Source organism: Pholis gunnellus (assembly GCF_910591455.1).
Source record: "Pholis gunnellus genome assembly, chromosome: 11".
Lineage (NCBI taxonomy): Eukaryota > Metazoa > Chordata > Actinopteri > Perciformes > Pholidae > Pholis > Pholis gunnellus.
In genome coordinates this window covers 12,197,611-12,439,203 of record NC_136538.1, presented here as the reverse complement: position 1 = coordinate 12,439,203, position 241,593 = coordinate 12,197,611, and the positions used below count along the sequence as shown (strand labels likewise).

At 40.8% G+C, this 241,593-nt stretch overlaps 25 protein-coding genes across 36 annotated transcripts; 13 read left to right on the top strand and 12 right to left on the bottom strand.

Moving 5' to 3' along the window:
• Positions 1 to 1,283: 1,283 nt before the first annotated feature.
• Positions 1,284 to 9,370, bottom strand: erlin1 (ER lipid raft associated 1). The gene is made up of 12 exons (XM_079168303.1): positions 9,241 to 9,370; positions 8,011 to 8,139; positions 7,382 to 7,463; positions 6,622 to 6,668; positions 6,477 to 6,538; positions 6,257 to 6,382; positions 6,035 to 6,108; positions 5,042 to 5,100; positions 4,806 to 4,897; positions 4,563 to 4,652; positions 4,377 to 4,456; positions 1,284 to 3,668 (listed from the first exon to the last, which is right to left on the bottom strand). The coding sequence occupies exons 2-12, from the start codon at positions 8,121 to 8,123 to the stop codon at positions 3,492 to 3,494; spliced, it is 1,002 nt and encodes a 333-aa protein (XP_079024429.1). The 5' UTR covers positions 8,124 to 8,139; positions 9,241 to 9,370; the 3' UTR covers positions 1,284 to 3,491.
• An 823-nt stretch (positions 9,371 to 10,193) lies between these two features.
• LOC306702637 (inhibitor of nuclear factor kappa-B kinase subunit alpha-like) lies at positions 10,194 to 19,365 on the bottom strand. The gene is made up of 22 exons (XM_079168278.1): positions 19,116 to 19,365; positions 18,586 to 18,732; positions 18,401 to 18,495; positions 18,187 to 18,304; positions 18,030 to 18,099; positions 17,845 to 17,933; positions 17,643 to 17,732; positions 17,433 to 17,557; positions 17,179 to 17,286; positions 16,937 to 17,072; positions 16,621 to 16,821; positions 16,093 to 16,195; positions 15,834 to 15,957; positions 15,585 to 15,736; positions 15,420 to 15,481; positions 15,223 to 15,332; positions 14,886 to 14,935; positions 14,504 to 14,612; positions 14,234 to 14,381; positions 14,050 to 14,099; positions 10,986 to 11,085; positions 10,194 to 10,863 (listed from the first exon to the last, which is right to left on the bottom strand). The coding sequence occupies exons 2-22, from the start codon at positions 18,688 to 18,690 to the stop codon at positions 10,804 to 10,806; spliced, it is 2,205 nt and encodes a 734-aa protein (XP_079024404.1). The 5' UTR covers positions 18,691 to 18,732; positions 19,116 to 19,365; the 3' UTR covers positions 10,194 to 10,803.
• A 3,886-nt stretch (positions 19,366 to 23,251) lies between these two features.
• plaua (plasminogen activator, urokinase a) lies at positions 23,252 to 26,995 on the top strand. The gene is made up of 11 exons (XM_079168344.1): positions 23,252 to 23,387; positions 24,015 to 24,108; positions 24,214 to 24,274; positions 24,375 to 24,513; positions 24,597 to 24,679; positions 24,771 to 24,812; positions 24,905 to 25,085; positions 25,211 to 25,356; positions 25,480 to 25,620; positions 25,711 to 25,859; positions 26,484 to 26,995. Exons 2-11 carry the CDS (start codon positions 24,058 to 24,060, stop codon positions 26,676 to 26,678), a joined length of 1,188 nt encoding a protein of 395 aa, XP_079024470.1. The 5' UTR covers positions 23,252 to 23,387; positions 24,015 to 24,057; the 3' UTR covers positions 26,679 to 26,995.
• Positions 26,996 to 30,235: 3,240 nt separating this feature from the next.
• On the top strand, positions 30,236 to 32,904 carry LOC306702632 (uncharacterized protein; the record flags this gene model as incomplete). Its single annotated transcript, XM_079168273.1, has 8 exons — positions 30,236 to 30,310; positions 31,266 to 31,307; positions 31,695 to 31,784; positions 31,955 to 31,990; positions 32,067 to 32,248; positions 32,369 to 32,433; positions 32,588 to 32,688; positions 32,798 to 32,904. Exons 4-8 carry the CDS (start codon positions 31,978 to 31,980, stop codon positions 32,902 to 32,904), a joined length of 468 nt encoding a protein of 155 aa, XP_079024399.1. The 5' UTR covers positions 30,236 to 30,310; positions 31,266 to 31,307; positions 31,695 to 31,784; positions 31,955 to 31,977.
• A 1,180-nt stretch (positions 32,905 to 34,084) lies between these two features.
• LOC306703102 (vinculin-like) lies at positions 34,085 to 57,828 on the top strand. The gene is made up of 22 exons (XM_079168941.1): positions 34,085 to 34,462; positions 40,798 to 40,868; positions 41,983 to 42,133; positions 43,033 to 43,141; positions 44,459 to 44,581; positions 45,558 to 45,718; positions 47,558 to 47,648; positions 47,736 to 47,883; positions 47,989 to 48,142; positions 48,408 to 48,583; positions 49,681 to 49,871; positions 50,524 to 50,723; positions 51,074 to 51,202; positions 51,377 to 51,526; positions 51,629 to 51,737; positions 52,010 to 52,312; positions 52,394 to 52,518; positions 52,709 to 52,894; positions 54,006 to 54,212; positions 55,299 to 55,502; positions 55,594 to 55,698; positions 56,240 to 57,828. The coding sequence occupies exons 1-22, from the start codon at positions 34,295 to 34,297 to the stop codon at positions 56,384 to 56,386; spliced, it is 3,408 nt and encodes a 1,135-aa protein (XP_079025067.1). The 5' UTR covers positions 34,085 to 34,294; the 3' UTR covers positions 56,387 to 57,828.
• Positions 57,829 to 58,146: 318 nt separating this feature from the next.
• ap3m1 (adaptor related protein complex 3 subunit mu 1) lies at positions 58,147 to 62,155 on the bottom strand. Its single transcript, XM_079169192.1, has 10 exons — positions 62,043 to 62,155; positions 61,557 to 61,657; positions 60,941 to 61,218; positions 60,615 to 60,786; positions 60,215 to 60,352; positions 60,004 to 60,089; positions 59,763 to 59,896; positions 59,317 to 59,524; positions 59,075 to 59,219; positions 58,147 to 58,983 (listed from the first exon to the last, which is right to left on the bottom strand). Exons 3-10 carry the CDS (start codon positions 61,211 to 61,213, stop codon positions 58,883 to 58,885), a joined length of 1,257 nt encoding a protein of 418 aa, XP_079025318.1. The 5' UTR covers positions 61,214 to 61,218; positions 61,557 to 61,657; positions 62,043 to 62,155; the 3' UTR covers positions 58,147 to 58,882.
• A 219-nt stretch (positions 62,156 to 62,374) lies between these two features.
• Positions 62,375 to 69,963, top strand: LOC306703214 (adenosine kinase-like). Its single transcript, XM_079169105.1, has 11 exons — positions 62,375 to 62,626; positions 64,658 to 64,732; positions 65,978 to 66,031; positions 66,886 to 66,964; positions 67,050 to 67,222; positions 67,314 to 67,422; positions 67,615 to 67,785; positions 67,922 to 67,957; positions 68,065 to 68,179; positions 68,280 to 68,366; positions 68,450 to 69,963. Exons 1-11 carry the CDS (start codon positions 62,460 to 62,462, stop codon positions 68,572 to 68,574), a joined length of 1,191 nt encoding a protein of 396 aa, XP_079025231.1. The 5' UTR covers positions 62,375 to 62,459; the 3' UTR covers positions 68,575 to 69,963.
• LOC306703215 (dual specificity phosphatase 29) lies at positions 68,691 to 71,915 on the bottom strand. Its single transcript, XM_079169106.1, has 4 exons — positions 71,702 to 71,915; positions 71,046 to 71,233; positions 70,744 to 70,967; positions 68,691 to 70,629 (listed from the first exon to the last, which is right to left on the bottom strand). Exons 2-4 carry the CDS (start codon positions 71,222 to 71,224, stop codon positions 70,406 to 70,408), a joined length of 627 nt encoding a protein of 208 aa, XP_079025232.1. The 5' UTR covers positions 71,225 to 71,233; positions 71,702 to 71,915; the 3' UTR covers positions 68,691 to 70,405.
• Positions 71,916 to 73,916: 2,001 nt separating this feature from the next.
• On the bottom strand, positions 73,917 to 75,449 carry LOC306702995 (dual specificity protein phosphatase 13A-like). Its single transcript, XM_079168788.1, has 3 exons — positions 74,943 to 75,449; positions 74,544 to 74,761; positions 73,917 to 74,462 (listed from the first exon to the last, which is right to left on the bottom strand). The coding sequence occupies exons 1-3, from the start codon at positions 75,059 to 75,061 to the stop codon at positions 74,251 to 74,253; spliced, it is 549 nt and encodes a 182-aa protein (XP_079024914.1). The 5' UTR covers positions 75,062 to 75,449; the 3' UTR covers positions 73,917 to 74,250.
• Positions 75,450 to 75,456: 7 nt separating this feature from the next.
• Positions 75,457 to 76,335, bottom strand: LOC306702994 (dual specificity protein phosphatase 13A-like). The gene is made up of 3 exons (XM_079168787.1): positions 76,060 to 76,335; positions 75,771 to 75,985; positions 75,457 to 75,679 (listed from the first exon to the last, which is right to left on the bottom strand). The coding sequence occupies exons 1-3, from the start codon at positions 76,290 to 76,292 to the stop codon at positions 75,471 to 75,473; spliced, it is 657 nt and encodes a 218-aa protein (XP_079024913.1). The 5' UTR covers positions 76,293 to 76,335; the 3' UTR covers positions 75,457 to 75,470.
• A 347-nt stretch (positions 76,336 to 76,682) lies between these two features.
• On the top strand, positions 76,683 to 82,753 carry LOC306703494 (sphingomyelin synthase-related protein 1-like). Of its 2 annotated transcripts, none has more exons than XM_079169474.1 (6): positions 76,683 to 76,770; positions 79,118 to 79,735; positions 79,841 to 79,936; positions 80,076 to 80,193; positions 80,360 to 80,510; positions 81,342 to 82,753. In XM_079169474.1, exons 2-6 carry the CDS (start codon positions 79,122 to 79,124, stop codon positions 81,644 to 81,646), a joined length of 1,284 nt encoding a protein of 427 aa, XP_079025600.1. In that variant the 5' UTR covers positions 76,683 to 76,770; positions 79,118 to 79,121; the 3' UTR covers positions 81,647 to 82,753. The 2 variants fall into 2 exon arrangements, with proteins under 2 accessions (XP_079025600.1, XP_079025599.1); XM_079169473.1 differs by lacking the exon at positions 76,683 to 76,770 and adding an exon at positions 77,161 to 77,241.
• A 222-nt stretch (positions 82,754 to 82,975) lies between these two features.
• LOC306703368 (beta-microseminoprotein-like) lies at positions 82,976 to 85,046 on the top strand. The gene is made up of 4 exons (XM_079169318.1): positions 82,976 to 83,031; positions 83,760 to 83,865; positions 84,141 to 84,249; positions 84,736 to 85,046. Exons 1-4 carry the CDS (start codon positions 83,029 to 83,031, stop codon positions 84,848 to 84,850), a joined length of 333 nt encoding a protein of 110 aa, XP_079025444.1. The 5' UTR covers positions 82,976 to 83,028; the 3' UTR covers positions 84,851 to 85,046.
• A 3,073-nt stretch (positions 85,047 to 88,119) lies between these two features.
• Positions 88,120 to 89,469, top strand: LOC306703325 (neuropeptide Y receptor type 4-2-like; the record flags this gene model as incomplete). Its single annotated transcript, XM_079169262.1, has 1 exon — positions 88,120 to 89,469. One exon carries the CDS (start codon positions 88,120 to 88,122, stop codon positions 89,467 to 89,469), a length of 1,350 nt encoding a protein of 449 aa, XP_079025388.1.
• A 1,571-nt stretch (positions 89,470 to 91,040) lies between these two features.
• On the top strand, positions 91,041 to 114,683 carry mcph1 (microcephalin 1). Of its 3 annotated transcripts, none has more exons than XM_079168978.1 (15): positions 91,041 to 91,095; positions 92,048 to 92,103; positions 92,203 to 92,294; positions 92,410 to 92,528; positions 92,665 to 92,749; positions 92,845 to 92,956; positions 93,044 to 93,178; positions 93,272 to 93,352; positions 93,548 to 94,645; positions 95,553 to 95,677; positions 98,159 to 98,196; positions 98,340 to 98,502; positions 98,599 to 98,676; positions 114,061 to 114,298; positions 114,397 to 114,683. In XM_079168978.1, exons 2-15 carry the CDS (start codon positions 92,085 to 92,087, stop codon positions 114,447 to 114,449), a joined length of 2,436 nt encoding a protein of 811 aa, XP_079025104.1. In that variant the 5' UTR covers positions 91,041 to 91,095; positions 92,048 to 92,084; the 3' UTR covers positions 114,450 to 114,683. The 3 variants fall into 3 exon arrangements, with proteins under 3 accessions (XP_079025104.1, XP_079025105.1, XP_079025106.1); XM_079168979.1 differs by lacking the exon at positions 91,041 to 91,095 and adding an exon at positions 91,221 to 91,310; XM_079168980.1 differs by lacking the exons at positions 91,041 to 91,095; positions 92,048 to 92,103; positions 92,203 to 92,294; positions 92,410 to 92,528 and having other exon boundaries at positions 92,701 to 92,749; positions 92,819 to 92,956.
• On the bottom strand, positions 100,573 to 109,739 carry angpt2a (angiopoietin 2a; the record flags this gene model as incomplete). The annotated part of the gene is made up of 9 exons (XM_079169389.1): positions 100,573 to 100,745; positions 102,062 to 102,192; positions 103,541 to 103,707; positions 104,209 to 104,310; positions 104,657 to 104,784; positions 105,090 to 105,328; positions 105,419 to 105,540; positions 106,513 to 106,668; positions 109,476 to 109,739. The coding sequence occupies 9 exons, from the start codon at positions 109,737 to 109,739 to the stop codon at positions 100,573 to 100,575; spliced, it is 1,482 nt and encodes a 493-aa protein (XP_079025515.1).
• A 965-nt stretch (positions 114,684 to 115,648) lies between the features above and the next one.
• On the top strand, positions 115,649 to 127,524 carry agpat5 (1-acylglycerol-3-phosphate O-acyltransferase 5 (lysophosphatidic acid acyltransferase, epsilon)). 4 transcript variants are annotated; one of them, XM_079168733.1, is made up of 11 exons: positions 115,649 to 116,483; positions 117,099 to 117,168; positions 117,257 to 117,372; positions 117,495 to 117,584; positions 118,637 to 118,727; positions 119,789 to 119,950; positions 121,823 to 121,946; positions 126,301 to 126,383; positions 126,494 to 126,595; positions 126,676 to 126,763; positions 126,856 to 127,524. In XM_079168733.1, the coding sequence occupies exons 1-11, from the start codon at positions 116,265 to 116,267 to the stop codon at positions 126,896 to 126,898; spliced, it is 1,188 nt and encodes a 395-aa protein (XP_079024859.1). In that variant the 5' UTR covers positions 115,649 to 116,264; the 3' UTR covers positions 126,899 to 127,524. The 4 variants fall into 4 exon arrangements, with proteins under 4 accessions (XP_079024859.1, XP_079024856.1, XP_079024857.1 ...); XM_079168730.1 differs by lacking the exons at positions 126,301 to 126,383; positions 126,494 to 126,595; positions 126,676 to 126,763; positions 126,856 to 127,524 and adding an exon at positions 122,884 to 124,869; XM_079168731.1 differs by lacking the exons at positions 115,649 to 116,483; positions 117,099 to 117,168; positions 117,257 to 117,372; ... (2 more) ...; positions 119,789 to 119,950; positions 121,823 to 121,946 and adding an exon at positions 125,763 to 125,826.
• LOC306702961 (glutathione S-transferase A4-like) lies at positions 127,521 to 129,734 on the bottom strand. The gene is made up of 7 exons (XM_079168737.1): positions 129,638 to 129,734; positions 129,415 to 129,533; positions 129,270 to 129,321; positions 128,972 to 129,104; positions 128,745 to 128,877; positions 128,458 to 128,583; positions 127,521 to 127,848 (listed from the first exon to the last, which is right to left on the bottom strand). Exons 2-7 carry the CDS (start codon positions 129,499 to 129,501, stop codon positions 127,708 to 127,710), a joined length of 672 nt encoding a protein of 223 aa, XP_079024863.1. The 5' UTR covers positions 129,502 to 129,533; positions 129,638 to 129,734; the 3' UTR covers positions 127,521 to 127,707.
• Positions 129,735 to 131,018: 1,284 nt separating this feature from the next.
• Positions 131,019 to 137,544, bottom strand: LOC306703285 (serine/threonine-protein kinase ICK-like). 3 transcript variants are annotated; one of them, XM_079169206.1, is made up of 14 exons: positions 137,403 to 137,544; positions 136,291 to 136,541; positions 136,146 to 136,200; positions 134,768 to 134,889; positions 134,587 to 134,666; positions 134,363 to 134,495; positions 134,106 to 134,277; positions 133,599 to 133,766; positions 133,085 to 133,510; positions 132,488 to 132,696; positions 132,210 to 132,352; positions 131,922 to 132,038; positions 131,712 to 131,819; positions 131,019 to 131,634 (listed from the first exon to the last, which is right to left on the bottom strand). In XM_079169206.1, the coding sequence occupies exons 2-14, from the start codon at positions 136,389 to 136,391 to the stop codon at positions 131,483 to 131,485; spliced, it is 1,986 nt and encodes a 661-aa protein (XP_079025332.1). In that variant the 5' UTR covers positions 136,392 to 136,541; positions 137,403 to 137,544; the 3' UTR covers positions 131,019 to 131,482. The 3 variants fall into 3 exon arrangements, with proteins under 3 accessions (XP_079025332.1, XP_079025333.1, XP_079025334.1); XM_079169207.1 differs by having other exon boundaries at positions 136,291 to 136,537; XM_079169208.1 differs by lacking the exons at positions 136,146 to 136,200; positions 136,291 to 136,541; positions 137,403 to 137,544 and adding an exon at positions 135,405 to 135,437.
• Positions 137,545 to 139,316: 1,772 nt separating this feature from the next.
• Positions 139,317 to 145,261, top strand: fbxo9 (F-box protein 9). The gene is made up of 13 exons (XM_079168848.1): positions 139,317 to 139,463; positions 141,137 to 141,208; positions 141,557 to 141,688; positions 141,784 to 141,841; positions 142,007 to 142,106; positions 142,916 to 143,043; positions 143,138 to 143,252; positions 143,360 to 143,478; positions 143,795 to 143,885; positions 143,972 to 144,067; positions 144,186 to 144,276; positions 144,596 to 144,753; positions 144,840 to 145,261. Exons 1-13 carry the CDS (start codon positions 139,461 to 139,463, stop codon positions 144,946 to 144,948), a joined length of 1,272 nt encoding a protein of 423 aa, XP_079024974.1. The 5' UTR covers positions 139,317 to 139,460; the 3' UTR covers positions 144,949 to 145,261.
• A 2,530-nt stretch (positions 145,262 to 147,791) lies between these two features.
• On the bottom strand, positions 147,792 to 160,703 carry elovl5 (ELOVL fatty acid elongase 5). Its single transcript, XM_079168665.1, has 8 exons — positions 160,607 to 160,703; positions 156,492 to 156,556; positions 155,946 to 156,133; positions 153,389 to 153,466; positions 152,482 to 152,653; positions 151,892 to 152,016; positions 151,056 to 151,190; positions 147,792 to 150,200 (listed from the first exon to the last, which is right to left on the bottom strand). Exons 2-8 carry the CDS (start codon positions 156,547 to 156,549, stop codon positions 150,072 to 150,074), a joined length of 885 nt encoding a protein of 294 aa, XP_079024791.1. The 5' UTR covers positions 156,550 to 156,556; positions 160,607 to 160,703; the 3' UTR covers positions 147,792 to 150,071.
• A 5,537-nt stretch (positions 160,704 to 166,240) lies between these two features.
• On the bottom strand, positions 166,241 to 174,711 carry gclc (glutamate-cysteine ligase, catalytic subunit). Its single transcript, XM_079169193.1, has 16 exons — positions 174,103 to 174,711; positions 173,185 to 173,297; positions 171,274 to 171,456; positions 170,695 to 170,808; positions 170,420 to 170,478; positions 170,009 to 170,145; positions 169,778 to 169,852; positions 169,495 to 169,611; positions 168,984 to 169,122; positions 168,725 to 168,837; positions 168,518 to 168,610; positions 168,318 to 168,422; positions 168,102 to 168,183; positions 167,906 to 168,015; positions 167,113 to 167,233; positions 166,241 to 167,001 (listed from the first exon to the last, which is right to left on the bottom strand). Exons 1-16 carry the CDS (start codon positions 174,250 to 174,252, stop codon positions 166,820 to 166,822), a joined length of 1,893 nt encoding a protein of 630 aa, XP_079025319.1. The 5' UTR covers positions 174,253 to 174,711; the 3' UTR covers positions 166,241 to 166,819.
• A 1,699-nt stretch (positions 174,712 to 176,410) lies between these two features.
• klhl31 (kelch-like family member 31) lies at positions 176,411 to 180,456 on the bottom strand. Of its 2 annotated transcripts, none has more exons than XM_079168295.1 (3): positions 180,373 to 180,456; positions 178,185 to 179,390; positions 176,411 to 178,090 (listed from the first exon to the last, which is right to left on the bottom strand). In XM_079168295.1, exons 2-3 carry the CDS (start codon positions 179,357 to 179,359, stop codon positions 177,358 to 177,360), a joined length of 1,908 nt encoding a protein of 635 aa, XP_079024421.1. In that variant the 5' UTR covers positions 179,360 to 179,390; positions 180,373 to 180,456; the 3' UTR covers positions 176,411 to 177,357. The 2 variants fall into 2 exon arrangements, with proteins under 2 accessions (XP_079024421.1, XP_079024422.1); XM_079168296.1 differs by having other exon boundaries at positions 178,185 to 179,387; positions 180,373 to 180,418.
• A 920-nt stretch (positions 180,457 to 181,376) lies between these two features.
• On the top strand, positions 181,377 to 186,202 carry eloal (elongin A, like; the record flags this gene model as incomplete). The annotated part of the gene is made up of 11 exons (XM_079169125.1): positions 181,377 to 181,454; positions 182,396 to 182,452; positions 182,561 to 182,673; positions 182,769 to 183,699; positions 183,778 to 183,874; positions 183,957 to 184,124; positions 184,209 to 184,306; positions 184,830 to 185,010; positions 185,176 to 185,287; positions 185,785 to 185,888; positions 186,071 to 186,202. 11 exons carry the CDS (start codon positions 181,377 to 181,379, stop codon positions 186,130 to 186,132), a joined length of 2,001 nt encoding a protein of 666 aa, XP_079025251.1. The 3' UTR covers positions 186,133 to 186,202.
• A 2,509-nt stretch (positions 186,203 to 188,711) lies between these two features.
• lrrc1 (leucine rich repeat containing 1) lies at positions 188,712 to 209,098 on the top strand. The gene is made up of 14 exons (XM_079168826.1): positions 188,712 to 189,270; positions 196,428 to 196,545; positions 197,201 to 197,279; positions 198,981 to 199,070; positions 201,909 to 201,965; positions 202,137 to 202,200; positions 202,871 to 202,945; positions 203,263 to 203,407; positions 203,743 to 203,861; positions 204,310 to 204,393; positions 206,171 to 206,286; positions 206,693 to 206,865; positions 207,959 to 208,101; positions 208,258 to 209,098. The coding sequence occupies exons 1-14, from the start codon at positions 189,112 to 189,114 to the stop codon at positions 208,414 to 208,416; spliced, it is 1,581 nt and encodes a 526-aa protein (XP_079024952.1). The 5' UTR covers positions 188,712 to 189,111; the 3' UTR covers positions 208,417 to 209,098.
• Positions 209,099 to 218,858: 9,760 nt separating this feature from the next.
• Positions 218,859 to 241,311, top strand: mlip (muscular LMNA-interacting protein). 3 transcript variants are annotated; one of them, XM_079169110.1, is made up of 12 exons: positions 218,859 to 219,036; positions 223,050 to 223,175; positions 228,804 to 228,920; positions 229,255 to 230,838; positions 231,474 to 231,545; positions 232,081 to 232,164; positions 232,243 to 232,326; positions 232,417 to 232,476; positions 233,051 to 233,095; positions 233,779 to 233,841; positions 233,962 to 234,087; positions 240,017 to 241,311. In XM_079169110.1, exons 1-12 carry the CDS (start codon positions 219,007 to 219,009, stop codon positions 240,170 to 240,172), a joined length of 2,547 nt encoding a protein of 848 aa, XP_079025236.1. In that variant the 5' UTR covers positions 218,859 to 219,006; the 3' UTR covers positions 240,173 to 241,311. The 3 variants fall into 3 exon arrangements, with proteins under 3 accessions (XP_079025236.1, XP_079025235.1, XP_079025237.1); XM_079169109.1 differs by having other exon boundaries at positions 233,048 to 233,095; XM_079169111.1 differs by lacking the exon at positions 218,859 to 219,036 and having other exon boundaries at positions 223,050 to 223,170; positions 233,048 to 233,095.
• Positions 241,312 to 241,593: the final 282 nt, after the last annotated feature.

Below are 241,593 nucleotides of genomic sequence, written 5' to 3'. Positions count from 1 at the left end.
CGGGGAGATGAGGAACCACACCCTCGTATCTCTGCGGAGGGACAGACCCAGGGAGGAGTCAAGGCTAGAAGGATCATGCAGGATCTGATGATCAGGGACAAAAGGAAGGAAAGTGAAGCGCTGGCTGATCCAGGAAGCAGCAAACGTGACCTCGACACCACTTCCTGGGAGGGGAGGGGCTTTAAACCCGCTGGCTTTGCACCCCTGGCACCAAATCAGACCATTAAAATGAGCCCAGACATCCACAAAAAAAACAATTCTTCAGTTAAGTAAACAAGATGAGGATGAGTGAAGATTATTTACACACACAAACGCATGTTTGTGATCATATATTTCTCACAAATTCAGGACAAAACAGATCCGGGGGTCAGTCTATAACTAAGCACCCTCCTTCGGGAAAGAAAGACGGATGGTTTGTCTGTGACAGGATCTGTAAGGACTGAGAGGTCATAAGAGGAAGCTATCCCTCATCTGGTTACTCAGGCAGTGGTCACACACACACACACACACACACACACACAGTGACTGCTTCCCGGAAAGCCTTTGTGAACAGCTGACTGGCCTTGCTGAGGGCCAGACTTGAGATCTAGAGTCTCTTGGGAAACACATTATGTGTGTTAGAACAACAGGGATTGTGTATGTATATTCAGTAAACGTTCACTGAATCATCCCAATAAATGACTAGCCAACACATGCACATGGTATGAATTCTTAATTAACTGAAATATTTGGCGGAATAAATGACAAGACTTTGAGCTTGTGAAGCATTGTTCAGAAATAATAATCACCAATTGTAAACCATTGAAAAATATCTACACTGGATATATTTGTTTGTGAATGTATAGAAAACATGTATTCCCTACAGTGAAAACCAGAAAATACAAACGTGTAACTTCAGTATGTGGAGTTTAGTTGTCACACAGAACATATATTCTTCTTCTGATCTGTGCACACATATCAGCAATGTGTTCCTCAGTCATTGTGTAACCTCACAGCTGATTTAATTTGTGCTCAAGCAGTCTTTGCATAGCTCTACAGTTCTCTCAACATATTGCCCGCTTCATATCCAACTGACCCTTAATTGAGCCCATACTTTGGTGCTTATGCATAAGTAAACTCGCCGTATTGGTATTTCAATCGCCACTTGGTAAAAATGTGTCTCAGTGATTTAAGCAAAGCGTTTAGTGTTTAACACGGTGTTAGCGTTCCTCCTGCTGGCATCCACGTGTAATGCACAACGTCCACACACACAAAGCAGCGCTGCTGGAGAAGAGAGGTACCAAAATAGGTTTTATTTTACATAAGAACATTGTCAAAACTTGAAAACATTTTTGCATATAAACCTTTTAGAACAAGGAGACAATGTTTGAATTTCACAGATTGTACAAAATGTCATTGACCGGCCCCCCCCCCAAAAAAAAATCATTGATTCATACTTTTGCATCTTTATTTAAACCCACCACCAAAGCAAATGCAGAACGCAGCCTTTAACCGCCATTCACAGGTCCAGTAAACATCACAACATCGGCCGAACACGAGTAGTTAGTCCACTGTTAGTCCAGTCTTTCTCAGATAAAGTCTGTGATGAGGCCGTACAGTTCAGTGTGTACGTCCACGCTCTTTAAGAAGTCTCACAGTTAAGTTCAAATGGAGCTTTTTAGTTGAGAGGAATCACTGAATCTTTAAGTCTGGGGAAACCCATTATCTTTTTAAGGCTTGCATTCTGAAAAGTGGAAGTACTATATAAGAGAGCTGAACAAAATCCAAAAGCATCAAAACGTAGAATAAAAACTAGCACCAACTTGCATCTTATTGAAGCCAAAGCTTTGTCAACATTCATCTTTTAATAGAGCAACGCTGGAACTCATTTTGCCACACAAAACTGATCAGAGATTAAACTAATCCTCACTAGAGAGTAAGTTAATACTGTAACTAGGAACTGTGTGTTGCTTGTGTTGCCATTAAAATGATCTCGTTTAGCAGAGACTGAAAAACTTTGCAGCCTATTAATTCTTGCATTACAGAAAAATGTAAACATTGACCATAGAAAGGAGATTTTGTTTATAATATTTATACTTTGACAGACCGACATGCTCATAATAATGTCTCAGATGTCACATCTTCAAATCAAATAGTTACTTTCTTGTTCCACCAGATTTTCAATTGTCAATTTTTAACTTTTGAGGGTGTAAGCTCTGTTCAAACATTGAGCAGCTTTTTGTTCAAAATAAAAGTCAATTTCCTGAGAATTTACATTTCCTCACATGTGAATAAGCTGTATAGCAGAGTTGGCTGACAAATGCAGGCACTACTAATCATCTGAATCAAGCCACTACATGCCCTGATAATGAAAACCAGATGGAGGAAGACGATGTACTTCCTTCTTCACAAGAAATACAAACCACGGCTTCCTCCTGTGGCACTATCACACAACTGCTTTATTGTTACGCTCCCATATTAATTCACTTTTAATTATTAATCAACTTAAATGAGCTTTTAGAAGAGACCATCGGACTGACTTTCTCTTTCTCACAGTAAATGCCACAGCAGGTCTTAGTGCATCATCTCAAGTCTACACTACAACTAACAGCAAACTACCGCCAAGCTAACAGGAAATAAACCACATTACTACCACTCTGACACCACTGTATATTTACTATATCAACTGAGAACACTTAAGTATCTGTAGGATTGTATGCAACTTTATGCAAATCCGAGGACATGTTAACAAAGTCAGGCCACTTGTTTCTCGAAAGCGATCGTTTAAAAATAAAACTTTCACAGATCAGTTTTCATGTCTGTATGATTTCAGCCAACTGGAAATGCTGTAAATGACAAATGCTCATAACTATTTTATGTTCATCAACAAGCAGCATTTAATTAGAGGTCCTCGCATTCATTCATGTTGAGAGAGAACTAGTGGTTTAGTGGAAGAGAAGATAGCACAGAGATGACCTGCCCACAACGCACACTTACACAAACCAAACTGCATTTAATTAATTAGTGTCACCTGTTAGCTTCCAGTTTAACTCAACCAGAAATTAATTCAGAAAAATCATTTTTCATCCCTCGCCTTGCATACAACAAACAAAATGAATGCAGCAAAGCAGCAAAACACTGCACTGATTGCAAGCCAGTGTAAATTAGGACGACTACTCGCTGTCGCCTTCCCAGGCATAAGCATTTATTATTGTTGTGATTTTTAACTATGGCATCATTCTTATTCCTAAAACTTCCTCAAAAGAGTGGAAGGTAAAAAAAAACAAAAAAAACATTCCCTTTTATCACGCCTTCCCTAGCTCTCACTTCCGCTTGTCCTTAAATTGTCACACCCTTTCTTTGCCATTTAAATTTAAGACTGAAGTGCGTTATTCATCAAACTAGCTGCGAAGCTTTCCCACCCATCATCTTCAGTTCAGTGCTCCCCACCTCACAGACAACACAAGTCCTCGTCGGGTCCTCCTGGCCTTTGCAGAAGCACAGCGGTGGACTCATTGCCCCTCCTTTGTTTTTAGAAAGTCCGGCTGATGAAGGGAGCGCACGGACTTCGGGGGGCTGTTGCTTCCCTCTACAAACATGTTCGGGATGTCCTGGCCAAAGTAGATCTTACTGTTGGCGGCTATGGCCTGGTACTTCATCAGCTCCATGTACTCTGGGGTTAACTTCATCTGTGGAGATTTAGAAGAAAGACAACAGCACGTGAGGGTTAGATTGAGGCTGGCTCATTATCAGAGCTCCTCAGAACACTGGACTCCGTTAGAACCGGTTGCAGCCGATAAGCACAAACATGTGCGATATTGATTGATAACATCAGCATTTCACCATAACAGCCAATGAGAGAGACAAGCCGGCGCAGCCGACAGTGTTTCCAAGCAACACGATAATCTTAATAATATCCTGCAGTGTGGGATGAGCCATTATTTTAAAATCTTGTAGTGTGTGCATGTTTGAGATTATTGAAAAGAACATCTTTGAAGTTTCTCCTTGTGTGTGTGTGTGTGTGATGCAACCTGATTTTAGAACTGCTGTAGTCCGGTGTTTTAATGTGACAATGTACAGCACGGCTAAACGTGAACGGAACACACTGCTGCTGGCTTTTGGCTGTGGAGGTGGTTGATAACATTCAGAGAAAAGAGCCGAGGTGTGACAGCACACTAGAATGGCCACAACGTCACTACACTGACCAGGAGACGAGTCCATTAAGGGCTCAGCTCGGGGGACAACGACTAATCAATCATGACATGGTACGTCCCCTTTCCAACCCATATACTTGTACTTTACAATGATTATATTGTAGCTTCCACAAATATACTTCCCAATATTGTAACTCTATCTGAAAGCCATTAGATTTGATGTTGTGTGTTTGTTTTTTTTACCGTGTTTGCTTCAGCATACTTTGCAGCAGTGTAATACTCAGCATCAGCTTTGGCCTTCTCCCTCGCCAAATAGGCCGAGTCTGAAACAAAGAGACAAGTGTTGAATGAGACGGACACATGACGGACCAGTTCACCAGTCGCCGCCGCAAAACAGGAATACACAAATCCATCTCAGAGGATTCTAACCCTCTATTTCAGAGATCCTCTTCTCCGTCTCTTTCTCCATCACCTTCTGTTGGAAATGGATCTCTGCTACCTGGGCCACTTTCTGAGCCTCTGTAGGACAGAAAAACATGCGAGTGTTAACAGATGGAGACAGCGGGGTTACACATGAGTGACTAAAAAGGGGGAAACCGCTAAAATTGTGACGACCGTCATGCAAATGTCAACCCGGCTGGCTGATTTACAGTAAAACAGCAGCATATTTACCAATAATGGCCCTCTTTCTTTCGGTCTCGGCTTCCTTCTCCACCACCCTCTGAGTCTGAGCCGTTACTAACAGACGAGTCTTCTCCGCTTCCCTGCATACACAACGCACATACACAAGAAAAGGTTCACGCAAATATCGTATTTTCTGTGTGGTCTTCCTTGACTTGAGTGTGCGGGTAACAGAATGTGAAACGTGCACTAAGACTGCGCTACTAAGTACAGATTTACCAACTCACATGAGTTCAAAGTTCCTCCTGATAGATTCGGGGATCTTCGGCTTGGTAACACGGACCGCCTTCATCGGGATGTTGAAACAAGTGAAGAGGAAAAGAAGAGAGAAAAATAAATGTACCTTCAATCAATCAACATATTTTACAGTAAGCTGTTAGTTTTCAAGATAGAATTGGTCGACCGTCATGTGATGGCTGCGTTTCAATGCGTGTCTTTTGGGCCACATGTTTATATTTGATGTGATTAAAAACAACAACAGTACCAGAGAGTATATTGGCATTGGCTCACAGGTCAAGCTGGATTTATAGTTGGTGAGACCTGTTATTTAAGGTAGTTGAATTGATTTTTTCCCCCCAACCCACATTATGAGAAGACCCGCCCTACCCTGCTTCTAGTACTTGTTGCTTTCTTCGCAGAATTAGATTAAGTTTTTTGCTGAATAACAATATTGGTGGAAGGTTGGTAAGTTTATGATTTAAACTCTGATGTGGATCTTTTCAAGAGGATGGCAGCTTTCTTGAAACCTGACCCACCATTGAAAAGGGACAGGCACTTAAAAAGAAAAAGAATACTTGGCAGGTGATTGGATGAACCATCCGTCAATCAAACTCTTTGCTGAAGCCAGTCGGGAGAAGAGCCAAAACATTTTGGTTTTGAACAAACAGCCTCTCCGTCTCCTCATGCCATCACCTAAACCACTGCCTTGTTTCAATAGGACACTACTGCAAATACGACGATGTAATCTCGGTTTACGTTCTTTCCGTCACTGTGATAGAGAGCAGCAATCGCATCGAGAAGGACCGCAGCGTAAATTGCGAGACGTGTGTTACTGATAAAGAGAAGACTGCTACTTCTTTCTTCTACTTCCTTAATGGCGTCTTCCCTCTGAACTATCTCCAGCAGCATCAGAGGCTTGTAGGAGAAAACACGAGCTGACCCGTCACTGTGACTTGAGTCTTTCTACGTCCCTCAAGTTACGATGGTGTGTGTTTAAATACCTGTATTGTAAGTCCCGGCGCCATAGCAATAAGATCTTTCTGCAAAGCCGTCCTCAGGTTCTCATCTATAATGTCTGCAAGACAAAAAACAGCTGCTGTTTGAATACACAACATACTGTGTACACATGTTGCCATTTATGTATAGCATTAAAACGAAGCAATGCCGTCTGTTTTAATAGACAGAAATATTCTCTATTGCCACAGCAGCTAAAGCGTACTCACCAAATAACTCAATGTAGACCTCCTGTAGTGTGTGCACACTGCAGAACTGATTGAGTTCATGGTGAATCTTGTTGAATATTAGAGTTTTGTCATAGTCAGCCGTGTAGTTCCTCACAATTTCCACCACTGCAAATAAACGAACAAAGGCAACTGTTGTTGTAACGGCAGCATTCAATCAAATGAGGAAGCTCAGCGATGAAAATGATGCAACATGTTGTACCTGCTACAGGGACCAGCATGTTCACAACTTCTATTCTGTCAAAATAGATCATCACACCCCCGCTGCAAAGAAAAGACAAATGTTCATCTTAATGTTTAATACGTAATGATTGTCATGAATTGATCACCAATATGCTCGGTGTTACCTCGTTCCACAAGGCACATTCTTGATCTCATCAGTTTGGAGAGTGGTCTGAAACACAGAAATTAAATAACGATCACATAATAATAAAGATTATTCTCCAACAACACAGGCCGTTTAGAAACATGTAGTGAGATTTAACATGAGTATTTTTTTTAACAAGTTTCTTGTTACTAGTTTATTTTAAAAACAACCTAGATAAAGTAATAGATAAAGTAGTGCGTGCTTGTTTTAAGTTAAGCTGTGTCAATAATACAGACATTATTATATACAATATTTCCTGGAATTTCACCTTTCATGCAAACGAAGGCGAGCATCGATTTAATGTGATTTTCAATGGATTTTAGAGTTAATGGTAAAAACAAACAAACAAAAACAACCAGTTGCTGTTGTGCTGCCAAATAAATGAACAAGTAAAGGCTACAACCTGAATATTATTGTAATTACTATAATATGTTAGCTAAAAAAAACTTGAAGTTTGATCAGAAATATCTCAGTGACATGAACCCTAAAACAATGCTATTATAATTGTACTTATTATAATTAAAAAGATTAAATTCTATGCAGATTTAATAGCACAACAAGCGGTGCATTAACTAAAGCCACCACAGCCATGGTTGAATGGCAACTGTTTGCACGCTGCAGCTGATGTATTTATAGAAGATCACATTCTGTTTTTTACGCATCAGCACCTTCTGGTTGACTGCTACATTGCACAGGCTGCTGCTAACAGGTTAAGTTCCCGGGCTGAGAGGTACGTTTACCTGCACTGATCTGTAAGTGGTAATGAAAGGCAGCATAATGTGATATCCGGGACCGTTGGGAGACGTCAGCAATGCCCCACCCCTAAAACAAATACAAACAAATTATTTGGTCCGACTTCTTAACATTAGATGAACTACTGACGATATGTATGGAGGGTGGAGAAAAAGAAAAAGGACTTAAAGTTGTTTATTCAGGTGTAACAGAAAAGTATGAGGGTGTAGTTGAAAATCTTTGCATTAAATCACAGGGTATCCCTGCTTTGTCCAACTCGTGAACACAGTCAACAATTAAGGCCAGTTTATTATGTCCCATTTATTATGTTGTAGTCGGGAAGTTAAATGTAATTCCCTCAAGGTCTAACCTTGGGACCAGTGAAGTGTAATCTGTAACAATTGATTAATTTGTACAAATGCAGACACTTGTAGGAGCAGCTCCGATGCTCCGGTCTGAACAGTCCTGAGCCAAACTGTTTGCAAAGGCTTCTCTTTTCTCTCTCTGTGGTGTAACAGGCTTGGAGCATGCAAGCCTAAGTATCCCAGATCATATTTCCATATCCATACAAAATGTATATTTATCATCAGGATATAACATATGTGTGATGTTTGGGTACGGGTCAGTGTTTTGATACCTGTAGTACACAGCAAGGTGTCCTTCTTCTATCTTGTGAATGGAGGAGTGCAACATGATGGCCATCACTCCCGCTATTGCCCCAAATACTGCCCCTACGTGCGGCAACGTCATCCTTGCTAGCACTGACCTGCAGGCATAGAAAGAAAAAAGAACACATCAGCATACTGAAATATTTATACAACAATAAGTCCTCAGGGCACCTTTAGACCCGTGGTCAGACCGTCACTGTAAATGTCAGCAGCAGTACACACAGTGATTGGTAAACCGAGCTAAAGCTAAAGCAGTCTCACACAATAAATCATACTTTCATGAAGGTTTTAATGTTTATTAACTGGATGCTCAAAACTTTACGGAGGTAAATCTAACATTTAGTCTATCCTCAAATGGAGTGGACAAACTATTATGAAATATTATATATACACCTCAACATTATTTTTAAAAAGATATAAAATACTGTATTTTAAACGAGCTTTGTTTGACTTTGCAAGGGGTGCATATAGATACTTCACTGAAAACTGTAGTATTACAGAACTTAACTGCATCTTTGTTAACAACGCAAGAATAAGAAAATGCTCTGTAGGTGTTTGATTGGTTGTTTCGCTTTTAAACTAACAGTTCATTCTACAGACGTTACACAGCTTGTTATATCATATTTTGTGTTAGTTAGCTCCACCAGACTGTAACACAGTTAAGTTTAACTCAGGTCAAAAGCGTTATCAAGTAAACACACTGCACAGTCACTGAAAGTAGTTCATTTATACATCTAAGAGCAGGTTTATGTTTACTGTGTATGTGACAGCAAGTGTTAACCCTGTAGTGAAGGTTCAAACCGTTAGCGTAGTACATCACGATAACGGTACCGAGCAATGCATGAACACGAGCAGCTAACGTTAACCAACACGATTAGCTACCATTAGCTTGTAGAATCAGGCTGCTTGTCAGGAAGCTAAGCAAGTAGCTAGTTCCTCTGTCAACACACGAAGCAACGTGTTTGTACCACAGATTCGTCTCCTTCAACAAAACTCATTTAATTCACAATATGAAAAGGCGGACACACCACTCGGTCTGCAGCGTTAACATAGATTAGGTTACATAGCTAACGTTAGCTAGCTCTCATTCTCGGGTATCGGAAGTCAGCCACTCCGTCAGTGTCCTGCAGCTAACAGCTAGCTCAAATGTTAGTATTAGCTTGTTATGTTGCACGCGTAAACGCAACGAGTTAACTCACCTGACACAACGCTGGAATAAAATCAATGTGTAAGCGTAAGAATAAATGTCTGGTTTATGCTAAATAAAAGTACCACTGTATTGAATCGTATCTTTCTGGTCTAATCATTGAACGTCCCCCTCACCCCGCCTCCCACAGGTTACGCTCTCGCTTTTACTTGGTACGTGATGGTGCCTTCAGGGGCTGTCGGAAATAATATAACATTAATTTAGTCCAACTATTTGTTCAGTATAAATAAATTAAATTAAATGTGTCCTTTAAATATTCAGATGGCAATAATGTCTTGAGAGCTTTCATTCTGCCTTAATATGAACGTACAGTGGACTTAAAAATTGTATTTTATATATGACGTGTTTTATTATTTAAAAAGCAGGAAGTATTGAAATGCCAAATGTTTTTTGATTTATTTTATGTTATCGTAAAAACATATTTCCCTTCCGTTTTTAGATAATTAATAACAAAGTAGAGTATAATAGTATAACAATACCTAGGTGGTCCATGTGAATATTGGATTAATTGTGTATCTAAATTAATGTGTGGTGCAAACATTGGGACATATTATTAGTAGATTTTAGTATAATATAACGTGAAAGGGAAGGCAGACTACCACGTGTATCGTTATCTATCTATCTATCTATCTATATAAATAGATAAATATATACACACAAAAATATACATACACATGTATTTGTGTTTCAGTGTCTGGTATCATCACAAATTAGTACACTAAAGTACTTACTTATATATTCACTGAACTGTGAAAAGTCTGCCTGCTTTACCCAGACGATGGTTTAAGTGTGAAAAACACATTAAACAACAATGTGGGCTTAATGATGGTGGTCAGTATATGAGCTAAACAATAGGATATTGATTCACATAGTATAATGATTTTGCATCGTTTCAAAGAAATCTTCCACAGATGACAGGACTGTATACTGATGTTCTTCCTCCTTTAATGAATCATTTAAGAGGACAAATTAAAGATACTATTCGGCTAAAGTATGTCTGAATGCACTGCCTTTAACTGTGCCTGTTACTTGAATTTTGTCGTTTTCATTTCTATTGTATGCATGATGTTACTCTTGTTGTTCTTGTCCTTGCCGTTTACATTTCACCAACTCCCAGGAGAACGTTGAACCCGGGGTCTTATAAACAAGTCATTTCCTGTATGTGAGCAGGCAGTTGTCTGGTCCACTGTGTGAATGTAAATAACCAGATATTTACAACTTTCAACAGCTTAACACTGGCAGAGAAAAAACTAAACATGGTATGTGCCATACATTTATAAACATTCCATCATGCATAGATCTTCAGCAGCAATGTTTTGACTCTAATCAATATTACAAGTAAAATAAATAAGTCTTGGTTACAGCTAAAACTCAATAATATACATTTAAGTTAAAACATGAATAGCTTACCATATCATGCTGTTGTATTAGAGCATTACATGTATGTAAAAAGACACAGAATGGAATCACAAAGCTTTCAGATAGGGTAACTCTGATAAGGCACTTGTTTACAGAATACATCTCTAACTATTAACACCGAGTCTTTGGTCAGTTTCTACAGCTTCTGGGGTTGGGCCTTCACTGCTGTGTACTGAGTCCAGCTCCAGTCCTGATCCTGGAGGGAGAACAAACACGTTAATAGTGGAATACCAAACACAATCTTCTCCATCTACCATCTACTGGACAGGATCTGTTTACATGCATGAACACACACTGCCTCACTCCTGTATACCCTACCATGACACTGTGCTCCATCTCCTGGGTGGCGTCTTGCAGCAGAGAGGTTAGTTGACTCAGATAACGCTGATTATCATCCAGTAGCTGATTAACAGTTTCACTGCAAAAGACAAAAGAGTGTTTGTTTTCCAACGGATTACCACCTCTGACCCAAAAAATTTCAGAATTGTTCACGTTCAAATTCACATACTACCAGTGTGCCAGAAAAAAGATCTATTATGTCCCAATATATAGTATGTCAAATACAGTGGGCCAAAAATACCAGAATGTCCCTCTGCATCCGGATATACGAGCAGGATGGTCAAAGTTCAAAGTGCACTGTTATGACAAAGTAGTATGTCCCAAATGAATGCAACAGTATGTACTTTGTGAGGGCAGCTGCAGTATGTACTTAAATAAAAAAGTATATGAGATGGAATGCAGTGTTTATCTTTCAGGATTTTGGCTCCATACTACATTTTTCTTTAAACGCACAATTCTTGAAACTGACACTCAGAAAAAACAGAACCTCAAGTTTCAACAACTCTAAAAACACGTTCTGCTTTGCACCTAATTTGCAATTAAACATGGCACCTTTTGCAACACACTGCTCGCAGTTTACTACTTACAGTTTTTTTCAATTGCTAACAAGCAGTGTTCAATACTGAAACCACATGTTCAAAACTCTTCACACGTTCAGCAACACACAAGTGTATACGGACCAAACTGTGAATCATTTTTCATTGCTTTCAGACAAAATGCATTCAATCACCACATTTTTCAAAATTCACAAACACTTTTGTCATTCATACTCCACAAACTGCAAAAAACTATGTATTTGCAGGACATTTTTCATATGCTAACACACTGCTTTCAAAACTGATAAAAGCACATTCAAATCAGAATGATGGCAAATTTCAAACATTTCTGCAGTAATTATTTTGAAATATAGAAAATGAATGAAAATGAAATAATAATCATTCCAAGCTAATTGCAATTTCAGCTCAAAGCCAACCCAGGTGTCTTGCTTTAGTCTAATTACCATGTTTCAGTAAAAGGGGATAGCTTGGAACTGATTTTGTTTGGAAATATGGACAGAAGACAGGTTGGTGGGGAAAGAGGAGTGGTACGAGGGAGAGTGCGTGGAGGACAAAGGAGAGGAAGACCAAGAGCGGTGATATCGGATGAAATAAGGGCCACAATTACTGACCATGTTGTAAACCACGGTCTCACTTTGAGAGAGGCCGGTCTAAGGGTGCAACCTAATCTGCCCCGCTCAACAGTTGCGTCAATAATACAAATTTTTCGGCAAAACAACAGGTGAGATGATACATATTACAGTACAGTACAATAGGAGGAGTTTTTCTCTGCATGGAGGTGGAAGGTTTATGACCACCATCCACATGACCAGATGACTTTACTGGAGGTAATGAATGCGGGGTGTGGAGACATTTCTCCTGAAGACTGCCAGGGTTGGATTAGACATTCCAAAAGATACTTTCCAAGATGCATTGCCAGAGAAGACATCAGATGTGATGTTGATGAGAACATGTGGCCTAATCCAAGAGAGAGGGAGGACTAGAACCATCACAGAACTTTACAATGAGTGATTAGACTACAAGTGTTGTTGACTTTTTCTTTTTTTTGCCCTGGAATTTCAGGATTTTTTTTTTCTTTTGTCACCTATTTACAGTATTTTCACAAATGAAGTACTATATTAAAAAAATATATATATTTCTGATTCATTCTTGTTAAATACGTATGCTTTAGTACATTCAATAAATTAAAAATCTGTTATTCTATATTGAAATACTGTTTATGTGAAAATTCATTCTAACTAAATAAAAATTCATAATTTATGTAATGCTCCCTGTTGCTAGTGTTTTTTAGGTCAGTGTGTTCTGAGTGACATGCATGTTTTCTGAATGAGAATTTGTTGCCAGTGATCGGTGGAACGAGCTTATTTTGAGACATGTATGAAGTGTTTTGTTGGTCTGAGTGAGTTTTGGAGGTTAGATTAACCGTTTGGCCAAAATGAATCTTGGTAATGCAGAATGTATGAAGAGTTTTGAACACGTGGTTTCAGTATTGAACACTGCTTGTTAGCAATTGAAAAAAACTGTAAGACGTAGGAATCTGACATGAAGTCAATTGTTGGGCATTTCCAAACACAGAGGTAGGGGTAGACATTGATGTGGGTGCTGTCCAGGGCTGGATACCTGACTCAAGGCGCTTCTTCCTTAAGTCTAGCTGCCTGTGATGTTGATGAGGTCCTGGGGCCAGACTCAGCCAGTACTGTTCTTTCCTCTGTTTCTCATCAGTTTTATTTTCTGTTTACTGTAGTCAATAGAGTACACAACTGTGACGTATACTGTGTGTGCCGAGCACGCTGTACTGATTTGTTGTGAAGAAAAATAAAAAGGTTTTGTTTCAAAATGGCTCTTGCCTGTCTAGGGTGTCTCCTGTCAGCTGAGATCGGCTCCAGCCCCTCCGCGGTTAAAGATAATGGACGGATGGATGTTTCAAAATGTATTTGTGTTTCTGCACAAGCATCTCTGCAGAATTCTCTTTCTACAGATTGCTATTATTGAGACAAAGCAGAGTGTAGTTGGTTGGACAAAAATCTTTTAACATGAATAAAGTGTGTGTGCCATTTGGTGCATGAGTTTGATTTTGAAAAGTGGTTCTGAAGTTTTGAATGCAGCGCTTCATTTTGCAGGATGTATGAGGTGGTTAGCGCTTTGTGTTTGTGTTTTTGATAATTGTGTTAAGTGTTTTGCGCTTTGGGTTTGTGTTTTGCACAACAACAAAAAAGTATTGTCCTCAAGTCATTTGAATAGAGGGGAATATGAGCCCTGTTTCTTCTTCAAGCTACTCACTTTGAGGTGCATGGGGTGACCCCTTGTGGCAGCTTTTGTGAATTGAACCAAACCCAGCAGCTGGTTTCAAAAGATCATTAAACTTGTACTGCTGCTCAGTGTAGATTTAAACTCATCTTCTAAAATGCAGCTACATGATGTTTTGGTGTGGCTATTCCCATAACAGTGTTTTTCAGGTACAACTGTGATGTATACTTGTGACTTACCCGTCAGTGGGTTGTTGCACTAGTGACTGTGATGGAGTATTGTTCTGGGCCTAAACACACAAACACACTCTGGATTAGCTGCAGTTTAATTTGACATTTAATACTGTACTGCAGAGCTTCACGCTCCTCAGGCATCACTGACAGCGGAGCATATTTTCCGGAGTGCCATTCGTTATTTACTCACACAGGCAATCTTGAGGAGGTACCAGAACTCTTTCTGTCTCTTCATTTGCATCTGCATCACTGCGGCCTCTGCCGTTTTTATGTTCTCCACCACCCTCTCCAACTTAGGGAACAAATCCACGATGCGTTGCTTACACACGAGAATTGTACTACAGGGGAAAAAGAAGAGAAAGATGAGGGGAAACCACAAAAGACACACGGGGAACTGCTGAACAATATCTCAGATGAACTGAGCTGTGCGTGGTTGTATTTGTGTGTGGTAATAAATTACCTCAGGTGAGTGTACAAGTCTTTCAGCACTCTGTCCTGGTTCTGAACCGTTTGGACTATCATCTTCACCATGTCCGAGCTGTCACTGTAGCCATGTGTGGGGTCAGGACCTGTGCGAACACACACACTTCAATGATCATCCATGTTCTATCATCTGACAGAGGCATGTAAACAAATACTACACGCCATCTTGCTATCCACAACGGCCACGCTGAGCAAGTCATTAAACAGAGGTGACCATCGTGAGTGTATTTATTTGTTATACAGCTGAATTGTATCCATAGCATAATCAGATTCCACTGTTAGTGGCTATGAACAACAAAAAGCTGGAGCCCCGATAACTATTGTCTATTATTTTTTAATGTGTAACGATTGGTACTTACTTTTGCATTTAGCTTTCAGTTGCTTGTAGAGTTCAATAGCCTTTACCTCACTGGAAAAAAAAAAAAGCAAAGAGGGCGACAACAGTCAGATGTCCATGTGTACATACATTGAAAGAGTTTTTTCTTGCTGTAATCTTTCCTGTCATAACATGCATCCAATCCAGTAAGTCAGGATGTCTCAACAGTCTGACTTAATAAAATCTTTTTAAAGTTTGTTTGTCACCGAATTCTTTGTATATTAAATATAGCCACCTAACTATTGTTTTATAACACACTTGAACAAATGTGAACTTATTTAAGGAAATGATCATAGTGTGAATATAACAGAGGTACTCACAGCTGTTCCATGACATCCCCCTGTCTCCTCGCAAATGGACTCCTCTGCAACTCCACAATCTCCGAATGCAGAGCCACTATCTCTTCATCCAGATAGCCCACATCTGCAACCTGCAGCGGATAACACCATTAGCATACCGGTGTTTTGAAATAACTGCAAGTGACTTCACGACTGCTAACAAGTAACAACTGTCCTACCTTTGAGAACCCATCGGCCTTCTCTTCATTTTCCTGCCAGGTCTTCAACATTTTTTCCGAAGCTTCAGATAAAACAACACAACAACAACCACAGAGAGTTCACCAAAGGCTTCATTAAAAGGACTTTAAATGATGTGTCCCAGCAGGAGATTAACATCCACTCACAGATGCCAATGTGTCTCTGCTTGGTGTACTGCTCAAGGTCATTCTGGATGCTGGTCTTAAAAATAGCCAGTTTGGCTCGGAGCTGCTGTGACTGGGAGAACAGCAGGTTCTTGTACCGTGTTAAGTTGGTGTTGTAGCGCAGCAGGCTCAGCCTACACATACACAAACACAAGGTAGGTAGATGTTTCATTGTGTGGGTGCATGCATGTGTGTGCCTGTGTGTGTGTGTGTGTGTGTGTGTGCACTTACATGGCAGCCCTCTGTCCCTGGTACAGACGAATGTAGTCCTCTTTCAGTCCGCAGATGTAGCTGACTGCTTCACCCCACACCTTCCTCAGAGCAGACAGCGGGAGCTGCGTCTTCGTCTCCCTGACTGAACACAGATCAGACAACAAATTCAAAGAAGCTGGTTACAAACTTTTCAAAGTATTTGGATCTTGCACGCAGACCAAAAACTCATTGCAAACGGAGGAGAACCTGTAAAGATGTATACATTTGAAATGTTCACCTATAAAGTTGACACTGTCTGGCAGAGGTCTGGCCGTCAGCGGTCCAGAGTACTTGGTCAGGCTCTTATCGAACAGGAAGACTATGGAGCTGTCCCAGCCTCGCTGGAAGCAGAGAGCAAATATCACTGTGAATACTGAAGCGTGTTAGTGGATCAAGTCTAGTATATGCTGAGGTTTAGACTTTGTCTAGACCAAACAGGCTGGAAGCAAGCAACCGTCACGCACTCGTTCATACAGTCTGCTAACATATTGTCAAACTATTTTTCACACATTACATTATTTACCTTATTTATTTTACTCTACCAACGACCCTTTGGGAGCTGAATGTTAACTTAACTGCATTATTGAATTATGAAGGGAAAACAACTGAAAAAAAACTAATCCCATTTACCAGTATAATGCAAACAAAACTTCACAATGAAAACAATATTTCTAAAATCTGCTGCTTATCTACTTGTGGCTGGGACTATTTGACATTTGATATTTTTGTTTATGTGTGTGTTTGAGTGTGTGTGCGTGCCACATACCAATCCCTCTGGCAGACAGTGTGCGGGCGGTCTGCGTGGGTCGAGGGAGATTCCCGACTCCAGCAGCAGCTCTTGACTCAGCGGGGAGAGGTGTGTCTGAGTGTGTGTCTCCAGACGAAGCTGCAGGGAGTGTAAGCTCTCCTCAGCACCCAAAACCAAAGAGTGCAGCTGGGCCGACGTCATGTCCAACACATGGATCACCTGGGCAAAGAAAGTCACAAAGCTGGGCAGGTTGCTTCGCGTGCTGTCCTCAACTGGGATATACCAAACCATAAATGCAATCAATGAAGTCTTAATAAAGGTTCATGCTATTAACCTTCAAGCTGAGAATATTCTGCAGAGCTGTGTAGCAGTATGGCTTGTTTGTGTCAGGATCCAGCCCTCCACCACGCGTTGCAGCGTCCCACAGTAACAACATCTGCAGAAGGGACTCGACTGGTTCCAGCAGTGGCCTGTGAACACACACACACACACAAACACACACACAGGGTAGATGCAAGTTAGAATGAGGACCGCTTGACTGGTTGGTTTGAAAAAGCCTCTTTTCTTTGTGTCTACCTGCTGACATTGTTGGGATAAGGGAGATGTGTGGAGAATCGGACTTCTCCGTTCATGTCCTCTACTGCCATGATGTCGTTGGGACCTTTGTTCTTGACTTTACTCGTCCTACAAAAGAAGGCAAACGCGCAAATAGAGGGAACTGAAAATAAAGCCGACAGATTAAAAACTAGACCCATAACATGTTCCAAACATTCAGAAAAAGATCTGCATACATAGCAGACGATAAATGCATTGCTGCGATGTGGACTCACCATTGAACAGGCTGCATGTGGTGTAAAAAGGGGCGAAAACCACAAGTGCATTCAAAGATCACTGTCCCAAAGCTCCAGTAGTCCACCGTTACAGTGTAGGGTTTACTCTCAAACAGCTCTGGAGCCTGGCACACACGCAGATAGATTCATATAACAGGGGTTGATTGTTGACATCTTTGGAAAAAACAACATTGCTTTTTTTACACTTACCAGATACTGGAGAGTTCCAACAAAGGATGTACAGAGACTGCCCTGATCTAGGTCTTTTGCATAACCCAGATCTATTATTTTATGGACAAGCTGGAGGAAAACATAGTTTAAAAATGAGAGCAAGGCACAGAAAACCATATGATGTATTATTTGAGGATCACACAGGCTGCATGCATGTAAAAAAAAAAGGAAATGAATTCACCTTCCCACCAATCTCCTGCAGAACTATGTTCTCTGGCTTTAGGTCTCTGTGAATGATCTTATTTTCATGGAGATATTGGATACCAGCGCCTGTGTTTGTAAAACAAAAATCATTCCATAAACGTGTACGCATCAACATGTGATAACAATGACTTTTGTCAAAGTAAAAGCTGAGGGAAACTTTACCAATGTCACTGAGCAGCGACAGGACCTCACTCTCCTTTAGTCCACAGCAGTTTTCTGGTTTATTCAAAACCTAAATAACGATGTACAGAGGTTAACAGTGCCATGTTTGGAAAGAAAACAAACTGTATGGGGTTTGAAGAAAATACCCACTTGGTACCTTGCGTAGGTCTCCTCTTGAGCAGTACTCCATGGCCAACAGGGGTAAGTCATTTAAAGCAATGGAGCTCAACTCCTCTGGAATTTCTCTGGCCTGAACAACGTTCACATGATTCAGCCTAGAACAGAGAGAGAGCCAAACATGCAGCGCTGGTTTGACAGGAAGAAAATGCACAGTGGGGTTTGTTCACAGGCTGTGGAGGATTTACACTCACTTCTTCATGATCTGAATCTCTCTGCCCCAGCGGTCTTTGTTCTTGGAGTTCAGCTCCAGGCGACAAAGTTTCACCGCAATCTTCTCTCCCAACTCCTGCTCCAAACACAGACAGGGAATAAAAGCGAGCCCCAAAAAACACACCTGGGTCCGAGGTTTGTGTTGCATTCAGATGGCAGAACTTACGAGGTGCTGGTACAGGTAGACGTGCCCAAAGCCTCCCGTCCCGAGTCTCTCCTTCATCTCCCAGGAGCCACACAGCTGGCTCTGTTTCGGTGCAGTCCGCTCCATAGTGTGAGGGCTCCTGGAGCCGCTGGGGAACGCAGACCTCAGCTACAAAGACCAGAAACACAAGATGTGTCACTGTCCAGAAACATCATGGACCACACTGTGGATCTTCATCAAGGCTCCTGTTTACATTACAGCACACACACATCTGTCTCTATGCATCTGCAGGGAAAGGTGTTACTGAACAGTTAACTGTTCTTTACTACTCATTATTCATCACACTCTTATAGCTGCTTTTAGTGTTGTTGTGTTACAGTGACCTATAGGGAAGCATAGAGACATACAGTAGCGTTAGCGTTGTTGTTATTGGATAGCCAATGTTACAATATTAGGATCAGGGAAGTTAAATAACTCAAAGACAGGTTAACTAAGTTGACAAAATAGTCTACTAAAGACAACATCTCGCTCTACAAACGTCACAAACTCACCAGGAGGTCAGAGTCGACAGATCACCGTTAGCTTACTTTGGATGTCAGAACATTGTTGCTTCAAAGTTAGCTAACCGTGTAGTTTACGGCTCGTTTTTGTTATTTAGTGTTCAAGCAAGTCTGTTGAGCCGGCGAAAATATACCTTAACCCGTTACAGTCCATCAAACACGGCTCAAAAGTTAAAGTTTATCTTGTGTTTTGTTGTAGTTTTGAGTGGAAAGCTGCTCGATATCTGCGCAAAGTGAAAGTGTATACTGACAGACAGACGTTGCTTCTGCGCATGCGTGTCTGGTTTAAGAGCATTGGACAGGACGCCCACGAGGCTTTTCTGTTTTCTAAAACGTTTCTCCCTTTGTTCGTGGATTTACCATTTCTACGTGTAAACTAATGTATTTTAAATGAACAGGGGTGTTACATGAGCCAATTTGTTTATTTATTTTTTACCTTGAACGCAACCGTGTCCATCATAAGCAGCTAAGTATTAATATTAAGACACGGTCTTAATTTGTCCACTAGATGGTGCCGTGTGCTCATCTTCAGCCATGATCTGAAGGTCATTACAGTAAAGTAATAGCTAGTCCTTTTATTTAAACAGATGCTCATACAAAGAAACACTAAAAAACACAAAACTTCACAGTAATTCCCATACACAATAGATATTAGTTCCATATTAAAGAGAACAAGTTGGCTTCCAGTGGCATTTAAGAGACATTATGTGGAGTATGATGGGTTTCTTTTCTTCAAAAGCACAGTATCTATTTAAAACCAATTTTCCAAGCTCAATTTAAACATGCGGTACAGTTAAATGTCCTATGACCTTATATCGTAATTAGAGTTTGAGTGTTATTTAGATATGATCAGAAAGCACAGGAAATTAGGCCGTTTTTTTCCAGTACGTCATCATAAATAATTAATGTCCAATGTAAACCCTTTCTCTTGGTTAAGGAGTAACATCCCACCTTATCACTTGTGTAGTGCTCTGTGATCCCAGTCAGAGGGCTTTAAGATGGATCATGCATGTACAATATAACATAATCAATTGCAAAAATAATTGTAGGTGGAAAAATGGTCCTTCAGAAGAAAAACATGACTTGTTTCTGCACAAAGATCCCAAATGGATCTTCTGTTTGCTAGTCAGGTGTTCCAAATGTTTGTATTTTTAAATTAATCTGTTTTCCAGTCAGATCACCAAATATTGCTGAGCTTTCACCGTTATTGCATGAAATCTGCATTTCAAGTCCAACTAAACACAGAATAAATAATGTGTGTTTTTTATAAATAAACAATATCAATCATTTATATATTTAGATTTTCTGTTAGGTGGTTTCCAGAGGTTTGAAAAGATCATAATTTCTCAAGCTCTTACACAAGAAATTATCTCACAGACCGTGAAACATTTTAGATTAGTCAGGGAATGTGACAGCATCGGTGATGCAGGGCTGATGCAAAGAGGACCGGTGCTGCTATTGGTAATAATAGCACATAGTTCTCTACAGCTGTCTGTACTTTTGTTGTGTTTGTTCCCCTCTGTGGGAAACAGAGTAGCAAAACCGATTTCAGTCAGTTATCCAATTAAAGACTCAATGACAATGTTGTTCAACCATGAAACACATAACTGATCTTATTAGATATTCATTTTATTTGATATTGCCTCACTTTGTCCACAGGTTGCACAAATGTCAAATCTGTTTGTTGTCTCTATAGTTTATTAAGATGTGCAGGTGAATTCATATATTCTTAACCAGCTAAATACGTTGTGAAAATGAAACAAGTAAAAATATGCATGCACAACAGCCCCATTAGTTGCTTCTCATAACTGTTTAGCTTCACAATCTTCCAGTTCTATTTCACAGAAATAAACTATTTGTTGGTGCAGTGGAAAGAGGAAACAGAATATGTATCTCATTCTTGAAGAGAGAAGCTGAAAACACATGTGATTAAGAGTGTGAGTGTCAGGTGATGAAAGCGTGAGATAGTTTGGCGGATGAAACTCAATGGTTGTCTGCCTGTTTACCAGGTGTTTGTCCAGTTTGATACGGGAGTAAGAGGAGTATTAAAATGGCCGGCAGGGTTTGGGTCAGAGATGTTTGGCGCTTGTTTCAAGTTAAAATGGAGTTCAGAAAAAAGAACATAATAAGATGTGACTTCACTTGTTGGAGTTTAAAAAAAATTCTCTGACAGAAAATAAGGCAACCGCATTTTGATCTAGATACTGGGCAGTTCTTTGAAGTGAAAAAATAAATTATGACTCACTCTGTTTCTGAGGATTTCTATTTCTAGGGTGTCTAGGGTGTGTTTCTAATGTGCAAACCGCCACTGTCTATATAGAAATAATATCCTGTGTTACTGTGTAGGATGCAACTCTATGAGGAAAATAACACAGCGGTAATCATACTCTTATGGCTTTAAACTTGAATTCTATGGGACTTGTTATATAGAGGGCTATTGTGAACAGTATAAAACAGGACAAATCGTCTCTTCACAGGTAACTCATGCTTGACACCTGTAGCACCTGATACAGTATCACCAACACCTCTCACACCTCCTGTGCAACTGTAGAGTTCGAACAAAATCTAGAAGAGATGGATTAGAGCAAGTTGAGAAGGATAGGAGGAACTCAAATAGCTAAGTGAATATTAGGCCTTTAGCAGCCTGGAGCGTGACTGGTGGCCAGACTGTGCGGTGGGGAGGCAGAAGACTCAAAATGAAACACTCCAGGTTGCAGCTTGCCTCAACCACAACTATTCTGGGTTTTCCTGGGTTGGTTAATTTCTGTGTAACACAGTTCTTCTTTTGGTAAAACACCTGTGTGAAGCTTAAAGTACACATTTATCAGGGAAGGCTATTTGATTTAATAAATGTTTGTTTGTTATTCAGTTGTTCCACGCCTGCTGACTTCATGCATGTTGTACATGTTCATCTCATCCTTTAACGTTCTCTGGTTCACGAGGCCCTGCACAAAGGTGTCATATCCGCTTATTGTCACCATCAAAGAAGAGGAAATGTGAGTAACACCTGCGTCAGAGTATTTGATGAGGAAACATATAAAGCAAGGGGGGGTTTTAGTCTAAAAATCCCCGGGAGAAATGTATAACAATGCCCATTCTTTTAGAGGAAGCTGTATTAGTAATATTAGTATAAGATGTGCAAAGAATGAAAGACAGACACTCTGTCATCTAAACAAGATTCAAGTGAAGAAGGTGGCTGTGTGTAATATGTGCAGTATGTGTCATTTCTGGTTGTGATGTGCTTCAGTTGTATGCTATTTTTATTGAAACCGCAAATGCACCACGACAAAATGAAGGAAATTAACATCTACTTAATAGATGATGAATGATGATGAATCCCTGAGCTTTATTGTGATGTTTGCAAATTGACTACTTTGGTGGTACTTTCACCATAAATGCAACAGAGGAAATATCTCAAGTCTGAATTATCAGAAATTGACGCAAAAGAAATCAAGAAAGGTTTCCTTCACTATAATGATGCAGCCATACAAAATGGCACATCAACTTAGTCACTAAGTGTTTTAATGGGGCATTTGTCCAAGCAAATACATAATATATATATGTAACGTTGCCATATAGTGTGGTAAAATGTAATCTAATGTTATAAAATGTAATCTAATCTTGTAAAATGTTATCTAATTCCACAGCTTAAGTTTGACCAATTTGATCTGATACCATCAAGACCACTTGAGTTAGCTTAGATTTTAGAGAAAAAGAGACTTTGGATATACATTAAGGCATCATGTTATGCCTTTAACAAAGTAATACTTTGTCTCATGCATATGTTGTAGTTTCTATTTTGGGAAAATGTTTAGAATCAAATTGAGCTAATTGGTATGAAACTCATACCTGTCATACCTTTGAGCAGGATGTACTCTTCTGCACCCACAGCTGCAGCAGTTGTCATTGCACACATGACCAATTTTGGATATATCATTTTGAAAATTCTCACTGTGGTTTAAGAGGGTATGATGGGGCGTTCAGTGTGTGTCACAGGAAATGACTAATTCTTTTGGTCAAGACTTTGCTGATCAGCAATTGAGCCCCAGTGATGTTTTCATATTGTCTCCTAAACCACTCCCACTGGCCCGTGTGTTTTTAAATGAGACGGGGAGGATCAGCACTGCAGCACCAGAGCAACTAACAGCGTGAGTCTGGGTCAGCGACGACACGGGTGCATATCAGAGGATACAGAGAGGAGATCAAATCAACTGGAAGAAATAACAAAGAACTTCATCAGGGTTTGCAAGTCTGGACAGAAAGGTAAGCTGTAAGCAAGCATTCGTGACTGTGACAATTAGCAAAATATAAGAAGTTCTGTTACTTTACTGTCTGAATGTCAATTCAAGTCAGGTCAGTTTTATTTGTATAGCCCAATATCATAAATCACAAATTGTATTTGTGATTTATGTATGTATGTATGTGATACTATATAGTGAAGATGAAAGTGTTTGTTGACAGAAATCATGCAAAGTTAAGTTTAACCATACAACCATTTTGTCATTATCAACATGATGTTGTATCTTAGAAATATCTAGAAATTCGACGCTTGAACTGTACGTATTGCAAAACTACTGTGATGTAATGGTGCGCACATGCATTGAGTAATCAACTAACATAAATTGATATTGCACTGTACAGTGTTTACAGTACAGAGCGCACAGAGTGAGCATGCTCTATCTGTTGCTCTCACGTTAAAAACCTCTCCAGCACCGTTTTTTCTCTGAGACAAAGACAGCACATGTCCGTTCAGTAGTCACACTTGTTTCCGTCCTGCATTGTGCATTTAAATTACCTCCATATAAGGGCACATGAGCTTTGCATCTAGTCTTCGAGTTTACTTTGGTTCCATTTCTGTAATTTTGTTTCTTTTTTTCTGTCCATCTTCAGACAAAAATATCCCCAATAAGGAGAAGCGAAACCAGAAGTGAAGATGAAGCTGTTAGTCATTATTGCCATCTTTGCAGCATTCAGCATTGATGTGGTAAGCAATAATAAAAGGAAGTAACTTTAAGTTTCATAGACATACTGAGGAATGCACCGCGTTTTAAAGAAATGTCTCAATCGAGTTTGTCTGTGCTTCTTTCAGACTTTTTCACGAAGATCGTCCAGGAATAGTTGGTTACCTAAACCTGATCGCACGAACAGGGGTAAGCCAACTGTCAGGGCAACACTTACTATTCTGCATCTTGCTATTTGTTGCATCTGGTGATAGACATTAAATGTCTATTTGTGCAATGTGATCCTCAGAGATGTGTCAGTCTGGGGATGGGAGCAGTTACAGGGGATTTGTTTCTGAGTCGGCATACGGACGAAGATGTCTCAACTGGGACAGGTTTAACATCCCCTCAGGAGCTTCAAAGGGACTTGGCGACCACAATTACTGCAGGTATACTTTAAGTCACCAATCTGGGGCCTAGACATGTTTCAGAGAGGTTTCATGTGTTTAATATCATTTTACCTGAATGCCAGGAATCCTGACCAGATGATCATGCCGTGGTGTCGTGTCCGAAAAGGACGGAGGACCGTGAGAGAATTCTGCAACATTCCCAGATGTAAGGTTTGATTGGGGATTTTAAAATCATTGAAGTATTGTATATTTGATTTGGATCTTTCCATTAATGTCTCTTTACTGATCCCATACAGGTTCTACACCAACAACAAAACCTCCACCGGCTGTGGATACAGGTACGAATTGTTGTTTAAATATACTATTTCCTTAATATCATCTTGTGATTCTTTCATCATCGCTCACTGACTCGTCCTCTGTGTCCCTGCAGAGCTGACATGTGGTGAGAGGTCTGAGCGGAGGATGCACAAAATTGTGGGTGGTTCTTTCACACCCATAGAGTCGAACCCGTGGGTCGCCGCTCTCTTTCATCAGCGCAGCGGTTTCCTCTGTGGTGGCTCTCTCATCGCGCCATGCTGGGTTCTCACAGCTGCACACTGCTTCTCTGATGGGTGAGAAAAAACACTCACTCAGAAAATACAATGTACTCTCGTTTCTCAATGCAATGTGACTTAGATGTGTAGATATGCAGGCCTTTGTAGTATGTTTACATAGCTGTCTTTGTTTTTTTGTTCAGTGAGGGGACAAACATCAAGCGTCTGTCTGTGTACCTGGGGAAGACTGCCATCAATGACACTGATGCTGACAAGGAGCAGCGCTTCACTGTGGAAAAACTGATCATCCACCAACATTACAGCGATTCCAACTATGACAATGACATAGGTGCGCAGACTGTTACTGTGTGTGTGTGTGTGTGTGTGTGTGTGTGTGTGTGTGAAAAAGATAAAGAGCTGTACGGGTGCTTTGTGTGCAGGAGTCATAGCTGTGTTTGTCTTTGCATTTCAGCACTGTTGAAGATCAAAAGCAGAAATGGAGGATGTGCGGTGAGGTCAGCGTCTGCCCGGACAGTGTGTCTTCCTCCATCTCGCACTCAGCTTCCTGCAGGATTTCAGTGCAGCATCGCAGGATACGGGAAGGAGAGATTCAGTATGTACTGCAGAACCTCTAACCCACAGATTCATTAACCTGATCTCTGAGCCATTTCACTGATTCTTACTGACACCGTGTTGTCTGCAGTGGCGTTGCGTTACTCGCAGTTACTGAAGCAGGCCGAGGTGAAGCTGCTCTCGCGGACTGACTGCACAAGTCAATCGGACTATGGAGGTCGCCTCACTGAGAACATGATCTGTGCTGCGAGCCCTGACTGGAGCGCTGATGCCTGCCAGGTGAGCAAAGTCTATGAATGAATGTCTTCCACCTTGCTTTGAAAGTCAGCGCAAAAACAGAAAAAAGAACAGAACTCATGCAACATGTTATAAGTTTTAGCAGCATTAAAGGAGATTATCTCCCTAAGGTTATTGATTATATCCTCGTCTGTTTTATTCATTGTAATGGAATAATTTCTGTCAAATTATTGCTGGTGTTAAGACAGAATTGTATTACAAATTATTGTTTACAAATTGTATTACAAATTACTTTATTATACATCAGAATTTATTTAAAGAGGGGCTTACCCTGTCTGAAGGACCGGCCAGGCAACCAATAATTACTCAAGGGTTCAATAGAGGAATTTAGTTTCATTGCATAAATGCTGGCTCAGCCTAAAATAATAATAATTTGATAAATAATGAATACTTGGATATTAATCATACAATTTATCACATTTAAATATATTTTGGTGTACTGGTGGCTCAATGTGCCAAGAAGGCACAATATTGTTGCTTCAAATCTCAGGTTATTGTTTTGTTTATAGACAGTCAGTATCAATATGAGCATTTATAACAATAAACTTTATGATTGGATCTCTTCATGCTGTGAGCGTGACTGACTGTTGCATCCTCCTCTCGCAGGGTGACTCTGGTGGTCCGCTGGTGTGTGAAGCGGCAGGTCGGATGTTTCTGTTCGGGGTGGTGAGTTGGGGCGATGGCTGTGCCAGTAGGAACAAACCAGGAGTTTACACACAAGTCACCAACTACAACAAGTGGATCGCAGCCAAAACTGGGCTCTCCAAATACACCTCAGGATTCGTGTATCCCACAAAATGAAGCAATGGCAGAAAGTTGGGCATTTCATTTCTTAAAAGTTAAAATTTGGTAGCAGTTTTGTAGCTGATGGGCATTGCTGTTTTGCACGTTGACAATTTAATGTAGCCTTTCGAAGTGAACGTTTTTTTTTACTGTAACATATTTGACTGTATATAGTGTATAATACTTTTGTATATGGACTTTTCATACCAAGAGTAGGACTTTTGTTAAAGCTATTTGAAAATAAGTATATTTATCTAATTTAATGTAATAACCATTTCCTCTTGTAGAAGGCTGGCCCTGCTTTTGTGCATTTTTTTTTTATAATAAATGAAATATTTACATTACATATTCATCGTGTTCATGAATTTCCAAGGCCTAAATGTGTGTGTCTCTCTCTCTCTCCTTTACATGATGTGCACACTCTATTCAACACATGCAGACATGTTCCTGTGTTGACACTGTATGCCTAACGAAGAGTAGAGAGCCTCTGCTAGAGGACTGAAATATGTGAATACTGTATCTTATGAAATGAACTGCAGAAACGTAGCGATCCAAAACAACTGAGTTTGGTACTCTGACAGTTTGTGTGAACTCTTTCAGTTCAGTTTGTCCTTTAGTGAAAGAGTCCATAAGTCAAACACTGGAGGGCACTGTTGGGTAAAAAATGACATTCAGGCAGCTCATCAATCTCAAACATACTGAAAGTCACAAGTATGTTAGTATAAACAACAATGACATCCAAACTGAGTCAGTATCTTCATAAGTGAAGACACTTGAATGTTAGATACACACTTGTTACACTTTTTAGAGACAGTGAATAGTGGGATGCAAATTATTGAAGACACATATGACACATAAGAAAGCAATCTCACTTGTTTTTCTTGTCGGACTTGACTTCCAGCTTATACTTGCTTTTTATGGACAGTGCACAGGAAATACTGCAAATAATTAACATTGTTTAAAACCTTCACAGGGAAGCTCCTCACACAAAATGATGTTGGTGGAGTCAAACCGTTGGAATCATTTTGATCTCCTGTTTCTTATGTTGAGGTTGTAATGGAGAGATAGAAACTAAGGCCATGAATAAACAACATTATTCATCAATACACCAGAGATGCCTTTTTTAATGCAACGATATGCTCAGGATTACAAATAGGTGCAAATTAAATGAAGCATGATTGGTGATGGTAATGTCATTAATGATTCAGGTACTTAATCATGAATCACAGTATTGGACTACCTGATGATGCTATTACAATTCATCGTGAGGGGAACATAAATGTGTGTATTTAAATTTCATGACGACCAATCAAATAGTTGTTAAAAACATTTCACTCAAAGCCACAAATGTCAACCTCCTAGTGGCAATAGAAGAAGAGTCAGGGGATCAGCAAAGTCACAAGGTTTTATTCTCTGGGGACCATGAATGTTTGTGGCAGTCCATCTAATAGTAGTTCAAATATTTTAGTCTGGACCAAACTCCATAAGGCGGTTCATTTTGTCAGGATAATTGATGCCATACTGTATTGTCACAATATAACAAATTACAAAAGATAGCGAGCGCTGACTTTGGGTGTACAAACACCAGCTGCACATAGTTTCTGTCCCGGAATCAGCTGCAATGAAGGCAAAGTAGGTCACTACACTTTTACTCTTCTTAGGAGAAACTATTGTTTATATCCATATGTAGCATGGTACAAATGAGAGTAGCTCTGCTAAACATGGCTCTGAGGAGAAGGCCAAGTGTCCCCTCTCGTAGGCCAACTTATGATTCCCAGGAAAGTCTCAGTGTGGAGCAGCGAGTGTTTACATGCTCAGTTGTCCACTGACTCACGCCCCATACCTCCATCCCCCACACCCTTCCCAAAAAAAGCAACATGTCACAGGAACGCTGAGCACCACTGCTCCAATCATGACAAACAATCGATCAATGCAAGTACATACAATGGCAACACAAAGAGATGAATGATGAGTTGTGGCGCAATCATTTTAGCACACTCTTGCGCTGAACAACCACAATCCAACTGGTCATCGCATCATTATTGAACGCATACTTCAAAACCTCTCTAAGCAACCTGCTGCAATGCTTTTTATCAAAGTCTGTTTGGACAAGTCCACATATACAGATTGTTCACAGCAGTGCTACTGGAGCCAATCACAGTCGGTCCTATTCCTTCTCAATTACTCACCGTAAGCAGTTTACTTTACTGCTTCTCTACTCTGCCTCCACCCATATATGGATTTGAGATGCTGCGAGTATGAGTCTTACTCCTCTTTAAGGACAATTCCTGAGGAATAGGAGAGGAGAGGAGAGGAAAGGAGACAATGGATGAGAGGAGAGGAGAGGAGACAAGAAGAAAGGAGAGTACCAGGGTGTATTCTAACCAGGTGGACCAGAGTGTCCAGTCCCTCTGGTTTGGATTGCAGCCACTTGTCTACACCCACATTAGGGACACACACACACACACACACACACACACACACACTCAGGAGGGTCAGTTGATCTTTGGTCTCCGGGTGTCAGAGGTATAAATACCACTGTTTTTGCTGCGGGAGTCTCTAGTTTCCCCAACACAGATTCAGATCAGACACCACAACTCAGCAACCACACACACACACACACACACACACACACACACACACACAACACCCATAGTTACGGTTAAATCTGATTATTTCACTACCTGTCAGGTGGGTGTTAAACCATTGGGACGGCTGTTCATCTGGGATTCTCTGAGTCAAAGTAAAGAAGTTGGAGAAAGAGTGTGTGTGAGGGTAAGGTTTAGGATCTGAACGACTCCTTCTGCTGTACAGACTCCTTCTTTCAGCTGCAAGTTGAATCGTTGGTCTTTATTTAGACCTGGACATTTAGGCCCGGTGACATGAACCCCTGACCCACCTTTTAATGAGCATAGATCATATGTCAGATGAAGGTTTGAAGCTTCATTAAAACACAACACACCACCAGTTTTCTTCACCATTAGGGTGCAGCTCCCGATCTCATCTCCAGTGTTGGTTTCACGGATGGGAAGCAGACCTCTATCAGGCTGCACAGAGCAGCTTCCCAACACTATCAACAACCTCTATCTGTTGTAGCCCAGTGAGCACTAACCCGGATTTCAACGTTGATATTTGGTTTAAATCGCGGTGAAATCGGGTCTGAACGTCTTAGACCTATTTTCACCCTCATTTCAACCGGCTAAATTACGGTTACAATATCAACGTGTCACAAAACACCAATTTCTTTTAAAATATTGATGGTGTGTTCAGTTGTAGGTTGAAAGAGACGCGATTTTGGTTACTTTAAACTTATTTCTCCAAAATGATATTATGCTGGCCGTTGATATGTGGTCTATACGAAGACGCGATTTCAACGCATTTAATGTTTCATATAAAACGTCATAAATATGGAACTATAGACTCTGTGCTGTCAACAAGAAGCTCCCAGGACATCATCATCTGGTCCGTTAAATACATTACTTTTAAATCAGACAGTTTGCTTACAGCTGTAACGCGCATGCGCAAGTCCTCTACGCCACAGTCTGGAGCTTCGACTGCACCGCCAGAGACGAACAGCAGCAGACACGTTGCGGCTCCAGAGCATCGAGAAACGGGCTACTAAACCCAAGGCTTAACGCTCCACATACTTTGTAAGTACATTGACTATTTTAAACCTTAAATTATAACCATTTCTTTCACTTTATGCTGCCCACACGATACTGGATGGGCTGCTCGTTCTGGCATGCTAGCTTGTGCTAGCTTGTAACGTTAGCATGCCAACTTAGCACGTGCTGCTGCGACGATACAAATTAAACGTAAAAAGTAAACTTAAATAGTCTCCCAGACTTTAATGTACAGTATGTGTATGTTTGGTGTTACTAATGCATTTGGCTTCGTGGACTGTCGTTACCTATAAAGTACTTTTAAAGCCCATTTCGCATCGGAAATACACTGCAGAACGCGAGAGGGGCTAATTACAGATTGGATGGGGGAGGAAGTAAACAAGGCCTGTTTTGCAACCAATACGGCCAAAACATTGTATGTTGCTGCATGCTAAACAGCAAAAAATGTACAGTATAATACAGTGTAATGCACAATGTTGAGAATGTTACTCTATAAATGTAATAGCTAGTAATATTTATCTTGTTAATAGTGTAATAAGTAAGCTGTATTTACTTTATTAATGACACGTTACTTATTACATGTGAGTACATTTTCATTATTTTTTGTACAACTTTTTTTAACTGGACAATAATGCTGAAAAGTTTTATTCACCATAAATAGGCAGTGTAAACCTCACAACACTGATCAACATTTAATACTATCCAACTTGTATTAAAGTTCTTCAATATAACTTGATTTAAAATTATAAAGGGCTACTATAATGATTGATCTTTTCTACATATATTCTAGCCTAAGCCTTTTAGCAAAAGTCAATTTGGGTGTAACCCCTTTGTAATCACCAACATTTTGATAAGAAACTGTTAGTTAATTGCATGTATTTTTCTCGGTAACTGTAACTGATTCCAATTATATTTATTTGGTAATATAATAATGTAATTCTACCTAACAATGTACTAATTGTAACAATATTTTTATTTACAGGCATCTTCCCTGTCAAACACCCACATGGACAACATGGACAACGTAAGTTGTCTACATGAAATGTACTTGAATTTGTCAATTCTCCGCACAAGCTGAATCTAACACAACTACATTTTACATTACAGTAATTAAACGTCTGCTCAAACAATAATGGATTACAATTATTTGAAAGAATGGAGGGTACGAAAAGCCAAAATTGATGCTTTAGCTACTTCCAACACAATTGATGGTGGACAGGAGGGATCTTTTGCACACGTGGAATCCGACACATCTGTTAATGAGGGTTCTAACACGTCTCTACGAGAGGACTTGTCCATGTCTGCACTCGAGGGGTGTTCTACACACTCTGTCTTTTTCTGAAGTTAATAACATTTTTCATTGACATTCCACACTGTTCATGCTAATGTATCATGATTTTACTCTTGTTAGGTTCTGTGCGCACTCACCTAGAGGCCAGCACCATCAGCCCAGAACTGTCAGACCATGGGCACAGAAGTCCGCAGACACAAACACAAAGAGGTGAGGCTGAACCACTAACAAAGTACTACATTCTGCCCTGTAATAAAGACCTGAAAGTATCTCCTAATTTCTTTGACTTTCAACTTCGTATGACTCAACAAAATACTTGACTGACATGTTCAACACAGTATCATAACATTCCTTTTCCATCTGTCCATCAATTTCGCCAGGCAACAAGAAAAGTCTGTTTCCGATGTCCACAGCAAGTAAGTAATAGCTTTTAGACTGAGGGATTTGTCTATAATACCTACATCAATGACCATTTAATGTTTTTTTTTAAAGAATTCCAGAGGGTGGTGCTGGGAAAATTGGTGGACCTCATTGAGGAAGTGAAAAGAATTGGGAGAGGGGTAGAGAACGAAGGACTTGAGAGACAGGTGCCAACATTAAGAAACAACAAGGAGCTGGATGAGCTGGATGAGCTGGAGGGCAAGCTGCAAAATGCTGAGCAGCGGGCATTGTTGGTAAAAAAAGAAAAGATTTTTAAAGATAATTTCTTTTTAAGCTTTAAACATTTATGAAAAAACTGAAGTCGGTTTCTAAGAGCACAGAGCAATAGATTGTACGCCTTTATTTTTAAACAGGTTCATCTGCTGGCCAAAGTGGGGGGGAAGAATATCAAAGATGCCACAAATAAAATCATGGACAGGTATGAACGTCATACCAACACGGTAATATCTGACAACTAAAGAAGTGGAAATAAAATGTATATGGCATGGACATCATGGAGCCATTCTAAACAGGTGAGCATTACTGAACAGTTGAAACAGCTTAAGTGACACTATGCGTTTTCTTATTCACAGACTCTTCACAAACAGATTAATGGCCACTTTCAATATGAAAGGAGGTGGTCATAAGAAAAAGAGGGCCTTCAGGGAAACTGAAGTCTACGCCGTTGTTAAAGGTAATATATGTTCTAATATGCAAAATACATTTAATGCATGGTTGTACAGTCAAAGTCTCTCATTTCATGATCTACTATATTCAATAATGCTATTCTCCTAATTTTATAGAGGCTGTCATACGGTCCGACCAAAGTGCCACAGAGTCAGCAGTTGACAGAGCCATGGCAGACCATCTGAAACAGGCTCCTGGGAGGTCCGGTGGGGGTGGCTTTTGAAGCGGAAAAAAACGTTATGTTTACCCCACACTAGTTTTATTTCCATAGTTGTTCAGCTTTAATATGTTATTGTGCTTTTCTTGTTATTTTTATATGGTTCATTAATAGATCCAAATGTTAATATATTATGATTATTTAGCTTTATTTTTGTTATATTATTGTTCCATTTTATTGTGCTTTTATTTAATAAATGTAATTCATGTTATTTTTAGATTGTTCCATTTCATTTTGCTTAAAAATACTTCGTGTTATATTGTTCATGCATTGTTTGTTAATAAATCTAAATGCATCAAAAGCATTGTGTTGTCCTTTTAAGTGAAAAATGTTAATGTATTATGAATAAGTATGTAACTTTTAATGTGCTGTGGCTTGTCTAGTTGTCATCCTATACCCAGAAGTAGCCTACTGTATGCATTTTGGCATTTAAAACACGGTTAAAGGTGAACGTTTTTTAGACGACTATATATAGTCGTTGTTTAAACGTTTAGGTTTAGACCAGATTTCAACGGGATTTGCGATACTGGCTTTCAACTGATAAATGTGGATGTGGTTTCTTAGTAAGCATCTAAAATGAGGATATACTATTATTAGCACAATGTAGAGGACGAAAAATTGTAGTATTGCAAATCCCGTTGAAATCTGGTCTACGCGTGAACGTTCAATCACCGTCTATGAATAGTCGGCGAAAAAACTTTCACTTTTGAACCAATTCTGAACGTCTTTTCAACGGTGGGCGTAGACGTCTTTTGAACGTCTTTTCAACGGAAAAATGCTCACTGGGAGACGTTAGCCCCCTCCTCTGCATATAATCTGCCACATCTTGGAATCACAATCTCTTCCAATGAAGTTACCCCAGCACTTTCCTTTTTGGGGCCACTGGCATGCATGACGTAATTTGGGAAGCGCTTTCACTCGCAGTGTGTGTGTGTGTGTGTGTGTGTGTGTGTGTGTGTGTGTGTGTGTGTGTGTGTGTGTGTCTGATGTGTACATGCGTGCGTGCGTGCGTGTGCGTGCAGGGAAAGCGTCAGTACACCAACCCGCTTGGCAGCTTTATTCCTTGGCTGTGATTGGACGAAGGGCGGTGATTCCTTCTGTCACGATTTGGGTTGCTCCCACCGGTGGACACCGACCGACTGAGTCCAGTCTTTACCGAGGTGCTCACCAGAGGAGACGGTGTGCACACCGGCAGGAGAGACGCGTTTGAGGGTTTTCGTCTCAGGGGCTGGACTGACAACTCGGGATTTGTCCTCCTGTCGGTGTCAGTGAGGAGAGGAGAGGAGAGAGGAGGAGAGGAGAGGAGAGGGAAGGAGAGGAGAGAGGCGGGGATCTATAGTGCTGGAGCGACCAGCCGCTTTTTCTTCTGTCGGGGCTGCGGTAAACGACGTTCACGATGCCGGTGTTTCACACCAAGACCATCGAGAGTATCCTGGAGCCGGTGGCCCAGCAGATCTCCCACCTGGTCATCATGCACGAGGAAGGGGAGGTGGACGGTAAAGCCATCCCAGATCTGACGGTGCCGGTGGCCGCGGTGCAGGCGGCAGTCAGTAACCTTGTACGGGTGAGTCCCGAGTTTGAACCAGTCCGTCACTGAAAGCCTCAATGGCAAAGTGTGTGCATCCAGTTCGCCCGTCATCCAAACTTCATAAATCGACCATTCGTGGAGACAAACTGGTGGTGACTGGTCTGACTGTATGACTCTCATTGAATCAATCATACATGATTACAACAGTAGGTCAGCACACGGTCCTGCACTACGCATGGAGCAGTGAAACACAGCGTGGCTACCGGTTAGATTTATTGCAATCCCATCTTGATCTTTGCTCGCCATTATTAAAATGATAAAACTGCCACAAATCCAGCTGACGCCCATGCGTGTTTCATGAGCTCATGCAGCAGGCTAGATTTTTAATTGTCATTTTTTTTTGCAGCAGCAGCATGTCAAACTTTGCTCTAATCAGGTGGCCAGTGAGCTCAATGAAGTTTGTGGGGCAGAAGAAACGAGTGCTGATTGAATTTACAGGAAGCTCTCTCTCTCTCTCTCTCTCTCTCTCTCTCTCTCTCTCTCTCTCTCTCTCTCTCTCTCTCACTCACACACACACACACACACACACACACACACACACACACACACACACACACACACACACACACACACACACACACACAAACACAAACACACGCACTGACACTCACACACTGTGATAGATAGATTATTGCAGAATTTTCAGTTTGTAGAACAATTACTTGTCCGTAGAGAGCATATATACTCTGTGGTCATTTATCAGACTCCCACCTCTCCCCCTCCTACACTTTCATCCCTGTTCTCTCTTTTCCTCACTCCTTCGACCCCACTTTACCTCTCCCATCCCGTCACCTTGAGTCTAAATGGTCATTTTGTATAGAAAGAGACAAGCTTCAGTCAGACAATGATGTCTCCTCTGTAAGCACTGACTGGAAAAATCAATACGGGCCACATCATTAATGCCGGTCCGGGTCATTGTCATTGATGCCGGGGCAACCGGGCTTCACTCACTCAGGAGAAATCAGAAGCAGGCAGACATTCACTCATTTACGCTTTAATTATCGAGTATGAAAAGAAGTTGGTTCCATGTTAATTTGAGCCTAAATGTATCTCTGAGGGTGGGAGGCCACACTTGGAGCAGACTTGATCAGACAGGATGCCACAGAAGCTGTTAAGGCAGGTTGTGTGGCAGACTTGGGAGGAGCTGTCTGTGCTCTGTTGGGCATCTTAGCAGTTGTATTTTGCTCGCACCCTTTTGTACGTTTTTATTGTATTCTGCTGCATATTCCTTAAGCACATGCCTAGTACTGATCTTCTGGCTCCTCTACTTGTTTTCAGTTGGACTGCCTTTTTGAAATAAAGTTCCAAACTGTTACTCATGATGCTGCGATGCAGGGGACCACGATTACTCGTCTGGAAAGGACTAAACTGCTGGCTAGATGCCATTTTTTTTGTGACATGTGTAAGAATACAGAATAATTTTGAAGTAAGACAAACATTTGGATTATGCAAATCCACTCCAGGAAAATCATTCATATTTTGCATTATCACGGTCGACCATCATTTTTATCGATGACTGGAATATATTCCATTGCTTTCTCAGTTTAAGTGTGAAAGAAATGATATTAAATCAAGCCATTTAACTATAATTTATGACATGCTACGTTATTACAAAGTGACACTGCAAAACCTTTGAGTACAAACTGCACACTGAATTTAAGTTATTAGTGAATTTTAAAGGGACAGTCCACCCAAACTTATTTTTTTGTCTTAATCAGAGTGATCTATCCATTCAGTTATCTGGGGTGATTTGCAGTGGTTTGGAGACATCACATGAAAACTATGTGAGTGGAAAAGTTGTATGGGGCTTGCTGTGTGAATTGTTCCTTTAAAGTAGTTTAGAGTGAATAAGGCTCTTTTATTGTTCTAATAGTCGTCACATTAAAGTTTTGAATAGTTCACACATAATGCTGCTGCTTCCCTGTGCAAGGACACTTGAGATCATTTAGATAAATATCTCATTAACTGATAATGTAAAGGGCTATTCAGTTTGAACTCAAGCGCAGTGCCGTATCTTAATGAAAAATCCCCCTTTAATGCGATACCATCCAGCTGCACCGAGTCCTTGATACCCCATTGCTACCGGTCACACCTCCCCATCCCTCTCTCTTTCTCCGCTTGTCCACGTTGATCCATTCAGTTGATCCATCCAGACAGTGAGCAGAAGGAGGCTAATAGCAGCCTCAGGCATGTCTCTGGCTTTCAGACAATGGAGATGCAAGCTTACAAAGAGGGATGAGGGCTGAGGACACTCTGACACTGGAAGGTGTCGAACTGAGGAAATGCCGTCAGGATGGAGGGATACAAATATGAACACAATAGAGGAAAAGCAAAACATGCAGATAACTCTCCTCAGATCCTGTCTTTTCCTAGCATTTAACGTTGCATTTTGTACTCTCAGACACTCATGATAGCAGCGCAGCTAACTGCCTGCATACACAGTTGAAGAAGTCATTATGAGTGGTTGTGCAGTCCACTGATGAGGAGAGCAGTGAGAGTTAAGAGAGAGAGTAAGTGGTTGACAAGAAGGTGTTGAAAGAGAGCACACAAGGTGCCTTGAGAACAGAGCTTGTAAAATCAGCACTGGATGGTTGCTGGGCAGGTGAACTTAATTAGATGTAAAAGACACCTTAAGCGCAAATACACACACACACACACACTTCTGAGGACACATGCTTTATTTTAGAAAGCTGATTCATTTCTACACTTGCGCAGTTTGAGCTAAGATATAACACAGTATCCAGCAACATGCCACCATCACCACGAGAGTCTCACTGCACACTGATACAATTACCCCGTCCGGGGTGGGCTAGCTGTGGGGGGTACTCAAAATCTAGGTCACTGAGACACTTAGACGCATATAACAAGATGGTGTCAATCTCAATCTGTCAGAGGTTGTGAGTGGGTTGACGCTCGTTCGACTAAAGATCTGCAGGAGGCTGCTTGGTTGAAAGTGTGAGCTTGCCGAAGTTGTGCGGATGACAGAGAGCGAGCCGCCTCGGTGGTGTTTGTGAAGTATCTGCTCCTGAAGGAGTGAACATAGATCCTAAGTATGTCTGGGGGGGATGGGGAGGAAGGAATAAATAGATTCACCGTTGAGTGAAGTAACCACACACTGGAGAGAGAAAGAGAGGGAGACGAGGGAGACGAGGGATGCGAGGAGCGAAATTGACGACTGAAACTGTCAAACAGCGTGATGCAGAGTGAGGAAAGGAGGGATGGAGTGATGAGGGGATAACCACTTTCAGTCTGAGTCCGGCACCCTGTGAAGGAGGGAAAGTGTCTCTGGCGTCTTCAGACCAGACTCTGCCAAGCCTCATAGTCCACCCGCCCGCCTTCAACCCCCTACACACACACACACACACACACACACACACACACACCAACTGTCCTCAGCCTGCTCTGCCTTCTTCATTGGCTGAGTGGATGAGTCTTAGTTTCCGGCTGTGTGTCCACACATCTCATCTGCTTCTCAGTCTGCGTTAAATCTACTCCTGGCTTATGTTGTATTACAAAATGATATCCATTTTCTGTATATTGTGTTCTCACGTGCTTAAATGGTTATAGTTATTAAATTGGTTCGTTATTTAACAGAATTTCATCCCGCTCAATGATGTAATTTAGGATGAAATAAGTCATTTGGGTGTGTCTTTGAAGCTGCCCTAACCAACCATGTGTAACGTGAAAAGGGTCACCTTCAGGGAAGCATCACCCAACTTTGTAGCTCCTTTCAGCACCACAGAGTGTTTCAGCTCATTGTGTTGGTGTTACGTCGTTCAACTATCCTGTGTTTGCTCACTCTCACAGCTCTCATCAGCTTTGCTTTCAGCAGGCAACTGTACACTCAACACCAAACAGCAGAAGTTAGCGACAAGCTGGTGAACACTTTTAGTAGCCAAAGAACCAGATATTTCCCTCAGATGTTTCCTTTGTGGAAACCAAAATAGAGCCCAAAAGAGAGTGAATTTGGAAGTAGCATCCCCCAGACGAACACAAGCATGAATAATGAATAACGTTGTTAAAAGGACATAATGTCAAACGTGTGTGATTTTTATCTTGTGAGTATGTCTCACATGTGTACATTGCTCTTTTCTGAATATCTTAACATTACTCTTCTTTGACTTGACAGCAGACAGAAGAAAAGTGACCGGAAATGATAAAAGTCGGTATGCAACAGCTAACTCTGAACCTCAGACGTTGTGGTTACATTGTCCAAGACGTTATCTAATAAAATAATTATTAGGCATTACATGCAGGAGCTGATTGTGTTGATTGGACGGATTCCATGTCCTATGTAAAATAATAAGTCTACAAAAAGAGAAAAGAGCTGTGACCACATCAGAGCCGACGCCTCTGAGCTCAGACTAATTGTATTGTGTCAACTTTGATTGACAGCCGTCTGTTTCCTGCTGAAGCCGTCACACTTTTCGAGTTGTACAACAACACACACATCACACTGTCAATCCAGCAAACCACTTCACTTCTCATTAATTATGTATTGAATAATCGATGCCAAGCGTGGCTGATTACAGGAAACTCTGGAGCTCACGCAGCTCTTTGATCGGTCACCTGATGTTTGTGAGTTTGTCCAGAGGGTTTCCTCACGGTGAGCTCTACTCGTAGAGCCGCATTCCTCACAGTTTAGAGCTGGAAAAAATCCCTGCATTTTGTAAACAAGGAAATTCACCAACATATATTTAAGCCATCAAATATTGTTTTGCATATTTTCGTAGGGTTTGTGAACATTCATTCGTACAGCACTGCCAGACGTACAGTATCAAACTTAGACCTAAATGAACCATAGTAGGATGCAAAAGAATACTTTTAATTTCGGAAGGGTGGAATGATCATGAACTACATCTTATTTATGTGTAGAAGTTCATTATCTCAGTACTATCATTACATGTTGTTGGCTGTAGTTGGATATTGAATTACAGATTAAAGGTAAATTAAATACTTGAGCTTGATTGGTCATTTCAAAGCAAGAGTTATATTGTGTTACTTACATTAGTTAGACAAAGATGAAAACACTGACCATTCTTGTTCCCGTGGTTCATAAAATACAACCACTGACAATAATTATTGATGTTTTACTATTACAAAGCATAACATTGACTGAAATTGCTTTTCTTGCTTTTTGACAGCAGCATAAATGACTGTAACGGCAAAGTGGTTCAGTGTTGTGGAGGTGAATCTGTGTTGCTTGAATGCGCTGTGTGATGGCTGGAGCCAGAGAGTCTATTAACTGACTTTCATCGATGCAGCAGCAAGAGACTGATGTCATCATCTCACTGTAATTGCATCTCAAGTGTGCGTGTGTGTGTGTGTGTGTGTGCGCGTGTGTGTGTGTGTGTGTGGGTGCTGGCTCGTGTGTTGTAGGACGTGTTTTGTGAGAGCCAGTGTTTTAGAGACATGTGGTTTCTCAGCCAGCTGCATCAACATATGAACATCTACAGAAGACGTGAGCAGTGTCACCTGTTTGTGTGTGTGTGTTTGTGTGTGTGTGTGTGTGTTACCCCAACAAAACAGTGAAAATGTGTTGTTCATATTAAAATCACCATGGAGGCGATCATGCTTCTTTGCAATAAACAGAATATGAAAATGCTTAATACAATAACAACCACAGCAGGACAAGAATACAAAAATGTGTTTGTCAGTGGTGTTATAATGTTTGACGGCAAAATAGAAACTCCTATGTAATGCATTGTTTACGTATTTGTGGAGTGACAATGTTCATTGTGTGCAACCAAATCTGCAGAAAAAACAAATCAAGATCCTTAACGTATGGAAATAACGACAACGATTTAAGTTTGAATTGCATTTAGAAAGAAAACATTGTGGGACACAGACAGGACGAAAAACAATCTACAAGCTGCTCTAATAGAAAAATCAATACTCTCAGTTAAGACTGACGAGTTCTATTTGTTCAGTTAAAAAGAGAGCACATACATTTACCAGCTCCTGAATATCATTTGTGCCTGATTTAACGTGGAAAGTTATTACACTCCTAGCAAACATTTCTGTATCGTTGATGTTGTACTGATGACTCTGCAGACCTCCACTAGAGCAGTGTTTCCCGCGACCCGCCCTCATGTAGAATAACAGACGTCCAAGTCGACCAGAGCCCGAGCTGCCTCTCCTCGAAGCTTTAAAAGACATGCACGCAGGGTTGAAATAGGTGTGAATTGATACACACCCGTTCACCCCTCAGACTATTAATAGTGCTCACTTGAATAGTATTTCCTGTCTCGCTGCAGCTAATGATAATAAAATAAATGTGCCATCTCTGTGTGTGCATGTGTGCGTTTCAGGTGGGCAAGGAGACCGTTCAAACCACCGAGGACCAGGTGATGAAGAGAGACATGCCTCCAGCGTTCATTAAGTGAGTCTGACTCTGACGCACTGTGCAAGAAAACGTTCTCCCTTCTGTCCCTCTCTCACCCACCCGTCACTCACAGAAATACCCAGTGAGAAAATTATGGAAGTGATCCACTTTATGTCAGTAGACAGAGAACTGTTTAATGTCACGAAACGTGGCTGCGTTCCCAGCTGCAACAAAGAGCCACTTCTGAGGCCCCCGGGGCAACTTTCCTGCTCCCTTCCTCCAGACTGCTAAGAGGCTGTTTGTTGTTCTCTCCAGCTTGCATCCAAAGAGCTGACATGAACTCTTGAGAGCTGCTACTCAGCAATCCTGCAACGTTGACATCTGGCTGTGTCTGCTTGCCTGTGTGTGTAGCATTTGTTTGTGTGTGGGTATGCTTTTTACGGTGCATTTGATATCATCAATTTCCAGTTTGTCCTCTCCCTAATTTCCTTCTTGTTGTTGCTTGTTTTTCAATTTCCGTAATAAAAAAAAAGAGGTGCAGACCTCGAGCAGATCCACACACTGCTCTCTCAGGCCCACACATATGCAGGGCTACAACATAAATCTCACTCACAGGGCTTAGAAAGGGGCGTGCGGGAATGTGAACCAGCCTAAATTTAGATGAACCAGCAGCCATGGATACCCTGACCAATGGGGGGTCAGAAAGAGGAGGGACATGGCTTTATTCAAGTCCTCTTAAAATCCATCTTCAGGTTAAGCTAATTATTGAGCTCTAAGGAATCGTCAATTCAAGTTAGCAAATTAAATCCCCAAACGTTCACCACTCTTGCATAATGTTAATGAGAAATGGGCAGATGAAACTGAATTAAAGAATACATTATTGCAAGTCCCAGATTTAATTACAGGACATTTAAAGCTTTGTCATTGCTCTTTATATGGATGAGACAAAATGTAGAACCAGACAGAAAAATCTGTTCAAAGTTGGTGCTCTTCCCCATGTGTGTCCTTATAGCCATCTCTGGTTACCAGAAGAGCAGCTTATTTAAGAGAGTGGCAGATGGCTTTCTTTTCTAGACATGAGATCTAATCTATTTGATTTACGGAGCGTTAAATTCCTATGATTCGTAAATGTATTTATGCTGCTCGTCTTAAGCCAGCTGTGTATTTTCAGGGTGGAGAATTCGAGCTCTAAGCTCGTCCAGGCAGCTCAGATGCTAAAGGCAGATCCATACTCTGTTCCTGCACGAGATTACCTGATCGATGGATCCAGAGGGATACTTTCTGGAACATCCGACCTGCTCCTCACCTTTGATGAAGCAGAGGTGTGTGTGTGTGTGTGTGTGTGTGTGTGTGTGTGTGTGTGTGTGTGTGTTTGTTTGCCTCCTTATGTGTGACCTGAGAATCACTCTTACTTCAGAGGTGTGGTATCTTTCAGGGAAATAAAGCTTTATATAGCTGCACAGAGGAAGGAGGAACTCAGCTCAGAGCAAGTCTTTAATGGAGTCTCAAATGAAGCCAGATCTTATCACTGAGATCAAATGACTTCCCTCTGTCATAACTCACGATGTGTGTTTGTGTGTGTGAGGATATGGTATGTACCAGCCTGCATAGTGTGTGTGTGTGTGTGTGTGTGTGTGTGTGTGTGTTTATTACCCATGTTGTGGGGACATAAATCTGTTTACTCGCTCCCCTTTTGGAGACAAAATGCATATTCCCATAACATAAATCATTACATTTTATGGTGAAGACCTGGTTTAAGGTTAGGGTAAAGCTAGGTTTAAGTAAAGGTTATGGTAAGGGTTAGGATTAGGCTGGTAGCATGTGTGTGTGTGTGTGTGTGTGTGTGTGTGTGTGTGTGTGTGTGTGTGTGTGTGTGTGTGTGTGTGTGTGTGTGTGTGTGTGTGTCTGATAAGTGGAATCACATTAGGCACGTGATACTGCTCACCATGTCTCATCACTATAGCCTCATTTTTAAAGAGCAACTTCTCACAGTCACAAGACGTACATCACAAGACTGTACACATACACACAAACACACACACACACACACAGACACCACACAAGGAAACAGAATAGCTTCAACACTGTCTTAGAAAAAGCTCATGCACACATTGAATTTTGTTCTTATAAAGAAGAAATGTGTCTCTAATCATCATTATCAGCCGTTGTTTTATCCCTGAATACACGTTCTGCTTGTGATTATGTCTGTGTTGTGTCTTAGGTGCGTAAGATAATTCGTGTGTGTAAAGGTATCCTAGAGTACCTGACAGTAGCTGAGGTGGTGGAGACCATGGAGGACCTCATCACTTACACCAAGAACCTGGGACCAGGTCAGCAGGAGCTTTCTTTTTGGCTTTAAAGCTGCTACTCAATTAGACGACGCCATGTGGTTTGTTAAATGTCACTTTATGGGTGAAGTTTAATGCAGTTTGACTAAAACTGAGAATCACTTAGTTCTATTAAAAGAGCCCACGTCCAAAATTAGTTTGAGCATATACGCTGTAGGAGATAGCAGAAAAAGTGTAGAAATACGGGGGAAAGAGGTACGAGCAATAAATGTCTACGAAAAATAATAATAATGAAAATGAGATTTGTACAGCTTTCATATATATTTCAGAAAATGCTTTTACTGCAACCAATCCAAGCCGTAGATAAATAACCTCAAAACACATTCATAAATCGTATTTAGTTTTCGGCCATGCATTAAAATCTCTGGCCATTACTGCACATTTTCAGTCAAAAATGTCTATTTTAAGGAAGCACAACATCTCTGCACCAGCAGTGTTTCAGCAGGGGAACTGTCCGGTTAAGAAGTGAATAGATCAATACGTTGATCAAGTTGCTGATTTTCTTTGTTTTATGTGATAGTTAACTGAATATCTTTCTAGGCTGTTGGTCGGACAAAACAAGCAATTTGAAAATGATGGACTTTTGAGGGACAATTTTCAAAATGATCTGACAATTCGTAGACCAAATGATACATTAAGTAATCAAGAGAATAATCAGCAGTTTAATTGATAAGGAAGGTAATGGTCAGTTGCAGCCCTGTTCTAGTTACAGGCTATTTCTTAACATCAGGAGCAAATGCATGAGTCCTATGAGCCACAGAATCTCGATCAAAATCCTCTAAACTCAAACTGTACAGTTAATTACCGATATTACAAATGCATCACACTATTTGGCAAAAGCATTATCAGCGCAATCGACCTTTGTCAGACTATTCTGTTGGTTAAAGATGCATGTGTCATGATGAAAAACTAAATTAACTACCGACTGCTCCTCTGACTCTAAGATGGAGTGATTAAGGATCAGAGTCTTTGCACTGGCAGGCAGAGCAGGTCCATAAACAGGCTATTTATCATCTGAGGTAAAAGGTCAATTGGGTTGTCAGAGCACTGCGGCATAATGAGCTGGAGGAAATCTGATGCCAAGGCTTTCCCACACTTGACTGATGCTGTCATTGTACGAGATCAGACGCCCATGAAGTAATGATCTGTTTGGATGTGTTGGAGCTACTCAGTTGCTGAATGCGCTGGAGGAAGCCCTCGGCCTCTGATTGTTCGTGGTGCAGTTAAAACTGTGACGCTCACGCTAACGAACCTCGTAACGATTTTCCCTTCTGCCCGTGTTTTTTTTCTTTTCCTCAGGGATGACTAAAATGTCAAAGATGATTGAGGAGAGGCAGCAGGAGCTGACGCACCAAGAACACAGACAGATGCTCGTCAACTCCATGAACACTGTCAAGGAGCTGCTGCCTGTTCTTATATCAGGTAGTTGCAGCACAGGTCACTGAGCATCCGACAGTCGTTATAGCAACGTTGATAATTACAGTCATTAGCTGCTGGGGATGACAGACTGACTGCACACTAGCTGCTAGCACCAGCAAAGAAGAGGAGCCCTGTTACAGCTGTAATGTAAAACACATTTGTTGCAAGATCACCAACCAGCTGTGAGACGCCAGCTCGCTGCCGCCATGTTGAAAACCGTTTGAGAGGCAATATAAATGCTCCCAATCTCAGATCTTGCAGCTTTAAAAGGGACTATAATCATTTTTTTAATGTAAAAAATTGATAATTTAACTACTTGTTACTGGTAAGTGATGAACCCCCAGATAAGTAAATCTGCAGCTTCCTCTATGGAGCGTTTAAGCATCGTTTAGTTCATGTTTTTGTTTTCCAGTCCTCAACTTCACTGTTTTGGTTTTCTCACATCTTTCTCATCAGTGTTGCTTTTGAAAAAGCTCTGACAAACCCACTGTACGCATTCAGCACCAGAAAGACTAAGTTAGCCACTAAATGGTGATCATAATAGAGCTTTTAGCAGCTAATGAGTCAGAAATATCCCTAAGGAGACGGTGGAGACCAAAGACAGAGCTAAAAGGAGAGTGAATAGTGGACTTGTATCAAGCGGCCAAAAACACGATAGTGTTGCTTTGTATCTGCTGGATGTATAAATAGGCAACTGTTTGCTCACAAGTGTGCCATATCAATGTAAAAGGTGATAAAAGGTTGTTTCCGCTGTCCCCAAACTGACCAGTAAAGTTTTTGTTTGTTGAATATGTCTTCACATTCCTGGTGAGATACGGTGTAGTCCACGTGTTTCTTTTGGGGTTTTGTCACAAGGTCTTTTTTATACTACACTACTAGTAGGGGATTTTCTAATAAAAAGTAGCTTATTGTGGCTCCTAGTGATAAATATATGCTTCTGTTTGACTGTAATCATACGTGCTCATGTTTCTGTCCTCAGCTATAAAGATTTTTGTCGCAACCAAGAGCAGTCGAGGTGCCGGCGTTGAGGAGGCAGAGAGGAACAGAAGGTTTATCTATGAAAAGATGAGCGCTGAAATCAACGAGATCATAAGAGTCTTACAGCTCACCACGTGGGATGAAGACGCCTGGGCCAATAATGTATGAGCTGTGTCGCTCATGTGAACTCTGATTTTTCTTCATTTTATACCCTAAACCCCCCAAAACTTTCAAAATGCCCACATACCTAAATCAGATAATCACTTTTGCTTTGGAGTGCGTGTTTGCACACACATAGCCACACACTCGATCCACACACCTGTGCTGCAGAGAGCATCTCCCGAAACAATTCACTCTTTACTTTCTGTCTCCACTTTTTCTTTTTTGCTGGATAGTATAACTCCTGGTTTTTCTTTTTCTTTTCTTTCTTTACCTTCCTCCTCCATTATTTTCCTCCCTGTAGAAGGTAAGCCTGTTTCTCTCCCCCTCTGCAGTTTCCAGCATGCAAGTCTGTCTGTGTGAGAGAGTGAAGGAAGTCATTTCCTCATGCTTACATATCTGTCAGTGTGTCATGTGTTTTGATCCACTGACTGTTAGCTGTTAGACGTGACCTATATTGCCACAATATTGTTAAATGTGCATCTGTTTGTCTCTATGATGTCCATTTGAGTCAACTGGCTTGAAACAGATAACAGTTATTTAAGTTTTAAGCTAAATAACTTGTTTGTTTTTTGACAATAACAGCTACAGAAATTCAATCCATGTTCAATCATGGTATTTTCGTTCCTGTGCTGCTGATGTTTACTGTGTGCTAGAGCTGCCGGTAGCACAATAAGATGCTGTTTTGGGGCAGAGTATACGCTCTTGGAAATGTTTCTTTGGACACATCAGTGAGAGACTGTGTCACGAGATCATTTACTGGTAAAGTTAAAATCTGTTTCACTAGTCTAACCCGTAACCCTGCATGTATCTTGGCACACAGCTCCCTCAGACAATGATCTGTCTGTTTGTGTTTCGTGTATATGTGTTTGCTGTGAACATAACGCATATACTCTGTGTATGAGCTGTGATGAGCAATTACTGTCGGTGTGTGGGGGATCCGCCGGCACACGATGACTGTCCTCCACTTTGGTCATGAATTATAGAAATATGCTGGTTGGTGTCCAGACACATCCATAATAGATGGGTTGTATTGAACGCTTCCACTTAAGCGGCTCATTCTTCTCTGAGCTGGAACAAGTCATTTTTCTCTCCATCTGTTATAAAGCAAAGAGTTCGTGATCATCCCTCGTTAAATGCCTCGTTTTACCCTTTTTCATCTAAAATTATTATTTCTGAATGTAACACAAAGAGTTGTGTTTTTACTAACGACTATTCAGTTAATGAATCATTTACTACTGCTTTACAGATAATAAACATTAATAAAATTAACTTTCGGGTCACCAGTTTGAGAGCCCACGATTAAGTAGATATTTTTGGCAGTAACCATTTATTAATGAGTAACACATATACAAGGTTTGCTTCTATTAATGTTTGTAAATCATCAATGATTACACTTTTCTGGGATCCTTTAGTTTAATGGAAAAACCTGGTAATATTTTATATTTTTCTTCTTGTTGACAAATCCCTCAAAAAGATCAGAAACAACAGTGAAATGTTCCCAATAACAAGTATTGCTTGTGTAGCCAAAGCCTGATAAAGTATAAAGCAGCATTGTAATTTATGTTGAATCAATATGCCGTAAATACTGAGTTGAACTGCAAATGTGTATTAATCTGCCACTGAAAGTAGTCCCCAGCAAAAGCTCTATTTAGCCCTGACTGAGTAGCTTTTGCTAAAAAATTACAGTGCCCAGCTGTTTATAGAAAATTACTACTGAAGTCGTCACTGGCAATTCTTTATTTACAGTATGCCACGAAGTAAAGTGGTACCTTTATAACGTAATACCCACTGCTGTTTAGATAGAGCTATACACAATGCTGCATTCTCTCTTCCCCTCAGGATATGGAGGCTTTGAAGCGATGTCTCGCTTTGATTGAGTCAAAGATGGCACAAGCTAAAGGCTGGCTCAAAGACCCCCATGGACAACCAGGTAACTGCCAAAACTGCTAAAACCCTAAATCAGCTTTTTTTTAATATTATTTCACAACGTGATCCTGTGGCGTGTCGTCGTTCCCAGGAGACCCCGGCGAGGTGGCCCTGCGTGTGATACTGGATGAAGCTGGTAAGGTGGGAGAGTTGTGTGCTGGGAAGGAAAGGAAAGATATTCTGGCAACCACTAAGGCTCTGGGACAAATGACTGACCAGATTGCTGATCTACGAGCCAGGTAGTGTGTTTGTATGAGAGAACGTGAGTTATGTTTTCTTTACTTCCATGTGTTCATATATTTTGTCATCTTGTGTGAGCTGTGTGTGTTTTTCTTTTATGACAGAGGCCAGGGCCCGACCCCGGGGTGTGTGCAGCGTGCAGGCCAGTGCTCACAGGGCTTAGACTTGTTGTTCGGCAAAGTGGACAGTGCTGCTCGCAGACTGGAGGCTCTAATCAATGCCAAGCAGGCCATTGCCAGGAGGCTGGACGCTGCACAGGTCAGATAAAACAAGACAGTAATCCATGTTAACCCTCTCGCCAGTGAATGACACTTCCTCTCTGCATTGTGCTGATACTATCGCTGTCTCTTTTGTTCTGTTTGATTGTTCTTTTCAGTAAATAGTTTAAGATATCAGCTAATGTTATAAGAGCAACTGCTAAATGCTCAATGTAATTCAAATTAGTGAACTTTTCCCATCCTTGCATATACATGTTTCTGTTGCGTTTTTCATCAGATTAGAACCCATATATGTGCATTTCTAGGCCTGGCTGGCTGATCCTAACGGCGGTCCTGAGGGAGAGGAGAACATCAGAGCGCTACTAGTTGAAGCCAAGCGCATCGCCGATCTGTGTGAAGACCCCAAAGAGAGGGATGACATCCTGCGCTCCATCAGTGAGATCGCAGGCCTCACCGCCAGACTTGTGGATCTACGCAGGCAGTACGCTTTCCTTCCTTTGACACATGCATGACCAACGATGTTTTGTGACTTTATGTAATTGTTAGACCCTCTTTTTCTAGGATCAAACTGCAGCCTCATGCCATCAATAGGTGGCATATTATGCCTGCCTGGAAAATATGTTGTTGCCTGTCAACCCTGGGCATCAGTCCTACGATAAGGTTTCTGTTTGAATATGTTGTGGAACAAATGGGGCGATGGTAATAATGTGGAGGGTCGGTAACAGTTTCAGGATCAAAAACGTAGTAAACCTTGAAGGAAAATACCACTGAAGGTTCATGCCACTGAATAACATATTTTAAAACATTTTCAAATGCAGTCTGATGGCCAGTTCATCGGGTTTAGAGCAGGTAATTCACTAAAGGGTTCTGTAGTTCAGTGACTCACGACAAGATGAGCGACCATTTTGAATATATTCTTTGTACTCCACTTCTACTGCTTGTATTGACCATAAAAGGAAGCCAGAGATATGACAACGTGAATCAAATGGCCCAGCTGTGGATCAGATCAGATTAGAATAATGTGACTGCACTAGTACACAGGAACATTTTAGAAATAATCATACACAATCACATCTTGTCTAGGAAAGATAGTACTTTTATAATATGGCTATTTATATTTATAAACACTGTGTGGTCTTATAAGGACTGCCTGTACAGTCACGTCTTGAAAAGAAATACTACAGACATAAAGTAATATTTCATATTCTCATATTTCAAGTATATATAGACAATTAGTTATTTGTTTGGCCTTCTGTCAATTATAAAGAAACTCACAATATATTTCCTTGAACTGAACTTGTACGTTTATCTCTGTGAAAAACACACATGGCCTCAGTACAAACCAGTAATGAGTACATTTTTATTTTTACTTCCACACAAGACAAAAATTGAAGTGGACAAAAGCAGATGAAAAAGTGGCCTCAGCCTTTTGACGGTATTTCCTTTTAAGGTGGTGTCTAACAGAGGTGTGGTGAGACATTTGGTGGGTTTGAAGTCTGTATTTAATCTCCGCACTACATGGCTTTTACACCTTTTTGATTCCCCCTTAAATCATATCGCTATCTATCTCTGTCTCAGGGGTAAAGGTGACAGCCCAGAGGCCCGTGCATTGGCAAAGCAGATTGGGTCGGCGCTGTTGACCCTGCAGTCCAAAACCAACCGGGCCGTGGCCAACATGAGACCAACCAAACCTGCCGTGACTTTGGAGGGCAAGATGGAGCAGGCCCTCCGCTGGGCGAACAACCCTGGAGTGGACGACAGAGGAGTAGGTGAGAGGGGTTGGATGACGGCTCTCAGGAAGGGTGATCTAGTAGTTCAAAAATAAACACTCTGACCTTCCATGCCTTTTGTCAGCCTGTGTGTGGATGATGGAGAGTAGGTGAAAGTGCTCAAAGCAGCACCCAGCCAAGACTCTTTGTCTTAGCAGTCATTGGGCTCCTGAACGATGTGAGGTGTTTGTCGTCCACGACGAGGACGCAAAGTGTCTCATCTTCAATATTTATGAATGTGGCACGGACGTGACTGTGCTGGTGACTGATGCAAGTTCCTGAAACGCCCATAGTGGATCACTGAATGACTTACTTAACTTACTTAGTCATTTAGGAAGCACTGTATTGTTTTGTTTTGATGCCTGTTGCTGTATCCCTGTTCTGTCATTTGATTGTTTCCTATTTCCTCCCATGCTTCCCTTTGGGAGCAGAGTGTGAAATACTACAGTGGAACACAGGTACCTGTCCACGTTATGCTTTCTTAGAGGATATAACCAAAAACACTATAAACTGTATGACCACTTCTATAATTTACAAGCAAAGATATATTTTCTCACCCCTTGTTGTATCTGGGTCTTTATCGAAGACAGAGGAGATATTGTGTGTCCAGAAGTGATTTGAGGATGACTTGAGCCCTGTGTCTCCCCACCAGGTCAGGCAGCAATCAGAGGAATGGTTGGAGAAGGGAGGAGGCTAGCGGGAGGCCTGTTAGGCCCGTACCGGCACGACATGATTGGACGCAGCGACCGAACAGAAGCTCTCATGACATCTTTGGCAGACATGGCCGGCAGGGGCGAGGCTGAGGCCCCTCATGCACGAGCTACAGCCGCACAACTGAAGGACAGCCTAAAGGTAGCTCAACGGCCTCACAAACACACACATTCATTTATGAATGAATCACTCCACTGTCATTACAAACTTGTGCTGTGTGGCCAAACAGTGTTCAAACCCACAGAGGTTGTTTTAAATTAGAAGGAAGATCACAAAGTTTCTAAATATACAAAATGTGTCAGGCTGTGTCAAGTTACGGGGAATTTTGAAGAAAACAATGCACAAGACATCTAGAATATATCCAGTTTATCGAATGGTGCATCCATACAAAACTCTTGCCTTGTATATATGCTGCATGCATGGTAATTCTTATTTAAGTGTTGGTGCAGAGCTCCACCTAGTGGACTGATGACACTCTCTGCTTCTACAAGGACCTGAGGCAGCACATGCAGGAGGTGATGACCCAGGAAGTATCTGACGTTTTCAGTGACACCACTACCCCTATCAAACTGCTGGCTGTGGCCGCAACTGCTCCAGCTGACGCCCCCAACAGAGTGGAGGTCAGTAATGTCAAAAAATCTGTGCTGAGTTTGGTCCATCCAGATGTTGCGTGTGTGTGTGTGTGTGTGTGTGTGTGTGTGTGTGTGTGTGTGTGTGTGTAAAGAATGGGAACCCAGTGAGAGAGGATGATTGTGACTGCAGTCTGACTAAACAAGTATGAATGTTTGTTGTAGGTTTTTGAAGAGCGTGCAGGGAACTTCGAGGCCCACGCAGGTCGGCTGGGTGCGACTGCAGAGAAGGCTGCTGCCGTGGGAGCAGCCAATAAAAGTACAGTAGAGGGGATACATGCTGCTGTGAAACATGCCAGGGAGCTCACACCGCAGGTGCTAATGTTAGCTTCAGTGTCCCTGATTTACACAATTGCGTACAATAATTAGGCTGTCCGAGGCTGTCGCACACAATCTGACACGTTTGTTAATGTGCAGGTGACCTCTGCGGCTCAGATCTTGTTGAAGAATCCTGGAAATAAAGCAGCATACGAGCACTTTGACACCATGAAGAACCAGTGGATTGACAATGTGGAGAAACTCACCGGTGAGCATTTTCTTAACCTTTCGTATGTTACTTAGATATTGACAATTTTACATTTACAAGTAGTTATAGTATCACAGCAGGCTGCAACAAATACATCCCAGACTACATGAACAAACAGCAAATGAGATAATAGAGAGATAAATGTGTGTGTGTGTGTGTGCGTGTGTGTGTGTGTGTGTGTGTGTGTGTGTGTGTGTGTGTGTGTGTGTGTGTGTGTGTGTGTGTGTGTGTGTGTGCGCGCGCGCGTGCGTGTGTGTGTGTGCGCACCTCAGGTCTGGTGGACGAAGCCATCGACACCAAATCTCTGTTGGATGCCTCTGAGGAGGCTATAAAGAAAGACATCGACAAGTGCCGAGTTGCCATGGCGAACGTTCAGCCCCAAATGCTTGTTGCCGGGGCAACGAGCATAGCAAGACGAGCTAATCGGGTCCTGCTGGTGGCTAAGAGGGAGGTGGAGAACTCTGAAGATCTGCGGTTCAGAGACACAGTGAAGCATGCGTCAGACATCCTCTCGCACACCATCTCACCCATGGTGATGGACGCCAAAGCAGTGGCTGGGAACATACAGGATAAAGGTACAGGAAGCGCAAACACATGTTCAAGGTACTGTATGAGACCGATATACTGAGTTTAGTATCTCTCTTTATCCTCCACAGCTCTGCAAAAGGCCTATTTGGACTCGTGTCTGAGGATCCTGGCTGCAGTCGGCAAAGTTAGAGAAGCCTTCCAACCTCAGGAGCCTGACTTCCCTCCTCCTCCACCCGACCTGGACCAGCTCCATGTAAGCACATTCAAACACACATATTTCCTATTATCCATAGTAGACCTTTGAATGACCCACCACTTTCCTACCACCGCTTACTGAAAATGCATGCATTGATACGGAGCGGGAAAGTGATTTTTCATCAGCTTTGGTGGCAGTGACCTTGAACAACGGCATATGTATGGTAACGTATGTGCATGTTTTCCAGGTTAGTGATGAGCAGGCTCCACCCAAGCCCCCCTTGCCAGAGGGCGAGGTGCCCCCGCCTCGTCCCCCTCCTCCAGAGGAGAAGGATGAGGAGTTCCCGGAGCAGAAGGTCGGAGAGGTGCTCAGCGAGCCCATGATGGTGGCCGCCAGGCAGCTGCACGATGAGGCACGCAAGTGGTCAAGCAAGGTCAGTTCACACAAACACACACAGAAAAATACAGTTTGCATATTCACCCCATCAAATGTGTGTCATTTCAAAATCAGTAGCATACAAACAGGTCTGGGTAAAATAAGCTAGCTGGTTCGTGATTTCTCTACGTCACGTTATATGACATGACTCTGTTACACTTGAATTGCATTCTCATATTCTGTGATTGTCCTGAAATCAAGTTTTTCCTGAAATCTCGTTGACGCTGTAATGTGGAGATCAGTGGAGATTTCAGAGGGGAAACTGGAAACTGTCATCTGTTCGAGGTGTTGGCATGTAAATGTTGTTAATGGCTTACACACTCACGTGCACAAAATAGAAAGATGTTGTGGAGAGACAATCCAACCTCCACAGAACAAGCGCACTATATTTGCGGAAGACTTTGTATTCTTTGCACTCTTATCCCCATTGGTGTCTATGTTCTGTATGTGTGTGTCCAAGTGTTTTTCTGTGTAGGAACTATATATAGAAAACATTATTCTGTGTTAAAAAACCCGTCATTTTCCAGGAACAATGTCCTCTCGCTGTCTTTGTGAAGCTATTAAGCGTTTCCCCCTCTATAGCTCTCCTGGCAGTTTTCCCACACCTGTTTAATGATCTATGCATCAGAGGTGTCTTTGTGTTTCCCACCACACTGCTACACTCCTAAATACAATAGAAGGATGCAAACCACTGGTTGTGTGCTACAGGTAGACCTTGTTTGCAAATGCTTTACAAACTGTCCACTCAGCCACTGCCTCAGAGTAAGGCACGAGATCCACCTGCTACCTGCCCAAACCAGCTTCTCTTTCCTCTTTTTTTCCCCCCCATCTTTCCTTGCGTGTGCAGTTTCACCTCCACTCTCCCTGCTCCTGCACAGCGCGTGTATTCGCACCTTCTCCCTCCTGTAAATCTCCTGTCCTCTGTTCTTTCATCCAGTGCCTCTCATACTGTACTAAATGCCTCCTTTTCCCATGCTTCCTTTCCTCCTGCCATCCCTGGCTTTCTCCTTCCCTTCTTCTCCATATTCCTTTTTTTTTCCTCCTCCCCTCTTCTTTGCCTCCCTCCCTTTCCTCCCCATCCCAATTGATCCTCCAACAACGACAAACAGCCCCCCTTACTTCCCCACCCCACCCAGCCAGAGGAGGAGGAGGTGGCAGTAGAGGAGAGAGAGGTAGATGATGAAGATGAGTTTACTGATGGTGAGGATGACTATGAGCCCGAACTGCTGATGATGCCCTCCAACCAGCCTGTCAATCAACCCATGCTTGCAGCTGCCCAGGCTCTCCACCAGGAGGCGCGCAAGTGGTCCAGCAAGGTCTGCGCACACATGCACATGAGTGCACACACAACGGGGTCCCAGTGTTTTGAGTCGCTGGGATTGTCATACAGCTCTTTGACCCCCAAACAAGCACACACACACATCCACGCATGCAAAGAAATGAATGCACCACACAAAGAGGCTCTACTAGTGTGGTGAGTTTAATCCCTCTCTGCGGGATGAAGAAACATCCTTTGGAGTACTATCTGACTGTGTCTGTGCAATCGATAAGCTCTGTATCTGCCACTAAACCTCCAACCAGCTGTGGCTTTTGTTGCATCACACTCAGACGTGGTTGACCCACGGTTGTGCTGACATCACCCTAAAGGTTTTACTAAAAGTCAAGGATTGTTGGAATGGCAAGTATGTTTGTTTCACCACCTGGATAAACTGGCACTGGCTTCACAAGTCCCCCCCCCCCCCCCCCCTCCCTTATGTTCATGATGAGGTCAAGTGGTTAAAAGGAGGAGCCAGGAGCTCCGTCTCGCTGTTATCACTTCTCTGAGTCACTCGCTGTTTTGCCAACCTGTAAGGCCAAGGATGACAGTTTCCCAAAGACTTCTGGGTGATGTAGTTTTGTAGTTTATACCGCCTGCTTGCCTGTTATGATCACCTGCTTCTGCTTCTTAATCTCAGGGTGCGTAATGATCGCTCCAACACTGTGACCATCACCCCCTGGGTACTAACCTCACGTCGACTGAAATGTGAGGGAGACGTTAAGGCTCTCAACACTGTCTCCCTTCAAAACTACATCAAATTCAGAATAATCTTCTTCCACAAGGGACGAAGAATATGTGCTAACTTGTACTAACACTGCATGCAGCTTTTTGCTTGTAAACTTAGTGCCTGTTTTGCTTTTGTAATCCAAATTCATTCATACAAAGGACCAGCATTCTTGTGTTGTTTGATAACAACATTTTCAGTATCCTACATTTTGATTATAATCAGAAAAATGTGTGGAAACATGACTCGTACAATGTCTCCATTGCATTCTCATCTCTTATCCAAAGCCATGCTACTCTCAAGTACCTTGCTACCCTGCTCTTACTGCTTCCTCCTCTACCCCCTCCCCTCTCCTCACAGGGCAACGACATCATAGCAGCAGCCAAGCGGATGGCTCTGCTGATGGCAGAAATGTCTCGGCTGGTCCGTGGTGGAAGCGGGAACAAGCGAGCGCTTATTCAGTGTGCTAAGGACATCGCCAAGGCCTCAGATGAGGTGACGAGGCTGGCTAAAGAAGTGGCCAAGCAGTGCACTGATAGACGCATCAGAACTAACCTGCTGCAGGTAAGGACATACTCATACAGACACATGCTGAAAAGTCCTTTATGTCTAGTACAGAAAATAATTTACACGTTTTTTTTTTCTCCTTCTAAAGGTGTGTGAACGAATCCCTACCATCAGTACTCAGCTGAAGATCCTCTCTACTGTCAAAGCCACCATGTTGGGACGAACAAACATTAGTGAAGAGGAGTCAGAGCAGGTAAACTCACGAAATTGATACCGAGAATCAATTCAATACCAGCGATCTTGTTTCCACACATTTGAAGACTGTATACAGCACTGCACTACTCATTGGAACCAATATTATGCAAGACAACATGGGGCCAGGAAGGAATGTAACTGATATAACACTGAATTTTATAATGAGTCAGAGGACCAGTACATCATAAATTATTGATGCATTCATGTGTACATCATGTTAATGTTGGTAAAGGTGGGGCTACTTTTAACTACTTCATATATTGCTGGGTGGATTGTACATTTTCCCACAAAGTTTTATCTTATTATTAATTATTATCATTATTCATTTGAATTTGCAAAGTAACTAAAGGTACTAAAATTAAATTAAATAATGTGGAATAAAAACTACAATATTTCTCTCTGAATGTATATAAAGTACTTGAGTAAATGTATTTAGTTACTATCCACCACTGCTGAATAACTGATAACTTGTTTTCATTGTGTCCCACCTGTCTTATTTTACACCTAACTTATTCTCCTCTAAATGTTTCCCTGAACAGGCCACAGAGATGTTGGTCCATAACGCCCAGAATCTGATGCAGTCAGTGAAGGAGACCGTCAGAGAAGCAGAAGCAGCTTCAATCAGGATCCGCACAGATTCAGGATGCACCCTTCGCTGGGTGCGTAAGACCCCCTGGTACCAATAAACAAACCTGGTCACTGAAACTAGTAACACTCTTAACTTACATAGCACCGATAGCACACACCTCGAGTAAAACATGCATACTCATCATGAGTAAACATGAGCACTATTCAAGGAGGAAACTGATGGTGATGTGTTGTTTTTTTACCAGGAACCATTAGATTTGGTATCAAGCAGGTTTCATTTATTGGAGTGAGTTCAGCTTTGCTCTCCAGTTCTCTTTATCTGTAACTGTGGTATCACGTAGATGTGGGCTAATCGGAGACAGTTTTTAATATATATTTTTGGTATGTTGTGTTACAAGAGTTTATCCAAATCCCAGGTATATATTTTTTGCATGAAAATGTTTTTTTCTATTTTCTAAAGGCAAATTATAACATTAAGATACTTATCTTCTAGAAGCATTTACTTTCATTTTTTTTTTTTCTTGTCTATTGTATATACAGTAATTTGTTTTATGGACAACACTCAGCTATGAGCTTTATACACTGAGTTTGACAACTAGAGTGTGGAGTCTTGTGTGGGCTGATGAGCTCTCCTCACTTCATGTTTACTTTTAGTAGTGACACTCTTCTGAACTGAAGATCTATGAATTCAAAGGTGACTAAAAAGTATTCTGGATTAAAAGTGTTATGATTTACAGGCAAATGACAGTTTAAAAAAATGATTGTATATTTAAAACAAAAATGTCTGGTTGTCAATAGTGTTGATTACAGGAAGGTTGATACAATAGAGGTTTTCACACAACATTTGCATTATGAGTAACAGTAAAGGTCAAGAGGAGTTAAGATGTTTTTAATGTCTGTTTTGAGTTTAACAGTGAACAATACCAAAGGATTTGTTTTAGGTTACTGCAACATTCATCTAAAAACATTAAAATCCAGGTTATTACCAACAACGAGACAAACCTCTTTAGAGAAGCTCAAGTATTTTGTTTTTATTTTTTAACTAATTGTGTTTAGTTTCTGCACTCTCTGTAACAGTTGAACTGTTTGGATATTATATTCAAAATGTATCAAAACCAATGATTTTAGCCATTCAACTTCCTGCTTTTAGGCTTTGTGTGAGCTCAGCAGTCCCACTCTGAATGCTCTGAAGCATCAACACAGATTTCCTAGAGACGGTGGTTTGAGGTCAGAAACAACCTTTTTATGTGACATCAAGCATTGACGTTCATCTAGTCATCTATGTGTATGTGTGAAGCCTCTTTACTTAATCAGTATTAGTGAGCCGTTCCCATGGTGGTTCGGGACTGAGCTCTAAATGTTAACTGCATTTTCATCTTTATTTGGGCCGACGAAGCATGTAGCAGTCACTGACCTCTCACTGAGAGCGACAGGGTGAACCTGTGTGTACTAGATGTGTTCATTCACAGCCTGAATGTATTCTGAAAGCTTCTCGCCCTGCCAACACATCTGCTGTGCCTTGGAAGAATAAAAGACTATAATAATGAGGACTGGAGTCTGCCTCTTCATTCACTTTTGTAAGTCACTGTTACCAAAACATAACATTAGATGCAACATGTCTACTACCATGCAAGCAGCTGTGAGAGGCTGTGCTAAGCTAAATGCTAACATCTGTATGCTAAAATGCTCACAATGGCAATGCTAGCATGCTGAAGTTGATGTTCAGTGTGTTAGCATGCTAGCATTAGCACTAAAACCACAGTAAAAATTAGGCTAATGAAAAATACTATTAGTTTATTAAACCAAAAAGCTAGCCATACTGCTAGCATGGCCAAAAGAGCACACATGAAAATCATACTTTTAAAACCTTTATAAGACTTCTCATACACTGAAATACAGATTCAACTTCATACAAGTAGTATTGTTTTCCTGTGAACAATTGATTGTGCAAATGTTGTGCTGAGTAAAGAAGTTGCATTCAACATTTAAGTGAGGATTTTGTAGATTTCACAAAAAAGAAAACTTCCCAACAGACTGCTGGACTCACTAGCTCGTATCTCGGCTCTGCAGATAAGTCAAACTACGTCCCTTAGATATAGATATATTAAAAAAAATGTTCTGTAGTGTGCTATACAAAGCACCCTAAACAAGGCCACATTGAAGAGTGAATGTGTGCAAATAGACAATACACACAGCAAAAACTTTTCAAAAGGCATGGCTGCTTATTCTCAGGCAACGTGTACGTAAGATTGTAAAAGTGTGATGAAGTAGCGAGGAGGAGGCGGTGAGCACTAAGTGTCCCTTTTCAAACCAAAATATTCCCCTTAGGAAACACTTGTTAAAACAGAAAACCAAAATAGTCCAAAAAGAGAGGAGGTCTGGTTCATACAATGCAGCACATTTAAACTGGACAGAAACTATAAGCACTTCAACACAGTCACATTGATGATTAAGGCTTCCCTTTACAGGCCACATTATAAATAACTGTTAATTAAAAACAATTAGACAGAGGATATGCAAGACATATTGGAGCATTGATAACCTTGCCCTCTATTTGGCACATTGGATTGCTGACTTTTGACCTCTTAAAGTACTCAGGTCCGCACTTGGAATTTCCCCGCTTTAGTCACATACTTGACCCCTTTAAACGGCTTGTATTTCTCTCCAAACATTTCAAGACGATTCACCTTAAGACCTGTACAGAGGGGACAGAAGCAAAGTGAGCAATGACTGAAAACTGACTTTAAACTTTGCCCAGTGAAGAGTCTGTACAAAGCGAGGACTACCTGATATGGCCACCTGCTGAATCTTCAGGTCAATGTTGAGTGAAGGGTTTTCTTCAGGTTTGGGGGCTCCTGCCTGCAGACTCAGACTGCCTTTCAAGTTAGGAAGCTTCTGAGGGTTCAGTTTGCCAATGTCCCAAACCAACACCTATCAAAACACACACAGGCTCCGGGTAAGGACAATAAAACCTTTTGTTTTCCGTTTTATTTTCTCTATTCACTTGTTTCATTGTTGTTGTTGTTACCTTGGTAGGGAGGTCGTAGCTGTAGCTTCCCTGTGTGGCTGTGAGGTTGACACTGAGCACAGCTTTAGGCATGTGGATTTTGACCATCAAAGCCTCCACCGTCTTCCCCATGGTCTGCTTGGGTCCGATCGTGAGGTCCAGGCGGCCACAAGGTCCCGACTCGAAGAAACTGATGCTCTGCTTCACGTACACTGGAATGGCCACGAGACTGAGGACGGACAAAGACAGAATGAACCACGATGACAATAAACAGTTGGGTTCAGCAGGCAGACAGCAACCAGCTTGTGTTTACAAGTAAACACGGTAACAAGAGTGGATTGTGAATCCTTAATGCGGAAATTAAACCAGAATTTTAATCCACTCCGAAGACAATAACACATCAGATGACATATTTACACACATATTTTGTTTTACTTTATTATAAATAAGACATACAGATTACATACTTTTGAGAGCTGACATGATAATTCATGAGTGTGAAGTTTCCATCTGGCGGGATGAAAGAGAGAGCGCGCTCCGACTCCCAGCGCTTAAACCGCACACACGGGTGGAAACTCACGTCGTCCAGAAGTCGAGGATTCTGTCAACCAAACAGACACCGATGGCGAGAGGATTTTACATTTGGACTGACGCACGGGCAGACACAAGCACATATAGAAAAACAGAGCTGAGAGGAAATGAACCAACCATAAAGGACAGAGTCAGGTCAGGCATCCCAGTGAGCCTCACGGAGGCTTCAATTACACCCTGGATCTCTGCAAATACTGTCGTACCTAAAGATTGAATGAGATGCAAGCACGTTTAAAGAGTAACTACGTCCGATTATTTAATCTACCAGGAAAAAGTAATCACTTCTAACCGCCATGGATACACTCTTCATCTAAGTGCTTGTTTGTACCTGATTTGTCCACAATGGCATCTATTTCCTCTATCACATCAAAATAGGCCTCATTATTGGTGTATTTAACTCCAGCCCGCCTCCATGGGACATTGGACAGTTGACCGGTTGGTAATGTATTTCCAACATTACTACCTCCTGGAAAACACACAAAACAAAGGCAAACACATAAATGTACACATACATTTTGTAGATAATAGATAATGTAAGAGCTGAGGAGCAGGGTCATTGGAGACATCTACATTCTTGCCAGGTGGCTCTACTCCCTCCCATATGACAGTATCGGGAGCAGGTGTGGGAAGCCACACACCTGGAGCAGACCTCCTTATCACGAGAGTATAAAGGACAATCAGAGAGTTCCCTTTGCTTTCACATGCTGAGAGCGGTGACCTCCATTTACCTGTGAGCGTGTTGACAACTGATCGCAGGATGGTGGGAGGCCTGATCATCTCTTTGAGGACGTTGGACTCTGTTGCCAGTGGAAAGCCGTTGTCCAGCATCTCCTCCAACAGCTCGTACACTGTCACCACATTGTCCTTGATTACACTTTCCGAGCACTCTCCAAAGTAGTCCTGTCGACAAAAACACCCAACATGAGTCAAATTCATACTAATTATTTACAATATGTGCTCTATATACACACATTTGTGTACATTGTACAAGTTTGAACAGAACCAAAGATGTCTTGACTTATGAAGAAAGAAATAACACGGATTTCAATCACACCTGAAATGTGTCTGCCACTCTGTGCAGGAACTCAATGACAAACAGTGGAGGGACTTCGGTCTGGACGACAGAGAGGAAGAAGAGCTTGCCCCTGTATATGGTGATAAGGTAGTGGTGTGGGGTCTGCAGGACAGGGGCCACATCCTCCGGGTCCACCGCCTTCTCCTTGGCCTCGAAAAAGTAATCGCACACACTCCGGCTGATGACACTCTTCCAGTGTTTCTCCAGGAAGATGTCTCCAGAGTGATTAATCAGGAACAGGCTGTGGATCATCTCAGCTGCAACAATGAGTTGGTTGTTGAGGATATTACTGCTCTGTGTTACTGAGCGGCAGATTAGTTCATTAGTTCAGCAGTTTTAAGCAAAATGCAAAACTCCTCGTGCATTATTTGATTGCAGTGCCAATGTAAGCAGTGCATGTTTACCTACTGTGATTCTGTTAAATTAACTTTAAAATAACCAGCTGGCTAGCAAACCTGACATTGGCAACTTCGGAGATTCTCACCATCAGTTTCTTAATGTTAAGAAATAAAACAAACTCGAGAGTGACAGCGACACGAAAGCTCTGCATAGGGGATAATGTACATAGAGTTTAAAGGATTATTTAAAGTTTTACCTGCTTACTCCGGTTGATTGTGCCAAAGGTATTAACGAAAGTTGTCTACTTGGTGCCAGTTATGCAGACTTGTCCGAGTTGCTGAAGAGACGCCTGCAGATCTACGCACACGTAAACACAACTTAGTCACGAGAACATATCGATAAAGCAAAATAATAAAGTCCAAATAGTATTAGTAAAGCCCTGACATAAATCCCGGAAGGTTTAAATACAAAGCAACTGTAGTGTCAAACTGATCGATACTTTCAGAGCAAAGTTTCGGACTTTTTAGTCAGGCAGAAATTGTGGGCAGCTACATCCATGTCTGTATGGGTTGCTCTTGCCCTGCGTTTATTCTTCCAGGTGTTTGTCCCGGCCGAACTCACGAAAACCAAATATTTTCTTGGCGGAGAAGTAGCAGCCCTCACACACTAAACGTTTAGGGTCTAAAACTGAAACCTGGTACCTTTTATTTATTAATATTTTATTATTCAAAATAATATTTACCTCTTGATTTAAGTTATCAATTTGATTTAATCCATATTGTTCTCAGTTGTATTGTAATTAATTAGTATTAGTTCCAAAGATGAAGGTCTGCATTCAATAAAGGTGGAAAACCTTTCACGTGATAATCCGAACGATTGTTCAAGTCTTTATACCAGAAGTTGTATGATTTCCTTATGTATCACATTCATAACTGCTAAAAAAAAAAAGTAGACGACCACGTCTCCAGAAAAACCTAAATGTAAGGCTTTTGATTGGCTGAGCTCTGTGTACGCGTCACACGGGCTGGGGGGAGGAAACCGCTGCCTGCAAGGGTCTCCTCAGGGTAACAAACGTGCTGGGTAACAAACGTGCTAGCTAACCGTTAGCACGACCGCGTTTTCACACCGGTTGAGGTGATTGTAACGTGCTCAGTTTACCATGGCTTCTAAAGCAAAGAAACAAAGACTGTCTGAGGAGAAGAAGACGGAGTCTTCGACCAAAAAGAAGGAGTCACCGACCAAAAAGAAGGAGTCTCCGGCCAAAACGAAGGAGTCTCCGGCCAAAACGAAGGAGTCTCCGACCAAAAAGACTCCTGCAGAACTAAGGTGACCGAAAGTTTAAAAAAAAAAGAATACAAGAAACTGCCTCCCTGCAGCACGAGGAGACACGACCCTAGTGTGAATGCTAATGTACGCAAATCTTTTGTTTGAAATGTAAACCGTAACACATTATGAATGCAGGTGTGACATGTGAGTGAGGTGGAGTTTCTGTACACCATTAAATGTCTGCATGAACCACACCACGCTGGATGAGCGGTCGCCATTGATAAGGACCGATGCAAAGTCCTTTGATGTAGTTGTCTTGTAACATGCCGCTATAGAGTCGGGTCAGAAGCGTTCAGAGACTCTGCTGTTGTCTAGTACCGTCCGTTAACTACATCAAGTGGGCCAATATCTAATCTAAGATCAACATGACCACCATCTGCCCCCCCTGCATGTTTGTAAGCTGCAGAGCGAAATACTTGGCACCGGCTCCGCTGCCTGGTGTAGCCATCCTGCACCACCTCCCAAAACAATGCATTTGCGAAGTAGTCACATGGTCGTGCATGTGCAATGTTATGTCTTTTTTCCCCCGCCGGAATCAATCTGACAATTGCATCGCTCGGCTATTTCCCCCCTATTCTAACTGAAACCCCCGCTGTTGTCATATAGTGGGGCATCTCAGCGGCCGCGATCATCAGCAAGCTCCTCACGATGTAATTGAGCTTCAAGGCAGTGAGCGGATTGAGGCGAGAGTCGGCAAGACAAAGCCAATCGCGAGCCAGAGACCGGCTGTTCTGTTTCTCTTCCCCCCCCCCCCCCCCCTCTTAGATGTGTCCAATCAGTCGGTCCCGAGGAGGAGGAGGAGCTGTGGGGTTTTTTCAGGGTAAAATCGATCTTCCCGCACGCTGAGCTGAAATTCTTAAGTTTTTGAATGCTTAGCTCTTTCTGAGCCGGTTTTTAGGTTACTCAACAGGTCGGTCAGTATCGAGCTGACACACACAGAGAGAGACACCATGTCTTCTTCAAGGTAAGAACACGTTGATATAGGGAATTGATCTAAAGGCAGGTGTGATTGGCTGCACAAGCCCAGTAATCTTCTGCCTGCATATTGACAGATGCACGTGCTATAGGAAATGATGATAAGGGTGTGGCATTTTTATTTTCCAGTGATGACAACCCATCTGCTTAATGACATCTCCCTACTCTTGTTTTTTTTTTTACAAAGACGTTCGTCCATGTTGCTTTTTTCTGCAGTGGATGTGGCATATGTCACGGCCTGTGAGACTTGCTCCATCTGGGTTTTTCCCCAGAAACGCTGACAAGACTGTGGTGACATGGAGAGAAAAAAAAACTATCATTCAGGAGTGAAAACGACACCAAGACGCATGTCCAAGTACACATTATTAACATGCTTCCAGAAACACTTGGTGCTTGTATAATGAAATCTGCAAAGACATGTGTAACCAATTGGTAGTAACTGGGACATGCTCACATGTGGCTGTTATGTGTTGACACACAGTGCGTACTGCTGTGCTGTTTTAATATTGTTTGGCATCGCAGCACTGCGATTTGCTGTGATATTCAACCCCTGTGTTCAGTTGTTTGCCCCAGCACAGAACGGACTGTACGGAGACGCACACGGCCTACAGCTGTCCCGATGTTTCCTTGCTCTGTGTGTCATAACATGGTTACATGCATGACTAACCAGGTCCTCACCGCTGCACCACAGCATTCGTATTCATTTGTCATTTTGTAGACGAGTCATGCATGTTTCCAAACCGTCTCTCTCTCAGATATGTGCTATTTCTGCTTCTCTTGTCTGTGAAAGTGGAAGGTTTTAAGTCATGTGATGGAATTCACATGGAAACAAAACTGTGTTTTATTTTGCAAATGAACGGTTCAACATAACAACCCAGCTCATTCAGTGAAGTGACCTAACATGAAATTTGAAATTTTCCTCTCTACACTGTGCTGGAGGAAGACTGTCTGCTCTTCTATAAAGATAGTAAAAAATACTAATGTGACATACAAGTAAAGGAAGAAGATAATCTAGTAGAGCTTTTTAGTTTTAACGCTTCGTCTTTTGTGTTTCAGCCCTAATTCCCTCTTTGGGATGGGAAACCCCTTACTGGACATCATTGCTGTTGTGGACAAAGACTTCTTGGACAAGTAAGTTCAAATCATTTATAATACATTTTGTTGTCACCTAAAGATAGCGCTGTCATCTTGTCCATGATTCCTCATGAATTATAAAGGCAAAGAAATACTAACACATATTTGGATTCTCTTTTATTTCGATGTTGAGCTCTTTTTATCAAATACAAGTCCATCTTTTTGCTGCTGTAAAATCTCCGTGAAGCACGGTCACAATCAGATCAAGTGAAATACAGATGTTTGCTGTCGGTGAACTCCAGTGAAAGGCTGACCGTTATAGAACGAGGTATTCTGATGTAATTTGGTCAATAGAGATACGAGTTAAGGCGTATATAAGAGAGCAGAGCACAGGAAACGGCGAAGCTGACCGATCACCATCAGCAGAGCTGTGTCTCCTACAGATGTAGTGCTTACACACAGCCTGAAGTGCATCATTTACATTAGTGAGTTGATGCGCATCGGTCTGTTCTAGCTAGTGAAACAATCAATGCCACTCCCTGCTGTTTCATGATTACTAATTATCATCCATCAATGGAGATAAATCACGTTGGCTAAGCCTTAAAAGAAGTTAGCAGAGCACAAAAAAACACTGACTCAACAATTCACCTTTTTTATTTGCAGTCATAATTAAGAGAATTTATTTACTTACATAGTTATTGATTAATTAACTGTGTATTCTTTGAAATAGTGGGCTTCATCAGCGGAAACGTACACAGGCAGAGCAGCACTTTTCTGGTTTGTCCGAGCTCCGTCACTCTTCGTTGACCAGGGCAAAGGGCTCCTTTGGGTTCCAGCCCAGAGTCCACTCTCAAACCTCTTGCATAAACTCCAGGATTAGAGCTAAACCAACCAAGCACAGTTCTAATTCAGTCACATAGAGTAAAGCAGGACTAAAGCTGCACCGTAATCCCTCACCTACCTTTGTGCTTCGAGGAAACTGCTCTCTTTTTACTTCGTTGACCAACATATTGATTTGGACCGAGGTAGTAACAAAAGCACTTTCAAAGACGTCTGTCTATGAATTATTGATTATATTAATCACATTTTCCAAAGGAGGGATAAACCCATTTGGCAGCACCACCATTGTGTCTGACGTGCTTATCCACATAAACATAACCGAGACGGTTGTTGTGTGTGAGGTTTTTATTCTAAACCACTTTTCTGGAGTGTGTGAAATGAACCAGCAGGGTTTGATGTAGTGTACGTTTCAGATGACTTGAAGAAACTAATGCCTCTCTTTTCTCCTTTAATGATCTGCAGGTACTCTCTGAAACCCAATGACCAGATCCTGGCGGAGGACAAACACAAAGCACTGTTCGTAACTCCCGTGTTGCAACATTTCTAGGCTGTGGTTTTTAGTCGGTGCAGGGAGTAAAACAAATAGGTCTGCATTCATACAGTTTGTTCCTCTCTGTTCTGGAGCAGAGCGGTCACAACAGGCGCACACCAGAAATCACCACCATTGACCTCCGTATCTCTGTAGACGGCCAATGGCAGAGCAGCAGATTCAGGACGGAGGCAGTGTGAGCCAATAGCACACCGGGACTCTTCTCCTCCCAGTCCCTCTGAGACGAGCAAACATTTAACAGCAGATAAGAGTGTATAACCGTGTGTGGGGGTCAGACAGATGTATTCTGACTCTCCACAGTTAATAAGACAGTCACCTCTCTATATATGAGTTATTTATATCAGGGAAGATTTGTAATCATGATTCCCAACTTCAGAGTCGGCAATGTTTAGGCTGGCTTAATAACGGCTTGGTCACTTGTTATGTGTCCAAACAAGTTCTACCGGTCGACTGTGTTGTTTCTACTTGAACCATTCTGGCCGTAATTGTTTTAGTGCTGTGGGGTCGGGTGCTGACTTGTTGGAGATTTAGATATTTGACTGAAGAAAACAGTGAATTAGAGATGCTTTAGCCCCCAAAACACTAATTCACTTACTTGCTGAGTTATATGAGAGGATTGACACCACTCTCATGTCTGTCTGTTTAATATGACGCTACAGCCAGGAGCTTAGCTTAGCATGACGTTTAGGAACAGCTAGCTTAGGTCTGTCTGACGTTTAAAAAGCATCACCTACTAGCACCTGTAAAGCTCACTAGTGGCATTGAATCTTCTCCTATAAATATGAATGATGTGAGTTACATGTTTTGTTTCTGCGTGTAGATTTGAGGAGCTAGTGAAGAAGTTCAAAGTTGAGTACCACGCTGGAGGAGCCACACAGAACTCCGTAAAGATTGCTCAGGTCAGTCCTGCACCTACAAACTCACTCACACACATCAATCAGTTAATCAGCTGATGCTGATCGGAGCTGTTGTCGCTGTCTGTAGTGGATGATCCAAGAACCCCGTAGTGTGGGCACCTTCTTTGGCTGCATTGGTAAAGACAAGTTTGGAGATATCCTGAAGCAGAAGGCGAAGGACGCCCACATCGACGCCCACTACTTCGAGCAAGATGAGGAGCCCACAGGGACATGTGCTGCATGCATCACCGGAGACAACAGGTGGGTATTTATTATAATAAGCACATGTTGATTGATTATAATCTCACCTGTCTGTAACTCTTTGTCTCTTTTTATTGTTGTCTCCTCTCAGGTCTCTGGTAGCTAACCTAGCTGCTGCTAACTGTTATAAGAAGGACAAGCATCTCGACCTGGAAGAAAACTGGAAGCTGGTGGAAAAAGCTAAAGTCTACTATATTGCTGTAAGTAATATTTACCAAATGACTATAGAGGGTGTCGTGCCTTTTTTACTTCTGATATTAAGAAAGCACAAGTGAAGCCACAGGGGAATGTCCTGACACACTGGGGCAGACTTTACTTCATGTGATTCATTAGAGTCCATCAGGATATAAAAAGCAGATCAGTCCTGACCCAATGTCACCGTTTGCTTCCAGGGTTTCTTCCTGACCGTCTCTTTGGAGTCCATCCTGAAAGTGGCGAAACACGCGTCTGAAAACAACAAGCTGTTCTGCATGAACCTCTCCGCGCCCTTCATCTGTCAGTTCTTCAAGGATAACCTCATGCAGGTTCTGCCCTACGTTGACGTGCTGTTCGGCAATGAGACAGTAAGCCAGGCTTTCACACTACGTTCTCCACATACTCTACAAGCTGTAACGTGCTTGTGGAGTGCTTTGTGTCCACCAGATGTTGATGTTTAGCACGTTTTTCTGTGCCAAACAATCTTTCATTTTTGTTCTTCAGGAGGCGGCGGCATTCGCTAAAGAGCAAGACTTCGATGTGAGTGGAGTGACGGTGTCTTTCGGCATTTGTAAATGATAAGTGCTATATTTTTCATGTTTTTCTGCCTTATATACTGACTATGTTAATGTACCATTTGTCTGTAGACCGAGGACATCAAGGAAATTGCCAAAAAAGCCCAGGCTTTGCCCAAAGTCAACACAAAGAGACAGAGGATTGTAGTGTTCACTCAAGGGAAGGATGAAACTGTTATGGGTCAAAGTAAGATTTTCTATTTTCTGTCTTTCTTTCCTTATGTTCCTTTTGTTTCTCTGTCTCTTATTGTTGGTATTGTATAATTCTTCTTCTCGTGTCTGTTCAGGTGACAAGCTCGAGACCTTCCCTGTACTGAAGATCGACCCCAAGGACATTGTCGACACGAACGGTGCAGGCGATGCCTTTGTAGGAGGTAAGATTGTCCTCTGTTTTCAGTTGATACATATGTAGCTTTCTTTGTGTTTTCTGTTAAAGTTTCTCCCCTCTGCGTTGCAGGTTTTCTGTCTGAGCTGGTCCAGGACAAACCAATGCATCAGTGCGTGAAGGCGGCACACTACGCCGCCAACGTCATCATCAGACGAGCAGGTTGCACCTTTCCAGAAAAACCCGACTTCAACTGAGGGATTCCCGGACGACTCCATCCGCCTGAAACCTCATTCTCACCCAGCCATACGCGAGTCCGACCCGTAACAAATACTATCAGCCACCCGTCCAAGTTGTTTTTCAATTCATCCGGACATCATTTCCTTCCAATTGTTAGTTGAGTTCGTCCTGACAAGTGTGCCCGTCTCCGTTCCCCCGCCGCTCATGCAGCCAAGAGCCAAGGAAAGATTTGTTTAGGTGTATGAATTACCATAAAGGGATCAGGATAACATCACAGGATGTGATCATTTTGCTTTACAAAGACGATCTAAATGAAATAATGTTTTTATGGACATTTCTTTTGCTCGTGTTGACATCTCACGAGTCTTGTTTTTTTAAGTTAATTGCACATTGGGAGGACACGTTTTACACAAACAGAGGGCTGATGAACAAAATATCAGTCAATGCGGGTTTTGGATAAATGTGCAGTAGTGATTTGTTTTAGGTACATTTTTAACAATATTCCTGATTATGAGTTTGTACTTGTTCTGATTCAATTCAACAGGCCAGTTATGAAACCAAATGTTTTTATTTGAAGTGTACACTTTTAAATTGTGTCAAAGCCTCTGCCCACTGATTCCTGTGATGACTGTTAAATGTCACCTTTACTCTGTCAACATCACGACACATGTCACGAGTTTCTGTCCTCGCGCTGGTTTTTTGGGCAGGTGCTTCTCGTCACACGTGCCTTTTTTCCTTCCTTTCTCTGGAAATGTTGCAATGTTTGCGGAGGCCTGCTGGTGTTACATGAACCTGCATCTGTCTGTACAGGGAAACTTGCAAACTAGATCAGTGAGGGGCAACTGGTGGCTTGTGGGGGTAAAAGTGGACGTACAACATATTTCAAATGCATGCAAGAAAAAAATAAATATTCAAACGTTCCGTCAGAGGAATACAGTGGGTAATGAAACTGACATTTCCTTCTATTGTTTATTTCTCTCCTGAATTAGTGGCCTATGTTCTTTGTGGTTGTATTATTATCTCTCCAACTTCAAGACCGTCTGATTTTGAGAGTTTTGTATGTTAACTTCTACAAATGGAAGATGCAAAAGAAAAGGGAACCAAATCATAACGAGTTAAATTCAGGCTCAAAGAGTTTGTGGCCTGTGCAACATTGAATACTTGAATACAACTATCCTGAATATAGATGTCGTCTAAATATTTCATGGTGGAGAAGTATGTTTTCTGAATACCACAAGAGTTGTTTTGTATTACCGTCAGTATTGTCCCACTGTTTCTTTTTATATGTTCAAATACACCAATAAGCCTTAAGGGACAATTTATTCCTGGTCTCAGTTGCACTCAAGTTGCCCGTCTTTGTGCTTGGCTGTCATGCCTACAGTTCACAAATAAAATGTACAACAATCTTTTGCATTTTATATTTAATCCCTCAAAGGCTTTTTTTTCAATTAAAGATAATTCCTTGTAAAATATCTATGATATGAACTCAAAAGATTGGATCAAACATTAAACTCTATTCTACAACTTGCCTTAAAGCTAAAGTTTCTTTAAATCAACTACAGTATATAATGTCAGGACCTACGTGTGTGTGCCTCACTCATTGAAATCTGTTCTTACACTTCACACACTTTACAGATATTGACAAAGTCACACTTGCTGTTGAAACATAACTAAGCCCGCAGGACACTCCATTCTTCAACGTTACATTGGACCTTTGAGACTAGCGTGACACAGTTGTGAAAAACAAAAGTTTAATGATACAATCGTCAACGAATCAAAAAGAACATTTGTGTATACCTGAGACAGATTCAGAAGACATTAAAACAGTTATTATCTATCTATTATGTACTATTGGTGTTGCGTCTCTCTTTTTTGTCTCAGCTTCTCCTCTTGCAACGTGATGTCCAAAGCTCTGAGCTGTCTCAAAAAGCCGTGATTGGGAAGGATGCAGCGCCGCTGTCGCACATGCTCAATAGCATCCACCACAGTTAGGCTGTGTTTCATCATCAGGTATGCCAAGACCAGAGCCGATGACCTGCTCCGACCCATCACACAGTGCACCAGCACCTTGTCTAGAACAACATGAAGTAAAGATAAATGGGTTCATTAGGAACAGAGATAAGCTTGCAGGCTTCTTCTCCGGAGAATAATCTCAATTAAAAGCTTTGATTTCCTCCGGGACTTACTCTGTGGGTGACTGAGGGCCTCGTGGATGAACTGGGTTGCAGAGCAGAAGTACTGGGAGATATTAAAGGTGGGTTTGTCATCAGCCTCCACACCAAAGTACTGGATGTCCACGTCAGTGTAGTAATCGGCACCAGTCAGGACGTTATTCCACTTTCCCTCTGCTGCATTAAGGACATGTGTGATACCCAGATCCCTCAGGCCAGGCCGCTCCAGAGCTGTTTTCCTGTTTCCGTGTGACACACACACTCATTCTGAAGCTGTCTTTAGAAGCACAAAGCCATCTCAGAGTGTGTTTACTCACTCATCCCCGATGTAGACGTTGGGCCAGACCTGGTTGACATGTGCATACTGAGCCCCGGTGCTGGTCCACAACAGCTGCTCCAGGTCTAATGTTCCCGGTGTTATGTAGTCACTGTCTGGGTCCACCTGCACCGCTGTGTACGGGTTCCTGCCTCTGGACTTCACCACACAGGAGGACATAGCTCACCTCTGCTGCCCAGAAACACACACACACACACACACACACACATCCCTGAACTTAATCAAAAGCAAAATGTCTGCACATTGTCATCTGCTCCCCAAGCTGTGAAGATATCAACTCTTAAACACCAGGGATATTTTTATATACTGTCTGAGAGCTGCAACCATCTGTCCATTAATCGATTAGTATAACTACAGAAAATAAATCTATTTATACAACTAATAAATGTTTTAAGCAGTAATGGCAAAAATGCCGTTATTCCTGCTTCTAAAATGTAAACACCTGCGTTGGTTTTCTTTTTGACATTAAACTGGTGTTTCTCAGTCGGACAAAACAAGACACTATGAGAAATCCAGGACAAACTAATGCTGGCTATGATTATTTCAGGTGTGTGTTGTACTCATGATATTATCTGTTCAAAGATAAAAGTACACTGATGGCTTATTAAAGTACTATGGCAGAGAGAAAGTGCTTACCTCTTTCTTATAACTGTTTAAAGCTTTAAATCCGTTCCTTAGCAGGATCGTAGACCAGCACCTCAACTTTTCCTCAATGGAGATGTGTTATCTGTTGTGTGTGTGTGTGTGTGTGTGTGTGTGTGTGTGTGTGTGTGTGTGTGTGTGTGTGTGTGTGTGTGTGTGTGTGTGAGCGTGTGTGCGTGGGTCTCAACAGAGACCTCCCTCTACAATAAACTTGAAGGCTGAACTACAGATCTGGAATGGTAACTGCTCCCTCTGCTCTGTGTTGAAGATGATATTTTTAGGCCGCTGGGCTACAACACCTGACCTCAACAACGTCACACACACACACACACACACACACACACACACACACACACACACACACAGGCCCTTTCTCATAGCCTTCATAATATGATCTGAGTCCTCTAATGTGACAGTGATTATTTTCCGTTAGCCTGTATGGTGAATAGAAACACTGAATCATGAGAAACAATGAAAGCAAAAATAAGTTTAGTAAGAGTGGCATGTTGCTTTATCACCATTGACCAGGAATGTCAATAACGTGTGGCAGGTGTGAGGAGAGTTATTTCTGGAGACATAAAACTGAAAGCGCTCAGTTGTTATATTCTACTGATTGATGTGGAGGCAGAGATAATAAATGAGACGTCTTCTTGTGGCAGATGACACAGAGATGGCATTTCCATTTGTCAGACTTGATTGGTGTTGCATAAAATGTGGATTCAAATGAAACAGGTGGCTGACAAGGGTGGAAGGGCATGCCCCGTCATGATGTGTCAGCGTGGTCCTCCTCTGTGATCTGCATGCTCTGTGGACTCAGGCTCAGCTCCAACTGCCTCAGCTGCTCCACAAATCTCGGTTCAGACGCACAGCGATGATGGCCCTCCGCCAACGACTGGCCCTGGCACATCACCAGGTATGGATCCCAAAGAGACATACTGGCATACACACACACACACGTAAAAAGCACATACTAGGTGTTAACTTCTCACAATGACCTTCTCTTAAAAACCTTGATGCATGCAATCATCTTCAGTGGTAAAGCAAGAGAGAACACACTGAGCAAACACACTTTAAAGATCCCCAAACTAACCTATTTCCACCCTGAATCGTCCAACTTACCTCACTTCAAGGCAGCGCAAACTCTTCTCCTCCTGGGCTCGCTCATATTTCGCCATAAACACTCACATCTTCATGTGACTGTTTCCTTTTATAACTCTGTAACCATACACTCAGCAGTGGCAAAACATCCTGCAGAATGCAGCAGTTCATGCACTTTAAAACATGTTTAGTCCATTTTGACGAAATGTCTGTAGTCTCATTGTTATGGACAACAACCCTGCTTAGTTTCCATGACCACATACTGTTATGTAATACAACACTGCTCTGTATGTTGCAGAGTAACGCCTGCGACTCCGAAGAAATATGATCACGGCCGTGAATAACATTCACCACTGACGTGTTAACTTTGGCAGCATGTGTTGTGTTTACATCATAGGCTACTGAGATATTTAGCATGAATCAAACATGAAAGTTATGCTCGTTGCATTGCGTAACAAGAAGAAAAAATAAAAGGCACATTTGGCCTTGGGTATACAGTACTTACGGATAAGTAAGTGTAGGTTCAGCACTCTCTTTGCTCCTTTAGATGACTGTAAAGTACAACAGTGACCGTTAACATAATGTCAGCTTCAGGGTGAAAGAAATCTTCAAGCCACATTTCTTTTGTCATCAGTTTGAATTCATTTAAAACTCAATAATTGTCATTATTCGTTATTGCAATCTTTTTTTCAGTCGTATTATATTATCCCGCTTTGATTCATCATCAGTTTAAAATATGTCACATTTTTAGTTATTGTATTTATATGCACCTTGGTTGTAATGAGTCCACATTGAAATCCATTTAGACAGCTGAGGTTATTTGTTATCTTTTTGCGAAAATGTAATTCTAATAACTGATAGTTTTTTTCAGATTGGTAAGGCAATAGGTGATACAATCGTGGTTTAATTAAAATAATTAGTGAGCTTTTGATCAGAGAAGACATGTTCAATTATTTGGCAAAAACAAAAAAATACTCCCTTATTGAGCAAACTGTAATGTTTTGTTAAAAATGTTGCAATGTGCATAGTTTAAAACATATTTAAAAACAATGTTTTCCACTCATTTTATATCCATCCAGCCAGAACATTTCAATGAAATATCATAAAATGTTTTAATGGATATTCACAACAACTTGAGTCATAAAGGCGTATTTACAAAGCTTGGGTATTGAACATGCCAGACAACAATGAGGTAACATTTGAGAACAGTTTGAATACGGAAACAAACCTCTGAGAAATATGCCGCTTAAATATTTACAGTATTTCACAAAACCGTTGCTGCTGTTCTCAGAAGTTAAACTCGTGCATGAAAAGAAGACAACCGTAGAAATAAATGACCGATATTGTCCGTACTTTTTGGAGACAGGTCTCACATTAGGCCTCTCTCTCGCTCTCTTTCCATGTCTAAACAATTGAAAGAGTTTAGTGGAGGTGATTGTCAGATGTCAGAGAAGAGGACACAGCCGCCGTTTGAGTGTCAGCTGTTCATCCAGCTTGAGGAGGAGCGACAGGAAATTCCGGTTGGGATAAATGGCTCGTTTTTGGACCACATGCCTCAGAGCATCTCTGAGGGGGAGGCGCAGCCGCAACATGAAGTAAGCCAGCACCAAAGTGGCCGATCGGCTCATGCCCATGATGCAATGCACCAACACTTTCCCTGTAGAGCAGGATGGAGAATGAGAGAGGAAATAGAACAGCTACATTATAAACGTGTGGGTGTCACATTCATATACTGTACCGTCTTTGCTCTTCAGGGCTTTATGTATGAAGTCAGCCGCAGGTTTTAAGTACTGACTGAGATCAAAATGGTCGGAATCCTCCGCTGGGATGCCAAAGTAAACGCAGGTGTCCCCGTAAAAACTCTGGTCACCGATGCTGCCCTGCTTGTAGTGCGCAGCATTCAGGACATGAGTGATGCCAAGTTTGGGTAATTTTTTTCTATTCTGTGCAACGGCCCTGGAACACACACAAAAAAAGAGACGAACCAGGGGAATAAAGAGGAAACGTGTCAATGAATGGTGTTAAGATGCAGTTACACAGGTTCAGCACTTTAACAAGCTAACAAAAATGACCAATTTCTCACTTGTAGAACTCATGACGGTTTCTGCAACAGCCTCTATAAACACAAGACACTCACACATTTCCTATGTACAGGTTGGGCCAGACTTCATCCACTGGCGTGAGCTCCAGTGTGCAGGAATCCAAGATGAGCTCCAGTTCTTTAATAAGCACCAGGTCTTGGTTGCTCCCTGACATTTTCCCCGGACACGGAGAGCTCCTCCAACAAACTGTGTCCACCGTCCCTCCACTACCAGAGTCTGCAGCTCAGTGACGGACGAGAGCAGGTGGTTGTTTGAATGCCGCTTGCCTCTAAAATTAGCTCCCTGTGTTCGATGAGTTCCCTCTGACTGGATGTGGAATTATTTACTGTTGCATTGCTTAGTCTGTTCACTGATGCCAAAGGAAAAGACAGGGACTCTCTCTGTGTGGCCACTGAGGTCACATCACGGACAAGGGAGGGGAGGGGTGGACACAATTGAGCTGTTTAGTGTATACATGGTACAAATGGAGACAGTCTTGCATGGTGCGAATGAGGACATTGCCTTCGGCAGACTAAGGGAGGACTAGTCTATGGATTTATTACAGGGTTGCTCGTCGCTTTGTTTTAGTTAGCCTCATTCGACCCGTCGCCCTGCAGTCTTCGGTCCAGGGCTATAAGCTGTCGCAGGAAGCCTCTGTTTGGGAAGATCCAGCGTTTCTGTTGCACACAGCGTGTAGAGGACAGAAGACTGAGCTGGTGATGAATCATCAGGTAGGCTAGGACCAACGCAGCCGAGCGACTCACACCCACAGCACAGTGCACAAACACCTTCCCTGGACGGCACGAAAGAGACAAAACAAAGACAGTGAAGATGCAGGTAACCCCACAGTAATACTGAAAAAAAACATGTGCAGCTTACGGCACCTCCTGATGCCAAAGCCTGGTGGATGAACTCAGCAGCAGGGTGGAAAAAAGGTGAAAGGTCAAATGTTGGCAGGTCGTTGGCTGGGACGCCGTAGTATCTCACCGTGGTTCCATAAAAGTCGTCACTGCCCTTACAGCACAGCTTTCCATGCGCTGCGTTCAGCACGTGAGTGATGCCCAGCTGCCAGAGCCCCAGCTTGTCGTGAGACATAGACCTGACACAAATACCACACTTGACGCGCAATCCAGATGCGTATTGATCAACCTAAATGAGGCTCAGGATACTCACATGTCCCCCAGATACAGGTTGGGCCACACCTCATCTCCGTGGCGACAGGAGCGGGGAGCTGAATGCAAAACCTCCTCCAGCTCCTGGAGAGACGGGGTCGTCCACGTCCCCTTTGAGTCCTCTGTCGCACATGTGCACTTTTCCTCCTCTTCTGGGTCTGTGTTGCTGACGGTTCTCTGCTCAGAGTCTCGTGCGTCACATGTCACCCCAGAGAACAGTTGCGTGTCTGTCATTTCCAAGTGTCCAGGGTGTTACAACCACCGTTATTTCCCCGCTGCTGTCTGTTGCCTTTGCTTTGGCTGCCGCAGCCTCAGACTGTCATAGACAGGTGGTGCAGTTTGGCACAGACTCACAGTCAAACGCGTAGACACGTGGTTGTAATTAAAGTACTAATTTGAAAACCACTGCTTGTGTTTGTGCAGTCAAATTCAAACCAATTAGTCCACGAAAAACACCTTCTTTTTTTTTTTTTAAATGCAGAGAAACACATAACTTGGGAACAGATCCGAGTTTTACCCAAACATGGCCAGCAGGTGTCAGTGTGCTTTCAGTAGCCCCGCATGTGCCTACCAGCTCTTCTTTACTGGTGTTGTTTATGATGGTCTCTTCCTGTTTGGTGTTTCTTAGTTGTCAGAAGCATGCTGGCGATGAAATACCCCAGAGAGACAGCTCATCTACCCCCTCTGCCAGCACAGTGACAGTGGATCGATGGTAAGAGAGGCGACTATCATCTTTTAAAGTTAGTTTGAAACCACTACATGTACTTCCTGTGACTTGTTTGTTCTCATGTGTGCCTTTGCTTTTTGTTGATATATTGAAAGTAGTGTTTAAACTTTTCCACAACAACATAGAGATGTGACGGAATCGCTTAGTCTCATGATGAAATATAGCAATCTGACGTGTCTTTGTGGCGCTGTGGTCAACAGACTATGAGCCCTTTGTCAAATTGTCTCTCACACACACACACACACACACACACACACTGAAGGTCTTTCTCTCTCACAGCTGTGTGTCACTGCTCACTGGCTCACACTTTAAGCCAGCTAAACAAGCTGACATGGCACTTATGAATCCCCAAGTAAAGCCACGGGCGGAGAAGCTGCAGGATGTTGCCAGTAAAATCTAAATGCCAGTTAAAAATAACTTATTTCTCTGTGAAGGAACACAGCAGCAGCTACCCAGGTGAGTTACTTTAGGTTTCAGACTTAAGTATTTAATATTGATCAGCGGATTATTTGAATTTGACTGCTCTGTTTGGATCCCTCGCGCGCAGTCAGCCACTGTATGATCTGCATTATGGAGGGTATACAATGACTTAAGTTGGTGTGATGATCTTTGGGAGGTTACTGAGAAAGATCTCTTTTCCTGCTGCTTTTGAAACGGTGTGTTGCAATCAATAATGTGACGTCATAGTATGTGTTAATTCAACACGGTGACACTCCCTAGAAAATATGAGTAATGTGGAAACACCAGGAGAAACGTTCATTGATACTGGTCAAACGCATTCAAGTGAGCTACAGTAAAAGTGTTTCACTCCTATGTAAGACTAGAATCAAATGTTTCAGATGTTTGACGATATTTCAGCTGATTTTCTTTTTGTCTTGTGTCGCAAAACTGACTGAATCAAGCTGAAGCAGTGAATCACTTTAGTAGATTAACAGATCATTGTTGAAGTCGTTTTTTTCATTTGATGGTTCAAGCTTTTGAAATATGAGGATTGTGGCTGCAAATAACAATTATTTTCTTTATCGATAAATCCGCTCACTTTTTTTTTTTTTTTTTTTCAAATATTTAAACCCCAGAATTGATATTTTGGGATTTTTGTTTGGACAAAAAAAAAAATGCAGCTTTGGGATGTGAATTTACCACGAGACCAAACAAATAATCGTTTTATATTTAATAATCAGTAGTTGCAGCCCTAATATTTGAGTAGTTTCCAGATCCATTAAGTCATCACAGAGGAGACCTAGTCTGTAATTTTCACACAATTACTGTAACTGTTTAGATAACCAGCTGTAAAAACACTGACTCCTTTATGATATCTCATCATAGTAGTATTCTTTGATAAGTACAGCACCTCCCTATAAACCAAGGGGCTGTCTCGTGTATTACTGATAACTGAAAGCTGCTTACTTGGATGATTTTAAGTCTGTATCTGCTGTACAGTCAGCATGTAGACTATCGCTCACGTTCAACAGTTGCGAGTCGTGTTGGAGACCTTTGGAGCAGTCGGGAGGACAGGGTGACCAGAACTGTGCTGAGCTTATCAGAGGGTCAAAGGGCAAAAACGAGGAAAGAGAGTGTTTGATTAGTACCTTTAGTCTGTCTGTGGGAGAGGAACTCTGTCTGTTTTGTGGATGGTTCGTGACTCTCTGCTTTTTTTAATAGTATTATTATTATGAAATATCACTGATGGAACAGAGAGGATGTTCACACTCAGGGTGGGTTGAATTCCTGTCAGTTTGTCTTGGTTTGAGCCTGCTTTATGTGGATCAGGGTGTCATACTTATACTGAAAGCCACTGCTCTGCAGTTCACAGACCTGAACACAGATGCCGGGTCAGTCAAGTCAAATAAGTGCTCAAACAAGCAAGGTTGAACAAGAGATGCTTGTGCTTGAAAAATCACTAAAATGATTAATTGATTATCAGAATTGCAGATAACTTTCAACTAATCCTTTCGTCTCTAATATATTGCAGATTTTATAACTTTTGGACTGTTGGATGAAGACATAATTTTGGGCTTTTTTATAAAACAAGACATTTGAAGATGTCATCTTGGTCTCTGGAAAAATGTGATTGATTTTATATTCTCTTGACTTTTAATAGATCAGACAAAGAATTGATTAATTGAGTCGTGGCCCTAACTCATTGATTCAAAGGGTAAATCGTTGTGATCAAAAGAATGCACATTGAATAGAAATGTAAATTACTTTCGGACCGTTTTTTCATCCAAACAGCAAACTGGCAGTGGAGAAAGAAGTGGTGCTCCTTCATCAGATTGATTTATCTTCTTCGAGCCCTACATGACTTAACACTGTATATGTCTGTTCCCTGCAGTGGCATGGCAACATCAGAGGACAGCGTGAGCTCCTGGAGCTGTAAGCAGGTGGCCCGGTGGCTGCAGGACCAAGGTTTCGGGGAGTATGTGGAGCTATTGTGCGACCAGCACCGCCTGGACGGCCCCAGCCTGCTGGCTCTGACTGAGGCCGACCTGCGCGGGCCCCCGCTGGGCCTCTCCGTGCTTGGCGACATCAAGAGGCTGATCATAGCCCTCTGTCGGCTCCAGAGACAGAACCAGACCCAGCTGGAGGAGCTGGGTCTCCGGCCCACAGACGGTCTCCCCGCCGGGCTCCCGCTGGGGGCCACAGGGGGCGAGTGGAGCTGTGACGGAGCCGACAGGCGGTACAACGGAGGTAATCGCTTGAGTAACGGGACTGAGCTGAGGTTGAGGAACGGCGACAGATCTGGATACGATTCTGTGTGTCACGCACACTCCAACGGGAGGTATCGGCAGCACCTGGCTGGCAGATTGGACCCAGAGGTGTGGAAGACAATCATCAGTTCCATATATGTCTTTTTTGTGTTTGGATTCACTTCTTTTGTCATGGTCATCGTGCATGAGCGTGTCCCGGACATGAGGACGTACCCACCGCTGCCTGATATATTTCTGGACAGGTATATTTGCATGTTGAACAGACTCCGTAGTTCATTTACACTCGTACTCTCCTGCACTCATATCTAATCTGCCCACTGATGCACGTGTTTTTGTACTCTTGACAGTGTTCCCAGAATCCCTTGGGCTTTTGCAATGGCTGAAGCCTGTGGCCTCATCCTGTGTTACATGTGTCTGCTGGTCCTGCTCCTCCACAAACACAGGTAGTCCAACCGTTCCAGCTATTCCCGTCGCTGATGCACTCGGCACACATCACCGCTAAAATACATGGACCATGTGAATGCATGCAGGTTAAGAAGTGCCGTGCAAGGAATGCTTTGTGACTGTTTGTCTCTATTTCAGGTCCATCATCTTCAGACGGTTGTGCTCTTTGATGGGAACTGTGTTCTTGCTTCGTTGTTGCACCATGTTTGTCACCTCGCTCTCTGTTCCTGGGCAGCACCTGAAGTGTTCCAGCAAGGTGGGAAGCACTCGTGAGAATATTTGCTAGTTTCCCAGTAAATTCTTGTTGCTGTTGGCAATGTGACAGTTTATTCTTGACTCGGCGTTCCCACTGTGATAACTGATGAGCAGCTGCCTGTGGGATTCAGAGCGTGACTGATGCCTGTTGTTTTTTTGTTCCTCAGACGTACGGTGATTCCTGGGGAAAGATCCAGAGGGCGCTGCTGATCTGGAGTGGAGGTGGGATGACGCTGACTGGCGTCCAAACGTGTGGAGACTACATGTTCAGTGGACACACTGTTGTCATCACATTGCTCAACTTTTTTGTGACTGAATGTGAGTGTAAACTCTTTTGTTCACCTTCAAAATGTTTGACTTTAGAGTATTTCAGTTCAATTAAATTCAATTTTATTTGCAAAGCCCAATATCACAAATTTGCCTCAGAGGGCTTTACAGTTTGTACGACATCCTCTGTCTTTTCTGATTGTCAACTAATCCCATGAAGATCAAAACAAATAATGTTTTAGTGTTTCTCTCACTACTTTCTGACTTCCTTCTTTTGTCCGTGACTCTCAGATACAAGCCCATTGGTTCTGTATTGGAAGGATGCTTTCAAAATTGGTCACGCATTTTTTTTCTAAAAAGGCTCAGTAATTTAAAAACAGCTGGGCAATGTAGTGTTTAGTAAGCATTTGTCAAACAGGAGTAAATAGTGTGTTTATTGGGGACTATTTTCAGAATAAAGGTACATTTACAGTTGCACAGTGATCGACTCAAAATAGACATGATGTTCATTATAATGCAGGAACATGTCACCCAGTGCAACATCGGGCTCACTGATGTGTTGTTAATAGGTTTTGGGCGACACAAAGGAATAAGCTTTGAATACCCTGGGTATTATTATTATATGATATTATATTTAGTGAGTAAATTGTGCGTTTGTTGGGGACTACTTTCAGCCATGGATCACTACGCATTTGCTGTGTAAGTCAGTATTTACAGCAGCAGGATGGTGTAGATGAGATTGTTTCAACATAACTTACAGTGCTTGTGTTCAGCTTCCATGTTCATGCGACATCAAGCTTTTGCTGATTTGGGTATTTTCTGACGATAAGAAAAATGTAAACATCTCTATATTTATCCTTTAATGATTAATTTCAATTGCAGACACTCCACGAACCTGGAATATGATTCACACCATCTCCTGGGTGCTAAACCTGTTTGGGATTTTCTTCATCCTGGCGGCTCACGAGCACTACTCCATCGACGTGTTCATCGCCTTCTACATCACCACTCGCCTCTTCCTCTACTACCACACATTAGCCAACACTCGGGCCTTCCAGCAGAGCCGGAGGGCGCGCATTTGGTTCCCCATGTTCTCCTTCTTTGAGTGCAACGTGAACGGACCTGTCCCCAACCAGTATCACTGGCCCTTCAACAAACCTGCCTTCATGAAAACTCTGATTGGATAGACTCAGCTGCAATGTACATGGACTGTAATACTAACGGCTGAATGAGAAACTATACTTGAGATGCTGCTTCTTATCTTTGGATGGTTCTAAGTTTATTATGTGGGAGTTTTTTTTCCCCTTATTTGTATAAATGGGATGATTTTTTTTTTGTTGTTAACTAATTCCAAAAGTTAGATGATAAGAATGAAACCTCTCTCATCTATGAGTGAGATGAGAAAGTGAATAAGTGTCCTACCATCAGGCACAAGAAATGGGGTTTCTTATGGGGCCCAGGTACAGATAATCGTCTTGTAGATTTCTTTGCCTTTGATTAATTATAATAATTTCCGTTGTTCATGTTCCACTTTGGAGATGTTTAAGTTTCCCTGGTTTGGGTTGTTAGTCTCCCTCAACATCTGCAGTAGAAAACTGATCAGGCTTCACAGCTGTAATGAAGTTTGATACTGTAGTTTTGCTGCAAAGAGATTCAACACCTGTTGAGTAACTACTCACAAAAGAGGCGGTTGTTTCTTTTGATGTGCAACAGGAAAAACTCTTCCTGTTCTCTGCTGAAAGAGCTCTGTTTTATTCACTGTTTTTCTTTCATTTGCACTTTATAAACTGAACTCTACAGCTTTGTTGTTTGATAATGTCACCACTGGGATAGTGTAGCTCACTAAATTTACTCAACCAAATATCAAACATTTATTGTAATGTTCACTTTTGTCAATCAGTCCTTAGTATAATTGTTTTTACCCTAATTTGATGCTGCTTTTTTATTTTAACTAATCGTTAATTATAAAATGAGTAAAGAAATGTATAGAGATGGATTTTGTTGAAGCTTTGTTGTCCACAGTTTTCCTCTGTTGCACAGTATAAAGTGGCTTTTTGGATAACAAAAGTTCCAAAGTATATTGTTTACTACGGCATGGTTGATCCAAACTAAATCTTTTTAATAATAGTTTACAATGCGAGGCTTTATTTGCAATGCAAGTGATCTATCTCTGCCTTTTGGCTCAGCAATAAAAGTTTACAGATAAGTTTACAGACAGTTTTTATATTTGAGACTGTTTCCTTGGTTGCTTTTTCAATAATGTAATTCTTTTTGCATTTGTTGAATAAAATCAATTAAAAATATTATTAGACAAATCCAGGTTTTTTTCTGTAAAACTCAACACAGTATCTATGTGTGAAAGTGATTCAGTGAGGTGTGCCCTTAATATCAATATTACCTACATCCTTCTCTTACCCACCTTAAAACAAATAGTTGATAACTGTCACATTGCTATTCAAATATTATCACTAACGATATGCAGGCGTGTACACCTAAGTATAAAGCCTCCATTAGAGAGTTCTCACTCAGATCAGCTTCCTGTTGACCGGCTCACACATCACATCTGAGGATGGTACGTAATTTACGCCTTACAATTAGGGAAGCTATGAAAACGTATTGTTCATTTCAGGTTTTGTGGTTTAACTTTTTTAGGTAAATATTGATAGATATATTTACGGCCAATAATTCATTCAAATTGGAGTGCACAGTTGACCTTTAAATTCCTGCAGGATTCAATTTTAATCCCACTGGTAAAGGATAAATCAGCAAGTAAAGTCAGATATGATACATTACCAAATGTCAATGGTGATTACTCTTCACATAATGATTACACTGAAGATACGGTACAAATAATTTAAGTGGTCTAAAATACTTTTTCTTCTTTTTTTTACAACTCCATCTTGTGCAGATGTAAAATGACTAAATGACCAATCTATTTTTTTTAGACATAATGTGTTTTGCATTCAAATTTATACATAGAAGTGTCTTTGTATAATTCTGAATAATTTGTAACGGTGGCAAATCCCTTAGATATATATGCAAATAGCTACTATCCTAAAAGCTACTGACTCATCAAGCATTTATTTTCCCTTTTAGGGTTTTTACATAAAAACTCTTTCACATAAAATGATTGGCTGTTTGTTTGACCACTGAGAGACAAAAGAGGCATAAACAAAAGCTACTAATTTATTTTCAATTTTTAGGAGATTTTAAAAGGATGACAAATAAGTGCATACATGCACTGCAGAGCCTATAAAACAGGTACCATGTTTACAGATGTCTTTTATTTCACTCTCTCAGGCTTCTCTCCAGGTTTTTGTTTGTCTGCTGGGACTGGTTGTCCTTTGCCACTCTCAATGCTTCTTCCAGCTGTTGGAGATGAAAGATCCTAATAACCCTCCAAAAGGTGTGTCGACATGATAACATTTGAAAGTGACACAATACAACAGCAGTGGGGCAGCACCTAGTCCTTCTTCATCTACTGTATGTCTATCAGTGGAAAGCATCAACCAGCTGTTGTGTGTTTGCTCAACACCTGTCAACTGACTCAAAACGTATCATAAAAACCACACCTGTGTACTTATTGATTCACACACAATAAGTCACTACACAACTTCATCAGAGCCTGATAAGTGGCTGAACAGCTCCTATTAACTGCGTTTTTTCTTTCTTTACATGTAGGTTGTGTGGACAAGGACGGAAAGCTGCATGATTTTAGCTCTAAGTGGGACAGCATGAGTGACTGCATGACGTGCTCTTGTTCAACCGATGGCATGGGCTGCTGTAGCATGTAAGATTTGCATGCTTTGATTTCATACATTACAGCTTTTATTTTCAAGCAATCCTCTATAAGGGACTGTACAGAAATGATTGGGGCAGAGAGAAGGGGCTAAACCTTATGTCCATGATATGTCTATTATTCTTAAACCAACACTTGTCACACATGATAACAAATGAAAGATGTGTGTATATTATGTGTTCCACCAAACTGGCATATTGGTCCCATGAGCTGCTAGTTGATTGTCATATGCAGAGGACGGCAATCAGTTGTTAGTTGCCCTCTGCAAGTGCACCTTTCTGAGACATTTCTTGCAAAGAAAGTCTGAAATATAACTTAACTTTGTAGTAAAAAAGAAGACACAATCCCCTGCTCTCAAACAGAAAAACGTCTCCCCTAGTAAATTGTGTACTGTCCCTAATTTGTGCAAAACCATTTTAAGAAGACAGTAAGAAGTAAGTAAGAAGGGGTAATATTCTGTCCTTTTTGTCCCTCAAGGGTCCCATCCGCAATAGCTGTTCCTGATGAATGCGAGCGGGTTGTAAATAAGGAGACCTGCTCTGCCAAGGTGATGTTGAAGTCAGACAAGACAAAAGAGTGTAACCCAATGTGAACTCACCCCAAATTTACCTCTACATGTTTGGGGAAAACAAGTCCAAACTTGTCAGCGGCCTTTTTTATGATTCATATCAACTATTTAAGGGTGTGTACATAAACCCTAAATCACAATTTAACACAGACGAATCAATCTTTGTCTTGCTTGTCATGTTTTGAAGATTTTTGACAATAAAGATACAACCTAAAAACCAGCATGACTCTGTTTCTTCTTGCCTGCTTTATGTCTCTGTAACAGCACCTCCAGCAGGTGTCATTTTCGGCATGTAATTGAATAAAACCACCACTGTGTGACAGCAGAGCCCAGTGCTCAGAGGGTCTCTGGCACCCAAAGGTCTCTTACAGCCCAACTCTAGTGGAGCAACCGCCGCCTGTTGTCTCTGACAGAAACGGTGTGGCGGTTGTGATGTTCAGCTCCTTCTCCAACTCTCATCTCTGTGGATTCACATCTGTCCAGAGCGTCGCTTCCTCTGTCATCTTGGCATCACAGACACTCCGTCAGCGAACCCACCACGTGAGTGCTTTATTTTTGACAGATAGTAATGATCTATAACGCACAATAATGATCTTTGTCAGTGTCTTTTTTTTTAGTTAATCAGTTATAAAATCAATGCAACAGTATGTTGTTAAAGCTACAGTCCGCTTGCAGCTTTTTGTCCACAGATATGCATGTACACTGTATTCCTGCAAATGTTTTTGAATGATGCATTGAAACAATAGCATCCTACAGAAAAAGAAATTCTGAGAACATGCATCCAATCAGTTCAGCAGGTAAACTGAAAAAGAAAAACATACATATAATATATGTTAATGCATTCATGTTTACTGTACCTTGTGGAAAGCCCGTCTCCTGACAGCATTCATAATGATAACGTCTTGGGAGGTATCACCCACTGTTCCTGGCACATAATGAGGCTCGGGTCATCATTTCAGGTGGGGAACACAACATCGTCTGTTATCCTGCTCCTCCACTCGCAGGAAGCAAGAAAATTGCTTCTGAATAGTTTCATCACCTGGGTGTGTTGGGTATGACTGCAAAATGAAGCTGTAATAAAAAGGGAAATATGTTTTTGAGAAATCTTTTAAGATACACATATTATATGAATTTTGCACAGTGACAATAGTATGCTATAATATTTAGAGGTTAGGCATTCTCTTTGATTTCCTGTGCTTTCTATTTTCCCACATATTTATTTATAGTATAATTGTCTAATTCATGACAAGCGAATCCTCTTATCACACCCTCCAGGATTGCTCAAATTGTATCTACAGTACAGACCTTGAAATTAGGTGACGAAGTTTCCAAATCTAAAAGGAAACTTGAAATGCAATGGTGCAGTCACAAAAAGACCATCTTAACACACTGTATTGCTACAGAGAATATTTAATGGATTGCCATGCAGTGTGACAAAATGCTTTCTCGAGAAACTACCACAAAGACAAAATTATTGATGACAATTTAGGTTCGTAAATGAAAATGCATTAGTGCACAGCACGACTGCTCTCAGAAAAATACAGAAGATAGAATCGATGTGAGCCTGGTTCAAGACAAAATGACAGTCAGCCAGGCTCTCTTCACTGTCAGAGGCACTGTCATTATTTTCTTTGAGATGGAGGACACTTTGCTGAGGCGGAAAAGAAGAATATGATGGACAGAGCAGAGCGGCGCCAGGTCATGGTGTTCCTTGTCCTGCAGAGATTGTGCTTCGGAAAGGGGACAATAATGATAACACAGCTACTTGCTGGATGTGCCTTCCCGTGTCACATCATTGCAGCTGCAACATGTTCAGGTTCATAATTGCCTACTGATGGGACAGTTCTCTTTTTTTCTCCTGCTGGTGTTCATGATTCCTCCGCTCTGTTGCAGCTGTTTTGTTACATCTGGTTACTGGTGACATTGCACTTGCCTTTCCACCATGAACAAAGGGTGATCAATGCTGTACCACCCTGCCTGCAGCTCATTCAACACACTGACAGAGTTGGTTAGTAATGATGCAGTGTGAAGTGACTGATAGCTAAGTGTGTGTGTGCCGGTAATGGAAAATGACAGGCTCCTTTTCTTCGTGATGCTGGTTTTCACAGCACATGGCAGAGGTTTCAGGGGAGAGAGCTGGAATCCATTTTTAGGATTCTGACAATGTCATGCCCTTTCACTCTGTGACATACTACATCACTTATTGTGGACTTGAAAAATAGAAGTCTCTGCTCCAACGTATGCATAGTAATTTTATTGTCATTAAGCTATTATGCTCAGACTTGAAACCTGACTGGAGGGTTCATTTGTGGGAGGAGAGCTGACAAGTCTGAGATCTTACGATCGGTAAAGAAGAGAAAGAGAGTGATTGTTAAGACCAAGGACTGGAACTACTCTGTGCAACTGCAGTAGTACAAAATACTAAAACTAAAGCGAAAAAATGACCTTTTGTACATGACAATCACATTTGGCAAATTATAAACTGTGTAAACAGTTTAAGTGCTTCATATATAAACCTCATAATGGTGTCTAAGATAGTATTTTGTGGAAAATCAACTCAAAAAAATGACACCAACTCAAATTAAACAAGACTTCGCTTATTGTTATTGACTCCTTGAAGCTGTACTGTGTTTAGCAGGTACAGTGTTTATCATGTTCACCATCTTAGTTTAGTATGTTAACATGCTGACATTTGCTAATTAACACAAATGTAGCACAAATGTTGATAGTTTTTTTGGTATTGAAGGTAGTTTTTGCAGTATTGGACACATCAACATTTTTTATAAGTGATGACCTGATGATGGCCCTTAAGACAGAGGCGTCATATCAATTCGTCCTCCGGGAACAGTGAATTACTAATATAATACAATTTCATGGCAATCCATTTAACAGCTGTTCAGACAAACTGACATTGTCCTCCAACAGCCATGTCACTAGCATGGCTAAAGATAGAAGATAAGGGCATGCTTTAAAGGCAATGTTTTCTTGAAACTAATCTTACACTGACTTAAATAGAAAAAAAAGTCCTCACTTCTTTGCATCTTTCCCAAACACCTCAGCCACAGGATCCACTTCTTGCCTTTCTTTCACTCTCTGCTTCTCTCAGAACAACAGTATCACTTCCACATGAAAACACCTTTTCACTTATAAGAGGGATTGCTGTGCAAGTGATTACTGTTTTTTCTCCCTGTGTCCCTCTGTGCTTTCTATCTCTTTGTCTCAGATGCATATTTTAAGAGGACTGGGATGGACAGTTTGATCCTGGGGGCTGGTGACACTGAAGTCCTGGTGAGATGTCCTTTAGTGGCAATGAGAGCCAGCCTTCTCCGTCAACAACGGCTCCAACTCTGCCCTTCAGCAGCTCCACCTCTCCACATTCCCTACCATGGGAGGAGGGAAAAACCACTAATGAGTCTGTGCAGGAGTGGTTGGGGAATAAGACCCTGCTCCTCTCAGACCTCGCTGTTCTCGCGCATGATGAGCAGTGCCCTATGTCTGCTGTCCTCACAGGGTGTCTAGTCGTGTGGTACAGCATGACAATGGTGCTGGGGCTGGTGGGGAACATCGGCCTCATCTGCATCATCGCCCGTCGCAGGGAAAAAGTCAATGTCACTAGCATTTTCATCTGCAACCTGTCATTCTCTGACATCCTAGTGTGTGTCTTCTGCCTCCCCTTTACTGTCATTTACACGCTAATGGACCATTGGGTGTTTGGGTCGCTGTTATGCCGGCTGGTGCCGTTCATCCAGTGTGCGTCTGTGACCGTGTCTGTGCTGTCTCTGGTGTTCATTGCTTTGGAAAGACATCAGCTCATCATTAACCCCTCTGGTTGGAAGCCAAGCATTTCTCAGGCCTACATTGTGGTGCTTCTCATTTGGATTCTGGCCTGCTTCACCTCCTCACCTTTCTTGGCCTTTCAGCTACTCACAAGTGAGCCCTACAACGTCATCCTGCCCCAGACTCCGCTCCATCACCAAGTCTCTCCTCAGGCTTATCTCAATGCGTCTCCACCTCAACCTGTTTACTACACATACAAGAACTCATCTGCGCTTCCAAATTCATACCACACACTTTTTTCTTATGCCCCCGCCTCTCCATACATGGAGGCCTGTCTGGAGCACTGGCCTTCCCAGCTACACAGGCTTGCATACACCACATGGCTCCTTCTGTTCCAGTACTGTGGTCCACTATTGTTGGTCCTGCTCTGTTATGTTAGAGTTTATGTGCGCCTTCGCCAACGCAAAGACATGCTGGACCGCGCCAGGACACCAGAGAGCCAGAGCATGAGTCATAGCCGCCGAATCAACATCATGCTGGTCGCCCTCATCACAGCCTTTGCTCTTTGTTGGCTGCCGCTCACCATCTTCAATGTGGTGTCAGACTGGAACCAGGAGGCTCTGCCCATCTGCCACCACAACCTGCTGTTCTCCCTCTGCCACCTGCTGGCCATGTCGTCCACCTGCATTAACCCCATCATCTATGGCTTCTTAAACTCCAACTTTCGGCAGGAGGTGAGAGAGGTGCTCCTGCACTGCCGCTGCAGTCAGCTAGAGGAAGAGTGTGAGCGTTTCCCCATGTCCACTGTGCACATGGAAGTGTCCCACATCTCCGTGCCTATTAGCTGCAGGAGCAACTCTGTCTGACTTTCATATTACAACCTGAAGGATCCTGCTGTAGTAGGATATTGTCACATAAACTGTAAAGACTAACTTCTGCTGTTTGTTCTACATTTTAATGACAGTAGCCTACAATAGCTTTGACATTGACTTAAAGTGCAACATTTTTATCAGTGGTCTGAAGTGAAGTGTGCTGTACAATGTCGGTTTATCTTAATCTGCTGTAGAAAAAAGGAGTGCGTTAATGTAAAAGAGAAAACAGTTTCAAAAGAAAGTGTCATTTCAAACAAATCTTTGCTGTGTCCCCATTAGACGCTTCATACTAACTGTATACAGTATTTCATAAAGTAATCAGATTTTTTTGAAGGAAGTATCCATGATTTTATTTCCATTTTGTACTAACAGGATCTGATCAAAGTGTCCCCCATTGGACGTCAATTAAACTGTGACTTTGGAGAGCTACTGCCCCACTACGATCATCAACACACCAAAATGAGGCCTCCAGTGGAATTCCAGAGACGGAAGTTGTTCTCGAGGCTTGTGGAGAAGCAAAAAACTATTAAGAGACTTTGTATGTTGTTTTTTGTAGTGCTTACATTTCTTACATTTTATTTGTTCTATTGTATTTATAACATTTGTGCAGTGAATTAATGTGTACTTTTTGTGATTAAAATGTGACTCATAAAGGTAAAATGTAACAGTTTATAACAGTGCTAAAATATAAATTTGCTTTAAATGAGTTGAATAAATAAATAAATAATACCAAATGTGTTTACACTTGGCTTTTAATTGAATTTAAATTCTGTGAGACTCAGGCCAATGTAGCCATCTATATATGCCTGGTTTAATAATCAAAACAGTGGAACTATATGCTGAATATTTTATGGGCAAATCTTTTACTACTACCTCAAAAGCCTTATTCTCTTCTCTGTATTAAACGACATAACATATTTTGTTATTGTTGCATGGCAAAAATGTGAGACAAATTAGAATTAGTTAAAGCTTTCTAGGATTGGATAAAGTTTGTCTTCCAAAACATGGAACCATATTCAACAAGGCCAACCTCAATCCAGGACAGTTGTGTCTGCTTGAGGTTACACGGTTTCAGTGCATTTGACATATTCCTCACTCAGCTCTGTGCTTTTCATGTAAAATGTCACCTGGAAAACATTTTCATGGGTTTGAGTCTGACTTTGGTTTAAATGTGTGACAGGAGGTTGTTGAACATGAAAAATAGGCTACAGATCCAGCTTGGGCTGAATCCAAACTGAGGGCCACACATCATTAAACGACTTGATGCGTAAGGCCAACAATATAAATATTTTACACCACTTTTAATCTTAAATAAAGTAATTTTTACATAATAGTGTGGTTGCTTATCAAGATAGACCGAAGAAGTAGCAATAGTACTCCTGAAAGTCTCGTTTGTTCACGGTCGAGGTTTAAAGTAGACTTCTAAAGGGCCCTTCTCAAGGATGCTACCTTGTTCCCTTCACCATTGCTTCTGGGCTGGAAGTGACGTTTGTTACCTATCAGCCAATGATGGCTCTTTTCCCAGAATGCATTGCATCACAAACTGCACGCGCGAACAATACACATTGTAGTTAGATATTTTTGGAATCTTGCGCAAGTCAAACCTCAATGTCACATAAAGTAAGTGTGCGGTAATTGTTGAAAATACTGTTGATATCTGTGCCTTTGTCCTGCTAGTAAAAAATACGTGTAATACGCATGTCACTATATTACGGAAGTGTTCGCCACACCAGCGTAATGCTAAGACAAAAACAAGTTTGTTAGCTCGCTAATTTAGCAACGCAACGTAACGAAAACTAACGGAAAACAGTATCAACATTATTTGTATTGGATAGGTAATACATTTAGATATCTAACGATGTCTTATGTGTGCTTTAAACAATTAACGTTTCAGTTACTAACGTCATATAGGCTGTCTATAGTTAAACCTTACGTTTGATAACGTCAATTGTTTCACGATGTAAAGCTACGTAGCTAACGTTAGGTTGTGTAGTTAGCAAATGTTAACACTAGTGTCAGTCATTGGGTTTACAGTAGACCACTGTACCTAAATAATGTGTTTTAATGATGCAGGCAGAGGTCGGTAGACACAGAAACATAGTTATTTAATGGCGAGTGTTCATACACGCCAGTACTGTGCCATAAGCGCTACAAGCTGAAACATGTAACTTAGCTCACAGTCGTTAGTCAATACGTTGTTGGTAGAGTGACAGTAAGTATCTTCTCCCCGTCGGAGCAAAACAATCTGCTTCTCAAATGTAATGAGTTGCTTGTAATTCCACATCTCATGTCTTCATGATATGATAACTTAGAACAATATATCAGTATTACTATTTGTACCTGATGGGTAGACAATGTCAACAGTGTCCCTTTTGGCTGTGGTTACTTTTGGATATTGTCAATACTTTTTACACTTGTAAGACTAATTCAGATAATCAAAAGTATAATTAATGGAATGACTAAAGTTGAAATAATCCAGAGCTGCAGCCCTGATACTGATTGACTGTCAGTTTTTTTGTGTTGTTGATCCCAATCTTCAAACTCAAAAAGTGTCTTCATTGGTTTTGTGTAGGTGAAGCTAAAGAGGCCAGTAATGACCACAAGCGACAATGGGTTCAGTTCTTAAAGGTATTGTACTCATCTTAGTTTTACTGCATTTAATCTAAGGCTAAGTTTACCTTAATTGTTTTTGTTGTAAGTTTATGACTCTGTTCAATACGTTTGCAGATGTCGTCGTCTACGTTGATGTGTGGTCATCAGACAAAATGGCAAACTATTCGAAACCGTTCGTTCAGCAGCTGCAAGAAATGGGAGCTCAGGTGAGACTGCGAGGCACATGTATACACGTTTGCACTCTATTGCATGCCATTGACTGTATTTTCAGACAGTTGATATGTGCACTTTGCAATGTCTAAATGCCTTTGTGTTTTCCAGGTATCAAAAACATTCAATAAACAAGTCACACATGTAGTCTTCAACAACGGTCACCCGGCCACATGGAGGAAAGCCAAGAAAAGTGACGTGAGGCTGGTCTCTGTTCTCTGGGTCGGCAGGTACGAAGGAAACTGAGAGAGAGCTTCCAAGATACTGTGATATTTATACTGTATTGTCATGAAGTGTTACATGATGTTGTCGTCAACCATTACTTGAACATTAATGTGGCTTATTTTTTGGTAAAATGATGTCCAGATGTTACGATGACGGTGTCCGCGTGGATGAGGAGTTGTATCCGGCCTTTAATGATGAAAGCAATCCTATGTTGAAGAACAAAAGAGTGAGTCGAGTCAAGCTTTAGGTCTTTGAAAGTATTCAAACATGCGTTTATTTTCCTCTCATTCAAAAGATATTTTTTGTGTTTGGTTCACGTAGCATCGCTGCATGCAGCCAAAAGATTCTCCAGAGAGGACGCCTGAAAACGACAGACGCATGAGGAAGAAATTAGATAAGATGATGAAAGACCTAGCTCCAAAACAACCTCTCTGTAAGAGATTATTACACTTTTAGAAACTTTTAAAAGATCATTATTTAAATGACGAACTACATCCTTTTGATTTGCTTTTACCCACAGTTACAGATGTGTCGTCGCCTGTCTTTATTGATGAGGAGAATGGAATCGTCTATAGCCCTGCATTGAAACGATCAGATTACATGGCACAGCGTTTGAAAGACATGAAAGAGAAACGGGAAAACCTCTCACCCACAGGTAGGAGCAGCAGCAGCAGCAGCAGTTGTACCGGCTGATGAACTGACACATGCCAAACCCTAGAAACTCACATCTGTATTTTCTGTCTCTCAGCTTCACAAATGGTTGAATCCTGCTCACCCACTGGGCTGAAGCCGTGTCTTGGGAGCACACCAACCGTCCTCAAATTAATGTGTAAGAACATTTTGGTGTTACTGATCAATGGAAAATTGTATTGCTGTGTTGAAATCCAAGATAGCACTTGTACCTTGGCAAGAGCTTCTTGAAGTTCAGTCTCTGTTCTTGTACACTTCAAACAAAAACAATCAACAGAAAGTAGCTAAACAATGCACAATATCCTTATTTATTTATTTTATTTTCTGTGTATAGATGACGAGTCGGATGATGATTCCAGTGCTTCTGTTGCGGAACCTGCTTACTCGCCTGATAAAGAAGAAGGGAGAACGCAAGTTGACGTTACTGACCATGACCATCCCGAACAGCGCCACAAGCCGTGGCTCTCACCCTGCCACGATGTGCCAAAACGGATCTCAAGTCATGTGGAATGTGAAGACTTCAAGGACGAAGACGCAACCAGACTAAAAAAGTCTAGAAGGACCTCAGTCAGAAAAAAGCCAGCAGAGAAACACAAATCCGTAGGTTCATTAGAAAGTCCCTCTAAGGATAGCAGGTCTGGCAACAGCAAGAGCTTTCATAAAGAAAAAAGTCAGTCCGAGATAAAATCCTTGAGTTTGTCACCTCACAAAACTGGAAAGGGAAAAATGAAAGCTGCTAAATCCTTTACAGAGTCCAGGACACATCTTTCTTCTGACGCTGCCTCTAGCTGCCCCTCATCGCCGGCCACATTAGGTGATGGTGCAGCTAAACTGTCAAAAGAAAGTGCTTCCCCATTACAGAGAACAACTAAACAAGCCAGGCCGTCCCTGTCTGCCTTGGTACGATCCTTCACGATATCCAGCAACTCTAGAAGCGTTCCCTCGGGTTCCACTGACGGAGACGATAATGTGTTCGAGGACTATTTCTCCCCTTCCAACCACCACCCGAAATCAAAAAGACGTCCTTTGCCTAATCTACCCATGGAGAGAGACATTCAGATTCCTTTTGAGCTGGACTCCGTCCCAAAGAAGAGAAAACTAAGAAGAAGTGAAATCATTGGATCTGAAACGAAGAGTAAAAAGAAGATACTAGAAACAAGTCGGCCCTCTGACGCAAGCAGTAAGCCCCGAAGTGACTCGCAACAGGACGTTAAAGAAGCTCTGCCGGCATCGGAGAGTTCAAGCAACGATGTTACACTCGTGGCAAAAAGGCGAAGACAAAGCACCTTGCCCTTCATGAGCTCCAGCACGACCACAAGCGATGCCGTGACACAGAGACGAGCGTCGACATCGGTACGGCCAACAGCGTCAACAGAGGCCGACGCGATATCGGAGAGAAACTCTGTCAATGTCACTTCTCATACCTTGGAAAGTGAGTAGTCAGGCTACAAAGTGTGTATCAATGATTTCCTCTATCGTCTTCACTGTGAACTGAACAAAACAAATAATTACTTGATGGTGTTTGAACATTCACGATGGTGGGTGTTTGTGAATCGTGTCTGTAATCTTTGGGCTATGCATGTGGTTTTATTATTATTTCAAGAAATTACAGATTTAGTCCAGCTCATTTTCTAAAGATTTATTTACTGGATGTCACATTTTAAAGAGAAGAATAAAGAGAAAACTTCAATCTAAATAAACGAGGCCTTTTTATATGAATATACTTATAATATTCTGTGTTTGTTTGTTTGTCTATTCAAGAGTTTGAGACATGGTCTCCCCTTATGTCTCTGTGTTTCCTACAACAGTCCAAAGACGTGCGAGTTAGTTGAATTGGAAGCTTTATGTGCGTTTGTTAGTCAGTATGTGATGGACTGGAACAGTATACGTAGTGATGAAACGGGAGACCGTTAGCGATGTACAATCAGCCCTGAACATGTCAACGGATCATTATTGAAATCTAAGACTTTTAAAAAACATTACTTATCGCATCAGAATACATGAATAACTGAGATTTAGTGTTTAAACGACCCGTCAAATGAGCCACGGACATATTTAACATCTCATCAAAAATATGTTCATCTTGAAAAGCATGAGACCTGAGAATGTTTGAGTCCACAGTTATTCTTTGAAATAATGGAAAGATTTGAATATTTTTGATTCCTAATGAACTGAAGTGAGTAGTGTTATTTATCTGGTAGTGAAGTGGTTTAAAAATGTGCATTTTACTGTTTTGAGCCAGGTGTTACGAAGAGATGACACACACACACACAGTGCCTGCTGTGTGATAGCTTGAGTGACACCCCCCCACTGTTTTCAATTGTTGTTCTTGTTGTCAGATGTAGGTGGAGGAAATGAACGTACAGTTGCAGCAGCTTTAACAGAGCTCCCGTCTGAAGGCGAAGAAGAAAATCACAATAAGCAAGTCAGCTTGAGTCTTCAGAACATGGTTAACCAAACAAAGGTAAGAAGACACCGCGGCTGTTTTTAATCTTTAGTGTACATTCTGATGATTGATGCTTTTGCACTGAATCATAAAGTTGTATTGATGTACATTCCCTTAAGTTGTGTGGGACTGCATAACAGGATGATCTGAGTATTAAGCTTACTGATTCATTAAAGATACTGTTTTAATTAAATATCTCCCATTTATTCATTTGAATACTTTTTGTCCACCGTTGTGCAGTTGGTTCACTTCGACACAGATCCAAATTGTTTTGTGTTCCTCACACTTTCTCAATGTACTTTTAGTTTGTACTTTTATTTATCCTCAGACTCTACTGCAGCTGCAGAATTTGACAAAATTCCTGATGTTCATGGTTTTCCGTAATATAGGAAGTCCGGGAAGTAAACGAAACATCGGTAGCGTGTCGTTCCTTTTTAAGTATTTCCTCCGTAAGGTCACACACTTCCAGAGCTGGAGGCGGTTGACGCAGCTAGTCGAGAGGCTCCGTCTGGTCCCGAGGGTTTCCTGTGTTTTTGCCTCTCTGTGATGGTGGCGCACGACTTCCTCGCTTGTGAAATGCACCTGGGCTCTGTTTTCGTTACGCCGGTAACCTCAACAAGCTGGAGCTGAAGAAAAAAAAAGCCAAACATGACGTTGTCTCCCCTTGAGGGATCCGTCATGGGTCGACTTTATTGTAGCCTGATGACAGAGATGACGGTAGTTGTTGTGTTAAAGATCCTGATAAAAGATTCATGTTCAAATGTATCGGTGAACACATTCATCCAAACTGCTGGAGGTCACGCCTGCATGGCTCACCGGTCTTTGAAAGTGCAGCTGGTGAGCAACGACTTTGGGTGAATGCAGATCAGCCATTGAGATAGTTAGAGTCAAAAATGATAATGCATTAAATGCAAATATTAACAGAATTATTTAGGTTCATTTTTAGCAGCATGTTATTCCCCACCACGCTCCTCTTTTCATCTCTCTACTGTCAATCCTCTGAACCGAATTAGGATTTATTTAATGTCACAAATGATGGTTCGAAGGTAAACTCAGTGTTTTTCATAAATCCTTTGAAGCGTAAGATTCTTTCAGTAATAGCCAAGAGTCAGAAGAAGCATGTTAACTGATATGAGTAATACTGTAAGTGCCCGTGGTATTTTTCAATTATTGCTCTTCAGTTGTTACAAGTGGTTATCTGGTATTTATTTGACTCATAACTGGTTTTTTTTTAATTGCCTCTCACAGCTTCAGGTGACTTCATCTCTCTCTCTCTCATAGAGTTGTCTGAATGGCGTCATTTTCATTTTGGGCAAAGTAGCAGCAATCATGGAGACTCACTCGTACAGTGAAGCATTTCCTTCATTTGTGCTCAGAGGCCGTGCTGCAGTTCACACCAGCTCTTTGTCAGAGGCTCATTATGTCCCAACTCATTTTTCAATGTTTTTTTGTGCTGCTGCCAGAACACGTCCACTGCGGTGAGATAAGCCAAAGTCCCCTTTGAGGAACCTGTAGAATAGCCGCCCGTGTTTTGAGTTGTTTGACTGAGTTTGAAAGACCCCAAAATGAGCGGATTCTCTAAAGTAAAATATCCAAACATTTTCCTTTTTTGAAGAAAACTTCTGTCAGGACAGCCGAGTGAGCGGCAGTCGTGGGCTGATGGTAACCACCTCAATGTGATGGTGGTGTGGGAGGGGCCGTTGGGCCGTTTTGGCACCGCTGTGTGCAGCAGGCCTTAACCCCTGACCTCCAGCTGGGGGGCCAGATATCAGTATACAACAGTGTGGCGGGAAAGTCCCAGTGGTCCCGTCTGTAGCTGCTGCTCAGGTGTTTGTGTCGATGATGCTGTTATGGGGCCAAAGTACCAGGCTGGACGGGCCACAGTCGTCAGGTTACAAAGTTACAGTTCCGCTTCGGTGGCTCTGAATATGTTTTTCTCTCCGCTCGTGGCCTTGGTGTTTGATTTCCTTTTTGGTCTCTACACAACTATACATCCGGCAGGGTTGTTGAAAGTGCACGGCCTGTTTGTCTGGTGACTAATGATCCTTTTACCTGTTCAACTCACAATACTTACACCCACAAGAAACACACATGCATTACATTCTCCAGTGTCTTTGAGACATTTCTTCATTAATAGATACTGTATTATTGGCTGCTTTAAAGTATAGATCTGTTTTACATAGAGTTTCTGGGATTTTAACTCCTACAAACACAAGCCGAGAAACAAATCTAGCCAAATCTGAGCTCTCAAGCTGTTTACTTGTTTACCAAATATCTGGATATTGTGTAACCAGACAATAGGGAACACAACAGACTCATCCATCATTAAGAGCATAGTGCATAAGGGTTTCATTTGATTTCACTTCCAGCTTTGTCTAATTGCTTTACAGTTGGATAATCTTTACAAAATATCGTAAAGTGTTCATGATCGTTAAGTAAAGAAAACGTTGTTTAAGAAAATGTGTTATCCTGTCATAAGTGTATCTATCTTTGTTTCAGGCGATGAGAACATTGGTCATGACAAGCATGCCCACTGAGTAAGTCCAAACATTTAAAACTGTTGGTCTCAAGATAAATGTCACAGATTGCTTGAACACATTGGTGAGGAAGCTGGTTAAAAAAGACGTCTTGTTTAAGCCTTTGTGCTGGATGCTTTGTGCTCTACTCGCCTCTCGTATAGGAAGCAGAACACGTTGGCTCAGGTGGTGACGACACTCGGTGGTTTTTCCATCGTTGACCGAGTGTGTGAGAGCACGACTCACGTGGTGTCCGGGGGTCACCGGCGGACTCTCAATATTCTGTTGGGCATCGCCCGTGGCTGCTGGATCCTGTCATTTGAATGGGTGTGTAGTTTGTGTGAGCTGAAGCCATTACATCATAGTATTAAAAAAAGATAATGAAGTGTCTTACTATCGTTTATTTACATTTGTCCGGAGTAGATCCTGTGGTGTTTGGAGCAAAGGCAGTGGATTCCAGAGGAGCCGTATGAACTTTCAGACCACTTTCCTGCAGCACAAGTGAGTACCAGTACTTTAGTAGTACAATAGAAGTACCCAACACACGAGTACTACCAGCAGTAACCTCATTATGTTTTCTGTTAGTGCAAACAATCACATACATTTTTATGGTTATATTTTTTCTGTGTATCAATCATACAGTATACATTTTATTTGCGATGCCGCTTTTTGACACTCAAAATGAATAAAAGCTTGTAAAACCAAAGCGGAGGAAGTTGGATGGAAACCTACTACTTTTCATTGCCAGTCATCCATTTTCAGTTGGCTTGTTTTTCCTGAAGCGTCCTGCGTGAACTGTGAGTGACGCTTCTTCCTCAACTCGTCATTCATGAATCTCCGTCGGCTCCTGCTGACGCGAGGAAAGACGTGTCAACACATTTCCTCTTTAAATTGCATAATGTTTTTTCTGGTGAGACAAAGTATTTTTTATGTCCCCACGGCCGTCTATCATTCCTTCGCTCTCACTGCGCATCACATGCTTCCTTCTTTTATCTAGTTTCTGTACCCTGTTGCCTTCAGTTGTATTAACTATAGAAACTACTGTTTAAACAGAGACTTTTCACAGTGAAATATATTCACATCGCCCTGGGAATATCATGGATAAATAAAGATAATAATAAAAATACTGATGCCTGACCTCAGTAAGATTAAAAGACTAACACCTACATGTTACACGAGGCCAATGTTTGAGGCAGTTTTTACATTTTTACCTTTAACTCAACAACATGGAAAATGTTATAAACCAATGATCAGGACTGATTTCTAGCTGTATTGATCATTGTATTAATCTGATAAAGCCAAAAACAAGACATTCCCATGTAACGATTTTATCCATAAATTGACTGTATCACAACATTTATAAATATCGCTCTGTAACATTACATAACCTGTGATAAAAGATGTTATCCACATTGCTAGCTATGCCTATATCACTCTTGAATGTGTTGTTAAACTGTGATTAGAGACCTAAAAAGCAACAACAAGAAATGCAACTTTTAAGCATTTAGATTTTTTATTTTGTACTTGAAAATAGACATTGCTGAAGTGCTCTGGCAGTGCATCCACCAGGCTGTGCAGTGTTACAGTGAAGAACAGGCTGTTAGAGTGGAGGCTTACGTCTTAAGCCCTCTGCCGTGTGGTTGTGTTTAATATTCAACTTCAGGTACATAACTGGGAGAGCATTACAGACAAACACTTCCCCGCTCTTACAGATGTATCAGACATTTTGCTTGTTGAAGCTTCAAAAGAAACATAAATAAAGAAATACATTCCCCAAATACTGCAGAAAGAGATTCGTCAGGTGTGAGCATGTGGAAAGCTACTGCGGCATTATATTAAAAGAATTCCTACTCGTGTGAATGTGCAATGAAATCGTTAACTAGCTAGGACTCGAATTTCCCTCATATATAATGTTAAATATAAAACTTTAAAATCTACATATAAATTAAACAACAAATGTACAAACATTCCCGGGAGAAGAAAAACATCTTTAGAGAAACATTTTCTGTGGCATTTTTTTTTACATTTGCATTTTAGGCATTTAACAAAAATCATAATCACTTTGAGTAGTTTTCTGCATGTTGTACCATCGTCTCCTTTCTTTACAATGACATAAGAAGCTATTATTCAAAACATGGATGGTTAAATGGATGATTGAACTAAAATAAAATCTTTAAATAAATCTTCTGTGTGACTAGCTAGATAATTACTATACCTCTAGTAATCTATACATATGTTCCACATGTAACATTTGATTCAAATTATGAAACAGAAAAATGCACAAAATATGTTTTTTAAAAGGTATGTAAAATATGTTCGTGAAGTGCTTTGGTTTATATTTTGGTCTTGTTGTCGGGCAGATTTCCTCCCCACTTAGTTTACTCTGAGAGTGCCGGTTCAAAGGGAACCTGAGAAGTCTGCCGGTCTGAACATCATTGTGGTGGACTTCAGTGAGTAGCCCGAGCCCTTCCAGTAGTACCATTTGATTCCATTGAAGCGATTTGAGTTCTGGCCTTGCTGGTAAAACATCCCATTCAAATTGGACGGACCGCAGGCATCAAACCACCAACCTGGAACATGAAAGCAAACATAAACGTGTTGTTAAAGAGGATAATGCATGCAGCCCTGTGCAGGACAGGGACGGTGTTTGCGGTCTTTTCTACAGGATGATATCCTGACAACTTTCACTCTTTCATACGTGACTCATGTGTGTAAATGTTTCATGGTCACAGGGCAAAGCTATAGAATGAAATCAATTACATAAGCCACCTTAACTTAATCTTTTGGCAAACTAAAACAAATTCAAATAGTAGAAGCTCTGAGGTAAAAACAAGCTGTAACATCTACTCCACATATAATGAGTAGTTGAGATTTCAAAGAGCAAATACATATTTTCAAGCTATAACAGCGGTTATTTGGCTTCTGTGTAATGAAAAGCATTTATGCACTTTTCAGTTTGCTCTTTTACACTCGTAGCTGTAACTCAATCCTTGGCAGGGCCTCGCAAGAGCGGCCCACACTCTTCTGTACGTGTCGTGGGTTTAAGGCGATTCACGTTCGGCAGCATCTAATTGGATGTGACAGTAAAATTGCTACTGCTCTTATGTCGAGCTGTTGTCACTTATTGTGGACACACACACTAAGTTGTCATCGGTGTGTGCTGGGAAGAGACCGACTGATAACTTGGTTTATTTCTTTAATTCTCTGCATTTTGTGTTTTGCTCGTCAGCAATAACTGGGCTGTCATACGTAGTCCATAGGATGTATATCTGTAAACGACGTTCAAAAAACCACATTTTTCCGTTAAAAATCTACAATGATTAGGGTTGGTAATATGGTTTTGACATTATTACGGTTCATGCAGATTTAGTACATTCATTAATTAAAAGCAGGCAGCTTCATATTTGTAATGACAGATCCTGCTTTCCTCTTTTTTTACTGGGTCAGTGCCACTCGGTCACGGTTGTGCATAATATGCACATGGAGTCGTCGTCCCCCCCCCCCCCCGTGAGGGGTCTCTCATGGGAAAAAAGGGAGCGGGTTAGAGTCTTCATGCCTTCGTGCTCACTTGGCAGACCTCAATACAGAGGGAGACAAACTTCTGGCAGCGGAGTCACTTTCAAGGGACCAGAGGAGAGAGGGAAAAGCTCTGTTCCCAGGCTATTAATGTCAGCCATTGTAGGGGCTGAATTCCCCAATGAGTTGATCAGTGATTAACTCGGAGCTAATTGTGCTCTTTGACCCGGCAACAAAAGTACGGGAGCCCTTAAAATGCCCTTGAAGATTTTTGGGCCAAGATTAGGGTGGGTGGGAATGATATTTTGTATTTTCCTGACGAGCACAAATATTCAAACGCACAAGGTATTTACAAAAATGTCTTTCTTACCCCCCGTTGTCAGTTGTGAACATTTGCAAACACATTTGTCGTTGTCTGCATCCTTTGTACTGAAATCACTTCCTGGCTGCCCGATGCTGCTTATTTTGCCTGCTGTTCCACTGAAGCCTTTAAGGTGTATCCTGTAGAGTGGGAAAGGAAGAATGAAGGAAGAGGAGGAGGAAGTCTGTGATCGGTGTTCCTCAAAAGGCAACGTCCGACTCACTTCTACCGTTCGGCCGTAGCTTCACTAGTACTGGGTCTCTGTTAACTGGGCCTGTGGTTCGGTTTTGTTCTCTTTGTGATTTCATACGTTGTCGTGCTATTTTTATTTCTATGCTGAAGAATTCGCACTGTGCTTATTGTGCAGCTTCTTTGCAGGCGTTATGTGGAATTACTGAGCCAACTAACCTGGGACCTAATTGGTCATAGTCAAGTAGACTTAAGACCTGAAAAGAACTGTGTTGAATCGGAGCATTTCAAGGTCCGTTTGTCAAATTCAAAAGAAAGTATCCATTCCTCTCCTGAAATCAGCTTAGGTTCAGAAAAGAAAACACTTCTGGAGGTTGTGTTGTTGCCAAAGAGGTACAGACCGAGTGTTAGACATCCAAGACATTTTATGTATTTCCTATTTTTCAAACACTGACCCGTTTTATTACATTGTCTTTGGGCAGATGCCAGTATGTCAGTATCAGGAAGTAGACAGTCGTATACAGCAAAGAACATTCCAGAGGAATTTCTATAAAGTGTTTTGCTTTTTAAAGAATAAGTCAACATTTAAGACGGTGAGCTTGTCTTCTCTGAAGTAGGTTTCAGGTGATAAACGTATGCGTGATACGGTCCAAGAACTCTGTCAGAATACATTAACGGTCGTGACTCTCCAATTAATCCTTCTTGCACGTTAGTGCTGGGACTTAACAACAAGAGCAAAGTCAGTGTGTCCATTAACATGGTCTCATCCTCACTGTAGAGAACTAGCCTGATAAGCAATTGTTTCACTTCATTATTCCATTTATAATAATTGCTTAAAAACCACAAATGTGGGTGCTGATTCAGAAGTATCCAGGTTGTATGATTAGATAGTTACAGCCATTATGTTTTATCTCTGGGATGTATATCCATGAATGAAATAAATGGCCATGACACTACACGAGTTCTTCAGAGATTTTATCTGATCAAGAACGTGCCTCGTCACTATTTCCTCTACATAGTTGTGTTAATTCCGTCATAATAATTTTAAGGCTTTGAGTTTCGAGGCTGTGCTTTAGTTACGCTCCTTGACATTTGGCACCACTTCTTGGTATGTGTTCAGGATCACAGACTTCAAAAGCCCCGTTGTAAGAGAGACACATTATTTGCTGATGGGCTTCTTTGCTCTTAATCACTTGAGCTACTTGAGCTGTAAAATATTGGCTTGGAACCAAAATGTTCAGTAATTGCCAGCGAGCATCTGACACACTTGCTTCTTTGATGTTTGTCGGTACAACGTACCTGTAATTTTGTGCTTCACCTTCGAGGGAAAACTGGTCGTATTGTGAGAATCCAGAGTTTCCTTCCCAGTCACTCAGCTGGATCCTTAGTTTGTAGGACTGTTGAATCGTCAGTCTGGAGACAAACTCATTCCCTAACCAGAATTCACCTGAAGGCTCTCCAAACCCCTGAAACGACACAAAAGAAATGTAATTAAACCTTGTTGAACCCCTGCAGGAGGGGTTTGTAGGTTGCTTTTTCCATTAGCAAAACAGCAAACAGACAGGACCACCGTCTATATTTATTGGCTATTACACTGAATGTTTTTCTCCCCTGAAACTAAAATCAGAATTATTTTTGGGAATTATCTAGACCGCTTTTTGATTACAGATTTTAAGCACGGTTTCAGATGCACTTGCAGGAATATTACACTGATTTAATCTGGTGCTTGAAATGTGGCAAATTATAGTGATTTCAGGATGTTGGGGGGGGCCTTGCTGGCATCATTTTCATGACAAGCGGATGGTGATCTCTGTGTTTGTAGTCTTGCAGAGCACAATCACCAGGCCTCTAAAACACTCAGTCGATGGCTGAAACCAGATCTGCTCCCTGTTTTGTGCATTAGTAATGAAAACCGTCGCCTGGGTTGTATTTTTTTAAGGGAAGAATTTCTTCCCGATTGCTTTTACCTTTCTGTACTCCTGCCACGTTCGGTGAAAGTCAACATGGCCGTCAAAGCGTTTTTGTAGTACGGTCCACCCGCCTCCTTCTGTTTCCATGTCACAGAAAGCCTTTAAACACAAAGGAAAAGAAGGACTTGCTGCAATTAATACTTCAAAATGAATGCTCTGTAAAGAATTCATCCTCATTTATAATTTGACAATGCCGTCGTATTTGAGTTTGTCCAAACAAATGTTAAGTTGTCAGGAAGAGATACAGAACAGAAGTCCAAGTCTGAAAAGTTTCTAAGGAGATCACAGTTTTAGCTCAAGCATGCACGACATTAATGGAAGACTGAGAACATTTTAATTCAACTACCCCGCCTTCAAACACGGAGCACTTTCCAGAGTTTTAATTAAAAAGGTTGTGTAAATCAGTGCATGCTCAGTCTGAGTCACTCTAACAGAATTACTTTACCTGAACCTCTACCGTAGTGTTGGGTAGCGTGAGGGTGTAGACTCCACTCTGGGTGTTTCCTGACTTGAAGACGGCGGCGCAGTCCATGAAGGTGGTCGGAGTGTCCTGCATCATGACAGTTTTGCTCTCTGCGGAACAAATCATCGTTGTTAATTTGACACCACACGATTGTACGGCATTTAACTGTCCTCCTTTTGATAAGTTCACATCCTCCGAGGGAGAAAAAAAAGGTCACATTGGTTGCATCAGTGTTGCAGCTTTTGAAGTGAGGCACGCGCTAATTAAAGTTAGGTGACCTTTTCTTCCGTGCAATCCAATACAATAGCACAACCACACACGACGGCTTTAAAAACAAATCAAACATAGGCTGCATTTGCTGCACAGATATAAGAGTTAACGTAGTGACAGAGGTCCCGATGAGCTGCAGACTCGCCTCGAGCTGAGCTGACGGAGATGGTGTGGATGAGGTTGTTCACGGTGTCCAGCAGCTCCTGCTGCTGATGCTGCAGCACAGTGTTGTTGGAGGAGACTCGGAGCAGCTGCTGCTCCAACTCGCCGATGACGGCCGTCTGCCGTAGAATAAGAGCCTGAAGCTGCTCTTTGTCGTCTCGAAGCATCTTCAGCCCCACCTGCCTCTGCTCCTCCATCTCATCCACCTTTTTCTCCAGAAAGCTGCGGAGAAGCACGTTCAGCGAGCCGTGTCAGCACAAAACTTTACTTAGTGGCCCTGAAAAAGTTGCTATTAGCAATCGATGTCCTCACCTGTTTTTGTCATTCAGCTTGCTGATGTCATTCGTTTGGACAATCAGTTGTTTTTCCAACTTGTTGGTCGACAAGGAATTTTCAAGCAGTTGACGCTCGAGTCGAGTTGTTTGACGAATTACCTTAAAACAAAAGAAGGAGGTGAAGCAGTAGAAGTCGGGCAGTGTCCAAGAGATACCTTCAAAACATCTTCCATTCATCCATCAGTAGATTTGTTTAATTCTCCAGACTGATACTTCACACTTTTTACTAGATCCTCCAACTATCCCATCAGTTTCTCCACACTGCCCAGCATGGTCCCGAGTTTAACTCACGACTGCACACAGCTGGTGTTCTACAGTTGACATTTTACTTTGAAACTAGGCAGTTGCAGCTTACATTTCTGAATTGTAATGTTTAATACAGTATGCAAATGCAAAAGAAAAAAGAAAGTAAAAAAAGCATGTGACCTATAAGAAGGTAGCAATAAACATGTATACAGCCTAAAAATAGTTTGTCTTGTCAACAGGCAGTAAGTCATTCTGGATATTAAGTTCTGTCTTCTCTTATCGAGTTCAATACGAGCCCTGTTTGCACCTCTGGAGTGAACAAACAGACATTTGCAAAATGGAAAAGTTGGACTGGAAAGAACGACCGATTTCCAACACAGCAGACATACCTTAACAAGGGAAACCTAGTTTTATAGACCGACGTATTGAACTAAGCTCTGGGGTTGGGGACCTTGCCTCTAATTTCCCAGTTAGGAGGAACTGAACTCAGCAAAAAGCAGCTTGTTTACATGGATCCTAGCTGTGTGTCTCCAGTGGAGCTGTTGGTGCCTTTGAACAGACGGATGTGTGATTGTGACAAACTGATAGACCCTTTCTGTGGGAATACCAATGTGCTAATAACAGGAAATGCTGTACAGTTGGCTCACATAAGGTCACTGACGCGTAGCCACAATAATAAACTGACGCAGTCAAGCCTGTTTTTCCCTCTGCTTATTGTTTTTAACATTATTTAATGCAGCGTATCGCTGAGCACACTTTGGCTTGAGCATATTAAGGTATTCATGTCATTAAAAACAACTCGCACCTGTGTGTTTAAAGCCTCACCTGCGCCTCCACATTGGTCAGTTTCCTCGTCTGCTCTGCGGTCTGACTCAGCAGGTTTGTTCCAATTTCGATCATCGTAGCTGTGTGGTTGTGGACAGCAGTCTGCTGGAGATGGACCATGTCTTGCTTCATGCCGTCCTGTATGTAGTTCTCCAGCTGCAGCACAGATAAAGACGATTAGCATCATTAACCGCTAGCGCATGCACAGTCCTGTATTACATTCATAGGTAGTTCACAGGTTGGCAGCTGGATGCTTCTGTAATGTAACACGGCTGTTTGTTGCTTGAGCTCTTTGGCAACCTCAGTTGTCCTTGTCACTTGTTCAGATTCACCCTTTGTTGGTTCAAGGACTCTCATTCATCGTGCTGTGACTGGAGAGCATTTAACACCATTGAGAGCGAACTACTGACAGTTCATGATGACAGACATACTGTGTGTTATTATTGAGTGTGTAGCCATGCTTCTTAAAGGAAGTCAAGAAAGAATGTGTTCAAAATTTCAGATTTTCAAACACTGGAATGCACGTAGTAGAAACCTTGTTATATTTCATTATTGTATTATTTTACTCACCGATTACACACCAGCCGTACGATCTTTTTGAATTAGTTAACCATCTCCATGTCTCCACTGTCTCCATGTGATATAACGATGGTATTATCGATTTGAAAAATCTGCATTGCCATCACATTTCCACTACTTTTCTGCTCTTCCTGCAAAAGAATCTGCATTTTTCAACCTATTTAATAGATTGTTGGTGCTATATTAGAGATTTATGATGAAGCACCATTGTTCCATTACTTAAGGAGAGCTATGAGGACAAAGGTGAATAGAGCTTTCACATGACAAGGGTTTTTTAACATGAGGTGTCAAATATTTTTAATTTTCTTTAAACTCATTTGCGAGCAGTTGTTCGTCCTGGAGGTCAAAAAGTGGAAATTTGTAAGATGTTATGTTTTTCTTAACAAAGTAATTTATTAAGTTATTTATATCAACTTGCTTTAAGATGATACAAACCATTTCCACGTATGATGTCACCGTGTCCGTATCAAACCTCTCAATCATAGTAATACAATGAGCACGGTTGCCCTCAGGGTGGGAAAAGGTCAGTGTTTCATCTTTACACCATTTGTCCGTATCTACCTTACAGTGTTGCCAAATTTAGACCGAGACCAATCATTAAGTTATTTCCTGCACGGTGTTCCTGAGTGGCAATCAGGTCACACGACTCGTAAACAGGATGGAAGTGTTGAGTGAGGAGTTACATCCTTCATGACAGTGTGACACGTGTGTGTGTGCAAGTGGAAACCAGAGAGTCAGTGAAATATCTCCACCATCTGCAGTACGTTTTGCATAATCACTTTTGTTATTTACTCGTCAGTCAGCAACGCAACCCCAAACAGACAATTTGATTACTACTATAATGAAAAATACAAATATCATCTGCAATCAGGGCTGATTTGGTTTGTCTTCCTTTCACGACGTCCAGTTTGTTTATGTTCTTGGAGACACAAAGGGATGTGCGGTAGGTGGGAGGCTGTCATTTGAAATGTTGGCAGGATGTCCCATTTACAGTCAGTGATCCAATCAGCTGTTTACTTTGTGCGCCTCAAAGGCGTCGGTAAGAAAAAGACTTCCGCAAATAATTGTTCCCCTCAGCTGTCGTCAGCCGGTGACTAAACTCATTCGATCAATCAAGCCACTCCTGTAAAAGAGGTGAATAACCTCAGTGAGTAAAGTTATATATCATTCTACTATCAATCAGTCTATTTCCTTTACATGCTTATTCCTATGTAAGTTCATAGGGTGCTGACACCTTTAACAACAGGGAGTGGCTGCATTTGACCCTATGCACTCTATCATTTTAACACTCTGTTATGTCATTTTTAATAAATCAAGGAGGAAGGTGAAGGAAACAACAGAAGAAGCCGCTGGAGTGCTCCTCCATTTACACTAACAGCTCGTGTTTGTTGCTACTGCAACAGTTTTGTTGACGCATCATTTATCAGCGATGCTTCTGTGCCTCTAAGAAATATGTAACCTGTCACTAAACCGGACTTGCTGTTGGACTTTGTAAAATGTTCACTTGTGTCGCAAGCAGGCTTTGATTTGTGAGGCGGCACTTGAGCTTTTGTGCCCTCTGAGCTCTCCCGTGGACCAGATCAGAGCTCGCTTCATGTTACCAGACGGGAGCTGTGGGGATCAAGCTGTGAGGCGCTCTTGCCCCGTCTGGCCCGTCTTGTATAGTTCTGATCAGTGATCACGCTCTGAAGAGGGAGGAGAGACAAGAGGCCGGTCGCTGCTTTCACTCGCACAAGTAATGGCTCAGCAAACTGAAAGGGAAGTATGCATCCCTCGCGTGGACACCTGTGTTGAGTCTTTGTCAGTCGTCAGACCCATTACGTCCTCAATGAAAGTGTCTCACAGACACGTTTTTTTATGTTGGTTTAGATTTTGTTTTGTCTTTTGTTCAGTGGAGCAGTCTTGTCGCTCTGTTATTTTGTGACTCATGTCAGTAAGGCACTTAGCAAAGAGCTAGTGGTTTAGTATGAGCCTGAATAATTTGCCCATCACATTAAACAAAAGCAGCAGTTTTCCTGGAATTTTGGTTGAGTCAGAAAAAACTAATTTCTCTTCATTGTGGTTGTTAAAATGTGCCGATGTTCCACATGCTGAAGTATATTAGATAATTATACATGTTTTAGTGGGAAATCCGGTCAATGTTGCATTCAAATTATACATCATGCTCCTTACTACCTTTCTTTCCTTTTCAGAAAATTGGAAATGAAGTGTGAATGTCTCCGGTGTAGAGGAAGTGTAGCTCATCAGCACGTTTAGTCCTCGTACACATTATAACGGTCTGTCTCAGATAACTAAATCGACTTCATCCTCTTCTCCTCTGAAAGCTATCCCTCTGAAATCACTGCAAGTCACCGATATCGCAAACTAAAGTGATGCCACTTTACCTTCAGCAGCCACTGTGTGTTGTTCTCCATGATGGTCTCCAGTTGTTCCAGCCTCTGAGCCGACTCCTCGTTGTCCTCCGGTCCATCTTTTTGAACTGCATAGTTGCTGCTCTGGGTTTGGCAGTTTTCCTGCTCCGGCAGCAGAAAGGTGTAGCTGCACGGCCCGTTTTGGATCTGATATTGTCTCTTAGCCGCAGCACTGTATCCTGTCCCCAGACCGAGGCAGAAGCTTAAAACCAGTAAGTCTACATGCAGCATCTTCATAGTCGAGCTATTTACCCCAAAAATAAAGTTAGTACAATTACAACTCCTTGGATTTGTAGATTGTCTTAAGCTTCTCTTAATGCCTGGATGTCTTTCTCCGGCAGCATCCAAGTGTAAACAATCCTCTTGAGAGTCTGCAGATTCCTTTTATTCCCTCTCAGTGGTAGAAGGAATTAGAGGTAGTGTGTCATTCCCTTCAGGTTGACTGTGCCAGACTGCATGTGCTCGCTTTTCATCAAGCCCCCGACCACTTGTTTGAGCTGCCCATGGCCCCTCTGATTAGCTAACTGTGAGTTTAAACCACTCCCCCCCCTCACTACTGTGAAGAGCAGTGAAGTGGAGATTCCTTTCAGTACGCATTCACTTAACAACACAGAGGAGCAGATGCACAAAACTACACACGTTCCACTATATCCTCTGTGATACCCACAGCTACTCAGGATGCAGCTGTGATAGTAGCGGTGTCCATCCCATTCATTGAAAAATGTCTCCCGGCCCACGACAAAAACACACACACACACACACACACACACACACACTTGCATCTTTGAATGGGAGATTCAAAGGAAGAATGAATTTACTACAAATATTTTTGTTCTTATCGGATGCTTAATCCCCAGAAATCTGATTATCTTTTTTCTTGAGGCGTTTTTCTTATTTCCTCTGTTTATTTCACACGTTCAAAATGTTATAAAACAATTCCAAGATCCTCCTTCGGGTCTCAGGCTCCTTAAAGTCTCATATAATCTGTTATTAGTACAAACCAAAGTTGCCACTTGCTGATCTCTGACCACAAAATAGTCTTTTTTCTGCTTCATGGTAGATTCATACAAGATTCAGATGAAATGTGCTGAGTCATGAGTGTAATGAATCAGATGGTTCAGATCAGAAAAGCTGTTTCTTTGATAACTCTGACAAAAGAAAAAGCTATTTGTTAGTGTAGGCTACCCTGTTAGATGTCAGCGTTTTAGTACGTGGGTGTTTTCTGTATCCTGTACCAAGTTTTGAGCCATGCCCTGATGTTAATAACCTCTTTTTCTGTGGCTTAAAAGTAGAAAATGGCTCTGAAAATGAGTCACCCCAGGGTTACTTTTTCTAGACATCTTATAATGATGCAGCCATATACAACTTGTATCTGTTCTAATGACTGTCCTGCAAGACATAAATGGGAAATGTAGGATCTTTTAGCCTAATTGCAGGATTATCCCAAACTGTGGTTGTTGTTTTTTGTGGCTGAAATGTGTCTGAGGGCTGTGATGTCACAGTGGGGGACAGACTGCAGGTGTGTGATGCAGGAAAGGCATTGATATAGGAGGATGTTTTGTCCTATACTGCAGGAATGTGTTTCTACCACAGACGCTTCACTCCCCCAACAGTATAATCTCTGATCTTTAACAGTCTGCCAAATAACTGTAGATGTACTGTGCTTTATATTGTGTACTGAATAGTCATTTAGCTTTGGCAGAGGCACATTTTAGTGTCAACTGCACCATTTGTCTTTTCTTTCTTTCTTTTTTTGCCAGGAAAGGCTCAGAATTGCTCTCTGCAGTTGGATAGAAATACCGAAACAGAATTGTAGGAAGTAGGCTGATGTCATACACACTGTATCAGGGAAATGCAACATATTTAAAGAACATTACCAAAGAGGAAGGACTGGCCGTCATTCCAAAAACATTGACTGTTTTCAGGCTGAATCACTAAAAGCTTTAATGGTTATTGAACACAGAGGGAGAAATAAAGCGCACAATGAACATGTTCTCATGCTACGAGCCGACGACGTGACTGTACTTCATTATGCGGGGACGTTCATTCAGCCTGGCCTGGTATTGGTCGTTACAGAGCTTCACAAGCTATCTGCCACCCTGCAGACTCGTGCCCAAAAAAAAAGGTAACCGCATTAGCGGCTGCGAAGACATTGATTAGGTTGTCAGAGTATGGAGGTGAAATTTCCCATGTGAACAATAAATAGATTTTTGCTGGCAGTTTACAGTGCAACTCATCCATGTTGTAACAATTTTCCAGAGAAAGCTTGTTACGCCTGGCATCTAAGACCCGTCCTCTGGAGATTTGAAAAATTCGGCACGCTGATAGTGACAAAGTGATACAGACGAATATCAAATACATGAGATGTGGGTCATGAAAAATGCAGCAGTATTGAATTAAATGTATGCAAATCCAAACAGCTGTTGAACACAACTCAAATTATATGTTGTAGCTATTTATACTTTATACAAATTCTCTGTATGTGTGTATATACAGTATATCTAGTCAAATTGATCAAACCGCTTTGTCTTGCTGTCTTTTTCATGTTGGGCTTTTTCTCCTAGTTTTACCGCCCCTGTTGTCACACAGTAGACCTTACACATGGTCTTCAATCATTCCCTATAGTGCACAATGTGGGTTAATCTTAAGCTGACCCCGTCTCCGAACCCTCTGACCAACCCCCGATTACTCGACGCAAAGTGAAACCTGTGTGAACATTGACAAAAGACTAAAAGCATTACCGCTTGTTTCCTGGCATTCAACTCTCGAATAGAGCAGATTGTCCCCTTCAGTTTAGCAAGTGACCCTTGGTGGATACAGAGCAGGCCCGCAGTGAGAGCTCAGAGAATCACTCAGCAAACCCAAGAAGAAACACAACCTCAAAGAGATTCACATGCTCTCGTTTAGACAGACTGATGATACTCTGCGAACGATGTGGGCCGCCGAAATGAAACCGGGCACGTAGGACGTCGTCAAAGCTCACCTCAGTGCCACTCAGCGTTCAACAGTGTCTGAGGTTAATGTGAGTCTGATTTGTACTTTTATCAATTTGAAAATATGAGGCTTCCTTGAAGTTGCAAGTAAATTGAAATAGTGCTGAATAGTTTATTTGACTGTAATAAACTGTAGTAAGTTCAGCAATGACCTAGACATGTTTACTCATACAGCTAGTTGCTCTTTACGTTGGCTTTAATGGCTTATTTAGTCTTGCAGTAGATGCTGTTTTTCATATGCCTCAAAGCCAAATTCTTCCAGCTTCTGCTGTGTCTCTAGCAGCCACCTTCAGGCCACTTTCAGTAGTGAATCACGGTTTCAAATGTACTGCTGTGATGACTTACAAATTAAGTTCTTCTGGGTTAAAGTGAATAATACTTTTATCAGGGAAAGAACACATTAATTGACTTCAATATGTTGAGTCGGTGGTCTGTATTGTTGTGATGTTTATGAGAGACAATACCTGTGACTCATGTGAGATACACCCTTGAAACATGTGAGAGGTTTAATTGTAACCCTTGATTCACCAGAACTACAACAGAGGAAAGTCTCTTGAAAACCTAAACACACGATGAATGCTGGGAAGTATGGCAATCACTGAACAATGTTTAGGAACAAACTGGTGTTTGAGGAGTTTAGTGAACAATCTGAAGGATGTTAATTCAATAATTCAGTGCAAGTCACACAACATGAACTCAATATTACTACGTACCCATAGTCCACCACACAGGTGTTTTCAGGCATGATACCCGATCAGACCTTTTCTCTGGACTGTGTGTTGTACATACAGCTCCATCACTCTCCAGTTAGCTTTGTTTGCGCTGGTAAAACGGGACTATTTAAACCATTATCAACTGGAGACGCTTTGACAAGTCACTGTCGGACAATTACATGTGTGAATAATAAAATGATTGAATTGCTTCAGTTTCAGGGTCCTAGTGTTGTGCATGCTGTCACGGCTTACTGGGACTCTCCAATAGAACAGAGCCATCGTTAATGTTATTAGCAACACCTGTGCTTTTCCTACTATTACAAGTCAAACTGTATGCACAGACCAATGCCTGTTGGTGACCACCCAGCTTCAACCTGACTGGAGGTCTAATTAATCTCAGTAATTGAAAACACCTGAGTGGTCCCAGCCAAGAAATAGTCTGGCACATAAAACAGCGAATTACTGTCTTTACACAGATCTACAGTGTGTCAATGAGTGAGTTTTAGAGGGGCTGTTTTTACCATTGTATTCAACCAGGCTGACTGTTTCCCACAGTTTCCACTTCTTATGCTAAGCTAAGCTAATCAGCTTCTGGCCGAATTTAGCATATAGATATAAGAGTGGCATCAGTCTTCTCATCTAACTCCAGGCAAGAAAAGCAAAAAAGTGTATTTTCCAAAAATGTTGAACTATTCCTTTAACATTTCTCGGCAAATGTTTTTAAAAGACATTTGTCAGATGATCTTGTTGAGCTGTTGTCGGTCCTTCTGAACATGAACAGCTTCTGCGTCACTGTGTCCTCAATGCACCTCGCTGAAGACTGATCGTTAACTGTCAGTTTTCTCGTCCCAGATCTGTCGTCTCCAGAGGCACCTGTCTGCCGGGGAACACCAGCAGGACCTGTTCCAAGACCAGCCAGCCATGTTTGTGTCCCAGCACTGCCAGCCACCCACTCAGAGTCTGGTGGAGCTGATCCAGCTCTGTGGAGGAACGGTCTGCAAATCTGTGCGACAGGCAGGCATCTGCATCGGGACGTACAGCGGCAGGAGACCAGAGGGGAGCAGGGTCCTGTCTGAGCAGTGGGTGCTGGGTAAGAGAGATTTCCTGCCAATCTCTGTGTTAAATGATAAATTCCTTTATTATGTCATTATTAATCATCTCTCTCGTTTCTTTGTGATTGTATTTCAGATAGTATCATACATTTGAAGCGGCTGTCATATGACAACTACCACTTGAAGTGAAAGCTGTGAAGTTTAGTTTAAATCATTTTATGTTGAACAGTGCCTGGTCACAGACCCTCAGTTTCTAACTTACAGTCTTCCTGTTGTGGACTTGTCACCTGATCTCTTCTGAGGACCATCAACAACAAGCTAAGTTACTGTAAAACAAGAAAAACTGCTTTGACAGTGCATGTCGATCCTTTGTTTTATTTTTTTGTTGTAACCACTGTGAATTAACGAGACATTAGAATGAACTTTGAGACTGTTTTCATTTATAACAATGTGATTTTAAAGATACTTGCTGAGCCAGTTTAACATTTACATGAAGATAACATACTGTATCCGTATAGAAATGAATTTTGTGATGCCATTATTAATAAATACTTTGGTTTTGATTGTGGGTTTTCTTCATTTTCAGTTTTCCAGGTTCTATTGAAATTGAATTTTAGAGAGATTACTTTAACTGTCTGAAATGTCTTCACAACCATGAAGTGAATGAAGCACCGTTTTGAGAATATCAACTTGGTTTTGAGAATGACAGCTCTGTGGTTTAATGGATCAATCTGTCAAAAGTGTCATCGGAGACCACTCAGCTGTGTCACTGGGTGATAGATGACAAACAATCAAGCTTATGTATCACAGCTTGTACTGTCATACAGTAACACATTAACTCTAATACAATAATATACTTTAAATGTACTAGAATCTTACTTGAAAATATGCATTATTCACACATACCGCAGTTACTATTTCTAAAGTATGTAATACATGCATAATACGTGTTGTATGTTATAGGTTCATAAAGTATAATGGAACAAAGTAGATAGTATAATAGTAGATGAAGAAATTAGTTTTTAGCTTTAACATTTACTTCTCTTTGTCTTTGTGACCAACTTTTTGGTCCATTTCATCAGGCCAAGCCCAATAAAATAAAGAATTGTATCAGTATTTTACTTTTGGCCACTTAATTATTTTCCATCAAACAGTATAAAGTGGGGATTTTTGTGATGCGAGACTATTAAGACCTTTTGAAAATGGTAATGTGTAATTTGTGGAGAATCGTAGAAAAACGTGGAGTTAAAAAAAGAAGCGTTGTGTCGCTTTAATAACTGCGCGTATGGAACTCACGGTGCCGCTCGCCCATTGGCTGGCGTCTAGTGCGTCACTTGACTAAGCAGCTCCCGTCGACGTCACAGGGTGGCATTACGTTGGGAGGCGTGTGTGACATTTGCTGCAAGAAGCTAGTTTATGAGCAGCTAGCCGGATAAAGATGAAGAACTAAGGAAGTAAATAGAACACATTTTGCCTCGTAAGGACCGAGCTGACGTTTGGGTTACAGTTTGTTGTCTTATCCACATTAGAGAATACAGTTTATATCAAATGTAGCTAAAGGTAAAACTTCCTATCTGGCTAAACACGTTTAAACAGCAGTGAGTAGGCTAACCCTTTCTCTTAACTTATACTGTAACTCAATGTTAGAGTTGAGCTGGTGTTATAAGATGTTTTTTTATGAGATGTTGAAACTAATCAGATAACTGTAGCTATTTTTTTTTAAATTGTATTGCAGTATGGGTGGACGTTAGCACGTGAGCCGACTTGCCTAACTGCATTTTGCACACAAGGTTAACATTAGCTTTAGCAGGCTAGCTCCTCACTCTCCTCTTGCTGCAGCTTTCTTACTTTCTTATGCTGACTTGTCAGGACAGGTGTGCAGACAGTAGGCCAGCTGTGGTGTGGGATAGATAGGGTCTGCAGCTGAATAGCAGTGCTCACAGAGGGGTACTAAGTCCCAACAGTCCACTTTTTAGTGACTTTAGTGGAGCCAGAGGTGGGACCATGCTGCTCTCCTTGGTCGTGCACACATACTCGCTGCGGTACTGGTTTCCAGCCACGATCATGCTGGGAACAGCCCCGGCTTATGTGCTGTCATGGGGTATCTGGCGCTTACTTTCAATAGTTTTACCAGCGAGAATGTATCACAAGTTAGACGATCGGTTGTACTCCATGTACCAGAGTATGGTTCTGTTCTTCTTTGAAAACTACACCGGAGTAGAGGTGAGTGATCCCCACATACACTGCATGTAAATGTAAAGTGAATCTGTTAAACCTCTAGACTCAATGTGTTGTCACCATGAGTGTATATCCTGCTATTAGAACTACAAGGACACAGTCAGTCAGGTGACAGCTACCTCTGACTGGCTGTGCCTGTCAGCCTCTGAACTTAAATTAGAATCACATGCAGACCCCCCTCCCCCCCCTCTTAAAATAACAAAATGTAAAGTGGTGCTAGACACAGAGGCTAATAAACAAGATCTTGATGAACCAGATGTGTGACCAGAAGGTCTGCATTCTTTTTGTTGCCACTCCTTGCACAATTGGTATTATTGTACACGAGACTTTGCAGAGAAACAACAGTGATGGTGTTTTGTGTAATTAAATTGTCTGCACTGTCGCACTAACTGGAGGCCACATGAGTAGATTGTATCGGACCTTTTAATGAATTGCCTTGGGTTTATTGAACAGCTGCAGTCTACGCTGGTGGGCTGAATCAGCCTGAACCAGAAACAAATCCGCGATGCAGTTTAGATATCTCTAATGCCGAATACTTTTTGCACACTGATGACGTTTTGCTGGAGTCTGTAATACTTTAAACGTGCTTTCTCTCTGTAGATTATTATATATGGAGATATACCAAAGAACAAAGAGAACGTGATCTACGTGTCCAATCATCAATGCACAGGTAACACATTTAAATATTGAAATCTCAGTCTAGTGTGAATCACAGGTTGGAGTAAATATCTAATCTCTCTCGACGGTTTTCCTCGTAGCCGACTGGATCATCGCGGACATGCTCGCCGTCAGGCAGAGCGCTCTCGGCCACGTCAGATACGTCCTTAAAGATGGACTCAAGTGGCTCCCGCTGTACGGATGGTATTTCTCTCAGGTAATGCAACTGTGTGAGTATTTGAATGTCATTTGTTATTGTAAATTACAGAGAAGTGACTCAAACACGAATCACATCCCCCCCCCCCCCACTGCTGTTCTCATCGGATTCTCTTTCTGTAGCACGGAGGAGCCTACGTGAAACGAAGTGCGAAGTTCAGTGAACTAGCGATGAAGAAGAAGCTCTTCACTCAGAGTCAATCTGGGGTCCCAGTAAGTACACATTATACATGTTCTAAATAAGCCTTTCGACTACATTTACTCTCTTCAGGCGGTCAAGACTAAAAGGTTCAGTTCAAAAGAGAACAAGGACTTCAAAGACGAATCATATCTTCAAGCGGGGCTTTATGTCCCACATGTTTCTGATCGTCACGCGCTTGTTTTTAAACGTTCACCACCTAAATTCACTGCATAGCTTTCTGTTATAATCTTACAAAATGTTGTCTTTCAAAAACAATTCTTCTTACCTTACTTGTAATTAGGATTTAGCTGTGAATAGTTTCTTAGAGTTTATCTGATGACGTCAGCGCCATTGAATTGAAATGGATAATCAGATATTGGATGCATGAGTGTTCAATCGCAGTTTGTTATTGTGACGAGTTTTTTTTTTAATCACTTTTTGGGGGGATTTAACTGTGGGGGATTAGTGTGTCTGTGTGTCGACAGAAGTAGTTCTGGTGACCTGTAGGTGCACAATGAAAGCTCTGTTGTGAAGTGGTAAAATAATCCTTGTTAGTGTTCACTTTGTTCCTGTGTGACTGAAATTGATGAACTCTAAAACTAATTTTTAAACTTGTCCGTTTATTCCAGTAATTCACAAATAAGTTATGAAGCATTTTAAAAACTGCTGCATTAGTTCATCATTTGCAAGTGTGAGGATGTTCTTGTGGTCTAAAAAGCCTGAAAGATGAAAAGAAAGATTATTTTACACATTCATTCAGTACTTGAGCTCAAATAGATTTTAAAAAGGAGCCTACTTCTTGGTAATTGACCGTACACAGCCATTATCATGTTTTTATCTGGCGTCACTGAAATGGGACAAAGAAATCCAGCAGTAGTTTAGTCTACATCACCAAAAACTCAGTTTTCAGTTCAGTTACAATCTTAACTGATTTTAAAAGAACAAGGTGACGACAACAGTGTTTCTTCTAAACATTGTTTGGTTTCCTTTGTTCAACACGTCTTGTCAATGTTAGAGATTGAAAAGACAGAAACACTGGAGACTTTCATGTGTTTATTTATTTATTTATTTTCTCTCCCCACAGATGTACCTCGTCATCTTCCCAGAAGGAACTCGGTATAATCCAGAGCTCAAGAATGTTATCGCTGACAGTCAGGCTTTTGCTACAAAAGAAGGTACAAACATGACAGAAGTCACTTTCTGCTGTACGGCTGCATACTAATTCAGCTCGCAGCAGTCTGTTAAACAGCTGTCAAAGTTTTGTTGTGCGACTAGTGAGCATCAAGTGCTGCATACTGATTTATACAATCCTTAAGTTTGTATTGTTCATTATTAAGATCACGTATTACAAACTTCAGAAATCGAACAAAGTGAATTAAGTCAGTCTTTTGACATTTTTTTTAAACCCCCTTTGTGGAAGAATGAATTTAAAGCTTTATACAAATATAAACTACTGCATTAATCTCTGTTGTCACTGGATTACTGCTGTGTTGCCAGAAATTGGTCAGCTTCCACCAAAACTGCTGATTACATATTCCAGCTGGTGCAGATCAGAGTTTTGAGGACTAAATTGACTTGCTGCTGTTATGATCAGAGACTTTATTGCTCACAGAGAATCAGTTTGAAAGCGATGTCTCTTCTGGTTATTTCTGTAGCATGAGGAAGTGAAATTATCGGTTTTTAAATGGGGATTTTATTTAACTGCATTGTAAATTTCTATACAGTTTCACAGCTAAATACAGTCGTTGCGTCGGCGTGATTATTGTGCTGCTATTGTGTGGGCTTTAGGTCCCATCGCAGACTGCAGAGATTAAGCCTATCAGTGGACCACAGCTCTGAATATCACCTTCCCCCATTAATCCCAAACAGATCGCTGTGGAGAGCCAACATGTGCACATGACATTATCTGCTATTAGTGAGGTATTAGTGAGCAGAGGGTGGTGCCGCATCCACTGAGGAACAACAGGCTGTGCCGAAACTCGCACAAGCATTCACATAGAATGACTGTTTTTTTTCATGTGTAGTCATTTTTAAGGTATTTTGGAGGGGGTTTAAGCCATTATTTATTGAGACATGGTGATGACATGGGACAAAGGTTCCCAGCCACACTCATTCTATGTCTAGCATTGTATTTTGTAGCCATGCTTTATATTCACCCTGTTAATACAATCTGTAAATAATCAGGTAATCTGATCTGATTGATTAGATAATGTGTTACATCTGTTCCTCTCCATAGGACTGGCTGTCCTGAAGCACACTCTGACACCCAGAATGAAGGCCTCGCACATAGCCCTGGAGGCCATGGGGGGCCACCTGGACGCGGTGTACGACGTCACAGTCGCCTACGAGGGAACGCTGGAAGTCGCGGGTCAAAGAAAACCTGCGCCATCAATGCCAGGTGAGCAGGCAGCTAGAGACAGTCGGTCAACAGCTTCCTTCATTTGAGCTGGTCTCACAATGTGATCTGTTCCTGGATAGCTGGTCCTAAGTCATTTGTGTTAGGCGTGTACTTGTGCAGGAATACGTATGGACGTGCACCTCCAGGGGAGTTAGCCAGGCCAGCAGTCTCATCAGTATTCACAGTAACGTGGTGAAAACAATGTTATTATTCTATATTTTACACATTGAGACTCAATCATAGTGCTGTCAGAATCAACATAACAGGAAAACTCATTATACTGGGTATGAATGCAAAGGCCTGTGGGCCTTATTACGATTTGAGAGAACTGTGTGAATACGTTATTAAGGCAGGAGATGTGATTGTTTTTGTTTTTTCCATTATAGAGACCCAAGCAGCATTTTAACTACGGATATAATAGCAGCTACAGACTGTCTGACAGCAGCTTCAGCCTTTCTTTATCTTCTGTTGATCAGTGATCCACAAACACACAGGCGTCGTACCATCAGTCCTGCAGCATTGTGTAAATAACCACATGGCAAACAAAACCTATTAACAGTCGCGTCTTCCTGTAAACAGCGTGACTCTATGTTTTGGACTTTTTGATTATTCTGTGTTGCCGGTTGTGCCGACATGCTCTCGTTTGAATGTTAAAAAAACATCCTGTTTCAGTCAGGAATAAACATTAATGTGTTTCTAACAAACGGAACAGAGAATAGAAAAGCATTCTGGTCGTCATCGCGCACTTCCTGCTCTCATGCGGTGAAGGTGACTTTAGTGATTTCACAAGGAAGTGGAAGTGACTCGAGGCTGCGTTCACACCGCAGCCACAACAGTCCAAACTCAAGTCTCAGTTTTCTGACATTTTTGGACTTTAAAGACTTTAAAGGTCTGCAGCTCAGCAGGGATTACTTCCTATTATGTGCTGTTCTCTGGCATCGTTACATTGCGACATACAAGACAGTTATTCTCTGGCTTTTTATTGGGCATCAGAAGGAAGGATTCATTTTCAGCTTTACTAGAGTTTAAGGATTGCGATCAGGAGGTGTCTGTTGCTACAAAGAGAGTTAATTTCCATCTTCTATTACAGGAAGTTGTTTTTAAATTGTCTTTTGGAACATTGTTCTGCTCAAACACAGATGACCTGCAGCCGAAGCTCAGACGGACCGACGTTGGCTTCTTCGTGCGTGTTCTTGTCTCTCTTCGTCCACACTAACCCATCTTTCATTGATATATATATATATATATATATATATATATATTGAAGCGGTATACATTGTGTCTGACGGTCGATTTAAATCCGTGCAGCAGCTGATTGAGGTGCTCTCTCTGCTGACTTCGATCAAGTTTCCTCTTTTGTCCGCAGTGCCAGGTTTCCTGATAATGTTGCATGTTGTGGAAACAGGAAGTTGAAGGTCTCTGGGGATACACATGCAGCCTTGAGCGTTCACACTTTATGTCCGACCTTGTCAGACACTTTTCTTTCTCTGCTTAGTTCTCTGACAGTTTTAATTTTTACTTGACACGTTCACATTTATTTTAGGAAAATGTATTAGGCGATGCTCAAACTGAATGGTTTGTAGCTCATTATACAAATAACGAATATTCAGTTGAAACTCTGAACATTTAGTATTTCATATATTAAATCTGACTTTTCTACATTTACACTTGACTTCGACCTGATTTCATTCTCAGATCCGATCGTATTGGTCGGATTCTGCACCAGTTTAACCGACTATCTGTTGTACGTCACTGGGCTTCACTCCATCATTGTCACCTCGTGTTGATTTGAAGTGCTTGCTCTACGTGCCGTTTTGCTGAAAAGCGTTTCCTGTTTTTGTTTAGTCTCTTTTATTTTTTTGTGTTTGACAGAATTCCTGTGCAAAGAATGTCCCCGAGTCCACATTCACTTTGACCGCGTGGACATAAAGGAAATTCCTCCAGAGCCGCTGTTCTTCCGCAGGTGGCTGCACGAGCGCTTTGAAATCAAGGACCGGTAAGTGTGTGTGCGTGCGCGTGTGTGTGTGGAACAATTATTAATGTTGAAGTTAGTTGCATGTTGAATCAATACATAAACCACAGTGATGTTTTTAAATGTTTTTCTTTTGGACGCCACAAGTTTAAACACCAGATGTGTATCGTAGCGTCTAAAAAGACGAAACATGGGTAAATATAGAAAACTGTCAAATTCTCTTAAACAACATAAATTAACAAATACAGTTGAATTCACATTATGCCCATAGGAAACATTGATATTAAACCTTTTTAACTAATATTGCACATGCTCGTTTTGGGTTGTGTGATCTACTGATGGTGAAGTGTGTCAGCAGCAGGAAGGAAGGACCGGCAGTATCGCTCCTTTTATACACCGCGAGTGAAGCAGCCCGTCCCTGAAGGAACTGTTTAATTCAACCTGCATTAAGGCTGATACCAGAACGCATTGGCGATGTGTAACACGCGTCTGTTGTAGTCCATCTACGACATCATTGCACCATGCCGGCCTCACGTCAGTAACGTCTGCGGCCGCTTCATAGTTCCGTTGCTCAGTGACAGTTGAGTCTCATTCTCTTAGCGCCCCAGTTGTCTTTTCCTAAATCCTGAATTGTCCTTCACATCTTTCCTTGACCTCATGACGTTTTGATCAAGGAGAGGTGGTAAGGAAAAGAACTTTAGGAGGTAATTTTTTTTTTAGCCCAGACTTTTGATATAGACTGTGAATCACAGAAGTTGTGGTTGAAATAATAGTTGAGGATGGAAAGTGGTAATCTACTGAGCCAGGCAACAAAAGGCCCCCGATGTGATTTGGGTGCAGTTTTTGTGCTGCAACCCAAAGATTTTCCTGATCCAGCTTTTTGCAATGTTTCACCTCTGTAGCCCTTGTGCTTTTCTAAGCCCGGCTGAATTCCTAAGAGAGTAATCTGTCTTTTCAAAAGGCTGCTGACGGATTTCTACGAGTCGGAGGATGAAGACAAAATCTTCAGGTTTCCCGGGGAGGGCAAACATTCTCCTCTGAACCTTTCGAAAACCCTCCCATCAGTGGTGATCCTGGGGGGGCTGACACTGCCGTTACTGCTGACGGAGACCGGCAGGAAGGTGTACGTGAGAACCTGGGTGTACGGGACTCTGCTGGGCTGGCTGTGGGTCAATGCTTTTCCTTAACCGACAGGGCAGCGGCTGCCACGATGAGACGCACAAAAGACACGGAGAGACGTCGCCACTTTGCTGTATCGCAACAACACAAGGTGTGTTCCAGATGCAGAGCGGCATCTGATGAGAGGCTCAGAGATTTACTCCTCGTGTCTCATTCATGTTGAGCTGAAAGCCGAACGGAGGTACGGAGAAATGTGACGCTTTTTTGTGCTACTTGTTCCCTCGCGTTATTTGGATTTGCAGCCTGAAATGTTGAGAAAACATGAGTGGAATTGGTGGAAGGTACTCTCAAAAATCCCCCTAGTTATCTACTATGAAATAAAAAAATAGCTATAGACTTATCTTAAACCAATTCCCCCCCCTTCATCAGATTTAGCCAAATTAGTATTCATGCATGCCCACTTTCCCATCAAACATTGGCCAGTTTTGAAGCTCTTTATATGAGATATTTTTGAGAGCAACGTGTACTAAGTGCTCTGAAAACAAGTTGATTGATCATGTTCAGCTACGGTATGTAGCCGACACGGTACAGCCTACTGATGAGAGATCATTAATTATTTAAGTGGACTGACTCATTGACATTGGTTGTGATGCCATTTATGCCAAGTCCCATGTCAGGAGGTTTATGCAATTAGAAAGTGATGTTTTACATTAGTAGAACAAAAATAAGTAGCATGCAGTCCTCTGTAGGGGCTCATAAACATGACACCAGCTGCATCGTTTACTATGAATATTCATATGACATCTTAGTTTTATATAATTATGATGAATGTAGCTGTTAACTCATTTATGCATATATAAAATAGCTTTTTTTTATTATTCCCAACACCCAAGATTCTGGTTTTACTAATAGATATCCTAAAAAAAAAGAAGAAATCAATCTACTGTACTTTTGAGCTCATATGGAGGAATGCGTGTTTGAAATTGAAGTATTGCTTTAACCTTTAAAATGTCAATCATTGCCAAAACCTGCTGTATTTACCGTGATGTTCTACATGTGTTTAAGTTGAGCAATACTTGTTTAATGCCAGCCTGGACGACGACAAAGAAACCCAATGTCTTCTTTTTTTGGGCCTCAATACATTAGAATTTGATTTCTTTTGATAATGGTTTATTCACAGATCCATAACTTTTATATGCATTTGTTTCTTTGAATACCATGTTTCAGCTCATACGAAAGTATCTACCTTGCAAAAAGCTAAAAAAGCCATGTTGACAGTATATCACAGGTTCCTGTGCACTCAAAGCCATTTGTATTATAAATGTCACTGTATTGTCGAATGCACTGTATGTCCATTGTTGTTTACCATTATGAAACCATTGCATTTTTTTTCCACGAGTCACTTTAATTGTTTGCTGTCTCGAGTTAGTCTGAGAAATGTTTCCCTCTTGTGGAAGGTACAGTACATCATAGTTTTTACATGTCGATCCAATACCTCACTTGAATAATCCTTCCTTGTTCTTAAATGACTTGTCAGCAATTTTATAGTCATTTTTATCCTGACAAAACCAGACTAACTCATCAGGAAATCTGTAGACAGTATTTAAATGCCAACTGATTTTGGAAATGTGTGCCTTCTCTTTGGAGGAGTTGGTCCTCAGCGGCTCTTTTCCACCAGGTGACTGCGAAGAGGCTGGAGCTGCTGCAGCCTGTGGTCGCATTGTCTACAGTTCATAGTGGCTTATTTTGCTCGATGAATGCATTGATTTACACTTTTTGAGGACTATTATGAAACGATGAAACCTTTAATGTATATAACTTCTTGAAAGGGGGGGGGGGTTGTCAGAGAAATAAAGTTTTGTTTTGGGAGAGTCAAGTTTTCTGTTGTCTTCCTGTCCTGAACGTGTGACTTAAATAAAATATTTGTACTCTCTCACAGATATTAGAGTATATCTAATACTAGCACAATGTTTTGCCGATGGAATTAAACTGATTGTTGCCGGAGTTAAACTTGCACACCCAAGTTGCCTTTTTTTTTTTTTACTGCACACTTTACGTTTTTTTCTTTTAATTTCATGTCACCAATTTTGATTATTTTGTGTAAGTCCATTACATAAAAAAAAATACAAATCCATTTTAATTCCAGGTTGTAATGCAACAAAATAGGGGTGAATACTTTTGCATGGCACTCTTATACCCATCTGTGGGCAGATTAAACCGAAGGTTTTTGCACTATTGGTTGTCTTCCCACCAATGTATTGTAGCTACTTTTTGCACAATGATGTGTGTCTGACAATCCCTGCAGATACAATTATAGGAAGTCTTTGGTAGAAAACAGATGGACTCTGAATGTGATCCAACAGTCATGTTACAGAATAATGAGTTTTAGACTCTGTACTCAAATAAGAACTTGCTTTCTGGAGGTGAGGACCAAAACAGTTCTCTCGCAGATAAATATGTTTACCAAAACTAAACTAGTTTGACCACAAATCAAACAAATGAGAAATGGGCTTGGAAATGTGATAGTGTGTATGAATACATTGTACACTTTGTTTGAATTGAAATTACTTTAATTACTTTTTTTATTATTATTTTTTTTTACATGGTTTTGGAAACTCAGCCGGTTTTAATGTTTTGAAATACTACTTTCCCACTTTATCAAACGTCTACGAACACAGCACGAGCCAAATCGCGCATGCGTATTACGTTTTGTGGGCAGTAACAAGGAAGTGCAGTCACAAATCGAAGAAACGGTTTTTCGTTCTGCTGCTTGTTTGGACGCAAGGTTTGTAATGTTAACCGAACGAATTAATGTAATGTATGATGATTGTATGATAACAATACGTTCTTCACATGGAGAACATTATTATAGGATATGTGTGTGTGGCGCTGGCCTGTTTGTGTGTACGCATGTTGAAACCACTAAAGGTCTCACAGCGACACCCAGCGGATTTATCAGACTTCACGCGTGTAGATACTCTGACAACAGGGGTTAAAGAACTAAAGTACAAGTACAAACGCGTCTAAAGTGTTCAGGAAGAGATACACTTGCTGGTGTTGAAATCGTATTAGCGAATATCTCGTTTGTGGCGACTAAATAGACTCGAAAATACTTCATTTTTAGATTTGAATTATCTTAACGTGAGAAAACCTGTGTGTTTTGATTTGTGTGTGTAAGCCTTGCTATTTACAGTCCTAGTTTAACATAAATACCAAACATACCGCACACCCTGAGCTGTACTCCTGTCTACCTGTGCAGCTTTGTGATGGCTGTGGACTGGATTGGATTTGGCTATGCTGCAGCCATCGCCTTTGGGGGATTTATGGGCTACAAGAGAAAAGGTTGAAATCTTTCCTTTTTTTTTTTTTGCAGACGGCTCAACTCAAACTCTGTCACTCCAAGAACTAATTAACCCCGATTATCACCACGTGTGTTGTCTGTGTCCCTACAGGCAGCGTCATGTCCCTGATGGCTGGGTTAGTCTTTGGCTGGTTATCTGCTTATGGTGCATACAACGTCTCCTTTGATCCAAAAGACATCAAGGTCTCATTGCGTAAGTATGACTAAGCTCTTTTCATTGTGTTGTTTTTCAACCAGTTTATGCCATGTCATGGTGTTTCTTTTTTTCCTCAGTCACCTCAGGGGTCCTCTCACTCGTGATGGGAATGAGATACAAGAAATCTGGCAAATTAATGCCCGCTGGCATCATGGCAGGGCTGAGGTCAGAGGCTAAGTTGAGCAAACACATTGTCGAATCATGCAACAGGTTATTACTTGTTGTTCACGTTTGATTTTGCTGTCTCTCTCTTACAGTTTGTTGATGGTGTTTCGACTGTTGCTGCTCCTCGTTGTGTGACCGGACCAGACTGAGGAGTCTGTCTCTCATTGAGCAAGCCTTGTTTTAAAGGAAACAGCGTTCCCAGTGTGCATACTAAAACAAAGCCTTCTGCTTCGTTTGGTAATTTAACTCTTCTGTGACCAAAAAAAAACGTTGCAAAAGCTACCAGTGGGTGTTTTAACAGATTTAAGGTTAACTTGCCTTCTTATCTTATTGCAGTAAATCTGTATCGGTGATCTTGTATAAATAAACTGCTTTTTATTTTTTTTGTATGTGCATGAATGTAAATCTCTTGAATTGGGATTAACGGATGTAACATGAGCTTTGTGGGTGCAATAGTTTGTGTGGGCAGGTGGTTTACTGTATACACAACTTTATTTTTGCCGGCTGCTAATACTGTTACGGTTAGTTATCTCAAATATTAAAATCACTGGAAAGATGGGGACAAGTTTAAAGAATAAAATGTGTGTTATTGACTTTTGAACTATTGACGTTTATAGTTTATGATTTTTGTAATACAGTATTATCAAAACTAATCAGAACAAATGTGATTCTTGATGCTTTTGTTTTCATGTACATGGTGTGGATATAATCCAAATTCTGTATCTGAATAACCAGAACATAAACACAATTTATCAAATGTTCCTCAGAAATGAATCATTTATTTAGTCGAACCTTTACATTGAATCACGTCACAGTATTAGAGTTACGATGGATGGTGTATTAGTATTCTAAACACAAACCAGCACATACTTGATCCGAATGTAGTACATGCTGAGCTTGGATAATGACTCATTCACACTGCCCGTGTGAGGAATGTGCAAAGTTTACTTCTTCGACGGTATGTCGAGGTTGAACACCGCCTTGATGGTCTTCACGTAGGTTTCATCAGGCTGGTGCTTCCTCTTGCTGCCTGGCTGCAGGAACCTTTTGATGGCGGGGATATCGCTCATCCTGCCCTGGAAAGACTGGAGGGAAACACAAAGTTATTCTTTAACAGAGCATTCGGTAATCAGTGTGTATTTTTGTTCTTATTAACAGTATACTGTTAGATTGTATAGTGTGGTGGGAAAAAAAACACGATTAATTAGTACCGAGTGAGTCCTATAATACTGAAACAAGAAACATTGAGGAAAGAAGTTTGTCTTTAAAGTATATTTTCTCTGGCCAGAGAAGGCTTCACCGTCACACAGGGTGGGGGAACATCAGGTATTTCCATTATCACAATTGATCAGCAGTTTCAAGCTCCCCATTGACCCCTCCAGTCACCCCCTTCATCTTCTGAGCCTTGTCACACAAAGACATGTGTCTTTATCTCTGAGAATCTTCATACCTCAACATTCTCTGGTTAAACTGCAACCCCCATTGAGTTACTCCCTCTTATCAAAGCAAAGACAGAGATAACCTATATGGTCCTCTTAGGTACACACTCATATAGTTGTGTTAGTGAGTAAGGCACATATACTAAATCACAGTAGAAATGTACTAGCACAACTACGTTTTCTATCACAATAGGAACAAGTTATCTTCTTTTGTTCCGTTTGTACATCCAGTCTTATATACTATGTCACATTTACCTTGATGTTGCGAAAATCTGCGAGGATTGCAGGAAACTTCTCCTCCAACATCAGGGTGCATTCAAGCAGCTGCACATCTGCACAGCTTATCTTACCTCCCACCAGGAACTTGGGCCCAGCCAGCGCCTGAGATGTTCATCAAAGACACACACTGTTGTGTTTAGTTATATATATATATGTATAATCCTCAACAGCTACATTTTCCATCTTTAAGGGTTTTTAACTAAGATGAATCAGTTTCTAGAACATGCCATTCCGTATATTATGTGCAGTAAGCATGGTGGTACCTTTTCGAACACAGGAAGGTAGCGGCTCTTTGCTTTAGTTTGAATGTTTTCCAGTGCCTTTGAATCTTCAGCGAAGGCCAACATCATTATCATTTCCATGAGATCCATCAGTCCCTCTGAGTACATGTTGATCCTGAAGGGAAACATTCACCGTGACACATTCATCCACTAAAATCACATGTTACAGAAGACACTCATAGTTACACTTTTTAAGAAATGGACCATACGCGACTCGGTCTTTGAGATCCTTTCCATGAAGACTGTACTTCTCTGCGATGTAATTCAAGATTGCTTTTGACTGAATCAGCTTCATGCCATCAATTTCCACCAGAGGAACCTGTTGAAACATGAGATCTCCATCTGCAGAGTACATAAAGTAGCGGAAGTATGAAGAGCGGCACACCCTGGTAGATTATATATGACTACAGTTTAAGTGAGTTTAGACTTTCGATTCAAACTGAAAAAGCAAACATGTGACATGAAAACAGGCCGAATGTTGAATTCAGCTTTAAAAAAAACACTCACCACTCAGGAGTTTTAGATACTGCTCACGAGTTGTCAGATAAACCTCATCAAACTGTGAACATGAGATTACGTAACAGATTTAGTGCACATTCAGCGGAATCGGGGTAGTTAAGAGACAGCAAAGTTCCAGATTAGTATCACTTACCTCGACTCCTGCAACAGTCAAAAGCCAACGGATTGACTCCATTTTCCCTCTCCCATTGAAGTAGGTCAGAACAACTTTTCCAGCCATGGCTTTAGTATTGGAAGTGTGCTATTTAATATCTAAAAACAACAAATAGACAGAGTAAACATCACATATTACTGAATACAAATGCATGTAAGGTTACCAAAGCGTGGTAAATGAAACAACGTGTCTTAAGTTATACCTGTGTGCACCGCTCACGCTGTTGTGGAGAAAGCTGAGATATGTGAGCAGTCGAAGGGTTCAATCATTATATAATGTTGTATTGTCGAGGGAAAAAAACGATAAAGGTGGGGAAACATGTCACGTCTGTGATTGGTTGGTTCTGGCCAATACAAACATGGCGTATTAACATATTGCCGCTAGACATCATGGGTAAAATACTAACTCACCGTGTTCGTTCGATAATTTTATAGCGAGTTTGAAGTATCGATGTAGTTTACGTTTGAAACCATGACTTACACACTAAGGCTGAACTATACACATCTATACATACGTTCCGTCGATATTTGACACCATGATAGTACATTATCGTGCTGTTCTGGGTAATATAAATAGCACGCAGCTTTTAGTTTACTTGGATGTGAGGGCGATCTGGCTGCGACATCTGTCACCCCATTGATCGCTAGGGTTTATTCGGCTGATCTGGCTGGCTAGGCGGGTGTCCCCTTCCTCCCTCACCGCTCCATGTGTGTCCCTCCCGAAGCCCCGCGCTCGGTGGAAGAGGACGAGGTCCCCTCCGGCGGACGTCCATCCTTCGGTGTACCAGTAGCTGCGCTCCCCTGCTAGAACCTCCAAACAAGCTCAAGGCCCATTTGTAGGAGAAACGTAGGGAAGTTAAGCTCCAAAAGCGTCAGACACATCCAAATGAGGCGCTGCACGTGGCAGTCTGCCTTTCTTTTTCAATTTAGACCTTTGAAATAAGAATCATACAATACTACATTTACTTCATGGACAATTTATTTACATTCTACCACGATCTCAGGGGAAGAAAGAACTACACATGTAGTTCTCTAGAGGTTTTGTCATAATGTATGTAATATAATGTAATAACGGTATTGATCAAGCACTGAAAACCGCTGCATTAAAAACTAATTATCTTTATTGCTAATCCTAAACTACATTCTACGTACTGTAGATGTAGACGTACTGTACTACATTTCCAGTTCCACTTTTTAAATACCACATGACATAATTAAACCATTGATGAGTTTATCACTTCTTACATTGTATGGTTTATCTGTAGCCACTACTTCACTGGAGCCCCTGTGGATGGTGCTGTGTAGCACATGAGTTAGTTAATAGTAGTTAATAATAACATACTGTTGGTGTGACATGAATCTAGATTAATGTAGTTTGCCAGCATCTACGAGAGCAGCTGTGCTCACAATGGTGGAGCTGATCGGTACTGTGTGGACCATATGGACTGATCTGCACTCAGCCAATCCATGTAAAGTGTTTTTTCACGAAAAATGATACAAGCTCACACATCAGTACCCAGTCAAAAGTTTAATTATACTCAACAACTGGCAATTCAATAATCACACTCACTTTGGCCAAGGGGTAGTAGCATGTGTTAGCTTCAGAAACTAGAACAGATTTGAATCACTTGCATTGTATTCATTATGATGCACAAAAAAAGAGTTACCTGATTACAAGGCTACCATCATAAAACAAGAACAGCAGCAATGTAAGAAAAAAGAAAGAAAAAGGAGGCAAAGTAATTAGTTGTAGCCAAAACAACTCACAGTGAAGTTTATTGTGTATACACGTTGGTGAACATTCACTGATAAATCTGATACAAAACAGTAGCTATGTTACAGAAATACAAAATAAAAACACTCAAATTCTGTCCGGTTGCATTTCAGTATACACTTAGATATTTTACACCGCACAACATCCATAGTACATAAAAACAAAATTATTGCTGTGTAAGATGTATGCACAGATTAAGGTTATAAAACAACTAGGCCTACTCTTTGGAGGTGAAAGAGTCTCAGGAGCACACATCAGCGCTCCAGGCGGGGCACTAGCGGTGTCCATATTTGGCAGACCAGTCTGTTCGCCCGTGGATGGACTGGACCGGTGGGCGAGGCAGCAGACCGGGGGTGCTCTTGTTGCTCGATGGCACGTTGGTAGAGGTGTTCATCGGACTCCGGCCTGACTGCCATGTTGCATAATCTAAAAATAGCATCAAAACAGCAGGTAAGACGGCTGAATATTACAAGAAAGCTCCGAGCTCTGAAATTCATCCTCACTTGATGCTGTGGATTCCACCGGAGGACCCTGGTGCCTTCTGTGGCCGGCTGAACCGACGTCTTTCTTGTAAAACGACGGCATGTACCCCCCCGGGATTGTATTGGTACCTGACATTTAAAAACACACAATAACCGATGCAGTCATTTGAATGGTAGCGATAACAACAAAGTGAAGTGAAGTTCAGTGCGAGACGTCCCGGGAGAGATTACCGTGAGCGCCTCTGCTCGGCAGAGTCCCTCCAAATGGAATACTGCTGTTGCCCCAAAGATGGCTTCCGGAGAAGTCTTTACTGACATTGATGGCCACGTTCTTCTTTGTGCTAATGCCTGAAGGAGACGGTAATAGACTATTAATAAGGAATATGATGCTAATGAGCTAATTAGAATCAAACAGGTTAGGCATGAAAGCACTAGGACTCAGTCCTACTAACTTTACTCAATGGAAGTATTCAAATATATATATATATATATATATATATATATATATATATATATTACCAGGTAAATATCTCGACTGCCTGAAGTAATGTTGTTTGGCAGACGCAGTTCTCGGTGGCTCCTGGTAGGCTGAACTCTTGTTCAGGTTTAAAGGTGCCTCTTCCTTTCCATTGGGTCGACTGTAATCCAGAACATTTCCATATCTGAAAGACAGCGTGCATTCAATGAGACAAAGGTAGTATTTTGCACATTATTTACTGTACATAAGCACACTCTGCAGATGCCACTGACACTGCCCCTGGTCAAAGGCACCACATGATGACAGATCGTGGCCTCACCTGCTCAGTGTGTCCTCCCCCGGCCTCGACTTCTCTGTGGAGAAGTTACTTTTTCCAAGAATACTTATGGATGTCAGATCCGTTTCTTCGTAGTCGTCCCAGTCGTCACCCTTAAGGTGTCCCGTGCCGTGGCCCCAGCGCCGCCGCCCCCCTTTAGGCTTCAACTGATAGCTCAGTAGGTTTGCCTTTTCCGTCTCCTGTCTTGTTTGCTAAAAGAACAACATCAACCATACATGTAAGGAATATGTTCCACCATTACACGTTCGAAAAAACAAGTTATTGTCTAGATATTCTGTCTGTCAGCCTCCCTTTGATATGTACTGTGTTTACATCAATCAGCCAATATCAGGAGTGTATAGGAGGCCAGGTTTATAGCATTGCTAGCCCGGAGATTAACATCCACATTTTTATGCTAAGGCTTCATTCATCTATTCATCCTCTGGAAGAAATACTTGCTATAACTAATAATAGTAGCAGATGTATAGCGCGCACACACACACACGCACGCACGCACGCACGCACGCGCACACACGCACACACACACACACGCACACACGCACACACACGCACACACACACACACAGATTCCAGCCTCACTTTGCTCTGGAGACTCTTGTCAACAAGGTAAGGAAGATGGCTCTGTGGTGTTCCTCCGGTCTGTTCCTGCTTCAGGATGTGCTTCGGTTGCTGCTCTCGCACCAGCTCTGTGTGCCGTTGGTACACTGCCGCCTGCGCAGCTGCAGACACAGGGGAGGGCTGGATCTGCTGGAAAGGCCTGGGGGGGGAACAGTGTTGGTTGGGAGTTGGAGGCTGGGAGGGAGGCACAGGCTTAAGCAGCAGGGGTTGTTGTTGTTGTTGTTGTTGTTGTTGTTGTTGCTGCTGCTGCTGCTGCAGCTGCAGCGTCTGTTGTGACTGTAAAGGAGCTTGCAGCGGCACAAGCCCTGGCTGAGGTCTGCCCTGCTCCAGAATCTGTTGAGGAGTGCCCAAAGCCTGGCCCACGTGGAAGTACGAGTACCTGAGAGCCTGAAAAGATATCAAGATTTGAACAAAACAACATCAGCTTTCATTCTGTATGTTCAGCTAGGAGGAGGAAGTGCAGGTCAGACACTACCTGGGCTGAAGCTGGTCTCTTCTTGGGATCCCACTGGAGCAGGTCTGTCATCAGATGAATGGCTTCAGGACTGGCATTTGGGATCAGTGTCTTCAGATTACTGGGAACACACTGAGGCCAACGGAAGTTCATGGCACTAGCCAGATGGTATCCCTCCGGCCAATCATTCTATAGGAGGGGGGGAAGACACACACACATTTAACAAGTAGTGTGTTTTTCTTCACCGTGACAGTAGTAGGAGTAGTAGATTAGTAACTTAAAAAGAAAAAAAACATCACTGAGGGGTGACCTGTAACATAGGACCAACACCTGCTCTGCGAGGCACTAATATACCATGCACAATACATATTCCTACGACACAATATTAATGTTTTTGTCTTATTTTTAAAGCAAAAATGAAACCTGGAGAGATGAAAACGGTGATCCGGGTCTCGGCTACATGCAAGTCAAGTGCAGTTAAAAAGTGAGGAATTACTCAGTTATGTGTAACAGTTATGTAAACATTACCTTCTTTGGCGTACCCAGGACTTGGCAAACTTTGAATATGGTGTCTACTTCACTGGAGCCTGGGAAAAGAGGCCTGAGGGTATAAAGCTCTGCCATGATGCAGCCAACTGCCCACTGGTCTATGGGCGAACTGTAGGATATGGATCTGAGGAGCACCTCTGGGGCTCTGTACCTGGTCCAAAAAGAGAGGGCACTCGGACTTGAGTGCACTGAACTGTCACACAAAGTGCACCATGATCACTCTCAAAGAAACTCACCATCTGGTGGAGACATAGTCTGTGTATGGCGGTCGAGATCTGATTTCACGGGCGAGCCCAAAGTCAGCTATTTTCACCAGCTCTGGGCCCATGCACAGAAGATTCTCAGGCTTCATGTCCCTGTGAAAGAACCCTAACAAAAGACACACTGCGTGACCGTCTCGACACAAAACGTCAAATGTCCCACGTAAAACGTATCATCCTGGGGTGGTAAACAGACGTACCATGTTTATGAATGAACGTGAGCCCCTGTAGTATCTGAAACATAATATTTCTTACAGCAGATTCAGGAAACAATCGAGTCCTGCGGGAAGAAACAAAGAGTTAGAAACTGTACCTGTGTATAAATGAAAGTTTTTAATAAACTGTGGTATTAATAATGCAACAAGTAACAACTATACACACCTGTCTTTCATTAGCTGGTATAGATTCTCCTTCATGTACTCAAATATGAAGTACAAGTGATCATTTTCTCGAATGACCTCCTTAAGTTTGATTATATTGGCATGGTTGAGCTTCTTTAAGGACTGTGAGAATAAAAGAAACAGATCATGTAAGAACACGTGGAACAGATAAACGGAAAAAAAAATAGCAGTAGGAATAAAAAATAAAAAAAGTCAATCTAACCATGCTGGACAATACACACGGGTCACTGCAACACATTCAAAAGCACGCCCTACAACTACGAAACCAAACCATGTTAAGACACGGTGCGAGTACCAACACAATGGAGTTCTGGGGGTTAAATGTACTTACAATTAAAAAAGGGTGAATAGAAAGCAGGATGGAGAAATATACACTGTTCCCATGCACTGGGATGACAGGTTTAACCATGCTAAATTTAAGTAAGGAGAGGAAAAAGCTGTAATGGGGATTTTGAGATTTTTATGGTGTGACATGCTGTAATTATGATCCAATTAGCATCTAAGGACCAAAGTGTTCGACACATGTGTTGCTGCGTTGAGGTCAAGCTCTAGGGGAGAGGGGGGGGGGAGCCAGGGATGGGAACGGGAGCTCAAAACCAACAGCACACAAGAATCACCTTCAACTCTTAGAGCTGGTGTGTGACTTTGAGCTGTGAGGAAATTTACACAGCAACATACTGAATTGGTATGAAAACAAACGACAGAAAATGTTGAGTATTTGACAACTGGTCTAAAATGTACAGCATATTAACCATATTATCATTACTGCATTACCTGCAAATCATCAAGTTATCATGAAGTTACATCTCTATCCTACACAAAGCAGCTGACAACATGACATCAAACACTACATGTCATATTAAATGTTTGCTGTTTGAAGTTTACTTATTAATGTACATATTTATGAAAAGGCTCGGTGAAATGCAGCCCACGTCTTGTGGAAGCAATGCTACGGCAATGATTCACTGAATCCAGCATTTAGCCGTTGTATTATTGTTCTACTGCCTTCCACATTATGTTAAAGGTTATCTAGTAACACAGCACAGCGCGGTGATATTTCAAACCCAAAATCTGAGAATGGAGACAATACTCCATGTTTGTGGAGCTTCAATAACAACACTGACGTGCAAAGTTAATGGGCATCAGTTGCAGCTAGTACATACGTACAACATTAACATGGGTACATATTATTTAACATTCACGTTATCAGTAAATTGGACAATTCTCTCCCAAATCATAGATGTAACTGCATGATGTAAGTATTCAAGTTGACTTTGGGGGTTGTATTTTTTCCATAGTTCTGCTGTGCTATTCAAACGTGTGAAATTGAGTTAAAAATGTTGAAAAGATAAACTCACCTTGACTTCCCGGAGGTTCATGCATTCGTCCCAGGAGTAGAATTTTCTTTTCATTCTGAAAAATATTTTTCTCATTAGCTTACATTTTTGCAAATTGATATGATTGCTGCTGATTGCAAACGCACACCATTATCCGGATACTCACTTCTTTATGGCGACCAGCTCTCCTGACTCCAGACTGCGGCCGAGGACGACCGAGCCATATGTGCCATCCCCGAGCTGTCTGATATTTGTGTATCTATTCATCGTGCTTGTCCTTCCATAGCATCCGGGGGAAGATTGTAATTGGGTGTTTGCCTGCCGCTGCTGAATGCAACCAGATTTTCCTGTGACAACAGCAGAAGACCACAGGCAGAGCTGGAGCACTCATGGTTTCATGGATTGGCCTCCTTCTATCTGGGAAGGTGAGGGATTCATGACAACAAAAAAAACGGTGGTTAGTTATGTGAGCCTAGCTGTAATTACTATGTTGGCCATTTGACCACAAGCTTACCACTAAATAAGACATGTAATGGTTGGAAAACCTGTCAGTGCTGTGGACAAACTATATGAATCGTTGCACTGCTATGATGAAATTTCAAGTGTTAATGATGAATTAAGAACCACAGTTTTCAGTGCCACCGTTTTATCTGCTGGCAACATTAAATGAAGGATTCGGGATAAGGATCAGGGCACTCCTGTGAGGAATATTACAGAAAATTAAAGTCTCCCCAACACTCAGAAATATGTTTTGACTATTGTTCCTTCACTTGGATGTTTGAGTTTCGCTGTAGTTACACCCAAGAGGATTTTAATGATTTATTTTTTTAAGTGGGCATAATTTGCGTAGTCTGTATTTTTTTTTAATGAGGAAAACTAACATCAGACACATATTTGACATGTCTGGAGTAACTTGAACTGTTGACTGACAAGTTATATGATGTGTGTAGTACAAGAGTGTCACCGTATGAAGTCTTCATAGAGAGAAGGATGAAAACTGTCAAAGTAGTCGTAGCAAACGTTCATCTATGACCGTTTGTAACCATCTCTGTCGTTTATCAACGTTAACTCGCATTAGCTTGCTAATACATCTAGCGTACTACTTGCACACGTGGTACAGTTGAGGCTATATCTCATAATTGTGTTGTGGTGCTGGTGATGGCCCAGCTGCTCACTACAATATTAAAGCGCTGCAGATAAAAAACACACACTGGCCTGTTTGGACTGAAAGGTGTGCTCACTTAAAAAACAAGAGGAAAAGCTGCAGACATCACTCACCCTTCTCGCGTCAGATCGACAGCAACACACAGCCGAGCATTTGTAGTCGATGTTCAACAAATGGCTTAACGGAATAATCTGCTGACAGATAAGCGCATCCACTGTGTGTCCAACACACAACATAAATACATCTATCCGGGCCCTTCCGTCATAGCGCTCGTCGTAATCTCGCGTTGCTGTAAAAACAGTTTGCGGTCTCGTTACAACAAATCACAGCTCTCCTCCGTCTGCGTCGGAAACAAAGATACAAAACGAGAAGGATGAAATCACGGCAACTCTATCTCTCTCTATCTTTCTCTCTCTCTATCTCCTCATTGACCATCTAAATACATAGTCGTGAGAAGTAAATGTCATAATAAGTCTCGTGCATAATAATGACATGATAAAACAAGACCGATATTCAAAAATACCACAGGTGACAAGATATCTCAGCGCAAAGCAAAGCCAGAAGTGACTACGGGTGTGTGCTCTTGTATTGAATTCTTCTTCTCTGCTCAAATTTTTGTCCACAAGTGAAGCTGATGGTCCAGTTTCAAACTTGTTTTCAACACGTTTTCACGCGCACACTAGTGGTGGAAAGTGTTCAGAAGCCGCAATAGATAAATAAATGATGTGTTGTAAACTGTTCCTAAATACACTAAACAAATAATTGTAACAGGAATTACTAGTTATCTAAAGTAATAGCGCTGATGGGGAAGATGGTCTTTCGCTGTTAAAATGTAGGTGAATGATTATTACACAAGCAGTATTTTAATGATATTGTTGGTTATGTTTTTTTCAGTTTTGGTTATTTTGATGCTTTCAAATTCGTTCGGTGATCACATTCTTCTCCCTAAGTTTATAATGTGTTCACCCCCACAGGAATGCCAAATTGCATGTATACTGACTAAAACCATGCAGTTCTTTTTCTAACCGCCCAAAAGTTAACATTTTGGAGAAAATGTGTAGCAAAACAATTAAAACCTCACAAACTAGATGTTACATTACATCAAAATTAGATGTAGCCTTCTTTGAAATCTAAAATAGATCCTTAAAGTAAAAGTTAAATTGGCCAACCACATAAATAAAAAAACTAATTATTACAAGTTCTGCTTTCAAGACTTTACTTGAAAATGAAAAATAAATATGATGAGCAGCAAAATATACTTTAGTATTAAAAGTAAAAGTATCTATCCTTTCAGAGTATTATAGCACATGCATTTAATATTAACAGGTCACTATTACTGATGTATTACAATATATAACACCTCACCTGTCAATATTTGGTCAACTCTGAATAAGTGACAGATTTGGAGTAACCATCAGAAATGTGAAGTTTTGGCCACTGTCATTATGAAATCAAATGACTACTTTAGATAATAAGTGACAGATGAATCCATAATGGAAATAATTGTTGGCTGCAGCCCCACCTTTATATACTGGTACTACTGCAAATAATAATAATGACGTTAATAAAAACTCCACTTGAGCTATACAGTTATAACCTTCTAGGACCAGGGATCGTTCCCAATAGGTTATATTAAGGTTTTACAGAAATAACCTTCTGGGAATGTTCCTGGAACCAATATAGTATGGAAAAGTTCTCAGGACGTTATTTAAAGGTTGCAGAAACATTATCTTGTGAAAGGCCCAGGGCCTCTTTTAGGGCTTGTGTGTGTGTTGTTCCTGTGTTGAATGTGTGTTTTCTGTATATTTTATTTAGTTTTGACGCCTCCCTGCCAGTCTCATTATTTTATTCATCAGTTCAAACATTGATTGACCTATTTCACCATTTATTTATATATATTTATTAACGTAATCGTTGATGAATAAGACACCTCTTGTCCTCCCTACACAGAATCAACCTGCTCCTCTCTCGTGACTCTCTAACTTCGCCACACTTCCTGACTTCCTGTTGTCACTGGAGCTCCGGGCCACTCAGCGGAATGGCTGCGTTCCTGCGAGCTCGTAAATATGTTCGTTGTGTTGTGCGTTTCTCTGACCGTGAACTGTAAACGCTGGTGTTGACCGGTTGTGACGATAAAAAAAAAAAAAAGGACGCCTACTAGCCAAGCTGTCATGGTGGGTCCTCGTGCTTTTACTCGTTATCCAGACAGAAACGCGTTAGCCAGCGAGCTAGCTAACGGAGCTAACGTAGCTAACGTCACCTGGACACCATTAGTCGTGACGTGTCCAGGACTTGTTACCAAACAACAATAATTAAGCGAGACGTCTTCAAACATTAACGAGCATGAGATTGTTACAGTGTAATGCTCTCTGTTGTCTTATTAGCATGCACCTTCATGGGGGGGGGGGGGGGGATCAGTCGTGTTGTTGTGAGCGAGCTGCATTAATTAAGATAGATTAACGATAGCGTTTGAACTTCAGTCCAGTTTAGTGAACGGGGTTCAGAGTTTGGGCACGTTTATTTCACACGAGGGTTCTTATCCATGTGATTGTTGTTGTTATTGTTATTTCCCACAACTAACACCACGTGTTTGTCTGCAGTAAGGACACTTGTTTGTAACAGTGAAGAAGAAAAATGGAAGAATTCAGTGGTTTCGACTTTTGACAAACATCACAAAAACAATGCAAAAGACACAACAATAACAACACGTGTATTACAGATAATACATCTAATTGTGCCGTTAAAGATATTATAAATATAAACTAATTATGCAATATTCACAGAACAAGACATATCCAGAATAGAAGAGGCAGTGTGTTATATGTGGGGGACACATATTATTATTATTATAGCACATTTCAGCAACAAGCCAAATCAAAGCGCTTTACGTCAAACATCAAAAGACAAAGTGCAAAAGAAACACATTAGAAATAGTCATTTAAGAGCGGAGAGAATAGAAAATAAAAACAAGCTAAAATAGAATAACGCAGGCAAAAACTACAAGTTATAGTGAGGTGTAAGACATTATTTAATGAAAGGCAGCGGCAAACAGAAAACTACCAGCCTTGACTTAAAAATACTCACTATAAACAGGAATTAAGTGTGTAGTGAAGTTAAAATAGTTTGTTTGTTGCTCCTTCAAGAGCTGCTTATTGATTCATTTCTTAGTTGTTTTTACAGTTAATGAATCAATAATTTACCTCACATAAAATTATAGTGAGAAATGCTTATGACGATTCCACAATGCCTATGAGGTGAACTGCTTGTTTTGTCTGACCAACAGTCCAGTCTGGAAGTATGGAGTCATTTTTCAAAACATAAACAATCTCAAGACAGGTCCTTTTGTAGATTTGTTTTAAAGAATTGTGACCAAGATACAGAGAAGTTGGGCTTTTAAAAGTCAACTCATCGGTGCTCTCTGGTGGATAAACTGTAATAGATGGTCTGTTTCTGAATAGCCTCAGACAAAAAAAAATATTCTCAAAATGTGTTTATTTACTGTATTTAAGATACAGGACAGCTGAAAATCTTTGCTTGTTTTTCACTTTAAAAAAGAAAGAAGAGATGACACCAATAACCTCAATGTATACGGCAGTCTGCTCAGTGCATAATATATAAAGAATAAAACAAAGGCAAAGAAGGTATTTGCGGTTACACCTTATCTAACTAACACAAGAAGACCGTGACAACAGACCCATAATGTCTCCACACGGTTCTGCTATAAGTTCGAGTGTAGGCTGATGTCCACCTGCAAGAGGCCGCACACCCGAAAACTCAACAAATCCACAACCCCAGTAGTAACAGCGGTTGAGGACAAACAATAAAACTTAACTTCTTCTTTGTGCAGGCTGAAGAAAATGCAGATATCGGAGGAATGATTGAGGATGAAGATGAAGGTTCAGATGACCCAAACCTTCATGTGAGGAATCTTACATAGACATACAGTAGATCTCATTCGGTGAAAGTGTCACGTAAATCCATCATGTGCAGTGCAAGTACAGCATGTATTAGTACATTAATACGTGTACTCTACACCCAAGCTGCACCTGTCACACGGGTAGCTTAGTGGTCTCTCCACAACTCTGTTTTGGTAAAAGGTCAAATTTAGAAAAACATCAAAATACTTAATTTATGTGGAAGTTTGATGAACACTATTTCACATTCAGAAATAGTTCCTGATGAATCCTTTTATGAGAGATTGAGAACACAGAAGGACTTTTTTTGGCCCTTTTATAACATATAAATATATTTTTTTACTGTATTGCAGCTGGAGCTCAATACGTTCAGAACTCAGTGGATGTCTGAACTCAAACTGAGCTCTGGAGCAAGTGGACTGAGTGGCCGACTGCTGCGAGCTAAAGGTCTGAAGAGGCCGCAAGATATCGCCCGAGAGGAGAAGGTAAGTTGTGAGGTGATTTCTCCAGGTCATGTGGTCATGTGGTCCCACGGTCCCACTCCGCTGTTGAATGACTGATGTGCGTCCTCTCCCTTCAGGCCACCGAGTTGTTCTTGAGAGCGGTTCAGGAGGAGCAGAATGGAGCCGTCTATGAGGGTAAAAAAAGATCTTGAAATGCTATAATTGTTTCAGAGTAAGCTTGAGGAAAATGCTACATTATATCAAGAGTTGTTGTGATAATACGGGCATCTCTTAACTGTCAACCATGAGATGAAACATGTTTAATCCCCCCCCATATGTTTCATCTTTCTTTACTTGCAGCAATCAAGTTCTATCGCATGGCTATGCAGCTTGTGCCTGACATTGAGTTTAAGATCAACTACAGCCGTCCTCCTGACGCAGACCGAGGTGGAGGAAACTAGTAAGCGGCTTTTTTATTTTTCAAACTTTACTAAATCTAATTCTGCGATGTTTCAATATGGTGTGAAAGGTCTGTTTATCAAAATTTAGATCTCTTAAAACACAATTTTCAGCATTTATTTTTAATCTTAAAGCAACAGTTTGTTGCGTTTAGGGGGCTCTATTAGCAGAAATTGAATACAATACCAATATTTATGTTTTCTTTACTGTATAATAGGAATCATTGCGTTTTCGTTAGCTTACAATGAGACATTTGTATCTACATGCGGAGCAGGTCCTCCTCACAGAGTCCGCCATGTTTCTACAGTAGCCCAGGACAGACAATCCAAATACTGGCTCTAGATGGGGACATTTGCTTTTTCACTTTTTTACTGTTGGCCACCGTAGTTCTCCATCACGGTTGGCACATTGGAGGAGTTTCAGTTGGTTGCAATCTGCAACCTCATCGATAGATGCCTCCAAATCCAACACACTGCTCCTTTAAAGTTCCAGTGAAACTGAAGTTAGAGCTTCTTCTTCTGTACCTGGATCAGTGTACAGTTAGAAGACGGGTTTAAATCAAGTACTTCACATTTGATAGGACTGCTAAAACGTTTAACAACAGAGGCGTTTTTTTAATTTCATCTCGACTTCAAGCTTAAACCTTCCAGTTTATGTATGTGCATTTATTGGGGTCATGGATTGTATTCAAACAAACAGGCGTTTCTAAAGGCCTTGCTTATGTGTGAAAGGTGAATGAAGTGGTGTGCAGGCTTGTGTGAGAGACGGGGATATTGTCACGTCCAAAACTGAACATGTGTTTAATTGCAGCATGGACAACAATGTTGACGGTGAAATCGAGGATCTCCTCGCCTACTTTGAGGAGGAGCTCACCCTGGAAGGCTCGTTTCCAAAGATCTGCACTCCGGAGTTGGATTTGACTCAGATGCACATTTCAGGTAAAATTTGTATTTATTTATTTTTAGATCGTAAACATGTCTCAAGTCTTTATGCAAGTATTTATGCATATATGTGTATTTTGTTTGACTGCAGCCTTGCCGAGTGAAATCCTGATGTACATCTTCCGCTGGGTTGTGTCGAGTGATCTGGACATGCGAGCCCTGGAGCAGCTCTCTCTGGTTTGCCGTGGGTTTTACATTTGTGCAAGGTCAGACCCTCCGTCGTAACAGATTAGATGTGGCACAGCTTGCGTCTTCTTTTCTATGTGCGTGGTTTAAGATTTACTCAATCTTTTTTTGATTTCTTTCTCTCCAGGGACCCTGAGATTTGGCACCTCGCCTGTTTGAGAGTGTGGGGACGGAACTGTACCAAACTGGTTCCCTTCAAATCCTGGAGGGAGATGTTTCTGCAAAGGCCTCGTGTCCGCTACGATGGTAATTGAGTATATTTTTTAGTTTCAGTACAGGGAAAACACCAAATGTAGTGTGGTTTTAGGATTCTCCACCACAAGAGTATATAATAAAGTCAAGGATAATTGTTCGAAGCACAAAACACCAGTTCCAAAGCCAAATGTCTCAAATGAGCACTGGGCTAAATATTGCCAGTGAAGATAACATTGGACCGATCTTGATTTTGCTTCTAAAAAGTGAACACTGGCCAATTTTTTCTATTATTACTACACTGAACATCCAATGAAGATGATTTCCTGGATGTTAAACTTTCCTTAAAGTTTCCTATTTTTTTTCACAGGTGTTTATATCAGCAAGACGTCGTACATTCGTCAAGGAGAGGAATCTCTGGATGGATTTTACAGAGCTTGGCATCACGTTGAGTGCTACAGGTAGATGTTTGACTTTAACTGTGATTCTCTGATTGTGAGTTGTATACAGTAGATATCACAGATAAGAGTTGCCATTGTTATCACAGGTACCTCCGGTTCTACCCCGACGGCCACGTCGTCATGCTGAACACCCCCGAGGACCCTCTGTTAGTTGTTCCTCGCTTGCGTACTAAGAACATCAGGTACGCCTTCTCTGTTTCCTTCCAACTCAGCTGGACTGGATGTCAGAACATTGATACATATTTTCTCAGTGACTTGGCAGCACTTTTCACGATTGTTTCATTTTGTTTCATTTTCCAGAATGGATTCTGTTCTGCTCGGTCATTTCCGTCTGTCACAGGAGACGGACAATCAAACCAAAGTTTTTGCTGTTGTCTGTAAGAAAAAGGAGGTGAGGAAGCGTTTGGGGGGATTTGTGGGATGAGAGGAAGATGTAAACTGTAGGATAGAGTGAGTGGCCATTGTGCATCCTGTTTAAAGCACAAGTACGGATGCGCTGAGTTGTGACGGATGACTCGTTTATATCTCTAGCTTTTGAAGAAAAATACTTTTCAGCAACGTTTACTCAATTCAAACATGAATCTTTGCACTACTGCCTTACTAGTAATGTCATACTGAGTGACGCATGGATGCTCACCTGCACTGTAAATTCTAAATTTCCTAGAATGTTTAAAGTACAACAGCTTGTGAACCGTGTCATCTGCAAACAGAAAGCGACCGAATTTCAAAGGAATCGGTTCTGCAGGCGGAACCCACCTCCTCCAGAGGCTGAGCACAGCTTCCACGTGGGACTGCATCTGTGCTCTGGGGGGCGCCAGACTTTCAGCAAGCTGGTGTGGAGCCACCACTCCTGCCACATCACTTACAAGTAAGAGACATGAGTTAGAAAGTAGTGGAAAAGAAAAGAACAAAATTCCCTATTTGTTTCCAAATTGACCCGAATTGTGTTTTTAGGCCGACTGGGGAAACGGTTATCACGGCGTTTGACCTGGACAGCATGTACACACCCTTCTTCTTTGCTCGTGTGAAGAGCTACACTGCTTTCTCCGAACAGCCTCTTTAAGCTGCCTGATAACCCGCACAGGATCCCACGAAGACCACAGCAAAAGCTCTTCCACCATTTCAAAATGCATACTCAGCTTGTTTAATTTGTGTTGCAGCTGGATTACAGTCTTGACAAGTGAACCCTCATGTTTCCTACATGCAGACACTTTATGTTTCAGGTTTATATGATAGAATACTTCTTATTTTCTGATTTCAGAAATTATGATAATCTGCTGTGAGCTAAAATAATGAGCAACCTTTCCCACCTGCAATGAATGTTCATACGGTGTTTGTTTCATGGTGCACTTTCTCTCTCAAATAAACAGTGGTGAACAGAATATGCTCTTATAGTTTGATTTGTTGTAACTGAATGACTTGAAGGGAATTGGGTAAATGTTGCAAATCTAAAACATCAGCCTCAGGGTAGTGATGTGAATCGAAGCATCCTCATGTCTATAGAAACAAAGCTGCATCATAGTGTTATAGAGGTCCTATTACACAACCTCAGGGAAAAGACAGTGCAGATGTGATTTGGAGACTTCTACAGTGCATCATTTGTCTTGCTGAGGACACACGGGTATAATCCACGCATTACATTTTCTGGGAACCTAGCACGGACAGATCAAACAGGATTTGCAGAGAAAAAAAAATAAATGTGAAAGTTGTGTTGGATTAGGCTAAAATGATTTCTGCTTTGTTGACTTTACTGTAGAGGGTTTTTAAAACAATATTCTAAAGGAAGGACAATAGCCTGTTGCAAATTCCGAATTAAAATGGCAAATAAATCTATTTCTGCTTTTGTATGATTTGGTAGAAAAGGACAGATTCAGTCAATACAAACAACAAAAAGCAATTTAAAAATGTAATTTTGTTTAATTTGAAATTTAGTTTGAGTTTATTTACACATAACTGTTCTAATGTTAAAGCCTCTAGGCTTCAGTTTTATATTGCTTTGAGGTAGGCAGATATCAGGTCCAAATTTGAACTAAATCCAAGTGAAAGGTGAAATATATGAGATTAAGTAGGTGTCGTCCCCCCCAACACCATCTTCTGAGTGGTTTTATTCTGCTCTTTTTCGCCTATTGGGTGAGTCAATATACTGATACATTTTGATCCCTTTTTGCTTTATACATATTCTTCATTCATCAAAATTATAAAAAAACGTGGTTGTGTTTTGTTGTACCTTGGGTATCTTCAAAACTAAAGCCCCTTAGAGGATTTATTGTCTGTACTAATAACTGCGTCCCTTCTACTCGGGCCTGTAAATTCAATATGAAACTGCAACCAGTTAGCTTAGCTTAGCATAAAGACTAGGAACCGGGGGAAACTGCTAGCCTGGCTCTGTTCAAAGGTAACAAAATGTGCCCACCGGCACCTCTAAACATCCACATTTCTACATTGTTTCACACCTGGAAGCTGCCCAGTACAACCACAGTCTGATCTGAAGCGGTCGACGTTAAGGGCCTTGCTCAAGGGCCCCAAAGTGGTGGTAATGAGGGAGGAGCAAGTGGTGCCTGATTTATTCTGGCGGTGAACCGATCTATGAAGTCCTGAAGAGAGACTTGTTAAGCACATCATGGACATGATTAAACACACATGCTTACTAACCTCAACACCATCACCCCACCCTCTCTGTCTCCCTCAGGCCATGGCCTCTGAAAAATCAGTGAGTAAGGCATTGTTTGCATAGTGGCTGGCCAGCAGACAGCCCACCAAAGCTCACAAACAGCTGCTCTGTCCTCCTGACAAATGGGAGCTGTGTGACACTCAGCATACCAGTCTACACACAGTGCTGAGGAGGAGATCAGAGTGCTACCTGTAAATGGAAAGGACTCACAAGGGAGGAGGCTATCTTCATCAAAGCAGCTGTCAGGAAAAGAGAAGACTTCTAAGAGAATATCTTGAGGAAAATCTGCTTCTTGTACCTTGCTTTCTGTGACAGTAAGCTCAACAACACACACCTGAAACACGTCAGGTTTGATTGTTTTAGTTTAAGATTGGACTATTATAATCAAGCATGCCAAACATTACTTCATACTGAAGCTCACAAAGAGTTGGGGGCTGATATCAGGACTGAGAAAACACAAAAACACTTCTAAGAAAAGATTCATGAACTTCGACCTCAATCCACTGAGAGCACTTATCGATGGACGAAGAAGGGAATAAAGTAAAGCAGAAATAGGAGACACAACACATTAGTGTTTTGGGAAAAATGTCCTATCAGATAGAAAGTCTTAAAATCCAAAATGCTTGAATTAGAAAAGAAACTATCCCCTTCTAACATTTCCCTTCACTACAGGGTAACCTTATTATATCGGATTTGTTTATTGCCAACAAAAAACAAAACAAAAAATGTATAAAACAACCGTACTTTACTATATCAACTCTTAATATTTTATTTAGACATCTCATCACCTGAGAAAAGAGCTAAAGTTGGAATAGACTCTATAAGCCAAACCCATTTTTCACATCACATAACGTACTTTTTCTATCTAAATAAGTTGCAGTAGACTAATACATACAGCATAGTTGCCGTTATAATATATCTCATTTATTAGAGCCAGCTTTGACTTTTAGAAATCTGCCTTATAACATGCAAAAACCAGACAAGAGGCCATGTAGCGCTTTGAGCTAAATGCTAATCATGCTAACTTGCTCACAACGACAATGCTAACATGCTGATGTTTAGCACATATAACTCTTTCCATGTTCACCATCTTAGCGTTTTAACATTTGCTAATTAACAATAGACCGGCCGACACATGATATCGCTGTATGGCAACCAGGCGTTGAGCATGGCTAATACATATTTACACAAACATAAAATAATTATACGGCTTAGTGAACTCTCAACTCTGCTGCTGTGCAGATATTGGCTGTCTATAAGCTGCATTATTTCTGGCATTTATCATCATTTTCAAGGAAAGAAAACAAGTAGGTTTACAATCTCAGTTTGTTTTTAATGAGTTACAGGGAGTAAAGCATGAGTCACAACATGTCAACCCAGATTTACCCCACATTTCAGAAAATATATTTATATATCTATATTTATTTTAACAGTCTATAAAAATGTATGTAATATATAATTACATACGCTTCCTTGGCCTTTACCAATTGGGATCTTGTTAAATGCTAATCCAGCTTTTAAATATATAAACCCTGTTACCTTTAGCGCTTTCACCTTGTACAAAAGAAGAACTGCAACAGGAATGGCATGTAGCTGGAAATACTTCAACTATAATTCAATTTCGGAGTGGATACGGCTTATGCATGTTTACCAGGTTTTCTGTTATTGCAGACACAATGGTATGAACTATTAAGAATTTAACAATAATTTCTGCTGCAGTGAACATGAATCTAGGTCATCTATACATTTGAACATGTCATGCTCATTCAGTGGTTAAGGCCATACAGTACCTCATTAAATTGATTCAGCATGGTGGAGGAGTGCAGCAGTGCTCCACTGAGAGAGAATCAGTTTTACAGAGTTCATAAATCAAACATCCTTATACCATTGTTTTCTATACCATCATTTACTGTGTAGGCCCCTGGCAATGGTTCAGTTAAAAAGAAAATAACATAAACATAAGGAACACAAAGGAATAAATAGTTAAAATACTCTACAAACTTCTTTCTCCACTAAAAGAAAATGTTAAAAGAATAGTTCAACATTTTGGGAAATATGCTTGTTAGCTTTCTTTCCGAGAGCTAAATGAGAAGATCGATACCGCTCCTATGGTTGTACGCTAAATATAAGGCTGCAGCCTTTGGATAGATCCAGGCTAGCTGTTTCCCCCTGTTTCCAGTCTTTATGCTAAGCTAAGCTAACAGCAGCTGGCTGTCCCGTAGCTTCATTTCACACAGACATGAGTGGTATTGATCCTCTTGTCTAACTCTCAGCAAGACAGTGTACAAGCAACTCCCCCAACTATTCTTTTAATATAAGATAAACATCACTGTTGGTTTAGTATGTTTCAGTTGTTAGGAATGATAGTTTCGGACATTTGATGTATCAAAAACAGAAACATCAGGCACAGGATTTGAACTGGAAGTTTGACAGATATTAGTCTGAAATGGACCAACATGAATCTGGTGATAGCATATTGAAAAGATGAAAAATGATAAATTAGAAACCAAATAAACTGGTCCAGAAGGCACCATTTTTATTTAAAGACTCAAAAAAACTACTACATATTAATTGACAAAACAATTCCCTCTCATGATCCATTTAGCTGTTTTGGAGCTTTTGATCGTATCACATGATCTTCCTCAGTAGATAGGGTTTACCCAGTTATCATGAAATTGCCATTTCCATTTTTTGGGACAAATTAAGGACTTGTGTTGAGCAATTAATCTGAGAGGAGACAAACAGATTTTTATAACATGGGGGATGTTAAGAAGAATTGATTTTATATTGTGCTCATAAAACACAACTTGCCCTCTAACATTGTGTCTTAAACTGGTTTAAATATGAATCCCTGAATATGCTTTGGTTATGTTTTGGTTAGATGGCTAAATATTCCAGACTGGAGAGCCTGCTCTGCAAACATATAGGCCCTACAGCAAAACATCTGCTGTTGCAATCTGTCAATAAAAATGTGTTACAGTATTACAAAGGGCAAAATGTAGGATTATGCAACAACAGGCAAGAGCGAGGTAAAGCAAGACACAGGATGCATGCTCTAGTTACACATGAAGGACCATAGTAGGCGTTGCTATTTTAGTTGTCCCTTGGGTTGTTAAAAGAGACGTCATTGAGTGTGATGAAACCTTCAGCTGCAACCAACACACTCACTGGAGCGTTCATCTTTGGACCTTTTGTGTGAAAAGCATCATTGAATGAATCAAAATGTGTTTAATTGCTGGTAGCAAGAGATTTTTTTTGATTCGGAGTGAATTTCTTCTAGAGGGTGGGTGAGGTATTATTGTGCGACCATTCTACAAAACTCTTCTATGGGAATTTATTATTCAATACCATGAGTAGGAACGTGTGCAAAAACATGTAAAGTCTCTGGATATATGTGACTATGGCTTACTTCATCTCAAGTGAGTGCTAAACTATTCTAGATAAGAAGATACATTACCTCCTAGCAGCATTAGCTAACACGCTACAATGAGAATTAGGTGGCGGTTTCTCAAATGTCAATCCACCCTCAGTTTCTTGTGTGCAGTGAGCTCCATGGCTGGCGTCCCATTTGCATGTCCATTTGTTGATGCAGGAGAACCATTTTGGTGCTCCTTCTTTAGAGAACCACTGTGCTTCTTGTACGTCTTGAAAGAGAGGCAGACATGACATGTTATAATTAAACACAATGTTATCACTGGCAGTTAAATAAGGCTAACAGGTTACTTCATGATTAAATGTAATTGCTGAAACACAAGTTTATTTTTATACTGTGAGGTATGAAGTTATTCAGAAACAGTGTTTTCTTCACATAGCTTTCTCACAAATTTAAGGGGTCCTTATCAAAACTACATTGGACTCTAAGCTCTAGTATCGGACAGGTTATAAGCAACATATGTAACATACACAACTTTATAATAACAATGTATAATATAAATGATAAGGCTGACATTATTCATTATTTATATTACAGTCAACATACAGTATATATTGAAAATACTAAATACATTTTCAAAACTTTCCTTCTTCCTTTCAGTTCCAAGCCTATTTGCTTCTTACTGAAGATGTATATCTTTTTAAACGGGTCATGAATATAAAGTTTAATTTAAAAAAAATGCATAATACATTTCTAAAACAGTTGAACACTCTTGTTTTTAGCAGACAGGAGTAAATACCGCATTTGTTCTGGACTATTTTAAGCCGTGGATTAATATACATTTGGTGCTGTAGTGAGTATTTACAGCAGCAGGATGGAGTTTTTTTAATTGACTCAAAACTAACTCCAAGGAACATGTTACCCTGAGCAACAGTGTGGCCCATTTATGTGTTTTTATTGTTTTTTGTACAACAATGGAGACAGCTATCACAGGCTTTGGCTACACAGAAAATACTTGTTAGTGGGATCAATTCATTGTCAGTTTTACTCTTTTTATGGCACTTGCTGATGAGTTTTATCCTTTAAACTCATTCATTAACAATTTAAAATGGAAAAACCAACTGACCTGAATGTAGAAGTTTGAGAAAAAGAAAATGAGTGTGACCATGTAACTTATTTGGAAGTACAGCCATCCCTCGGGGAAGCTACATGGCCATATGACTGCACACATCGTCTGGGACATGGTTAAAAAGAACTGGATCTGTGGAGGAAACAGGACACATGCTAGAGTGTGAAGGTGACACAGAACCTATAGAAACATAATATTGATCCATAGCCTAAAATATCTTTTAGCGGAAGGTGAAAATGTCTGCACTGTGTTACAACTAAAGAGGGTTCCGCAGAAAATAGTCCAAGGACACTTTCAACATCTAAATAGTAACATCAAGCTCCACAATGTAAAGTGAATATAACAATTGTCACATACAAACCAAAGGTCAACAACTGAAAACCCATTTTACACCCATGTATTTTTAAAAGGACAATAGATGCAATAAGGGAAGAAACAGTGGCAAAAGTTATACATTTACTCAAGTACTGTATATGAGTACTGTACTGTCAGTATATTTCATGCAAGGCAAATATTGTACTTTTACTTCACTACATTAATTTGGCAGCTGTTACTTTTCATTTTTCTCATACATCTTTCTCATATATCTTAAATATAATACACTGTTTGGTACACAAGTAATTCTAGTCTGTAATTAAGTTGTTTATGTTTCATTTTCTTTAATAAAAGCAAAAAGATCTAATGCGAACATTTTCAATGCAGTTATTCAATTATTTGACAAAACTGTTTCATTTTAAATTCAGCTGATAATACTTAAAAAAAATATAATTATTATACTACTTTTACTTCAGTAAAAGATCTAAGCACTTCTAACACCTCTGGGGTGAACCCACCAGCTGTAACTGTGTGATGTACTTCTTCCACCAAAGGTACGGCCGTATGGCTGGGATGGCCGACAGGCCGTAGTAAGAATACATCACCACGTGGACGAAGCTGTTCAGGGAGGCGCCAAAGTACGCTGAAGAGACACAGAAGAGAGACACAGGAATTTACTGCAAGCAATAACTGTCAGTGAATGGCAAGTGACATGCATTAGCAGTGAGATGATTAAATAGGGAATAACTTATCGTTAGTATGAAACCATTACTACAAAGTTAATGTCAAATCAATAGAAGCTATTAAGAGTAAAGTCATAAAGAAATATAAACATCTGATGAATAATGAAACATGTACATAGATCTGAAGCGTCACATTATATTTAAATAATATAGTAATAAATAATACTATAGTAAAAGGCACATTAATATAGAGAATGTCACTTAGTATCCTAAAAGGCTTTGTGGGGAAAACAGGCGGTTTTCAGGGCTAATGGGTTTAACATTCGAGCACTTTAATTATTTAGCTCTCTTTAGGGCCAAACCGTAAATGTGGTTACTGCAGTGATTTGAGTCACTGGAGGTCGAAGTTGTGTTAAAACACTCACAATGGCCGCAGGGGACCCAGTTCATAACAAACCACCAGATATTCAGCATGCTGGTGTGGTGGTAGATGTGAAGAAACGTGATCTGGTGATTGTTCTTTCGTAGTATGAAGAAAAAGGTGTCCATGAACTCGATGAGCTTGGAGAAGTAGTACCACCACAGGACATTTGTGATCTGACAAGAAAAAGGGTTAAAGAGGAATAAAACAGAAGAAAAACTTATTGAAGAGAACAATATAGAGCTGGCATATCAGAACGTCTTAATACAGTTAAGAAGTTCTTTCAAATTTCCTGCACATACTATTTATCATACTAGGTGATAAGCAGAAGTCTTCCTTGAAGGCCCTTGAAAGTTCAGGATCATAAAGCAATTTAACTATCTGTACTGTAGCAGTGCCACAATGATAAAGCTTTTGATTTAATCACCGCAGAACTGCAAAGCCGTGCACATTTCGGTTGGAGCCTTGTTTTCACCTCTACTGAGCTCAGTAGGGCAACTGGAGAGAGTCATCATGATGACATGACTCGGATTAAATTGTCTCTCCTGTCTCTGCAGCTCATCTGCTGGGATGTACAGGTACTTGCCCATAGAAATCAGAGCAAAAAAGAAACACACATTGTGCTTAATATATATATATATATATATATATATATATATATATATATATATATATATATATATATATATATATATATATATATATATATATATATATATATATATGTATATATATATATATGCTAGCTTTCCTACAATAACTGGTATTTATTTATATGTTTACTGTCCTATTAATAATATCAAGAAACAGAATAGGAAATAAGATGCAAAACATGTGATCAAAGGAAAATAAAATCACCGGCAATAAACTATCATAAAAAAGGTTGCACAGTGTAACTCAGACTCACTCACCTTATTATCCACTTCCTGTGCACTGTGAGTGTCCTGGCAGTAGAAGTTGTAGCCACCGCTCCACACAGCAGTAACAAGCTGGTGAATGACGAATTCATATTTTACCAATACAAAAGCTACACACACAGGCACTGCAGTGCACAAAGACGATTGTAAAAGTGAAACGACATATGATGTACAACAACTTTCCCATCCCTACAAGTAATAAACACATGCACAGACAGATGGCAAGTCAGATAACTACATCTGGTCCCATATCGGTTTGGTGTCAGCTTGTGGTGACCAATATTATAATGATGCAATTTAATTGATCGTAAAAAAAAAAAGAACATGAGCTCTTCCTGTTGCTGAAACAAACTCTATAATATGATATGATGTTTAATGGTCCCCATGTCATTTTATGACATGTTATCACAGAGCGTGTTGGAAGCTAACTAATCTCACTATTATAACATTTAACACACAGGTAGACGAAGAAAAGTGCAAATACAGGAATTTCTATATGAAACATTGAATAGTAACGATCTAACTCTGCATACCTGTGCAGTGGCTACTTATTGTCTCTATATTAAAGTGGTACTCCAGTGATTTATCCATAACATTGGGGAACTTGCAAGAGACAGATTGAACAATACTGGCTACAAATCTGCTAATAGCTCAAGTATCCTGACTTGTAGTTTAGGTCCAACTGGAAAATAACATTGGATCTCACTCTTCCTACAAGACAACTCAAATATTTATTCCAGTTATTTGTAAGGGAATGTATAATATTTAACAAAAATTCACGATTAAAACATGCATACAAGGACAACAGGACAACATTTGAAAAACTGAACAAACAGTATATCACACACACACACCATGTCAGCAAGAAGTGTATATTGGACAAAGTAAAAGCAATAATACTAATTAAAAACAAGGCTATATACCATCCTGGGTTAGACCGCCCCTGCTTGGCGTAGGCCTGTGTCTTTCAGACTCAACACAATCTTTATCACAGACCTTCTAGGGTTATTCATACTGAACAAAAGCCACAAACAACATTATTATAATAATAATAATTGATATTACAACTCTGTTTATAGGCTTAGTACTCTTTTTGACAAGTAAACTAATCTGTATGTGTAAAGTCAGTGTCATGTCCCTTTAAACAACAATTATTCTAATGCTAGTAGATGGCGTGGCTTAATGCTGATTCACCAAATCGATAAAGATACACTGTCTTTGTCTGCTGCTGTAAAATGCTTCATTAACTAAACTCAGTGCCAAGAAACTGCCACCAGTTAAGAACCAGCAACAGAATGAAGTATTTGGTTTATAAACATCAAGTATTTTATCATGTGCGCACGGACATAAGCCTTGACTCTTGCTTTAAACCCATAGCAGCATTAGTCAGCCTTTAAAGAAACAAAATTAATCACAATCAGATTTAATCACAATCATTATGTGACAAACCGCTGTGACCTGGAAAGTTGACAAGAACAAAACTGCCTTGTACTTTGATCCACATCAGGTGGCATTGATTTTTGGACTGCCAAAGTTCACCCCATGGCCGGGGCATTGTCAGAGTACTGGGTTTAATGAATCACAAAGCCAAAAGTCCACTGGGGCCTTATGCAATGCAGACGGAAACACAAGAAGCTTGTTTGGCCAGCTGGATGGGGGAGTGCAGATACTTTAGACTTACACATACACAAAACTGCTTAATCTGTTTCTGACTTCCTGGTGTTCACCCAAAATTACCCTTTCCACTCACGTAAACAGCATATTCAGCCCAGACTCTGTCACCTCTTCAAATAATCCATGTTTGTTTACATCAGTGCATCTATCAATTTCAATTTATTTACAATTTATTTCGTCAGCTGTTCCTCAAAAGCATTTTTCCAGCAAACAATGGAGGGCTGTGCTGATGTCCGCGAGGGCATATGAGGGATTTGATGGCTGAAACAATGAGCCTGTCAGTGTCCCTCTCACTCCCTGATAGCTAATGGTAGCTTTCAGTGAGAGACGCAGGTAGCAATAGGCCCAAGTCCAATCAGAGTCAAGTGTTGAAGAAATAGTTCAACATTTTTGGGAAATATGCTTATTTGCGTTCTTGTTGAGTGTTACATGTCTGCTAAATATAAAGCAACAGCTATGTTAGCTTAGCATAGATAGCTAAGAGAAAATGTGCGGTATAGTTGTATATGCAGTATATCGTTAATCTTGTTGAGCTTTAGAAGGGCCAGTAGAATGATTCTGTTACCTGTTTGGACAGAGCCAGGGTAGCTGTTTCTTCCTGTTTCCAGTCTTTATGCTAAGCTAAGCTAACCTTCTCCTGATTTTAGCTTCATATTTAAAAGAACGCAAATAGGTGCATTTTCCAAAATGTCAAAGTATTCATTTAATTAAACACATATATCTTGTCACATTCACACATTAGAGTTTTTTTGTGAGGATGCTGCACAGATTCAGGCCGGTTTCCTCTTTGTCTTTTATAATCTGTTTGTAGTGTGACGCTGCAGAGATTGCCTTGGCCTACTTCAACACATCTCTCAGTGCCAAGCAGTCTGTTTACCTCATAGAACATGTAGAAGGACAAGAGTGTGAGGCCCAGATTGTAAACCACCAGGAGGCCTCTGCAGGAGTACGGCTGCCTGTATTTCATGTACTTGGGCCCCATCCACACGATCAGCAGGTACATGACTGTGAGTGCAAAGGTTGGTGGGTAGTTGTCGAGCAGCAGCCATCCCCGCACCCGCTGATCTGAAATATGGAGATCAAGAGGACTGTTTTTACCGTCGATAAGGTGGCCTCATTGGTAACAGCAGATGAACTTGAAAAGTGAAAAGCAGCAGCAGTGCTCACTGAGGACTGTTTGCTCAACACATAGAAAGGTTGGCAGGAAGCAGATTTCTTGTGCAAGTTCATCTAAAGTGTGCAGTGTAATGTGCGACTTGGGTCAGATTTTGCTGCTACCTTGACTTTTCTGTTAACTGTAGTACTCTGCTGAGCTTTTGCAGTAAATACAGCATTTGCAACATGTTGGTAGACAAACACATTAAAGACAACAGCAACACATTTAATATCAGCAACGAAAGATGACAATATAAACTTGACTTACCTCTGGGTCCCATCCATGACTCTAAGTAAGTGTTCAGTTTATGATTGAAAGTCTCCATTTGTCACCTAAAAACAGAACAAAACTATTTAATTAAAGCAGTATGAACATACATGATTGACATATTAAGCAAACATTTGCCTGTTTACACAAATTATGTTATTACCCAACTCACAAATCTAATATTCACTCTCCTTTTAGCTCTGGTTTGGTCTCCACCAAATCCTGACGGAAATATCTGCTTCTTTAGCAGCTAGATGCTCCACCATGTTTACCAGTTAGTTGCAAATGTTGTCTGTCTGTCATTTGAAGCCGAACAGGTAGCGCACATTGAGTTATTTAGAGCTTCTTTTGACTGAAAAGAGTGGCTGGTAACAACACTGATTAGAGTGACTAAAGTTTTGGGCTATAAAACCAAAACAATGCGCTGAAAGACGCTGAAACGCTCCATAGAGGAGAGGGGAACTGCAGAGTTGGGTGATGATTGTCTATGTTTGTTAGTACAAGTGACATATTTTAAATTATACATAGCAATTTTTTTGTATAAAAATATTGATAAGTGCAGCTTTAAGTATAAAAAGCTAAATTAATCTGCCTGAACGAGGGCTTGTTAGTGATCACAACAACAGTCTTCTGGAAATTCTGTTAACTCTAAGTAGTGTTTAAATGACAAAATGAAACTCAATGTTGTCAATTTTGATACATGTCTATCGTGTCCTCCAACTGATCCTTCACCTCCCTGTGGCTTCAAACAACAGATCAAATATGCACTTAAACAAGAGCCCAGCAGGCAGGTGTGAACAGACGATAACCTCATCTCTATTTACTTAAGACTGGTGTATAGAGATTGTCTGGCTTCATGATTGTTGAAAATAATGACATGTGTAGATTTACTACCACTAATGTACTCCAAGTTTTTAAAAATCAACGATTCTTGTCTGGCCCTGGCAATTCTGCCACATTTACTTTGGTAAAAACGTCTAAATCTTTGTGCGTGTTCTGTTACTAAAGCTGTCAAATTGTGGTGGTACATTATTGTTTGATCACTCTCCACCTTTGTGACAGTTTGAACACTTGGTTGGTGTATCCAGTACTGATTCAAACAGCCGTGCTTCCGGTAAGGAAAAGTTGAAAAGTGCAGATTTCAGGGGCGAGTACTTTTTTCATAAACAGTATAATTCATCATATCATTTCAGATTCCACTGCTGTACTTGTGACAGTCAGATCAACCCTGTGATATAAAGCAGAAGGCCATGTATGGCGCGGCTGTATGAATGTCTGGATTCTTCTTCTTACACTTAGAAGTTTTAAGTTATTGTTACTGTTTTGTCCACTACCTACTAACATATGGTCAAACTGTGGGAAGTTTTTTGACTGAGATCTAAGCATGGACAAACATCTTAAGTTTCACATGTCATGTTTTTACAATAGAGAAAACTCACTTCCTGTAAATCATACTTTGTAACTGCATTGATGTAGCTTTCTCACACAAACCTTACAACTGTGGAATAGCCACCCTCTCCAGAAAAAATATAATATAAAGTTGTGCCAAGATCATTCACACTGCACAAACAAATCCCTGCAGCTGATTTTCTCACTCTAGACCTCTTTATGTATTATCACCTCAGAGGGACTTGCACAATCCCGCAGGCCTTTACATTGTTTGCTTTGTCACCTCAGGCTCTGCACAAAATGCCTCATCGCAACCACAGAAATTCTTTATTTCCACTAACGTGTTTCAGCGATATGCACTCGATTCAATCTGATTACATCACAGACTGCTGCGCTAACTGGACAGTTTCTACACCTGCGTCTACTGCTGGAAACAAAATATGGACTATATACTGTATGTCTTTCTTACATAACGTCTCCTTCAGATGTGAGATACTGTTGCTCTTATACTAAATGACGGCGGGCCATGTGAACCTCTGCTTATTGGCCTGTTTTTCCAACAAAGACCCCTGAACATAATCTAACATAATATGATTAACAAATCTGATTTTGACTGCAGATGGGTTCCAGTCTTTTGGCTCCAGTCAGGTTTGTGTATCTCTGAGGCGAGTGTAAAACACAGCTATACAAAATACTCTTGGACTTTATAGACAGAAATGTGAGTCCAACTACTACATTTAGATAAAGCATCTCAATTCAATCAGCATGCAGCTCTCAGTATTTTGATTATCAACTCGGATGATTATATTCCACAACGTTAACAAGGACTCTTATTTAAATAAAGTGCTTATTACATGGTAGATATACATGGTACATATTTGTTCCTTGAGTGCTATTGTGCAACTCAGCACAGTGTATATGGAGAGTGTAAACTTATGATGAGCTGCTGCCCAGGCAGCATATTACTGATGGTTGCATTTGTCCATCATCACTTGTCTACAGGAATAAAATATGGCTTATTCTGGTCATCCTCAGTACAGTAATATCCGTGCTCTGATTAAGAGATGCATTAGGCTGCACCAAAACATGATAATCTGCAAGGCCTTAATCAGAGCATGATGAGCCCCAACAGGGGAGCATGCTAGCAGCCAGTCAGTGAGTCTGTGCTAGCTCAATGTTGGCGCGCTTCAAAATACATCTAAACAATCAAAGGAAACACTAATGCATCATCTGGACTTTGGTCAAAACGAGTGGTTTAATCACTGCAGCTGATAATGACTCGTTCAAACAGTCTAATACTGTAAGAGTTAGGGTTGGCTGATATGACAGTATATATACAACAATATGAATATATCTATCATCATGGATTTTTGTTTATACCAAGGTAGCTCGCTCATATGTGAATGTATTAGGTCATTGTGGTCAATGTTGCAAATCAATTAGGTAGGACTTCTTTGTTTTCATATTGGATCTTTACATGATTTTTGCATCGATGTGATGATGTACCTGTATTTGTAGGTATTTTAATTTATTCAAATCACCGTAATTTAGACATGTAAAATTACAAATTACAGCTAGTTCTGAGCCTGGTTATCCTCTGTCGTTTTCATCTTTCATTGAGAGGTGGTTTCACAGCATCGCAGTAAAAGACAGAAACTGTTCGAAGATCATAGGAGTGAAACAAAAGACGTGCATTCTTCTGCAACCAACAGCCATCTGGAAAGCAGCAAACATGTTGGCTTCTTTGAGACAAGTCTTTGCAAGTGAATTAACTCTGTTGCTATTAAGGCGTTATGTGTTTGTAAAACTAACCGCCATATCATTCATCCCCTCTGCAATAAGACTCGTAAATGCTACATATGTTTCTTTTTTGCCATTATTTATAGATTTTAATCCACTTTGTAGCTCCGTGGTGTGTGTGTGTGTGTGTGTGTGTGTGTCTGTATGATTTAGTTTGTGTATGTGACTGTTTCTCTCAGGATGCTCAGAACTAATTGCTGCTTGGTGGGATTGATTACATTGTTTTGAACTTAAATTTGAAACAGCAGCAAAAGCAACATTGAAAAGTTTTCACCAGGACGTTTGACAACTATCAATCACAAACAGAGTTTAGTAAGTAAATGTGTAAATAGTACGCAGCATTCGGCTGCCTGTGCCTTCATAGTAATATTTTAGCGTTAATATAATGGAGTATTGCGATTGCATGACAAATGCATTGAAATAGTGTTGCCTACTAAATCTGCGCCCTGCCGCTTATTTGCACCACAATATAGTGCATACAGTATTTTCAGTCACGGTCACACGTGTAATCTAAACTGCACTACTTTTACTGTATAGTGAGTGCACAGTATAAAACAGCAGCACGCTCTCCAGTTCAACTGAAAGATGGGAGCGCTGACATGATGACGGCGGTTATCTCATTACATCATCCTCTAATTTCATCCGCCAAACTTCCAGAGAGGAATTAATTAATTAAAAAACAAACACTTATCGCATCCTGTCGATCGCATCCATACTAGAGGTCACCGCTCCAGCATCACCCAAACTCATCGCTTATGCAAACGCCATGCGCGCTGCAACATTTTCCCTTTTCAAAAAAATGAAAAAAAAAAAAAATGATAGAAAGCCTCACCATGCAGCTACCCCGGCGGTCTGGTCGCGTTAGACAGAGAGCGAAATGTTGAGTGTGGATGAAGAGATGCAGCGGTGTGCCGTGGACTGCCTACCTTTAGAGGCGGAAGGGAGAGAAAACGCCTGTGTAACCTTGGCTGGCTGGCCGGTCTGAGCACAATGTGCAGCCTTGTCGCTCAGTGGAAAATAGTGGGAGGAACACGCAGACTGGCCCGTTGCCCTGCAGGAGGGTTACAGCCAGGAGGTGACCCGGTGTGTTGCAACCACAGACACACGCTCGCACACACACACACACGCACACACACACACACACACACACACACACACAGATTCACAAAGATGGCATCAAGGCTATCTCTGCCTTCCTGTAATTGCTGTTAAATAGGTTTCCTGCAAATTGTTAACTCGAGGCATGTGAGTATAATGTAAACGTACGGAGAACATAGGGTCAGCTGTGTGTGTGTTTGTGTGTGTGTGTGTGTGTGTGTGTGTGTGTGTGTTTTTTTAAAGGTTAGTAAAAAACGTGTCTTCTGCAGTGGAAGAAGATATTTAGGATACTTTAATAAAAGTAGCAATGCCCAGTGTAAAAACACCCTGTTACACGTAAAAGTCCTGCATTCAAAAGTACAGTCATTAACATATAAAGTACCAAAAGTCAAAGTACTCATTGTGCAGAATGTATTATATCACATTCCAGTGTTATCACTAATGTTGGCACTGGTAAAGGTGGAGCTCATTTTATAAACTTTATAAAGGCTAGTGTAATATAATACTGCCAATAATATTGCCATAATATCGTAATTCATTAGTTGATTTATATTCAATATTAATAACGTGAATCTGCAAAGTAACTAGTAACTAATGATGTCTAATACATGTAGTGGAGTAAAAAGTATCTCAAAATCAAACTTACGTACAGCACTTGAAAACGTTGTTACATTCAAACGGGGCCATGTGTGTCTCTTCATTGTCCCTGTTTGACACAGGTTTGTAATTTGCTGAGTCAAAATGATACAGTTGGCATGGCTAGGATACTTGCTTCCTGTTTGTAATAGCCACGAGTTAACATGAATGCTAACGGTTAAAGATGGTGGCTAACTTAATTGACGTTCCTTTTGGCCATTTTCAGCTCCTTGGCACTTGACTTTATAATGTTATGGCTCAAATTAAGGTTCATATTGTATTGTACATGTGAGAAAACAGTGCCTTGGCTGACAAAATTAAATTTGTGTAAACATTTGGCACTGTCATTAACGTTAGGTGGTCGTATGCTAAATAATGCAAATTACCTCGAGCCGCCTTATTAGTTAGTTAGCGTTAAGTATTTTGTACGGTTGTAGTTTTATTTTTATGATAGTATTAATGTAAGGACGTTTGTTTTAAACACTTGGTTGAAGGCTACTTCATCTTCTAACAAAAAATGTTAAATACTAAATAAATATAACTTAGATTACTTGAATACTTACCTCAGGGGAAATGTACCTGTGTGTTAGATATTTCCTTTAAGGGACTTGTAGGAAAGTAGTGTGAAATGTCAATGGTAATTTGCCGCTATGTAAAAAGTGTTTTTATCTTAATGGAAAAGACTTGACACAAAGAGAGAGGTCTTTTTGCATATTCTATTTTGAGAGATTTAAGAGAACAAAAGCACAATTGAACCATAAAGAAATGTTTAATTATCAACGAGAAGAGCCTGAATTAAGACAACTAACGATTTCTGTTCCTTTATTTTCCTGAATGTGACAGATTTTAGGAGGAACCAATGGATCCTGAGACAATAACTCCCAAGGCAACGAGACACATGCCCAGGCAGCAGGACCACGGGCGTGCAGTTGAGGCAGCTGCTGGTGACCTCAGAGCGTGAAGGGACCTTGGCTGAGAGAGTGTGCGGTATACCCTGTATTCAAAGTGCCTGGGACTGTGGAACATGGCTGACGGTGAAAGAAAAGGACGCGCTTGGAAGATCAAGACGACTCTTCACACACTGACAGCTGACGACTTCTTCCAGGCAGTCGAAAGCATTGCACCGGTACCAAATCGTGATCATTCAACCACAGTTAAGGGTGACGAAGAGAGTCGCATCGAGGATATATCAGAATATGCAATTTAGAGGATAGAGGGTTTCATCAAAAAGATGCCATTGATGAGCTTGTTCAAAGTTGTGAAGGCACTGTACTGAGTCATCTTGTGTCTTCTGAAGTTGATGCACAAACACCTTCCCTCGGTCCACAGAAAGTGCTAGAACACACCAGTACTGATACCTCTCCAGCTAATACAGGCAAGATAAACAGTGATGCACAAGAGCTTGGGGCCCAGGGAATTCAAAATCTACAGGGGTCAGGTATAGGTGACAGCACATCTGACATCAGCTATGTGTAAAACGATGGATGAGGGAATGAAAGCCAGCCACACAGCGAGTAAAGTCATTCAAGGCGCGCTCATCAATAAAGATGATATCATTTTAGGCGGGTTCAAAAGTTTCCTTCAGTCACATCTGTTTAAAGGAGTAGCAGTGAGATCTTCCAGGAAGTGACGAGTGCCAAATAGCATGAACATGAGCCCTTCAACATCATGGGGTTAAACTCAGGCCGGCCAAGTGTAAATGATTCCCGGCTGCACATTGTTCCTGTTTAATACAGGCTATTATGGTCTGTGTAAATAAATGTAGTGGAATAGAAGTATAAAGTGACATTAAGGAGAATTACTCAAGTAAGGTACAAGTACCTAACATGTTTATTTGAGTAAATGCGATTCAATTCCACCACAGGTATTTTCCTCCTCTTCCTTTATTAAGTCAGATACTTGGTCAGTCAGTTATACCACTTTCACACTTATACGTGTTCAACTCAGATTATTTTTAACAGACTATTGATCGTATGTCAGTAACGGGTCGTTGGCATGAACTCAAAGCTACTGCCCTGATTTGTCCTTGAAGTGGAGAATATATGAAGAAGTTCAAACCCTGCTTATACGGTCACACCTCAGCACACCTAGCCAATCAGAACATAACGTGGGTATGAGTGCGTGATTTTATGTTTTGGAGGGTTCCAAAAATGGTCACATGTTAAATATCTTGTCTGTCACTGTAGCACTGTAGCAGCATCACTTGGATAATGTTACATTACATCATTCATTGAGCAGACATTTGTGTCCAAAGCAACTTACAATAAGTGCATTCAATTTCTACAGGATTAAGAGCCAGGTGTCATGAAAAACGGTGAGTAAGCTACTTACAAGTAATTGCATAGCTGATGACTAACCTGTCACATACATGTTTAATGCAGGCCTTACCAGATGACAAAAATAACCCTGTTTGCTTAGTGAGCAAGAACACAGTTCACAGTGACTATGGGTGTGAGGACTGTTATGATCTGGATGGTCTACGTTACTGTATGTGGTGTGTTATATTAAGCTGAGGTCATAAATATTACACTTCTCTTGTAATTATTGGCACAAAGAAATACCAATATGTTTTTTTAACGATGAGGAAAGCTCAGTTTTTCAGGTAGTTAAGACTCCGAGTACAACCAGTCTGGTCTTTTGGCCACAGAGCAGCTTCACTGGGGAACTTGTGGGCACGTGGGTAGTGGTAATGAGGGAGGGCTGCTTTCCCCACTTGCATTGTCCGTCATCCACAAATCGAAAAATGAGCCATATCAAATCCCAAGTTGTCATTTTGGTGATAACTGCATTTATTGATTTTCTTGGCCACTTGGCAGAAACAGAAACAAGCTGTAATCAACACTACAATCATCACATTGTAGCTGGCTTGGCAAAGATGTTAGCAAACAGTGAACTAATTTACATCCGATCAACATTAGCATTCATTTGGAGTCGTGTTTCTAGCCACCCAACAAATGTAAATCCAATATTCATTATCCTTTTATCCGTGTTCATGGTCTCCATCAACTCCTGAGGGACATATCTGGATCTTAAGCAGCTAAACGCCCCACTGAAAAAAACACTATGTTCTGAATTAAAACAGTTGTCCGCAGGAAAAATAAGTATAAACATATTGATTAGTAGCCTGTATCTTAAGTATAAGCATAATGAATATTCCTGAAAGAACGCTTGATTGGTGACCATAATGACTATCAGGATGATTCCCTCTGAGTGGTGTTTTGATGATAGCATGCAGCTCAAAGGTATTAGTAAATATTAGTATTGATAATGGTGATGTTTCTAATCCTGTAAACAGACTTTGATGTGTTTCGTAAGGCTTGTGTCATTGACAGGTTCACTCAACTCCTTTATTTGACTGCGTTCCACTGACAAATCGTCGAGGGTTTGATGGTCTTATCGCAGACATTTTAAGCCCCTTATAAAAACTTTACGTAAGTCTGCATTTCTGCAGACTATGCCCAAAGGAATTACCCACAGTTCATAGCAATATGACGTCAAACACAGGGTTAACAGTAGAGGTCTGGAAACAGAGGCATACAAAATAAGGGTTAACAAAGAGATCGGCAAATGGGTCTTCAGCTTAGCATTTTAAATTTACTTTATTCATCAAACATTTCATTTTGTTATTGAAGCTGTTTTGGAGAAAAAAAACGAACAAATAGATTGTTTGACAATTAGGTCTGACGTCAGTGACGTCCCTGAGGGTTCAGGGTTTAAGGCCTTAGGGGGGACAATGGGATTGGGCCAAAGACAGACAAGACTCAACTTGATGTGCTTTATTAAAAATAAATTGCCACCACACTACACACTAGCTACTGGATTGCCATGACTGACCTTCTCTCTGTACTGTTTCTAGAAGAAGACCAGTGCTGCATCAGCTCTATTATATAAGCTGGTCAGCAGGAGAACACAGGTATAAGTAATAAAATTAATGATGGCTGAATTAAATTTATCTGCTTCAGTGTCAGGGTCCTGATATTACACATGCTGACTCACTGTCACTGGCTCACACACTTACACACACACACCTACACACACACAGGCATTTTAGTTACACCTGCGCTTTCTATTATAAGTCAAAATGTCTACCATGAAAAACGCCTATTTCTCCTCGGATCAGTGGGGACAAATGGCTGTACTTACATTCACTAAATAAACACACAACGCATCTTATTTTACTCGAATGTCCATTTGCATGAACACAAAAAGAGCTTATTTGTGGTTTAATATCGGTTCCTCGTCCCTCCACAGGATGGGCCTTTTCCAGCCACATATCCATCGTTATCTGGTCCAAGAGGTCAAACAAAGGTAACGCTCTCATTTGTGACTGCAGCTCAGTATTATGTAAAGTTGTGGTTCAGTACTACCATCTTGTGGAAGTGAATGTTCATGTTTTGGCTGTTGGACATATATTTATTTTGTAGTGTTTTGAAATGCACTTGTTTATTTTTAGTACATTTTAGTCACATTAAAAAAGGCTTATTGTTGTTATAAACTAAATGATATAACAATACTGTGATGAAATACATCAATGCTGGTTTGAATATTGACATTTCGAACGAAATGTATGTATGTATATATATATATATATATATATATATAAAAAAAAGAAACAGCATTTCATGGTTGAAAATGTTTTACATCAGTCCTAATCTCGAGTCGACCGTTTGGGACTAATCTGTGAGGCGGAGGGACCGAGGGTGTAATTCTTGTCTCATTTATGGTCTAATAAACAGATCGATCAAATTCAGCGCCCCATGCCGCTATCGTAGCTGTCAAGTTTGTCGCCGCTCCTTTAATTAAAAAGCATTCCACAAAAGACTGACTAACCAGCTGTTGTGAAGATTTATTTTGAAGCAGCATCATATTGCAAAAAAAAAAAAAAGGTTAACCCTTTCCACTTGAATGCTACACTACTTTCAAGGTCCTACTACAATGTCAGCAGAGCAAAGCAAACATTTCTCTTAAAATGCAAAAAGAAAAAAAGTCTCTACCAAAAGCAAAAAGCGCTTACCCAGAATTAAAAAAAAAGGCCTGTGATGTTAATGTTTTAAAGAGCAGAAGTACAGTATTTATAGAACACAAGATTAAAAGCAGACTACTGTACAACTCTTTACTACATTTACATGGTCACACAGATAGGCTTAATTTCCAGAGAAAAATAAATACACATCTGATTTCTATTACACAACCTTTTGCATGTCTTAACCCTATTAAAATAATTCTGTAATCATAAAAAATCTGATACAGTATATATACATACATTAGATGCAGGTGTGTTTCTTACAACACACACATGCTGTTTTGCATTCTCTTAAAATTGGACCGCTTTCGTTCTGAGCCACACATTTGGTCTTTCTTTACATGCATGTTTGTATAATGACGGTGCACTTCTGCAGCGTTTCTCATTTGAACCTGTTCACCGGGTTCCCAATGAGCTCCGGACACTGCTCTTCGCCTTTCGCAATCCTGTCGCACTTCTTGAACAGGTCGTAGTTTATCTTGTCGGTTAGGACGCTGTCCTGCTTATACTGCGGGTGCTTGGCAACAAATTCCCTCATCCACTTGGCCATCGTCATCAGTTCGCCTGTTACAGAGCAGAAACATTTAGAGTTACGCTCAAGAGTTGGAGCTGCGCAAACAGCAATCTGCTTTTAATATCATTAAGTTTCATCCTTCAAGTTTCTGAAAGATTTACCTGAGGCACGTTTCTTGATGAGCTTCAGATAATTCAAAATGGTGCACCTGGTATCCACATCCACTTCCATGTTTTCCAGATAGCAGTTAAGGATCGGGATGAGCCCTTGAAACACTCCCTCCTGGTGATGAAAACAGCAGTAATTGTTAGGGGGCTTAAAACAGGACTAAGAGTCTGCAGCCTGTGAGGCTGTAATAATGCACAGCCGTGATCTAAACCAAATACTTAGGAAGCATTCACCCATTATCACAACTCAAATGTTCAAGCTTATGCATAGAGACACTGCTAGCCTTGTGGTCACATCATTTAAATAGCCTAAATTAGCTTCTTTTGTTATTTAGCATACTTGTAGCGGTGCGTTAACAGTGAAACCAGATGAATGAAACAGTGTGTAGGCTCCTTTTAACTACCAGAAATGGTTGCTTTTGTTTGTTGACACTTATGTAGTTGTTTTGACCAAGTGGACATTTGGTTACTGTCAGAAGTTCCTGATCTCTGAATTAGTTGGTTACTCGTAAATATGCTCGAAACTACATCATATGAATGTGGCATGACAGCATGCTCCCAATGAAAATGCTACAACACAAAAAATGCATGAATGTCTGCATCAAATTTCATGGCAATCCATCCAATAGTAATAGACTGTTCACTCATAACTACAAATGTAAACCTCACGGTGGTGCTAGAGGAAGAGTCAGAGGATCTTTGGGATTCATCCACTGAGCACCATGAATGTTTGTATCCATCCCATCCTAGTTGGAGATATTGTCATCAAGTGTCAGACGATAATCACCTTTCCATTGATGATTGTGTCGATGCTCATCAGCGTGTACTCCTCATTAGCACCATCGGTGTCCAAGCCGTTCTCAGCCGAGGCCGCGCCATCAAGGCCCGGGTTGCAGCCTGTTGGTGGACAATACAAAGGGATCAGTGAGTCCTACGTGAGGCTTTGAGCATCGACCTGAAGTTGCACTTTTTGCTCAACGCACCTTTGAAGATGTCCTTTCGGAAGTAAAACATGCCCTCCTGGACAGAGTTTCTCTTCTGTGCGGCCTTCATGTTTTCATCAACCTAATGAAAGACGAGGGATTATTGGATCAGAGCACCGTGTACAAAGTATGTCATTAGGACGCAAATCTCCCACTTCATTTACTTAATTCCTCTTGACATTTTAGAAAAGAGCAGAACTGTGTGGTCGTCTTTACCTTTGACAAAGGGATCAGAAAGTCCAGTTTATAGGACAAGATCACTCTGGTGAGCAGGACGACAAAGACCACATATGCAGCGTTTTCAAAGTCAGTTAGCTGCACCTGAAAAACAAAACTCAACTAAATATCTTTTTTTTTTTCTGTGTTTGAAAGGCCATCGAATATAAAAACAGATTACAGTGCAGTTAGTTTTTTACCTCCATGGGGCGGAACTCAACTCTCCAGCCGATATCGGAGTTCGGAGGCGGAGGTTTGAACCTCATCGTCTGCCAGTTGGTCGACTGGAGGTTCTGCAGGAAGACACGTGTGAACGAATACTCTCCTTTACACTGAAGGTAAGCCTGTACTGTGCTTTCACACATGGCTGGCTTTCTTCTAAGAACTTGAAATACAGAAAACCTCACCTCAAAGTGATCAGACTCGTTTTCATCATCCAAGTGGATTTTCTCCTCAAAGACGGAGAGTGGATCTCGGATGAAGAGGTGTGCTATGTGTTGGGCCAGCAGCTTGTCAATTCCTACAAACAGGAAGCGGATTATTCATTCATTTACTGCACAAGCGTCTATCCGTGGATTCTGACTGTGAAGTTGAATATTTTTCATTCATTTCTTATATATTTATGTTGATGACAGTATTTTAGACACATCACTTCCTTCACATTACCTGCGTCGAGCAGCTGCTTGTAGATCTCCTCGTCTATCGTCAAGTCAATGTCATTGTACTTCTCACTGCAGCTGGACAGGTAGCTGTCAATTGAATCGTATCTTGACTTGAAGATCCTGTATTTGTTGTTTTTCAAAGGCTGCGAGGGAAAAAGTGATTTCCATGCATTATACTTCATACAAATACCGACCTAAAGCATGAACAATATTACTGCGATATCTACGTGTTGCATTTTGCCTTTTGGTTGAGTAAAATTGAATTGCATGGTTCTAGTATTGGTGGTATCCAGCAATTCAGAGGCAACAGTAGCATTTCCTGAATTGGAAAAAAATAAATAACCTAATAAAACATTGACTCATTACTGAGATGACTGACAGCGTTGCCTCGTGGATACAAACCTCAAGTGTCAACAATGAAAGAATATATCAGAGGTAAAACTAAACAAAGCACATTCTCAAAATAATGACTCGACTAAAGCACATTTTTCCACGCTAGGGGTCTGGATTTTCACCTTGAGGCCGCGTTCTTCCACTGTCCTGTCGTCCACCGAGGCAGAAATAACTCCCCAGCGACAATCATTATCTGACACAAAGCCTCTGTAGAAGGGAGAGGCTGCACTCAACGCCATCTGTAGAGAGAGAGAGAGAGAGAAAAAGATGCAGTAGTGTTTATGAAAAACTGAAGCCACACAATCTGCATAGTTGTGATTCGGTTACAGGATTATTAGTTATATAATAGTCCAGTTGAAGAAGAGGTCAGGTGAACGATCATAACATCTTTAGTCATCGACTCACCACTATGGGGCAGAATGTTGCTAGTTGGTCATAAAGGTATCTTGCCTCATCAATGCTACAAGCTTGGAATGTCACCTGCAAAAGCATCATAAAAAAAAAAAAAAAGAGGCTGAAGTACATTTATAAATCACTTATTGGGACTGTAAAGTATAAAGTAGTCCAGTTTACGACATCTCATTCACATCACTGTTTGAAAACAACAGGATTGTTTAGAAGATTTTCATTCAGTACCTGCAGACAGCAGTTGCCCATCCCGAAGCCCATGGCGTCCATGTAGATGTGATCAGGCAGAGCCGCCCTCGCTGCTTCACCATCGTCCTCAGGAAACTCCTCCACGAATGGAGATGGAGTGCACTTGTCTTTAAAGACTGAAACACGAGAAGGAATATTGTCACATTTTTGTAATTTTCAAATGAAAACCACCTACTGAAATCACATTTAGTGAAAAATAATAACGTGTTTTGTTAAATGTATTGTTAATAGTTTTTATTATTGAAAAAGAACAAATATCAGAAAGGCTTAATTATGTCTCAGCTTAGTAAATGTCACATTTTAATTGCAGAAAAGGATATTTATATAGATATTTATGATTAAAAACTAGTTTATAGTACTGTTCATATCGGTCATTTCCTTCAAACTTACTTGGCACATTAATCACAACTTTCTCTCCTCTTCTGTGACGTATGTTTCTGGTAAGGGTGCTGAAAAAGCAAATCCACATACACATGCAGTCACATAAGCGCCCACGCCCACAAACGCATGCTTCATTATTAAAAGCAATACAAATCTACTGCCACCTACAGTCAAAATAAGCCAGAAAGAAAACCATCTCTTGTGTCTTATAATAAAAAGGAGTCAATGATCCTGCGAGTTCACAGTAAGCTGATCTGTCAAGAAGCTACGACCACGATGCCTACCTGAATCTTGGGTGGCTGTTGATGGCTTCATCTGGGAAAAACAGTGACTTCGACACTCCCTTTTCAACAGGGGTTGGCCGGTGCTCTGGTTTGGTGAAACCTGGGCAGCCTAACCTAAACAAAGGGATCAAAACATACAGAATTATTATAGGGCCGCAACTAACAACTAACAACGATTATTCTGACAAATATTTTGTCTAACAAATGTCAAAAAATAGAAAAGAATGCTAATAATTTACCAAAGTTTTAAGTGACATATATTAAAGGTCTTGTTTTGTCCGACCAGAGGTCAAAAACCTAAAATATATTCGGTTTGCAATCAAGTACGACAGAAAAAATGATTAAATCCTCACATTGGTGAATCTATAATCTGAATTTTTGCTAGAAAAAACTAAAACAATTCACAATTGAATGTGTTGCCAAATACTTTGTGTAAACTAATCAATTATCAATTTAGCTACAAAATTGTAAAGTAAAAGAATCCATCAAACTGATGAATGAAATATATTTCACACCGTTGCAAAGACTGTATATCAAAATATGGATGTGTTTGTTATAAAACACTGTAGAACAAAGTACCTTGGAAACGCGGTGATGGTGCAGAGGGTTTCATTGTGGTTCAGGACCGATGAGGCCTCTCGTCGTCTCTTCCCCATGTTGCCCTCCACAGTGTTGAACTCCGACATCGTCCCGCCGTACGGCTGCCCTGGCGTTCCTTCGATCATGTAGCTGCCGTACTCTGGTCTCCAAAGTGTGGGGTGACTGCACAAACATGACAAGTGCTGTGACAACAGTCTACTTTTATAGGTCAGCGAGGAAGGCGGCCATCGAGATCTCTGTATCGCGATGACCTTTCTGACTGAATGAGCTGACCGCTCTCCCTTTTATCATATGTCAGCCGCAATCTTGGCACGGCAAACGAACGCGACGTATTTGTGCTCCGGAGCGTGCTCTTTGGCGTGTGCGACAGAGGGGCAGTAATGAGGAATGCATGGGCTCTACTATTCCCACTGCCACTGGTATTTCCCCTGGGTGAAGTTGTGCTCCACAGATTCAGACCGACGTCACGAGCAGCGAGCAGGCATAACACTCACAAGCTTGTACAAACACGTTCACACCGCCTCCAGAGACTCTTTTTAAACAAATGTTATGAGTTTGAACATGTGAACCGTATTACCAGGAGCAGCTCTGAGTGATATCGCTGATGGATTTCCTTTGGCTAATTATCCTCACATTACCGCTTCATTTCACTTAAATCGACAAGCAATCCAGGCTAAAATGGGACATTATCAGAGCAACTTTATTAAAGCTTAAGTGCAGTGACACCTTATAGTTTCATGTAATTCATGCCATGATGATTGAGGGACTTTATGTACAATATATAACTATGTTGGGGTATAAATCATAAAGAAGGGTATAACACACACACGCTGAAACTCCTCTGGGACACAGTGGACACTAACAAAATGAATATGGAAGAAGTTTATAATGAAAAGGTCTTTTATTTTGTAGAACCCAGAGGAAGACAGCAATTAATGATCGACTGTGAGAATGCGTAAATAACCTCTCTGGTCTATTAAGACAAAAATGTAACCTTTTGGACTGAATACTGACGAAGAACAATGCTCATCGCATGGATACTGACGTCTCCACAGTGAAGCCAATAGCAGTGTGATATTAGGGACGGTGCAGTTACAGCTAGTAAAATCTATGCAAAAAAACCTTGAACGTGCAGTTCACTGATATTTCCCAACCAACCTTAAGGAGCCTGAGGGGTAAGTTACTGTCAAAGGCTAAGCTCCAGGTGTGGAAAGCTGGAGACACACTAATGACTCAGAGCTGTAGCTGCTTCTAACTAACTAAAAAAACTTGCTGGTTTGATAAAAGCTTGTTGTTTTGTACAAGCGGGTCAGACCTGTTTGTGTGATGTGCTGTGTGCAACAACACGACAGACTTGATATGAACGACTTTGAAAGTCAAATTGACATGTGGGCTTTCAGGCAAATTCAGTGCGAGTGCAACAATGTGATGAGACTACAGGCCATAATGCTTCGTGCCTCTGCTGGACTGCACACTGATACAAGTGATAAAAACTATTCTTGCTGATTAGAGATCAGTTTTGACGATGGGTGGCGGGACTATGCGAATACATTTGTGATAGCAAATACTCAATATTTGACAAATGAAATACTTAGTACTCAGACAAATATTTTCTTATTTAATTAAGAACTTTCGTTGCAAAATAATCAGATTTTCTGAGAAATTTGAGCAAGCATGTGCTTGCTACTACCAAGTGAGACGACGTAATTGTGTGTCACAATATCTCGATATACGATTCCACTGAAAGACGATAAATTATCATATTGAATCATCGCCCTACTGAAGAGCAGAGAGAAATGGGTGCAGTTTATTTGGGACAATTGTGGGAAAATGCCATTCAGAGTGAGAATTTTACTGTAGCGGAGTGTATTCTGTGTCCGGTTTACTTACTTGGGGTTTATCTTTTCACCCTGGTCCTGAAGAGTTTCCAAAACATCTTCACCGTTGAGGACGAGTCGTACTTTTTCATCCTTGTCATCCAATTCCACCAACATGTACTCAACCTGAAAGTAAATGATTAAAAAAAGAAATAGCACACATTATCAGTCAAACACTGCATTACAGCCTCTGTGGTTTATTCATTCAACGCACTCTTCCAACTTCTAAACCAGGGTTTCAATCCACACGGGACTACAGCACAAAGCTGATTCCAGATCAGACTGGGACGCCATCACATCAATTCCAATTCATGGGTTATGTTTCCTTGACTCTGCTACCTCCGTAATCCCCTGTCTGAAAGAGGGATTAATCTATAACAACAGCATTCCACATTGTTCCAGATCAAAACACGCTGTTCAAGCTGTAGTACACTGAAGTTGTGTGGACTGGTGGCGGGTAAAAACTAATGTGAAGTTATGAATGAAATACAAAAAAAGTCAAAGCTGAGCCGACAAAAGTGTTGGTTAACATATGGTATAGCAGGCTTTACGTTACAGTCACTCAACAGGGAGTCTCTTCCTGAATTACCAGTAGTACAGCTTACATCTTTAGCATTAGTGTACAGTTACACTGAATTATTCATAGTAAATAACCACGAGTACTGGAAATGTAACTTAAAAACAACTATTACATGAACATGCAAATCCTCTTACAATATTTGCTCGCACAATATTGCATCATATTTATGGTTGCAGGTTCAGTTGATTTAAATGTTTTTTTTCTGCACTGAGAGTAAAAACAGTCGTTTTCTATCTCAATAAAAGGCCAATACTGCATCATGCACAACCCTCATGACAGACAGATCAAAAAGCATCAACAGGCAGCAGCAATGCAGCACTTCCCACATGTTGGATCACTCTCGTGTCTCACCTCATCGCCCCACTTCAACACATCCTTCTGACGTTCCTTCAGCTTGTTGTAGATGTTGAGGAACTGAATGATGCCGTGCTTTCTGATGTGGTCCGCGTACTTCTTGGTTTCTTCCCAGTTCAGCGGAGACCCCTGTGACAGTAGACCCATCGCACCGACACGCTGTGTGAACGGACTGACTGGTGTCTTGTGGGAGTTTGCACGCCGAGCGTTAGCTAGCTAGCTAGTCTGTCCAAACTCGTGCGGAACTAGCATGAAGTCTCGGTCCGAACACCCGGCAGAGCCTTGGACCCTTGAGGAGCTGCCCGGAAGAGTGCAAAGGCGGAAGCGGGGTCTCGTGGTGCTGTTGGGCGGCGTGCCCTGTCGGTAACCTTAGTGGGGCATCCAGGAGAAGAAGAAGCAGGCCCCTGCTCATCACCTGCTAATGTCTGGTTAGCTCGGTAAAGCACACCGGAGGAATGATGTGGCTGCTCTCCGGTAAAAACCCGACGTGTTTAAACGGTGCCTCCTATAGACACGGATGAACGACCACGGACCGGGCCCGGTACCGTGCAGCTCTGTGATGACAGCGAGATGTACCGGTTGTTAGGTTTGGTTGCCACGCGAGCTCCTCTCGTGTTGTATATATGTAACGTTACGCCCTCCTCCTGGCTTCACACACGTGATGTCCTCCGGCCGAGCGGAGCGACGTCACGGTGACTCAGCGTTCCTTCGTCATTTGGCTCCGCCCACTGACCTGTCAATCGTAGCCGGTAGAGTGCTGATGCGTTCATGTACCACCCTACTGTAGACGATGATAGGCTCACGTACTGCCCTACTGTAGTCGACAAAGAGCTCTTTAGTCGATTTGTTGCTTTTTTTTATGCTGAATTACTTATTTCCTAGAAACTTCTGAGTACATCTCAGTGTGTGATTCTTTTGTGGAGAAGCTCAGTTTTATAAATCAACTAATTAATTAGTCACACAATTCGTATGAGCGCAATCCAAGTCCCAGTTATTCAATTATATATGATATACGGCAAGGAACAGCACCAAATAATCACATTTAAGAGGCTGGAAGACTTTTATTTGTCTTATAAATTATTGTTTCTCAATTATCAGATTGATCAGATCAATCAATCAATTCGATCAATTCCTAATCAGTGTGTGAAAAGGATGATTTAATTGATTTAGGTCACACTGCATAAGATGTTCATAGTTCAATTTGTTTAAACCTGCTTATTTATTTCTTTTCTTTCATCAAGTTGATTTTCCTGATTTCTCTGTCACTAGCTAGTGTCTGAAAGACAAATGTGAAAACGCTGCTCACAAGAACAACTACCACTACAGAGCAATTTACTCACTGTTTTATTATTTCCAAACCACAGTATTAAAACTAACGAGTCATGCTTACAACTACAGTTTGGGACGTACCAGTTTATCAGGAACACCTGAATGCAACATCATGAAAGAACAAGAGCATAATGACACAGCACTCAACTTCTTTGAGGGTGTGTGTGCTTTACAAGGGTGGATAAAACTCAAAGTTCATTGAACTGACATATGGCCCAAATAAGGATTTGGTTTAACTCTCAACACACTTCATTTTTGTTGATTATTTTTGTAAAACACAAATACCGACATCTCCAATGTGAAATAACCATAACTGTTTTGGTGTTTGAATAGGATCACATCACTCAGAAGCTGATCGAGAAGATAGGTTTTTTCTTTAACATTGTAATGACACCTCTGCCTTTATACCTTAAATTTGTAATCATGTAATCACAATTATACTTATTTGGATAATGTTACATGCCTAAAGCTGTTTTCTCGCTCTCACAGTGTAAAGTATGTTTAGGATAAATGAGCAGGAGCTCAAATATTTGCGGATTTACATTATTTAGTTTAACAACAGACTTGAGGCAGACTTAACTGTATACAATTACTCACTTGATGCCAGTGAACTTATGGTTTCAGTTTTTAAAACTTGGTACAAACACATTCTCCGTGTATTTATGTAAAAATGTGTATAAATACAGTATGTAAAAAAATACACACATTTATGAGTCTCTGGGTTGGACAGATTCCATGATAGGATTAAAGACAAAAAGTGCTCATTTAATGGGAAACTGGAAATGTAACCCTCTAAATGGCCTCATCACTTGTTTCTCTTGGTCCACGCATACTGCAATAATTAACAATTTCCCAAAAGAAACGTGTGTTCCTCAAGTATTTCACTTTACGGTACAAAATTACCGTAAAGAAAAAAGAAAGAAGAAAGAAGAAACTTGCATGAAAAGGATTTTAAATAAATGACCATGGCTCAGAGAAGCTTCAACTCTTCATCTCTTTAATTTAAAAACAAACAAAAAAATGAAAAGACATGAGCAGTCAGGGAATCCATGAATTCCAGGAAGCTCAGGCTGACAACATCGTTCCCAACTTCTATTTTTCTTTTTCTTTTTTACAAAATATTTTATTGCTGTCACAACCAAACCCATTCAACCCTCCTCACTTCCAACATTTCCCCAACAGAATCCATTTCTTTGCACTGATAGTGTTTTTGACAATCACAAAACATACAACACAAAACCACTACATGAGACACATGTAGAGAAATTGCAGCCTTACTGCTACTACTCCTGGTAGGTGATGTCAAAACTTATTTCAGCTCCAGCTCATCATTCTGTTCCAGTATCTGAGAATCACAGGAACTATAGTTGACATAAACAGGACTGTCACAAAATCCTTCAACGGCAATAGCTTTGTTGCAAACACTGGATAAAAAAAGACAATCATGTTACAGATTAATCTCAACAACAACAGTGATTTTGCATCTTTATACCTTTCATTTGAGTTTTAAATAACATTATATTTACTATAGAAAAAGGGCTAATGATATTATCTCAACTGAATTGGCCCCAAAGTTTCTGTCTAAAATTTATAACATTTTATTTTATTGCTACGTCCGGGTTAAACATTTTCTCTATCATAAATGACCTTCATGATGCCGATTATACTAATTGTTAAACTACAAATACTGAAAATGCGTTTCTAAGCTTCAAATTGCTTTTAAGTTTTACATTTTTTTTTATCAGAACAAGTTCCCAAATCCTTCCATTTTATTATCTTTTTCTCATCTGAAGAAAGTTGACCATTTAAACATCATCTTAGTCCCAAAAAATGGACTGTTGGCAGAGTTTAGAACAAATATTTATTCAACAGAAATGCTGGAGATCTTTAGACACTTAAACTACATTATTACGATCTAAACGTTTATATACTGACTGGTGCAGAAGACACTGAACTGGCTCTGGACTCTCGTGTTTTCCGTGTGGGTATGGTGACAACACAGCATGAAATGCCGACTGTTGCTTCTGGCAATTCATCATCCTCAGTCCATTCATTGAGGTCAGGGTTGAAAACCTGAATGCATTTCTTGTACTTCTTCTCTCCCTCGTTCCAGCCTCCGAGGAGATAGACCTTGTTGTTCAAAATGGAAATACCAGCCGTGCTCACTCCTGTGAGAAGAGGCGTGCAGTAGCTCCACTGCCCGCTGTGAGGGTTGTAAGACTCGACGGCGAGGACATCCACCCTCTCCCCACGACCTCCCAGCTGGCTGCCACCGATGACATACGCTCGGTCTCCCACGGTGGCAGCGCAGTGCCAGCCTCGAGGTGTGCTCAGACTGCTCTTATCCTGCCAGGTGTCAGTGGACGGGTCATACGAGCACACGGCCCTGGAGTAGGCGTTGTTGATGTAGCCTCCGGATACAAGGATCTTGCCATCGATGTGGGAGCTGCCATGACAGCAGCGGGGCACCTCCATGGGCGCTTTCATCTGCCACTGGTTGGAGGAGGGCACATAGCACTCCACAGAGGCCTGAACACCATCACCGTTTCGCCCTCCGATGGCAAACAGGAGGCCGTTGAAGATGTTGAGGCTGAAGTGTGTGCGCTTCTGGATCATGTTGCTCAAGTGAATCCAAGAGTTGAAGCGGGGGTCAAATCTGAAGAATGTGAAAGGGATTTGCAGTTATTTTGTTGCTTCACACCAACTAATGTGACAAACTAAATATCAAACGTGACAATTCAAGTTCTTACCTGCAGAAGTTGCTGACAGCATGTTTAGCCTGGTTCCTTGCGTCATTCTGGTCCTCACCACCTGCCACATACAGGAAGCCATCTAAGACTGCCACACACTGATTGAAGCTCTTTGCTGGCATTTCCGTCAATTTATTCCACACATTATCTGCATCTCTGTAGAGGACGTCTTTGCTGAGAGATTTCTCTGTCAGGGCAGGGCGTCCACCAACTGTGAATATCACCTTGAGGCCACCGCGCACCTTTGTTCTGCGTGACTGGAGGATGTTCTGTTGGAATGGCAGCAGATGGTAATTCATGGCATCAACAAGGAGACGGTGGCACTCTGGGTCTTGCATCATTCTAGGCGCATTCTGGACATGATTCACCAGGTCTTGGGCAGAGATGGTGCCGAAGCGGATGAGAGTTAGGAGATCCGCCGCGTACTTCAACCTCTTCTCGTCAAAGTCCAACCACTTCATGGCGATCTGGAAGGCCGTGATCTCGGAGGGAAGCTGCAGAGAATCGTCTGAGAGGAAATCGCTGATCTGCTCATAGGTGAGCTTCAGGAACTGCTCCATCTCAGAGAACTCGATGAAGTTCTCCCGCATGAACTTCTGAGCTGCCTCCTTGGTTTCTTTGAGGTCATAGGCATCGGCGATGTTGCCCACATACATGCAGTTCTCCACGCTGAGCTCCTGCATTAGGAAATCACTGCACATCTTCACCAAGGTGCCAATCTGCAGCAGCCTGGCCGCGGCGATAGTGCTACCGATGCTATACAGCGACAGGGTCAGCTTTCCAGAGTATGCATATGTGATCGCTGTGGCGAGGCCGACCGGCGAGAGGTCGTTCAGGTCGATCTTCTGGAGGGACGAATCCTTCTTCAAGATGCTTCGAATGTACTCGCTGCAGGAGGCCATGACAACCTTGTGGACATCAAATGACTTTAACTTGGTGGAGACTGTTAGATCGCAGAGGAAGCTGTCCTGCCTCATGTTGCTCAAACCCTCCAGCAGGTTTGGGGCATACACAGAATCAGTGACTTCAGTTGAAATGCAGTTGAAGCCGTTTCCTCCTTCCAACAGAGTGTTTAGCCCGTTGATCTTGTTGATGGGGCTGTCCTCGACCATTATAGTAATTTCATTTATGTCTCCTTTAATCTTTTTGGTCGCCTTGTTCTTTTTGGGTGCCATGGCTGTAGCAGCAGAACACAGCCCAGACCTTCTGAAAATATACATAAAACATGTCAGCTTTTAATCCGAAAAGTGCAGGATTCACAGAAATCATAAACAGATAAGTTGTGTCAAATGCAACTTGTGACAGACATGACTTAGCTTATGCTGGCAAAGATTTAGCCTAGAATTAATCTGGTCTGTGCATCAAAATATTAGGGAACTAGAGGGGAGTTATGGGGTATGCCACACTGACAAGATTGAACTACATTAAATAACCTATATTGTTGAGTTTTGAATGATTTTATGTGTGAGCTGTCTTGAGGTCCTGTTGTCCTTGTGCCATGTGTATCTACTGTTTTCTTTCCCTCAAACTAAGCAATAATGTACATTTCCTGTACATTCAACTTGTTGTATCCAAGGAGAAACGTTTTCTTCCATTTGGGAGTAAGGAATTTATTTAGACGCTACTAGACACAGACACCTTTGAAAACCTATGGTGCTACTACCGGGTGATGCTGGAGCAAGAGAGTGCGTCAACGTGCCCCTCTTTGCATCTGTCACAATTTATCAGCAGTATGTCCAGGAATAGCATCGCTGGACGGCTCACCCATGACGTTCCTTTTATAGACTTTGAGACATGAGCACCAGGCCTCATGTCCTCTCACTGTTTAAGTTAAATTTAGGGCAAACATTCATTTTTGATGTCTCTTTTCTTTATTTTATTTAATGGTTGTCGACTTGTCCTGGATAAGTCTGCAATGAGCACAATCTAGAAGACAAAAAAGTTTCACAAAAAGCCACTCCTCACATTATTCACACAAAACCTAGAAAACCTGAAGCTTATTGTCACCATGTGTAAAAACACATTTTAGGATGGGGTCAACAGCTTTAAGCAATGTATCCCCTTTTGAAGTAATTAAGAAAGAGCACATTTTCATGCTAAAATGACGGACAAACGCTGAAGCATTAGCTGCACTGAATTGCCTTTGTTAAATTGGCGGAATGATCAAGCATGGGAAAGTTCCACTTACCTGAGAAATGTAGTTGAGGTTGGTGAAGAAGGAACTTGTGCCTCCAGTACTGGAGCAGGAGAGAGAGAGCAGCAGTCACCCGGCTGAGAGAGACATATAGTTAACTCCTCCTCTGCGGGAGTAAGTGCCAATCAAGTATTGTGCAATGCATGTGGCAGAGGAGAGGGACCATTCATCCCCCTCCATCCCAAAGTGTCTCACAATAGCCTCCAATCAGTTGATGTCAACATTCTGTGCACGGGCTCAACCTCCTCACTGGGATATGAAGGTTTCATTCAGCCATTGTTTAGAAAAATGTTATTAGCTCTCAGTGGTGCCCAGAGCATTTCATTTATTAACTTTATTAAAAAGTTATCTATTTCAGTATTCTAGTAAAACAAATAAAAGTAAAATTTTAAGAATATTAATTTCATTATTGTTGGACGGGATTTCATACACAATCTGAATGGAAATCTGCAGAAGTTAATTGGAGGAAATAGAAATTAAAGCGTACAGAAGACATTTGAGCACCACTTCATTACCGGCACATTTAATAATATGTAGAGGACATAGACAAGTCTAAGACACGGAAAAAAGGATCAATTTTGTAGTTTGATGAGGCCCAAGAGTGTCCAAACCTGTCCTGCTCGTATTATATGATTGGTTTCTAGGCTGATGTGTTTGTTTGACTAAACCTGAGAGGTGTACAAGTTTTGAAATACATACATTTTCTTATTTTTTGGTTTGAAGGATGATATATTTCTCTTTTATTAGACCTGTATTCCCAAGGAAGGTTTAGGGTTTACAATAACTTACTGCAGAATTATTTTCTCGATGGCAACAATGTGATCATGACTATCAATGTGTTTTGTCATATACTGATGTGCACAAGCCTAATTGATTCATCACTTCTAAACCACACACTCCACATCGTTTCTGTCATCGGTTCCGCCCATTATAATAGTGTCATCAATGGGCGCGCGCTGCCCGGTGTGTGTGTAGACGGTTACACGTGAATCGCCGTGATGGCCAGCCGCTCTGATGTGGTGAAGAAAGTTATGCGGTTCAAACTTCAACTGACAGACACAGCTGAGTCTGCTACGGTAGAAGATACTCTAGTTTATTATTTTTCTTTGAGCACAACAAGAAGAGCAGCGCTGCAGGGAGAGGTTCCTACCTTCAGGGGAGGAATTGTTTGCAGTGTGCTGGAGACTACTCTCCCGTTTCTGCTGTTGGCTATACGCTTTTTAATTACACTGCCAATCATTGCTCCAGAAACATTAGCTTCTGTGGTTTCGGAAGCTTTTTTTTTATTACCCATACCTTATGATTTTATAGGCCAAACGAACAAATGAAACGTTGACAAATTCACAATGTCGTCTCTGTCAAAACCCGTGGGCTATAAGATAGTCTCTACTTAATTAATTGTGTTCGTCTGGTATCTTTGATTATGTGTGGAAACGGGCTGATTGCGAGCTGTTTCTGTCCGTGACATGTGCGCTGCTGCCACACAGTATTTTAAAGCGCTTCACTTTGGGGGTCAGGCTGTCTTAAATGGGAGGCGCCTTGCTGCTAAAATTGGCAACTCTTCCAGTTGTCCAGCTTATGGCTGCTGTCCATCATCAGAGAAGGTCGGGGCGCTCTGCAGGCGTGTTTGAGTCATAGATGGCATAGATCATTTAATTGGCCAATGTCTATATTAGATTTAAATGTAGATATTCAAATCAAATTAAAATGTTAAAGCACTAGCCTACCTGAGAAGGATTCGGTGATATAGGGAGACGTTATAGCAGCCGGCTGCTTCATCCATTTATAGTTCACAGTAAAAGGAGCAGCCGAAGTGGGCGTGCGAGGTTCCCATACATAGCTTCTGCTCTGAATGCACAATCAGCAACTGGTGATCCAAAACCAGGACTACCTTATTTGGCCTGTCAGGTTTTCCTCACTTACTATACAATTTATTTGCTTTGTTTGGTCATAAACATGCATGAAACCCATGCTCATGGAAAGCATGTAACATGAATGTGTTTATTACTCTTTCCAGGTTGTAAAGATTTTGCAGAAACTTGAGGATCTCGATATCACATTAGACATTCTTGCTGTGAGTATCTTTTGCAAAGAATGTATTTTGTGTTGATATATTTGCTATATATTTATTTTGGTTACATTTTACTTTGACTGCGTTTACTTGTGTCTGCATATAAATTAGGAAACTGGAATTGGCAAAACCGTGAACTCCTTGCGTGGACATGTACAGGCTGGAGAATTGGCCAAGTCGCTAGTCAGGGGTTGGAAAATATTGGTCCCTAAGGAATCCAGAAGGTGACGTATATTAACATTTTAGTTTTATTTAACAGTATACTGTAATTTGTATATATTTATTTTCCATCTTAATCTTGAGTTTTTCTTAAATGCAGCCACACAGATGATGGGGATGCGTCAGAGAGTTTGTCTGTTAAAGACAAACTGGACGACCAAAACTGTCCAAAGAATGGAAGTCTTACAATGAAGGATTCAAACAATAATTGCTTAAAATCTCACATTAAGAGTCAGAATTCTTCAGAAGAAGCCCTCTTCAAAACAGGCAGCAGGAAAGCTGATTCAGAGAAACAGTGTAAAGAACAGAAAAAACGCAAGGACCAGAATGAAAATCAAGAAAAATGTCAACAAGAAAACCAGCTTCTCTCTCAGAATGACATCTTGAAAAAGAACATTGATATCCAAGAGGATCAAATGGACAATTCAGTTGTCTCCAAGAAGATGAAAAGGAATGAGAGGGAAGGAAAATCAAGAGACACTGATACTTTGCTTGGAAACAAAAACTCAGAGGACGCTCATGGACAATCCAGCGTTGATACTGGAAGATTTGGGTCAGAAAAAAAGTCAAATAAGAAACAAAAAGAATCATCAAGAGAAGGCAAAGAATCTTATTCATTTGAATCCAGTCACAAACACTCAGAAACATTAAAGCTAGCCAGTATCAAAGATGACAGAGCTTCTGAAATATTGAGGACTTCAGAGGCCCAAAACGAAAAAAGGAAAAAAACAAGTAAAGAGAAGCACGGAACTCTAAAATACAAACAAGAGTCTGAAAAAAAGGGAAATTCAAAAAACAAAAAGGCAAAAATAAAGCACAAAGACAAGCAGAGTGAGTCCGAGGAGCCCTCCTTGTCTTTTGAATCATACTTGAACTATGACGTGAATGTTTTCAAGAGAAAAGAAAGATCTGGAGTGAAGAAACCGCCCAAAACACTCAAGACTGTAGTGAAAGAGGAAGCAACTAAAGGTCCTGGCATGAAACCGTTCAGGTCACCCGTGATGTCTATAAGTGTTACCTCTCCAACACAGGTATGTTTGACAATAGTCTTACAAGTTTGGCTTTTAGAGTTCAGACCTTAGTTGATCAAATTTCAATTCATATTTCAGAAGTTCAAGGAGTCTGTAATGGAACTGCTTCCATTCACCATTCCTTTACCCACTGAATGTGAAAAACCATTTGGTGTGGAGTACTTTGAGAGGAAAGGTACCGTATTTACAACAACAACGTTCAGTTCTATTTTCAGATTCTTACTTCGTTCTTGACATTTCAGTCTTTTGTCTTGCAGTAGAGAGGGAGTCTGATTTCTGTGACTTCTCAGAGGAGTCTGCGGTCTTCACTGGTCAACGACTTAACAAAAAGATGCAAGTGTACTCTGGTGCCAAGACCGCCTTCCTCCCAACCATGATGAGCTTGCACCAGCAGTGTATCCGCACACTCCAGAATAACATTAACTGTGAGTAAAGCCCAGAGAAGCTTGTTTGCTGATCAGTCTGTCAGTTTGTTGGATTTATATTTAGGAGCAGGGATCTCTCCTCAGTGCTTTATGAAACTGGCGGAGTCCCGTTTGAAATCCTCGAGCCGGTGTTGGAGAGGTGCACACCAGAGCAGCTGCTACGCATTGAAGAATTCAACCCAGTAAGAATGTGAATGAATTTAGCACAGAGACACACTCTTAGTGGCCACTTAATTAGGTACACCTGCCTGGCACTGCGTCGAACCCTCCGTTTGTTGTTTATATGTTCGCCTACAACTATATATGAGAGGGAAAGCCATAAAGGTCAATAAATTTAAAGGGTAAAGTCCCTTGGACGTATGAATGTTCGATGTCTTGTGTGCAAAGTTGACATTTTTGCAAATGCCAATGGAAAGTCTTGGGTACAATAATATTGAGTCAAACAGTAACTTTACCTCTGACTTCATTGTAGAGATCAGATTGTCAGATTTAATGGAGCTCTGAAGTTTAATGATGTCAATGAGCAGCTTTACATACAGTGGCCACTGAGTGTGTATCAGTTTATCCTGTAATAACCTTTGTAGTAAAACTAAACTTTTACACCTTGGGTAGACATTAGAAACATCATGTTGGGTTTGTAGAGAACTTAGTTTGAGTGTACAGGTGTGTCTTTGTTGCTAGCCCTGCATTTGTTTGTTTCCACAGATCTACATTGGAGAGACAGACCACTTATGGGGGACACATTGCCAGAGGGACTTCAAACACTCCAAACTTCAGGAGTATGAATCATGGAAAGAGATGTACGTCAGGCTGTCTGAGGAGAGGGAAAGGAAATTCAAAAGACTCACAAAAAGCATCGTCTCGGCCCACTCTACTAAACCCAAAGGTGTGTGCTGTAAACTGGAACTGGAAGAGGCTAATCTTGAGTAGAACAGTCTTTCTGTGTCGATCACTGTCAGAAAACTCTGAATTGCAACAGTTGAACATGAAAAAGTGAATATTTTATATTCACAGTTTAATCTTCATGTTCTGTACACTGTTTTTTCTTTAGGTCGGCAGGTGAAAATGGCATTTATTCACACTGTTGCTAAGCCACCGAGAGACGTGCGAATTCAGCAGGAAATTCATGGAACAGCTGTTCAGCAGCCTCAGCTCAGGTGCAGGTTGGTTTCAGCGTCCTAAATATAGAGAAGTATCTACAGAGGTTATGCGATTAGCTCTTTTTTTCTTGTAAAAAAAACAACACAATTTGTGCTTGCATATTCATTTCAGCTATGTGGTTTACCGGATTATAAAGTTCACAAACAAACCAAAGATTAAAAGAGCCGTAGTGGGGCCTTGTTGCTCATTTAGCCCTCGGCTACAAAACGATCACTCAACAACAGCAGCTTAGCAGGGTCATAACCTGCCGGAGACTCATGCGATAACAGTGGGTGGAATATCCTTTGTGTGAGCTTAGCCAAACAGGAATTGGAGCAATGTGCTGGATAAACCGTTTTTATTCTGGTTAGGCTGCCTTGGTTGCTTTTGTTGTCCGCTGTTGCAACATGGATGTTATGCTCACGAACTGTAGTGTAGACGGAGACTCATGTTTTTATGTGCATGGCTTTTTTCCTGTTGATTGAGTTATGCGCTGTGCTATTATCTCCTTAATTATCAGTGTCAAGGTTCAAGACAACAGACCGAGGCCGAGTAATGAGCCCAGCAGGTCCAGCAGCGCCAGTTCAGGGGCAGCCAATACACAAGACCCTCGCAAAAAAACAAGTGAGCTAGAGTACATTTTGAATTACATTTTAAATTACATTCTACAAACCAATCACGCTGGCCTCTTCAGTTTTTGTATTGAGTAAGAATGAAAGCTATACATATAGAAGTAATCTATATGTAATCCAGATTGATTTTATTTGACCTCTTCACCTATTTCTTTTCTCCCGTTGTTCACACAGGAGTTGCTCCAATGATGGCAAAGTCCTTAAAGGCATTTAAGAAACAGCTGGGACGCAGATAAATGTGCTTATATGATATTTACAGTGTGTGGATGTGGGGAAAGTGCACTCTATCATTCATTAACTTTGGACAATAGAAGGCCTGTGCTCACCATAGATTACTCAATGTTGTTTGTCTAAATATGCAGGAATTTGACATGTTTTTTTTTTTTTTCTCTATAACTGTAAATTGTCTTCACTATTAAAGGGACGATGGAAAAGACCAGATTCAAGTGATTTGATAGTTTGTCTTTTAGCCTGTTTGAGCTAAACAAGGTCAGTCAGTAGTTTGTTTTTAAAGGGATGTGGCTCCCTCTAGAGGATGAATGAATTACATTTTTAATTTTTACAAATTTCTCCTACAAACTAACTATTTTTGATAACAGTCACCTAAACTATTCCAACACTAAATTTAACAAAATACAAGTAAACCAATGAGAATAGTCTTAAGTACTACAACTGATAACATATTTAATACACAGATATTTAATACATGAGGTTCATTGTATTCCTTTCAAATAGTTTATGTAAACATCCACCTGGTTTTCCGAGAAGATGTCAACAGTTCGTTTCACATTATGAAAATAAATCAGCTTTGTCAACCCACTGTAATCCCTATGCAGTTGTTTTGTCTTTAATGGGGGAAGGCATCTGCTGTGCCTCTTCTCAAGGACCCTTCCAGTCCATTTTTGTTGTTTTGGACAACAACGGTTTGAGATATTAACTCTGAAACTGCTGTAGCCTTCAGCACCACCTGTGGCAGCCTGCTGAGACTGCATCATTTATCCATCCGCATGTTTAATTAATTGGTTTGAGGCAAGCTGCTATTTCCAGGGGACTTGTTGAATGTGTCTTATTGCTAATACGTTTTAAAATGATGACTTTTGGGAGGCTTATTTCATGTGATTTAACTGAAGGTAAGAAACTTATCTGACAGTTGTGACTGAGCAAGTCTTTCTCATGAATTAGTTCAGACGGTGCAACAATACATTCTTAGTAATCTCAGATAACATATTGGCAATTTAAAAAACTAACATTGTATTTATTGCTAATGCGAGCTATTGGTTTACACCCAAGCTGAAGCCCTACTAACCATTGAGGGGGTTGCTAAATGACCCGCTGGTTAATGATGCTGTCCTGCCACAAGGGGACCTCAGACCAGTGGGCTGGAGCTGACCTTCACCTCTGACCTGGAAGAGAGCAAAGTGTGGAAGAAAAATACACGAGGATGGAGATTCTTGTTCCATTTAGAAATTAAAATGAAGGCAACATCCATCATGTTCTGTGTATAGAAGGCTGAGTTATGACTCATGCAGGATGCGAGTAAATAAAGAAACTTTCAAGCATTTACTTACTGAACAAGTAAAGGACACATTACTGCGTTTGGACACAAAGTAAAGCTGATGAGGACATGGTTGAAATACTAAGGGGAGCCCCAGGTTCACTGTAGCAGTTGGTTTGTGATATACTTTGATTGTGACTTTGTTCTGGATTATACAGCATTACTTATGTGTGCTATATATAAGAATGAACACAAATGGCAAGGGAATAATGTGTCCCCTGTGTCAAAATGTTTACTGTCATTATTTCAGTTGATATTGTGCTTACAAACTGCAAAGAAAGGGGAAGGAGTGGCATGTTAAAATGGAACCTTGTGGTCCCCAAGCAGGTTTATCTGGCTATGCATTTCAGGTAGTTCAAAAAACAAAACTAGTTTCAATCCAGCTCACTTCTAACAGACAATTCAAACAAAAGTACCTAAAGTATGAAAAGTACCTATGATACAGCCAAACGGCCCTAGTCATTGTTATATATTGGATTATTAATACTGATGCATTACTGGGAAGCAGCATTTTGATGTTGCATGTAGTTTAAGTCTAGCTACAGTAATATTAACTTTATACTGTTAGGTGATTAAATATCTAACAAGCATATTTTATAATTGATCATACATTTTATGTAAATCATTTGTCACAGCAGTCAAATAAAACATTACCTGAAATTAAGTGAGCTGGAATAAGAAAGCACAAAATGGAAAACATACCTTCAAATTGTTCTGAATTACAGTAGCCTATTTTAATTAAATAAACTCTTACATTCAGTCACTGGGTATTGTTGCTTATAGCTACTTAAAGGCAGACAGTGTAACTTTTGCTTATAAATGGCCACTATGGCAAAAGTGCCATCAAGGGATAATGGTTAAACAATAGCTTGTTTAACAGTAGCTAGTCATAAAGTAGATGCACAGTACTGTGTCTACATTTTAATAACATTGGCCACAATATGATAAGTCGTTTTAAACAAGCCGCTGGATCATATTTTAAATACAGTTAAAAAGTAAATTGTACTACAGCCTTATTCTAAATATGATGACATAAACACTTGAGGTCTAGAGTTTTTATACTTATAATTAAAACAACCCCCCCCCCCCCCCCCCGGGCTGTAGTCGGTCCTCTACGCCCCATCATGGCGGCCCTGTGCGGGACGGGACTACTACCGAGAGGAGGGACCGGAGAGAGGAGGGACCGGAGGACCGGAGGGAGGAGCAGCCCGGATGATGACGTAGGATTGGAATGAGGGAGTGAATGTTCCGGGTCAGAAACTGGACGGGAGAGGAAATTAACTCCGGGACGAGACGGAAAAACGAGAACGCTACCCTCTTCCACACGGAGATGTAGCCCGTATTTGAGACGTTGAAGAGAGGGGGGTTTAAACGCGACGTGAGGTCGACGTGAGACGAGGAACCGAGCGGCGACACACATACAGGTGCCTGCTACAAAGTAACCAAAGTGAGACATCGACGGAGAATAATTCCCATGTTCGTCGCGACCTAACGAACGGCAGCTCGGTGTTGGAGTTTCGGTGTTCGCTCGTCTGTGAGTTTCGCCACACTTGTGTTTAGATCGAGTCCAGGACCGTCCCGACGCGGCAATCTGTTGCATCTCTAGTCCTGCCTGTTTGTTTATCGCACGGGTACGAGGTTTCTCCCCACCTCCCCAGTGATGTTTAACTGTATACCCCTGTGGCGGTGCAACCGTCATGTGGAGATGATCGATAAACGCCACTGCTCCCTGCTGTATGTGCCCGATGAGATTTATCGCTACGGACGAAGTTTGGAGGAGCTGTTGCTGGATGCCAATCAACTCCGAGACTTGCCCAAGGTAAGCAAGAACAAAAAAACACAACAACCCCGCTTCCGCTCACTCATTTTAATGGCAGGTTCAGAGGCTGGTGAAACGTATCTTATTTATTATTTTGATAACATGAAATGCGTCCCTTCAGTTTAAGTGGTTCCGACGCAGAGCTGCTCAGGCGTCCCGCGAGAGGACCTGGGGACAATAATTACGCAAGATCAGCAAGGCATGTACCCTGTGTAGGTGGAATTTCCCCCCTGAGCTACACACCTCCCACCGCAGGTTAACGAAACGCACATGCCACAGTCTGGTTTTTATTTATTTGACACCCAGGTGTCTAAAGCGTTCACAGCCTACCGCAAAAAAACCGGACATTGTGTCTTGATATGTCCCAAAACTGTCTGGGCAGGTGCGCCCCGAGGTCAGAAATAAACAATCTGCGATGCTTTCTGTCATGGCTGCGTGCAGGGAACGTCCAGGAAGTTTAACAATATTGATGCAATCTTAAACTTTATGACTCGGTGATAAATATTTAAGGGTTATGAGTAATGGAACTCTAGAGCAGTATGTGTTCCACGAAGAGGTGAGTGATATGAATGAAGATAAGTAGCATTAGTTGTGTGGATATGATTTCCTTTTCTTTTTTTTTCACGAAATGTATTTATTGGATTTTCAACATCATCAACATTTACACAGTAATTGCACTTTAGTTATTTAGTAAGGTTGCAGACATATATTTTGATACAATTATTTACAGGTCAGATCAGAAAGAACAGACTTTGTTAATCTTAGATGCCAACTATAACCTGCACATACAGGCCCCGTCCTCACCAGAATGTGTCACGTCCTCACTTTTTTTATAGGTAAAATAAATTCAAATGAAACACAAGATATACAGAGATGTAAATTAACCCGTTCACTATCCCATATAAGACAATTGTTTAACTCGACTATAATGTAAAGATCTTGGATGAAGGCCGTGACATGGAGATGTAGCCGAATTATTAAGAGTCCAGACCAACAGTCCAAAACTAAACAAATAAGCAATTAATTTAGACCAAAATCCTCACATTTGAGAATCTGGCCTCCTTACATGTGACCCTAGCGCTCAGGATTAAGTGGGATTTTATTAGTTAATGGCTTTGCAGGTTATTTCCCGTGGGTAGAACGGTACATGTAATATTTCTCTTTGTCGGGGCTTGAGACTGAAGATCCCAGAGGCTGACCTGCGGTGTCTTTCTCACATATATAGCTTGGAGCTGCAGAATGAAAGGACGACGTTTGTGGTTTTGAAACATTTTCCCTTTAACTTTTGTGGCCAAACCGGTTTTATTATAGAAGGCGCTCTCAGTTCTGCTCTGGAGATATTTTGAAGCCTGAGAAAATGGTGTTCTCAATGTAACCTTCAAAAGCAGGGAGTCCATTTGGTAATATATTGGGACTACAGAGGCTTGAGACAAGTGGACAGATTAGGGAGTAAGGCATGAGACCTCATAAAGCTGGAGTCATGGTGGGTCGATGTAAAGCTTGGATTAAAGGATGATTTTGTGCCTCTGACATGTCTTTCTTGAATTCACAACTGTCTGTAGTTTAAAGAAAAAACACCTGTCAACCGTATCCATACATACAACTGCTGGTTAGCTCACCAACTTTCCTAATAGTTTAAGTAGCATTAATAGTTAGTTTTTCACCTAAATAGAAAATAAAGTGATTTTATGTTGAAGCACCTTGAGATTTCGCTTTATTTTAAAGTGTGAAAAATAAACAAAATGAGTTATAGGACCCATAGAGGAAAGAAAAGAGGGCTGAAAGAATATTTTTGGGCTTGGCATGTTCATAGAAATGTGATGGAACAGAGACAATGTGAGCAACCTCCCCTGGCCGTGTCACACTGCCTACTTTGTCCAGTGGAGAAAAGCACAGGAATAGGTATTCTGTCCGGAAACAAAGACAGCGTTATGTGTTTTGTTGTTGCCTCACTCATGCATTTGTATGTGCTAGTGTTTACCGATGAAGTGATAATGAATCATTGACCTGAATTGTAAAGTACAGACCAATAAAAAACCATAAACCAACACACATGACAGACAGCGCACCTGACAAACTAGGGTCTGTTTTAAGTAAACCCTCTTATCGCCCGGTGCTCTTAAGGATATGATGAACAGGTGCACGGTCATCGTGACATTACACACGACCGCGTGACAGTGAAGGCATCTCTATGCTCACTTCAGAAATAATCTAAGCATGTTTAGAGGGCAGAGGGGTGGCGACAAGAGAAACTGTTTATTGTGCTCTTTGGCATGTAACTAATGTCATCAATGCTTGCTGAGTGAACCCAAGAAACGTCCAACTGGATAAACCTTTTGTATCAGTCCAGCTCAGTGCTCGCTGTGTGGCCTCATCACACTGCCTCCGAGGTGGCTGAATGAATAAACACTGACCTCCTATTATTGCAGTGACAATGATGTAACTAAGACACAGTCGCATATTTCAAGTCAGTTCGTTGCAACCAGCAGGCAGATAAAGACACGCACAAGGCAGTCTTATCGGTGAGATGGAACTGCAAAGGTGTGTTTTTACGGTAACAAGATGAGGCAAGTTGAACTTGAGCTAGTTTCAGTAGTTTTACAAAGAACAATCTGCTGACCAAGTCATGGAGACACGAAGCACAGTTATGTGTAATGGATAGGCCCTATTTCCTTTCTCTTTGATTGTTTTATGTATTATTTGTGCTGAGGCCGTTGACCAAATTAACAAACAGTAACTTGTGTCTCCTTGTTTATTCAAAGTTTCCTTTAAGCAACTGTCCCTCAAGATATTTACCATCCTTCTAGTTTGTAAACTGTAGTCGTTAGTTCACTACACTAATAAAACTAACTGGAGAAGAAGTATTTCTGCTGTTCCTCCAGTGAAGCTGTAAGACGGACGTGTGGGTGGATGTGTCAAAGAGCTTTGAATAACCGCTTTTTCATCTTTCTTACATCTGCATTGTGCACACTTATGCATGACTGTATTATGAAGAAGTGCAACAATTAGTTGATACATTGATTAATCAATTAAGAGAAAATTAATCAGCGACTGTTTTAAAGTCAGTTCATCGTTTCATTCATTTCTCAAGAGAAAAAGCCAAACGTTCTCTGGCTGCAGCTTCTTTAATGTGAAGATGTGATGCTTTTCTCTGTCACATGTGATAGTAAACTGAACTTATTGTGGGTTTGGACTGCTGGTTGCATGAAATAAGCAATATAAATACATCTCTTTAGGCTGTGGCACATTTTGATGGGACGTTTTTACTTGTCTGAATTTTTTTGAAGACGATTCATTGTGCAGATTCAGACTTAATTTGAAGCTCTAGAACTTTTATATTTTCCAACCTGACAAGCATAAAATAACTCAGAAAAATCTCAAATTACGTTCATTCTGTATTTTAAACAATTAGTCAGTTAATCGATTTGTCAATCGACAGACAATTATTTGGCAACAATTTTGCTAATCAATTCTTTAAGCCCTTTTTAAAAGCAAAAAACAAAAAGATGTGTTCTAGATACTCAAATGTGAATGTTTGCTGGTTTCTTAATATTCTATGAAAGCATACTAAATATTTTAGTAGTTTCATGGGGACCTTTTTTGGCCTTTCAATAGTGACACGCAAAGTGATCACACAGCGATGGAGAGAAGAAGCCACTCTGAGACCGGAAGCTGCAGGTTTTATGACATGAATCACGTGGTAAATAAAGTGGTGGTATGAATCCCACAGCGGGGAGACGGTTGTTGGACTGACTCACTTATGTGATCTCCAAATATCATCAGGTTCATGAATGTAGTGGAGTTGTTGAGTTTGTGACATGTGGGTCAGACAGTTTTAACTCTGGCTGATGATGGCTGTGCGATATATAATCCTGTATACATATGACCATGTAACCTACATGCAACCTTAGAGTTCAACACTCATGCCTTTTACTGCAGTCGTTATGGCTGCAGGGCTGTGGCCTTGCAAAAAACACATTTAATGCAGATTTTCGAAGTTCTTGGTAAGAATGTGTAAGGATTTTGTTGCTGAACTACAAACACATCTTTTTGTAGTATGAGTATGCTCGCGCTTGTTCTCTATCGAACAGTGCTGAAGGTGAAGCTGAAGATTCAAACATTGACTCCGGAGTTAAGTCGATGGTTAATGTGTTCCTGACTGAAGCCTGTTTTGGTTTTTGGGTGTCACACATGGGTGATTGTTTGGGGCGTGGCGCTGAATGACACCAACAGGAAGAGCAGGTTGGCTTTCGCTGTAATGCGCGACTCGCAAAGCAAATTTGCTACCAGACTGATAATGGAGAATCAATTATGTATTGCTCTTTGTTACTCCTCTGATTGTGTTAATTGTTATCCAGAGGATTAGATTGGGAAGAAGGCTAAACAAAGGCAGAAGGGATTCAGAGTAGGCCTACCCGTGTATGCGTCTGCTATGAGTTCTGTGTCATAAAGGCGTGGGATAGAGTTCAAGTAGGAAGTCTGAGATCAGTAAACACGCCAACCTGAATTTGCATTATTTTCCTGATATGCCACAGTTCAGGTTAGTTCTCTGGAAATAAATAAGTCTGTACAAGCCAAAACTCCCTTGATAACATCAGGAGACAAATCTTTGAGCTGTGCACTCGAGAATGGGAGAGCGACTGCACCCACAATATGATTTTGTAAGTATGTGAAAGTGAAATTAAGCCTGAAATTAAGCCTACAAGTCTCTTACAATCTCTCTTACAAGTCATTACTTGTAAGAGTACACGCTTGTTTACTCGAAACGATGGATTAGAGATTGTTTGAACTGTCTTAAGACCTTGGAATCAAGCACATTTTGTAATAGGGTGGAGTTTGACTTTTGGACTCTTGGGCCTTATTTATTGTGCACACATTATTATAATGGGATCTGGATATGGTCTACGAATAATGAGTAGCCTGAACATGAGTTCTTATTTTCAAAAAGGCAAACGCATTTGACAGATTGCATTTACACCAAGCTGACATTAGCCCTGATCAGATGTGCTCCTCTTCCTTACCCACAGGAAACATCCAGAAACTGAGCACAATGACTTCTGTAGTTTGAGGGAGGTAGAGTAAAATATTATCGGAAGTGGCACAATCATTAAGAATTAATCAGAAGTCATTAAGGCTGGTAGAAGAAGTGAGGCTAATTTTACAACATTGAGCTGTGTGGGCTGTCTCCACACCAGCCACTCTGACATTACTTTATAATAGCTTCGATAAAATGTTCAATTCAATTTCATAGACTTGTTGAGATCCAGCAACCTCCAGACGAAACATGTTACATTTACCTGAGCGTACAACAATCGAGGACAGCAAGCTGATATGAAGGGGAACCAAAGGGGACCACTGGTCCAGTTTCCTCCAAGACATTTTTCCTAAAACCTAAAAAGTGTTCCCCTGGCAGCTTGAAAGGCCAACTAGGCCAACTAGACATTTTGAGTGTCAAACAGGTGGTTGGAAAAAGCTGTTGCAGCTTGAATTCATGTTGGTTGCAATGGATTCCAATGGTGACAGCATACAAGAGTTTAGCAAAGTTCTAGAAAAGGAGAAACCTGAAACTTAATCATCGTGTCTGCTCGGAATGCACATCCATTGTGTTGTATTTCTGAATTTCTTGTGCAACAAGTGCAACAGGCTTGTTCATAAGAAGAAGAAGAAGAAGAATAACAAAGTTGTTTATCCAGCCACATTTTCATCAAATGACTAAGAGTAGAGCTTGTTTAGCAATCAATTTAAATGATTGAATAAAAGGGAAATGTAGGTATTTAGCAACTGCATTAATGGATGAGCCGTCATGGCCAGCTGCCTAGGAACTAGCAATAGTAGGAAAAATACAAAGGCCAGAGGGAAAATTCACGAGTCTGCTTTTTCTGTTCATGCCAAAACATTCAGGGAACCTGAAGCAGTGTTGTTAGCTCCCTGCTTCACCAACACACAGGCAGGTTTCTGCCCGCTCTTGTTCTGCGGCGTCAAGTATGTGTTTATTGTATAATTGCTTTAAAATAAGTGGGCCAGCCGGATCTTTCTTTCCTATAAGTTGACGACAAAGATGGATCAACAGAAACCTGTAACCTTGACTTCAAACACTTTTACGAGTTGTATATGACTAGCTGAGGCCCGACATTCAGTCTGACGGTGTCAGAAAAGCACAGTAGAGAAGAAAGAGACGTTTAACTGGGAGACAAAAAGAACAAATCAGTTGAAGCCCCTGCTGAATAAAAATATCTCACAACAAGGACACTTTAACTGTTAGACTTCAAAAATGGCAGTGAAAATCAGTGAAACAGGAGGCGTTTAGTCATTAGTCCATTGGACAAGTTTACTATTATTAAAGTTCATACAAACCAAGCAAATATTTGAAAGGAGTGGAAATAAAAGACGGCATGTTAAGGCAGCAGAATGGCCTCCATCATTGTACTCATGTTCTCAAGCTAAACTTTTTCGACTAGAGGATTGCCTTGAACCTGTGTCTTTTTTTCTTGCTTTATATACCATTCAAATCTTCTGATCCTCTACGTCAGTGTGTAGTCAGTTAGCCTAATACATTTCAAGTTAAGTTGATGCATCACAACCAATGAGCAGACAGTTGGACTAGAACAGGACAGGTTTTACTAATAACATTAACATAGGCTCTGTTCTATTCAAGTGTCCCGGTAAGCCATGACGGTATGACAGTTAGCCAGCATGCACAATACCAGGACCCTGAAACAGAAGAGGCTAAAAGGCATTCAGCCATCTTCTTTTAATTTTTATTTACTGTGCGTTTCCTACTACGACATGTCAGAATATCATCATCATGTCTGAAAATACTAACAATGTGTGCTTCTGCCATTCAAAATCAGACTGATTTACTGTAGCATCCTTAACACAGGTAACGATCACCCCAACACAAATGATCTGGGATTGTGTTTCTGTTGAATTCAATTATTTTGTATGAACTAGTAACATTCAAAGGAGTGATTCTAGAGATAACTGTGACTCGCTGTTCAGTTTTCTGAGATGATGTTGGTACGACAAGTGAACAATATTTGCCAGGCATTGTTGCGTAACAAAAGTCTCACTCTTTAATCAGTCCAGGATGCACCAGTGTTGAAATGTAAAACCCGTTTAAGCTTCTTACTGAATATGTGTTTTGTTTCAATTTTCAGCCATTTTTCCAGCTGGTGAAACTAAGAAAGCTTGGCCTGAGTGACAACGAGATCCAGAGACTTCCACCAGAAATAGCCAACTTCATGCAGCTGGTAGAACTGGACGTCTCTAGAAATGGTAAATAGAAACACTGATGTACCAATGCAGCACAAACCTAAAGTAGAATATGATTGCACTCACCACTTTGTTACATAGTACATTTCTGAACTGTGTTTCTGGGTATTTTCTTCTCATCTGCGAGAATATTACAAAATGAGCAAGACGTCACTTAAGTTCAGCGAATGAATCGCATTGACAGATTTACTCCTCCTTGGTGAAGTTTGGTTTTCATTAAGCCTCAATCTCCCAAGTCGTTTGTGTCGACCCGGATATTCTGTTAGATACAACGGAGCCGGCAGGTCACAGTTCACAGGCTGTAGAGCAACAACAACACATATTCAGAAGTTAAAAGAAAGTACAAACTGACATTTAACACACACAGTGTTGTTTGTATTGAGTCCTAGTTAAGTGGAAGTGTGTGTGGAGTGAGACATGGTTAACATAACATACTGACTCATCGGTTTTATTTGACATTGGATTTACTACCATTTATACCATTTTCTGCAATAATATCTTCACTATTGTTATTGTGTTCTTTGTTGTTTATCACTTGCATTCAAACCAACTGTTTTTAATATATTATCTTGTATTATTCAACTCCTGCTGATTGTATCTTATGATTATTTTTGATTAAGAAGTATTATAACCAGTGTCTTTTTTTTCTTTTATTCAGATATTATGGAAATTCCAGAGAGTATTTCATACTGCAAAGCCCTCCAAGTGGCAGATTTCAGTGGAAATCCATTAACAAGGTAATCCTCCAGATGATGTTTTTAATTACCCATCAGTCATATCTAATACTTGAATAGTGGTCTCTTCTGAAATATTCAGCTGTCGAAGGTCGTAACATTGCTAAACCCATACGTTTCACGTTTCATATTGATTTTGATACTTAATGCTTAGTGATCTTTCCCTAAATTATCAGGCACATTTATCCAGATAAAATAATGTTTTAATCAATAGAGCAAAGAGTACATCTGTAAAAAGTAATTAAAAAAACAACTTTCTTGTGCAGAGGAATTTCTGTTTCCATTGTCTGCACTATGTTTGTGTGTGTGTGTGTGTGTGTTTGTGTTTGTGTGTTTGGAGATCCCCTGCTGTTATGGACATTCACACACTCTCCTTGACAGATTGCAGATTTTGCATAATATGCTTTTCATTGTGTGTGGGAGACTAAATCTAATTTGCACCTCAGCAGGGGCAAAACCACATTGTTCTGCATTATATAGTTTAGGAGGCAGCAATGAATAGTATTACAGAGTCATTGGTGTTCAATACTTTTAAAGTGCACACACACACACACACACACACACACACACACACACACACACACACACACACACACACACACACACACACACACACACACACACACACTCTCTTTTTCCACAGTAGTAGCCTAATTTTCCACTCATCAGTCCTATTTAAACTGTTTGATAGTGACGGACTAGTTCCCACTAAGGGTTAGCAGAGATGGGATGTCACATTGTTGAAAGAAATATTAAAGACCCAATCTGAATGATTCAAATTACTAAAGTATATTCACATGAAAAAATCTCAACTCATAATTAAAAACAGCATCAGATGATATGAATAACTGAATTTATTTGTCTGTATTAAAGGAGCTGTCATTTCCGGACTGATGACAGCTTCCAGTTTGAATTTGAGTTGTGCAGAAGTTGTTTAAAGAAATATACAATACCTGTCTGATTTCAATGCTTTAATTACTGTAGTTCAAGAGGACTTTTGGTTTACATTCACTCTTGATGATATTAAAGCAGAAGTAGCCTTTTTTGTTTCACCAGCCCACGTTTATGTCGGATTCTCAAAGACAACAACAAGTGAGCTTACGGCTGCCACCGAAAAGGGAGAAGCACTATTTTGTTTTTGCTGCTATTGATCGAAGTGTGACCACAACTAGCAAGTAGTCCCATCTGCCCCGCCTGCAATATTAATGAGGATAATGGGTTTTAAAATAAAAACTTTACAAAAGAAAGTATGAACAAGCAGATAATGAGTCCGTTTAGGAAATTAAATTCGGACACCTACGTATTTGGGGTAATTAAACCATGAATGACAAATGTCCAGTAGTATTCAACAAATTGTCCCGTGTAATCACAGCCCAACATCCTGGAGTAGAACAGGAATATTCTGACTCCCTTTGTGATATTATATAATGTTACCCCTGATGTTCATAAACAAGTTACAACATTTGATTTAATGTAGGAGAACAGAAAAGGGCAGAGCAGAGGGTAAAGATGAATAGCGACTCGCACAGATAAACTAAATCAACTTATCAAGAGTTTAGGGTTGAATTGTGCTGAACTCTTGCTTAACATTGCTTAAAGAACCGTGTGTCTGTAGAAACAAACCAGCATGTGCATCCAAATAGACTCCGTGCACTCCTTTTCCACCTGCATCTCACCATGTGGCCTCTCTTTTTATTTTTCCAGGTTACCCGACAGCTTTCCAGAGCTAAGGAATCTAACATGCCTTTCCATCAATGATATTTCATTGCAAGTTCTACCAGAAAACATCGGGAAGTAAGTAAATGCACCGCTTCTTCGTACTTACTTTGACATATTGATAGCTACCCTCTGTCGATTAAACATGTCCACACAGTTTCATAGCAGCCTGAGGTGCATTCAATGTAATGATGACATCCCACCTGTCTCTCTCTCTCTCTCTCTGCGTTTTCTAGTCTCACACTTTGCTTTCTCCTTAATGGCTCTGCTAGGATTATCATTCATTTTACCTGTGAATTAATTACATTTTATAAATACTGAAGAACCAATTTCAGTTGTTTTTAAAAGCAGACATTTGCTCCACTGAGCGGCTTCACAGGTGCCTGCATTCCTTTTGTCCCCCTTTCTCCTGATTGTAAGAATATATTCTAAAATCTCACTGCATCGGTAAAATGATGCCAACCACATTACTCTTCACACGCGCATCAGTCAGGGTCCTCTCAAGCCTGGCATATAATCTGCTGCAGTAAAAAGGCATGTCTGGCCAACATTCTTATTCCTATGAGGTCTCCCTTCTTCTTGAGTTCAGTTGGTAATTGGATTTAATAACAGAACTATGTGCTTTTACATCAAATTGCCACAAGGGATGTTTTTAGTAGAAGTTTGGAGTTCAAGCGAAACGGATTTTAATTTTAAACCCTTTCAGGAGGGATTTAAAGGGATGAAATTACTCTTCACGTGCACCTTTTGGTTAGAATGTTGATGATATCCTGACATTTGACTGATTTAAAACCTACTAGTATGTAACTGCTGAGAAAGTCAGCCGCTTATTTTTGTAAACGCATAACACTGTGGTCATTTTATGTATTTTTAAGACATAATTACAAAAATAGATGTCAATAAAGACATGCTCTTTAAAGGCCCTTTTTATTCTAATGTGGATACAGTGAAACTTGTGCTGATGTTGTCCAGCAGAATATCTAAAATAATAATTGGCAGTGCTCTAGGGGGCATATTTTAACCATAAGATAACTGCTGAAACAGTTGGAGCTAAACTAAACAGAGTTTGGTCTTGGCTGCCTTTGTGCCATAAATTAAGGATTACTGCGTAACCTCTAAGGGATGATGCATTGCTGACGGATGAGACCCTGACTGTGATTCAAGAAAGGATTCTCTCTGCTCCTTTAGTGATCACAACTCGGGATTGTAGGCGTTGAAATAATACATAATAAATACATATTTTATTTTAGGCTTAATGTTAATCTGATGTTCTACACATACAGTATTGATGGACCTAAATTAAATTTCATGCAAGACACAAAACACCAGATGGATTTTCTGATGAAGATCCATACTGCAATGGATTATAGATGCAGGGGCTAAAACTGGGCTACAACAAGTGTAGCTGTGTTATGTGTTCTTCATGTCGTAGATATTCAACACAATGTTAAACCCAAGCCAGAAAACAATAAAACCAAAGTCAAAATGTGTGCTTGCTGTGAACTCAATGTTGCGTTGGAAATGTCTTCAATAGGCTTCTTGTGCAAACCATGTGCGACCTAGCAACACAGTGTTTTTCATGGACAGAATGTATTTCAATGTTCTCCCAAAAAGATTTACCTTCTTTCAGAAATCTTTTTGTAGACTAGCTAGTTTGCTTTAACAGCTACCGCTCACATTGTTAGTGTATGTGACTGATTTTGCAAACGGTGTCTTAGGGCTACCTTAATGAAATATACAATGTTCCTACCAACGAAGGCAGCTTGAGTTAAAGAGATCTCCTCACACCCTTTTCCTCCTGGTACGGCATGTGCCCCACATATGTCCCATATACATCTTACATAACGCGGTGACTTAAGGCCTGCTCTCTGTCAAGGAGGACGGCTATGAAAAACATGCTGTGGGTTTTTAGAAGTGGTTACGGTTAACGTTCAAGGGGTTACGGGACATCAGTCGTTTAGGATGTTTTCTGTCAAAAAAAAGAAAAGCTTTCACAAAAAACTAAGATGCAGTTAGGTGTTTTCTTCTGTCCGTTTTTTAATCTGTGGCTCAGCGGCCGGCTGTGACGAATAAACACTAGATTAAGGAAAAAGTAGTTGTATTTCATGTTGTCTCATTTGAGGGCCAGCCTGTAAGAACCAGTTCAGACACACCTACTAGATAATGCTAATCCCTTTGGCACAGTCAAACATTTATTTGCTCTCAAACTGAATGGAAAGGCTTTATTTTGACTCCTCAGTCCATCTCTAATAACACACAAAGGCTGAATTATTTAGTCTGGGTTCTGATCAACAAGATGGACTTGTGCTGGACTAGATTGTTGTCATAAAATCCTTTATTAATTGGGTACATTTACAGTACTGAGGCATGCATAAGCAGCTCTGCAAGAAGATAACCCTGGACTTCGTTCTATGATATCCATTTAGACATTTTGCCCGTCATTTAAAGTACTGGTTGTTTATGCTCCTGCAATTTTACAGCCCTGATAAGACTGACACACCTCCAAAATACTTCCTGTTCTCAGATATCTGATTGCAAGGAGACATTTTACAATAATTTTTAGCCTTCATTAAAAACGTATTTGTCTAGAAACACGCAGAGCATCATGTATATGTAATGTCTTATTTAATGTAATGTCTTATTCATACTTTATGTTTGTAATTTTGTAAAATTTTAATATTATATAGGTGGAGGCTTCAAATAAGCCCAGTTGGCTTTCTGCCTCTTCCTGCACTGTGATATTCATTTATCTCTGTTATGTTTGTTTATTTTAAATTTCATTGTTTGAATTGTGCAAAAAAATAAATATATGTGCGTGTGTATATGTATGTTTATATATATATATATATGCATATGCATTTCACAGGATTTTCAGAGATGTATAATCATCCCTCTTTTTTCATGTCATCATTGCAGCCTTTCCAATTTGGCATCACTAGAACTCAGAGAAAATCTGCTGACATTCCTACCAGAGTACGTATTCAACACACTGCACTGTCTATGTGGGTTTATATTTTGCCGTAAGAGAGGCTGTGCATTTTCATTCATACGTTGTTAACAGAGGTTATTACCTTTTAGAACATGCAGCAGGCCTCTGCATTTTTATTTTAACTGTATTTTTATTTGAACTTCCGTCATCCGCAGGTCACTTTCTATGCTTCATAGACTTGAAGAGCTCGACCTAGGAAATAATGAGCTATACAGTTTGGTAAGTTGGTCGTGTGTCTGGATGCTGGGGAACTTGTTTACTCAGAAGGCACACAGAATGAGCAGAAATCAACTCTTCCCATTTCCTTCTTCTTGTCACGTCCAAGTAGATTAGCATCCCTCGAGAACAGCTTTCCCTTCTTACCACCCAGATGGGAGGATGGCCATCTGCTTTGAGCTTTGGTTTTTAATTGTAATCTTATGTGGTAAATGATTTACTGAAGCAAAGTCAAGCTGCCAAGTAAAGGCTCTTTGTGTTTTTATATATTTATAACTTATGTGTACATTGAACTCAATTATTTTCACTGTTGGATGTTCTTTAAATTCTTTCTGCTTTGATAATTGATATTCAGTACACTTCTCAAATCGTATTTTTTTTCGGCACTCTGTTGACACAGAGACATGTTTAATACATACAAATGCTCTATAAGTTATTCATTTCACATACCATAAAATTCAATTTCAATCTTTGAATTGGCTTTGACAAATAAATAGTATTCATGATATATTACCCTCTTGAAGAAAGCAGTGTATCCTCAAACTGTTGGGGGACAAGTAGTACAGATAGAAGTTTATGGGAGCGTATTGTATTTTTCTGCTTTGTTGTCTCTTTCGCTTCAATTTTCCTGGCTCTCACTCTTACAATCCCTACATTTCTTCTTCCCTCATAGCCAGAGTCAATAGGCGGTCTTATCAGCTTGAAGGACTTGTGGCTGGATGGAAACCAGTTGGCCGAAATCCCCTCAGTAAGATAAACAATTTTCAGAATCTGTTATTGTCTTTGTATTGATAAGAGTACCGCCGTTTCATATAACCTTAAATGTATGATTGTGTGCTCTGAATGTAAATGTAGTGCAGTGATTCATTTGAATTTGATCTTGTAGTCATATCTGACTTTGTTTATTATCAGAGTGGTCACATATGTCCTATGTCGTGGCCCAAGTCCTGAGATTAGGTGTTGTAAATCCATAGACAACATTGATTGTACTCTGCTTTCCTCCACTGTATTTGTTGCCATGTTGTTGTAACTTTGCTTACCACAAGTCTCTGCTCTGCATTTAAGGAGATGGGCAGTATGAGAAGCCTGTTGTGTCTGGATGTATCAGAAAACAAAATAGAGCGACTTCCAGAGGAGTTAGGTGGCCTGCTGTCGCTCGTTGACCTGCTGGTGTCTCAGAACCTAATTGATGCTCTGCCAGAAAGCATTGGTGAGCATGTGAATCCGCCCAGCTCTTAGTTAGCATGATTACACCACCTTGAGTGCTTGTCTCTTGACTATCTTCTCTGAGAGGTTATTTCTCCTCATTTGGTAAAAAAATCATCTATGGGAATATATATATATATATATATATATTTTAAAGTTCCATATCATAAATGTACTGTATGTGGTGAGCCAATACACTTTGGTGTGAAAGCAACCCACTAAAAATAAATATGCAAGCATCCATTTTCCTCAATATCACAGTAACCGCTTCATCAGTCTGCTAATCAAGTGTCTGAGCAACGTTGATTTTGATTCATATGTATTTTTCTTTCTCTGCAGGAAAACTACGGAAACTTTCTATATTGAAAGCTGATCAGAATAGGCTAACGTATCTTCCAGAGAGCATTGGTAGCTGTGAAAGCCTTACTGAACTTGTGCTCACTGAGAACCAGATACAGGTTTGTGTTTGCAACTGTATTACACCCTAGTCTTTTAAAATGTAAAGAAAACACTATCGCATTAGTACATATATGTAAATACATTTCCATTAGCTGTTTCTATGTAGATGTAAAACATCTGGGATGTGACAGGAATACATTGAGTTGTTCTCACAGAGTGAAATAGAGATTGACATTCAGGCGATGCACACATGGCCGCTCTTACCAGTGTTTTTCTGTTTTGCGTGTTGATAAATGAACCAACTGTGTAAGAAACACATCTCCTTTTGTCTCTGTGCACGAGAGCGCTGCACTGGACTGGTGACACATGGATGCTTGGGTTTTCTACGTTGTCCCTCGGATAAATTGACATATCAGACAAACAGTTTATTAAGTTGTTCTAAACATAATGTAAAGAGACGGCGCTTCCAGTGTATTCAAAAACAATGTATTGATTGATTTGTTACAGAGTTTGCCTAGGAGTGTTGGGAAATTAAAGCGACTTTCCAACTTCAACTGTGACAGAAACCAGCTAACGGCATTACCTAAGGAGGTAAGCTTTTCATATACCAACCGACATCATTTATTTCAAATTTAATTTGAGGATAAACCCCTGGAGACACAGCATCTTCTTTTCAATGGGTGAAAAGTTAACGGTAAAAAAAATACAGGTAGCACTTTCTATGACATCCATGTCCATAATGCATTATAAACATACGTAGAATAGGTTATGATCTGCTTTAAACTATTAATAATGGTGGTTTATAATATTGTCAAGTATCATAATACATAAAACTTGCTGGTCACTCACTGACATCTTTTTGCAAGCCCATGTCTATAATGCACTATAAATACTTATAATGCATTATAATCTGCTTATAAGCACTGTTTAATTACAGTTGTAAAGCATGCCTACATCTCTATCATGCATTATAACAATAACACATGTTATTGTGTATGTCAAAAATGGCAGAATCTGTGACTGTTGGCTTGTAGATAACACTCATGGACATGTTTTACATCTTCAGGTCTAAACAGTCGCTGCTGTTACTTTTAGGGCGATGGGTGTCGCAGTTTTGATTGGAACTGCACGTCTGCAATTAATGGTCTGAAACTCCAGTTCTGAACTGTAATATAACATTATTACAAACCTGAGATTGTCTTCTTCTTCCATCAAATATAATCTGTTTTGAGTACAGTGGTGCGACGCTGTTAAGGTAGACCGTTGTCAATCTTTAATGCAACTGTTTAGATTGTCATTGGCTCAAAATGTCAAAAGTTCATTCACGTTTGGATCAACAATGCTCCTACTTGTCAAGCTCTCTCATTTCACGTTCACTGCTCAGTCCTCTGGTTTGCTCAGCTCTGTCTGAGTGTATCCATTGTGTTTGTATGTGACATTCTTTTCTAAACCTCTTGTCTGTTTAAGTGAAGGTCCGCCTGGTTTAAAGCTTCATCTGAGAGGCTTCTTCAGTCGTCGTACAATGCCCCCGTGTCTTTACGATGCAAAGACTGCAGTGTTTGGAGACAAATAACAGTCGGCCTAGATAATGAATCGATGGCGTCACCTTTTCCTCAAACCAGCGTTGCATGGCATTGCTGACAATCACAGCGTAGCCATGAACCAAGTATTGATTTGTGCTTTTCTGAGCTACTTGACCATTGGCCCAGTTTTATGGATTCTATTGATTGTTTATTAGTCGCTCATAGCTTTTTCCCTGCTGAAATTTGTCCGTGCTTACATGGAAGCAGACTTAATACGGTGTTTGATTTGTTTTAGAATGGTTTCTTCCTTTAAGTCTTTACTTCCTCCAATTTAAGTTGTATGCTTGTGTAGTACCTGCTGCACAATGTAACAATGTTATCCACCGCTGATTATTCAGATAAATCTTAGTCCTAATTTAAGCCACAGTGTAAGGCTAAACTAGCGTAGAAATAAGCACCTATCATATTAACTTGTGTAGATTTCAACATAATGGATCTCTTAAACAATACTTGTATGTATGCCTTGGCTGGCTACTAGGCCTAATTGTTTCTAATTTTTGGTCACTCTGCATCAATCTATTGACATTTAACTGGTCTGCCATTGAAATCACCAATTCTGGGACAAAAGTGCACAAATGCTGACCTCAGATTTACTCTGGTTTTTATTGTCCTGACTGTGTTAAAAAAAAAGACAGATTTATTAACACGTGCATTTATATTGCATTTTATACTCGCAAGGGGAAAATCCTATACGTGTGTCTTCTTATATATCTTTTCAAGCCCCACAGGACACCTGCACACTGTCTGACATGCAGCCTAATCAAATGATCTCTTCTGTAATCTAGATCGGGGGCTGCAGCGGTCTGAATGTCTTCTGTGTACGAGAGAACAGGCTGACGAGGATACCGTCAGAGCTGTCGCAATCCACAGAACTGCATGTGCTAGACCTCTCTGGGAATAGGTACGTTCAACAACACGTCCGCATCTTCTTTTTTCAAGTGATTTGTAGACTTTGTGATGAAATAGTAATGATAAAAAACCCAAATACTGAAATGTGATTTAATTATACTGAATAAATACTTGATGAAATGCATGTTTTCTACTCTCTGATGCCCAAAGATTATCTGGATGTTTTGACCATTATTACGAATCGTCTGTCAAAAGGTTGTTTAGCCTTTTGTGTCTCCGCTACTACCGGTTTTGTCTTCAGAGCAAGCTGCGGAGATGTCTGCTGCATTAGTCACACACAAACATGTTCGCCTCTGTGTCTGGAGGGTTTCCCCTCCTCCACGTTGTCAAAACAACTCCAAACCTGTAGTTACCTTCTGGTTTTCTAAGTTAGTGATTTACATCCGGTCTGCTTTCAGGCTCACCCACTTACCGATGTCACTGACCACGCTACGACTGAAGGCCTTGTGGCTGTCAGAAAACCAGTCGCAGCCTCTCCTCACCTTTCAGACTGACCAGGATCCCGACTCAGGGGAGAAGGTGCTCACCTGTGTGCTGCTGCCACAACAACCATGTGAACCAGACAATAAAGGTACTGTTTTCCATCAAGCCGAATCCTAAAATACCCTTCGTGGATCATCGGTATTATCAGAAGCAGGGACTGTATCTAGACATTTTTCTCATCCCGGACTGGTTGACTGAAGTTCCAGTATATGTGTTCATGAACAGTGTTTCTTTGCATACGCACTATTTGTTTGTAGATCAGTGTCCCTATCCTCGCTAAGTGTCGGGCTTCCTATAGAGTGAAATGACTTGGTGCCAACACCGTGATATCTTGAGGAATATTCATCAGTCCTTGCATCTTCTCAGAGTATTTAGTGCCCCGCGGTTTTGATGACATTATCGCATGATTATCTGCTCGGGGAAGCACAGTGTGTTCTGCGCCCTCTGATCCTTCCCTGCAGTATCTTGTCGATTATGAGGTCCTGTAAGGGATAACGGCCTATAACAGATCAGTGCCTCTCCTGTCCCTTGAGGCCCTCCTTGGTTATGTTTTTCAGAAATGCGGTGGATTGCACAGCTAAAGAGGCTTAGCACAGGCTGGCCCATTGCCGTTAAAAGCTCGCCCACTGGGTAGATGCAGCTGAGGGCTAGCTCTATCTCTGCCTGATACAACGGTTTATTGTAATTCTTTTCCTTTGCTGTCATCCACAGACTTGTGTCAGGATTCACTGAAGAGTGTTTGCTCCTTGCTTGACGCTGTATTGTGCATCGTTTCTCCCTCAAAAATTACAGTATTCAATACATTTCTTTCAACATTAATTTTTGTGACGTGCCATCTCTCTCGTGGTAGAGATGGAGACTTAAGACTGGCGGAGGTCAGATGACCGAGGCTGAAGCTGAAGTTGGGGGCAGGGAAGATTGTGTTGCCGTAAGCCTTTGACTAAGCCGGGATTTGAAACTGTGATCTGGCAGTTTCAGCCTCTCTCTTATGAGCGCTGGGGTTATGTGACAGATTTCATTTCTTGAGTTGACAGTTCGCAGAGAAGCAATCATAACAACCGTATTGATTTCAATTTGCTCACACATCCGCTTCAGATCACACTCTTCAATTCTATCTGAGCATTTTGATGAGAGCATGAATTCCAGTAACACAACTTGTGTCGTCTCTTTTTAAAAACCAGGCTCCGATAGTCTTGCCCGCTGTGGAGCCCTGGATAGTCTGGTGAATGACACGGCAGATGACAGTTGGGACAACAAAGCCGTGAACAGGATCAGCGCAATTCACTTTCTCGATGATGACGATGAGGACGAGGATGACGACAAGGTGAGACCAGCATGCTCGCGGGCAAATCTCACAGTTGTTGGTTATCATAGTGGTATTTCACTCTGATGTTAACCTGCTGGTGGTGCAAGAGGAAATGTCAGAGGATCACCAAAGTCAAAGACGTTCCACTGATTTGAATCTCTTTCCTTCGCACAGGGAACACTACTTCGACGGGCCACGCCTCACCCCGGTGAGCTGAAGACGATGAAGAAAGCGGCCGAGAACCTCCGCAACGACCTGAACGCTGCCAAAGGCCTGGACTCCAACAAAAACGAGGTCAATAACGCTGCAGACAGAGTGACCACATCTGTGTGACCTTTACCTCAGAAATGTTTTTTACCTCCTGTGTCTCGCCGTGTCGTCCCGCACAACCCCGCAGCCCCTTCTTTTCTTTTACCTACAAACCCCGGTGTGGCCTACCCCTCCTCTGATTACACCCTGGGACGCCTGTAACCTTACTCCATCTCCAGTCCTGTGTAAAACGTGTTTGACTCAGTCTGCCACGGCCGCTGTGCCTTCCTCTTTTTAATTAATGTCCACAGTAATAACCTGCACAGGGATGCTCCTTTTTAAGAAGATATTTTAAAGATTTATTACTTTTTTTTTTAAATGCCTCTTTATTTTAAAAACATACATTAGGTAGTTGCACTATTATAAGTCTTTATAATATGGTCAAAACTTCGTTAATGTATTATATATTTGTTCTATATCTATTTTCCAAAACACTGGTTGAATACTTTTTACATTTTGGGCAAACATAAAAGCAGGAGTTTTTGGACCTACTGATTAAGGATTATTGTATAGTCTCTTGTGAATATTGATACTTTTATACTTTTTGGCAGCTCAGATGTAAATAAAATGTATAGCAAATTTCTTAATCGGTTGAAGATTTTTCAACTTATTTTTCTTCTTTTTTGAACTTGGTACTTTTGTCTTCAAGGAAAAAAAAAAAAAATCAAAGAAATGAACAAAACACAGTCACTGATGTCTTATTCAATCCATATAATTGTTATTGGGTGAGTGGATGGCCTTGAATACTTTTTTGTTCATCGATAAAACATCTAGTCCTATTTTGGGATAATAAATTGATTTGGTTAATAATAATAAGTTTGGATTTAAGTACTGCACATCAACCTTTTAATTACTCATCTGCAACGTAATTGTGCAGAAGTAACAATGCCGTCTTATTTATATGTGCTGTGCTTTACTGTTTTGCAATGTTGCCAAAAGCAGTTGTATATTTTACATAAATCAGTTTTCTTTCCCTTTAGAGTACTGTATAGAATAATCATCGGAGGTTTGGTCAGAATGAGGTTCGTGCCACAAGGACGGCATCCTTTAAAAATGCAGTTGTTAGAAGTTCCACTTTAATGCACTTCTCAGCGTTTCTTAAATTCTTTTAAATGGTACATGATAATTTGCATTATTTTGTTTTTAAATTGATTGCAAAAAGTGGACCACAGAAATTGGTCCAAGTGTTGGTTTTTATGTTTTTAATTATTTTTCTGATCAAACTGCACAAAACGGATCTCAAATGGGCACTGATCCTTGAGATTTGAATGACTTTTTAACCACTGATCAATAAAAAGAGTGCAACACTAAACAACATGTTTCTTATTCCTTTTAACTTTATTGAGTTTAGAGAGATAGACTCAATCTCAGAGAGTTGAACTTAAAAATGTCAATTTAAAACCAGATACTTTTGGTGTGGCCTTTCTAATTATCCATATCTAACAATAACATATGAAAACTTAAACTGACTTGCTTTGAGGCAACAAACCAGATATTCCATTTCCTGACCCCTCCATTGCTTGTTTTGTCTGCCCAGCAGTGCATGATGTTTCTGTAATGCTCTGCCAGCATGTGCCATGTTTGACTTGTTCACCCTGCACATGCTGCATGTTGTATTGACACTGGCATGCTTTAAGTATACCAGAGAATTGTTGTATATATGTATATTTTAATGTTCACGGCAAGTGCACCTTTATTTGGATCTCATTGTACATGTTTGATTAATCGCGTGAAGATGAGTACTATTTTCCCAGTGAATTACCCGTCGAGTCAAAAACATAAAAAAAACAACTGGTAATTCACTGGAAAGTCTTGGTTACTGGTGTTCAGTTTCAGGTGCTGAACTGTTTGTAATAAGAAATGTAGTGACGCTTAAGAGGGACTCCCACTATTCTCAAGTGGAGGCTTCTTCAGTGAGGCTACAATGCATTTCAAGCATGGCATCAACCTTCACTCTCTTTCTTTGTCTTCTGCTCAAGATGCATCAGAAAACAAATGTTTGGCAATAAGGCAGAGAAAGAGACAAACAAATGAGATCTTTCCACCTTGACTGCTCTTGCTTTATAAAACGATTGCACCAGTGAGCATAGTGCAATTACACTTTGCAGTAATCACTGTTTTGGTGCCCCCTGGTGCACAACATAAGCATGAATTATGAATAGTCAAACAGGATTTTATTAATGTGGCTTAACTACATTGATTATCAGCTGTTCCACTGGAAAGCATGATATTCCTCCAAGGATTGGCATTGTGCTGCTCTTAGTTTAAGTCCTGCCTTGACAAACGGCCATGCATTCAAGATGAGGGACATGGTTTCATCAAACTTCTTCCCCACTGTCATTACTTATTCCCTTCAAGATTTTACATAAAAATTAAACTTTCAGCATCGGCTGGTGTCTTCCGACTATCTCCAGGAGTGTAGAAAGCCTCATATTAACCCGTCCCTCAGGACCAGCAGCCAAAACGTGGCCACTCCAGGCTTCAGCTGGTTGGCAAACAAAGAGTGTCAGCAGGCAAGGCCTCAACTGCTCCCGGCCAGCGACAGTGTGTGTGGCCACATAAACACTGACATGACCAGCGCAGAGAAGGAAGCAGAGGAAATTGAGCAACCAGAGGAGGTCTGTTTTCAAGTTTAGGTATCTTACACAGTTCATGTTGTTTATCTTGATTTCTCTTGATATGGGGATGCACTTTTTTTTTTATCAGCCACGTCTTCCACTGCAGATGTTCATCAACTGTAATTCTGCTGCAGATTTCCACTTAATCTAGATGAATCCTTATTACATGTCAAGGAACCCTTTCTGAGATGATGCTTGTCTACTTGTTTCATCCTTTATCAGTCTCTCGTTTTGCTAATGGCTTGCGAGTGAACTTAAATATCAGCCTCCACGGATGTATCTCGCAGACTGACGAGGACAAAAAGCGTTGAATTATTTCTAATCACCAGGATGGTGCAGGCTGGCTGTCAGAGAGCGATGCCTCACCACGACGGTTTCGCCATCAGAGAGGTGAAAACAAAGAGGGGAGGAAGTTACAGCATCACAGAGCTCTTAATGCGGGGACCGGTCTCCATGGAGACCCTGCCACCAATGTAAAGATCTCCTCCACAACCGGGCATCTGAAGACTTTGGTGACAGAGAGGACCCGTCCTCGGGAATCATTCGTCTCCCATGTGCCATTAAGAGTAACTGAACGCTGTCTCTTTCTTTAATGTCTAATCATTCTCTGTGAGGTTGCACTAGATGCTGCTGGAAATTGATTGATTGTGGCAAATTATTATTATTGCACATTTTTGTTTTTGTTTGTGTTGCTCCACTCAGGCCCAAGTTGTAAATATATTTGTATTAGTTACAGATCAAAGTGTGTGGCCAGAGTGGTAGTTTGGGAATCAGCATTGCTGGTGGGAGGGGCTCTCTGCCGTACAATGACCATGAAGAGGTAAGTGCTGGTGCAGAAGAGCCGGCAGGGCTCAACCCCTTGCAACATGTTTGCCTGTTTTGTTAAAGATAATGAGATGCAGCAGCCTTGAGCAACTGAACTCCAACAAGTACACATTCTAATTTACCAACAGGGAGTGCTTTGAGCACAATGTTATTACACGTGTCCCTCGGGCTAACATGTCTATTTCCTTTCAGGGCATTTATATTTCCAGAGTAAATAGAGGGGGGGCATCAGAAAAGGCAGGGGTCCATGTTGGAGATAGATTGCTGGAGGTAGGCTGGGAGTCATTTTTCTCTGTTCATAATCTCCTGTTCACCAACTGTTAAATATTCAACCCAGCGTGTGAAATGTTGTTGACTGAATGGAAATCACTAAGCACTTTAAATTGGCTGCAAGAATGTCATTATGAATCCTACTTCCTGCTGATGTTCCTCTTGTGACCAATGGAGGGCATCATAAGACCAGCACTCTGCTGGGACTCCCCTCACTAATAAAGCCAATATGAGGCAGCAGCCAAATTGAAAACAAGTGAATAAAAATGCAAAATCAATCTTTAGAGTCACACGTTGGTAGGTTAGCTGATTTAGAGTCTGTAGTGGTAATAAACATGCTATTTTCAGACAACCGAGAGTGTGACTTAGCCCCGCACCTCTGACTCCTGACCCCTGAAAGTGTAATGTGACCACGGTGCTTCCAGGTCAATGGCCTCAATATGCAGGCAGCGACCCACCATGAGGCAGTCAGCGCCCTCAGGAATGCCGGGAGCTGCATTAAGATGAATGTACTCAGAGAAAAGCTGCTACCTCGAGGGGTGTGTGACCCAGATGAGCCTCAGGGTCCTCGGGAAGTGACGGAGCGACAGCCGTGCAGCCAGGACGGCAGAGGCCAGAGAGACAGACAGCCCAAGATGGAGAGCACAGAAGACTGTTTGTCCAAGAAGATTGAGGCAGTTGTCTGCAACGGCAATGGCATTGTGGGTGGTTTACTCAAATCACAGCACAAATGGAATACAATCCTTGAAATGTCACTATTGTTTTACGATGTGCCTCAAGCCATATGTGGATTACGCCCTCAAAATAAGTCTTTCTTTTACACTTCTTTGTCTTTTGGTGTTTCAGTCTGATTTGGAGAGCCAGTTGAACAGGACCTCGTTTAAGATGAAGGTGCAGGCCTTGATAAAAAGTGATTCACTTCAAGGGGGGAAGCACACAATGACAGTAAGCAGATTTCATCCCTCAGTAGCATATACCACCTACGATATCATTTTACACTGAAATCAATTCATTTTAGCAATCCCCGAGACCTCCAAAATCCAAGTATCCTGCAAAAATAAACAGAGATTTTCACGACATGATTTTTCTGACATTTCAGCATATAAGCTCATTTTATCACATGAAAACGTACTTATTTTCCTTCCCAATCCTGTTCCCTTCTGTGGCAATCATCTGACAGATCCCGCGGATCATCCTCACTCGTCCCTCTACCTCAGATGAAGATGTGGAGCTCTGGACACAGATCCCCAGCAGAGAGGTGCTACATGAGTCTGACATTCCTGACAGACGCGTACACTGTTTCGACAGCGCCTTCTACCCACCTTGACCACAGCGTAGAGGTACATACATGAAGGACACAGACTGTTATTACCCAGTTCTTTTCTTTTTCCTTCATGTTACTGTGTTGGATTAGTGTAAAACAACCTGTGGGAATGTGTTTTTTATGCTTTTTGTCTTCATGAATCAATTGCTGCTAATAGTATTTGGTAATATTAAATCCATTTGCAAGAATGGCCTTTATTTTTATTACTAAAACCACAGAGTTTTGCCTACAACTACATAGAACGGAGACTGTAAAGCATGAACAGACTGCTCTCTAATGTCCAAATGAATTCATAATAATATATACAGTCAATTTAACAATGGACACTGCTGGCTACCTCTCCTTCACACCGTTGTGCTAAATAGTGTCTCCACCAAGATAAAATGCTCCATTGCTGAACTGAGTCCACAGGAAAGTTGCATACTGCAGAGTCCTGATTAAGACTGAACACACCTCGTGTATGAGCAAAATTCTGAATTGTGAAACTACACGCTCTGTTTTCTGAAAGGACAAAGAAAACAGACATTTTGATCTGCCTTGTATTATTTTACACTTTTACATTCTCACATTAAAAACAGTTGAGTGTTCATTGTTCACTTTCTCAATAAAGTGCACAAATATAGTTCCAAGAGTTTTGTCTTTTCTTTGAGCTGTAAAACAAACAGACCCATGCTGACATACAGCAATTCAGTAAAAGAGCTCTGCAACCACACACACTTTGATTAGTTTCTGTTTTGTCAGAAAGGTGATAGTTTGACGGATATTTTGAGGTTGTAATTTGCTGTGGTGTCGGGCTGGATTGCATCATTTTGCACAAGTGTTCCTGTTTGTTGCGTCCACCTACTGTACGTTTGCTGTTGGCCACATAAACACTGACATGACTAGGACTTGTTTCATCAGTGATGCTCTCCAGTGATGACTGTCTGCTGGGTGATAATAATCTGGGGACACAACTTGTTGAAAAGCGCATCCAGTGTGCGAGATTCCATCCAGAGTCAATTACTGGCTGGTCCTGCTCACATCGTGATACTCGAGTCTTCGTCTCAAGAGGCCTTCATGGATCCATCTGAGGACGAGCGCGGATTTGTATTACAGTCATATAACTGGGACTCTGGGACCATTGGTTTTGTAGAAGAATTGAACCATGTAACATACATGCTAAAATGTTTATACCATATTTATTCATAAGAAATTTTGATTCAATTTATTGATTGTAAGTAATGATGACAGTTTAATGTAGTTTTAGTGTTGTAAATGTGTCAGAGTCACATAACTTTGGACAACTTGATAACTTAAAGCAACACTATGCAACTTTAGAAGAAGCTATAACGGTGTAAGTTGTAAATGGAATTTGTAAGAAAACTAAAACAAACAACGGACAAACATCCTCTTGCTCAGCTTAACATACTCAGTGGTTTTAGATGACCCCACAGACTTTCTTGGTCTGGTATGAGCAGTAGCTTCTGATACATATGTTCTGATACATTTAAAGAATTCTTTCAACCACAAAAAGTGTATGGAATAAATGTAGCTCTGTTATCTGTTCTAGTGTGTGCTGCAGAAGTTAACTAGATAACTAGTTTACTAATACAGTAGTAACCCGCCAAGGAGCGCGTCATTAATGAAATCTGCCAGAGACATGAATAATTTCAGGCAGCAAAATTGAGTTGTTGGCCATAAATGAGAATGATCGCAGCTCTACTTGGTCTTGTATGACAAGCAGTCCATGATGGCTATAATGTATAACATTTATGTTGACAACTGTCCTGTGACTATGAGCCGGAACGTCCCCTATATTAGGCTAAATTGGTTTGTTCCATAGGGGATTTCCTCATCATGTGCCGCTCACGTCACAGGTGAGATCACCTGTCATCCAATCACCGGCCCACTTTGCGCATCGTTGAGTAAATGCGCCAATTCCTGCAACAAAAAAAAAAGGTTTTGGAAATGTCTGTTGTTGTCCGGTCTGTTTAGCATGTGCAAATAAGGATACACTTGCAAAAAGAAAAGACTGTGCAGCTTCAATAAACAATGCGAAGATAAAAGAAGAAGAAGAAGAAGAAGATGCCAGTTAAGCCCTTCAGCAAAATAAAGATGTGAAGTGAAGCCTCGTCCTATATGTGTATCATGCTGTTAAACACGGACTCAGCTACAACAACACTTGACTGTCTTGCTGAGCTCAACGGTGCATTGTTGGTATAGGTGACAGTTTTCCAAAACATAGGAAGAGCCAGCTTGATCCACATGTTCAGTGTTGTCTCTGTCCTAAGTGTGCGCCACCTTTTGTTCCTTATTTTGCAGTGAGAATGTTGCCAAAGAGAGAAACATATTTTGCAACAGCCATAAATGGCCAATGTGTAGGCAGTAAGCCTATTTCACACATGGACATGCTAAGATCAATACATCAGATCTATCAACTGATAGTAAATGCTCTTATACAATCTTGCCGTTGACTGTCACATTTATGTTTTGTTGCTTATGATTGACTGTTGATTGCTGACGTGGGTTGAGTTTTGGTCCTGCTGCTCTTTTTGTATTGAGTCGTTGGCAAACCTGTGTATTCTGCTGGATTGTGAGTTTTAATGGGAGAAGAGATTTGTGGTGTTTCCATCTTTCGTCCTGACTTGTTCATCGCACTGCTCACAAATCACGTCGTTCATGTTCTCTGGCTCTCCTTTTTCATTTGATTTCAAATGAAAGAATCACCAGACAGGTGCATTTGCATTCTTTTTGCTAACAAGAGTGGACCTCTTCCCTGCTGGAGTTTGGGCTACATGTGTAATTACTAGGGCTGTACCGAATAGTTCAAAGCTTCATTCATAAAGTTAAGAACTTACAGAAACATTGCATGCAATAGTCCACCTGCTGCCACCTTCTCTTCCCCTCTCTCTCATGCGCGCACACACAGCGAGCAATGTGGCTTTGTGTCCTCATGTCTGTGATAATCTCAGTCCGCATCCCAAATGTCCAAATTCATTGAAAAATGTCTTGTAATTTCCAAAATTCACAACAATTTCTTCATCTAATGAAATATCAGCCATCAAACAGCACCATAAATTACATTTATACAGTCAGACGTATAGTTTGCATGTTACTTTTTTTATAAGCTATAGCTATAAGTAAGAGAAAAAGAGAGACAGGGACTGAATATAGCCAGCGTTTCCCATTAATTACCAAGACTCTAGCAGCCCGCCAACGCCTATTTCTTTCTGCATAATGAACTGATAATATTTTTGCACTTCTCAGCGGGTGGGCTCGCTGGCCCTCTACTTATTTCCTCTGCAGTGGTCGGCTCTTGTTCGCCTGTGAAAGTGGCTCAGTCAGCTTTACAGCACCCATCCCCGAGACTTACTGTGCCTTCTCTCCCTGCAGCGAGACCCCCCAGCTCCTTGCCCTACTGTTTACCGGTGTAGACTGTGCTCTGTGCTCCATCTGCAGCGATGTTGGGAATCTACCAGACCTGGATTGACCTGAAGTAAAAGTACAAAGTATTGTCATCAATACTTAAAGCTACTGTGAGGAGCTTTTAACTGGTTACGAAATGGTCTCAATTTAGAACCGATGCCTTCATATGACCTATATGAGTGAAAAAGCCCATAAGCGAGAAGATTATTTCTATATAATTAATTTTCTAATGCTTGTTATTAGTGCCACGGGGTCGGATTCTGTGCGAAATCAGATGAATTCATGCAGGTTTACCAGGAGCTCCTTCAGCTCACACTCCAGCGGGGCCTCCGGCAGCAGTGGGGAGGGAAGGGAGGAGTAGGAGACCCAGAACCAGGACTGAGCACAGCAGACTGGCAGACCCTGCTGCAGTAAAATAAGAGGTTTTCTAATGGGACAGGGAAACACTACCAATTCTGTCCACTGGGACTGCCAATATCAACACAAAAATAAAAGTTCTATGTAGCAGCTTCAAAGTACGAGATGGTCCAAGGTTTACCCAACATAGTCTCACAAAATCCTGTGGAAAACACTGATAAAGCAAAGTGTAACAGGTGTTGCATAATTAAATATTATCTTATATTATCGTGGACATGTGAGGACAATTATTTAGTGGCCAACCATCGTTTTGAATGTCAATCTCGTCATATCGCCCAACCCTAGTCTAAGGTCACTTTTCACAAACTTGTATTTCATTTCTTTTGTTTCTCTGTGTGGGGGTTTCTTTTAATATGTGACATTTACCTCATTAAATTTTGATAAATACTGCACATTTGGACTCAGTTAAACCAAACAATTTAGTATTAAACTTAAACTCATTAAAACAGTAGATTGCCTAGAAGCATATCTCTGCTGGTGTGAACTAATTGCTAAATATAGTATTCCATGTATCGAAAAACTTCCATGGAGCTAAAATGATTAGCTTTTAGCTCCAAAGTGTTACATGCCAGAAATCAAAGCAAACTGATGCATTAATCGGGGGGGGGGGGGGGGGGGGGGGGGGGGGGGGATAGGATTATATGAAAATCATGTAATGGTTTAAGGCTATAATTTAATATTTGCTGCAATCAAATGCGTTTACATATTTACATTTCAGGCACTTGTCAGATGCTTTTCATCACGAGCTCCTCACAACAACCAACTCACAAAATTCCAGAGAGTTTACAACACCAGAGGTAAACTAGAGAGGACCAGGCGGCGGTGTAGGTGTAAAGATTAGTCGTGTGGTAATTCTTTTTCTGCGTGCGGCTGCCACATGAGACAGAGGAGACAGCAGGGTGGAAATAGACAAGAACAGCTGTGACAGGAATGAAGAATGTAAGTGTACTTAAAGGATTAGCATCCACTCCAGAGGTCTGCTTTCACTCACTGATAAGGGAACAGAGAAGTCAATGCAAAATTTTTCATTATAAGTCATTATTGGAAAAATGCTGAGATATATTTGTCACGTCAGTCTGCTGGCTGGCAGAGGTTCATGTTATCTGGAGACTGAATGAACATCTTATATTGCTCATGAATTCAAAAATAGTGTTCTTTATTAATACATCCGACGTGCTTGTGTCATGAATGTTTGATATGATGTTATGATGTATGGCAGCACACATTTTCTTTGGAGGGTTTTCTCATTTCCTGATCAATACAATCACCTCCACCTCTCTTATTTATGATCTGAGCTCAGTCAGCCAAGATATTTGTCATGTTTTCAGCCTTATGTCAGTCATTTTGTAGCAGCATATCATATATGAAGGCCCCTTGCTGGGGAGGAATACACAACTTTTGTGTTGTTCAGGGATCGGAGACTAAAAGTGTTGCAATTGAACAACATAAATCTTTCCCTGGACACAGAGCTGTGTTGTTTGTAGCTCTAAGTGTAGACATTGTTGCTGGTGCCCAGCAGGCTGACTGCTGTCTGCAAGCTATTTGTGGCTATTATGAGTCTATAAAAGGAAATCTGCAGGGCGTTACACACACCAACAGTAATACACTTTGAACTTTGTGAGTCGGGCTGAAAACACTTTTCAGCCCGACGCGTCTTGCTTTCCGTATGTGCTTTGATCATCACCTTAAGTCTTGAGATATTTCCTGAATCGTGGATGCACAACACTTCTGGATGGAGAGGCATTTGAAGCAGAAATGGACCGTTTGAATAACAGTCTGGGGAAGGTAAGAGGGTTTAGAAATACATGTATTTCTTTTGAAAATGTGCACCAGATAAAAAACCTGTGAGGCTGAAGTAATATAACTGTCCTTTCTTTCCAATTTCTGAGCTTTGTAGTTACAATGGTTCTGGCTTTAAAGTTGTTAGATACATTTTACCCCAAAGCTAAATCCTGGAAAATGAAACCTGCTAAAGAATTTGGTTTTAATCCATCAGCACTATTAGCCCCCCATTGAGCCCTCTACCACCCGCTGCCACCTTCCAGGCTTTCACACATGAACATATAGACGCAGTATATAGTCAGATGCTGCTATTTGATCCTCTTATTTCCTGTAGGGTAAAAAACAGAGATCAAACTGCTTTCGAGTGAATTTAAAAGAACAGAAAAGTCACAAGAATGATTGTAAATATATCTTATCAGTGTTAATATGTTGTGAAAAGTGCATTTGAATCACAATGGCATTTCTTCTCCCTTAATATGCTGCTTTTGAAAATGACGTGCATTTGTGTTGTAGTTCTTGTCCCTGTGTATGTGGCTGGGAATGAAAGCATTTGTTTATAATCTGAGGGAGATAACCCAATGTGCTCGGTAGCAGCTGGCAGTGGGCTATATTTGCACGCCCTATCTACTCTGGAGGGAGGGGTAGTGTGTTTGTCTGTAATTAAACTCTTTACTTAGTGACACACCCAACTGTTTATGCTTTTACTGTGGCACACCGTGAGCCGCTTAGATATGTAGTTTAACATATGTGGAGCACAGCGGTTTTTGATTTAAATCAGCAATTATGTCCTCTTTTAAAAAGGAATAGCCAACATGCTCAATGTGGCACTGAACTTAGCGTCATTAAGGGCAAAGAAATTAGTGAATATGAAATTGTAGAGCGCTGCTTAAAGTTGGACTTATGTTTTGTACAGCAGCTTCTACAGAGGAAGCATTGGAGAAGGAATAAGGTCCTTTGCATTCATTTAGTATGTTTCCTTTAAGTATATTTGTCACTTTCTGGTTGCTAACTGTTTATGAATGTCTGTTGTTTTTTTAAAGGTCCCTACATTGGGTGGTCTGCTTCAAAAAAATGATTTAGTGTTGCTTGTATTCGCTGAGAGCACTCACCCAGTGAGGTGACATGTAGCCCGTGTGAGCCAGTGGTGGTTGGAAATGTGATCTGTGAGGACGGCATGACCTCAGTAACACTCAATCAAACGTTTAAGAGGAGGAAATGCTGGCTTTGACCTTTCACAGTGTAAATTTACTCTGCTTTGACTACAGAGGACATGCAAACAAGGAGGTTGCATAAGAGCATGAAAACATAAACAAGTTTATGAGATGGCACATGATTAGTTTAACTGAGGCACTTGTTCTCTTTATTTATTTATAACTGATTTTAGATACCTTGGCCCTCAGACGTGTAAGCGAACCTGCTCAAGCTCAGATACTAGGTGTCATGACACAAAGAACATGGATGGCATGGTGTTAAGGAAAGTGGTAGAAGAAGTACTCATCAGTCATATGACAATGTACAAATACTCCATTACAAGTAAACATTAAAAATGAAAATACTCATTGTACAGGCAGAATGACCCATGTCGGTATTAAATGAGTATTATATAAGGCTGCAAATGGTAAATATGGTGCAAATTCCAACTATTTCACATGCTATTGAGTATTTAAATCTATATCTATTATGTTTTTTTTAACTCATCATAAATATTATCTGGTTAAGTAACGTGTGTGTGTGTGTGTGTGTGTGTATGTATATATATGTATAAATATATATATACACCAGAAAAGCCACAGTAATAATCAAAAAACCCTGATGGGTGTATATATATATATATATATATATATATATATATATATATACTGTATTGCCGTCAAAACTCCACATTTGATAAAATATAAAGATTTTGGCAGAAAAGACATTTTAAATGTTGCTATGGTTGGTAATCTTGAGAAATTAGCAAGAGTAAACTAGATTTAAAGAAATTCCCATCTGAAGAACCCAGCTCAGTGTTGCCAACTCTGGGCTAGCAGCTCCAACAGTTGCCAAGTGGGCAACACTGACAGCTCACCTAAAATCATCTTCCCCTAACATTATCATTATAAACGTAAACAATGAACATTGCTATTGTTAATAGTCACAGCTGTTACGCTACAGGTAACGAGTGTAATGAAGGAAAATTATTGGACAGACTCATTCCAGTCCTGTGAAAGCCTGGATAGTTTTATTTGATTTATTGATGCGAAAAACAAAAGTTTTTTAAAATGACCAACCCTGGCTTTAACTTGCCACTCGTTATTATGTAAGACCCAGGCCGGCTTGTTGGACTGCACTGGATCTCTGAGATTAAAGGTAAAAACAAAACATTTGCTTATTCTTTGACTGAGTCTACGTCAATCAGCAGAGTGAAGTCTCTTTTTAATAGAGTTTCAAGTAAGCGTCACAATAACCTCCGCTGATTATATAAGAAAATGTTGGGGGCCTTCCCAGTTTTCATTTTGCAGATAACCTGTTAACACTGTGGAGAGAAGAATCGGGAATAGTCAACAGCAGAAGTCCTTTGATGAGTGTGTGCAGTGATTGCTGAGGTGAAAATAAATGGGAAATGTTTTCACACATCCAGACTATGAAATTTCATTGAACTCAAACAGCGATGGGAACTGTTTTGCCATTTTTACAAATTGAAGCCTTTGCATTGCTCGCATTTATGTACAACATATAGAGTCGCTCGGCACAATCTTTTTGCAATTCAAGCTTAGTAATTGGAAGTATATTGGTTTCCCCCTTGTATTCCAATTTTACAGCTCTACTTCCTTCGAGATTATAATCACAGAGACATGTTGCTTGTCTTTCATGTATGGGGCGAAGCTTTTACCCACCACAATTCGCAGCTCGACCTCCTCATACATTTCAGTTTGCCCCGGTGAAAGTCTACCAATTATTGCCGATAGTGTGAAAGCTGCACTGAAACCTACTGAACTGTGCAAGCTCAGGGAAAGCTGCAGAGCTGGATGTAATAGATGACTTCTGCAGACAGTACAGAGGTTTCACAGTATGGACCATGTCACAGGTTTTTTAGTTAAAGCTACTAGTCGTGTGATTAAAATGTGATATCACCTGTGAAGCAGTGCTGAAATGTAGTTCCATGAACTCGCTCCCAGATTTGGCGGGTTGTTTATTTCCTGCAGTGGAAACAGCCCATATATTTCAAAGCTTCAAAGTTTTAGTCACCATGGTACAACCTCAAAAAACTCAAAGAAGCATCTGTGGCTTATTTATACAGAGCTTCTGTGCAATATTCATGCCATAGGCTGCATTCACATCAGATCCGGCAGTAACAGCGCTCCCATTCATTTTGAATGTGGGTAGTGCGTGTGGACTGCGTCAATGGGGGCCGCAGGTGGTGCAGAAAAGAATGCAGAAAAGTTGAAACAGAAACCTCTTTTGGAGAAACGCAACCAGACACTGCAACAGTGGCCGATCACAAAACTGGCAATCCAGAGCTATTAAACCCAGCCATTAGGGAACAAAAGACATTAATTGTCGTGCAATCACTCGGACCATTAGTGCCACTACCACACCGTCGCCTCCACGCCTGATCTGGTGTGAATGCAGTCTCATGCAGACGTGAACATGAGCTGATTTCATTGCAACTCATTACTCCTCATTGAGCCTGGGTGTGCTGAGGCTTTGATCTAGAGGGTGCTAAATTGCCTGATCTTTGTGATTGTGTGATTATGGCTTATTAGTGGCGAGATGCATTTACACAACCCTGTGAGGCAGAAAGATAAGTAGATAATAAGATATTCTAAATAAAAAATTGAATGGTATTTAACTGTGAGAAGAAGAGTAAGTGACTAAAACAAGGATTTTGTGGAGAACTTAACAATATCCCAGAAGAAGTCCCATAATGCTTGACTCATCAAGTGTTTGTGCTTCACAGGAACATTACTGGGAAGTTAGTATGAAGAGTTTGTAACAAAAAAGACGATTTGTTCCTCTTCTGTCTGTTTTTACAGGTTTCAATAGGAGTGCCATATAAGTCTTCTTTTTTCACATTCGTGCCAGTGGTGCGGACATTACCAATTGAAAGCATTGTGACTGAGGAGGAGAGATCTGGAGCTCTCACAGGAAAACCAAGTAAGGTAAAGCAGCAACACCCACACACACGCACACACACGCACGCACGCACACACACACACACACACACACACACACACACACACACACACACACACACACACACACACACACACACAAGCAAGCAAGATAAAGAGTGATATTATTGTCAACTGGTTTTCATTATCTTTAACACGATCATGACTTTGATTACAAGGCGTTTACCAGAATGCACGTGCTGACTTAATATATGCTGTTCATTTAGCTGATTGACTTTTCCTTGGATTGTCACCTGATGCTTGAAGTGTTATTTTACGTCTCATCTCTGTTTGCAACCGGTAGACAAACTTGCTCGTGTTTTATATTTTGGGGGAAATTCCCCAGCATTGAAAATGAACCCACTCTGCCTGTCTGAGTCCTCACTAACATTTGTCCAGTTTATCCCATAAATTGATGTAATCTAGTTTTTAAGCCTGCCGCTTTGTGCTACATGCTAAGACTACCAGTTTGAATGCACCCAGACTGTCACTGTTTAACGATGATGACAGCATATGAATGTGACCATTTTCTATATTTGATGTGGCAGATATGCCTTTCACCTCCTCACTCTCCCTTTATTCTCTAAATTGCCTTTATAATTTTTTTTATCAAACTTTTGACCCTCGGCTTACAATACAATTTATTGCAAAGTTCTTTCAATTTTGATAGTATTCATCACGCATTTTGAACAGTAGAGATGAAATAACTTGCAAAATCTTTATATGAATCTCTTAATAAGGATTTTGACCAACATGAGTGTGGCATAATGTTATTTCTTTTGAATAGAAAGTGAAATTAAAACTATAATAGGTCTATGAGCCAGAAAATATAATTTGACTACTTTTAAGCCTTTTCAAATGACCCTAGTTGGGACCAATCATGTCAGTGGCTGAAGGGTTAAAGGACAACACTTTGCCTCTGGGCAAGAATCAATCTCACTCTTACCTGCAGCATTTTAGCAAATACACCACAACTTTCTTCTCAGCCGGTGAAACAGCTGTCAGCGGGACTCATCCTCAAGGAGAAATAAGCAAAAACGGATTCACACAAAATAATAATCGACTTATCTTGTGTACGTTTTCTACAAAGGTTTTGACACTATAGTGGGAATGAAAATCATTGATCAATATGATTTGACATCCAATTATTTTGTATTCCAGGTGCCAGACTCACACAGCACATATTAATGCATCATGTTGTTTCAAGATGTGTATATCAATACCAAACATATTCCTGAACGACCTCAAGGGATCAAATCAGATTCACTATCTCTCTCTTGCATGTACATTTGGTTTGATAATCAGATACTTAATAAGTAATTGTGGACCAATCAGATTCTTTAGGTCACTGTATAAGAGTGCATTATATAGAAGAGTCTGTTTTTTACATTACAAATAAAATAAAATAAAATAACTTACTGCGACTACTTTAATGCACCCAAACTACAAATGTTCAATAGAAAGTTATTGAAAGCAACCATCGTGGGGGCTGATGTAGACCCTCATTAGTGTCGATTGCCGAAGGGGTTAATGTGCTTTTGGATCTTCATCCAGCATCAACATTACGGCAGCAGCACATCTCTGGGTGCCTCGGGATAGCGGACTGCGCCTGCTGCCTGATGTCAGACTTCAAAGGCGTTCTCACTGGCGGGGTGGCACCATTACTTCCCCCACTGCTTTTACATAGAGGAGTGACAGACCTTCATGCTGTGAACCGCCAACACATGACTACTCAAAACACTAAACAACCCTGTGTTTCAGCATACATAGGGTGTATTATATTTCATAGATGCACAATGTTAGATCGAGTGTCACTATGCATGGCTTTGTGCTCATTTCCCACTGCCATGTCTTCATTTGAACACCATTTCCACTTCATTAGTTATTTTTTCCTTCTAAAACTCTATCTCCATCTTTCTCTCGTGGAGGGGTAATAGTCAAAGTACTCATTGGGCAGAATGGTCCCTTTCAGAGGTTTATATTACTATATTTAGTATATTATAATGTTGCATTATTATTGCACAACATGTAGTTTAACCTGGAGCAAATTTCATCTATATGCTACTTTATATAGTGACTTCAAATTTGTGATATTGGACTATACAAATACAATTGCATTTAATTAGATAGAAGTAGGGAGTAGAAAGCTGGGGAGGGGCCATCACAAGATGGTCATAGTGGAATGCAAAAAGTGTGTTTCCCAAAATGTTAAACTGTCCTTTTGACACACTATTTATATTTAAACGTTCTTACACAACTTATAAGTAGTTATTTGCTTTGTATGAAAATGCTTTTCTGCTAGTTTGTGGTGCTGAGGTAAGTTGATAATCTCTTCATGATCACAAAACTGCAAACTTAATAATATATCACATTATTGTACATGTAGTAGGCTAATTATACATGTAATATGCAGGGTTTGCTGGGTTCAGTTGGCATGTTAACTAGCAAACAGAGCAGCCTGACGTCCACCTGCTGGTACTCGGAGTCAAGCCAGGACAGAACATCTTTAAGCTGTTTGTGAGCATCACAAACAACAAGCCAACACTGCACCGGATCTGTGTCTGGAAACCTTATCTCAGTCGTTGCAGTTGGACTACACAGAAACCTGTTTTTCCTCTGATGCACTTATTGAGAGGAATTGTGGCACAAGGTGGATTTCGTGCTTTCTTACACCTGTTTTTTGCCGTTTTAACGCATGAAGGATAAGTAGCACTCCCTGTGGAGAGACAGCTTCTATATTTAGTTACAAAACGGCAGAATGTGAAGGATTACCTTTGAGACAATTGGCAGCTCCTTATTCCACCACTCTAATTCACAGCAGCCTGTGCTTTTCATTATGTCCTATTGAGAGGAAATAAATGATGCTTCGTAGATTTCAAATTAGTAAGTAATGATGTAACCTCAAGTGGCCATTATCAGTTTGCATACTGAGTGGCCACCATTGATTTAAAATGGTGCTACTAACTATCATCTTCCTGCTTCAAATGTGTGGGTTTCTTTTCTATTCCTACGCAACCCATGTGCATCACAGATCTTCAAACAGACTAAATTAGTTGAAGTTGGAGCAGATATTCCTCTCTGAAATCCACTGTACGACTATTCTTTCTGAGGTATTTTGTTCAGTTTCGTGCCAGAAGACGCACATCTCAGCTAATGAGAAACAGCCAAAAATAAATGGATCACATCTTAATCGTCAAGAACTTTGCCTAAAGCTAGAACCATACCAAATGGGATTAAATAGTCAAAATAATGAGTTCATGACGAAGTAGCTGTAATTTTTCTCTCTTGCATGAACTTTCTGTGCATATAAATTACTCTAATGGCAAATTTGATTGTGTTTTGGAAAACTTTGATTCCAGCAAGTCGTCCAAAGTTATTACGGTATCAGCATAATGTGCATTCCTAAGACATGTCAATAGGTTTACACAGGAAAAACTGTATTTGATTTCAGTGCTAAATATAAAACTGCTTCTGACACACTATGTGACGATATTATTTACGTGAGCTGACATTCATGTTAAATACAGTCCTAGGAACAAGTGTCATTCTAGCTGCCTTTCATGTGTTTGATTACTGCTTATCTACAGTAAGGTAACAGGAAAGCACTGAGAGAATTATATCATTCATTTCAAAAACTGAAAGGTGTCATTATCATGTGGTGTCGTATATTGTTTTTGGATCATAATTACTATAATTGTGGGAGTTCATCTCAGTAACGATGCATGTCATAAGCAGTTACCCTTTAGCTCCCCGTGAATATCACTCATATTACCCTTGAGTATTCCTTTAGCTCCAATTCATTCTCATACAATAAACCATGACTATTTGAATCATATCCTATATAATGTAATGGCCTGAATTTATGTTTTGGTCAAATGATATCAAATTGCAGTCACAATCGTTCACAATGTTGAGTTAAAGTAAATGATCATCATCTTGAATAATCACTTAGCTTAATTTAACATTAAGACTGGCAACAGAAAAAGCCGGCAAATGAGGTTTAACATGTTAAATAGTGAGCTGTAGAGGTGTTGCTAACTTTAATCTTTAGTTCAGAATTACCTTTCTTTGCCAAGTAGGTGTGCACTTACGAGGAATTTGACTCTGTTTTTTGCATATCTGTGGATGTACTTACACAGAAATAGAAGGACAACAGAGCTGGACAAACAAAGGTAAAAATAGATTGAATAGATACACAAGTAGTGAAAAACATATATTATATAATATAAAAAGCACCAATGACCAACAATAAAACGAAGAGTGCAAAGACATACATACTGAATTGATACATATAGGCTGGATGCTTATGTACAGTATGTATATGTAAAGGTGTCTCTAGACTGTATATACAGTGTAGGATTTATATTGACAGTGACTGATGACATGTACATATCGAAATGTAAAATGTGCATTAAAAACTGTTAAATTATCATCTATAATGGCAGCGGTGGATATTTTGGTGTTAGAGGGTTATTGAGGGTGTTGGACTCCGTTGGTTTTGTGTACTGTGTTCTGCCAGAGAGCTCTTTCAGAGGGGAGAAGCTGAAACAGGTTGTGTTCGGGGTGTAAAGGGTTTTTTTCCCGCCAGTTTCCTGACTCTGGAGGTGAATATGTTCTGGATGGAGGACAGGCTGGCATCAATGATTTTCTCTGTAGTCTGTTCCTGTTTTTTGGTGTTTGATCCAAACCACACAGCGCTAGATCTGCAGAGAAAAAAATGGATTATTGCAATGTTGAACACACATCCTCTGCCTTTTCCCTGATGGTGTCTATGTTGGAACTTCACTTCAGGTCCTGGGAGATGAAACCTGAAGACTTCCACAGCAGACACAGTGTTGTTCAGAAAGGAATGGCACGTTATCTTTAGAACGAGCTAAGCTATTAGTGTCCCCCTGTTTCCAGTCTTTACGCTGAGGTAATCTAATCAGCTACTCGATAGTGGTATCAATCTTCTCATGTAACTCTCAGCAAGAAGAAAAGTATTTCCCAAAATTAGAATTTCTTCTTTAGATTTTATATTTAATACATGTTTTTAGTTTACTATATGCTGGCATATTTTTTTCAGTGCCTGGTTATCAAAGCAGTAGTTCTTATACTACAGTAGGCTGTATTTCAGAGGCAATACATAACAATTAATTGAGGATGGTCACTGGTCAGTCAAGACAATATTTTTATTGTTTGTTCTTGCTGTTTAGCGATACTTTGTGATCACATCACTCGTGTGAGACTCTGGACTGTCTGTCGTCTTGGTTAAAGTTCAAACATCATTTCAAGCACATTCATCTTGCAGAAAGTTAAAAGCTTAATGCTAACATAAAATGCTAACATTTTCACGTATATTTAATTAAGTTGATTTGGGTGGACCAGGAGGAGCATGGGTTAAATGATGTGTATCGGCAAGCCTCTCCTCAGTTGTTCAGTACTGCCCATACGGCTTGTACTACTCTGACGTCAGCATGAGCTTGTACATGTGAATTATATGTGTCGGGCATGTGGTGTGTTGAAACCAAGCACACCCCCTTGAGCTCAAAGAGGCTCGCTGAAGTTCACCTCAGGTTTTCTCAGGTTTCACTTGCTCAGTTCCTCCTAAACATTTGCCTCATTTTCTCCTGTCAGAACGTCGCTGTGTCCCATGAGAAGACAACCGGGCCGACCATGTCGAACAGGGAGATTTTAAAAGCAGAGATTGTCTTTATCAAAGGACACACAACCCAACCAGGGACAACACATCAAGTAAGTACAACATGAGCACTCTCAATGTCCTCTGAAAACTTTGACAGAAAGCTTTATACTTGCCATGTTACAATATTAATATGTGCGTGTGTCAAATACTGTGTATCTGTGGATCTATACAGGGTAAATATACACTGATCAAGTTGGCATACATCTAACATTGTCAAGAGATAAAATACATGAATGAGACAGTCCAAGGTGGACATTTATCGCTTTTCAAATCTTCAATATTTTGTAATACTTCACTCTGGCTTTTAAGAATTGAAAGTGACAATAACGATAACTTTATAGTTGCCATTTATTTATTTATAAAACTTTGTTTGTGTTTTTTCAGCCTTCACTGGATCACGTGAGCCTCTCTCAAACCAAAGTCTCTCCTTCAGTCGCTGTTCAATCTGAAAATATCCCCAACCACGGAGCTGCCGGGACAGCCTCTATGGAAACAGCTGTTGATAAACACAGGGGCATTTCCCAGCAGCAGTGTCACGATACCTCTGGACTTGCTGAGGTTAGCTCTGGTTACTTTGTGAATAGAGCGCATGTGTCAGAAGACGGAATGAGCCCCACACACTCTGCGGACCTGTTCCCCACCCCGGCTTCCTCCAGAGAGTCCATCCTCTCAGAGTGCTCGGACGGAGAGAAGAGCTGGTCGGCTGCGCAGCTTTCCTATGTAACCTCTCCTGTTTCTTTCAGCCGAATCGGTTCTCCCTGCTCATCTGTCTGCTCTGGCATCTTCTCCCCCGCTGTTGTCCAGATCAAGAAGCACTTTCTCGCTCCTGGCTCTAGTCTGGTTCACACCCCTGGTTTCTCATCCTGCGAGAGCTTGTCCTCTGTCTGTGCCCAATCCCCTCCTCCTCGTCCCCGGCACCGGCCTCCTCTCACCCGACTCTCCCTCCTCACAGCCATCCTAAGAAAAGGCCGCCTTCCTGTCCTGTCCTCTGCAATTCAGAGGCCTTACACCCCCTGCTGGCCTATGAACCCTGTGACCCTATCCTTCTGTAATGCATGCTCAGCAGCATCCAGTGTGGCCTCCATTCCCCTTGACTTTTCCTCTCAGTTCTCCTCATCAGCGTCTTTAGATAGTCAGAGCCACGACCACAGGGAGCCTAATAGATGCGTCACAGCTCCTCCACCCGTGCGATCAAATGAGCTCCGCAGAACGTGCCCTCAAACACAAGTGAGAAGAAGCTCGGAGCAAATTCGCTCAAGCTGTGCGCCTCGATGGGAGCAGGTTATTTCACCTCCGGCAGTGAAGAGCACGCTACCCCGAGCTCCATCTCTATTTTGCTCAAACTTCAAATCTGTTTCTCCACCTCAGCATGAAGAAATTGACTATGCGATTTCCAAAAAGCTGCAACACACACACAAGTCCCCTGAGCTAAAGCCCATCAACACTGACACGTACCTCAAGGACCCTGCAGATAATAACCCGAAAAAACTCATCTCCCCATCCACTAAAGTTATGTATGAGCAAGAGACCTCTGCGCCCCACAAATGGAGTCGCCCGCCAAATTCATCTCTCGCAAGGCTTCACTCGCTTTCTCAACAACTGAGATCTCCACCTGTTTGTCCCCCTCGGCTTCAGCCATCTCAGTCCCGCTCACCCGGTGACACAGCATCATCACCTGCACGAAACACCACAGGGAGGTATGAGTCAGGGAGGAGCTGCCCTGATTCCAAAAGTCCCTCAGCATTAGCTGGTTTTCACAAAACTCGCTGTCTGTCTCCTTCCCGCTACACACCCATCGCTTTTCTGGGATGGCCGTCACCCACCAGCTCCCCGACGCCTACGCCCTCTCCTGCTCCACCAATCAGAGACTTCGCCCTGTCCCCTTCTTTCTCCATGCGCTCCACGCCCTCCCCAAGGCCCGCGAGTGGAATATCAGACTTCAGTGACGGAGAGGGTAAAAAAAGAAAGGTAGCCGCTCTGCTTGCCATATGCATGTTTAAACTGAGAATATTATTCAATATGCTCCCTGTGACATACTCGTCTCCCACATTATGGAGCTAAAAATAGACTTTGCTCACTTGATAGCTGGATATCAAGTGCTGTTCTCTGTCTGTAGCTGTTTTTAGATTCAGATTCCTTATTTGTTGATGTTTTTATAGATCTTTGCTTTGCAGATATTTCAAACTGTTTGCTGGTTTGTAATGATTGACACATCTGAAATGTCATATGTTGAAGCAGGAGGAAACCCATCATCAGTAAATCAATACAGAAGCTTTTCAGAACTCTGGTTTCTAGGCCAGACATACATGCTCGACATCATTAACCACCAGGAGTCCAATTTATTCAGAGCAAACAGGGAAATATAAGTCAATGTGGGACTCGGCCGTCTTGCCCGTCAGTGTGGAAACGTTGGTTGTAACTGAACTTTTACAGTCAGTCAAATGAGCCACCTGATCAGCTGTGACAGCAGGCGAACACACGTCAGTATCGACTGTTTAGCATGATTAATAGCCTGCGGCAGTGTGAGATAAAACATGCTTGAGGAAATGTAAAATGTTAATCAATTCATATTAAGTCTGCTTTTTTCTCTCTATGAATTCCAGACATACAAGATTAAATTAAGCTACAAATCGCTCGCTGCAATTCCTACAAACACCCTTCTATTGGATCAGCAGGTAAGTTAATTTGTTTGACTCTAATCCCACAAACTCCTCTCTTTATCCTGTTAAACATCCAGACATATGAAGCCCGAATGGAAGTTTGATTCAGGCAATAAAGCTAATTTTACTATGTGGAACATTACATGATGAATGTCAAATAGGAATTAACTCCAAAGGTATAAAGTGTGTATTAAAAAAGGACTGTTCTTTAAAAAAAAAAAAGAAGATACATCTCATATCTCTAATCATCAGGCTTTAAAGATAATTACATCTTGATTTGTATTTGAAACAACTTGTTTTCTCATTTCATAAGGACTAAAACAATCAAATCGGACTCAAAGAGAGGTAAAAAAACATGGCATATTGCTGTGTTATCACTGCAGCGTTTAAGCACTTTGAGCTGCAGAGGAGGGAGATCTGTGAGAGTGGATGAATATTATTTGTCTGGAGGAGATGTTGCAATGCTGTCTAAGCCATCTGTGTAATCCCTCATGGAAAGCACTAGCAGCAGTCGAGAGCTCAATCTGTCCACTCTGCTTTGCATTGACAGGCAATAGAGAGAGAAGAGAGTCCATGTGACAGTTTGGACAGAGGTGAAACATTTGACAGAGGTATTGCAGACACCCACGCTAAGGTATTACTGCTCACATTACTGCTGGTTTTCACTGGACCTTTCATACAGCAGTCCGCTGACTTCAATCATTTTCTACAGATGTGTTCACCTGCTGAGCTCCGGCAACAGTCAGAGGAACTTTATGCAGTTATTGATGAGCTACTGGCAGATTCCACTCCAGCAGTGAGTTCAGATATATTATTTAAAAAAGAAACATGTGCAAATGTTGAATTGTAATATTGATTATGATTTTATATTTTTTCAACCTTTAAGAGCAAATCATCCGGGTCACAGCAGCCCTCCCGGTCATTAACTACCGACGTTGGTCTGCAGGTAACTGATGATGCTTTAACATCGTGACATGAATGACAAACAAGAGGATTTATACCACTCTCACGTCTGTGTGCTTTTATAGGGGTTGTGCCTGACATTTCATGTATTTCTACATCAGAAAATGGTCTGGCTTAAAGCCCCCATGAAACCACAGTTGGTCATTTGGATTTTTGTATGAATTAAACACTATATAACATGTTAATCGGTGATCTTTAGAGGTGCTGAAAGGTGGATTTTATTGCCTTTGGACGGAGCCTGGCTAGCTGTTTTCAGTCTTTATGCTAAGCTAAGCTAAATGGATGCTGATCGGTATCTTGTTTTCACATTTACCTGACATATTTTGACATATTTTGTATCCTTTGAAACTTCAATGTACTTTGAAATGAAGTTTGACCAACACTTTTCCACACAATTGGAGTTTGTAAATATTAACCCAAATGTAATAACATCTACCTACTTACCTACAAAGAAGAACCCTCCATCTGGTTTCCACATAACAAAATTCACATGATTTTTTTCCCAATAGTTCTGTTTTGTTTCAAATATTTCTCTTTTTCTTTTTTTCTTTCAGCAGAACAACTCATCATTTACAAAAGCCTTGGGACGTGAGACCAAATATGTGAGTAAGAGTAGTTTTGTCTGTTGAATTAAAGGCAAACGCTTATAAAGTATCATTCCTAATTCACAAAACTGACATGAAGGTCGATCATTTCATATTTTTGCTTGTCTTTACATCAAAGCTTCAGTACTTCAAGTGTTTTCTTTTATCAGTACGAGAGCAGATTGCTTGTAAACGCTCATCCAAACAACTTTACACTCTATTCTGTGCTTCCTTATTTCTACACTGTGGTATTGCTACTTCAATACAAGATCTAGTATTTTAGTATTCTTCAGTCACGGGATCCCCTAGCATTACTAGAGTTGGATGCAAAACCGCATTCGATCATTGCCAGGGTTGTTTCTAGATGGTACCCCACAATTCTTCAACACTCGCTCAATGGTTACGGTTAGTTGTTGACCTCCAATGGTTAGGACAAAGATAACTGATTCTCGGGAGAGTTTTCGCAAATTGGGGTTTACATTCAAGACACAAGCTGTACCCAGGTGTAACAATTAGTTGGGGTCCCCTCTGGATACAGTACACAGTGTGTACAAAAAAAAGAGCTCACACTCCACACTGAATGTCCTTGGGTCAGCAAAACACCTGCCAAGTGAGAAGTCGAAGGACAGACATACATACAGAGACTCGTTCCATTTTGTGAGAGACTATGTTGATCATTTTCTTCTCCACTGTTTACTCAGGCATCTGTATGCAGCTTGCACCCATCTACAGGTGTGGAAAGAAAGCTCATGAATACTAAAAAGGTATTGTACATATTCAAATATTTTCTGACAAAGTTCAGGCTACTGGATTTGCTGTAACACTAACGATGTGAAGGAAGCAGGAATTAATTCCCACTCTGCTATCAACATTTTTCCTTCCAGACAAAGCCCGGGGTTATTCGCCCAATGACGGCCATTCCAAGGCTGACAGTCGAGGACGATGAAAACTTTCATCCAAAACCTCTCCGGCAGTTTGTCGTCAAACCGACCTCGACTGACAACAAAAAGGTAGGCTGGTGGAATTAGCTCATATCACCGTGCAGGAATCTGTGTCTGCGCATGTTTTCAAACCCATATAGTGATCACATTAGTTTTACTTTTATTTTAAGTAGTAGCACCTACACTCCCTTGACAATATAGGTGTTTAAAGAGAAATGTTTCAACTAGACTCCCACTTTGAGCAGCAGAAGAAATTCAATTGACTAAAGAACCTTCTCAAACTACAATCCACTTATCTGCTGTCCATCCATATGCCTGGTATGTTCCAAAGATGAAAAAAGAAGAAAAATTAAACAGGTAATCACCATCTCCTGATTAAGTGAACACTGCAAAGGGAATTGGAAAGTAAGTTAGGTGGAGATATTAAATTAAGTTTGAGCAATCAAAGCAATATTTTAAAATCGATTTCCTCTACCGCACCTTCTTTGTAAACCATTTATCCTAATATACTCATACTGATTACTATTTTTCCAAATAGACACACGCTATTGGTGTGTAAAAATCAGACTCATGTGGTAAGAGCAAAATGAGGAGTTTCCTCTGAACTCGGGCTAATGGTTTGAACGTTTTTTTGTAGTGAGAGCGACCAAATCTAATCATCTAATCAAGAAGACGCTTCACACTCTGCAAAATCACGTCTCTCCACACCGCTCATGCTTATGTATTAGTTCCATAAGTAATCAGTCATAAATTACTGTTTTGAGATTCAATAAAAAATGTTCAGAACTAACATTCTCGTGCTTTGTATTTTAAACATTACCATTTTACTATTTACCATTCATTTGAGTTACAATTTTTAATTAAAGTGCAATATTCATACGATTTGGTAAGCTTTTCACTAATTATTTCTTACATATGATACCCCCCCCCCCCCTCCTGCTTTTATTATTTTCAGCTTTGTGAAATGATAATGACTTCGGGGTCTATTCCAGTTTCAAAAGCCCTATATGTAGAAAGTTTGAGTGATTATAGCGTAATTCAAATTATTGTGATGGCTTACATTCAATTTAAGGCCAATGTCCGAAACTTACAAATCCTACAAATGTTATAGCCCAACCCATACTAAATTATAGATATTGCAATATACTTCAGAGTACTTTAGAGTACATTGTTCAGTGCCTCTGTTGAGATTAAAAATGTCTCTAAAGTATAACAAATCAAGATCTTGACTAAAATGATTTATGATTGATGTTGGGAAAATGGGGACAACTTCCATCTTGTCTCCAGGACAAAATCAATAGCATTAAAGCCTATAGCTTAAAGACGATGTTTTCATTCTGACTGGAAGAAATTGGAAACCTTCATACCTTGGCCTTCAGCTGTCTATTGCAGCTGAGTAGGCCATGCTGCTTCTTCTCCTCTTGTTTCGATTTTTCCCCACATCGCTTGTCTCGTCAGTCAGCCTCAAATCCTCTGAAAGGATGATTCCTTTTATTTCACGAGCTGTCAAGGTCCCGTCAGTTTTCCAAACGTCTTCTTGTCAAACTACTTTAACTGGAGAGCTTAAAATAATTCTGCTCAGCTTTCCATCGAAGGCGTTGAAGCAGTGTAGAGTGCAGAGTTTTTGATGAAACATCATTTTAAAGCGTTCAATAGAGAAAAACAACATGAAACTGCTTGGCTCCTCAGTTGATCTACTCTTTACTCAAAGCATGTCTTGGAAAATCACTCTTCACTCTGCCTCAGAGAAAGTCAGTTAACAGCTTCAATTTGCCCGCTGATGAAGGAAAAAAGGTTTGAAGAGCCATCAGGAGGATAAATAAATGCCTGGCAATTCATCTGCCGAGCCTTTTATCGTATAATGAAAGACGGTAAAATATGCAGAAGAAAGGACACAGGGGACCCCGGTGCAAGAAATGTATTTTCTCTCTGTATGTGTGTTATTTACTGAGTTTATACATCAAACTGTTGTTCCACATCAATATTGTTATGAACATTTACTGCAATGCAAACGTATTTATCAGGCCAGTTTTCATTTCCCAGCTTCTTTTCACACAGAAGGTGAAGTGAACCTGGAAAAAGAACAAAACTCAGTTTGATAGCAAATGTACATGATCATTATCACTGAAAGCTCCTTCAATGGAATGCACAAGGTTACGCTTCTTGTGTAATTCTGAGCTGTAAATTATAGTCTGAATGGTTTTGTTGAATGATGTGTTGAATGATATAAAATGTCAAGGTCAACAAAACAGACTCAATACAGATATACAAAGAACTGATGCGACTGTGAACATTTAAACCTTAATGTCAACAATCTTCCACACTGGAGAGATCTTGACATGTTTGATGCTAAAAACACTATTTTTTCCTCTGAAAGGCTGCTATTTACCTTCAGAATGCCATCGTGGTTTACGATGCAGATAGAATTGTTAGCTTTATTTCTAAGGCCGTGGAATATCTAAGCTTTGTAAATGGTTTGTTGTGATGCGGAGCATAATAATGTGCAGAGTGTTGGGAACCATGAGCTGTAACATTGATATTCAGTGCGTGATGCAATCTGCTTCTTACCTTGGCACGGTCGACTGCGTGGGGTTTGTCCTGCTGTTGTCATTACACATCAGATCTTTGATTAATTACAGTTGACACAGTTGTATGCAGCGAGGTAATCATTAATATATCATCTTTATTCTTGTTGATTACATTGAAGGTGAAGTTTAATGTCCATGTTGAAGTTGTCGTGCGATGCCAACAAACACTTCTGCTTAAAATTTGCAGTTAAGATAAATTAAACTTCAAAATCAGTTTACACTTGCATTTTTGTAGTTTAGATTCAATTCAATTTAATTATGTCAAGACTTGGACTGAAAAGCCCAAAATCATGAATCATAAATTATCCTCAGAGGGCTTTACAATCAAATACAACATCCTCTCTCCTGGGACCGAGATATGCTGCCTGTAGCTGAGCCATGGCAAACCTGAGCCAGCCCTAACTATAAGCGTTGTCAAAAAGGAAAGTCTTAAGCCTACTCCTAAAAGTGATGAGTGTGTCTGCCCCCTGGACTGACACTGGAAGCTGGTTCCAGAGAAGAGGAGCTTGATAACTGAAAGCTCTGGCTCCCATACTACTTGTTAAGACTCTACCACAAGTTACCCCACATTCAGGGATTCAGATATTGATATTATGGCATAGTTCCACATGAGAAAAAACACTATAATTTAGAGTAGATACCCATCTCATGTTTGAATAGTGAATATGAAGCTATAGCCAGCAGCCGGTTAGCTTAGCTTAGCATAAAGACAGTAAACAGGGGGAAACAGCTAGCCTGGCTCTGTCTGCCGGTAACAAAATCCGCCCAACAGGACATCTAAAGCTCACCAATCAACACATTTAATCTCGTTAGTTTGAGTGGTACAAAGGCTGAAGTGTCAAACTGAGACATTGATAATGACATAGCGGTTTTCAGGCAGCCGGTGGAGACTCTAGGAAGTGTTGTACAAATTTAACAAATGAGATAAGAATTTTATTGTGTTGAATGTTATACTAACTGACTGATTGATACATGTCATGGTCATAAAGTGATGTCCTCTCGTTAGACTCTGTAAGTGTTTAATCACAGCAGCTTTTTTATATGAAATTGTGGCTTGTATTGCATGCTCTAAACAAAAAAACAGAATAACATAAAACATCTGGAAGAAAATACACCCGTTCCCCGTAATGCTTACACACACACACACACACACACACCTACACACACACACACATATAATAAAAAATATATATATAATTCCAAGCAGAAAGCAACGTATTTTATGTCACCACTGGGTATGTTTTCCAGTCTTTGGTAGAATTAAAGCAGCATGAGGATGGGGGGTGCTTGTGAGCACACGTTCGTCATTGATTAAGATCAATTGCAAGAAATATGGATATTGATTGTCGCTCATCAAAGGGTTTAAGTGTCAATGTCAGTAGACAATCACAACCCTGTAATTGAATATGCAATCTGCATGATGTGACAGCCCATTCATGAGCTCTGTTGTTCATTCGGGCCTTTTGCTGTTGTCATTGGTTACACTGATTTCTCTGTCCGCGGCCGACTCATCACAACTCAACAATTACATTGTATGTTTTAGTCTCAAACGAGAGTGACTTTAGCGCCACAGCCTTAGATCACCATAATCACCAGTAGCAGGTTGAAAGTACAGAAGATGTAATATTATATAATATCTCTCTGTATATATTCCTGTCAGTGTTGGGCAAGCTATTCAGGAAACCTTATTCATTATTTGTAAGTTTCTTTTTAAGGATTAGTATTAATTTACTTATTACTTGATATCAAAAGTTAGAAGTAACGTTACTCGTTATAGTACTATATTACTTTAACTACACACATCAGACTGGTTTGATTATATCTCAATATTCTGCTTTTTATGAAGATGTCTGGTCACCATAGCCTCTGTTCCAACTATGAGACCAGTGATGTAACTGAGACAGTATTTCATGATCACCACACCGGCAGATCGAGATTCACCTTCACTCAGCCGTTTTGCACTTCGTGCTGCTGCACATACTGTACATGAACCAAAATAGAAGGTGCACATTGAGATGCCCACACCGTTCGTGCGCCTACCACCTTGTACGTGAGAGTAGGGGCATTTGCACCCTTTGTGAACATATCAAATTTCATTTAGATTTGCATGAACCAGTGTCGCTAAGGGTTTTCATCCAGACCTTTTATTCATCTTCTCCCTCTGAACATACAGTAACTGTTACCATGAGTTGTGTGTCCACATTTCTTATTCATCTGTTATGTTAGTTGACTGTTGTATTGGATATGGCTGTGTGTGTGTTCTGCATTACTTGTTCTTCATTGTAATAGATAGATACATTCTTAAAGTTACCTTGTGGAGATTTTGACCACTAGCAGTGCTATAGAGCACTGTGAACAATGAGTGGGTCCCTGTTTTGTTGGACTTTAACACAGATCTGTCAAAGGCGCGGGCTTTACCTGCCTTGGCAGAGGAAAAGTGAACCATTTTGTTGAGCCTCGAAACAGAACATTGCACTGAGTTTGATCAATGACCATATTCACCACCTGGCCCACCTCAATGCTGCAGTAGGCTTGTGTCTTTGAGTGCTGGCTTGCTCTGTGAAATACCAACTAGTGGCATCTAATGCAAAATGAATAGACAGTAAAGACATAAACTTAAAACAGTTTCTCTGCTTCCTTATGTGTAACTGAGCTACGTGCCTCCTCCACATTTACACAAATCCTGTCTTTAGCTCTTTTCCATAATGTAGAGCCTCACCAACGTTTGCATATTTCACTCTGTCAGCTTTACAGCACAGTGGCAAATAATCTCATGTCGATTCCTGTGTCATTAGCCACTGCACCCCTGCAGTGCCACTGAATCCATTAATTAAACACATTGACTTTGTGAGACAGGGTGACACTCCTTGTGATGTTCATTTCATGGCTGTGAGATGACACAAATAACATTGAAATGTAAGCCTCATTGGGATAACATCAGATGGACTGGTTTGAAAATACGGTCTGTGGAATAGTAGTTATAATAGTATTTTCAGCGTGGATGGATGGGCATATGCAACATTTGACATTAAAGACGACAGTTCTCGTCTCTGATCTTTCAGCCAATATGGAAGACGACACATCCATTTAGAGCATCACAATTATGTTAATAAGTCGAAGGGCCAGCCAAAATTTTAATAATAAATGGTGCAAATATAGAGCAGGTGATTGATGTCACCATGCAATCCAGAGAGATAATTGTCAATTATAATCAAATACACAATGAATATTCATCCCAGTGCAAACCTCAAGCAGCTGCAGCGAGATCCAATCAATTCAAGCAATTTCACTGTGGGCTGAAATCAGTCGAGCAACAATTTGGAAATTGCTGCTGCTGTTTTTTTTTTCCTCTGGTCACTCTTACTCATAATGCATTCACCTAAAAACCGATGTGTCCGTTTCTGTTTCAGGTGGAAAGTATGAGTCTTGAAGAGGCAAGAGAAGATTGCTACACAAGTTCAAAAAGGCAAAAGTTTGGAGAAGAGAAGAAGCCCGAGAGAAGAGGTCCACTCTCAGTATTTGGTCTGCAGATAATGGAGCCTGATGACCAGACAAATTTATTATGACTCATATTTAAAACACTAAAGTATTAACTCTTTATCCTACATTATTTTATTTTTTAATGAACTACTAAAACACAACCAGTAAGGGACTCTGTGCTAAGCCCCGCACTTTGCTGCTATACTTTGCAAGCTGCTAGAGCTACCATGGAGCCCACACTGTCACTCCCTGAATAAATATTCTAAATTTTTTGGAAAAATGTGCGTTGTATCCAGTAGGGTAAGCTGATTCAGCAGCGAAAACAGGTTGGAACGATAAAAGATAGTGAACCACCACATCACCTGGCGATCAAGACAAAAGACAATGAAATTAAGGAACCACACTGTTCCTTTAAAGATGGGTAGGTCTTTTCTCACTGTTAAAATTATTTTTTCAAAAGCAGCATGTGTGTACATTCAGTTTACCTTCACTAACTACCGTAGCAGAGAACTCCTTATACTCTGCTATTGTTAACTCCACATGTTTTTATGTAGAAATTTAACAATTTGAAAAACATGTATCTCCTTCCAACCTCTCTGGGTAACTACAAAGTATCACTTTTACACAATGTTTAACTAACCATGACTATCACTAAATCCACAAAACGAGCCTGAAAATTAAGAAAATAAAAAAAACATTGCGCATGAGAGTCTATGGAGCAGAGCCGTATAGTTGTCGGACCCTAGTCGGAGCTGGCCGATGCTACGCCATCAGTCTGCATTCGAGGGTCAGGACTTAGCGAAGGGTCAATATGACCTGATTTCATAAAAACGGACAAAAACGGACCTTTCTCTAAGCCCCACCCCCTTACTTAATGTTGCTACGGCACATTTACAGTTTGCAATGATGAGTGACAGGGATCAGTGATAGGTGACAATTGGTCCTTAGTTACACACAGAGGTAGAGATGTTCGGTATGTGGAGCAGTCCAGTGCTTGGCATGCCTAGTTACTATTTCTAAGCATCAGACAGTTGTTGTGGGAAGATGGGTTTAGCAAACAGTCAACTGGTGCAAAACATAAAAGAGCAAAGAGATTTGCGATATGGCCCATCCAACATAAAAGTAATCAAAATCATGTTACTCATTCATCTCTAAGGAAAATACTATTTTAATATTGTCATGATTTGTGGAAAAGCTGTAAAATGCAATAAAGGAATCCATATTTTCCCGATGCTCTTGAGTCTGTTATCTGTACATTTCCATATCAGTAAAGAAAATCACAAGCTACTGACAGGATGAAAGGTATGATGATGCTTGATAAAAGGTATGGATATATATATATATATATATATATATATATATATATATATATATATATATATATATATACATATAATGGGTATGCAGGCATTTCATTCATGGGTTGGATGATCCTTCATGTTCTCATTTGCAGAGCAGGAGTGATACAAGACAAGACAAGGCAAGTTTATTTATGAAGCACATTTCA

Coding starts and splice junctions, on each gene's coding strand:
- ap3m1 (XM_079169192.1), bottom strand. CDS start 61,213: ATGATCCACAGCCTGTTCCTGATTAATCACTCTGGAGACATCTTCCTG. Junction 60,353..60,614: donor AGTTGTCAACACGCTCACAG/GTAAATGGAGGT, acceptor TGTGTTTTCCAG/GAGGTAGTAATGTTGGAAAT. Junction 59,525..59,762: donor TATCATGTCAGCTCTCAAAA/GTATGTAATCTG, acceptor GTCCGTCCTCAG/TCTCGTGGCCATTCCAGTGT.
- LOC306702995 (XM_079168788.1), bottom strand. CDS start 75,061: ATGTCAGGGAGCAACCAAGACCTGGTGCTTATTAAAGAACTGGAGCTC. Junction 74,762..74,942: donor AACCTGTACATAGGAAATGT/GTGAGTGTCTTG, acceptor TGTGTGTTCCAG/GGCCGTTGCACAGAATAGAA. Junction 74,463..74,543: donor AGCCCTGAAGAGCAAAGACG/GTACAGTATATG, acceptor CCTGCTCTACAG/GGAAAGTGTTGGTGCATTGC.
- mlip (XM_079169109.1), top strand. CDS start 219,007: ATGGACCGTTTGAATAACAGTCTGGGGAAG. Junction 230,839..231,473: donor GAGAGGGTAAAAAAAGAAAG/GTAGCCGCTCTG, acceptor TATGAATTCCAG/ACATACAAGATTAAATTAAG. Junction 232,165..232,242: donor TTGCAGACACCCACGCTAAG/GTATTACTGCTC, acceptor CATTTTCTACAG/ATGTGTTCACCTGCTGAGCT.
- LOC306702637 (XM_079168278.1), bottom strand. CDS start 18,690: ATGGAGCGGACTGCACCGAAACAGAGCCAGCTGTGTGGCTCCTGGGAG. Junction 17,733..17,844: donor TGCAGGAGATTGGTGGGAAG/GTGAATTCATTT, acceptor GTTTTCCTCCAG/CTTGTCCATAAAATAATAGA. Junction 11,086..14,049: donor GTGCAACAACCCACTGACGG/GTAAGTCACAAG, acceptor TGTCTTTTGCAG/TGAAACTGTTAATCAGCTAC.
- mcph1 (XM_079168978.1), top strand. Junction 92,295..92,409: donor TGCAAGAAATGGGAGCTCAG/GTGAGACTGCGA, acceptor TGTGTTTTCCAG/GTATCAAAAACATTCAATAA. Junction 98,197..98,339: donor ATGACAAGCATGCCCACTGA/GTAAGTCCAAAC, acceptor CCTCTCGTATAG/GAAGCAGAACACGTTGGCTC.
- LOC306702961 (XM_079168737.1), bottom strand. CDS start 129,501: ATGGCTGGAAAAGTTGTTCTGACCTACTTCAATGGGAGAGGGAAAATG. Junction 128,878..128,971: donor GATCTCAAAGACCGAGTCGC/GTATGGTCCATT, acceptor GTTTCCCTTCAG/GATCAACATGTACTCAGAGG. Junction 127,849..128,457: donor CAGATTTTCGCAACATCAAG/GTAAATGTGACA, acceptor GTTTCCCTCCAG/TCTTTCCAGGGCAGGATGAG.
- gclc (XM_079169193.1), bottom strand. CDS start 174,252: ATGGGTCTACTGTCACAGGGGTCTCCGCTGAACTGGGAAGAAACCAAG. Junction 171,457..173,184: donor GGTGAAAAGATAAACCCCAA/GTAAGTAAACCG, acceptor ATGTTTGTGCAG/TCACCCCACACTTTGGAGAC. Junction 169,853..170,008: donor TGGGCAACTGCTGTCTGCAG/GTACTGAATGAA, acceptor ATGCTTTTGCAG/GTGACATTCCAAGCTTGTAG.
- LOC306703215 (XM_079169106.1), bottom strand. CDS start 71,224: ATGTCCTCCTGTGTGGTGAAGTCCAGAGGCAGGAACCCGTACACAGCG. Junction 70,968..71,045: donor AACGTCTACATCGGGGATGA/GTGAGTAAACAC, acceptor ACACGGAAACAG/GAAAACAGCTCTGGAGCGGC. Junction 70,630..70,743: donor GGCCCTCAGTCACCCACAGA/GTAAGTCCCGGA, acceptor ATGTTGTTCTAG/ACAAGGTGCTGGTGCACTGT.
- klhl31 (XM_079168295.1), bottom strand. CDS start 179,359: ATGGCACCCAAAAAGAACAAGGCGACCAAAAAGATTAAAGGAGACATA. Junction 178,091..178,184: donor GCTGTCAGCAACTTCTGCAG/GTAAGAACTTGA, acceptor CACATTCTTCAG/ATTTGACCCCCGCTTCAACT.
- fbxo9 (XM_079168848.1), top strand. Junction 142,107..142,915: donor GACCGAGGTGGAGGAAACTA/GTAAGCGGCTTT, acceptor GTTTAATTGCAG/CATGGACAACAATGTTGACG. Junction 143,253..143,359: donor GGGTTTTACATTTGTGCAAG/GTCAGACCCTCC, acceptor CTTTCTCTCCAG/GGACCCTGAGATTTGGCACC.
- plaua (XM_079168344.1), top strand. CDS start 24,058: ATGAAGCTGTTAGTCATTATTGCCATCTTTGCAGCATTCAGCATTGAT. Junction 24,680..24,770: donor ATTCTGCAACATTCCCAGAT/GTAAGGTTTGAT, acceptor GATCCCATACAG/GTTCTACACCAACAACAAAA. Junction 25,860..26,483: donor GGAGCGCTGATGCCTGCCAG/GTGAGCAAAGTC, acceptor CTCCTCTCGCAG/GGTGACTCTGGTGGTCCGCT.
- erlin1 (XM_079168303.1), bottom strand. CDS start 8,123: ATGACGTTGCCGCACGTAGGGGCAGTATTTGGGGCAATAGCGGGAGTG. Junction 6,539..6,621: donor AATGTGCCTTGTGGAACGAG/GTAACACCGAGC, acceptor TTTTCTTTGCAG/CGGGGGTGTGATGATCTATT. Junction 6,109..6,256: donor GGTCTACATTGAGTTATTTG/GTGAGTACGCTT, acceptor TTTGTCTTGCAG/ACATTATAGATGAGAACCTG.
- LOC306703102 (XM_079168941.1), top strand. CDS start 34,295: ATGCCGGTGTTTCACACCAAGACCATCGAGAGTATCCTGGAGCCGGTG. Junction 52,313..52,393: donor TGGGAACATACAGGATAAAG/GTACAGGAAGCG, acceptor TATCCTCCACAG/CTCTGCAAAAGGCCTATTTG. Junction 54,213..55,298: donor CGCGCAAGTGGTCCAGCAAG/GTCTGCGCACAC, acceptor CTCTCCTCACAG/GGCAACGACATCATAGCAGC.
- LOC306702994 (XM_079168787.1), bottom strand. CDS start 76,292: ATGACAGACACGCAACTGTTCTCTGGGGTGACATGTGACGCACGAGAC. Junction 75,986..76,059: donor AACCTGTATCTGGGGGACAT/GTGAGTATCCTG, acceptor TATTTGTGTCAG/GTCTATGTCTCACGACAAGC. Junction 75,680..75,770: donor CCAGGCTTTGGCATCAGGAG/GTGCCGTAAGCT, acceptor CGTGCCGTCCAG/GGAAGGTGTTTGTGCACTGT.
- LOC306703368 (XM_079169318.1), top strand. Junction 83,866..84,140: donor TCCTAATAACCCTCCAAAAG/GTGTGTCGACAT, acceptor CTTTACATGTAG/GTTGTGTGGACAAGGACGGA. Junction 84,250..84,735: donor GGCATGGGCTGCTGTAGCAT/GTAAGATTTGCA, acceptor TTGTCCCTCAAG/GGTCCCATCCGCAATAGCTG.
- agpat5 (XM_079168733.1), top strand. CDS start 116,265: ATGCTGCTCTCCTTGGTCGTGCACACATACTCGCTGCGGTACTGGTTT. Junction 117,585..118,636: donor AGAGTCAATCTGGGGTCCCA/GTAAGTACACAT, acceptor CTCTCCCCACAG/ATGTACCTCGTCATCTTCCC. Junction 126,764..126,855: donor GGCATCATGGCAGGGCTGAG/GTCAGAGGCTAA, acceptor TCTCTCTTACAG/TTTGTTGATGGTGTTTCGAC.
- LOC306703285 (XM_079169206.1), bottom strand. CDS start 136,391: ATGAATAGATACACAAATATCAGACAGCTCGGGGATGGCACATATGGC. Junction 133,767..134,105: donor TCCTGGGTACGCCAAAGAAG/GTAATGTTTACA, acceptor CCCCTCCTATAG/AATGATTGGCCGGAGGGATA. Junction 133,511..133,598: donor AGAGACCAGCTTCAGCCCAG/GTAGTGTCTGAC, acceptor ATATCTTTTCAG/GCTCTCAGGTACTCGTACTT.
- LOC306703494 (XM_079169473.1), top strand. CDS start 77,186: ATGCCAGTTAAAAATAACTTATTTCTCTGTGAAGGAACACAGCAGCAG. Junction 77,242..79,117: donor ACACAGCAGCAGCTACCCAG/GTGAGTTACTTT, acceptor TGTTCCCTGCAG/TGGCATGGCAACATCAGAGG. Junction 80,194..80,359: donor ACCTGAAGTGTTCCAGCAAG/GTGGGAAGCACT, acceptor TTTGTTCCTCAG/ACGTACGGTGATTCCTGGGG.
- lrrc1 (XM_079168826.1), top strand. CDS start 189,112: ATGTTTAACTGTATACCCCTGTGGCGGTGCAACCGTCATGTGGAGATG. Junction 197,280..198,980: donor AGTGGAAATCCATTAACAAG/GTAATCCTCCAG, acceptor TTATTTTTCCAG/GTTACCCGACAGCTTTCCAG. Junction 208,102..208,257: donor AGGACGAGGATGACGACAAG/GTGAGACCAGCA, acceptor TCCTTCGCACAG/GGAACACTACTTCGACGGGC.
- elovl5 (XM_079168665.1), bottom strand. CDS start 156,549: ATGGAGACTTTCAATCATAAACTGAACACTTACTTAGAGTCATGGATG. Junction 156,134..156,491: donor GTCATGGATGGGACCCAGAG/GTAAGTCAAGTT, acceptor TCCATATTTCAG/ATCAGCGGGTGCGGGGATGG. Junction 151,191..151,891: donor ACATCACACAGTTACAGCTG/GTGGGTTCACCC, acceptor TTTCCTCCACAG/ATCCAGTTCTTTTTAACCAT.
- LOC306703214 (XM_079169105.1), top strand. CDS start 62,460: ATGGCTTCTAAAGCAAAGAAACAAAGACTGTCTGAGGAGAAGAAGACG. Junction 67,423..67,614: donor CTAAAGTCTACTATATTGCT/GTAAGTAATATT, acceptor GTTTGCTTCCAG/GGTTTCTTCCTGACCGTCTC. Junction 68,367..68,449: donor AGGCGATGCCTTTGTAGGAG/GTAAGATTGTCC, acceptor TCTGCGTTGCAG/GTTTTCTGTCTGAGCTGGTC.